This window comes from Xyrauchen texanus, chromosome 29 (genome assembly GCF_025860055.1).
Source record: "Xyrauchen texanus isolate HMW12.3.18 chromosome 29, RBS_HiC_50CHRs, whole genome shotgun sequence".
Classification (NCBI taxonomy): domain Eukaryota; kingdom Metazoa; phylum Chordata; class Actinopteri; order Cypriniformes; family Catostomidae; genus Xyrauchen; species Xyrauchen texanus.
Window position 1 is genome coordinate 4,275,591 of NC_068304.1, and position 288,358 is coordinate 4,563,948.

General features: G+C 39.2%; 1 protein-coding gene, 1 long non-coding RNA gene and 1 pseudogene across 2 annotated transcripts; all 3 read right to left on the bottom strand.

The window, feature by feature from the left end:
* Nucleotides 1-54,127: 54,127 nt before the first annotated feature.
* On the bottom strand, nt 54,128-140,364 carry LOC127623327 (uncharacterized). Its single transcript, XR_007968048.1, has 3 exons — nt 140,312-140,364; nt 54,261-54,315; nt 54,128-54,169 (listed from the first exon to the last, which is right to left on the bottom strand). It is a non-coding gene; the product is annotated as an uncharacterized LOC127623327 (long non-coding RNA).
* Nucleotides 140,365-152,759: 12,395 nt separating this feature from the next.
* On the bottom strand, nt 152,760-155,729 carry LOC127623326 (transcription factor Maf-like). The gene has a single exon (XM_052097739.1). It carries the CDS (start codon nt 155,398-155,400, stop codon nt 154,393-154,395), a length of 1,008 nt encoding a protein of 335 aa, XP_051953699.1. The 5' UTR covers nt 155,401-155,729; the 3' UTR covers nt 152,760-154,392.
* Nucleotides 155,730-256,751: 101,022 nt separating this feature from the next.
* LOC127623325 (general transcription factor II-I repeat domain-containing protein 2-like) lies at nt 256,752-258,571 on the bottom strand (annotated as a pseudogene).
* Between the last annotated feature and the right edge of the window lie 29,787 nt (nt 258,572-288,358).

Consider the following 288,358-nt stretch of genomic DNA (forward strand, 5'->3'; position numbering starts at 1 on the left):
ACGAAAGTTTTGTTCCGCAAATGTTGCTCTTTAATTTCTCAGATGTATTGGATTTTATATAAAGAACTCATTTCATTTCAATTTTGACTCAATTGTTTCACTTAAAATTCTTTTAAAAGAGAGACTCAATGAGTCCATTGATTACATACAACAAGAGTAGACACATAAAATGTATTTGAATAGCATCGCTCAGATCATTTGCTCTTTGAAGAATTTCGAATATAATCTACAATTGACTTTATATTGAAACATCTGACTTCCCATAGCAGTCTTTATCACAATGATTTCCTCCGGTAAGACTCGGAAAATCCATACCATTAACTTACCCATGGTAGTCTCCTGGTGAACACCAGAGGCGCTAAAACTTTTACACAAGCTAAACAGCAGATAATAAGTTTGTCAACCCTTACTTTTCATCCTGTTCCTCACAAAATGCTATCTTATGATATCTAAACACTTGTACAATAGCAGTGACTTGTAAGACGATACATTTTAATGTTTGTATTTCATAACCAACTACATTGATAAGCTTGTTCGTTGTAAGTGCTGAACAATGCAGAAGTATGGGCTACAAGTCCTGAAGATCATACAAGTCGACACGTGAGACGGAAGTGTCACTGAAGCACCACAAAATGATGTTGTTCCTTCAGAAATTTTATTTTTCAGTAGCCCTATTTATTAGGTTTAAGGTTTAGGGTAAGGAGGTTGGTTTTGTTGCTTTAAAACTTCTGTTTAAGAGAACAGATTCAGCAACACTGAGTGGACGTTTCACTTTGTAAATGCAGTGATACATGTAATGAATCATGTAGTATCATTTTTCTAAAATATATCACCACTGCCATGTAATGTTTAAAAGGTCAAGTTTGAAATCACAGGTTGATAAGAATGCTGTTTCAGCGCAAAACCACAAGCATATCCCTATCCCTAAAATCTGATTGGCTGTAGGAATGTTGAACCAGGATCAAGTTGAACAAGTCCTAACAGGTCACTGTTAAACTGTGTAGTAAAAGTCCTTATTAAATAACTGTTATGGATGTGACTGGGGTGCAAAAACTGTAATCATTAAATCAATTGGTCAATTAAATAAAAACACAATACACTGATTGTTACAATAATTATTTATTAAACTTAAATTATCTCTGGCACATTTTAAAAACTGCACATGTCCATTTGTCATCATTATCATGAGTACCCCCACTCCCTTTAAAAAATAAATAAGAATAACAAAAAGAAAAAAAATACATAACCTGCTTTCTCTTGTCATTTGTTGGACAATATATTTCAGGCATTATGGTTGAGGCAAATCATATTCTCAAGCCCATCCAAAGTCCTGCTTATAGAGAAAATTTGATTACACAATGAATACATAACAGAAAATGAACACTGTAACCAACCATTACTGCAATCTTGGTGACAGCATGCCATGTAAATATTAATATGGTTAGGGTCATACTTTTTCTAAGGCAAGTCCAAGCCCAACCTCCCATGTGACTTGAGGTTTGCTTTGCCTCAACCTCATTTCACCTAATTTAACAGACAGAATGATACTGAACCAGGTCATTCAAACAGACAAAACATCTTATTCATCTTATCAATTAACAATAAAATGAAAAAAGAAAAAAAAAACATTATATAAGAATAGTAAGAAAGTGTTTTGATTTACCCGACACCACCACCCTCCAAACCCCCCTGTTAATTTCAGTGTGTTTTTTATTTTATTAAATTTTTTTTACATGCTATTTTAGACTTTATGGATTATGAAAAAGTACCTGAACAATTTGCTACTGTATCATCATGCATAGTTGGTTCATATTCATACAATTATTTACAAATACCTGTGTAAAAGAGAGCTTTTCCATAGTTCCTGCTTTGTCTGACTTTCGTTTTATGTTTTGAAAGATGGAAAGGTTGCTCGATGCAGTTCAAAGTATACATAGGACATGCACGTTAAGGACAGTGAATGAAACCTTTAAACCGAAAGCCAAATCTCAGAGCACTGGTAGAGGACATTTAGAGACCTCAACCTGCCTCTCTGGAACCCTTTAACCAGCACAACATTTCCATCCATCGTGGTAGACATATCGACAAGAGCGTTCTTACTGTGATCCATCATGACATCACCCAGCCCGTGAATTGTAAAGTATTGCTCTTACTTGTATTAACATCTAAAGTATACTCATTAAGAACAATGTGGCACTTGGCGTCCAAATGCAGAAAGAACTGAAGATTTCTTAGAAATAGTCCCAGAGAATAACAAATATATATATTTTTTGTCTAGAAGCATTAGATTGCAGCGCATTTTTATATGGAAGACACTGATTAAGAAACCCTTGAGATACTGCTAAAACATTAGTTAATGGTAGATTCCACAAGGGGTTTAATTATTGCAGAAAGCAAAGCCGATATTTTGCTTTTAATTATTGTTAGGCCTTTTAACGAACATGCAATGAATGCACCCCAAAATTTTTTTATACAATGTCCCCCTTTCCTTTTTCACCAGATGCACAGTAGTATGCCAATCTCCATAGGAGAATCTAAGGGTGTATGTTTGTGATGGAATGTGTGTATGTGGTATCTCATAAAGCTTATTGTTGGCAAGGGTCAGTCAAATGGTGAGGGCTTCTCCAACCCTCTATCCTGGGGCTTCAAACCAATATGACACAATGGCTGTTTTCCAAGCTAACATTCCCCCTGGACATGGCCTTAGGCCATTTTTACCTCATCAAAACCAGGCTACAGGCCCCTGTGTAATATAAAGCAGAAATTTAACACTGCAATTGCAATAATGGGAAAGCGCTAATTAACCTTGGTTGAAGGAGTGAGCCCCCCCAAGAGGCAGCTTTACAACAGGAGCAATACATTTTAATTGTGCCCAAGTGGCAGTACTTAAAAAATGAAAATTATAGCTTGACCTCGATTTTTATTTGAACACCTAATTTCTGTTTTAGTCTTGAGAATAAAGAAGCCACTTAGCATCTGGTTACTGGGAGTGCGGTGGATTTCACTAGCTGCTCTAGGATGCGATGAGTCTCTGTGGGAGGTAAGTATTAAAAGTATATGCCCAGCAGGCTACATTGGTCATGTAACAGAGGAAACAAGATTAGCTGGTTTCTCCAGAATGCAATACTGGTGTGCCAGTGTCCCAACCTGCTGAACTTTCAAGACTTTACTGGTTAATATGGTTGCCAACATTTCATCACACAAATGTAAGACGCTTGAGCATTTTTAACAATTCAATATGGGACAGGGGTCCCCTTCAAGCTTAACACCATCTGACCGGGGAGGGGGGTTGATTGGGGGTGAGTCCCTCTCAAGCTTTTCGCCATACACCTTAAATTTCTCAGCTTCAGTATGGGACGTATCGCCAGAAGGGGTGCTCTCGAGCATTTCACAACTAAAATACAGGACAAGGCATCCCATATAGGATAGGACACACCTGATAATATGGGACACTGGTGACAAGCATAAGCAGATACGTTTTGCTGTTAACAATAGGGCGTTGTACAGTGTGAGGGGTGGAAATAACAGGGTTGTCCTGCATCAAACCAGCACTAACCATCCCAGGACTTAATGCAGGTCTAAGATAGACCAGGATTCAGCAATTGCAGGCCATAAGTGAAATAGGAACTCAGGGTTGAGCTGCACTTGTAACCGTTGACTGTACAGATAAACATGCAGATAAAGAGGACAAACCTGCTAAATTAAGAAAAACAAATTGATCTGGTTTAAGCCGTTTAGCAGAAAAATGGTGGGCATCACTTCATTTTCAAGATTTTTTCTTTGCATACAAGTGAAGGTATGCTGAGTTAGCCATAGTATGATTCTTAGTGAGCTGGCACTGGTGCACAGCAACTAAATCAAGCTGTCAGACCGCTTACTGAAATGGCACAGACTGAAATACACCTGTTTTCAGTTTCAAGGCAATCTGTTACTCCTATCAAATGATTTCTTTAAAACAGGATTTTGACATTTTTGAGAGCCCCTACCCTAAAGATCCTGCTTTCTGAATCACATTTGCAGGCAGAGGACAGCAGGTTTGTAGGGATGAACATTTGCATGGCTACAGGGCTCACCTAGGTTGAGGCCTGAGCAATTAGTTCTGGAGTTCTGGACAATTCAGATAATCCCTCATCCCCTAAACCTTCTTGAGATTTGATCCCGTTTTTGAGGGGTTAAGAGTGCAAACTCTTGATTGCTCTGTTTTTATCCATTCAACTGGATTTGTGTTGCAGGCTTGCGGCATACTGGTACATGCTGCTAAACAGTCATTATCTCAAATAGGACCAGGCTACACATCTCTAGTAATTAGCTCTCTTAAGGCTGCCCATACAAAGGATGCATTGTCATGGACATCCCTCTTTATGTTAAAGTCAAATACAGCTATTTTTATTGAATGTCCAAACTAAAGCTTCAAACAGGCCATGGGTGTCGAAGGCAACATATATTTTTTTTAAGTAACATAAATCAAGCACATGTTCTCCCTGATACTTCAGTGATGTGTTGAAAGGTCTGCTTGCTTGGATGGAGGTTTGGGAGTGTTGATTTAGAGAGACGGAGAAAGATCTGGCGCGAATGAGGGGTTGGGATTACAGAGCGGTTTGCATGAGTAGTCCCCTTGACCTCCTGAACCCACACCCTCAACCATGTCTGCTTGCGAGTGGCCCCTAATTTTTACAGTTTTATCCCCAACACACCAAGGCTTAACCAAACCAAATCAACATCTCAGACGAGCATGCCATGACGAAGCGAACATATTTGCCTGAGATACTGTATGTATGACTAGAGAGAATTTCAGACATATATGTTGACTTCAGATCATATTGTTAGAGATGAATTTCAGATAGCATGAATAAGTAACACAGATTAGCATAATAATATCTCTTAATCACCTCCCAGATTGCACTTGAACAGAATAAGAGGATAACTAGGGTTTTACACTGTCGTATAATCTGAAATGCTAGACTTGGTTGGCAAAATAATTGTGTTTTGTACCATATGGTATTGTAACCTGAAAATTATTAAACACAAAAATCTGTAAGCCCCACGAGTTAGTCTGATGAACAATAGTGTATGTTATAAGTAAAGTTTGAATGTGATGGTCCATGACCATATCTATAGTTTATCTATCGCTTATCTAGTAGCTCATGCACAGTAACATCCTATGTGCTATTACCGCTAATGAAAGCCTTGTTTTTCAACAACAACTTAATCTAGGCCCACTTTTATCACAATTGCTCTGCTGATTGTGTGATAACATTTGCATAATTCTATAAAATGAATTCAAATATGGTAAAATATGGTACAATGTGTTTAATAGATCTGAGACAACTATTGGCAGCTAAGTGCATGGCCAAATTAGTCTTAATATTTAATAACTGAGCACGCATGGGTTGGGGAATGTGTAGAGCTTTGTGAATATGTTCTCTGAAAACGAGTCTTAATAACTCACACCAGGGGTTTCCGGAGACCCCCAGGGGGCTGCATTGGGTGCTAGGGGTCCACAGAAAATGGCATTTAAAAAAAAAAGTGTAAAAGAAAAACTTTAACATTACTGAGTTTAACTGAAAGTAATATTTGGGATGCTCTCACATATGACCGACCAATGGTTTGCCGGACATCAGGATAGCCCTTATTATCCTTACCCCTCTTTTCTTAATCTAGAGGGAAAAAAAAAACATCTTGGCCCGTTTCCCTTCCTCGCTCTTGCCCAGCTGGAGATTAATGAGCTGCTCTGTCCTGGCAGCTTGCAAATGTCTGTACGTGAGAGAAGAGTGGGCCGTCGCTTGATTAAATTGAGGGGCCGTGCATGTTTGTGTATGGGGTGGATGGAAGGGTGGGCTGGGCTCGGGAGCTGATAGAGAGAGCAGGGAGAAGGAGGAGGTAAATCTGAATTGGGACAACACACCTACAATTCCCTCTCTACCACCGGCATATCCATCATTTTAATATACTTCAGCTCTGAGCTTCTGGGCAATATTTCTTTGACCTGTGATTACACTAACAACCTATTGTTTGCACGGTTACATTACCATTATGTGTACATCTGTTTATATCATGTTTAGCTAAATCTGAGTGAAATAATTAGACAGCACTCTCTAAATTGCAAAGAAGCGATATTAAGTATAGCAGCAACACAGCAATTATATATATTGTTGTTACTACTTTAATCAAGTTCTCAAGTTGATCCTTCGCTGACCAGTTTTAAATGAGTGTATGAACTCAAAGATCTGATTTAAACCAGGAGAAATGTACATGTCTCTGTCATGTAATCACCAATTACTGATGAATTAATTGAAGTAAAATATCATACAAAGCTGGATTTATCATGGCTCTGATTTGTCTTTTGCTCTTTGTAACATTGCTGTGAAATGGCGGTGGGCAGTGCTCTTTGTGAAAATTTCAGATATTAAAAAAAGGATTATTTAATTGCAATATTTCAGTCTGGATCAAGTCAGTTGTTTTATGAGTTTTAGTGAATGTTCTGGAAGAAGACACATTTTAAGTGTAGGTCAGGGATATAGTAGTAAGGTGCGGGTCATGGATGTTGTTGTCATTTAGATAAAAAGTCAAAGCTGTGAATTAGAACAATTCAGGTCTGTTTCCTCCCCGCAGTTCAGTGTGGCTTCTGTCAGAGCGTTCACTTTGAAAGCGGGGCAAACTAGCTGGCAGTAGCTAGTGACTCATTGAGATGTGCAAATTCCCCCTGACACCAGATAAATAATATTTGGCAAGCCGCCCCACACCATTTAGTGTGCTGCTGGTTAATTGGACTGACCCACTTCACATTTCCCCCATGTGCTGCTAAGAGTGACTATCTAAACTGCTTGGCTCTTCTTGTACTTGTTGTTTTCGATGAGTATTACAGTGTTACAACTAATAGAATGAAAAAGAAAAGAGGTAAAATACAAAAATAAATAAATAAGTGGTATGGACTGAACCCTTATATTCAACACCAAAAACAACATCAAAATTGACCTATTTACTTTCTTGAAGTTCCTGGTCATATTGTGAACAATTCATTGACATAATTCCAAAGAAATCAAAATATTAAACTTTCTCCAACTCTAAAATGACTTTCCTTAGTGTCTAACATCACCAATCCCTCTTATTCTCCAACCCATCATCCACTCCAATTACCTGGCACTAGGGTTGCAACTGCCCCATATTAGCCGGGGCATCCCGTATTGTGGCCTAAATTATGACGTTCCATAAGGTATGCCTGTTGTCCCATGTTTTAACTGCAAATTACCTGAGAGGAGCCCCCATCCCCCAACATCCACCTCCCCATGCACCCCCCATCCCCACCCCTCCCCTAATTGGACAGCAAAACCTTCCGTATTGAAAGCATTGTGTCCTGCATTGAAGTGGACATGTCTGGATGGTGAAACACTTCAGGGTGACACCCGTTCTCTACCGAAGTGCTCAAAATGCTCTAGTGTCCTGTGTTCGTGTGGCGATTCATTGGCAACTCTATGGTGTATATCGTCCTCTTTTCATGATGCAATCATCTTCCAGTGGATAAAATCCTGTCCCATTCCCCTTCCCATATCGAATATCTTGTCTCACTCGCATACATCACATTACAGAAGTCAAATGGTTTGTGAATGCTGTTTGTTGTCTTTAAATCTTTAACCCCACTTTTCAACCCACATCCTCACCTAAAAACCATTTCTGTGCTATGATTGACATTTGATCTTTCATTACTCTTTCAGCTATGCATCAGCATGCAGATTTCTATTGGTAATAAGTTTACATTATGTACAAAACCCAAGCCCTTTGTTTCCACTTGAATCTCTCTTCTGTCTCATTAGTAAGCTGTGGTTCCAGCCAAAGCATAATCAGTCCAATCAAAGCGCCCAGTTGCGTGGCTCATGCTAGTGGATCGCCTGGGTCGGTCTCTTGAGATATGCAGTTCACAAAGAGAAAGAGGAGGAAGGTCCCAGCAAATATGAAGGTCCTCTGAAGTATGTCTATGTGTTTTGCGTGCACTTCATGCGTTTTCTAGCACACCACGTCTGAAGAACCGACCAAAGATTTTGGTGTATACTCCTACATTTGCTATAAAAGCCTGCAGTGCTTAAAGTCAGAAAGACAGAACTGCTCATCCATTTGGCAGCTGACCCCGAGAATAGTGAATTCAGATTGTTTCTCAAGGATTTTTCTCCAAGGGGTACAAAATCACCCACAACCAGCTAATGCAGGGTAATGGGTCACCCTTAGAGTCAGGGAGGGCCACACATGGTCAAAAGCTGCCTTATTTGTACATGCAGAATTGATTGTGACATGAAAACAGAAGGAACGAGAGATCTAAAAGAGAATGAGAGACTAAGTACTATAAAAGTAAATGAAAAAGTAATCTGTCTCTCCATTTCTCCTTTTTTTTTCCTCCCGTCTCCACTATCACAAATTTAAAGGAATAGTTTACCCTAAAATGAAAGTTCTTTCATCGGTTTCTCACTCCAAACCCTCATGACTTTCTTCCATGAAACACAAAAGGAGAGAATGTCCATGATACTCTTTTCCTTACAATGAACGGCAGCATTGACCAGGGGCTGTTAAACTCTAAAAAGGAGTATACAAAAAAATAGAAGTATGACTTTAAGTATAGCTTTGTGTGAGGAACTGAAATGCAAGTCAATGTTCACTCAAAATCATCCACTGCCATAGTTTTCAAATCATATTCACACACTTTAGTGATAAAGGCAAATCTTTTTTTCAGTGAATCTTAAATCATACATATTGGCCTGATCCTCACACAAAATGGTTGTATACTTATAATATACTTGTATACAGGCCTTGCGATAGAACAGCATTTTGAAGACTTGCCATATACCACAGCAAAATTGTAATAGCAACTTTTATGATACTTCTACAATGATGTTTGGAGTTGGAAGGACCAAACAGCTTTTGTCCATATTAAAAGGAACAAAAAGGGGGTTTGGAAAGACACTGATGACAGTAGTTGAATTTTTAGGTGAACTATTCCTTAAAATAAATGTATTTTGTTCAGAATTTCCAAACAATGGTTTATATAAGTTATGATGTAGGACGGGTGGCTTACTTTTAGTACAAATGGTCAATCATCTACTCTGTCTGTGTAGCAAACCTCTGAAAAATAAAATCTTTGACATCACTCATTTTGCTTAATGGGGAGCAATGTTCATTCAGTTCTATACATTGCTCCATATTACTGTATCTGTATACATTTACAAGCTTTTACTGTATAAATTAAACTAATTGATACCTATGATAAGTGCTTGGAATGGATAAGCAAAAGGAGCTTGAGGGAGAAACTACTTTTAAAAGAATATTCCAGGTTCAGTTCAAGATAAACTCAATTAACAGCATTTGTGGCATAATGTTGATTAGTACAAAAAAAAAAAAAGACGTCCCTCATCTATTTAAAAAAAAAAAACAAAAAAACAAAGATGCAAATATCACAGTTACAGTAAGGCACTCACACACTGAAACCCCTATTAAGTTGACCGTACTTAATTGATTGAGTAATCTTGTTCCATCAAATGAATTGAGTAATGGCCTCCACAAACTTGTGCAATTAAGTTTAACTTTACTTGATGCTCATATGCAATGACCTTAATTATTTACGTTAAGGCAACTAGATGCAAGTAGACTTAACATAGACTTGCCATTTAAATGTTGTTGTTTCTACTTAAAACTTTTTGTTGAATTGACTCAAATTTAGATCATTCAGTAACACAGCTCAAATAAAGAAGATTATGAATGATTCAGTGTCAGTCATTACATACATTTAAGTCTCAATTTAAATGCATATTTACAGCACCTGTACTTCAGTTGCACATGAAGAACTGAGATAGTGTTAACAGGGTCCAACTTGACCAAAGGGGACACAGATCACCCTAATGGTTCCATAACGTGAAAGAACTAATTGCTACAAATCAACATAAATAATACTGCAAACGAGCTAACACCTCTATCAATTTGAAATAACAACTATTTAAATAATTCAAGCGCAAGGGGCTATGGATATTCCCCATAGCCTAAATCTTGTACTCAATCATTTGCGTTATTAGCACTTAAAATCTTAGGTTTATAGATTTTTAAGATAAATAAGTTTAACCAACTTAGATATGTGAGTTTTGAGCCTAAAACTTGACATTTTTAAGTAATGGCCACATAAATACTCTATGTAAATACATTTTAAATCATTAAGTAAATGGTAAATTGGTAATTGTAAATATGGACTGGCCCCATTCACTTCCATTGTAAGTGCCTTTATTGTAACTGCAATTGTGCTTTTTATTTTTTTTTAAATAATCTAAATAATTATCTAAATAATTTTGTGTTAATCAACATTACATTATGCCAGGGGTCCCTGGTAGTTCAGCACAACTATCACACCTGGAGTCGCGAGTTCGAATCCAGGGCATGCTGAGTGACTCCAGCCAGGTTTCCTAAGCAACCAATTGGCCCGGTTGCTAGGGTGGGTAGAGTCACATGGGGTAAATTCCTCGTGGTCACTATAATGTGGTTCTCGCTCTCGGTGGGGCACCTGGAGAATAGCGTGAAGCCTCCACACGCACTAGGTCTCCGCGGTAACGCGCTCAACAAGCCACAGGATAAGATGTGTGGATTGACGTTTCGGATGCAGAGGCGACTGAGATTCGTCCTCCACCACCCTGATTGAGGCGAGTCACTATGCCACCAGGAGGACTTAAAGCGCATTTGGAATTGGGCATTCCATATTGGGGAGAAAAGGGTAGAAAACAAACAAAAAAAACATTATAGTATGCCACAAATACTGTTGACTGAGCTTAACTTATATTGAGCATGCTTACCGATTTCCGTAACATACATGTAACACACGTATACCGTATAATAAATTAAATTTCATCTTCAGTTAATGTTTGACTCTAAATGATGACTTGAGACCAGCTGGAAACCCACCTAAGAATGAACTGAACATAGAAAATAACATATATATGTTGTAGTGATAATTACAATGCTGTATATAATGAGTTAGATCACAGAGAGGAAGTCAATGACAAGTACGGACTGAGTGTCCGCTGCTGTACAAATTACAATGACATGCACTGATGTTTTTCACCTGAAAAGAAACGAGTGTTTCCGACAGCAGAATTACATCCTTCTCATTAGGTTAGCTGTCTTCTTTTTGAAGTCTTGTTTTCGCTTGTCCATTTTCTGCCGTCTGATATGTTTATTTGTAGAAAAAAAGAAGAAGCTGCAGGTACAATCAAGGAAAGGGAGCTGACAAAGAGAGGGGAGAGTATGGATCTCTTCGATTCTCACTACGTCATCTTCAGAGACTTTGATGTCTTGTGCTTTGAAGAAAGGCCTTGTGCTGCGAGTCACCCTGTCACCTGCCACCATGATCTCTGCAGAAGAGAGAAATAGGAGGGAGAAGAAAAATAATGAAGAAGATGGTTAAGAGACGGTTATGAGTCACTGGGACACATGAGACCCTCTCAGATGTAAAGTTTGTCAGTGATGAAACATGACTCATGGCTGTTTGGGTGGTGGTTTGTCCAGAAGAAACCTAAAAAGTGGGGTGACCACCCTGTGAGTGTGAGCCGCCCGTCATCCTCACAAAGATTAGCTACGACAGCGGCCGCTGCTTGGGGTGACTCTGTTTTCAGATTCAATTAAATCCACACTGCTGGAGAACGCTCATAACCTCATGTGATTAATGTGCCCTACCTGAAACATCCTTCACAAACTCCTCTTGTACTACCAGCACTGACCCGAATATTGTCTCTGCATGTGATGTGTTAGCTGTGAGATTGGATGGTTCTGGAAATAATGCTGAATTCACGTGCTCTCGGAGTTATTGTAAATATGAGTTTCCTACTCGGATGTTGCACACGAACGTCCACCTGAAGTCATAATTATGATTGGGAAACTCCGAAATAATTATGATACCGAGTTTGAAGAAACCTCAACAGTCAGCATGGAAGGAAAGTACAGTTTCAACAGTAAATTCTAAATGAAGTAAATTCTATTCATTTTTCTAAATGCAGCTACCATATTATCGCTTTCCGTTTTTAGTCATATACTTTTACGTATATCAGTTACTATTTTATTGTACATTTTTACACAGAGAAAATAGCATGTGACTGACCAAAATTTCATCATCGTTATCCACTTGACTGGCATACCTTATGTGTCAGCATCCTCTACGTTTCCAACAACAATGCACTTGAACATAACTTGCTTGTAAATATGTTATTACGAAGAAGGTTAATTCAGGCAGCGTTAGTCCACTAATGACACTTAAATTAATCTTAGCTATGAAATTACTGATGAAAATAATCCTTAACGAAGACACATCATGATGATAATTGAACTATTTTAATCTAAATAAACTGTTGACCAATATATGGTAAGATATTAACAACATCTTGCGTTGTGAATATGCTGTTTCCATAAAACTATGCTACATGCAATGCAAAATTTAAACTGGCTAAAATATGAAAAACTAATATGTCTCCAAAGCATGTAAAATTTAGCATACAGTATCTTCTAAAAAGTAGCTAATACCTCAATATATTTATTTTAGCTCAGGTTCTCAAAACAATGACAGTTGTACTTTGTTTATTTTGTATATCTGTATATATTTTGCCCATTACTTTCAACTAAAATATGTTATTTTCAATACATAAAATGCCATTTTAGTCAAAACTGACCAAAATTTATGAAAATGACATGATGAAAAATTTACTGAATTTGAAAAAAAATAAAAAAAATTGTCAAAAGACAAAAACTATTAATTAAAGAAAAACAGTGTAAAAACTTTATACAAGAAGTAGTTCACGCAAACAAGAAGATTCTGTCATCATGTACTCACCCTCATTACAAACCATGTTTGTATGTCTTTCATTCGTACACAAATGTTAAAGATAATGTTTTCCAATTATTGTGAGTGGATGGTGGTTTTTACTGCCAAACTTCAAATTTACACACACACATACACACGTGCGCGCGCGCGTTGGGTTTCTGAGTTTTATGAGGACTTTCCATAGACATAATGGTTTTTATACTGTACAAACTATATATTCTATCCCCTAACACTATGCCTAAACCTAACCCTACCCCTAAACCTAACCCTCACAGAAAACTATCTGCATTTTTACATTTTCAAAAAACATAATTTTGTATGATTTACCGACAAAATGTCCCCACAATGTAAAACATTTCGGGTTTTACTATCTTTATGGGGACATTTGGTCCCCACAAAGTGATAAATACACGTTCTCTCACACATACACACACACACACACACACACACACACACACACACACACACAACAACAACCGCCATTCGCCACTAAGTGGTGGTAACATCACCACAACGCTTGTGCCAGGCTATGTGCACGTTATGGCCACGTGAAGTGTCAAACGCCCGCTGTCATGGGACAGATCCAACAGGTGACGGGTCGACTGACTGAGATGACTGGCTGATGCATCACCTGTGCCCCTACTGTGCCAACTTGCTGTGCTTTAGCCACCCGGCGCTCTGCTCATTGTTGTGAGCGTCGCTCCTCTGCCCTCCGTTGTTGTTGGAGGGAAACTGCCTCCAACTGGCCCTTCACGAGCCTCCTCCAAAGAGGCGGATCTTGACACCGCTGTTACCAGTCATCGGCTAGTCCACTCAGCTCCACTTTCTCCTATACCACAACACTACTTTGGCAGGCCAACCTAAATGTTTCTAACCGGCGAAGATGTTCCATTAGGGGGGTCCACGTTTCGCAAGCATAGAGAAGGGAGGGAATGACCGTGGCCGAGAATACCTGAAGCTTCGTGCGGAGCGACAAACCGGGTAGCTTCCACACAGCATTACACAACCGATGAAAAGATAATGCTGCTCGACTGATTCATAGTGAGACCTCTGCTGTCAAATCGGTGCTGGTCACTCCACTCTTTCCACAACTGCCCCATCACCAATTGGGAGCTGTGGGGGTGGAGTGTCCGATGGTACATAATACCCAGGCAGGTGCTTAGTTTTGGTTGGGCTGATGGTAAGGCCCCATCTCTTAGTGGTAGCTCCAGGTTCATCAGCAGTGCCTCCAACTCCTCCTCTGAGTGAGCAGCAATCACCAGATCATCAGCATACATAATGTGGTTGTGGTCAATAGGGAGCCATCCCTTGACCGCACCCGGGCATCGATCAACCTCCCATTATATCTGTACCAGATGGAAATTCCTCCGGTACAGCCATTGAAGGCTTCACAAACCATGTGGTAGAAATAGATATTAAATAATGTGGGAGCCAGAGGACATCCCTGTCACACTCCAAGGTGAACAGTGAATGGCTCTGACTCCCGGCCACGAAGTTTTACCCGGCCCACTCACACACACACATATATATATATATATATATATATATATATATATATATATATATATATATATAAAATTCTCATTGGCTTTTATTTCCTGTAAAGACTGAATATAACGTGAACCAATAACATTTGAGTATGGGCTGTAAAGAAGCATTTCATTGGTTTGACCCACTGATCGAATACACCCCTTCAATGTCAGCATGAGTAATCTCATTCAATAATTTGTACATTTTAATAAGGTACAATTAGATTTGTTTTGGTCGTGAACAAATCAGTGCTTTATCAGTGGTTTAATGTTTCACACACACACACACACACACACACACACACACACACACACACACACACACACACAAAATACGTTAATTTGTTGGAACCTACTAGCATTAAATGCGATTTAAAGAAATGGTCAAGGTATGCATCTGATCGAATTTTTTCGGTGAACGGATTAAAACAATTCTGATCACTGGTATGAATCAAAATCCCAATCCTACTCAATTCACTACAAACGTTTTTATTTTTTTAACATTAAATATTATCGCAGGTCTCGAATTCCATTCTCACCTTATGCATATTTAAACTTGCATTGACGTGATCGGTGACAAGACATGCAGGAACCAAAGTCTATCAAACCTGTCTCAACACATCTTTATGAACCGTATTTGAATATAGAGACACATTCCCAGAAAGAGATATGGCTGAAAATATTCCCTTTCACCATTTCTCTCAAAGTGACTTATATCAAGCTTTGTTCCTCATGCAAAGCTACCTCAATAAACATTTCATACACATCCTTAAAACTCTATTTTACCCTTCTATAATTAAAAAAAATTGTTACCATATTTTATGGTCCATACAACACTATAAAACAGAGCACTTCTTTTAAAGTATCATGATCATTGGCAGTACAGAGCAGCAAAACGGAGCTGAATGCTGTTGAGTTTCAATTAAGTGATATTGAATCCCAAAGGGAGGGCTGGGACTGATGAAGGCTACATCTACATGATTCATGTATCCCACACTTTCCTACATGTGGGTGGGCCATTAGGCAAAAACTCTACTACTACAATACATGTACAATAACTACTACTTAAAGAAAACAAGCTTTCAGCCTACAAAAAAGTCCCATACGAATCAATCAAAGTGCAAGAGGGTACTTGTACACACAGACACGCACAGGTTTGCTAATATCCTCTGTCTCGTTTAAACAACCCCACCATATAATAATCTCTGTCTGCCATATGTGTATAATACATCAGCATCAGCTGAAAGCACGAGTGCTGCTGCCGCCCGTTTCCTCACTCTGAATGTGGGCGTGTGTGCCAAGCAACACAATCAAAATGGCTACTGTACAAATTCTGTCGTTGCTTGCAGTAAATCTCGAGAGCCAATAAATGGACCATAATGTGGAGTCAAGTCTCATGTACAATAAGTGACCAACACTTGTCAAGATAACCAAACGTCATCGCAACTTCTTTCAGCATACTGTGACTCTATTTATAAACATTTCCTCTTATATTTCAGAATTGGACCCACACATATGTGTGCTTTTGGGGGTGTGCAAAATAAAATGAGCTTGCAGCTCATGTAACTTGCTAACAATGGACACGTCGGCAGTGTCTCAAAATCTTGTGAGTTGTCTATGTAAACAGCATCCCAACCAAATTGTTATTCATGGGTAGTCACTTCACAGACAACAACTCTGCCACAGATTCAAATAGCACCTGCTAACAGGTCAATACTTTAAAAATCTTCAAATATTGGGTGCACATTGAAACTCTAGCTTCCCAAACTACAAACAACTGACAACTTAGAAAAAACTAGTTAGCAACACTACAATAATATTTTTAGGTATATAAAAATCAGATGTTTTTTAATTCTGCAATCAGTTCTAAACAAATCTCCTGCAATAACATTGGAGTGCCAATGGTCACTGAAAGCGCCAGTCATCAATGCAATCTCCAGGGATTTGGTAAAACAATTGTAATCCATCTGATCAAAGTTAGGGACAAGTTCATGTTAGGGTACTTTATACAAAGTACTTTCAGGCCCATTTTCAGTGCTGCCAAATCTAAACTTTCTTGTTTATCTCAGTCTAATTTGAGAGCAACCCCAGATCCCGAACTAAAATATGACACCTTCAGAATAGTTTTCATGTCCAGAATGTATTCATCTACAGAGGTATATCTGTAATGCTGATCTCAGTTGGTGTCCTCTACGACTACAAACCCGAGCTTTTCAATGTGACCCATGAACAGGATATTACCATTAAAATGGCAATTTTGTTTTCATTGCTGCCGCTGGAGAGTGCAGTGTAATGGAGGAGAGAGATCTCTGAGAAGCTCCTAACCCAGGTGCTAGCATCTGAGCTTGCTGTCTCATCAATAATTGACGGCATCAAACCAATCAGAACAATTTGCTTCCCGCAAAGCGAAGTGCTTGAGCAGGCTGAATGTGCTTAATCATTAATGAGGCAATTAGCTGAAACGGTTACACCTGGCCTGAGCCGTTTGCGGAGCGGCCGCTTGTCTGACGCTACACCAGAGGACTCTGGGATATTAACTGACAGGAGTCCTAGCAGGGTCATCTATTGATGAGGAGAGCGGCACCTGACACCTCTACAAAACATTTCCCAACCCTCACCTGTATGCTTTTCCTCGAGATTAGGGGGGAGGGAGAGTCTTAGAGACTTCTGTCAGACAAGAAGGTGTAGTTTCTTGAAGAGATCCCATGTAGGGACCAACATTGTGGACAGATAAATCATTGATGTAACTGCACTCAAACATGTTAAAAAAAATCTTAAATTAGCACCAAAGCACACTTTTCTGTTTGAAGACTGAAGCTCCCAGGTATTAGGTAGAGATCCAAGATCTAATAGGTCCTCGTGAAGAGACTCATTGACTTGTCCGTATTGGAACCATTTGATGGATAATCAATTCTGCTTCTTTGTCAGCTTGTTTTTAAAGGTTTAGAGAGCCTTTTGGAGAACTAGTCATGACTGTATAAGAAATGTGAACAATTGCAGCCCTGGCACCATAAGAGTTTTGATGGACAGATCTGAGCTATGCAGGGGGAAAACAGGGTAATGTCAAATTGAGGCTGGATCACACAACACTACTTTTAAAATCTAATAGATTTTAATATACTAGGCATCACACACTTACTGACCTTGAAAATTGCTACAAACAAAATGTGTCCATCAGACACTACCCAACTATCAATCCAACCTGATTGCAACAACCTCACATGGAAACACTTACAGGAGCATTTCTGTTGTTGCTTCTACTACTCTCTCCAAATTGCGAAAGCAACAAATGAAGTGCATTTTGGTACATCTTGGGTAGAAATACGCAGACAGTAGAGCAGTTGTAGACTGCAGCACGTTTTGGAGGTGAGTGCCATTAAAAGTTAAGCACCATTTGGCATGTGATGGTATTCGGTTACATGCCATATCATGGTCATTTACATGCGCACTATTGTTATCGTGGGAACTTCAAAATACCGCAAACAATTCTAGATAACCTGTTAGCCAAATTGTTTATATTTTTCGGATCACACAGTAGTTTTATCCCATCAACAAATCAAGATTCACAACACAGCTTGCACGTGGCACAAATGACACATGCACACTCTGATGTAAACAAACCAGCGTGGACGAGAAGCATGGCATAGAAGGAACTCAGCCGACCCTTTATCCACTTTCTAAAAGGGTTAAGTTGGAAGTATTTTGGGTTCTATAAAAAAGCAGAGGGATTGTTGGTTGGAGATGGTTTCACTTTGTGTAAAACATGGCAGAAAAGTGGCAGCGAAACACGAGATCTTGAGATTTGTCACCCAACAACTTGATTTCAATTGGTTGCTCACTATATTCAGATTTGAGTCGTGGAGCATCATATACAGTACTATGAGACTTCCTCTTGAGTCGTGGATATTCAGCTCAAAAATATCAAACATGTTTGTTATTCTCAGTCAAGACAGAATCTTAGTTGGAGTGCAAAAAATCAGTACCCATTATGTACGATGGCATTTTCTGTGAAATTTGTCAACTCTGACTGGCCCAAAATCTACAGACTAGAGTCGACTACTGTGAACTATGTTCAAGTCATGTCGGAAAGAGCAAATTTACGAGATGAGCACACATGAACTCCACCACAATGTCCTAATTATGAATGGAAAACTTGAGCCCCAGGGTTTAAAGTTGGGGGACGTGTCTAGTAAAAAAATCCCAGCAAATTGTTATTGGTAAAAATGTTGTTTTACTTGTGGACTGCGGAGTCATTTATATACATTTTTGCACTGTAAAAGAAAACTGACGATAAAGTTTGTTGGAAAATAATTTGGCAGGTTAATGAAGCGACAGGCTTGTGCAACAAAACTAAATTTCCCAATTATTATATGTGGCCACTAGAGAAAGATAAGAATAGATATAGAAAGCACGGATTACACGCCTAATGCATGACTTTGCTCTTTATTTTGATGCATTGCTGCCAAAAAAACTTTGAAATGAAAAGAGAGAATGAAATATGAAATTGCAAAAGGGGTCTGTTCTTTCTCACTGGAATCACTTGTATGAGCACCACATTGTATTTACGATCTCCATCCTTGTATAACTATGAACTTCCCAGGAGGACATGAACTCGCCACTAGAGACGACTAGCACTGACTTTGCCCGACTGAAAATGAGGGCTAAAATCGGATCTGGGTCTTTAGATGAGCCTAGTCTTGGCCTGGTCTTGACTTCAACTCTGTCATGGAACCATGCAAATCAAGTGATTATTAATCAAAAAAACTAACCATTTGAATTGTTGTTGAAACATATTGATAATGGAGAGGAAATGATGGGCAGAAGAATGGAATCAGGAAATGTTGCTAGCCAGATCTGAACTTGCATTGTCCACATGAGCCCCAACTGCTCAACATGTCAGAGCATGTGTGCTAACCAATTAGCTAAACAGATAAAATCATTCATTGGGGGCTTGGGGTCATCTCAAAGCAGGTTAAGAAAGCCCATGACCCCTCCATCCATGTCGGCCCTAGTACAGTGTACTTTTTCTCTTCGCCGGTGTCCTTCCCTGAAGCTTTAAAGAGTGAAACTGTTCAGTATGTTATGCTTTTTTGTATTTATGTAATTGAAAGGCTGAAGTGACTGCTGAACTGCTGAAGTGAAGAGGTTTTAATCTGACCCTAGCTGCTGTAACCCTGTCCCTTCATGACCATGAAGTCTGGATTTCATCAAAACTGATTGTGTGTATGCACTGGTATCTTTTGTTTATTTATATATTTATGTGTACCTTCTTTGCACTGTAAATTGATTGTCTGCAACTTATATGAACATTTAATGAGTAAAACTAAATAACAATGGTTAAATTTTTTTCTCTAGTAGCCAAATAGTCTAGCTGCACCCCACTTTTAGCCTTGGAACCAATTATCTGTTAAAAATGGTCTGAAAGGGAGAGCCTTACCACAAACCTATACAACTCTACCAAGTTTATGCCACATATTTAGAGGCCATTGGTGTTTGGCCTTGGAATTTTGAACAGCTTTATTCTGTTTAATATAAATGTATGTTTATTGTAACTAATGTAATCTTGCTAATTGGTACATGAAACCCATTTTTACTTTTATACCAGAAAAACAGACCACTTTCATGAGTTGAGATCTTGTGATTAGAGAATAAACAGATTTTTACTATTTCACTTCAGACCTTTTCATTACTCTGCCTCTTCTTCTTCTTCTTCTTCTTTATCTCATATCTTGATTTACTCAGCATATAAAAGAGTTGGCAATTGTATTACAATTGACTGGGTGTTATGTCCTCGTCCGAGTGTGATATTGGCAGCTGTGATGACATTGTGAACAGATACAGTATGTTTAATGATCAACACTCAGGTTTATGGCTCTCAGTGGAGCAGAACGCAGATAAACATTTGCTCTGTGGAAATGTGCCGCCCCTCTCTACTCAGCGCTAAAGCTAGAATTTACGTGAATTTCAATAAGCATGTAATTAAAATTGTAAATCAATATTTATTAAGCATTGTAGCAAAATCAATGTGCATGTGGGCCGTGAACACACCTCAACATGCAAGATTGAGTGAAGCGAGCTTAAAAATATATATTTGAATTGTGAAAAAGCAATGAAGAGTCAATGTGAAACAGTGTGCAGCACTCATTTTACTTCCATATTATGTCAAATATTACTTGCCCTTAATGCCTAGGTGATGTCAGAGGTGGAGCAATGTATTATATTTTGATCAAAGATTACTAAGACAAATGAAAAAAACAAAACATGCATAATGAATTATGGACAATAGGACCAGGAACATTTAATAAATACCACTTATGATGTCACTTCTACCCGACAGATACCACTGAAAAGGTGTCCTGGGAAGTCACATCTGTCTCTGTGACAGCGCTAGACTGGCAAGTACATGCTGTACAATGTCAGAAAACTATCCAATCAGAATCACTCTCTGTCTGTGAATCATTTTGAGCATGTAAGTTTGTTGAAATCAGGTTGGGAAATGTCTTTGGAAGGCTGGGTTTTGGAGAGAGGGCATGTATTTTAAGTTTGCAAAATGTCTGAAAACACTAACAGCATCTTTTAAGAAAGTAAATAAGATGTATTTTGATTTCATGTTCTCTTGACGATGATTAAGAGGCTGTAAAGGAAGACTGTGTTGTTTCTTTTTTATTATTCATTTTTAAACCAGGGATTAAAAATGGTACAAGTAACGAAACCGAAAACAAACTAATAATTTTGCAGAACATAACCGAAAATGGAAAGTCATTTTCAATTGTTCCGGAGTGAAAACAGATTTGATACTGTAGTAGTTTAAATAAAATTATATTTAACTGTTAATTAACTATATTCTTATGATTTCTAGGCTATGATAAATCCACCACACATTTTTGCTTATTTTGGTGAGGCAAGTGGATTATTTTTGGGCATGTTTTTCCAGACCATGTTGCTTGTTTCTCTTGCGAGATTTGGCAACGCTGCAATTGGTATTTCAGCTGCTTCTCATTACAGAGTACTGTCATTTTTAAAATAACTTTATTAACCATTCTTTAATTTTTTTCTAACTACAATTATTACTAATTACAATATTACGCACATAACATGTTCCAGAGAACTACATAGTGTATTTCCCTTTGAGATACTACTGAAGCAGTCATTTAAGATGAAAGGAAGACACTGGGAGAGAGAGACAGGAGGAGACAAGCGAGTGTTAAGTTGACAGTGCAGAGAAGCTTTATGACAGCTGAGGTCTGACTGTAAGCTGTAATGAACCAACCAATCATATTCAAGCTCAGGTCACACACACCTGGGCCTCACACAACAATGTATGTGTGTGTGTGTGTTTATGTGTGTATGTGTGTGTATGTATGTGTGTGTGTGTGTGTGTGTGTGTATGTGTGCATGTGTGTGTGAATCTGTGTGTGTCTCTCTGTGTCTCTCTCTCTCTCTCTCTCTCTCTGTGTGTCTCTCTATGTGTGTGTGTGTGTCTGTGTTCAAACACACACCACCTGCCTGTATGAGGAGGACTCGCTCGCTTACGCTCGCTTTCTCTGTCAGTGTCTCAGGAAAAACTCACATGTCTTCAACAAGCCCACCATACACACCCTCAGAGGAAGCAAACTATCTGAAGAACTGTACTCTCCTCACACACACACACACACACACACACACACACACACACACACACACACACACACACACACACACACATGTTGTGTTTCCATGTTTTATGGGGACTTTCCATAGACATAATGGTTTTTATACTGTACAAACTTTATATTCTATCCCCTAAACCTAACCCTACCCCTAAACCTAACCCTCACAGAAAACTTTCTGCATTTTTACATTTTCAAAAAACATAATTTAGTATGATTTATAAGCTGTTTTCCTCATGGGGACCGACAAAATGTCCCCACAAGGTCAAAAATTTCGGTTTTACTATCCTTATGGGGACATTTGGTCCCCACAAAGTGATAAATACACGCTCACACACACACACACACACACATGTTGTGTTTCCATGTTTTATGGGGACTTTCCATAAACATAATGGTTTGTACAAATTATATATTCAATCTCCTAAACCTAACACAACCCCTAATCCTAACCCTCACAGAAAACTTTCTGCATTTTACATTTTCAAAAAACCTTTTCTTTAATAAAAGCAAAAATCTGTGTTATAGTGAAACACTTACAATGGAAGTAAATGGGGCCAATGGTTGGAGCATTTAAAGGCAAAAATGTGAATCTTATAATTTTATAAAAGCACATACATTAATTCTTCTGTTAAAACTGTATTATTTGAATTTTTCAAATTGAACATAGCTTTACACAGAAAAGTGATTTAATCTAAAATCAATCACTGAAACCATCTTCACACACATATTGTTTATGTCTCGTGTCTATAATTTAAAAAACATTATATTTTATTTTAACGTTCAAAAATTGGCCTCCATTGTAAGTCCTCACCATTATTCATAACATCAATTTTTATGATGATAATTTTGCAGAAATCATGCCACAAATGCGGTCAATTGAGCTGAACTTGTATTGAACCCAAAATATTCCTTTAAAATTATATAAATTCTAATATACGTATATATATAAAATCTGAAAATATAATTATATAGTATATTGAACTGTAAATCTATATATATATATATATAGTTATAAATCTGATTTTATAGATACAAGTCTAAATATTTACTATCTATCTATCTGTCTGTCTATCTGTCTGTCTGTCGACTCATACATTTAACAGGACATAAATGTTAAATTAATTCTGGCAGGTGAAATTGTCAGTGTGTTTTGCTGAAAGCACATGCACAACACAAATTAAACCTTTTTAAAATCTGCTGGATATAGGAAATGAATGAATACATTTTTTTGTTTATTTATTTATGCATGTAAGCCGAAAATACTCCCTCATAACCTCCATATCCCTGCAGTACTGGTGCAGTTGTGGGCGTGAATTTGAACAATCACATAATCGTAATGATTTTAAGTGGGCATTACAGTAAGTTTTATGCAATTTTTAGAAGACATTGGTTACTGCTGAAAGGGACAGTCCCTGTCACCATGAACGGATATGACACTGGTTATCTTACTTCCTGAAATGCAAATCGACAGTTTCAAACAGAATATCACACTCTGTTAAACCACACATGCCTTAAGTCTTCAGAATACAGCCATAAAGAATAATGCATACAAATGTAATGAACTACAATAAACATCATCACAAAAAGTAAACGAACAAACAGAAACTGGAGACATAATGTATAAAGCATATGTGAAACCAGTTGTTTCCAGTGTGTGCTCAGACATGACAATGGTGTGTGTGTTAATGGTTTGCAGAAGCCCCGGCTGTGCACGCTTTTAGCACCACTAAACAAACTTTAGTGCAAAGCTGCCATCTTTAAAAACAGACAAGTGCTGCTTTTAACCGCTAAAACAACTAACAAGTCGGAGTTTCGTACGGGAAAGATATAAAAGCTAAATAATTGTTCAGCAGGATGTTAAATGGAACATAAATTGGGGTGTCTGGAAAATTCCAGATGACCTTCCGCTAAAGTGACACTTGTGTTTTATGACACTCTGGGTGCAGTCTGAGCTCAGCTCTGTCAACCGCCTCGCATGCGTGGGTGAACATCTCCTCGGCCCTAACAGCTACAGAGTTTCTTCTAAAACCTTCGTTTCAATGAACTCTGACAGAACACAGCATGATGTGACAGAAGATTCCCCTAGCGCATATGTTTGAATCAGAGTCAGAAATTTAGGGGGGCTTGGGGCAAAAAATGCCACCAAGAATGATAAAAATGTCCCCAAATGTAAAATGTGCAGGCAAAAAAATTCCCTCGTGATGATTTCAACTGTTTGTTTGTTTTGTATTTGTAGCAAACAATAAAAAAGAAAGAAAAATAAAGATCAAATTTCTTAATGTTCTATTTTAGTCCTACTCATAAAACATGAATTAATGTTGATTCAATTCTTAGGGTGAGAGGCAATACATTCTCAATCGTGAGAAGTTGTATCAATGAAGAAATAATGTCCGTGCTGTATTGTATAGAAATATTATATGAACTGAAGTATTTGACATAAATGGATAAAGCACAGTTTGTTTTAAATGGTAAAAAAAAAGAGAAAAATGTCCTAAAAAATCCCTTAAAAATCAAATCCAGGTGTCAAATATTGAAATTACTGACACTGGTTTGCACGTCTTTATTAATATGCTTTTGCGTGTCTGTAAGTGCATGACAAAAAAGCACCATACAGTGAAAGGGGTTCAAATGACTTGTGCACAATATTCCAAGTCTTCAGAAGCCACACGATGCAGTTCATCACATTAGGAACATGTTCCACAAGAAAAGTGTGCTCGTGTAGTCCTTCTAAGAAATGACAAATAGTTTGACATCTGCTATCTAATGCAGTGCTATTTTAAGAGAAGCTTAATAGTCCAAACACACTTTAGGACCGCAGTATGTTTGTGTGGAAGCCCTCCAGTATCAGGAGTCCAGCCTGCTGCTTGCATGTGGAGACGTGTAGAAAGCTGCATTGTTTGAGGAAGTAGGAACCCTGCAGACATTTTCTTCCCTAATTCTGTGTTTTTATAAAAGCCAGTCTCTAGGGACGTCTACTTCTCTTCCTGACCCACATGGTCTGAGAGTGTTGCTTTTTGAGACATCCTCATATTTATAGAATTTTCCTGATTTGTCAATGCAATACATCTACAATGAGGGAAACAAAACAGAGGCGTAGAACACATCGCATTTAATGTTAACATTGACCAAGCTGTTAATGCTGTAAAAGTATTGTTCACTGTTAGTTCATGTTATCTATTGTGATAAATAACGTTACTGAATACAACCTTATTTAAAACTGCTCTCGGTATTTTATTATTTAGTTATGTGTGAAGAATAATTCAATGTAAATCTAAACAACCACATTTAAAAGACGAGTTCAAAGGTTTCTTGTATTTCATAATGAAACTACGGTCACACCGTTTTCTCATGTTCGATTCTAGTAAATGTGTCAGTGGACACATGAGTCACGTATGATTCAGCCGTGATCCGACCGAATGAATCTTTATCACTGAAAGATCAACGTAAACGTGAGGGAAACATGCAAATGTCATGGGAAAAATGTTACTAACATGACTTCTACTTTTCATTTTAGCTGAGTAGCCTATATTGTTCAAAGTATAAATGTTAGCTTTATTATTCGATTTTTTATTAAGGCGTTATTTATACTGACCAATGAAAATGACTTTAACTTTTGGAATAAAGTCTGGTTGATTTAGTCATGTTAAATTGTATTTTTGACTTGAATTTAATCAGCTAATTTGGATTTCAAATGAAACACATTTATTTACTCAACAAAACATATTTATAGTGTGAATTCAGTGATTGATCATTTTTTTATGTATGTTTAAAAATACATTCATTTATTTTTGATGCTATTTGTTTTTGATGTTTTTATGTCTTCTGCTTTAATTCAGTTTCCTGTAAACTGTGATGCAAAAATGGAAACAAACTCACTCTGATTTTACATTTGATAGTTCTATTCCAAATTGTATGTTTATTGTTTACAATTTTAAAACAACATTTATAGTAGTTTCAAAATGTTTTTGTGAGAAAATAATATTTTGCCTATACATTTGAATTTATTTTCAAAATGAAACATATTTATTCATTTAATGGTTACACTTACATTAACTTAATTAATAAATCATTATCAATCATTATGTAATGCTTAACAGACCATTAGTTAATGCATGTTCAGATAGTTTTAAATATATATGATAATGCACTAGTTGATGTTAACTGATGGATTAAACAAACATTACATAATGCTTAAAAGATCAGTAATTCATGTAAATTCAATTCATTTAAAATGTTATTCAACTTTCAATCCTATATGACTTTACACTTCTTAACATCTACAAATGATTTGAACAAATGTTATATAATGATTAATAGATCATGTGTTAATGTAGATAGAATCAAATGGAATATAATGGAATAAAAGTTAAAACACATTTGTAAATATTAGAATTTATATTACACAATGCTTAAAAGATCAGTAGATCATTTTAGTATGATTTATTAGTAAACAATAACAAGCACATAATCTCATATTCTAATGTGAATATATGATTAACTAATAATCTGTTAAGAATTATCTAATGTTTGTTACTGATTTATTAATACAAATGTATACTTATTTATTTATTTGCCGAGTTGCTGTGGATAGTGAAGGAAAATTTGTCTTAAAATGCTTTAAAAAGCATCCCAGAGCTGTAAATTACACTATAATTTGCCTATAATTTTCATACATTTTGTTACAATCCCATACCTCCATTTGTGTCATTTTATGGTTTTGATGATATTACTGTATTTTAAATGATGCAAATAGTGATGGTTAATTAAAATGGTAGTATGTACTGTTTTATTGTGGGTCTTAAATATACATTTTTAAGGAACGGTGGAGAGTTTCTCTGAGAATAGGACAGAATACTGATTTAACTAGATAATAATATATATGTATTAGTAAACAAAGCCTTAGTCAATATTCACAATACAGTATATGCTAAATGTCAGAAAGAAAGTCAAGCGCTTTTACTTAGGTGTATGTGTTCACTGTGCTTGAAACATCTGTCAACAAAGCAGCAGCAGGAATGAATGAGAAAGAAGAAGAGACGGCAAGGACTTTAGAAAGACAGAAAGACAGAGAGATAAAGAACACAACGCCTGTGTGAGTGTGAGGTTAGCGCTGGCAGAGGAGACAGCAGTGCGTGGCTGTGATGAAACATTTATAATGTGTCTCGTTCTGCTCCGCTGAGCTCAATGAGCGCTCACCGGGATCTCGCTGGCAGGGGTGAGCATGAAGGGCAACGTGTCAACATGCGTGTAAGTGTTCATCCGCATCTGCAGCACAGGTCAAGGAAACGCCATTGTCTGACAACCACTCGTGACCTCAGAGGTCAAATGGGCAAAAATCACTGAACTCTACTGATGGTAAGAGTTTAACAGTCAAACTACATGATACAACACTTTAAAATGGATCACCAATTTATTGTCCTGCTGAGTTAGTGTTTGTAGGTATCAGTACATAAAGTGTACATTTTGTACTTTTAATAAACACTGATATTTTCAATAATAATAATAATAATAAATAAATAAATAAAACATATGGACAGCTTTAAAAACATACAAGAGACGTACAACTGGAATTACTGCAACCTTTGCAAAAGTCCCGCCACAGGTGACTAAATACTCAGATGTGGAAAGACTTTGTCTTTACAATGGCTTTACGATATATTTCCAAATGGGACTTTTAATATAAGAAATGTCATTTTCGCTCTTATAATCATTGAAACTCAACAAGTACAAAATGTAAATGAAATACACTATTAATGTCATTAATTAAGTGCGTATGCTCTCTCACAAAGATTCAGACTAATGCGTCCAATCTAATGAAATCTAGAAATTGCACGGAACAGAAAATAAAGCAGTTTTAATTTGAAATTAGGGGTGCTGTCGTTTTAACATTTTAATAGTAATTTATTGCAATTAATATTATAAAAAATTGTGTGAAAAACCCCCCCCACAATGAATCATGCCTCCTGACCAGTACCATCAAGCTTCAAGTACATATAACTTTGTGAACACTTAACTTTCAGCAGGGGGCGGTGAGAGCACCTCAAACCTCACAAGCAGCGCAACCACAGAATGATGAAGCACAACAGAATGCAGTATCTCAAGATGTGATTTACAACGTTTTTAACTACTTTTAACATGTCAAAGTGTCCCAAAAGCCAGTAAGACACTCCAAATTCTGCCATTCAAATGTTTGATGTCACTTGACTGAAAAGTTTCTCATGATCTTAAAAAATGTTTGATATGAATGCATATGCTTAAAAAACATTTTTGGTTTGTCATTAAGTAAGTTCATGTGTTGGCACAATTGTATTTTTGTCTACAAAACTAATTTGAAATATGTATTAATTTATTATATTAGCCAACCTTTGAATGTTTTTCTGCTTCTGTAATCTAAACAGAGTTCATGTCAGTCAACTCTCTTTTCCGGTGCTTCACTTTATCATATTGGGCATTATGTGTCACTGATATTTTATATAATATTTCCTGCCTCTTTATCTTCCAGCCCACCTTTACGGTAAACATGCCATGGTCATAGCTCTGCATCACTCATTCAGTAGGGCACACTATTTTAAAACACATATAAGTGATTATGGCAGTGTTTTGGATGAAGTGAAATGGAGTTATATAAGCAGCTGTAGGTTATGCTTCATGTGGTTAGATGGTGTTAAATGTTGAGCACAATTTAGTTATTAATTGAATAAACACATCTGAGGGTGACATGAGCTGAAGTCATAACACAAACATACGCACACTTTCACATGCACACACACCCTCGCAGTGCGCATTAGGGGCTTTTCTCTGAATCTTTAGAAACTGAAAGTCTATTTACATGAGACGTGAATCAATGCAAAGCATTTCTCCTCATTACCTGCGCCATAATCAGCACACGAACAGTCTGCCGTGTCATTATAGCCTACGGCATTATCCCGCAGAGTTACATTTGAAATAGTCTTGAGTGAACAGCCGTTTCAATTGTACTCAAAAGCATCCGCACATGCTGTAACAGACATATTCTGCTCTCTTTGTCGCTGACTGCAGCCATCTGGACTCAATAAAAGTTCTTCTTTCTGAATTAACAGCTGTCAAAATGACAGAAAACTGGGCTTTCTTTTTTTTCTCGAACGTTTTCACTCTCATGGTCAGTTCATTGTACTCTTTAAAGTCAGGGCTTGGACAGTTTAACCTTGTATAACACATTTTTTAACTGCCAATTATTAAGTCTTATTTTTTTCCCTGTTCCTCACACAATGCTGTCTTATGACATCCGAACACCATTACGATAGCACATGACTTGTCAGAACAATTCAACATTTGCTATACATAACCAACTACATTAACAAGCTTGTTCAAATGGGATCAAACTGCCCGGTAGCTCAACTTATAGAGAGCTGCACTTGCAATGCATAGGATCGGAGTCCTAAAGAGCACAAGAGTCAACACATGAGCCGAAAGTATCATAAATGCACCACAATATGGCGCAGTTGCTTCAGCAATTGTTTTTCAGTTGTGTCCTAAATGATGCACTGTACATTATGCACTTAGAATATACACTATGTACTGTGCCAGGTAGTGTTCGAATTTTCAAAGTCCTAAATGGAACACTTAACATTTCTTTTAACTACATGTAAGCGTTCGCCAAATAACAGCTGGAGGACGTGACGTTTCAAACACATGTGATGTGTTGCTGCTAGCTTTAGCGAGTTAGCCAACCTCATTTAAACAGTTGTATCTCAAACAATGTACATATTTACACAGTGTGGGATGATGGTGAAACATTCAACTGACATTTGTAAGGTGCTGTCTTCATTAAAGTTTCGCTAGTTGCTACATTCTACATTATTTACAATTGTTTTGTCAAACTAGCAACGCAGCCAAAACAATTGTAAATAATGTAACCTTGAGTGCGTGTGAAACCAGCAAATACAAAATTGTTAAACAGACTTTTTAATGCTGCACATTATACTCACTGAGACTTCAGTTAAAAAGAGTTCAGTTAAAAACTCACTGCTAAAATGATATTCGCATCCATTGTGAATATTCAGTGTAGCTGTTTTTGAAGCACCAGAGGTCACTGTCAAACCCGGCAACTTCCTATTGGTCAACGCAGCGCAAGGAAATTCTTCACCACAGGAAATCCATTACGCAAACATGGATTCCCATTTAGATTTCTGTATCTCGCCTGCGGAATTTCGCCATGCAAAGGTCTGTGTGACAGCGCCTTTAGCATGCTACTCGCACTACCACAAAGTGGGGTAGAATAGTGCAGAATTGTGCAGTTTGGGATGCACCTCTTATGCTAACAGCTGCTACGTTTTCATAGACAAGCACTACATTATCTTCAGAAATTGTTGGGATCTAGATTCTAGTCTAGAAAAATGGTTTTGTTTATTTTTAGTATTAGTTTGTGGTGCTACTCACTTTTTCTTTCTCAGTATTAAGGCTTCCCTTTACATGTTAAAAAGCTTTTCCTTGTACTCTCACTCTCTCTTTCTGTTGAGTGAGGAGGTGTTTCTCTCAGTCAATCTGACTGTGGACTGTTTCGCTGTGGATGTTAACATTAGTCAACCACTGAGCACCAGTGAAATAAACAGAGCTAACAGACAGCCATCTGTTCCCTCGTCAAACCTCCATCACCATCGGTTCACATTCTTTCAAGATCTTGCGTGATTCAATGGTTTTCATGGAATGGTTAAGCCAAAAATGAAGATTCTGTCACCATTTACTCATGCTCATTTAATGCATTTTTAATTATTTTTTATTCTTTTTTACATACAAAGAAACGTAATTCTAAATGAACACAGGTGTCAAAATCCAAAAGGCTAAAAAACACCTCAAAAGCAGAATAAAAGTATCATAACAGTAGTCCATACAGCTTTAAGTCGACAGAAACATACAACAAATACAAACTGTCTAAATGCTAACCATGTACACAATCTTGTTTTAAATAAAGTCTTGTTTTGTGTCAGAATTGGGGGAAATGACGCCACAACCAATGGGCAGTCATAATTTGTGTAAAAATGTATCAAATTTAATTTGATGTCTGACTGGATGTCGTGGTCTAGGATAAGACATTTAAAAAGAAGAAAAATTAAATATTGAAGGGATATTTATGGAGCCTCTTTGAGCACAGGGCTGGATTTTTTTCTGAAATTGTTTTGCGTGTCTTCGGAATAGGTTTTGCGAGCAATACATTTATCATGGTTTTGCTAAAGTTACCACATTTTAATCCTGATATTTGTAGTAAAACCACAGTAATAATATATGAACATGAAAACAATAATAAAACAAATATTTTGTGGTTACCATTGTTTTTCTATAAATAGCATCACAATATTAACCATGACTAATCTACATTAAAACCATGGTTTCTATTTGGATACAGTGTACTGTATTAAAGCCATGGTTTCTGCCAATAAATAAATAATAATAATAATAATGATAATAATAATACAAAATAATGATATATATATATATATATATATTAGGGCTGTCAATCGATTAAAATTTTTAATCAAATTAATTACACGGTTTTCCGATTAATTAATCGCAATTAATCGCATTTAATCACATATACAAATATTTGCTGAGAAAGCCCCTCATATAAAATAACTCAATATATAATGATGAAATAATGATACATAGTTATCCATCCATCCATCCATCGTCAACCGCTTATCCTGTGTACAGGGTCGCGGGGGGCTGGAGCCTATCCCAGCTAACATTGGGTGAAAGGCGGGGGACACCCTGGACAGGTCGCCAGTCCATCGCAGGCCGATACATAGTTATCTTTAAATATAAAAAAATTATATACTTAATACTTAGAACACATCATGAGATCTCTTAGTTTGGATTTGTGCTTCATCAAGTGTTTTGAACGCAAGAACGTAACGCACGTCTGTGTTGTGCTGTCTGCTGATGGGTTGATTTCTTCAACTGTGTGTTGTTCATACAGCTGAAGTTTCACTTACTGCCCTCTGGAGTAAACAGATGGTACTACAAGCTTGCATTTCTCAGGAATCTTCAATATCATTGCGGGCATTGCGATTAATTGCTTGATTTCTTTTTTCACTGTATCCATATAGTAACCATGGTTTTACTATAGATTGACCATGGTTAATCTTGAGGATACTATCATTCTACAACAAACACCATGGTTAAACTATTAAGAATTAGAACAATAGTACCACAAAATTACCATTAATGTTTCCATCCGCTCAACTTTCATTTTCCTGTATTATTACTATGGTTTTAGTTTTTATTATTTTATGGTTAAAATACAGTTACTGGTAAAACCATGGTACATTCATTGCATGGGAACGCAAGCTATTGCAAGGACAAATAAAACAAACTGTGAAGGAATGCAAAACTTTTCCAGAAAAAGAAATTAAATAAACAAATTCCCGCCCTGTCCTCTAAGGGGCTCTGTAGATATTTGACCCAAAAATAGCTTCCTTTTTTCATCCTTTTTAGTTTTTCCCTGAGAACACAAAAGTCAGAATGTTAGTCTCAGTCACCATTAACGTTTATACATCTTTTTCATACAAAGGAAGTGAACACTGACTGAGGCTGTCAGTCCCTAAAAATTGTACCAAAAAATTTAGCATATCTGACAGCATTTTCAGTTTTGGGTGAACTATCCCTTTAATTTTACCTACATATAACAAAAAGTAAAAAAGGTCAGTTGGTATTCATGATAATAATAATAATAATACAACCAATGGAACAAAAAAGTGCAGTTAATTACACCTTTAAATTGTACGATTCACAACATTTCGAGTGGAACTTTGTTGTTTTTCTCTGGTCTAAAACACTCTACAGAGACCACAAGAGTTTAACCAGCATGAACAGGGAATAATTTGTTCCACCCAAGTTCTGGAAACGCAAATTAGCACTTAATGTCATGCGTAAATTATTCTCTCTCCCTCCCTAAATAGTTCTAGTCTGTGTTAAGTGCAAGCAATAATATTTTTTTTAATTCTTTCACTGGCAAAGAAAGTACTGTTAATGACATCTGGTTATTATCAGTGAATGTACAGTATATGTTTGATCATTTTTAACAGTGTAAGAGAGCCACCGCTGACAGAAAGCCTCTGTTACACACCCAACGAAGAAAAGGTAAAAAAGCAAAAACTAATTAACTAAAATTTCATATTTGAATGTATTATAATAATAATATCAAATAAAATCACAAGCTTGGCCCCTCTGCGTAGCGGTTCGTGTGGGACGTTTTGATTTACAGCCAAAGCATCACTCAAGTCCGGTTCACACTGACAGTGATTTTATCACTGGATGTCACTAGGGTCTCTCTCTGTTGGTCGCTAGTAGGTGTTCCTGTTGCAGGTCATTCTAACATAATGGGCGTGCTGCACAACATGCCACAGCTTTTGAAAAACAGATCACGTACTGTATGCAGAAATTGCAACCATGCATAATGTACAATATTACAAATAAGGTAAACGATTATCAATGTACGAATCAAAGTCAATCAGGATGCCGATCATTTCTGACACTGCTTTTTAAGGAGTCATTAGGGACGAACCACCGTGCCTATTGTATCTGTTAGTGCTCTTCTTACTGTGCTATTCCCGGCTGGAGGTCTGTGGTAGCCCATAGAACTGTATGGTAAAAAGTTGTGAAATCTGGCATATTGACAGAAGAAAGTCTAAACATTGCCTCTATGCAAACCCTCTAGTGCCACCAACAGTTCAAAGTTGCACTTATGTTTATCAATTTAAATTTTGAACGAATGGCCTAGAAATAAAATTCAAGTCAAATAGACACCATGGTTACAATTTCTTCCCAACCTGATTTACCGCCATTTAGAATTTTAAAAAAATCAAAGTGATGCATGGCACTAGCCTGCCGTTGGGAGCAACTTGGGGCAAATTTTCAGTGTCTTGCCCAAGGACACTTCGGGATGTGGAGTCGTGTGGGCCAGGATTCGAACCACCAACCCTGCGATGAATGGCTGACCCGCTCTACCACCTGAGCCACCTCTCTAATCGACCTGGGCCAGTCGTCCAATTCGTACAAAATTTGGCTTGTATCATCTAGGGTTACTTATACCCTCAATGCATCAAAAGCTTTTTGATGGACTAAATTGTTCTCATTTAATGGTTTAATGAAACAAGCGGCTCATAGGACGGATTAGCATTGACACCTCATATGCAATGTGGTCACACCTGTGGTATGAGTTATCCGATCACAAATATTTGGACCCCACAAACACCTGTATTTAGCGCTGGCCATTTGTAAATGTAATGAATCTTAAAACCAGGTGTAAATGTGGTCTCATTGAAAACAAGTGATTTCCTTTCACCTTGTTCCTGCAAGTTTTGTCAGCATGAACGGCCCTTCACAGCCTCTCTGTTTCACTGGCAAGAGGTGATATCTCAACAGACGCTACTGTGACACAGTTAAGTACTGAGCAAACAAACATACATCCACGCGCTGTCAGAGCAGAACGCGTGTTAAACTGCAGCTGTGACGTTACCGGTTGATGTTATTGGCCCGTCAGTCACCTCCGCTGTCTACCTCCTCTCTCACCCTCTATCCAAATCTCATGATTGGCAGGTAATTATCTCACTGTCGATGCGCTCCGCTATCTCGCACATCTACAGTCAACGCGTGACAGAGTCAGCTGAAAACAAGCGTGCGTGGGGGCGCCCAGGGGCACAGATGCGTGTAAGTGCACACACGCGTGCAGCCACGGGTCATTCCGGCAACCTAATACACCCTCAAAGAGGGATTTTCCATGAACTGCACATTTGGACTCATGGTGTGAATGGTGGTCGTAATGACGTGGTGTTATAGAATAAATCATGTGTACCTGAGCCCACAAGAGCGCTCGGATTATATTACTGACAGCAGGATTGTCTATAAGTGCTTATTTCTGTCTGTGGTCATAATCAGTGCAATTTCAGCATGAGTCGAGTGGCCGTCCTGCTAATGGATTAAATAGAGTGTACACGATTCATTTCAGCATGCAGAGACTGCATCAGAGTAGAAGACTGTTCAGAATAGTATACACTATAAATTACTGTGGCTTCTTTTGTTTTTAAACTACGAGGTTCACACTATGTGTGAAGCTGTAGGCAGAATATAATGAAACAGTTCTAATAATAAAATGCTACATTGGATATTTAGCATTTTTTACACAATTTCTGGAATTTATTGTTCACTCAAGAGCTAGAAAGAGTAGCAATGTGATACTATTTGCAATCATTCAGACACCAGCCATTGTTAAGTGTTCAGAAAAGCACTTCAATATGAGGACGAACGTGATTACAAATGAACATCAACAAACATGATAATAAAATGTGTTATTAATGACTACACACCTTGTACAATTAACAGAATCTACGTGAGATCAGTAAAATAATCTGTTTTAACCACTCAATGATGAAAAAAAGTAATATTTATGCAGTAGATAATGTGTGATTTTTCATGTTTACATTCTGCATTCATGGCGCTAATGCTAATGCTAGCACACTATTTCAAAGGAAATGGGTGTTTCAAAGAGTGGGAGCCAGTTGAGTGAGATTAGAAAGAAGTGTGAATGGCTTACAGATGGTATATGAAGGAAGCAGAATATCAAAAAAACAGTGTGAATGAGCCCTTAAGAGTATTTGAGTAGTTTGGCTCCTTCCGTAGACAAATAGAATAATCGCATCACATGGTCTTGTAAAATAGCTCTATACAAACAATCTTACAGATGTAGGTAATTTTGTACCAGCTCTGTAACTCATGTTCATGTTGATTGATCTCGACTGAGTGAAGAAACAAACTAAAAAAAATTTGGCATCAATGTAGGTGTAGAAACTTTAAATCCTTTAATCCTAATAACAGGAGTGGAACATACGCTGGCGTGACATCAACCATAACAATCCACGAACTGACAACTAAACAAAACTAAAGGGTATATATACACTTGGGACTAAAGGAGGGAATGACACACAGGTGGGGATAATGATGGAGTGATTAGGGCAGTGACTTCTGGGAAATGTATTGAGGGAGAGAACTTCAAAATAAGAGTCCTTGAACGTAGAGCAGACAGACTGTGAGTGTAGGTGGAGCACCAGGTCACACTCACCTATGACCTGCACCAGTGAGAATGTATTTATCAGCTGGTATGAATTTTTCTGAAAAGTTTGTACTGGCAAGCTGTTTCGAAACACAACAAACTTCATTATGACCACATTTTGTTCTAAATGACGTTACACCCATTTGTTCTTTTAATTACATATATTGTAAACTGGCACCTTTAAAGTCAACATTGAATCAAAATTGACCTTATTTACTTAATGAGCATTCCAGGCCTTACTGTGCACTTATTATTATTATTATTATTATTAGAATTTCTTTATATAAAACTTGCTCCACCTCTGAAATGTCTTATCAGTTTGTTGGTCACAAATCCCTTTTAGTTACTTAAAGGGTCATGAAACCCCAAAACATATGTTTTGATGTGAACAGATATGTACAGGTTGCACATCACGTAAAAAAATGAAAGCATTAATTATGTTTGTTGTTAATGTGAAAGTGATATTTTTTTTTGTATTATTGAGACATTTTGTTCTTTCATTTTCAAAATGAAAGTGTAAGCAATGTCACACAAATGGGGTAAATGTGTAAACTCTGAATTATGATTGGTAGGACAGCACATATTTATGTCACCAGATTCTGATAATTTATCCATATTATTCATGAGAAGGAACACTTCAATCACAGAGCTGCCTCATGCATGAGCTGGGATTACGGCAACAGCAAATAATTAAAACGCATGGATGTAATGGATGAGACATCAGGAAACAGAGCAGACTTTTACACTAAACAGAGAGGTCAGATCGAAATATCTCCACAAAACGCATCTCAGTTCATAACCGGACCAGCATGAGAATTTTTAGTCTGTAGTTGTGCGTAGTTGTGCTAGTCGTGCTCCAAAACATGCTGTTTGAGAGCAGTGGCAGTTCTGGCTTAACCAGGTGAAGTTTGTGACCCTTTAAAACCTCTTTCCTCCATCCATAAAGGAAACAAGGATTTGAATTTGTGAAAACTTACTATTACACAAGTAATACAGCCACTTCTAGTCCAAAAAGCTCAAACTTTAAAATGTAAGAATATGACAAATATGGGAAATATAAAGTGGAAAGACATTAAAGTGAAAGGTTTCATGTCCCTGCCAATTCCTCGCCAAACTGTCGCCCAGAAGAGAAATGCAAGCGAGCCAATCTGTTTGTGTGTTTATGTGAGGGGAACAGAAGCTGTCTGACAGTAGAGAGGACCTGCCACCCCGCGACAGTCATATGGAAGCCACTCTGCCACAAATGAATACCTAATGACTCGATTATATCAAACGATTCACCACTCCTCCTAATGATCCTTTCCATATGCACCTCAAATACACACACACATACAATCCTTATGTCCTCAGGAAACACTGGGATACGTTTGTGTTTGTGTGTGTTTGCTTTTTGTCACCAGTTTGATAACACTTTATATTAATGTTCCCTTTGTTATGGGTTTATAAAGGGGTTCATTAATGAATAATAAGTCAATTTAAATGCATTACAAATTCAAGATTTATGCCACAATACTGAAAAAAAATAGACTATAGTGAGATTAAAAGGAGGGTTTATGTCATTTTGTGTTTATATTGATTACTGTAATGTCTTAACTCACTTGTGTTGTCATGTTGATGTAAAAAAAAATGGTGTTATTCTGAGTGCCGTCCCAATTTACTCAGTCCTCCTCAAAAACACTTCAGGCATTCACGGCATATATCATATAATAAAGACTGATGACCATTAAACGTCTCAGTTATGAACATAACCTTGGTTCCCTGAGGGGAAGGAGACATTGCGTATGATCGCTATGGGAAACCGTCCAACGTGACACTCAGATGGTGTCCCATAGCGATCATACGAAGCTTGTGTTGTACTAATTGTACTAATGTTGAATAGGTGTTATTAAGCATTTATAACACGCAAGGCAAATTACAATTGCTCACTATTTGGCGGGTACTATGAAAGTCTGTTTTTTTGTGCATGGTGCTATAACCGCACATCAGTGATTCATAATGCATTTGTAAATGAATTTAAAGTAATTAATGAACCCCTTTTATCATCCGTTAAACAATGGAAAATTCACAAAACATTCCATAACAAAGCTGAATGAAATGCCTTTGTGTGCTTTCCCTGAAGTTCTTCAGCTGAAACGAGGATATTATTTTGTCATTTTGTGTAAGTTCAACTTTGGCCAGTTACTGTTACAGAAGTAAAGTGAGCAGGCAGTGTAATTTGTGGCTTGTCCAGAGCTCAGGTTTATAGGAAATGAAAGGAGAAGTAAAAAGGATACATAAATGGTTTGGGGGAAAACATACAAGTTTACAAGTTATTTAAATGACTCGCATTCAAATCAGAAACTGACTGAGAGCATTTGCAACAAAGCTAAATCTGACAGCAGACACGTATTTCCCTGTGAAGAGCACTTTTGCCCCAAGATTTTGAAAACCTGTCTCTGACCTTTTAAGGTCATATTCTGATCATATCCTCAAAATGTTCCCTTAACTCTTTGATTCAATCATGAACACATGTTTGACATAAGTGTTCTTCATTTAAAATCAATCAGTAAAGGGAACCAAGTAAATCAAGTAAACCCAACAACATTAAGCATGTCAAAATACAGGACAATGTTATCATGCAAAACAGGTGCTGGTGAGAAGCACTGCAATTGCTCACTGGATTGAGCTATATGTAGAATACTTCAAATGTTTGGTCCTTAACACAGGCTCAAGCTCCGCTCTATTTACCATAATGATAACACCCAAAACTTCAACGAAACAGAAATACTTCTAAATCTCAAGACAAAACATTAAACACTAACAACTGGACTCCTTTTAATGCATCTTGCACAAAGAGACATAACATAACACTTAATTGTATCATTTGTTCTCCCTGTCAAGTCCCACGCAAAGTATACTGGGAACTAGAAATTTCCTGCCCTTTTTCAGTTAAAGGGATAGTTCATCCAAAAATGAAAATTCTCTCATCATTTACTCACCCTCATGCCATCCTAGATGTGTGTGACTTTCTTTCTTCTGTTGAACACAAATGAAGATTTTTAGAAGAATATCTCAGCTCTGTAGGTCTATACAATGCAAGTGAATGGTGACCAAATCTTTGAAACTCCAAAAAGCACAGAAAGGAAGAATAAAATGTATCCTGTTGTGCACTTTGAATGTTGACTCCAGTGGTTTAATCCATGTCTTCTGAAGCGATATGATAGGTGTGGATGAGAAACAGATCCATAGTTATGTAATTCTTTACTATAAATCTCAAACTTTCACCAACCCCCAACCAGCAGGTGTTTAAGATGCAAACAGCAAAAAAACAAAAGAAGAAGAATGTGGAAGTGAAAGTGGAGAATTATAGTAAAAAATGACTTAAAAATTGATCTGTTTCTCTCCCAAAATGATCATATAATTTATGATTTAACCACCGGAGCCTTATGGATTACTTTTATGCTGCCTTTATGTGATTTCTGGAGATTCAAAGATTTGGTCACCATTCACTTTCATTGTATGGACTTACAGAGCTGAGATATTCTACTAAAACTCTTCATTTGTGTTCAGCAGAAGCAAGAAAGTCATACGCAATTTTCATTTCTAGGTGAACTATCCCTTTAACCAAACAAAAAATATCCCTGTTGTACCAACGCACATGGATAATGTAAAGCTGAAGATTTGTTTAAAGGCTTTATTATTGCTCATGCTAATATAGTCTTTGTGTTACCATACAATGTTGTATACAAAGTTTGTATAATAACAGCAATGGGACTGGAATGGTTGCTGAGTGGTCGTACACATGCTTGCGACATAGATGCAGGTTTGAGTCCGGCGGGTCACGCCAACACCGCGATGTTCTAACGCTTTTATTAACACAGATTTGAATATTGCTGTGTGAACTGAACTGATTTATTGGCCAAAAAGTGCTCTCAGCCACACATAAGAAACGCTGGTGGCCTGCCAATAATCCCATTAACGGCATTGTTCAAACTCATTACACATCCCGAAACAAAATAATAATCACAAATCTCCAAACTCTGCACAGATTCCTCTGAATAAGCTAATCGCTATTGCTGGCTGGGTTATTAAGTTCTCACTTCAGACCGTAAATCGAAACGGAAGGTGCGTTTGGACGCCTCCTCCACAGCAATATTAGCGCTGTAATTTTCCTCACTGTACTCTATGTGTTAATGTTTGCTAAAAGCACATTGGTGAGTTATAAAGGCCGGCGCATTGCTTAAGATGAGCTGATCTTTGCTAAAGTGTTAGTACATTCACTTAAAGTAAACGACATGGACAGCAGCCCAGTGCAGCACGTGACATGCTCAATGTGTCTAAAACACAGCTTATAAACCACATGAGCAGAGAGTTCAATTAGACTAAGATTAAAAGTGGACGGGAGAATCATTTTAATGGGCCTAAATAAAGCCGGGCATGGCATTTTAATAAATAAATAAATAAATCTGTACATCCTGTATACTTAACATTTTTAAATGTTTGTAAAGAAATACAGGCGTACTGTATATTTGTCAAAAAATGTAGTTTTAAGCATTAAATAATAAACCTTAATATAAAAAAGTTTATAAGGTCACAAGTGTGTGTCCAAAATTGTAACTGGTAGAATGTGTGTGTGTGTGTGTGTGTGTGTGTGTACATGTATACTATGAATGTCCACAGTGAATGTGCATGCATCGCAGGAGTAATTTCTTTGTCATGTATTTTTTTATTCATTTATGAATGTAATGTAATGTGTCATTTCCAGAACTTCTCAAGTTCTGTATTGTGCTGGAAATAACACTTATGGAAATGACATTTTTAACATTTATGAAAAATAAAATAATGGCTGACTCAGTCTTGCTAAGGCTTGTTTCATAGCTAACATTGTATTTACACTTTATACACACAGTAAAAAAAGTTGTATTTCATCTCAAGCATGCTCCTCAATGACACTTTTATCCACTAGGTTAACAAGTACACTAAATGTTGAAAAAAAAAACTTTACTTGAGACAAAACTATTTTGTGCTAGGTCAGTCGTAGTTTTTGAAAAAAAAAAAAAAATGTTTTTATAAAAACAAATATATATATACATAGAAACCACTTAAATAAATATTGATTTGGTTTAGAATTATTTCACCTTTTGTTTGGATTATTATAGTTTTAAACTTTCATTTATAAATGTACACAATATTTAAAAAAACATTTTCATGGATTTTCATACTTTAAAAATGAGGGTCTGGGACGGGACATGACTAAAACAATACATGATTGGCTTTTAAACAGTAGCAAATATAAATGATGAAGGCCTGATTAAAAAGTGTCCGATCCAGTTGTAATGAGACTCTCGTACGGTATATCAAAAAGAAGATAAAACGAATGACATTTGTTTGTTTTGATGAAATTCAACCCTTGGGACATGCGATGGACATGGAAAGTTGAATAAACACCCATCTGCTGTTTAGTAGTTCACAATATAATTTACAAATACAGGTCATTTTATATCAGTCATTTACATGTCTCAAAAATATACTTTTTCTTTTTTGTGGATAAAATACAACTCTGGCCGGCCTTTTCCTGTAAAGCTGCGTGTCGTAAAACGATGTATGTTGTGAAAAGCGCTGTACAAATAAAAATGACTTGACTTATCTGTGCATATTAGATTCTACAGTTTTTCATTGTGACACCTTTGTTAATGATTTATCAAGGGGCTCATTAATGACTAATAATTCATTTACAAATGCTTTATAAATCATTATATGCAGTTATAGGAACATGCTTAAAAAGTTCAAAAGGGCAATCATCCAATACTTGCCAAATAGTGAGAATATTAACTTACATGTTATAAATGCTTTATAAATACACTTGATGATGATAATAATAATAATAACATAAAATCCCAGAAATCATTATTTATGTCACAACGCAGCAAAATACACTACTATAATGAGATTAAAAGTAGGGTTTGTCGTTTTGTGTTTATATTGATGACTGTAATGTCTTGACTCACTTGTGTTGTCATGTTGATATCAAAAGAATGGTGTTACTCGAGTGCTGTCCCAACTTAACTAGTCCTAGTAACCTAAAGTCCTCTACAAAAACACTTTTCACACTTCATGCTCATTAACAGCAGATATCATATAATAAAGCCTGATGACCTTTGAACCGCTGAACTTTACATAAACTAATTTCTAATGTTGGCAACTCCTTGATAAATGCTTTATATGTGTAAATTTTACTTTAAGGTAATTGATGTTTAATAAATGTTTAATAAATGCTAACAAGCATTTATAACATGTGAGGTAAAATGGCCCACATTTGGCAGTTATTGGATTAAAGTCACTGTTTTTATGCATGTTGTTATAACCACATATCAGTGTTTTATAATACATTGGTGAATTACTTATTAGCCCTTACTGAACCGCTATATAAACCCTTAACCAAGGGAACATGAAAGTGAAGTGTTACGGACTTGTTATATGTGCTGCATATCAATTCAGAAATGAAAATTAGACATCTTTATATTTTATAAACGCACACTGAACAGCACGAGAGAGAGAGAGAGAGAGAGAGAGAGAGAGAGAGAGAGAGCGAGCTTGACAAATGATATAACGGCTCTGAAATAAAAAAAGGGTAAATGATTGTGCTTGCGTTCTCTGTCTCTGGTACAGAATGCATCATAGGTCGCTGTGAGTGACAGGTTTATATTACCAGGGTAAATCTTTGGCACTTTGGGAATGCCGTACATTCCTCTGCAGTAGTGATGGCAATCACACTCGGCTCAAATCCTTGACATTATTGAGTTTTCCTCCACAGTTGTATGACTGACTGTTCAATAACAGGTGCGGGACTAAGAGAGCTGTTACCAGCCCGCCCGAGTGCACGTGTCAGCAAACACACACACCGCAACATGCACAGGAGCTGGGGAAGAAGAAAAAGTAAAAAAGGGGCGGCCGGAAATGATGCCCACTGGGAGCCATCAGCAGTCAAATTTCACTGGTACCGCTTTCCAAAAATTGTCCCTCCTGGCCGCAATCCTCGAGTACAGCCGCGCAGCCATATTGGCCGTTTCTGCATGGAGGCGTTCGAGCAGCTGCGTTCAGCAGAAAAATAAACAAACAAACACACAAACACATAATGGAGGAAAAGAACTCCTTTTCTGTCCCTAGCTGATGCTGCGATAAGACATTTTTTGTTGCCATCTGCAAAAATACCTCACAAGTTGTGCAGGACTGGCATAAATGTGTCAAGAGAGGCCGAAACTCTTATGCAGATCTGAAGTTGCAGCTGCACATTAAAAAAACAACATGCTCTTTAGATCTTTATGGCTGTTTAAGACACGCAACTGTTTGACGGATATTATGCAAATACTGGTGAGACGCGTCGTTTAAAGGCGCAAACAGTTTCTGTGCCATCAAAGGCTGCTTGTGTGCCAACAAGTGCCACTTAGAGTTCTTGAGAACTCTAACCACTGGCGACGAGGTGTTTGATTACACAACGGCATCATGATAAGAGACGCTTGATGCTTGAGCGAGTTACGCAGCTGTTCATTTGAAGATATTTAGTCAGATCTGTTCTGAGAGCATCACAACGATGAGAAAATCACAACTCTGCCATTACAACTCCCTGTGTAGTTTGAACATACAGTATGTACATTATGGCAAGCCCTTTTGACATGAAATCACATGTAGGACATGGAATATACATATCTATAACTCAGTTTTCACTAGTTCAAATGTTAATTCTTCATTTCTGTAATAGAATAACTACTAGTGAAAATGGCAATTTTTGATATCAGTGTTTTTCAGTAAAAACATTCTTGATATAATATTCTTGCCCCCCTAGATTTGCCTCAAGACCCCCAGCAACTTCTGATGCTCCCACCCTGACTGACAGCGAGTCGATCCACATCCAACAGTTGAATGACAACTAGTAAAAATGCTGTAATTTGGTTTTCGCTAGTGGCAATGATAACTTCAGGTATCTGTAATATGATTGTAACTAATAAGGAAGCCTTTTAAGATATTGTTAATTACCCAATTCCACATATCTATGAGGTGGCTGTGGCTCAGCTGGTAGAGCGGGTTGTCCACTACTCGCAGGGTTGGCGGTTTGATCCCTGGCCCACACGACTCCTCGTGTCGAAGTGTACTAGGGCAAGACACTGAACCACAAACCTCTGCTACATTGGTGTATGGTGTGAATGGGTGATTGGGACACAGTGTAAAATGCTTTTGGTAACCTCTAAGGTTCAAAAAGGCGCAATATAAGTGCAGACCATTTACCATTTTACCATATCTGAAATACCGTGTAACGATTCAAGGAATGTATGGGCAAGGAGGAAGCTGGGCTTGACACAACACGTAGACATTTATTTACACACACGTTTCACTGTTACAAACATCGTCGGCTTTTACGTTCAATACATAAACACAAACACTCACAGGTACGTGGCTCTCTGTCTCTCATCTGCCGCTGTCACCTCTCTTTAAATACTCCCGTCGCCCCTCAATGGAACGCAAGACCGGTGTGGCACACAGGTGGAACTCATTCACCAATTATCTTTCCAGCCTCGCTCTGCCCTGCTCGCCATATACTGAATTTAACATGGTAAAATTACATTTCAGACATCAATCATCTTATTCTTTCGGCTGCTCCTGTTAGCGGTCTCCACAGCGCATCATCCGTGATCCGCATGTTTGACTTGGCACAGGTTTAATGCACTTCCAAACATTAAGACATCAATAATGAGCATTTTTACTAGTTGCAATTCAGTTGTTGATATCAGGAATAGACATCTGCACTATTAACAATGTTCATTTATGTATATATATATATATATATATATATATATATATATATATATATATATATATATATTTATTTATTTTTATTTTATTTTTTACTTGTAGAATATTGCTGATATGAGTTTTTTGGATTTTCAATAAATAAATAAATGTAGTGAAAATACACTTTCAGATATCAGTAATTATATATGTTTTACCAAGTGACATTCCATTTTTTATCTCAAAAACAGTTCTATCCATCCATCCACCCATCCATCCATCCAGCCACAGTATAGAGTCATAAGACAATTGTTGATATCAGGAATGGACATTTGCACTTGTAGCAATGTAATTATTGATATAAAAATGATCACTTTTACTAGTAAGAAGTATAACGCTGATATATGTATTTGGAATTTCAACTTAGAAATTAATTAGATATCTGTAATTGCGTTTAAAACAGAAGTGACACATCATTTTGAAATTCTACAAGTGAAAATGCAGTTAAAAATATCAAGTATTAGGTTTTTTTACTGGTTGAAATTGTATTTTTATATAAAAAATGTGTATTCCCATGAGAAATGATGACATGTTTGATATCAAGAATACATTTTCTATTGCAAATGTAATTGCTGATATAAAAAGAGCATTTTCACTAGTAATAATTCAATTACTGATATCACAAAATACAAGCCCTTTTAATTTGATCATGTGCTGGATATTAATTATAGATATGTAAAATTAATTTTGTACTAGTTAAAATGCTAATTCTTGCATTTTAACTAGTAAAATTTTTATTTTAGATATCTATAATTAACATCCAGCACAGGCTTGTACATTTTGAAAAGCTGCATGTTGTATGAAATGAAAATAAATTAATGCTCACATATATGGTGGGCACAAAACTTATTTGGAAACATGAGTCCCATTTAATAATGTTAAAATAATGTATCAAAATATCAAAGCAAGAGGTGTCATCAAACAAACACTGCTGGAGCTGTTCCCAGAACTTACTAAAAGTGACTTTTTACCATCTGGGGTCAATGTGATGTTTTGTGAATGTACAATATGCTGTTGTTGCTTATAAGTTTTGTAATTTAATACAATTACATTTATGCATTTTTAAGTGTGCCTTGTGTCCAGATACTATTTGAGAAACTGTATTTCTGTAAATGACTTTTATTCATTTTTCTTTGTGCTATTTTATAAGTGGCCTGTCTCTGTAGACACTGTCTTTGTGATTGTGTGGTAGTGCTGTATGTTCACATACATTACATCAGCTAATTTTAGTCTTCAGCCCAACATGCAGGTTCAATTTACATGCACAAATAAGAAAAAAAAAATATCCTAAAGGTGACCTGCTGGATTTCATTTCTGAAGTTTGATCTGTCCATGTAAAATTGTCCCAAATGGTCAGGTCCGATACCAAACACCTTTCAGGGGGTGTTCAGCGGACACAAGCGCTCGTCCTGTTTATCTCGCCAACCTCGAATGCCTTCTTCTGTGACCTCTAGATCCGGACAATGAGAATTTACTAAATCGCCAACAAAAAAGCTGCACAATATTCATGATTATCATTAAATGTCATTTCTTACTAAATGTTTTTGTAAATGATAAAACATGACACTTAAAGGGAGTCAAAATTGTCTTTTTGTCATCATCCCTTTTAGTTATCATCATTATCATTTTATTTTCAGGCTTTGAATGATCGTGTGGAGGGACAGAAATGTCACAGACTGGAGGAAATGTCTCGACACACACATACAAATGTAGTGTGTGTTTGTTCCTGTGTAATAAACACAGAGCTGGAATTGACAGTTTACTGTAACACGAATCTGAGAGCTGCAAACATCAAACAATTAACATGAAATTTACACACGTGTGTTTGGTGTGAAATTATGCGGTCAACATCAACCTATAGCTTATTCCTTCCTGGACTACTGACTTTAACACAATAAAACAAGAGTTGCCAAGTTGTTTTCTGTGTTTGTAGCACATTGCTATGCCGTTGCTTTGGTGTTCGAGGTGGTTGCTTATTGGCCCTAATGAAAAGAGCCCACCCACAAGTCTCTGTTCTTGTCACATGGCTCATGTCCCTCCTTCTATGTTAAAATTTGTATGGTTTTTTTTTAACACCAATGCATCGACATATTAGGTGTGTCTTATTTGATCATTGTTGTGTGGCGAAATACCGTACTAATGGGAGATGTTATTTTGTTGCACAAGCCTGTCATCTCATATAAACTAGCTAAATTAGTTTTATTTTCTGGCAAGCTATATTCTTCATCAATAGCTCGAAATACATTCAATCTAAACTGTACATTCACCAATTTGCTTGATTTGCGCATGTTGTTTCCTTTGCTATTTTGCACCAGATGAGTACATTTACTCAGAGCAGTTCTTGAGTTAACTCCTCCTAATATAAACTCCAGTATGGCACCGCCAATCAAATAAGTTGCCATGGGATTACATTTATGCATTTGGCAGATGCTTTTTCCAAAGCAACTAACGCTGCACTTATTATAGGGATGATCCCCCCGGAGCATCCTGGAGTTAAGTGCCTTGCTCAAGGACACAATGTTAACAGCTGTGGGGATCGAACCAGCGACCTTCTGCTTACCAGTTCTGTGCTTTAGCCCACTACGCCACCACCTCTCCAGTTAACTTGTACGTTTGATACTTAAGTAAATGTAATATTAGTAACTTTAACACAGACAATGTTTGTTGTGCTGTGTGAAGAAAAGAAAGAAAGAAGAAAAGAAATGGTGTCAAAGCACCATACTAGACTGGTCTATATTTCAAGTCTACAGACAAATACAGGTTTTGTGTGACATGGGTATATTTGACTGAAATTTCACTCTTCCTTGAATTGTAAGAAAAGGCCTGTTCTTGGGCCGCTGTTAAGTGTGTTTTCTCATGTAAAGGTGAGCTGCTCTCACAGGGGATGACAGCTGTGAAATTACTATGGGAAGTGCAGAAAGCCATTTCACCTCATTCATTTGCATGCTCTCGCCAACATCAGATGTCTGCACACCAGAGCTCACACGCCAACCATGCCAGAGCTGCTCTGCATGAACATTACTGTCAAAGTCTGAAACATCCTCAAAAACACAATGTTTACTCTGTATTTCATTCTATTAATCCATCAAGGTTTGAAGTAAGGTCACACTTTACATCACAGTGTTCCTGTAGTGAGTAATTATAATGAAGTACACAGACTAATGAACAAATGATGTTGTAGGGCTGCTTGTAATCACACATTGATGTTATTGGTGTTTGGTAAGGCAAGCTTCACTCTTACTTACTCTCATGCGTAAAGGGTATTTGACTTTGGTGTTAATTTGTGCTACAAACATAAACTATATGGTACAACTGGGCTAAAGTTTGCTTGGCTGAGCAGACTACGCATGCACATGAGAAAACAACATTTGGACGTTGGTGGAGACCGCAAAATCTGAAGTCCGAAGACACAAACGAACGTCGGTCCCAAGAGAAGAGAAAGACCGCCATCCTGAGTCTCATAAAATGAGTGGTAAGTATTGATTATCTTGTTTGAGCTAACTGCAGTTCTCATGCTGTAATTTTAACATAAGTTAGGTTGACCAGAGAAATCACCTGACTAAGTCCGCAGGTCTGCCGAATTATCATGTGGCTTGCTCTCAACATTTCATCCTCTCAATGGTTTCATTGTAACATTTTCACCTCTAAATGAATCCCATTGTCTTCTGCCAGGAGCCTGCCTGCTGTGATTAAATGTTTTCATCGAATATTAAAATGTACCCTAAAATAGACATTTCTGTCGGAGTGACCGCACCGTTTTTGGTCCAGTTTAAAAGGTCAGTGCCTCTCTTTTTCGGAGGAAAACGGAAGCACTTTGAGTTTTAGTGAGTGGTTGAGTGTTGTTTTTATTCTCATTCTACATCTGTGATATTCTTAAGATTGTATTATTTAGCATGAAAATGAATGCGTATCATAAGCTTTGAAGTGAGAAAAAAATGATCTGTGGAAAGCAAGCAGTCCCAGACGGCACTCATTTTAACCCAGAAGATGGCAGAACATTATTTTGTTTAATTTGCCCTCCACTGAAATGGTTCTGTGCTCATATAAAGCAGCATTTCAAGCTAAGGTTTTCAAAAAGATCTACTAGCCATTATGATTTTGAACTTGAGTAGAAATGGTAACTTGTACATTTATCAATAGATTTCCCTGTCAAAACAATGTTAACGATAAGTGAAATTAATTTGATTGATTTATTGGAAGGTTTTCCATACGCAGTACTCCTTGAAATTACTCTGACTGAATGTCAAGATGAAACATTAACCATGAACAACACAGAAAGACAAAACCTGTGTCCATTTTACCACCAGATTCTCTCTATCTATACAATTGTCAACAATATCTTTCCACATGCAAAGTAAAAAATGTGCACAAATTAGAAATTCAGAAAGAATCCAATACTTTTTACAGCACAGTATGATTTAAAAAATGACAATAGCCTATTTTTTTTTTTTTTGGATTGTGCTTCACTATGAGTGCTTCACTTCTTTATTCACCCTTTTATCCCCTATTACAGATGGCAGGATTTCAAAGATGATTCAGGTCATTCAGGTGTGTGTGTGTTCTATTACTGAAGACTGTCTTTATTCACCATATAGACTCAGGAATTGCATGTGGTTTAGGGCAATTTGTGAGTCTTTACCAATGTGTTCATTATCTTCTTTGGATAGAGGATGACTTAAAATATATATATGTATATCTTTTAAGATGTTTCAACAGATCATTTCTGAATGTGCCAATGTTAATAAAATTGTTGGCGCAAAAGAGAAGATTTAATTCATAGAACTGCCATTGAGCCAATTGAAAAGTTTAGATGCAATAAGTCACTAAAAAGTTTGAGTTGGAGAAAAAAAATTCAGTGTATGAAAATCTAGCCAAAATGAAAGTGTTTTTGAGATCGTTTTGGTTGTTTGCAACAGCTCGCCAGACCGGCTACTAAACACATTCTTACTGCCATTGGTCCACATCATCGATTGGTGTGACCTGGAGTACAAACATACTATGAGACCCACAACTAATTCCCATTCACTCAGTCAACACGAACACACCAGCATGCAGAGTTATCAGTTATCTTGGACATTTTCCAAGAATATGTAATGCAATTTAGTTTTTTGTTTAATTATTCTACAAAAGAAATCAAGTCTGCTCAAATACTCTGAAACTAACAATTCACTCTATTGTTTGATATGTCTGCAGCTGAAAGCCATTTATACATCTCAGTGGCACCTGCAGCTGTACGGATGTATGCACTGTGCATACCATGAGCACGCCGACTGACCTGAGAAATATTTACTCTCAGAATATTTCATCATTCATGAAATGTGTCCCGTATTTCTGTTGGCTAGCAGGGGGGGCTAGTAATGCCCAATTTGCGAATGAATAATTCCTTTGAGTCAGTTCTTTTCAGTGAATTGGCCAAACGTGCTTGCAAAACTGTCTGAATCGATTCGTGATTCAGTATATTTCGTTCAGAGCACTCTCTCACTGAATCATTTAGAGCATATTCTCAAAGTAAAGCAGTATTGGGATATTTACGAAAATAGAACAAACAGCGCTGAATACAGTGTAAATGTACCTACAATCAACTGAAACTAAATTCTGTCTTTTTGAGAGGTATCTTTGAGAAACTTCACAACAGTGTTGTGTCATGTGAACAAGGGGCTGTTCAAATTGAACATGTTTTTGCGTCCACTCATGTTTTTCAATCGTTTTCCATGTAAACATTTGGTAGATGGATGTCTTTTGGATTTGTAAAAATACAATAACAGAGCAACCGGCGCAATTATAGCTGCGTATAACACGTTAGCCCATAAGCACCATGAATGCAGAATGTAAACATGACAAATTAAACATTAACTACTGAATATATATGACTTTAAATCATCACATAGTTAAAACAGCTTCTTTTACTGATCTCGTGTGAATTCTACTCATAGAATGAGGCATGAAGTCATTGATAACACATTTTAATGTCATATTAGTTGATGTTTTGCATGTAGTCTTGAGCGTTGATTTGTTATGAAGAATGTTCAAAATGAGTTCACATTGGCTGATCCAATAACAGTGGAGATTAATTTGTTTAGAGAATACTTGAGATGTCAAGAGCTCATTCTTCAGCATGACGCTAGCTTCAGCAGGTCAATGGGATGCACAGGAGCGACTTGTAGATTACTGCTGCTCTGACCGACACTCATGCTGAAGATCAAAATGTGTGATACCATATGTACTGTATCATATACTTGATACTTTACTAGATATAAGAGTTTCCTGTTAAATAAATGAAAGACCATTCTGGCTCCAAGCAGCAGGTTTTGTGAATTACAGCAGTGTTAAAAGTGACGCAAGCTAACCAGAGCCTCGAAACACACACACACCAAGAGAGATACTGCAGAAATAGAGGGGTTAGTTACTTGCGAGAACAGAGGTACTAGCCCGCAGCAAGCCCAGGTTCATTTTCTGCTACACTGTGACATTCTGTGACATTTAATATAAAGTTAAAGGTTTGAACAACAGAGTCAGTGTGAGCTCAGTCTTTCTCCCCAGTCTTTCAACAACTGGGCAAGTATACCACAGACCACTACTGAAAATATAAATGATATATTTGGCTGAGTAGCTTATGTGCTCATGTACACATGCCACTTGTTCAGTCAGTCACTAGTTCAAGAAAAGGCCAAAAGTGGACAATCACATCTGTGGATAATCATGCAACACTTTTATCAAGTGTATATCTGTAATGTGGTTTTTCACAAGTGGAAATGTTAATTTTAGATATCTATAATGTGATTGTAACTACACCTTTATCTCTGTAATCTACTATTTATTTCTAGACATATATCTGAAATTAACATAGCTAATAATGAAAAGTAAATAACAGAAATAAAAAAGTTTTTTTTACTAGCGATAATTTAATTAAAATGTATTATTTATAATTTGTATCATATAACATACAACTATTGTATCATACAACAGCACTATCACTATTTGAAAGAAGTCATTTTTGATCAAATCTAGACAGGCCCCATTCCTAGCAGCCATCACCGTTTGTTTTTGAGTTGCCACATTATGCAATAGACTGGCATGTCTTAAGGTCAATATTAGGTCAAAAATGGCAAAAAAGAAACAGTTTTCTCTAGAAACTCATCAGTCAATCATTGTTTTGAGGAATGAAGGATATACAATGCATGAAATTGCCAAAAACTGAAGATTTCATACAAGGGTGTACACTACAGTCTTCAAAGACAAAGGACAACTGTCTCCAACAAGAACAGAAAGAGATGTGGAAGGCCAGATGTACAACTAAACAAGAGGATAAGTACATCAGAGTCTCTAGTTTGAGAAATAGATGTCTCACATGTCCTCAGCTGACAGCTTCATTGAATTCTACCCGCTCAACACCAGTTTCATGTACAACAGTAAAGAGAAGTCTCAGGGGTGCAGGCCTTATGGGAAGAATTGCAAAGAAAAGACACTTTTAAAACAGAAAATCAAAAAGAAAAGTTTAGAGTGTGCAAAGAATCACAGACATTGGACAACAGATAATTGGAAAAGAGTGTTATGGAGCTTTTGTGGGATCAGCTAGACTGTAAGGTGTGTGAGAAGTGCCCGACAAGACAGCCACATCTATGTCAAGTGCTACAGGAAGTGTGGGGTGAAAGGTCACCTGAGTATCTGAACAAACTGACAGCTAGACCAAGGATCTGCAAAGCTGTTATTGCTGCACATGGAGGATTTTTTGATGAGCAAACTTTGAAGTAGTTTAAGGAGTTCTGAATATTAGGGGGCCTGGGTAGCTCAGCAAGTAAAGATACTGACTACAACACCTGGAGTTGCAAGTTGAAATCCAGGGTGTGCTGAGTGAATCAAGTCAGGTTTCCTAAGCAACCAATTGGCCCAGTTGCTAGGGTGGGTAGGGTTACATTGGGGTAACCTCCTCGTGGTCAATATAATGTGTTTCTCGCTTTCGGTGGGGCACGTGATGAGTTGTGCTTGGATGCCGCGGAGAATAGCGTGAAGCCTCCACACATGCTAGGTCTCCGCGGTAACGTGCTCAACAAGCCATGTGATAAAATGCATGGATTGATGTCTCAGACATGGAGGTAACTGAGATTTTTACTCGCCACCCAGATTGAGGCGAGTCACAATGCAACACAAGGACTTAGAGCCCATTAAAGAGCTACTTAAAAAAAAAAAAGAAAAAAAATATGATTTGTGGCAAACTATTTCTTGAATTGTCTCTTTGAAAGAAATACACAGAAAAGAGTTTGTGAAATATTCAGTAATTATAACTCCCAATTTGGAAGACTTGTCTAAAAGATGACGCCAAATGCTGCATTTGCTCAGATAAGAGCCTCTGCTAGGAACTCTTCATCTTGGAGTGACAAACGGTTATTAAAGTACAGTGTATTCTGGCTCCTGTCGACAGTCCAGCCAGCTAATATCAAGCTAGCCACTGTATTTTAGCCTCATAAAAGCTGGGGCCATTTAAGAAGAGTGCCGGTGATCTGACTTTAGTGACTGGAGCTTTATGATGGTAAATGTTTGTAAGAGAGAGAAAGACAATTAAGACCAGGGAATAACTGCATTTATTTGGGCCCCAAACGCGAAGTGAAATTCAGTTAATTGATGGCATATACTTCATTTTCTTTAGCTGGATCCACAGTTTGTGTTAGTTCCCAAAAGGGTGATCCAAGACAGCACCTGACTGCTCAGGATGGCACTGGGGTATTTTAGTAATGGGGTGTAGATTGACATTCATTACAAATACTTTCAGATGTTTTCCCAAAGAGATAAGGTTTTCAAGGTTAATGCTCAATTGAGTTTTAAATCAACAAAACCAAACTTCCTTCCCTAAACCTTAAACCTCACCAACAGTTTCATAAAAGTGTGAAATTAAAAACACAATTGATGCAAGCAATTCTAAAGATTGCAAACTGTATGTATAACTTACACTTTAATTGGACTAATCCATGAATGAATCATTGGCAGCTCCAGGGTTTTAGTGCTGTGGGTGGATTTTTTAGATGGTCCCTTACAAGCACTAGCTGATGAAAGCACATCGGGGCATGTTTAGGCATAATTCTCCAGCGTTGACCATTTGAGTTGTGTTTTATGCATGTATGATATAGTCATATATTCTTTAACCTAAATCTGCTAATGATATTGTTGTAAAATTGTCGGCTCCAGAGAGTGCGGGTAGAGGAATCCAAATGTAAAGAAACAGCAGCTAGCATTATACAGGGCCACACTGCTCCTGCAATGGAAAATGTATCATGAATAGACTTCAAAACATCAAATTGGAACTCTTATAAATCACCCCACTCAAGCCCAAATAAATGCCTTACCTTCAATGAGAAAAGCTCTTAAAACACCAAGCTCATCACATCAACACACTTCAACCTAAAAATATGTACAGATTATATTGGTACTGTTGGGCACAGGTGAAAGAATAAAAAGTAAACATGCAACAGATCAGGAGAGAGAACAAAGCTGCAGAATCGATCCTGCTGCTTCTCTTGCAAACAATATGCAAAAGAAGCACTAAATAGTTTGCAGGGAAGATAAACACATCATCCTCTTTATGAACACCATTTATCAATCAATTACATAACGTGTGGCACACCAAGCACAAGGGAGAGGCACACATGTGCTCAATAATGGAGAATTGAGCTTTATATTAGCAACAGCATTCTCTTATAAGAGGCGCACATCAAGTGTGCTCAATAAGAAATGTGTATACACACACCAACAGACATAATGATTAAAAACTACACATTAAAGGCATCTTACTGGTCACATAATTACTATGCATGAAACTTTTTTAAACTCATAGTAACTGAGATATATACATGCACTTTAAAATGTACTTGTTACACTGGACCATTTAAAATAAATACAAAAAAATTTAAATAAGTGAATTAAAAAAAAATGTGCTTAAGAATCTTAAAGGAAATGGTGACCATTTACAAGACCTGTACATGTGAAAATCCCAGGAGATCAGCAGTGACAGAAATATTCAAACAAGCCCATCTGGCATCAACAATCATGTCATGCTCCAAATCTGTAACGAATGCAGGAGTGAAGGCAGACGAGGAGGTGCGGATCCAAAAGCAGGTTCTTTATTATAAATCAAAGTGAGGGCAAACAAACAGGAACAAAGAAATATCCACGAGGGGAAAACAACATGAAACCCATCCACAGGCAGGAGAAACAACCATAACATTCACGTGCAACAACATTCAACGACAGACAAGGACTAAACCAAAAACCAGGATATAAATACAAAAACATGGGAAAAAGGGGCCAATGAACAAACAGAACACAAACTAGGTGACAAGGTGATTAACAGAAACCGAAGGCAAATTAACAAGGGCAGGTGAAAACAATGAACAGTGAACACGAGGGAAAACAAGACTATGGAGGTACAAGGGTGACAAAAGTGAAAACTAAGGAATAACAAAAGTGACAAAATTACAAACAAAGGGCAACAGTGAGACAAGACAGGGTAACCGTTACAAAATCATAGAGATCAAATTTTTTCCCATTTTGATGGTTGTTGTGAACATTAACTGAAGCTCCTGACCCGTATCTGCATGTTTTATGCACTGCACTGCTGACACACGATTGGCTGATTAGATACTCACATGGATGATTGTTGGTGCCAGATGGGCTGGTTTAAGTATTTCTGGGATTTTCAAACACAATAGTCTCTAGAATTTACTCAGAAAAACAAAAACATCCAGTGAGGGGCAGATCTGCTGATGGAAATGTCTTGTTGATAAGAGAGGTCAACAGAGAATGGACAGACTGGTTCAAACGGACAAAGTCTACAATAACTCAGATAACCAATCTGTTCAAGTGTGATGAGAAGAATATCATCTCTGAATGCTATACTGAGATGCGGGTTGGTGCTGTTTTGGCATTACAAGGGGATCAACACAGTATTAGGTGGTTTTAATGTTGTGGCTGATTGGTGTAATGACTAAGCTATATTTCATACTAATCTTTGTGCTACTACTACTCTTTTGTTTTCATATTGTATTTTGATTTAATATAGTGTCAAATATCACACTTCACTTTTTCTAAATGATTATGTCCAGAGAAGTCAGTAGACATGTGGCTCATAGAGAGCTACTGAATCTGTGATTCAATGGAAGTCAATGGCAGATATCTGTACCATTCAAATCAAGGTGCATCAGAGACACTAAACGTGTCGTTTTAGGTAACGCCCAGACACGCACTATTTGCTTTAGTTCTGCATCTGATAGCATATTAGCATAGGCCTTTCAATCAATGTTTTTTTTCTGCCAGGAAATCCAGCTCTATAAGATGATTGGTCTCTTTTGTATAGTGTACAGCTCTCGCATCTTATCCTTACCAGAGGTGACACGACAAGATTCCAACGACACCCAGTCAGTCGGACACACCAGGCTCAATGCGACACCGCGATCTTAATGCACTAAAATTAGGATAATTGACATAGAAATTTAGAAAACAGAGCAATTAAAGATGAAACAGTCTGTTGATTGAACGCAACTCATTTTCTCACTGAAGCTCCGTATGGGCATTCTCTTTCTACGGCAAACCCCAAAGGGATAAATACACAATCACACACATACACAGGGCAAGTACGTGGTACTCCTGTTATTATATTATCTCCACATGACAGGGAAGCGGAGAGAAAGTTAGAATGACTCGGTATGTCTCCCCTCTGCCATTCTGAACCGGTATGTGTGTGACAGAGCTCCAGCTGAAGAGAGCGAGACCTCAAGCACAACATTCGGTAGGTGTATGACACCCTTGGCCAAAAATCAAGCTGGTCTGAACCGGCTAGTGATATGCCAGCTTTAATGTACTATCTAAAAAAAGAATCATTTTAGACCCATTTGTTGATTGCGCTGTCTGGTGAGCCATTTCAAAAACAGAAAGCACTGTCACTGGCCGTGTGTCATGGCCGATTAGGACAAAAACTCTGATTAATATGGTACAGATACCTGATATCGATTGTTGTGGTGTTGCGTTTGGTTTTTAAAAATACTTCCTTTTATGTGCAATTAACATTTTTTACATAACTTATTATCATTTAAGCTTAAACCATTGGATTTTTTTTTATTTTTTTGTCAAGTGTGTCATTGGTAGGCAAGTCAGATCACGCAAAAAAACAATTCTACATTTGTAAAATGGAATGTAAATATCCTACAAATGGTCCAGCTAATGTGCATGTCTGTATCTGAAAGATGAGTGTTCCAATTCTCCATTCATTTTAATAAAAGTACTCCATCTCAGGCTAAACAGTCTCTGCTGCAAGTGCTGCTTATGTCAACATGCCCCAGAAGTACCCCAGAGTCAGAGAGAACATATGAGTTTGTTTTTATTATGGATTTGAGAAGAAAAACCGGAGAGCCAGTGGTTTTGTTTTTTTAGAGACTGCTGATACACTCTCTAGTGTGGCCCGTCTCTATCTGTCCACCCATTCATCACCATCACATGCCCGGCACTGACATGAATGTGGACAAAGACAGGGCCACCGTGGGTACTTGTGCTGACGGGCAAATCAATAGCTCTATTCTGTTCAATACAACACCCCCAGTGAGTGATCGCATTATTCTGGTATGGCAATGCAACATCAAAATCAAAGTAATTCACAAACATGGGTTAACTTTTAATATTGAATGAAGCTGCTTTATTATATCATCATTCTCTCATTTGGGTTAATGTATGTAGTGATGTGTTGTCCCTATATTATTGTAGAGTGCATTCCCTTGACTATATACAGTATATTTGCATAACCATAAGGCATTAATTGTTAAACATACTAAAATTACATGAATTATAGAAATTGTATGACATTTGCTCAATTGTTAATATAACATTACACACATTTGTCTGTGTAATTTATTGCCGTTGATACATTATTCATATAATGGGCATACATTGTGCATGTAAACAGCCTCTGTATACAAGAACAAAGAACACGGCTGCAGTGAAAATTGCTGCACTGCATTTGTTGCGTTGCAGGTGCTAAACGCGTGTTTTGACAAGGCAAGACGTATGAATTTAACAACAGCACACATATCTGATGGAGTCTCTCGGGGGTCAGGACCTGCGGCGTACAGACTCAATGATGCAATGCCCGGTTCTGACCTGGACTTGTCACAGCAAAGTGGGACATCTGTTCCCAAAAGAGGCTTATCCTGACAAAGGTCAAGGAAAAGCCACAGAGCATCCTATAACAGGCTGGAAGAGGGGCGAGACAGGATCAACATCTGAGCATAGAAGTGAGCGTGTTTGTGCATTGGGGGTTGACATATTTTCCTTTTGTCCTCAAAATGTTTGAGGGTCAATGACATGACCCTCATTCATAACAGATCTCTTGGATCTTATAATAATTAACTCTACATATGTTATGTTATTCAAAAATAGATGGCAAATGCCAAACATATTGTAAATCCTTGATGCACTACGAACAAAAAGCAATAGAGAAAACTCTCAAATAACAGGCAAAAAATAAATAAATTAAATAAAACCACAAGATTCAAAAATAGTTTGGCATAGAAAATTATTAATAATAATGAAAATATTCTTTAAAAATATAAAGAAAATAATATACAAATATTTCCAAATATGAAAATATTATTATTTGAGAAAAAAATAATATCTTCATTTTGGTGGTTTAGAAATTAATGGTATTTACACAAGATTTTTTGTTTATTATATATATATATATATATATATATATATATATATATATATATATATATATATATATATATATTTAGTTATTTACTTTGTTATTCAATTTATGTTATGTCTCAGATCTATCATGTTATTAAAAATACATCGAAAAAGGATTTAGTAAAAAAATATTTAGTAAAATTTTAAATAAAACTTGTAAAATACACTAAGATCAAAATGCAACAAAGAAAAAGGCATTAAAAGGCTAATCTTAATTAATCTTTTATTATTAACTCATAAAAAAGCTGTGTTGTATTGTCTATAATATAAATATTAATGCAAATATTGTTTTCATTAATACAAATTGTAAAATAAATAATATTTCCAAATATCACATACACATTTCAGTGTATATACGAAACCATCAATACAACAATGACATTTCTACAAACTGGAGATATGTGTTGATTTATTTATTAAATATTATTTTTCATTTACTTCAGTGCAGTCAAGGTTACATTCAGTGTTAATGACCTGATGAGCTGAAAGGTCTCCGACATTCCCTTCTGTTCTTCAGCATTCCCAATTTAAAGGATTATCCAGACACTTTCCAAATAAGAGCCACATGTAACCATTATTGTGCTCTCAGAAGCAAGAATTTGAGAGGTGTCTAAAAGTCTGTTGGGCAATTTACACAGCATGATTTGATCCTGATGGTATCATTTAATGGCCATTTAGGGACGTTTTGATTATTTGCGAGCAAAACCATGCAAAGCGACCGCAAACTACAATGTTAGACCAAATTTGAACACCGTAGAGACAAATTGCATTTAGTTCTACTCATTCTCGTTTTCTCATATCTCTTGCCTCTCTCTCTCAAGTCACATTGCATTTTCCATCCTTCTGTAATGGGCTGTAATGAGCTGGTCTTTATAGTACTTCCATTAGGCCACTGAATAGCCGGATATTGGCAGGTAAAGAGAAAGCATTTCAGAAGTGAAATACTGACCAGTTAAAATGATGGCATCCATGACAGTAAGTGGCTGTTGTGTGCTGCTGTAGCGTGGGACAGTACTTTACTATAATTTAGCACTTTAATTTACAAGGGCTTGACAAAATAGAGGAAACAACTAACAATATATTCATACGAGTAAGAGATGACCGACCGTCGTCAAGAATGTTTTGAGTCTTTCTTGGAATGGGATCAGAAAAGTCTTGAATTGTGCTACATAGCACCATTGGGACAGTTATGGATGGGGCTAGGGGGTGAGTGAACTTTCCACTTTCTACTTTTCTTTTCTTTTCTTTTTACCATAAAATGCATTTAGAGCTCGAAATGTCTTATATGGACTTATTGGCATGACAGTGACACTTTATTTTAAGGATCCACAACAATGCACTTGAATCGTGGAAAAAGACAGCTTCTGGAGGGTGGCATATGTTGTTCCAAAATTTGTACATATCTTTCTGCATTAATGGTGTCCTCACAGATGTGCCAGTTATCCATGCCATTGGTTCTGACACATCCTCCATGCCATGACAGACACTGGCTTTTGGACCGGATGCTGCTAATAGCTCAGATGTTTTTTTCTCTTTGGCCCGGAGAACACAATGGCTGTTTTTTCCACAAAACATGATTGCACTGCTCTACCTTCAATCTCAGATAAGACCAAGCCAAGAGAAGTCTGACACTACACTCAAAGATGGGTGGATTGGGATTAATGGATGGGGATTATTTGGAGGCCATGATGGATAAGGACCAATGAGGGAATTTAGCTAGGACACCAGGCTTATACCTGTACTCTTTCTACTATTTTTAATGACCACAGAGTCAGGACCTCGGTTTAACATCTCATTCAAAGGACGGTTCTTTTTTACAGTACAGTGTTCACATCAATATACTGGGGCATTAGAACCCACACACACCACAGTGTGAGCATCCCTTGCTGGCCTCACTAACATCTCTTCCAGCAGCAACCTCAGATTTCCCCTGGAGGTCTCCCATCCAGCTCCTGACCTGGCTCAACCCTTCTGAGCTTCAGTGAGCAACCAGTATAGAGCTACAGGGTGAACTTGGTTCTGTGGATGCAGCAGCGAATGGTGTTGACTGACAAAGGTTTACCAAAGTATTCCCGGGCCCATATCCTGATATCTTTTACAGACAATTGATGATTATTGAGAAGTGGTTTTCCAGCCGGATTACAAGTGCATGGCTGCAAGATTGTCCTGCCTGCAGTCCTGATCTGTCTCCAATTGAGAATGTGTGATGCATTATGAAGTGCACAATACAGCAATGAAGGCCCCACACAATTGTGCAACTGAAGATCTGCATAACAGATGTCTGGGGGGAAATCCAGCTTGCTAAACTTACCCTGTAACAAATTTGAGTCTTCAGTTCACAAATGCTTAATAAGTATTACTTGTGGACACACAGTGATACATCTGACCCAGGCAACCAATCTTTTGTAAACAATTAGCTAACATGAAAGATGTATACTGTATATATATATATATATATTCATTTTCAGGGTTTACATTTATATATTCTGATTTACAGTACAGTATTCTGACCTACAACTATATATTCAGGATTAACATTTATATATTCTGATGTCTATTTATATGTTCAGACTTACAATTATATATTCTGATTAATATTTAAATATTCACACTTACAACTGTATAATCCAATTTATATATTCACACTAATAACTATATATTCAGGATGTACAACTATTTATTTTTATTCATATTTACATATTCTGACCTACAACTGTATATTCAGAATTTACATTTATATAATCAGATGTATATTTATGATGTATGATCAGATGTCTGTCTGTTTATCTATCTATCTATCTACAGTGTTTTAGGGTTACTTCTGAAATGTATTCCACATCAAATTACAGATTACATGCTGTAACATTTTATTTGTAACATATTACTTTAGATTACTCAAGGTCAGTAACCATATCTGCCAAATATGTAAAATGAAAGGATTAAATTAAACAAATGACAATAAAATGCAAAGTAATCAAAATACTTTTTGAATGTAACTGTATTCTAAATAACAATGATTTAAACTGTAACTGTAGTGGAATACAGTTACTTATATTTTGTATTTGAAATATGTAATCCCATTACATGTATTCTGTTACTCCCCAACCATAGTGCCTCAAACTGTTATTTCAAGAAGTTTTCTTTAGAAGTTTCGCTTTTAGATCAGTGGGAGTGACTCCGGAATGCTGTAGTATTTGGGAACTTTTTAACCTTTGATAGCTTTGATGTTTCTTTCTCTCCCTCACCACGTCTGTTCTCTGTAAGTTTTAAATAAGTAGTTGGACACTCGGATAAACACATGCTTTCCCACATATTTATGTACGGACATATTTGTGTACAGCAGCAGCCCCTTTCATATGTACATTTAAAGACAGCGGAGGGTTTCACCCACTCCCTTGCCCGGGGAATGCAGCTGTGGCCCTGGCTTTGGCCTTCTTTATCCTCCGCATCACTGGCCGCATCTAGATGCCAGCTAACCTCAGAGCTTTAAGGAAGTGGACTGCATTTTTGTTGCACTTAAATTGGTGTTACACCAGCGATCAATGGTGGGGTCAGATAGAAACGATAGTGCAGCATCAGTGGAGATAGAGGTGGAGGGTAATGCTATACCAGACCAGGAAACAGGCGGGAAGTCTGAAGCCCTCGTGCCAAGCAGAAACGTCAAGCTCAGGAGTAGCTGCCTGGGCCATATTGAAGGAAATGATAAAATATTAAGGGACACTGGATACCTTGCCTCCCCTGGCTGCAGACTGAAAAACATTAGAAGATAACACTGGCCACGTGCATCTGGGAAGTGTGTGCATGTGTGTAGGGTGAAAGAGAAGTCAGCATATAGATGTTTGGAGAGGACAGGACCTGTTGATGCCATCAAACTGTGGTATATAGGAATTCAGCCCTATATTCCCTCTATTCCTTATGTTCAATTTTCTGAAGTTTCGATAGAAGTTTTTTAGTAATTAAGTAATTTTAGAGCGATAAGGTTAGTAAACAGTTTACGATCACAAGCGATGGCACTTAAGTGGGCTACCAAATAACATGAGCACACAGGAAATCGGCATATTGCTTCTGAATGTTCATGTACCCTAAAATCAACCACTTTCTGACAAATTACTGACAAGTGCCATACCCCGTCAGACATTTTTGCCTCACTTAAAACATGATCACCTTTCCCACTATTGCTAGTGATAGCATGTGTTCCACAAGGGGCAGTGGTTCAAATTTCAGTAAGCACAGACCGATTTTCAGACTGTTGCACATTTAGGCTAATTTATACTTATTGAGCAATCAGGCTTTACTTTACTATGTGTGATGATGAAATGCAATGATGTCAATTTTTTGTCAATGTGTTTGGTGATCTCTGAAATTCTTGACCTAGGAGAACTTGGCTGGTCGAAGAGAGCTGATGATTGGTTAAAACGAATTGTGGGTGTGGTATGGATGTGAAGATTTTTATATTTACAATCACGCGTAACAGCTGAGGAGTTGTTACCTTGGTTACTGCCGTTAAAATGGATTACTTTAAGGCCCATCTCTCAGAGTAGTATACATTTTTACATGACTTGCAACACAAACTCAACAAATACAGTGTGGCGACAACAAATGAGTAGAGAGAGATTGAAGCTTTTAAAATGTGGAAGGGGCCGTGACAAGTTTAATAAAGCAAAGAAGCGACACAGCGCTAAAAGTGGCAGCCCGCAGAGAGAAAAACATGCATCATTGGCTTTACTTGTGGCTGGAACAGTACGTTAAACACTGTGACCGTAAACGAAATAATCGTAAAATGACATCACTCATGCCATAAAGGCCGGCTTCATTTGCCTAGGGTGCTTTAGTTCGTCCAGGAGAAAAAAGTTTGGCTTCTTCCAAAGTATAAATCAGGCTTTATACTGTTGCCATATTCTGTACTAACAGTTGAATGGATAACAATCTGGTTTGCAACCCAAAAGTCAAAGGTTCAGTTCTAACAAGAGATCATTCAGCAGAGAGATATAACAGCACTTATATCTAGCTCACTCCAAGGACACTACAAGCTTGCGATTATGAGATGCTTTGGATAAAAAGTGCATCCCGAATGGCAAGTAGTAGATAATATTGACTTTAAATTGCATTTGCTCTTGGATGTTTGAGATTATAGCTGCCCTTTATATTTTCTTGCCATTTTCTCCTCACCTTGCAGGAATGTCCAGTGTTAACGATGCTATCTATGCCAAACCAGATGGTTGGCTGCTAGCTTAAGTGTACAAGCCCTATTTGTGGCATTGCCTGCTGTTCCAGATGGCTTGCCATGTGAGAAACTTTTGGCCATAGGGGACTACATATGTGTCTTTGTCATTGGGACATTACCACCAAGGACTGTATGGGTTTGGCATTGCGATTTTCAAAATCAAACTTCTGAAAACACTGTTTGAGGCATTTCATACTGCATTGGTAAGAATAAAGACATTTTGAGGAGACATGATTATTCAATTTCTCAGAGTCTCAGACTGAAGTTCAGAGATGGTTAGTGGATGGTATGCTAGTAATCTCAACCTTTCAGAAATTCTGAACACAATGTCTTTTTTGGTTATTTGGATCGATGGTGAATGGATGGTTGGTTGGTTGGATGGATGGATGGATGGATGGATGGTTGGATGGGTTTATGGTTGAATAAGTTTTTATGTTTATTATGGTATCAACTATTTAAAATAAGCCACTCAAAAATGATAATTTTAGTCGCTTTATAGTAAGTTGCATTATAAGTTGCAAAGACAACAAGACTTTAACCGGATAGTCAAAAGTCTAGAGATTAGAATTGAAACCATTGACTCATTGCAGAAGAGGAATCATGCCCATTTCTCCCTCAGATTTTTGAGCCAAGAGGATTTTGAATGGATTATTTCAACGACAGGGATAGCAACACGATCACATTTTTAGCATGACTGCTTACGGCACACACTGCAGAAGATAAAATTGAGGCTGCTACGTTTCATTGACCAATCAGAGATTACTTTAATCAGGCAGCATTTAGCTGTAATGTAATCCCTCAGTTTCCTGAAGAACAGTCAGATCATTTGCTCCCTATTCCCCAGATAGTATGTTGTGTGGATCACAATAGTGAACAAGTGTGCGATTTCACACTTTGGATTTCACACATAAAGATTTATTTGTGGTTAAACTATTTTATGGAAAAATAACAAATTTGTGGAAAAATACAAACTTTTTTTTGTGTTAATTTCTTTTGTATTTCGTAATTTTGCTTCAATTTTCTGAGATAGCGATGAAAAAAAAAAAAACGGAATATGTCAGACATTCACTCAAATGTGCCCCCAATACTGATACACATTTACAGACAAACAGCTCCAAATTTAATTGGTTTATTAAAAAATATGTGTGTGATACTATATTTTACACCGCCTCTTGCTTAAAGTCTTTGCATAAATATGGTTGTTGACCATAGTGCCCCTCTCAAAAATGATTTAATAAATTAATAGCCAGGATGGACGGACACAGAAATGATGGTACTAATTCTAAATGCTTGGTCAGTGTGGAAACATGCAGCCGCATATACGCAATACAAATGACAAAATTAAATGAAACCATTCTTGAGCTTTCAATAGGGAGTAGTTAAAGCTCTTAAACATGGATACTAGACAAAATGGCACAATTGGCCCTCTTTCCTACGTTCAATGTACAACTCAATTATAAAAAACACCAAGCTAAATTTTCCACTTTAATTAATGTCTCAATTAGATTGGGAACATTAAAGGTAGTAATTATTTCACTCTTTGCTCTGATCATTAACAGCATGCTCACTCTTGCCTGAGATATTTGCATGCTTCAATGGATGTATTAGACTAGATTAATGAGGGCCGTTTCTAAAGGTAATTCACTTCGCCAATTTACACACGACTTGTATTGTAGGCTACATTACGACTCTATTACGACACCCAAACACCCAATCACACGTGCATGTTGAGCATTTCATTTCAAAATCAATGGCATTAAACTCCCAAAATTTCTTGTCTTGACTCAAGTGTTGAAATACTTCATATTGAAACATGAAGTTCGGGCGGTGGTATATAGAGGGGATCGTCCATTTTTTTATATAGTCAAAAGACCCAGATCTGGTCTTGCAAGATGATGAATCAAAATTTTTGTTCTGTTGTCCAGAAGAGAAAGACTGCACATTTTAAATCCATATACTGTATCTGCTAGAAGTTTTTCTTTTTAATGATTCATCGTTCTAAAGTACATTACAAAATAGATTTCCTCTTGTTGAGAGATTTAATGAACAGACTGATCTCACAGTGAAATCACTGTGTTTGTGACCAAACGCAATTGCCATGTTTGATTTGAAAGCTACAGAGGAGAGGAAGATTTTTGTACACTGCAAAAAAAAAAGCCTTCTTATTGAGTATTTTGTGTCTAATTTTCCTGCAAAACTATCTAAACATACTTAAAACTAGACAAAATTACTTGAGAATTCTTGTTTTCATAGACACTGAGCGAAATTAGTTTGTAAAAGTTGCAAATGGACGCTACCAGTTTCCGCTATGTCATAAATCATACAATTTAACTAAATTCATAAATTTACATGTTTTCTATTGACTCGCACCTTAGATGGCTCACCTTCTTGAAAATACTACTGCCAGCAGCGCATTGGCCACAACAATTTATGTGGTAAGTGATCTGGCCAAAATCGATTTCAACTGTCAGCACTAACTGGACATCAACCTTGGTATCATATCATGTGCAGGTTTTGTAATTCAAGTGACCGCAGTCTCGTCTTGCTGGTCACCTCTAATCACACCAGAGGCACATGACCCTGATGCACTGTACAGCTAGTACTTATGAAAACACTGTCCTGCACCAACACAATGTGCACATTAGTACACAATAAAAAGTGGTTTCCTGCGATTGTTATTTTACCTGATCTAATGCTTAAAGTTGTACAGAAGCTTCGTTGGTTTTGGTTTAGATCTGTATTTGTATATGTTTCTTTTCTCACAGTGGTGCGTTTGTGTGCTAATCCTGTTTGTCTCAACGGAGAGAAAAACGTGAGATTACGTCCGTAACATGCCAACAGGAATACATTACACGAGAGACCGCGCATACTGCTGCTGACCGGAAGTGATGATTTATGATTAAAAAGTACTTAAATATTAATATTTTTTCACACCAAAAGTGATCGTATCGTTTTATAAGGCATAGATTATACCACTGGCATCATATCGATGACATTTATGGTGACTGTCTGTGATTTTTGGAGTTTCAAAAGTCTGATCACCATCCACTTGCATTTTAAGGACCTACTGAGCTGAGATATTTTACTAGTTTTCTTCAAATATGTTCTGCTGAAGAAAGCACGTCATACACACCTGTGATATCATGAGGGCGAGTAAATGATGAGAGAATTTTCATTTTAGGTGAACTAACCCTTAAAAACAAGATACATTTACTTGGGATGAACACCTTTTTAATGGAATTGTAGGAATATCTTGAATTTAAGGAATGTCCTGGGTTCAATATTTTAAGAAAGTTAAGCATAATCGACAGCATCCGTGGCATAACGTTGATTACCACAAAATAAATACATAAATAATAATAATATTAATTTAACATCTCTCATTTAAAAAAACAAAAAGCAAAAATCACAGTTACAGTAAAGTGCTAACACTGAAAGTGAATAGAGCTAGTACATACATTCTACAAAGCTCACTGTTTCAAAAGTATAGCCCCAAGATGTAAACAAAATATGTTTTAACATTATTTTAGTGTCATAAAATTAGGGAGTTACCGGCATTACATCATCATTACTACAAAGTTGTAATATTGGATAACTTCACACAGATAAGGTAAGCGATTTTATCACACTAATATCATGTTGACACATGCTGTACAATGTTTACATATTACAGCTAAAATTCTGAAATAGTATGCATTTTAACGTTTGTGTATTGGGCTCATTCACTTGCATGGTAAGCAACTTCCTGTAACAGCCATGTCTGCATTTTTTAATTACATGAATGACGAGTCGAAATCATTTTTTGTGGTAATCAACAATGTGCCATGAATGCTGTCCATTGAGCTTAACTTGTATTTAACACGGAATATTCCTTTAAATGTATTTTTTCCTCACATCATTGCCAAACTTATATCTTTCCTAAATTTGATTCGAGTTTTTAAAATGAATAATCAGCACATAAATAGTGTGCAGAGGACAGAAGCGTGCTAAAAGCAACAGGATATACTGTATATGCAAACTTCAATTTGGAAGCAGTTGAGATGATAACTCATATTATGTATTATACAAACAAGCAGCTAAACATTATCTCCAACTGCAGGGTCCTGCGTGGGGCCTGGCCTGATTATTTAGGTCACAGACAGCCATTTGATTTCTACAGCCTGCACATTTGCCTATTCAGGGCCAGAAATGGGCAAAACTTCTCATGCAGAACATTTTCAGGAAGGGCATGTTTGTGTCTCACTCCGTGTTTGCAAAGTATATAAAACCACTCTACCTGGGACACGATAAAGGAGACCCTTTGAAACCAAGGCAAACAAGACCTCGGTGCTTGTAGCACTAGATGTAGAAGCGGGTAGAGGGGGGGTGGGAAAGGTTCGCGGCAGCAGACGTGCGTCTATTCTGCGCCTGTGCCTCTGTGTGATAAGGAGTCGCTGGAACTTGTTTATATGCGGGAATTTGAAAACTAATTGAAAATTCTTGCCGTGAAGCCGATGCATATCAAAACAGGATTTTTTTTTAGAAATAATCGTCTGCCACCGTCGTTCAACAGCTAATCTGCACTTTGTTGGAATTCAAATTACCCAGCCATGTTTGCTTTGCCGAGACATTGGGGACGCGACTGTGTGCGGCCCAATTTAAAGGGTTAATACATTCCAAATAAAAAATAGATAAAGATGCAGATAAACTTTCAGCAAAACCTTGCTCGAAGTTTCCACACTGGACAAAAATTCCATGTGCAAAATTAGCAGCTACTTCAGCCGACAGAGAGGAGCTAAAAGGTGAGCTGAGAGGAAGTGGTGTTGTTAATATTTGATGGTGCATGTGTTTTGAAGCGGGGTGCATTAACTGCGCATTCTCAGGGCTCTTGGCCCGACTGTCAGCCGCGCTCTGGCTCAAATTGCTGGTGTTTATCACTTCTGCCTGTGCTGGCAACAAAAGACGACACACTATCCCTGTTGAAGAGCTGTCAGTCAGCGCGCGTGGTGCGAACACTTAGCACAGGATGCAGAGATATTGTTCTAAGCAGCACAGGCACTTATACACAGTGTCCCTTCCTCAGTTAAGGGCTTCTTCTGTCGGGATTAAACGGAGTGTAAAACGAGTCATATTTAAACTCACAATGTACCACAGAAAGGATCTACAGCTTTACTTTAAATAATGTGTCGTTGTGGTGTAGACATGTTAGCACTTAACATTTTAGCAGTTGACAAGTGTATACATTTTAATTTGAGCATTTTCTAAAATGTTACTCAACACTATATTACTAGAGCCTCCTCCCGAGGAGGTTTGCCCTATACTGAGCCGGGGGTTCTTGACCCCAAGTGTGGTGTTTACCCACTATTCCATCGTTATTTTCTTTTAATGATTTAATCAAAAACAAATTTACTTCATTTTTTATTTTCACTCTAATTGTTTTGCTGTATAAATTTCTGTATCAAGTTCTACATACATTTTGGGACCAGAAAAGGGCTCATTTTCCTTAAGGATCTTAATATCCGATTATACAATAATTACAGTGTAGTGTGCCACTGTAAGTCCCATAAAAGTACACTGATGGCCAGAAGTTTGGAATAATGTACAGATTTAGCTGTTTTGGAAGGAAATTGGTAGTTTTATTCACCAAAGTGGCATTCAACTGATCACAAAGTATAGTCAGGGCATTACTGATGTAAAAAAACATCACCATCACTATTTGACAAAAGTCATTTTTGATCAAATCTAGACAGCAGCATCACTCCAACACCTTATCCTTGAGTAATCATGCTAAATTGATCATTTGATACTTGAAAATCACTTGCCATTATATCAAACACAGTCGAAAGATATTTGGTTCATTAAATGAAGTTTAACATTTTCTTTGTGTTTGTTTTTGAGTTGCCACAGTATGCAATAGACTGACATGTCTTAAGGTCAAAATTAGGTCAAAAATGGCAAAAAAAAGAAACAGCTTTCTCTAGAAACTCATCAGTCAATCATTGTGTTGAGGAATGAATGATATACAATGCTTGAAATTGCCAAAAAACTGAAGATTTCATACAAAGGTGTACACTACAGTCTTCAAAGTCAAAGGACAACTGTCTCTAACAAGAACAGAAAGAGATGTGGAAGACCAGATGTAAGACTAAATAAGAAATAGATGCCTCACATGTCCTCAGCTGACAGCTTTATTGAATTCTACCAGCTCAACACTAGTTCCCCTTCTGTCACTCACTCGAAGTTGTGTCGATTGTAGTGACACAAGGGGTCTTCCTTGGGAGCCTCACGTACCTCTGAACTTGAGAAAAGGCCAATGTGAAATTGCCCGACATGCTTTCCCATGTGGGGGAATTCCCTGTGGGCGTTGGGCTGGACTGGAACCTTCCGTCCTCCCCCCAACCCTCACAGCTTGAAGATTGGTACCTCGGCTCCGGGCGCCGCTACCAAGGATGAACCAGACTTTGTGGAGGTCCACAATTAGTTTTCTGAGGTCTTGGCTGAGTTCTTTTGATTTTCCCATGATGTCAAGCAAAGAGGCACTGAGTTTGAAGGTAGGCCTTAAACACATCCACAGGTACACCTCCAATTCAGCACACATCCTATCAGATGCTAATTGGCTTTTTGTCGAAAGCTTTATTTACTGGAATTTTCCAAGCTGCTTTTAAAGGCACAGTTAACTTCTGACCCACTGGAATTGTGTCAATTAAAAGTGAAACAATCTGTCTGTAAACAACTGTTGGAAAAATGACTTGTGTCGTGCACAAAATATATGTACAAAACAACTTGCCAAAAATATAGTTTGCTAATATTAAATCTTTGGAGTGATTAAAATTTGTTTTAATGACTTCAACTTAAGTGTATGTAAACTTCTTACTTCAATTGTACTTCCAACTGGGAAGCATTTTGAGCTGCATTTTTTGTTTGAAAGGTGCTATACAAATAATATGTATTATTTATATTATTAAATGGTGACTGTCCCAACTTATGATAGGGTCTCAGCCCACTTTTTCAGCCCTACATTTTTACAGAAATATATTTAGTATAATAATAATAATAATAATGTATGTATTATAAAAAAAAAAAATATTATGGTAACTGTTGCTGTTGTTATCAAACTATTTCTTAACTTACATGCAGCACTTTCATGCAGCCCAGTTCAACCCTTAAATCTTAATTTTGGCAGAAGCTTTTATTTTGGCATAACACTGAAGGAAGTAGTTTCTGTTTGTGGTAGAGTTCCCAATGGCTTTGTAATGCAGAGAAATGCTCTCATCCACTCTACTGTTCACAAAAACCTGTTATTATGAAGTTACTTTAGATTTGGAAAGTAACTTTTAGCAGCCACGCATATTTGGAATTTCGCAATTATGTGCAATAAGTGCTACTCAATGTGCTTTCAGTATGTGTAATACACTACACAAATCAGCGCTGAAGTCATACAGTAAGTGAAGCGAGCTGTGCCTGCAGACTATTTCTGTATTTAACATAATCTCAGCCCTTGCTGTTTTGAGCACTACGTCATATTGTGATTTCGATTTTATTTTGATTACTTGTTCAGCTGTAATAAAGCCTGATTAAACCACACTGAACATTGGGTGCTTTTGTCGACAAACTAGGCACGACAAGTCGCCAAACTATATTTGAATCAGAATGCAGATGTCCAGTAAATAGCGATTTAAAGTTTGTTTGTTTTTCACACAAAGCTCTCTTCAGAAGACTTGGAATATAGCGCATGAATGATGTGGACCACTTTCATGAATCTTTTTTGGTGTTTTTTGGAGCTTGACCGCTGTGCTCACTAAGAACTGTCGTTGCATGGAAAAGACATCAGTGAAATTTTGTGTTCCATGGAAAAATTTACATAATACAGGTTTCGAATTTCAAGTAAAAGATGACGGAATTGACATGTTGGCCTGAACTAACCCTCTAATTGACAGTTTGAAACACTTTTATCAGAACGACTGTCCTGACCTCTATCCTTTTTTTTTTTTTCCTGGCGAGAGCTGCAGTGCAAACCTAGACAGGCGTTCTCGATGCATGCTGCAGACCTCGTCGATTCGCTGTGGCTGTAACCACACGGAAGAGAACTGTGAGGAGATGAGGCCATGATTGCATCACATCCTGTGACTGTGGGTGGCAGAAGGTCACTGTGCTGATACCAGTCATACTCCCGAGAGCACTTGCACACCTCAGAATGACTGACACCGGGAGATGACTGCGTTTGTCATTTTGAATGAGTTCAAATTGAACTATTATCAGGATAGCAGTAGATAGTGTGAAAAGTCATTCAGCAGAAAAAAATCACCCAAGGTCAATAAGAAATAAATCCGGCTATTGAAATGTGACAGTAAAGTTGGTTTTGCATGCTTGAATAAATTGCATAACATTTTCTTTTATGTTCCACTTAATAAATAAATGATGGTGACAGAATTTTCATTTTTGTGTGAACTATTCCTTTCACTGCAATTGCAAAGAGTTGCAAATTATGCACAGTTATATGTGAGTAAGTAGAGTTCGGATATATGCACATCAGATATGGTCATGTCCATGACTTTTTCTTTTTTTACATTAAGATTTGAGGTAAAAATGTAAATTAAAATATGAATGTACATGGGAACATGTATATGTTATGTGCTGCAGCTGGTCAATCATCTCTTTTTCCATTTTTGTTATTACCTTTTTGTATTCACTAGTTCACTTGACTTAAATGGTCCTGCAAAGTGAAGAATGAATATTTTCCTGTAATTATAATACAATAAATACATAATATTAATTTTATTCATATTTAAAAGTGCGAATATTCTAGATTTTAACTAATAAAAGGTCTTAAAAGCTTTCAAATAAAATAATTATTACAAAATATTTACTTTAAAATAATGCTTCATTGATTTTAAAATAATTAGCAAAATGTTATTTTAAATAGTTTTAGATTAGTCACTCGCAGGACATGTCAACTCCCAAACATATGTCATCCCATTCACTGTCCATCAAACCAACATTTGTTATATATATGCTTTCTGAGTTGTTTGATGCTATCTGCATTAATGCAATATGATTTTCGCATTAAATGCTCTCTAGTGGGAGTCCATGACACATGTTCTACTGAAAGAGGAGTTCACGTTTCAGCCTGTGTGAATAAGTCACTGGGAGGGAACTCGCCGAACGACACCATCCTACACACTTGCGGTTAAACAGGTACAAGTTTACAGGAATTTCAGTCATTATACTTTAAAATGTGGACAAGAGTCTGCCACTTTGCTGTTTCCATTGTGCACTTTTTCATTTACAACCGTACGTCCAAATTCTTTACTCATAACATGCAGTTAATGCAGTGTTGTAGAGATGATTGGAACATAGTGTTTGCTGCTCTAGCACAATGAATATGCAATGTATTGTCAGAATTACATAATCACTGAAGTTAATGCATTGTGTATCATGAACAATCACAGGGAGTTTTCATATTGTTTGATTAAAGTTATATTGTTCATTGTTTGTTCATTTTAGTGTATCAGTGTTGAGTGTAATCTGATTACAAAGTAATCAGTTAGAGTAATCAGATTAACTTTTAGTAAAAAAAAAAAGTAGTATAATTCAATACCAAATTACAATCATTTGATAACACTTGACAATAAGGTTCCATTTGTGAACAGTTAACAACATTACATCAACAATGAACAATCAATTTTCACCATTTTTTAATCTTAGTTAATATTAATTTCCACATATACTAATCATTTTTTTTAATCAAAAGTTGTATTTGCTATCATTAGTTAATGCACTATGAACTAATATGAATGAACATGAATAAATGCTGTATACTGTATATAGTTTGTTCATGATACCTAATGCACTACAAAAATATTTTTGAAAAGTCACTCTAAAGTAATTAGTAATGTGATTACTTTTTATTAAGTTATAAGTAAAGTAATCATCTTACTAGGACTTTCAATCCATTAAAAACTGTTATCGAATTAATTACATGATGTGCTAATTTATGAATACATTTAATGCAAATCAATATTTAATGTGAAAGGCCCCCAAATAAGGGTAATTTAGAATATATTATAATAAATATTAGAACCCAAACGCTTTAAAATACTTTCAAAGTTAAAATAGTGTTTGTTTTATTTCCATATTGCTAAACATAACCCAATTTCTGGCCTACTTCCTTCAGCACTACTTTAAATTGTTGCTGTACTCATGCATCAGATGGATGCTTTTGTAGCATCTCACTTTGGTTTAATATTTGAGTGTATATTTTAAAAGAACATTAACCAAGAATAATACATACTGTAAAATTACATTAACAAATTGGTATTGTACTGCATTAATGCAACTGTTAAAATTATAGTGTAAAAAATGAAAATTCTCTCATCATTTATTTACCTTCATGTCTTCACAGCTGTGTATGAAATTCTGTCTTCAAACAAAGATTTTTCGAAGAATATATCAGCTCTGTAGGTCCATACAATGCAAGTGAATGGTGGTCAGAACTTTGAAGCTCCAAAAAGCAAATCAATGCATCATAAAATGTATCCAAATTACTCCAGTGTTTTAATCAATGTCTTCAGAAGTGTTATGATACTGTAGGTGTGGATGAGAAACGGATCAATCTTTAAGTACTTTTTAATTTAAATTCTCCCCCCTGCCCAGTAGGTGGCGATATACACAAAGACCGTGAATCGCCGAAAACAAAAGAAGTATGTGAGAGTGAAAGTGGAGATTTATAGTAAAACGGAGCTTAAATTTTGTTCTTTTTCTCGCTCACACCTGACGATACAGATTTAACATCTGAAGTCGTATGGAATACTTTTATGCTGCCTTTATGTGCTTTTTTGATCTTCAAAGTTCTGGTCACCATTCACTTGCATTGTATGGACTTACAGAGCAGAAATATTCTTCTAGTGTTCAACCGAAGAAAGTCATACACATCTGGGATGGTATGGGGGTGAGTAAATGATGAGAGAAATTTCATTTTTGGGTGAACTATCCCTTTGATGGCAATGTTACAATAATCTCATGTTTAACCATTACGAATGTCATTGAAAATCCCCTTGTGTTTGATTTAAATAGTAAACATACAACCTAACTACAACATGCAACATTATGTAACAAAATGTAAGATGCTCTTAAAGATTTGATGCAATACTACATACACAGTGCAATTCAAAACGAAGACTTGCATATACCCACAAACATTCATCACCGAGAAATGGAAGCAAAATCTAGAAAGATTGTGGGCAACTTTTTAACCACTTGTATTGTTTACAGTGGGCGGAAACAGCGCTAGTACGTCAGCATGTACAGTATTTAAATGAGAAAACAAAAGAAAAATGTATCTTGACAGTGCAAATGCACTGTCATTGTTTGCATGGTGTGCAATGGGTTTCCATCAAAGTCACTATAAATGAGTCACATCTGTTTATAAACTGACATGGATGAGAATTGTCAGAACAAACCTTGTGAAGTGTTTTACTTGCGCTATCCTTCTTTAAAATAAAAGACACATGCTTTGTTATCTTGTTATGTAATGCAAATTTGTTCATATATTTTTAAGTGTGAATGCGAGTTAGTGTGCACATAGGTCGAGAGTGATACAGCCAACAACACTTGGCGTTTTGGCCACTGGGGGCAGTGTTTCAAATGTCTATAATTGTAACCAATTTTAGCTAAAGAAAAGTCACCAACTGTTTCCGATATCAGTGTGAGATCAGTCTGGTTACATAGTCTAGAAACCATGCTACGTTGACTTTTATGCAAAAACATTTATAAATCTAAAGCTAAGCAATTCTAAACAGAAACATAAGAGTATGCAAAGTGAAAGTATGCAAATAGTGAAAAAACAGAAATGAGCCCCTGTCTGACAGTTTTGAACTGGAGGAGGATCAGTTAAATCATCAGTGACTAATCTCTCCACTGAAATTTGAGTTGAGTAACTTACATCAGATATTTCACACTTTTACTGCTCATTATATGAGAGAACAGCAGTAAAATACAGGTTGAGTGTATATACAGCTTGCGGGGCATCCTAGTTATTTCTTTAGGCATGTGCGGGCTAAACTCACTGTGGTGTTCTTGTGTTCTCCACAACAGATGCAGCACTCCCCTCTCCTCATATCAATGAGTTCTCATTGTGTCGAGAGCTGTCGCTTTGGCTTAACCTGACCCTGTTTAACCTGCTCCAATTAATTCATTACGCCTCCAGAGAAACCAACAGCTTTTTACCGCAGAAAGCATTGAACTAAACCAGGAGTATTCAGTGAAAAGACATCCAGTCTCTACATTTCCTTCCCTTCAAAGATCCCAACAATTGTTACATTTGAGGAGTCATGTTTTATGGCTATGAAATGAAAGAAGCAATGTGTGTTTCAGTAACAGTCACTACAGACTTGTAAAAGTCTGTAAACACACTTTTTCATAGTATAGGGGAGACCGGGGCTGGTTGTCACATAGAGAAGTTCTCACAAAAGGGAAGTTTTCCAAATTAAATTGTCACTATCATTGTATTTTGGTTATTGTAGCTCTTGTGTAAACAAGAAAACTTGAGAAAACCTTGGCAGGAGTCCACTATTATTAATACATTTTCATGTATTTTAATGTATTTATTTTAATTCAGGTTTAAATGTGATCATAAGACAAATTTGTATTAATCCCACAAAATATTTTAAATGAAAATAGCTCAAAAAGAAGCAAAGGTTTCGTGTCACCAAGAAACGCACGGACTGGATCAGTGTTTGTTAATGTAGTGACAGACATTTCCCCTACCCACTCAAAGCACTCTGTAATCACTCCATTTAAACTCTACTCCAGGTTTTCCAGTTCACACTGGTGAGAGAAATCCCCATCTGAGCAATTCTGGGGCAAGAGAAAATGCAGACACTCCATCTTTCAAACAACACACTCATCGCTCCAGGCAAAATCCAGGTCACTCCAATCCACTTCCACTCCGCATCGCTTACATACTCTGGTCTGAAACACCTCAAACACACAAGCGGTTACAGATCCCAGTGCTGTTACACTAAATATCAAAACTCTTGGAACACGCTCGTCCAATTAGACTACACGACTAAAACTGTTTAATAATTATAATTGTATAATTTATTAGAATTAATGAATTAATGAGTGAATTTGACACTTATATAGTGCTTTTCTGACACTACACAAAGCGTTTTACAGTACATAGAGGACTGGGGAATCTCCTCAGCCACCACCAGTGGTGAAAATGAATCATGATCCAGTTTAATCCAGTCCCGACTCCAGATCTGGACTGTGATCCGCTAATTGGTGACCTTTGAACTAACCCTTTTAGCTGGTGGTCTACTTAATCCACAATTTCTCACTTCTACGCAAAGGTTCAGTTTGTTGAATTATGAGTTTTGCGAAATGGTTTTGGTTTTCAGTGCGAAACATGCCCCACATATCAGTTTTGCTGATTTCACATTGAATGTAAATGCCCTTCAGAAGTTGTAAACGGTTACCCTGCGTTTGCCCTCTTAAGGTGTACGGTATCTGTCCAAACAATGATAACTCTCCTCAGGGTTTCCTCTGCAAGGCCAAATAGCTTGTAAGTCTGAACAATCACTGTGTCCCATATATCTGTCAAAGACATAAACTCAGTGAGAAACTTGAAGCAGGAAGCAATCTCCATCCTGTGGCAGAGCTCTGCACCCTTCCCTGAGGAAAAGGAAGGAAGATGATATCTTCAATGAGAAACCACCAGGTCAGTTTTGTACAAGAAGGTCTTCCCATAAAATCAGTGCATCTTGTTCACAACAGCAGTTAGGAAAGATATTATGTGTACTTTAAGAGCCATCTGATTAGAAAAGCATATCTCAAGATCTTTTTCAACACTTGAAACCATAGGACATAACAAATGCTGTGTGTATAAAACAGGAATGTTTTAGTCCAGCTTTAACAACTAAATAGGTCTGTAATCTTCAAGAATGGTCCAATCACAGAGCTGGCTAGTTCGCAAATATGTAGTGTCACACTCGGGTTTAGTTTAATTTACATTAGAATGAGTTTGTATGTGGACGGTGTATGAGTGAAAAATATTATTTTGGGGGAATTCACTATGAAATAATTGTGACCGGTAAAAGTGCAGTTTTTTGCATATGCTGGTTTAGCGCCCGATACTAAAATATATGCAGATCAGGCACCCACAAAATCACAAGATCGCAATTTGCACGCACAATTTTTATCTTGTGTACTGATTCTGAGTGCGCCAAAGTGGAGGATGCCGTAGACCAACGTGATCCGACACACCCTGCCGGGACTGTACAGCATCACTTTGATTCAGACACATAAATCATCTCTTACATATGCAGAAAATGTGTTCGACTACATCTAAATATGTGCCAGGTTGCAGTGAATGCAGTGTATTGGGTTTACGTGTTTCTTTTCCCTCTGACCTGTTAAATGTCATTAAAAGGCTGTTGTATCTTTACGAGCATGTTAGTTTTCTTTCTTAACAATCTCGGCGGTTGCAGGATGCAGGCATGCAGCCCTATAGAACACGTGTCTGCCCTGTGGCAGAAAGGCTCATAAAAATGTGGGGGTGCTGAGGCTTTGAACTTGCTGCAGGAGAAGATAGATAGAAGATACCAGAGTGGCCCTTTCCTAACCTCAGGTCTGTTCTCTTCAACAGGAAGTAATTTATTCTCCATACCACTTTCTTATGGACAAACAGAAAGGTCTGCCGGTGAACTGATTGGGAAATGAAGAAACAATAGGTGGACGGCTGTTTATTCAGGTTATAATTACTATGAAAAACTCTCAACCCTACTCGCACATTCCTGAAGAAACGACTAGCAGACCACGACTAGCAGACTAGAATTTACATTTCTTCATGAATTTCTAGTTATTACTAGTTTGATCCTGGTCTAACTGGTGGACCAGAACCAAACTAGCAACCAAAACACAACATATGGTGACTGACCAATGGAAGAAATTGCACACTTTGTTTTTAACCAACTTCTTTAAACTTCTGACTGTTACATCAAAGACAGTTCATGATGGGATGAAGTAACTTTGAATGCGTTGTGCCTTGTTTGTTTGTGGGTAGGTTATTTGGTAACATTCAGTACATTTAGAGGAAGGACCAAAACATCAATTTGCGTATTGGGTTGTGTGGTACCACCACCATTTGGGTAGCACCACAGGCCTGTAAGTAACTCAGCATATTGGGGCCAACACCAGAGTACCGGAACATTCTTTAGCAACATGTCGACTACCTGTGTGATCATGTTGCTTTAAGAATATGCCAGGCCGGTGAAAAGTTTAGAGCTCTTCACCGATAGTGGTGAACCTGCAACAAATTTTTGTCGACAATGGACGATTTGCTGCAACTTTGCGGGAAGTTTGCAATTAGTTTTTTTAATGGTGCTTTTGTAGAATAATTTTGTGACTTCTAAATCTCAAAGTGTCTTCCACTCAAAACTTGGTTAAAGTTTACATGTGTAATTTCTACACCATTAGTATGACTAAATGTAACTGAAAACCTTTTTTGAACACATCGCCTTCTACCATTGCCCAAACAGAACGTCCCGCCCCAAGCTTACGCCATAAGTTTAGGCATTGGCTGTGTCCAGAAACTGAAAATGCTGTCTTTTAAGGCTGTATACAGAGGTAGGAAGTTATTTAAACTTGTGTTTAACCTGGAATAGTCTTAACATGATCACTTAAGACAACACTGTGCTGTTAGATACTGTTTAATGAAAGATGCAAATAAAAAAAAATAGGCCTGACCTACTCAAGTACCCCACTGAAAAATGACTGGATGTCAGAAATCTGCTTAGATAATGCGAATTAATATATATATATAAAAAAAACATTGCTGCCACAGCAGACTTCAGAAGCCACCCGTTTGAAAACAAACGATTCTTATGAATTAATTTTTGCCGTTTCGTGTGATTATTGGGGTTTTGATAGATCAGCAGTCTTTCGTTATGAACAGAAGTATAAAGGCTGATTGTGGGACTCTGAGGGCATGTGGACTGTGTGTGCATGTGTGTGTGTTGTGTGGTGTTCTGCCTTATGTCTAAATTTCAAATCTGCTATAATTTGTGCTGGCCAACTGAGACATGCAATGAAGAGAAAACTGGACAAAATAATTATTGTCTTGTCTCTGGTGAGTTTGCTCATTTTCAAATTTCATTGTAGACTTGCACTGAGGTAGGACATTTTATTGGACAAGCAGTTAGTCAGGTAGCTTTCTTAGCACGGTAGTTTTTTAGATAGTGTTAGCAACTCTAATGGTGCATTTTATTAAGGATTTAGGTACTGCAATGATTTCAATTTCATTTTTGAGGAAGGACAATGGAAAAAAAAAAATACTTTATGCTGATAACAATGACAATCACTAAACCAGTTACTACCTTGGTCTCTACCTGTTAGCTAAGTTCAGAGCTGGACTGGTAATCTGGCATACCGGGCATTTTCCCGATGGGCCGACGCACTCTGGGGCCAATCAGGGTGGACTGGCCATCGGGAGAACCGAGCGGTCCTGTTGGTTTGGCTGCGAAATGTGCCGAATGAGCACAAATGCAAACATGACCAGCCGCGTTATGCATAACGGACAACAAAAAGATGCCACGATATGCAGAAAAGGACAGCGAACTGTGGGCCAGTTGCCAGTCCAGCCCCGGCTAAGTTATAATAGTTTCCACCGTTTGACTTTATCTGATATGACTAGCAATCGTTGCCTAACTTTTGTAATGTTATTTATTTTGAAACAATGGTTTGAATAGGTCACAACAGCAGTGGAAAATATGCTACTTACCTGCTAATAAGATATATTTTTATGATATCCGTCTTTTTCTTCCTTTCATTATTAATTAATTTGAGGAGAAGGGGCGAGTTTTGTTGTTGTCAGTGACATTCGCTCTGATAAGTTGATCACCTGTAACCATGGTTACACCAGTACTCCTCAAACCATCAGATTAATTTGTGTAGAAGAGCAGAGCCAAATCCCAACTCACATAATTACCAAAACAATGTTCCTATGCAACTAACTTGCAGTTCTAAGCTTCAACCTCTAGAGGGCCAAAAGTTACATAGTGTAGCTATAAATGTTCTACAAAATAGATGAGTTTTTAAAAATTAAAGATCTATAGAGTTTTAAATCAATAAAACTGACCTCCCTACCTTAAACCTTGAACCTAAACCTATCCGATAGTATCAGAATAAAAGTTTTAAATAAAAAAAAACCACAATAATCTGCTGTTTTACTCATGGTTTGTGTGAACGTGAACAAATAGTCCTTGTTGTTGTAGCACCTTCAGTGTTAATTTCACCAGGATCCTGCTGTGGTACACAAAATGAACCTGTAATAATAATTTATCAAAGATGTCAATTTAGTAGTACATATACATGCTGTCAAGTTAATAAGAGTTTAACTTTGAAAAAAGTTACATCTCGAGGCCCCTGATTTATGTTAAATGCCATTGCGCACCATCTAGCTGAACATTGTAACTCACAGACTCATGTTGCTTTACAATTTTAATTGAATTATTTAAATACATTTCAAAGAACCCCATAATGTCTGTGCAAAACAAACTGAGTAGGTTTGTTGTAGTGGATCACAGAGCATATTTAATATCACCACAATCAGGTTAAACACACAGGAATGAACCTCTTAAGCACACATTACAACTTAAAGGAAATTGCTAATGCTCCCCTTGTTGAGCATTAGCAATCTCTTCCCCTCGTCCTGAGCTTTCTGCCGTTAGCGCTCTAAGTGAATATTGAAGGACAGGAAAGTATGGCCGTCTCAATCCAGAGCGCATCACTGCAGGGACGTGAGCCAGAGAACACAGAGAATTAAGTGCTGGAGCCAGACTATCCGCATAGTTTATTTCTCAATGCTGAAGTGTGACACACGCACGCTCATATTTCTAATTAAGAATTGTTAAACAGGCTTTTTAAAAGACAGCTTGGACCCCCTCCTCTATCCTTGGCATATACCGATACTGTATATTTATCTGTGAGGGTTTGTTTTCACAGAGTGTCTGCTAAGGACAGTTTCCAGGAAAAACAGATACAGGATGAAAAAAATGTGAAACAGCATACACACAAGAGCGTTATATGTTATAAGAGCACCCAGATCATTTTATTTAAAGCAGAGAGCCATGATAGGCAGTGTGATAATAATGTTTTCTAGCACCTTGGTCAAACCAAAACTTCCTTTAGATCTGAAAACAGCACATTTATCACAATCACATCTCTGCTTTTATGGCAAACTGACATTATTATTTGTTTCTCTATCTATTTATTTTATTGTGAATGTTAATGTTTATTCAAATGTACAATAGACATGCTAACACTTTACAATACGGTTTGGTAACACTTCGTTTAGGGATCAGTAATTAGACAGTAATTCATGTCTTATAATTACACTTGTAAGAGTATAAAGTATTTATTAAGCCTTTATTTGCTGATTTCTTATTCTTGCTTTATAGCCCCTTTACATTTACTTTTATCATAATGAATTTCTTAGTTAAAAACAAAATATATCAATAGCTAGTATGATGAAAAATGCATCCTTTGCAGGTTCTCAGTACTGTGGGACTCTAAATAAACACAATAATCATGCTGCAATGATGCCACTACAGTATACTGAATGGTAGTATTTCATTTAGGGTGAAAATAGCATCTAACACTATTTGCTCTTAGTGCAAAGAGGATGCTATTTACACTAAGCATCAAGAGTTTCTGCCTACTACATTAATTCTATACTTTTATACATTTGTTATACTTTTTCTACTGAAGTTGCACATTCACACAGTGTAATGAGAACATATTAAGGATGTCTTTTGCACCTTACTAGCTATTGATATCTTTTGTTTTTACCTAGTAAGTTCATTGTTAGGTAAAAAACGAATGTAAAGAGGCTATTTGCCAAGGGTAAGAAATGAATTAACAAAGGCCTAAAAAAAAACGTATAATTCCAAACAAGTCTCTAACTAGTCCCCTACAAGTCCAATTATTGGTCATTAATTATTGTGTAATTTCTGATCCCTAAAACCATTTCTTAACATTAGTTAGAACAATAATTGTACAGCAAATTGTAATCTTAGATAGTTCATTTCAATATCTACTAACACATTTATAGAATCAAAGGTTGTATTTGTTCACATTTGTTAATGCTATTTGAACTAACAATGCACAATGAACAATCTTATTTTTAATAACTGTCATTAACAAAGATTAATACATTCTGTAATATATATGTGTGTGTGTGTGTGAGCGTGTATTTATCACTTTGTGGGGACCAAATGTCCCCATAAGGATAGTAAAACCCGAAATTTTTGACCTTGTGGGGACATTTTGTCGGTCCCCATGAGGAAAACAGCTTATAAATCATACTAAATTATGTTTTTTGAAAATGTAAAAATGCAGAAAGTTTTCTGTGAGGGTTAGGTTTAGGGGTAGGGTTAGGTTTAGGGGATAGAATATAAAGTTTGTACAGTATAAAAACCATTATGTCTATGGAAAGTCCCCATAAAACATGGAAACACAACGTGTGTGTGTGTGTGTGTGTGTGTGTGTGTGTGTGTGTGTGTGTGTGTGTGTGTACATGTTTATACTACATTGTGGGGACCAAATGTCCCCACAAGGAAAGTAAAACCTGAGATCACCTATACATTATGGGGCCCAGCCAGCCATGAGGGAAATGACTAAACAATGTTATTTTTTTTTTTTTTTTATGTAAAAATGCAAAAAGCTTTCTGTGAGGGTTAGGTTTATGGGTAGGGTTAGGGGATAGGAATTATCATTACATCTGTATAAATCCATGAAATGCATGGAAGTCTATGGAGAGTCCCCACAATGATATAAAACAAGTTTGTGTGTGTGTGTGTGTGTGGGGGGGGCAGGTTTAAGTGGTTACGAGAACTTTTTTTAGGTTACAAACTGGTAATTACAAGGGTATTCTGCTATAAATATTGATGAGGACATTTCTATTGTCCCCATAATTCAAATCACTTAAAAACATACTAAATTATTTTTTGTATGGGTTAGGTTCAGGGGTAGGGTTAGGGGAAATAATCTATAGTTCATACAGTATACATATCATTGCAGTCATCATAATGATAGCTGCACCAATCATGTGGGTGTGTGTGTGTGTGTGTGTGTGTGTGTGTGTGTGTGTGTGTGTATGTGTGTCCTTAGAGTGTTTAAAGGTGGAATGGGTTGAAAAGAAGAAAATGAAATGAAGTAGTTGCGGCAGATGATATTATTCTTATGCCATGTTTCGATTATTTACATTTATGGCTCCATATGTTACATGTAATGAGCTGTGCGCGTTATCTGTGAGACGCCTCAGCTGCTCTGAGACATTCTGTGTTTGAGGCTGAAAAAAACAGGAGAGGGGAGAGAGAGAGAGAGAGAGAGAGAGAGAGAGAGAGAGAGAGAGAGAGAGAGAGCTCCATCTGAAGCCTTAACCACATCCTCTAACACATCTGTCAGTAGCAACTATGCTACAGAACCACTCTCTCTCTCTCTCTTTCTCTCACTCACTCACTCACTCACTCACACACACACACACACACACACACACACTGACACACACACACACATACACACACACACCTATGTCTTTCTATTTCTTCCTCAGACACACTGAAACTTTGAGTTCCGGGAAATCACATTAACATAAGTGTGACTGTCAACAAGCATCAGCTAATCACTCACCATCTGTACATGATCGTCACAATCATACACTGCAGACACACATATTCCATTTGTGACCATAAATACATCTCATGGATAACTAGAGTAAAAACGCTCAGGAGGAAGTATTGGGTTCAATCAAGTAAAATCAGCAGTTGAACAATGTACATAAAATACATTTCCTTTAACACTTTAATGCATTTTTGGTGTCTTTTTTGTCTCATTCCACCCCCTCTACCTCATCCATGTCTCAGAGTCATGCCCCCACTTCTTTATTATTTTCCAATCTTTGTCTTTAGAAATATATATTCAATTTAGTTTCAATTAATTTTTTTAAACAATTTTTGTAGCATGTTCGCATTGACATTGTAAATATATTGGTAGACATCTTAACAAAGAAGATTCATGCTACTCTGCTGTAAGTGACACAAAAGTAGCCCATTGGACAAAGCATTTCAGAAGGAACACCATAGAAACCTAAAACTACAGAGATATTTCTGCACCAGAACGTCTTACAGAACATGGGGGTGGCCTCTTTCAACCTTCGGCAGTTGGTGGGACATTGTTGTGACAAGTTTTGCAATGGCAAGCACCACTCACATTCTTTAGAAAATGTACCTATTAAATTTTAACATTTACTCTCTCCATCCATTTTAGTGCAAAATATGATGCATGCTACAAGCAACTGCAAATCACTGTGGTTTCAGTAAATGCCAACACAAATATTTATGTAGTCCCAAAAAAAAGAAAGAAATGGAGCAATTAAGATTTTGAAACAACTCAGTTAAATTAAGTCAACTTGGTAAAATGCATTTTCTGAGCAATATGAACATGGGAGGATTCAGTCAAACTGACGGCAGTGAAAACTTTTTTTTCAGTGTCAGCCTGGACGGGCCATTCAAACAATGTCTCGGTTACTATCGTAACCTCTGTTCCCTGATGGAGGGAACAAGAGGTTGTGTCCATGAAGTGACACTAGGGGTTGCACTTGGGAGCCCCAGACATCTCTAATCTTTGAGAAAAGGCTTATCAGAAATGGCGATTGGAATTTGCATGCCACTCCCCCAGACATACATGTATAAAAGGAGCTGGAATGCAACCACTCATTCAGACTTTGTGCTGATGAGCTGAGACAAGGTCCTGGCCATTTCAGTGGGTAGTTCAGAGTTGTGGCAGGAGGGACACAACGTCTCGTTCACTCCATCAGGGAACGGACGTTACGACAGTAACCGGGATGTTCCCCTTCTGTCACACACTCAATGTTGTGTCGCTGAAGTGACACTAGCGGTCCCTATACAAAACGCCACGACTACTGAACTGTGTTACGTGGACTAGCAGTGCGAGATGGGCAGACCTCTATGTGCCTCGTAGCCAGTCAAACGGTCCCTTGCACCTTGGGGACAAGTTGACTGTGCAAAAAATAAGGACTGGCTAACCCAGCCACGGCTTCTTCTCTTTTTTCTCCCCAAAAGGAATGAAATCTTTTACTTGACTTTGTACCTGACAAAACACAGGACAAAACCGGCTCCACCCGGAGGCTGTAGATCCTCGCAAAGGTGTTAGGAAAGAGGCGCCGTTGATCAGAGCCCAGGTGACTGCTACACCCCTGGTAGAATGGGCGAACAGCCCCACAGGTGGGGTGGGCACATCCTGGGTGTGATATGCCATAGCGATTGCGTCAATGACCCAGTGTGCGATCCTCTGTTTTGAGTGCTTCCTTTCTGCTGTCCACCAAAGCAGACAAAGAGCTGCTTGGAGCTTCTAAAGCTCTGCGTGCAATCCAAGTAGATGCATAAAGCATGCATCGGACACAGCAATGCAAAGGCTGGGTCTGCCTCCTCCTGGGGCAGAGCTTGCAGGTTCACCATCTGATCCCTGAACGGGGTTGTGGGAACCTTGGGCACATAGCCCGGTCAGGGTCTCAGGATCACGTGAGAGTAACCCGGACTGAACTCCAGGCACGATTCACTGACAGAGAATGCCTGCAGTTCCCTAACCCTCTTGATGGAGGTGAGTGCAGTCAGGAGGCTAGTCTTCATAGAGAGCGCCTTTAACTCAGCTGACTCTAGGAGCTCAAATGGAGCTCCCTGTAGGCGGAGAGGTCACACGAGGGAACGAGGCACGGTCTCGGGGGGTTTAACCTCCTCGAGCCTCTCAGGAACCTGACGATCAAGTCATGCTTCCCTAAATACTTATCTTCTTCTGCATCATGATGTGCCAATATAGCAGCAATATACACCTTCAAGGTGGAGGAGGACAGCTGCCCCTAAATCCTCTCCTGCAGAAAGGAAAGCACTGATCCGACTGCGCATCTCTGGGGGTCTTCACGTTGAGAAGAACACCACTTAGCGAACAGACACCACTTTAGGTCATACAGGTGCCTCATAGAGGGGGCCCTGGCCTGAGTGATCGTGTCTACCACTGCCGGTGGTAGGCCACTTAAGTCTTCTGCATCCCGTCCAAGGGCCAGACATAGAGATTCCAGAGGTCTGGTTATAAAAGCACATTTATTCTTCTGTTAAATCTTGGGTATTTCAGCTGTAAAGTTGTTTAAATCACATTTTAGGGTTTAAGTGTTTACAGTGTTATGTTGTCATGGCAACAAAATTTGAAATTTGGCTAACTTTACACAGAAAAGTTTAGTAAGTTATTTTATCACACATATTGTTTACATCTTGTAGCCATACTTTTGAAACATTGAATAGTTTAACATTTACCCCATTTAACATTGGGCTCATTCACTTCCATTGTAAGTGCCTCACTCAGAGAAAAGGAGGTACAAGTTCCAAATAAATGTTTGTGGTAATTAACATTATGCCACAAATGCTATCCATTAAGGTTTATGTCTACTGAAGCCGAAAAATTCCTTTAATAAAACTTGAGTGGTGCTTGCCTCTGCAAAACTCACCACCACATTGCTAAGGTGTTCTGAGTGGTGTTTAGCATGTTGCTATGTGGTTCTTAGGTTGTTCTGGGCTGTTGCTAGGTGGTTGTTTGCCCATATTACTATGCCGTTTTCAGGAGTGTGACATATAAAGAAAATCGGTCAACTTTGAAGTGAGCTCTTTAGCAGTCTTCAGGGGGAAAATAACTTCAAAGACATTTAAACGTCTCTACCGGGTCAAAGTGACAGAAGGCAAGAACACAATAATTTCACAAAGGCTTCTTAAATATGTTTCATAAGTATCTTCTGATTCATCTGTCACCCCCACTAAAATAAATAAATAAAACCAGACAAAGGCCTCTTTAGTTGAGCTTTACATATGCTTATAGATCAGTGTCTCAGAATAAAGCTTGACCTCAACAACTCAAGAACTAAACACTAACACACAACATGTAAAATGTGTGAAATATATCTAATTTAAGATGCACCAGAACAAACGCGCACACACACACACACACACACACACACACACACACACACACACACACACACACACATTCCCTGAGGGCACAGAGGGCACCGCTGGGCAACTCAGCCGAATCTTTTTATGACAAATATTGATCTTCTTGCCAGTGTGCGCCGCAAAAACTCTGCCCAGACAGACAACAAAAATAACTGTAACCATATCACAGCTTCCTGCACAAGGAATGAATCTCCATATGAGCCAGCGCCGAGGCTATTTCTGTCCACCACGAGAGTCTGGACACCACATTCTCGAGCACAGGACTCTTCTCCGGAGGTGTGTGAGTGTGTGTGTGTGGGGGGGGAAATAAGTCACGATGCTGTAGATTACAGTAATAAGAGTGTGTAAGGCAGAGTGCAAGCACAAGTGCAATAGACTGCCAGCAAGAGCATTTGTGTCAGAGAACAGCAGTGCTGATGGATTACAAGATGAAAACGGCAGGGCTGGAGCCGAAGAGAACAACAGAGAGGATCACTGTGATGAAACAGAGAGGTCGACTCAACTAATGTTTGTCATGACCTTAAAAGCCTTTCGTTTTAGAAATGTGTTTTGTAGGCAAATAGAAAAAGTAGCTATGTATGCATTTCTTTACAAAACTAACATTTTAAAATACAATGGGGGAAAAGTTGTGGTCGACTAGGGAAAATGCTTGTATTGATTGTATCACTCTTATATAATTTAATCCATATAGTTTCATTAAAAATATTATCAGCATAACAATTTGAATACAAGTTTGAAAATGTTTATGCTTACTGTGCACATCACTTTTTCAAATTAAAAAAAAAAAAAAAAAAAAAAAAAATGTAAGCAATTATTATTATTTGCAAAACTATTGGAGTATTATTTATGGTGCATTAATCTCACCACGGAGGAAAATAAATGATAAAAGGTAATTCTGACTTTATATTTCACAATGTTGACTTTCTCATAATTTTAACTTTATTTATTATAATTGCGAGTTCATAATGGCATTGCGATTTTATATGTGTCTATATGTGTCACGGTCCTGTCACTCTGTCCTGTCTTGTTTTTATCGCCTGTTGCGTGCATTGTGTGGCGTTTGCCTCGCAATGTACGCTCAGGTTTTGTTTAGAGTGAGAAAGTGTGGCATCGCTTTGTTTGGTGTTGCTACGCATTTCTCTTGTCTTGTTTGTCGGTCGGCATGCCATTCAGGTGTTTGGTGTTCTTGTGAGAGCAAGTTGCTTTGTTTTGATTCTGTATTCCCACCTCCCATTATTGCCCATTATTAGTTTATTAGTCACACCTGTCCTGTCTTGTTAACCTGTTGATTTCTCTCAATATTTTAGTCTCCTCGTGTTTGCTGTCCAGTGCCAGTTCGTCTTGTTTCCAGTCTGTTTGTTCCTCTCATGTCGGTCCTGTCAGTCGGTCTGTTTCCTCCTACCTCTGTTCCCATAGCCCAGTCCGGTCGGTCCTGTTCCCTGTTTCCCCTGCTTGGATTATTTACTTTGTGTTTTTCCCCTTCAGGGTAGTTTATGTTTGTTTCATGACATCAGGCTGAAAAAGCGAGACATGTCCCAACAGCCAAAGACATTTTAAGTAAAAAAATATATAGTGTAAATTTTAATGAATGGACAACCCTAATTGAACAATCTTGAAGTAATGTCAGTTTCGACACGACATGAACGCAGCATTCACCTTTGTGCGTTAAAAAAAGCTATTTTACAAACGGACAGTGAATGGTTTAAAAATACATAATGTTAAGGGGTAGCAGTAGGGTTTATGGATGTAAAATAGCTTTAAAATGGTAAAAAAAAAAAATTAATTATAATTATGATATAAATAATGTATACAAATACATTTATAATGCATTTGTGTATTCAAATATTTGAATGGACTTTTAAATATTTAATGCTTCTAAAGTTAAAGAATAGGTTTACATGCTTTAATTAAAAAAAAAAAAAAAAACATTATTTTTCTTATACTGTACATTTCTGCTAAACCAATTTTCATCTTCTGGCTCAAACACTCTGATTTAAGTCCTGTCTCTTTAAAGCCCCCTTTCCAAAAAGCCCAGTCTCTGATTGATCAGCTGGCCTAGTCTGTTATTATTGGTCAACCACGCAACGCACGTTTCAGAAATGTAACGGCCCTTACCATAACTGAGTTTCAGGCTTCAACAGTTAACAGCTGTAAACACTACTGTAAATATGGTAACAGTGGCGTCGATTTTGTCGTACCAGTTTGAGTCCGATAATGAGAGTTTGGAAGAACAAGATGATCGAACCACCTTGGCAAGCACGACTTGAGCAGGACATTTCACAGTGGTAAGTTTTTAATTTTTTAGCTTTCTTAGAAGTACACTGTTGAATATTGTGAACCTAACAAAGCTTCAAGTAAAAGAGTTAGTCATCTTTTGCTGGAATGGGTGTAGCCAAACTTTATTCACCTGAGCTATGAATGTAGAACAGAGGCTTACTCCCGTTTGGACATTACTGGGTGTATTAGCCAGTTAGTGAGCAAGTTAGCCGTGGACTACCGATAGCTGCCATAACATTACAGCTTGTAATTATATAATTATATAAGACTCTTGAGATCTACCATTTTTTTACACAGTTTTAGGTAAATGCTGGCCCACAGCTGAATAGTAAACCCTTAACAATAACATTACATAGCAAGTTAGCACTACCGTAGATTGCAGATGTAAAATTTTCATTTGTAAACGGAATCTCCACACTTGATCACTATTCATGATAGTAAGAACGACAAACAATCTGCATAAGTCTACACAACTGTAGGCAAAAGTGGGACCGCAGCTGATTAGTAAATCTATTTCAACATAATAACATTAGCTAGCAGGTTAGCAGAGGCCTGTGCACTGGGTGTAAACCGCAGCTACAACACAAAACTCCGCAATTAAACTCTCGCTAGCAGATAAATCCACAAATAATCAAGCATACTTACAGATTGTGATCCTGAAGTGCTATATTGTCCCAACAAATGGGACCTGCACCATCTTTCAGGAGGAACTGTCTTGAAAATCTAAATGCTAAATTATTAATTAATAATTTAACCACTGATACTTCAATTCATCTAATTTTGGAAGGCTAAATAAAGAGGTAAAAAAGCATCTTCTTGACATAGCGACAACACTAACACAACTCACCCTGGCCTCGGCTAGAACTACGTTTGTTTGGGGGCGGGCCAAAGTAGCCCTTAGAAGGGAATTATGAAAATGTGTAATATAGTGACGTAGAAACTTTACGGAAGTAATGGCTCGACTACAATCTTTAAATACTTCAAATGTTTACATTTTAGGTGCTGTCATAAAGTCTATATTGTATGTTTCAGCAACTACCAAATCCACAAAAATGTACATTTAAATGTTACGTACGAACAGCAATGTATAATGATTAAATCAGGCTGCACACACACACACACACACACACACACACACACGTGCAGAACACCTCACGGTCAAGGTTCAAGAATACAGTCTTACGGATAACTCTGTGTACTTCTGTGCACTTAAAAGCTTTCACACTGATTATTTACAAGCGCACCCTCTACCCCGCCATATGCTAGAGATTTAGTTTAATTATGATAATACTGGGGTCTTTGTCCAGCAAACTCCATTTAAGTAATAACATTTTCTCTCTCTCTCTATAATGTTCAGAACTTTTTTTTTTCAGCACAGAGCCATTTAATTAAGTCAAACATCAGTTAAGCAGTCTGAAATATTAAGTGCAGCAAGGAGGGCTGAAACATGTTTATTTGCCGATCGATGAGACAGAAATGTTGTGATGGGTGTGCAGGAAGAGCGTTGGCAGTGGCAGAGTTTCATTGCCAGGATAATGAGCAGAATAAGTCTTTTATTTTGTGAGGAAAGGTTGTAGAAATTATAGTTACAACCATAGGGGCATTTCTCAAAAGCATCATTAGCCAACTATGTTCGCAATTTCCATCATTACCAACATAGTTCAACGATTTGGTGTTTCTCAAAACTGTAGTTCCAACAAAACAGTATTGCAAAGTTGTGTGGTTGGAACTACAGATCTTTGCATGTGGTTAGAAGCAGTTTCATGTTATGTGGACATCATTACATATAAATCTTTCATTCTGTCAACATTTTGTCCACATTTAGATGAATTTCAGAAAACAGATAATTCCGGAGATTTGCAGAAAGCGCCGTTCAGAAACGGTACGTATACGCAAATGCAACAGTTAAAGGGATTCAAGGCTGTTAAGAGAAAAGCTGTGTTCTCTGACAGAAATGTGTTTTATGTTAAAGTATAAGTGAAGTTTATATGTATTAAAGAATGTGCATGTGCGTATGTGCTCAAATGCGTTGGGGGAACTACAAAATCTGATGAAGAGGGAAACATTTATTGCAGCGTTTGTATCTGAACCGTTTTCTTGTCTTCAACAGGTTTCTTGCATTGAACAGCTGTCTGGTGTACGAGTTATTGAGCTTATATAATTTAATATTCAATGAAGTTATTGCTCCACGCCCCGTGTAACATCACTAACAACAGCTCTATGTTGTTGAACCAATGTGATACGAGCGATGGATTCACGTAGTTACATAGTGACAACGGTTTTGGGTAACAGTCTAGACTAGCCAGTTAATTTCTCTAATGATACATCATTCTATGGTGGTTAAGCAGTGAGTTATGTCATTGTACAGGAAACGCACCACAGCCTGATGGTCAACCTAAGGCTTATATTTACCAGCAAATCAAAATGAAAAACTTTGGAGACCCAGTCATAAACTCAGCAAAAAAAGAAACGTCACTTTTTCAGGACACTGTATTTGAAAGATAATTTAGTGAAAATTTAAATAACTTTACAGATCTTTATTTTAAAGGGTTTAAACAAAGTTTTCCATGCTTTTTCATAGCATAAAAACTTAGGACACTAGAGATACCTTTCCACTGACTCTGAAAAACAATAAATTGCAATGTCCGTACTGTGAGATGCCTAAGACAGCGCTACTGGGAGACAGGAAGGACAGCTTATCGTCCTTGCAGTGGCAGACCATGTGTAACAAAACCTGCACAGGATCAGTACATCTGAATATCACACCTGCGGGACAGGTACAGGATGTCAACAACAACTGACCGAGTTACAGCAAAGCACAATCCCTCCATCAGTGGTCAGACTGTCTGCAGTAGGCTGAGAGAGGCTGGACTGAGGGCATAGGACTGTTGCAAGGCAGGTCCTTACCAGACATCACCAGCAACAACGTCGCGTATGGGCACAAACCCACCTTTGCTGGACCAGACAGGACTGACAAAAAGGATCTTCACTGACAATTCGTGGTTTTGTCCCACCAGAGGTGATAGGTGGACTCGTGTTTACCGTTGAAGGAATGAGGGTTACACCGAGACCTGTACTGGAGTGGGATTGATTTAGAGGTGGAGGGTCCGTCATGGTCTGGGGTGGTGTGTCACACCATCATCGGACTGAGCTTGCTGTCATTGCAGGCAATCTCAACACTGCTTTTTTCAAGGAAGACAACCTCCTCCCTCATGTGGTTCCCTTCCTGCAGGCTCATCCTGACATGACCCACCAGCATGACAATGCCACCAGCCATACTGCTCGTTCTGTGTGTGATTTCCTGCAAGATAGGAATGTCAGTGTTCTGTGAAGAGCCCGGCTCTCAATCCCATTGATCACATCTCTGACCTGTTGGATCGGAGGGTGAGGGCCAGGGCTCTTCCTCCCAGAAATGTCCGGGAACTTCCAAGTACCTTGGTGGAAGAGTGGGGGGAACATCTCGCAGCAAGAACTGGCAAATCTGGTGCAGTCCATGAGGAGGAGATGCACTGCAGTACTTAATGCAGCTGGTGGCCACACCAGATACTGAAAATTACTTTTGATTTTGATCCCCCCCTTGTTCAGGGACACATTATTCCATTTCTGTTCCACTTGTTCAGTTTATGTCTTAGTTGTTGAATCTTTTTATGTTCATACAAATATTTACACATGTTAAGTTTGCTGAAAATAAAAGCAGTTGAAAGTGAGAGGACATTACTTTTTTTGCTGAGTTTATATTTGTAAAACACAATAATTTTCCACCCTTTTCTGACCTTGTGTCAGAAACGCTAAGTTTTGGTGCTTCTTCTCCTTTAAGACTTAACAGTAAACACCCATTGTTCTTATTGTCTCCTTGCCATCTCACTGCCCACTGTTACTAGGTGGGGCTGCAGAAGTTAAAGTAGGTGCTGATGTTTCATAGTGGAGGTGGTCATATGGAAATATCTACCACAGTGTGACATCACAATGTGGAGGAAGTAGAGAATGAGATGTTTTGGCAGCTCAGTTTCAAAAAATCCTCTTTTTCCAGTGAGGAGGAGGTTTTGAGTTCTGAAACTTGCAGTATGTTTTTACAATGGCCACTTATAAGTACAATGACCTCTTTTTTGTCAAAAGATTAAAGAAAACACATTTCCTTTCAACTAAGGGTCACCTTAAAAAAAAAATTTTACAAACTGAGAAAAAACGACAAATTTTTGTCTTGCTGAATGAAAAGTAAAAAAAAAATTTGCCAAACAAAACTATACGCACAGAGAGTGAAACATTGAAGCAAATCGCAAGCAAAGAGCACCTAGAGCGACACGATAACAAAGTGAAGCGAACTGCAACTATTCACACACAGAGCAAAATATTCACCAAGCTAAACAATATATATTATATATAATTGGTGTGTTGTTGCTGGTGTAAGTACAACACACCAATACATTACATTGGTATGTATTTTTTCAATGTAATTTGTGAATATGCCTTTTTATGATGAAAAACATGAGAGACAGTGATAGAAAGCAAGAGAGATAGAATGATGTCAAAGTCTGACCTCGTAAGCAAGAGCGAAAGCAACATAAAGAGACACAAAGGAACAGAGCACACTTTGAAGTATACGCTAACTGTTTTTGTTATTGAATGTCTGAAAAATCCCTTCAGCCCCCTCATACCTGACTAATCCTCATATAGCAGCTAAAAAGCACCATAGCCATGTTTTTCACCAGTAGCTTGGGAAACTGGTTGATTTTTTCATTGATTTAATTTGTTAATAGATGAGAAGTGAAATTCTCCAGGGTTCTTTGAAGCAAAAAGACATATATACTTTAAAGATGGTAGAGCCATAAAAAGGTTCTCTGATGACATCAAACTGTAAACACTATATGACATTGTTATTTTGAGAGTGTTTCTTTCATAGCTTTATGCATTGCTATACTAGGGTGGCTCTCTTGTGCTTTGAGAGTGGCCGCTCTGCTCTGACGGGCCTTTAAACTGCTGGAGACACTGAGGCAGTTCTGGCTCGTTGACTGTGATCTCTCAGAGCGGGTTGGTTATCTGTTTAATATCTGAGCTCTGCTGTGGTTGTGAACGGCTATCAGCTTGATTTGTGGTCTCTCGCTAACCACACACAGAGACCCTGTGAACCCTTCAGAGAGAAAGAGAGAGAGAGAGAGAGAGAGAGAGAGAGAGAGAGAGAGAGAGAGAGAGAGACCCCGGCCCTTCAAACACATGAATGAAATGGATATGACCGAAGACATCATGAGCTGACAGTTTTTATTTGAGGTGGAAGACTTTTTCTCGCATACGTTCAGACAGGGTTGGGCAAAATTCAGAATTGTTGGGTAAATAAGAACATTAATAGATATTTTTATGATTTTGAAAATGCTGAAATTTGACATTAGATATACTTCTTTTCCTGTCAAAATGCATGAATTCTCATCTTAGGAAAGAAAACATAACAATATGCAACAACATAATGCTTTATCAACAATTTTAAAACAAAGCCTTCCACAATATTAAGATAGCAATGTACTAAAATAGCACCAATTTAAGTAGCATTAAGCATTTTCCAAAGTCTAAGTGGGAGTTAGATAACTGAAATGACTAGTCCCCACATAGGCTGAATTTTCATTGCAATGGGAATTAAATTCTCTTAAGCTGCTGGAGCCCGACTGGTCTTCAACGAGCCCAAAAGAGCGCATGTCATTCTCTTCATCAAACTGCACTCGCTGAAGCTTGCTTACAGATCAACCAACAGCTCTGCACCCCAATCTGCAATCACTACTTCAGGTCTATGTGCCCTTCAGAAGTTTGCGATCAGTGGGTGAATGGCACCTTGTAATGCCTATCTCAAATAAGCAAAATATCACTGTGCAGGACTTTCACTTCAACTATTCCTCGCTGGTGGAATGACCAGCCAAACTCCATCCGAGCAGCTGGTTCTCTATCATCCTTCAAAAAGCATCTAAAGACACAGCTCTTCCATGAGTACTTGACCCAACCTCTTTAATGCTCTTCTTATTTATATATAAAAATTGTCCTCCTTGCTAGGGGTACTTCTCTAAACAATTTTGAAACTTGTATTTCAGCACCAGTGTTACTACAGCCTCCTTAGGATGACTTGTTCTCACCAGATCATCACCGATCCTCCAACTGGTCATCTAATGGTTAGACGGAGACCTGGAGATGCCTTCAACACACAATGTTTTGCATCCACTGTTAAATTTGGTGGAGGATCGGTGATGATCTGGGGGTGCTTCAGCAAGGCTGGAAAATGTTCCCAAACTCTGAGGATTGGATTTTCCAGCAGGACATTCTTCATGACACATAGTCAGGTCAATCAAGGTGTGGATGGAGGACCACCAGATCAAGACCCTGTCATGGCCAGCCCAATCTCCCAACCCTAACCCAGCCCAATATAACCTAACCCTAACCCGAACCCTATTGAAAAACTCTGGAATGTGATCAAGAGGAAGCTGGATGACCACAAGCTGTCAAACAAAGCCAAGCTGCTTGAATTTTTGTGCCAGGAGTGGCATAAAGTCACCCAACAGCAATGGGAAAAACTGGTAGAGAACATGCAAAGACGAGTGAAAGCTGTGATTGAAAATCAGGATTATTCCACCAAATATTGATTTCTGAACACTTCCTAGCTTAAAAAAATTGTATTGTGCTGTTTAAAAATGAACTTGTTTTCTTTGCATTAATTGAGGTCTGAAAACACTCTGTCTTTTGTTTTATTTTGACCAGTTGTCATTTCCTGCTAATAAATGCTCTAAATGACAATATTTTAATTTGGAATTTGGGAGAAATGTTGTCAGTTATTTATAGAATAAAACAAAAATGTTAATTTTACTCAAACACATACCTATAAATAGAGAAACTGGCAATTTTGCAGTATCACCCAGAGGTGTATATATATACCTATGGTAACACGGGTCTGTTGAGTGTTTGATTTTGATTGGTTGGCGGACATTCTAAGGAGCCCTACAGGCAACTACAACAAAATAATCAATTAAAACAAAGACATTCCTTATCATCTGATACAAATGACAAACAATGTCTATAATATTCTAAATTTATTTACATTTTGATTGAAAAGGGTCCTTGGGCTCCCTCTCTTTCTCTCTATCTATCTCTCTCCCCCTCTCTCTATTTCTTCTCACCCACACATACATACCGTATATACTACCACAGCAAAATAACCATATAAAACAAAGCCATTGGTTAAAGTAAATTAGTTATGAACAATAAACCATGTCTATAATATCCAACATTTATTTAAATATTGGTTGTAAAGCGCACTTGTGCTCCCTTGTCTCACCTGCACTTAAACACGCTCACACACACACATACATACGCATATGCATGCACACAAACACACACAATCATAGAGACTCGAGTAACGACAAACAACCAGAGTCGCACCACCACAACTTGATCAATAAAACAGTTTAAATTCTCCATAATAACTTTTAATATGTGCAACTTTTAATGCTCCAATATAATTCGCCTTTATCAGCCACACACAGCCATAGTGGAAAGCACCACCACGATACCCCTTCCCATCTCTTTTGCTCTCACGCAAACTCTCTTAAGAGCAAAGTCAGCGCACCCCTATGACTCATTGGGATTGTAAACATTTGTAAAGCAAGGCAAAAGCTGTACAAGAATGGCGACACTTGCTGCTGCTGATAAGTATACTTTGTTACCTTGTTACTCCGATGCTGAAAGCAGCGCATCCTCTAGTGCTAGTTTTAAAGTGATGTTTTCAAACTAGCAACAAAGGCTTGAGCTGTTTCAAAGCTAGATACACTTTCTATATTATCTGATATAACTGTGGGAAGCGCCCTCCCCCTCACTTTAGCTCTCACACACACACACTGCCAAACACATGGACACATATACATTATATGCATTACGCACTCATGTATAAAATACAGAACTTTCATGTCAGCGCACATCTGCAGCTCTGTGGGGTTGAAAATAATTGATAAAGTTTACATCAGCTACATTTACATCAGAAGCTATATGCAAAAAATGGTGACACTCGCTGCTGCTGAGAAGTCAGCAGCAGCGAGTGGCAAAATGGCAAAATCCTGGCAAAATCCTGGTTCCCACTGCACCACACTGGACCTTCAGCTGTATGTGTACGTGTCTGTGTATATGAGAGATTGAGCAATTTTTAATCGCAGTTAATTGCATGATTTTTCATAGTTGAACTAAATGCAGAATTTGAAAGTGCTTAAATTTGACTAAAATACACATACCATTTTGTTTCTTCTTAGGAAACAGCACAATATGTAACTATAATGTTTATTGTCAAAGCATTTCACAGTGTAAAGCTAGAAATGAACTAAAATAGCACCAATTTAGGTAACACTAAATGTTTCTTAAAGTCTAAGTGGGAAGTCGATAAATTGAAAGAACTACTTAATGAGTATTGAGTATTCGTTGCTATGCACATTAAATCTCTTAAACCCTCATCCTCCATAATATTAATCGGCCAGCAGGTTGTGACTATACACTTTGCAACAGCAATTGTGAAGCTGCATTCACATGACTCGTGTCAGGGCATCATCATGCTGCTCAACACCAGCGCTTTAAATTTTGTTCTCCACATGAAAAGCGTTGCAGATTCCGGAATGGCATTCTACCCATACTGCTCTACTGCTTCTGTCATATTTAATATGTCAAAAATAGTAAGACTAGTATGACATTTTGAACACGACCAACATCTTGTTCTGCTTTTAGCACTGGCACTGCCCAAATGAAACCTCATCTGAATTAGATGATCATTAGCTAATGCTCCAAAAGTTTAGCAGCAACTTGGTGAAAGTTGACATTGTTATAACTTTTAGTGGCACGTTGGCAGATATTTAATGGGAGAACTCCAACAAGCTAGCTGGCCAGAGCGGTACCTCATCAGTGCCATTTAATGTCACACAAAATCGTTAACATAATTCAGTGTAATGACCCCGAACACATCGCAAAGTTTCTGCCTTATTCCAGTCAATGTTTAGACCTCACACAGAGCTGTACAAATTTTTTTGAATTTACTGTTAAATTGGTAATTTGTGTACAAAAAAGAAAACATTAAATATTAAATGCTTTATATTTTAAATAGACCATGGATGATAATGTATTTAATAGCTAGTGTTGACGCTTTAGTTATTATATAAATCGAATTATATACCCTATATAATGTGTTATCATTCAAGTAGCTTTAACTTACTTGTTCAGCAAGATTCTTATCACATGACAGAAAACTAACTGTAGAGGTTTATGCTGATGTCCACTATAGCGCTCCTTGTGGCAATGCTGAGAATGCAACAAAACTTGTGTGTAGCTACACATGTTTGCATTTACATATTTTCACAGAGTATAATGCATTTGTGTCAGGTCATGTCATTCTTATGTTTCCCCAAGTACTCTTAGTTTGAAAAGACTCTTAGTTTGAAGTTTTGTCTCTTCCTCTTATGTCTTCCTGTTCTTTGCTCTAATTGTATCCCAGGTGTTCCTCATCTCCTTCTTATCCCATGTGTATATATACCCTCTTGTTCTTTGCTCCAGTGTGGATTCTTGTTTGTATGTTAGTGTGTTGTAAGTCAACATTTTGCTGTCTGTCGTCGTCGTCGTCGTCGTCGTCGTCGTCGTCGTCGTCGTCGTCGTCGTCGTCGTCGTCGTCGTCGTCGTCGTCGTCGTGTTATCATTAAAAGTTCTGTGTTTGGATCCTAGCTCTCTCGCCTCATCACTACACAAACTCTGACAATTTGAAGTGTAAATTAGAGTATGTCTTATCCATGGGAATTGGACCATGACCATGGCGTTGCTTTGCCAAGTATGCTATAGTAACAATTTCATCTTTTTAAAGATTGATATTATATTAATATTGCATCTTTTCATTTTGTATTATCAGTGCTGTGTGTGAAACAGATCCTACTGTAATTTTGCATGATGTTCAGTTACACTTCAAATGCACTAATTTATTCAGATGTGCAGAAAGTTGAGGGATGGGGTGGTAATATAAATTTTCCCCTGGAGAAGAAGATCCCCACAAGGCAGTGAGGTTTTGTGCACAGTCAGTAGAACACTGCTTTGTATCTGGAGGGGTTTCTGGGGGCCAGCGGCTGATATGAGACTTTTGGAAACAACAAAAGGACTTTTATATTGGGCCGGTGCCGGAGGGTGATGCTTGCAGATTATCTGTTTAAATAAAGCCCTGCCTAACATTGAGGAACAGTGAAAGTGTGTTTCAGGCATTTTTATTTTCATCATTTTATATCAAACCGCACATATTGTTTATTTCATGTGATATCTAAATGAGACCCCTTACCTTATTTTTACATTTAATATTATTTAATTATTTATTTCATCCCACCTCTATTTTATTTATTTATCAGTGCCTCTGAATATACTTTATTTTTTGGGAGACTTCACCTGACACTTTTATTTTTCAACCCTTCCCTTCCAAATAGAGGCCTTTTCATTTCAATTCCCAATGGATAAAATAAAGGTCTACATTTCAAGTCAAGTGGTTTTTATTGTCGTTCAATCATATACAGTTAGTACCGTACACAGTGAAACGAGACAACGTTCCTCCAGGACCATGGTGCTCCATAAAACAACATAGGACAAACACGGAACCACATGAGACTACACAGACTAAATAACATACCTATATAAAGTGCACGTGCAAACGTGTGCAAAAAGTACGGGACAGTACAATAAATTATTAAAAACGAACAGGACAATAGGCACAATTTTTTATATATACTTCTATTTATGTAGGCCATTGAACGTTACTATAACTACATTTTAGCAAACTGACTTTTACGTGCCACGTTCTACAATTCGTCTCGTTTTCTGGTGAAAATAAGACTTGAGGCGCTACAATAATTGTGTGTTCACAAGTACAGTGGCTGATTATGTTTTTATAAAAACGTATATTTCACTATATTACTCACACACTGCTATATTTGCTTATACAGTCTTGTACTAGAAGCTGCAGTCAGATGAACAAAATGAATCTCAAATCAGTCTGTTCAACAAGAGAAAGTGAAGTTGGAAGAGATGGCGTGCTTTGAGCCAGAGTAGATTTGTGCGATCTCAAATTATTTGAATTGATTGATTTTGTTGGATGCAGGGCTCAGTTCATCATTTGGAGCAGTCTGAAAAATATGTGATGAATGATGCACATGGGCAGGGGTTTCCACCGAATGCATCGTAGGACATTCAGTACTATTGGATTTACTCATCCACCCACAGTAACCACTCAAAGCCAGGTCCGACTTATTGATGAGTCCTACACACTCCACAACACATATGCGTGTGAAAACATCTCCTTGAAATGGTTAATACTATCACTTTCTAGTTCATGGTCTGACATTCAAAAAGACACATTCAACTCTGTTATGTCTATTCTGGGTCAAGAACATTCATAACAGTAAAACAATGATTCATTCCAGAATAATATTAAATGCCATCAAACGTTTGGGGGAAAAGCCCCCCCTCCCCCAAAAAACAAATTCTCTCATCATTATGCCTTTACAACTGAGGATCTTTTCCTTCTATCTGGAAATAGTTCAAGGTTCATGTTGTTTTTCCACCACATTAACTCATTCCATGTGAAATTCAAACCTGATCCAAAACATGGACCATTTTTGTACCTTCTCCAGAGGTACTTCCCTTGCAAAGTGGAAATATTTGGATGGAATCAGCTAGACTGATCTCACAGTGAAATCAGAAACAGTTGGTTGACTTTTCTTTAGGTAAAATCGGTCTGTGCTAACTGAAATTTAAAACACAATGCCCCCAGTGGCCAAAGTGGTAAGTGTTGGGTGAAATGTCCACAGAGGGGCGCCAAAAGCGAGTTGTGAAACTAGTTGTTTTCAGCTGTACAGGCTGTAATACAGTGAAGTACCCCCCAACAAAACCTAACCATCATTGGAGTACAAATGTAATGTTAAGAGGGGAAAGTGGGCAGTTAAACTCTATGCAAAAATGTCTTGTAGTAGATATAATGAGAGTGAATGAGGAGTGGGGCTGTCAAGTAAATAAATACATTTATTAGTCATTATCACTTGATCACTATATTCCAAGTCTTCTGAAACCATTTTTTTTTCACCTTTGTGAAATTAAGCTCTGAAATAAGTCCTATGGACAACAACAAAAACAACAAATGCCCCAGCAATGCCATGTGATGCAACACAACATGGGGTGAGTAAATAATGACAGAGTTAACAGAGTTAAAATTTTTGGGTGAACTATTCCTTCAAAAACATTAAATACGCACCACAAAGCTTTCAAAAGGAGGCACAGGCCATAATTTCCCCATTGTGTTTTTGTAAATGTATTTTATGGAAAGCTCACAATTCTTATGGTTAAGAGTTTGCAATCCACAACAGTCATTTTCTGTGGGAAACAAACGATCATTTGTTGTGGTTTTGTTTCTGGACTTTGTCTTAATTGCTGATCATAATCCAGCATTTGGGTTTGGGCACAAATAAAGCAGATGAAATCAAAGGCAATGTGACCACTCAGAAGAACTCTGGTGGTTTAGTCTTCCAACGCCATCCATGAAATCAACATGCCACACGAGGGCAGGGCTGTCTATTTCTGCACATGACATCTTGAAGCCTCCAACTGCATGTGTCAAAACATTTTCTCCAAGAGAATATTTATTCTCAATAAAATACACAAAGATATCGTAATAAATCTGTGCTGTAGCAGTCAGCTTCTGCAGTTACATGCATTGAAAAAGAGATGTATTTGCAGCTCTAAATAAACACATAAAAATCCATTCAGACTTTGCACTTCCCCGTCCAAAAGCGTTTCTGCTTGCAGCTTTCAAACTTAAAAAAGTGCTAATGCCGAAACACTTGAGTTGTGTGATGCACCATTTATTTTCTCCTAATAAAAATGGTTAGCACTCGCTAATAGCAGAGGCATTGCCTGCCAAAAGCCTGTTGTGCCTGAGAAATTGCACCAATGTGTCTACGGCGGCTCATCGGGATCAAATCATAAAGAATGTTCCAATGGGCTGTAGAACGGGGCGATTCTAGGATTTCAATTTAAGAGGGTCTAAGCCTCCAATGACACTATTAGTTTTACGGTTTATGTATTCCACTCTTTAGGATAGATCATGTTTTGTTTTTTACTGTTTACATCATTCAAGATTGCCGCTTAATACTGATTCAGAATTTTGACATTTTCTATAATAAACTCACTTAGAAAATAATATATTATAAAAAATAATAATAATAAAAAATAAGAAATTAAAGAACCATTCAAATAGTAATTTTTTATATTTAATTTTTTCATTTATAAATGTGTGTGTGTGTATATATATATATATATATATATGTAAAATCAATAATTTCACTAATTATACCAAACACCAGAAAATACTATAATTAACATAAATATCAGTTTTAGCTTGGTCGATCTTTAGTGGAGTGAATTAACGTCATGGTTACTGTCGTAACCTCCATTCCCTGATGGAGGGAACGACAAGTTGTGTCGATGTAGTGAAACTAGGGTTCGCTCTTGAGAGCCCTGAACACCGCCCATTCTTTGAGAAAAGGCCAATGAGAATTGGCGAGTGGAATTTGCATGCCACTCCCCTGGACATACGGGTATAAATGAGCCTGAATGCAATTCCATTCAGGTTTTGTGCTGAGGAGCCGAGACAAGGTCCGGCCATTTACGCAACTAGTACAGTGTTGTGGCAAGAGAGTCACAACATCTCATTCCCTCCATCAGGGAACGGAGGTTACGACAGTAACCATGACGTTTCCCTTCTGTCACTCACTCGATGTAGTGTCGATGTAGTGACACTAAGGGTCCCTATAGAAAAACACTACAACAGCTGAACCGTGTTACGTGAACTGCTGATGCAGGTGCAAGCAAGCTGCTGCGTGCGTAATAGCAGGTGCATCAGATTGCACGTAACCTCCCCCAATGCTCCAAAAGACGTCATGTAGTTCCCCACATCCCTGAGGGGGGGAAGCGATGTAAAAAGCATGGGAGCAGGCCTCACCAGCCGCAGCCTTTTCTCTCTATTGTTTCTCTCCATGGAATATTAGATTCGGCTGGGGCCATCTAATGCTATCATACACAATGGGGAAGGTGTTCTTTTCCTTTCCTATTCTTTCAGGGGGAAAAGACCCCGTGGAGACCACATCCTGCCCAAAAGGGGAGGTTAACATGTGTCAATACGACACATGAGCTCAGCATCCGCACATGGAAGAGGCACGGTGGTAGGTTCTGTCAGGAAAGGGGGGGGGCTCTACAAACACAGCGACCGGGGGCAGAGAGAGCTACCAACAGGGAGACCAACAGAGTACCGCGGAATATACATCACAGAGGTTACCGGAGTAATCAGCACCTGTGGAGCACCTATCCCAGTACATGGCATATTAGACCCCGTAGTAGTAACTCCTCCACCGAGTTCGCGAAACATAGGGCTAGGGAGGAAGTACATTCAGGGTACATGACTTTGTGAACTCGACTAGGGGTAAAATCGCACGTTTTCACCTCAGGGGATGGGAAAGGCGCTGTACGCAAGTGATACACCCGGTCAGCTGTTCTGTATTACTGAACTCTACGTGTTCGTACCTGAAAGAACACAGGACAAAACTGGCTCAACCCGGAGATTGTAAAACCTCACGAAGGTATTGGGTGTTGCCCAGCCCCCTGCTCTGCAGATGTCTGCTAGAGAGGTGCCATTGGCCAGTGCCCACGAGGACGCCACACTCCTTGTAGAGTGTGCTCGAACACGTAAGGGGGCGGGCACGGCCTGGGTCTGGTAGGCCAATGCAATGGCGTCCACGATCTAGTGGGCAAGCCTCTGTTTAGAGACAGCGTGCCCTTTCCACTGTCCAACAAAGCAGACAAAGAGCTGCTCAGAGCGTCTAAACGTGGGTACACACTGTACAATTTTAGCCACGATTCTGCCGTCTGAGACAAATTTCAGGAATCCTAAAGGATTTCTCTTGTCGCAGGGCAACATCTTCCAACATTCAGTGTGATGATCTACAGCCTCCGATGAAGTTTGAGCAGTGTCAGAAATGTAGCATCATAGCCCTATGGTGTGACTGCTATTACGATGGCCAGATGAGATATTTCTCATCTCATCTATTTCTCATCTCATCTCATCATTTCTCATCTTTCGCTCCTCTTTCACACCCGAAAGAAACCTGCCCCGTGTTTGCACCATTTCAACATTTGTGCCCAGTTATCTCTCTACTCAATCACTTTCAATGTTTTTTCTTTTTTCATTTAATCTAAAATGTTGTAATATATTTGCAGCCTTTATGAATTGTCAAAATTTTGCATGGCCTAAAGTTTACTAATCTAAAAGAGGAGAAAGACGTACCATAACCCACCTTTTGTGTTTTCTCCAATGTGAACGAAGAAGTTTGAGTCATGTTCACTGATTGGGACCACAGTCGGCTAAGATGTATATCATACAGTCTGACATAATGTCGCTCAGTGTGCCATGGCGATATCAATACGTTCATATCATACACTCTGACAAGCAACAATCTTAAAGGACTATTATTAATTGTACAGTGTGCACCCGCCTTAAAGCTCTGCGTGCGATCCAAGTAGGTGCGCAAAGCACGTACCGGACACAGCAAAGACAGGGCTGGGTCTGCCTCCTTCTGGGGGCCACCTTATCCCTGAAGGGTGTCGTGGGAACCTTGGGCACATAGCTTGGTCAGGGTCTCAGGATCACGTGAGAAAAGGCCAGACCGAACTGCAGGCAAGAGTCGCTGACAGAGAACGCATACAGATCCTCCATCCTCTTGATGGAGGTGAGCACAATCAGGAGGGCTTTCTTTAAAGAGAGGACTTTCAGCTCGACTGACTCTAGTGGCTCAAATGGGGCTCTCCAAAGGCCCAAGTGGACCACGGAGAGATCCAGTGAGGGGAAGAGGCATGGCCTGGGAAGATTCAGCCTCCGGGCGCCTCTGAGGAACCTGATGATCAGGTCGTGTTTCCCTAGGGACTTATCCACTGCGTTATGGTGTGCGGCTATAGCGGCTACATATACCTTCAAGGTGGAGGGGGAGAGGTGATGCAGCTCTGACACTGCGATCGAAGCCCCATCCTGAAAGAGACGTCATGCTGGCCGTGAGGTGGGCTGGTCTCATTTCGGGACCGGACAGCAGAAAACGAGCGTGCTGGGGAACAGGAGGTCCGCGGGGACTTACCTGGTGAAACTGTGACCACTGAACTCCCCAAATCGCCAGCAGGGCCGGCCTCATACCCGTGGGTAGAAGGTGCAGCACAGGGGTTGGCTAGAGTGGCTTTCCTGCGAAAGAAGGAAAGGCGTGACCGCAACATTGCCATGGTCATATTCTCGCAATGAGAACATGAACCATCCACAAACGCTGCCTCAGTGTGATCGCTGCCCAGACACGTGAGGCAGCGCCTGTGGCCGTCGGAAGTGAAGGGATAACGACCGCATCCAGGAATCACACAAAGACGGAAAGGCATATAAAGACGCCTCTTTAAAAAGATGTTCGACGTCAATGTGTGTGCTCTAATAGAGAAAATATACTCTTTAGCAGGAATATACACTCTTTTGGTGCTTTTGAAGCACTCAGTGGCGAAAAGGAGAGAAAGCCGCTGGAAATGCACCATATATCCAACAGTATATGCTTCTTAAGAGGTGAATGGAACAACAGTAAAGTTCAGCTCGCTGATAGTGCAACCACTCGGCTCCGAAGAACAAATCTGAATGGAACTGCATTCCAGCTCCGTTTATACCCGTATATCCAGGGGGAGTGGCATGCAAATTCCACTCGCCAATTCTCATTGGCCTTTTCTTAAAGAATGGGAGGTGTTCGGGCTCTCAATAGCAATCCCTAATGTCACTACATCGACACAACGTTGAGTGAATGACAGAAGGGGAACTCCAGATGATGTTTCTCTGTATGTCATTAACTCGAGATTTGAGTCTTTTGAATTCATTTAAAAAAGAAAATCACTTCGAAAAAGTTATTAGTTTCAACAGAATAGCCCTGGTAAAATAAAGTGTGTATATATATATATATATATATATATATAGATATAGATATAGATATAGATATATCACAATTTTATGGCAGTAGGTGGCAACAATTTAAAGTCTTTTATGTGTTTTGGATCATTTAAACATAGATAAAGCACAGAGAGGTTCACATTCGAAACAAGTCGAATAAAACTTAATTAATTAAAACTTTAGCAGTGTTTAAATTTCATAAGCATTTTCCCTGCAAATGACAACAAAGCATATCATTTTGTGAACTGCTGTGCATTGGCAGGGGTTTCCACCGAATGCATCGTAGGACATTAAGTACTATTGGATTTCCTCATCCACCCACAGTAACCACTCAAAGCCAGGTCTGACTTACTGATGATGAAATGGTTAATACTTTTACTTGCTAATTCATGGTCTGACATTCAAAAAGACACATTCAACTCTGTTATGTCTATTCTGGGTCAAGAACATTCATAACAGTAAAACAATGATTCATTCCAGAATAATATTAAATGTCATCAAACATTTGGGGGAGAAGTTCCCCCCCAAATTATAATTCTCTCATCATTATGCCTTTACAACTGAGGATCTTTTCCTTCTATCTGGAAATAGTTCAAGGTTCATGTTGTTTTTCCACCACATTAACTCATTCCATGTGAAATTCAAACCTGAACCAAAACATGGACCATTTTTGTACCTTCTCCAGAGGTACTTCCCTTGCAAAGTGGAAATATGGAGTGATGTGGAGAGATTTTAGTTTCAATAGAATAGCCCTGGTAAAATAAAGTAATATATATCACACTCATAACTGGCTCATAACTCAAATATCTATGTTCCTTGCATTTATTTTCTTTTAAAAATCCACAGACTTTAGATTTTATGTGTTAATAACTAACACGATTGAGTACAAAATTGAGGCTATTGGGAATACCCATAATGCCTTGCACTTGAATTATTTCTTTGTTTCTTTGGTCAAAGGCAACCGATAGTGCATTTGAATGGTTGTAATGAAGAATGTACAGATTTTTTTAGCTTCTTTGTAGTATTATTTATGTTGTTTTGTTGCAAACAGTTGTTTTGTGTGATGTCACCTTTAGGGTGATCTGTGTACCCTTTGGTCAATTTAGATGCCGTTAACTTTAATTATCTTTGTGCATGTGCAACGGAAGTGTATGTGTCAATGCATTTCTGTGGAAAATTAAGATTATTTATTTAACTGTTGACCATGACTTAAGATGTTATAGTATATGACCTAAATTTAAGTTGAAACAAAAACATTTAAATGGAAAATCTGAGTAAAGTCTACTTGCATGTAGTTAACTTGATTTAAATAATTAAGTTCATTCTATATGATCATTAAGCTAAGAACACTTAATTACACAAGTTTTGGAGACACCATTACACAACTCAATTGAAGGAACCAGTTAACTCAGTCATTTGAGTTAAGTCAACTTATTATGGTTTTCAGTGTAAAACATGTAAACCTAAACTTGCATACAACACATATGTGAGAATGCTGTTTGTAGACTACAGCTCAGCATTCAACACCATAGTGCCCTCCAAGCTTGATGAGAAACTCCGAGCTCTGGGCTTAAACAGCTCGCTGTGCAGCTGGATCATGGACATCCTGTCAGGCAGACGTCAGGTGGTTAGAATGGGCAGCAATACCTCCTCATCACTGACCCTCAACACTGGAGCCCCGCAGGGCTGTGTTCTCAGCCCACTCCTGTATTTATATACACACATGACTGTGTGGCAACACATAGCTCCAATGCCATCATCAAGTTTGCTGACGATACGACGGTGGTAGTTCTGATCACTGACAATGATGAAAGAGCCTACAGAGAGGAGGTGCACACTCTGACACGCTGGTGTCAGGAGCACAACCTCTCCCTCAATGTCAGTAGACCAAGGAGCTTGTAGTGGACTTCAGGAGGAAAGACAGAGAACACAGCCCCATCACTATTAATGGAGCACTGGTGGAGAGAGTCAGCAGCTTCAAGTTCCTCGGTGTAGACATCACTGAGGAGGCTCACCAGCGCTGTGAAGAAGGCTCACCAGCGCCTCTTCTTCCTGAGACGGCTGAGGAAGTTTGGAATGAACCAACACATCCTCACACGGTTCTACACTAGTACCGTAGAGAGCATCCAGACTGGCTGCATCACCGCCTGGTATGGCAATAGCACCGCCCACAACCGCAAAGACCTGCAAAGGGTGGTGCGAACTGCCAGAAACATCATCGGAGGTGAGCTTCCCTCCATCCAGGACATATACAGGCGGTTTGTGAAAAAAGCTTGGAGGATCATCAGAGACTCGAGTCATGGTCTGTTCTCACTGCTACCATCAGGCAGGCGGTATCACAGCATCAGGACCCGCACCAGCCGACTACATGATAGCTTCTTCCCCCAAGCAATCAGACTTTTGAACACTTGATCTCTCACGATCAATATAATCTTATATATCACACTGGACTGTCATAATTATATTTACTGTAATTGGTATATGTCTCATCACTGTCATGACTGCTATGTTGTTCGGACCTGCACACAAGAATTTCACCTACTGTTGCACTTGTGTACATGGTAGTGTGACAATAAAGTGATTTGATTGACTGATTTGACTAAGGCTGCTTTCAAAAAAAGAGAAAACTGATGTGTAACCCTTTTTGAGGATGTGGAAAGAGCGGTTTCAGTTTGACATCAAGTGGAAATACAGCAAATTCGATTTGAAAGCATGGCTGGACCCGCCTCTCTAAAATTATCATTGGTCGATGGATGCCTTGTATCAACCCGGTACCTCGTCAGCACAACTTTGTTTCCAGGCTGGATGTCATCAAATATTCAATATTAGGGGATACCAAGCATAAAATGGAAAGAGTCTATAATGTATAAACTACTGATGGACCACTATTCTGAATAATTGGTTCAGGGACGGACTGGCCGTAGGGAGAACAAGGACTTTTTCTGGTGGGCCTGTCACGAAATTGGGTCTAACAGGGTCGAATGGGGCCGAACGGCCGACAACAACTTTTGAGCCAGTTATTATTTAAAATCCCGGGCAAATTTCTCTTCACAGTCCACACTTGATTTGGGGGATGCATACTCCAAAATGTCTATTATAGTAACGGCCGTAGTTGCACACCCTACCTTGCAAACGTTGCGCAAAGCCAGTCAATCAGACCGGAAGCAGATTTTCAGCCATTTTTGTGTACAATCTACATCAGACGGTCAGTGAACAGACTGAGGCTGAGACTTTATAACAATTAACTCAAGATCTAGATACTTCATCCGAATAGCAAGCTTTATCGGGAGGTAAAATGAATGAGCCCCTTAAAGCGACTCAGTGAAGCACAAGCTTTCCCTAGCCTTCCTGTTAGATTTCAAGAAGGGGCAATTTCCTGCTAAATGTCATAACAATGTTTTTGCTCAAGTATGCTAGCAAAGTGGCTCCATTAATTGTGGTTGGTTTGGGTTAGATAATTTCCCTCTGTTAAGCAGGCTGTGAAAGCACACGGCTGAGAGTGTAATTACAGGCGTAAGCGCAGGCACATATATCTGCTGCTCAAATATATTATGAAGTCGGGTGTCACGCAAAAATTCATTTTCCTTTTGAAGAGCCGTTAAGCGTGTGTTACACGCCAGCTCAAACCAAAAGAGATACGGTCAACGCCGTTCACACTCAACTGAACTGAAGCCATGGAGAGAGTTATTAAGCTGAATATTTCAAATGACAAATTAAGAGGATGAAAGGAGAGGATGAGAAACAGGAAGTGACATGGAGCAAATTTGAAGCAAATCTGGTATTTATGGATAAGTGCTTTTCAAGTCCAGTTATGCATTAATAGCAAACAAAATCTTCACACATTGAGAAACAAATAAACTGAATTATTCATAACCAGAATTCGTAAACTTTCGTCACCCTTTAAGCTTTATGAATCAAATATATCCCAGAAGCAGGGGTGCCGGAACAGGACGCATCCCGCATTAAAAGCACGTTTGTGATATAGGCTGAGTATGAGCTCTCCTGCAGACTCCAGTTACAGATGAATTTTTAATTAATCAAAAGTAATGTAAGTAAAAGTAATTTCTGTGCAAACATAAAATGGGGTTGATCTTCCAAGTCAGGGTGTTTCTTCAGCTTCGGGCAACGTGTTGGCATTGTGGATTTATAGAAATTGAACGTTGTACACTGTACCTAGATTATTTTATTTGTCTACTCACAATGTCCAACAGTGTAATGTACATGCATTACAAGAGATGTATGTCCATAAATAATGTTAATAAAATTAATTTTATTCATCAAATTAAATATGATATGATATGATATGTGTGGGGGAGAAATATAAATATTGATCTATTTTTTTTATTTTTAACCCACACCTATTATATCGCATCTGAAGATATGGATTTAATCACTGGATTGCTTTTATGCTCCATGTATGTGCTTTTTGGAGCTTCAAAATTCTGATCACCATTCACTTGCATTGTATGAACCTACAGAGCTGAAATATTCTTCTAAATTATTCATTTGAGTTCAGCAGAAGAAATAATTATTTATTTTGGGGTGAACTGTCCCTTTAATTTGTAAATACTATCTCTAACTTGGCTCACAAACAGGTGACATAACTGGCCAGTCAAGGAAGATTACCAAACAATAGCAGTGCAAGCTAATTAATATTCATAATCTTCTTCATCTCTGTGAAGTGGCATCACAACCCGCCCATGCTCTGCTCCTCCCCCCACAATTTAAGGAAAAACCAACCAAATCTGTCCAAAGAAGACAGGTAGATAGAATCCCAGAAGTCTGAAAGAATGTGATTCTGCAAATTCAACTGAAAACTGCAAGAAAGCATCTACAACTAAAGTTGTCATTGACTATAGTGACATGTCAGAGGACAAATAATAACGACATGTTAAATCAGTCCTGCTGCCATACAGTAGTGTGTGTGTGTGTGTGTGTGTGTGTGAGCGTGTATTTATCACTTTGTGGGGACCAAATGTCCCCATAAGGATAGTAAAACCCGAAATTTTTGACCTTGTGGGGACATTTTGTCGGTCCCCATGAGGAAAACAGCTTATAAATCATACTAAATTATGTTTTTTGAAAATGTAAAAATGCAGAAAGTTTTCTGTGAGGGTTAGGTTTAGGGGTAGGGTTAGGTTTAGGGGATAGAATATAAAGTTTGTACAGTATAAAAACCATTATGTCTATGGAAAGTCCCCATAAAACATGGAAACACAACATGTGAGTGTGTGTGTGTGTGTGTGTGTGTGTGTGTGTGTGTGTATGGGTGTGTCTTTATGAACAGTGCATTAATATAATTTATTTACTCGCATGACGGTGTTCAGTTTGAGATGGCCAGTGGCCTGTTTTCCTGCACGCAGCTAAAATAGACTCTCACAGCGGATAACGGCTCAGACTCGGCTATTTACAGAACACACACACACACCAATGTATGTATACCGTTGCCAAGGAAAATCGCACCATTTTACATATTACAGAGAAATACACCAAATAGTGTGTTTCACTTCTGTATAAGAGAGTTGTCATCATCTATATAGGGGAAGATGCGCCCCCCCACCAGTAGTGGGGCAAGGTGTTTCTATTTATTTCCCTTGATGATATGTTAGATGATGCACCATCATCCTTTACATGCTAAACGTTTATCTATATATGTTGCAATTTAAAGTAAATAAACTACTTTTATGGGAGCACAGATACTATTATTATTATTATCATTTTTATTCTTAATATAAAGCTCATAATAATCACTACAGAATAACCCAAACTTCTATCTCGATCCCCATATACTGTATATTAAGAGCAAAGAGCAAAATCTATGGAGTACTTTCTGATGGCCTTGATCTGTCATAAACAAAAGCACATTTTTCCTCTTGATCACAGCACTGTATGGTGTTGTTAACTGAAGACGAGAAGTTGACAAACTGCCCAGCAGAGATGGTGCTGACCACAGATCCTTCAGAAGCACTTTCAGCGCGAACCGTTAATAACACTTACAACCACAGATTATAACATTAAACGTCTCTAAAGTTGAACAGGAACATAAATGTATATTCTATTTATACGTTTCTGCATATTCTAAAAGATTATCTTATGTGTGCTAGAACGACACTTTTTATAAGAATAATGAGATGACTCTGTTCTGAGAAAGTAAGTGTTGAAAGAAGGAAACATATGCTTTTTGTCAGTGTGTTCAGAGAGGAAGGCATCACTCGTATTGTGACTGAAGAGGAAAAAGACAAACCATGTGAGAGCACTTTCATATTAATGCAAAATGATTCGAATTACTCGTGAGAGCAGCCAAACTCTCTGTTCTTCCCATTCGCTATCTTTATATTTCATGAATGCATATGTATGCCTACAGAAAATATTGGAAAATTAAGATTCTTCAAAATTCCCCATGATGCTCCACAGAAAACATACCAGCAAACAGGCTTGGAACGATATGAGGATGAGTAAATAACTGAATTTTCATTTTGTGTAAACTATTGCTTTTACGTGTTCATTGGGAAGTCATCTGTCTCTCTCTCTGTCTGTTTGTTGATCCTCTCCCCCGCTGAACTGCGGCTGGTTTCCGACTGCGCGGCTGAAACAAATCTTTCTGTTCGTCTGTGTGTGGCGACTCAATAAAAATAAGGAGGGATTTGTAAACATGAGCCAAAGAACAACAGTGAAGTGTTTGAGAGGCGTAAGAGCGGCACACTTCAGGCTGAGTGTGTGTGTGTGTGTGTGTGTGTGTGTGTGTGTGTGTGTGTGTTTGTGAAGTGACGACTGATGGGAGGTTTTCATGGAGTAGTCAACCTGAGGAGAGACGGACTGTAAAATAATAGCAGGAGAGACTTCTTACAGGAGAGCTAAGCAGGAGAAGAGTGATAATAATGAGTTACACACACAGGAATAGTCTGGAAGCAGAATGTAGTCTCCCCGTCCTCGCAGGCTTGTCAAAGAGCCCTTAAGATTTCACATACACACAATAGATCTACTCAGGGTCCAGAATTAACACTTGGCAAGAGGCAAATGTGAGTGAAAACTGAGTAAATCAAGTCTTTGGGATAAATACATTTGACTAATACAAAATAAATAACATTTACGGCCGTTGAAGGAATACGTTAACACAGTATAATTAATTATATAAAGAATAATGTGTTAATAAATAACAAATCAGTGCAATTAATCATGCCCCCTGACCGTACTTATATTCAGTAATAAGGAATTGTCAAACCAAATGGAGCAATTCATCCTTGAAGTGCCAATTTGATGTTTTTGCGAGTCGCAGTCAGCAGGGGGCGGTTAACGCAACTCCAGCTGTACTGGCAAGAAACCTTCCTTACTGAGAGCAGGCAGCATAGAATCATAGCAACAGAATGCAGGGGTCACAAGAAAGTTTGTTTTTCAAAGTTTCAAACTACCTTTAACTTTACACAACATCATATAATGTGATATTTTTGGCCTGAGGCACTTAAAACCAGTGAAATACGACACAAGCAAAGTGAGACGCTACACATGCATCAGTCTCATGCATGTACACATAAAGCAATAAAATTGGGGACTACCTCGAACAGATTGATGAACTCCGTTGTAAAATGGATCACTTTGGACTGTAAGCCAGTTATTTACTCATATGCCAAAGTTATATATTTGAACTGACATAAAATATTTGAATTTGCATTATCTGTTAAGTGTTATAATTATTATATACATAATTTATTTATAATTATTTTGTTTATTATATTCAAGATCCTTTTTAATAGAGGGCCTTTCTAAGGGAATAATGATAAATTAGTTCCTGCTTTGGCCACTTTTGGGTGGGGGGCAGTTTAAAAATCCGGAAGGAGACCGATTTTTACAGAATTTGTTTTTTTCCTTCCATCATTGATTTTCTTGTGAGAACAATCTTTGGAAACTTGGGATTATTGGTTTGTTCAAATATCTACATTAATGTAATAACCATATAGCAATAGTTGTCATAGCAAACAACAACAACAATACAATATTGGCCATTCTGAATCGTTCTCTTCAATTTTAATTTGTTGAACAATATTAGTTTGGGATGGAATACATCCATTACTCGACAAGACATCTGATGTTGTTTCACAACTGAGGGTGTGCAAACAGTTGCATTTTACATACTGTACACCTCATGCAAACATCCTGATTTGTGCATGTTTGTAGCGTGCACTATTCCAAACACAGTAACGCCTGCCTTCTCGACAACACAGCTGAGCATATGAAAGCTATTAAAGCTTAGAGACACAATCAGGACCTACACTGCTTGCATGACTCTAAAGACACACTCCACAGTCAGGCTAACCAACATGCACAGAGAACAAGCCATTAAACGTCTGGAGTGAAGCACTCTGTCTCTGTGTTCAAACATCAGCCCTGTCCTGCTGAAGGGGAAGAACTTCTGATGGCTCGAGAAGTGGCTCTTCTTTCCAGTAATGGCGTTTCTGGAGGGTGACAGTGAGACTAGCTTATAATTAAACATGGAAAGAGCATTCTTTTGGCTGGTAAACCAGTACTATGAAATGAGAGAATATTTATTGCCCCCTCTGACTCGTAGCAGCACACACACAAACACATAGCAATAATTTAACAGTAATGAGCCACTGAGGCTTGTAAACACTAGTTTTGTCTGGCCTAAAAAACTCAACGCAGACACACTGACTCCAACCACCCCACTGTTCACTTGTTTTCAGAGAGTCGGGGCATGGAGGAAAAACACACACACACACACACACACACACACACACACACACACACACACACACACACACACACACACACACACACACACACACACACACACACACACAAACAAAACAACCATACTTTATGAAGAATGCATACAAAATGCATAACGGCCCTGGAATGGAGGAACACAGTTTTAGGTCCAGTAATGTTTTATAACTAACACAGATCCAAAAGTATCTTCTTATTTTACACAATCAAGAGTAGTTGTGTCAGTTTTGACCCGAGTGCTTTTACAGTCGAACACGTAGCCTTTAAAAGTATACTCCATTTATCTGTGCGTGCGCATACACAGGCGGTTGGCACATACGCGCTACGACTGCTATGAGATCTTCAGGAGCTTAGACTCATAAAGACATCTTTATAATACTTCATACTGTATCTCCTGACCTCCTCGCACACATGTTCTTGGCTTTCAACATCCACTGTTGCTGTTTCCACCTTCATGTTCTATTGTTTAGAAGCAATAACATCGTCCTCTTACACTTCTTAGTGAAAACAACATCTCAGTTGTGAGTGTTGCCACCTTGTGGTCCCACTAATTACTGCAAATAATGCAGGTGCATGCGCATTCTGCGCATTCAGAAAACTTGTGGTTATAAAAATTGGGCTGCATGCATTCAGTGCTCGAGCACTCTGCTGATGATGACATTTTTGTCAAGCTTCCTATATGCATTCGCATCTTACGGAAGTGTACTTTAAGGCTACAACATACTCTAACGCAAGTACGTTTCTAGCTAAACAAGCTCAATTACAAGCATCGCTGCATTGCATTCTGAAGCAATGTGGAATATGTGTTGCATTCTCAGCTTTGCCACATTGGGCACTATAGTTTTGCCTTCTATGATCAGTTTTCTCTTTCAGGGCAACCACTATCACTGTGGAGAACAGGGTTGGATTGCCCATTAGCAGAGGGCAGACTTTTCCTGGTGGGACATTGAGCTGCCAGACGGATGCTGACCGATTATGATATAAAGTAAATAAATAAAACTTGGCCAATTGAACTAATAAATCCCCTTTAAAATGTCATAGTAATACTGTACAATATATTTCATTTTGAAAGTTAAAAAAAACGCCCCCATAATGCTTGATGATGCTGGATCTAGGGCTATCAAAAGAATGGGAAACTCAATTTGAATTTAATGTGGTGTTGCATGGTATACCTGTGCAATGGTTCTCAAGCTTCAAAAAAGCAGTGGTACCGCAGTGTTCTTCATTAATTATAGATGTGTGAACAGTGGTAATATTTCCAGGTAGTAGTGGTATTCGATTGAACTCAGACTGTGCCTCACCGCCGTAATGACATGGATCTGAGCTCAGTGCTGCTGAGGGCTGTTCAAACAAGACGCTTGACAGAGTGCAACAGAAACAGAATGCAGGAATATCGAGACGTGCTTTTCGATTTGGAACTCCTTTCAACTTGACAGAGCGTTTTAAAATAAACTGGGGCCGTTCAGACTGACTACGTTCTTGTGCTAACAAAGCTAGAAGCAGCACAGCACATATAACAGATTGGAGTGGTCTCAAGACTCACTTTTTAAAGTTGACATTCTTTTTACACTGCACAATGTCTAAAAACTACCGATGGGAAATCTGATACTTTTCCGTGAAACGTTTTTTTCAGATGGTTCTTTTCAATGAACCAGTTAAAAAAAAAAAACATTCACAAGTTCATTTATGTCTACGTCAATATGTATAATGCTAATACGACGACATTGTAGAATACACGCACAAACACATTCAATAAAGCCAAAACAAAGTTAAAACAAAGTTATAATAATAAGGGTGTTTATCGTCATCAGTGTTTCATTCAGTGATCTTACAACACATCCTACTTTAAAGTTTTGCACCTAAACCATAATGACACACTGATAAACAAACACAGATGTTCTATGTTTCTAAAGCATATAAAGTGATTTAAATAATCTTAATCAACATTTTACAGATACCATGATCCAGCTCATCACAACTTCAGATATAAGCTGCATGTACAGTCAGGTCCATAAATATTGGGACATCGACACAATTATAATCTTTTTGGCTCTATACACCACCACAATGGATCTGAAATGAAATGAACAAGATGTGCTTTAACTGCAGACTTTCAGCTTTAATTTGAGGGTATTTACATCCAAATCAGGTGAACGGTGTAGGAATTACAACAGTTTGTATATGTGCCTCCCACTTTTTAAGAGACCAAAAGTAATGGGACAGATTAACAATCATAAATCAAACTTTCACATTTTAATACTTGGTTGCAAATCCGTTGCAGTCAATTACAGCCTGAAGTCTGGAACGCATAGACATCACCAGACGCTGGGTTTCATCCCTGGTGATGCTCTGCCAGGCCTCTACTGCAACTGTCTTCAGTTCCTGCTTGTTCTTGGGGCATTTTCCCTTCAGTTTTGTCTTCAGCAAGTGAAATGCATGCTCAATCGGATTCAGGTCAGGTGATTGACTTGGCCATTGCATAACATTCCACTTCTTTCCCTTAAAAACTCTTTGGTTGCTTTTGCAGTATGCTTCGGTCATTGTCCATCTGTACTGTGAAGCACCGTCCAATGAGTTCTGAAGCATTTGGCTGAATATGAGCAGATAATATTGCCCGAAACACTTCAGAATTCATCCTGCTGCTTTTGTCAGCAGTCACATCATCAATAAATACAAGAGAACCAGTTCCATTGGCAGCCATACATGCCCACGCCATGACACTACCACCACCATGCTTCACTGATGAGGTGGTATGCTTTGGATCATGAGCAGTTCCTTTCCTTCTCCATACTCTTCTCTTCCCATCACTCTGGTACAAGTTGATCTTTGTCTCATCTGTCCATAGGATGTTGTTCCAGAACTGTGAAGGCTTTTTTAGATGTTGTTTGGCAAACTCTAATCTGGTCTTCCTGTTTTTGAGGCTCACCAATGGTTTACATCTTGTGGTGAACCCTCTGGTGAAGTCTTCTCTTGATTGTTGACTTTGACACACATACACCTACCTCCTGGAGAGTGTTCTTGATCTGGCCAACTGTTGTGAAGGGTGTTTTCTTCACCAGGGAAAGAATTCTTCGGTCATCCACCACAGTTGTTTTCCGTGGTCTTCCGGATCTTTTGGTGTTGCTGAGCTCACCGGTGCGTTCTTTCTTTTTAAGAATGTTCCAAACAGTTGATTTGGCCACACCTAATGTTTTTGCTATCTCTCTGATGGGTTTGTTTTGATTTTTCAGCCTAATGATGGCTTGCTTCACTGATAGTGACAGCTCTTTGGATCTCATATTGACACCTGGCCATGGAACAGCTGAGCAGCCAATTGTCCCATTACTTTTGGTCCCTTAAAAAGTGGGAGGCACATATACAAACTGTTGTAATTCCTACACCGTTCACCTGATTTGGATGTAAATACCCTCAAATTAAAGCTGAAAGTCTGCAGTTAAAGCACATCTTGCTCGTTTCAAATCCATTGTGGTGGTGTATAGAGCCAAAAAGATTAGAATTGTGTCGATGTCCCAATATTTATGGACCTGACTGTATAATACTCAATAGTAAAATTACTTTACATCTCTCGACGTTTTGCCCCCTCATTCAAGTCATCGGTTCGTGCATGCTCATCAGCAGCTCACTTATCAGCAGTTCTCAGGATTATGTCCGAAAGAGGCGATTCTCCAGTTCAGGGTTCTGGTGACTCGCAAACTGCTGTGAACGACTCAATGCACTGTTGACGCGAGAGCTGCTGGCCCGGGATCAGTGTACTGTTGACTCGAGACTGCTGCGACGATCACTGTTGCCAGAGCTGCTGGCCCGGGATCAGTGTACTGTTGACTCGAGAACTGCTGTGAACGACTCAATGCACTGTTGACGCGAGAGCTGCTGGCCCGGGATCAGTGTACTGTTGACTCGCAAACTGCTGCGAACGACTCAATGCACTGTTGACGCAAGAGCTGCTGTCCCGGGATCAGTGTACTGTTGACTCGAGAACTGCTGTGAACGACTCAATGCACTGTTGACGCGAGAGCTGCTGGCCCGGGATCAGTGTACTGTTGACTCGAAACTGCTGCGAACGACTCAATGCACTGTTGACGCAAGAGCTGCTGTCCCGGGATCAGTGTACTGTTGACTCGAGAACTGCTGCGAATGACTCATTGTACTTCTGATTTGAGAACTTCTTCGAACGAGTCAATGTACTGTTGACTCAAAAACTGTTGTGAATAGAGCATTCAGTCTCATTTTTGAACTAGTTTGTGTTGTTCATTGCAAAGAAGAGTTATGAAAAGCAGATATCACCAGTTCTAGGATCATATTACTCCCGTATATCGGCTCATTTCGATTCGGAGTGTCAGGCACATCCAAGAGACAGGTTAAGATAGAGTAAGTGAATCAGTGTTGACTCAAGATGTGAATTGTTTCAAACGATTCAGTCCATATTTGGTGAACTAGTTCACTTTGTTCACTAAAAAGAAAAAGTTCAAAAGAATGTTCCATTCACAAACTGGACATCAGTACTAAAAACATGCCGCTCTTGCTCTGAGCTACGAGGTGGTGATAAGTGAGCACGACTGTCAAAAACCATAGACCACCACTAAGTAAGAATAAAAAATTCGACTGCACAGTTTTTGCATTCGAATGGGCATTTCTTTTTTGAATTCGCCAAACAATCGAAAATATGATTTGACAGCCTGAGGCGAGAAGAAAGATGCTGTTCATACCGAACACATACTTGCATTAAAAAAGAAAGATGCATCGCCAACAATAGAGCAAAAACGCACAAGTCTCAAGTCAAGTGTTTTTTACATTTGTATTTTTTTAACGACAACGTGTCTAAAGACGCAGTGATCTTGTGCATTTTTAAATAGATAAACTGTTTTTAATTTGAAAGCAGCATGGATACAGATGCAAAAATGACAGTATATTCCATATGGCTCAGGTCATTCAATCAATGTAAATATATGGGATTATTTTGTCTGTTTTATCATCTGTAAGTCAATTGCTTAAAGTAATAGCACGCACCTCTCCTTAACAAGTTTCACAATGCTTGTTGCTGTAATAATGTCATATAGTGGCCTAACTTCACAATTAAGTCTCGCCTTACATGATTTCCCACTAAATATTTAGTTTTTACTTTGAGACACGTCACATTACGGAAGGTAAATATGTTGTGTTGCTAAAGCAGTTTCATGTTGTCATTAACGTTCTACCAGCCTTTGCTCTTTGCTTGAAAAAAATCACACTTTTCCACATACAGAAGGATTTGCGTGTATGATGTCACCACATATCTGGTCCGGAGTGGAAATCATCCTTCCCCAGCATCCTGTGCTAACAGCTGCGGACACAAATGACTGATTAAGACCTTTGATTAGGGCAATTACAGAGCCGCTGCAGGGCTTATACTCTAGCACACACACACACACACACACACACACTGAGAGAAACTATACGGGATGCTGGAACACACTCATTTTGCGCAGGATGATAAAACTGGTGGGTGGAAAGCATTGGGACATTTTGCTGTGAGAGTGTGTAATGAATTAAACCACAGGAGTCCTTAGAGAGGAATCACTCACTTATAGTACACAATTAAATTAATTTTAAGCAAACTGATTTATATAATAACATCCTTAAGTGAACACAAATGTTACCTTATCTCTTATTGTGTTTCATATAAGTTCAGGCTGCTGTTTGAAGAATTTAGGCAGTACTGGGATACATATTCGAATTAAAGAATAGCTTAATTTAGCTTCATAATACCGTGCGAACATCAATGAACAAACGTTTTGACATATATATATATATATATATATATATATATATATATATATATATATATATATATATATCTTTATTTATATTTTTTAGAATAAAACAACAATATCAGCAATGATTATACACACACACACACATACATGTATATATATATATACAGTACACACACACTCATATATATATATATACAGTATATACACACACACACTCATATATATACAGTATATACACACACACATATATATGTACAGTACACACACACACACACACACACACACATATATATACAGTATACACACACACTCATATATATACAGTATATACACACACTCATATATATACAGTATACACACACACACACACACATATATATATACAGTATATACACAAACACACATATATATACAGTATACACACATACACACTCAGATATATACAGTTTACACACACACATATATATACAGTATATACACACACACATACACACTCATATACTGTATATATATGAGTGTGTGTGTATATACTGTATATATACAGTATACACACACACACATATATATACAGTATATACACACACACACATACACACTCATATATATACAGTATACACACACACACATATATATATATATACAGTATACACACACACACACATATATACAGTATACACACACACTCATATATATACAATATACACACACACACACACACACACACACACATATATATATACAGTATATACACACACACACTCATATATATACAGTATACACACACATATATATATACAGTATACACACACATATATACAGTATACACACACATACACACTCAGATATATACAGTTTACACACACACATATATATACAGTATATATACACACACACATACACACTCATATACTGTATATATATGAGTGTGTGTGTATATACTGTATATATACAGTATATACACACACATATATACAGTATATATACACACACACACACATACACACTCATATATATACAGTATACACACACACACATATATATATACAGTATACACACACACTCATATATATACAGTATACACACACACACACACACATATATATAGTACACACACACACACATATATATACAGTATAAACACACAAACATATATATATATACAGTATATACACACATACACACTCAGATATATACAGTATATACACACATATACACACTCATATATATACAGTATACACACACACACATATATATACAGTGTATACACACACACATATATATACAGTATACACACACACACATATATATACAGTGTATACACACACTCATATATATACAGTATACACACAAACACACACACACACACATATATATAGTACACACACACACACATATATATACAGTATAAACACACAAACATATATATATACAGTATATACACACATACACACTCAGATATATACAGTATATACACACATATACACACTCATATATATACAGTATACACACACACACATATATATACAGTATATATACACACACACACATACACACTCATATATATACAGTATACACACACACACACATATATATATACAGTATAAACACACACTCATATATATACAGTATATATACACACACACACATACACACTCATATATATACAGTATACACACACACACACATATATATATATACAGTATAAACACACACTCATATATATACAGTATATATACACACACACACATACACACTCATATATATACAGTATACACACACACACACATATATATATACAGTATAAACACACACTCATATATATACAGTATACACACACACACACACACACACATATATATAGTACACACACACACACATATATATACAGTATAAACACACAAACATATATATATACAGTATATACACACATACACACTCAGATATATACAGTATATACACACATATACACACTCATATATACAGAGTATACACACACACACATATATATACAGTGTATACACACACACATATATATACAGTATATACACACACATATACACACTCATATATATACAGTATACACACACACACATATATATACAGTGTATACACACACACATATATATATACAGTATATACACACACACATACACACTCATATATATACAGTATACACACACACACACATATATATACAGTATATACACACACACACATATATATATATATACAGTATATAAACACACACACACACACACACACATATATATATATACAGTATACACACACACATATATATACAGTATAGACACACACTCATATATATATATATAGTATACACACACACACATATACAGTATACACACACACACACACACACATATATACAGTATACACACACACTCATATATATACAGTACACACACACACACTATATATACAGTATATATACACACACACACACACACACACATATATATACAGTATACACACACACACATATATATACATTATATACACACACACACTCATATATATATATATACAGTATATATACACACACACACACATACAGTATATACACACACATATATATATACATTATATACACACACACACTCATATATATATATACAGTATATATACACACACACACACATACAGTATATACACACACATATATATACAGTATACACACACATATATATACAGTATATACACACACACACATATATATATAAAGTATATACACACACACACTCATATATATACAGTATACACACACACACATATATATACAGTATACACACACTCATATATATATACAGTATATACACACACACACACTCATATATATACAGTATATACACACACACATATACATACAGTATATACACACACACATATACAGTATACACACACACACACATATATATACAGTATATACACACACACACATATATACAGTATACACACACACACACACACACACACATATATACAGTATACACACACACACTCATATATACAGTATACACACACACACTCATATATATACAGTATATACACACACTCATATATATACAGTATACACACACACACACATATATATACAGTATACACACACACACACACACACACACACACATATATACAGTATACACACACACACTCATATATACAGTATACACACACACACTCATATATATACAGTATATACACACATACACACTCAGATATATACAGTATATACACACACTCATATATATACAGTATACACACACACACACATATATATACAGTATATACACACACTCATATATATACAGTATACACACACACACACTCATATATATACAGTATATACACACACTCATATATATACAGTATACACACACACACACATATATATACAGTATATACACACACTCATATATATACAGTATACACACACACACACTCATATATATACAGTATATACACACATACACATCATGAAAATAATGAAAACAAAATAAAAAGAAAATTAATTATTATAAATATTTATAACTAATTATTACAATTATTAAAAATAATAAACATAAGGAACAATGGGAACTAAGCAGTGATTATATTAATTATATATTATATTATATTAACATATATTATATTTATTTAATTTTCTTATATATATACTGTATATATATTAGTATTATATTATTAATTATTATTTATATATATTATATATTATTTATAAATGTATTGTATTAGATTATATTCTAAAGAGTGTATATACCTATTTATTTTTCTTTTTTAAGCATAAGCTTTTACATCAAAAGGTCATTTAAGGTCAAGAGAAACAAACTTAGTTAAATGCATCTAAACGTTTGACTGGTAGTACAGATGCTTGGACATTACACATTTGGCTATTGTCTGTAATATTCAATCTAATACTCACTGTGGAATGACTTTGCCATCTGATACATTAATAACTGTATGTAAGGGGGTTAAAGGGAGAGGATGAGATGAGAACCGGCTTAACACTATAAATAATACTGAATTAAATAAAAAGACAAACACATAGAGGACAGCTGCTCGTAATTCTCTCTCTCTAACTGTCGGCACCAGCCGGCTTTATCCCACTTGCGCCCCATCGGGCTGATTGGGGACCGGGCGTGTGTCGTTCCAGCATGGCCCCACCCTCCACCGCTCTACACTGTATTTAAAAATGATATAGTTTATACTTGATATGAAAATGCATACACTACCATGGCAAACTAATCCAGTAATGTCTTTTAAAGACAAACCTTAAGCATTAAATGCTCACATACAGCTCACTGAGCAATAAAGACAGTGATTTGAGGGCCATTACATGTTGGTAGTTATTAAAAATAGATATGTTTGTGCTGGAAACTTTAAATGTGGGCTGTAAGTAAGGTGCACTTAAGCATAAGTGTGGGAGATATTTCTGCAGATCATGGTATCTGTTAGAACAACACACACATGAACCGAGAACTGCAAGTGAATAACAGTCTGCGGCGGTGTACTGTGACACATTCTAATATTTTTAATGTCTCTATGTTGACGTATTATTTGATCAGACTACCAAAAGTTCACACTATTAACTCAAAATTGAATTACATAGGCAATATAACCATATTCACATGAATCCCAAGATGATAACTGGATGCCACTCCACAATGAGGTCATACTACTGTTAAAAGCATTTATTGTTGCATAAAAGCAAACATTTTACACTGGACTAGTAATCTGTAGTAGTCGAACACATTCTCTCTCTCTCTTTCTTCACCTCAGTCTCCGTCTGTCTCCCTCGTTAGGTAACAGATGGTGCTAAATTCAATAACAACACACTCCTGTGTGTTATCCAGTCATCATTTCATAAAATGCTATTTACATATTAATCATAGTGTAAACAAGCTGCTGTCAAAACCAATGAATTCATTCCAAAAAATTTGCAGGTTTTCTCAGCTGCGGATCCATTTTAACCATGGAAACTAATGACAAGATGTTTTGAACAGAAAATCTCTCACTCTGTTTTGTCGTTTCACAACTGCAGCCTGTGAACAACCTATTTTTTGGTTACAGTAATGCTATTATCACATGATCATTAACTTTACACTCTAAAAGCATATGCAATATACACTACATTCACATATGCACTAGCTAATGTGCAGTATGCACTATGGAGTACACTAGTATTCCATACTAAGCACTGCCAAAGATCTGATCTTTCCAGAAGACTCTTGAATGCTGGTTTGAAGCTTTGGATCATCACATTCTGCACTCCTGAGTGTTGACATATATGTACATTTATATATATAAAAAAATTATCTCTCAAATTTCGCATGCAATGCAAGTGGAAGGTGACCAAACCTTTGAAGCTCAATAAAGCACATAATGGCAGCAAAAAATAATACTTACAACTCCAGTGGTTTAATCCATGTCTTCAGAAAATATGTGATAGATGTGGGTGAGAAACAGATCAATATTTAAGTCATTTTGATTCATATTCGTCGTGCATATCGCCACCTACTGGTTGGGGCCGGTCAAAGGTGGAGATTTATTGTAAAAATGATCAATTCAATATTGATCTGTTTCTCGCCCACACTTGTCACATTGCTTCTGAAGATAGATCAGAATGGATTACCTTTATGATGCCTTTATTGGAGCTTCAAAGTTCTGGTCACCATCCACTTGCATTGTATGGACCTACAGAGCTGAGAAATGATTCTACAAATCTTAAATTGCGTTCTGAAGAAGAAAGAAAGTCATACACATCTGGGATTACAAGAATGTAAAATGTAATATTTTACACTTGTACTTGATTACAGTAATTAAGTACTTTGTAATAATATTACACCAAATACTGTATAAAATAAAATAATGTTTTTTTTAACACATAGTACATTAAAAAGAATTGTAAATGAATGGCCAAGTGTACTACTGTACAGACATGAAACAGTGAAATGCACAGATTTGATTTATAAAATATCATAAACGTATAAAATCATGAATCTGTCACTACCACAGGGTGATCTCTTTTATAGTTAACTTGTATTATATGTATGTAAAGTAGATCGACACTAAAACATACAATATCACTGTATGGCCACATCTAAAACTCTTTTACATATGAACAACTCGAAGACGTACATATATTTACAAACTGCATTAAATTTGATGTGATGGAGAGAAAAAAAATAACATTTATTACATACAGTGATTACGTTACAATTGCAATACAAAAGAGTATTACAACATTCATATAATTACATTACACAGTAATAATATAGTGCAATAAAATTAACAGATGAATTTATTCAATTCTATATTCTATCAAAGAATGATAAATTATAAAATGCATATTTAAAGATTTACTGTGTTTGCTCGCACAACACTTTATGAACAAAGACCGACAAGATCAAGCTGATCACACACACACACACACACACACACACACACACACAAACACACACACATACACACAAACACTTACGCTCACAAACACACACTCACAAACACACACACACTCACAAACACATACATACAAACACACACACACAAACACATACACACAGACACATACACAAACACACACACTCACAAACACACACACACAAACACATTCACAAACACACACACACAAAAACACATACACACAGACACATACACACACACATACACACACACAACACACACACAAACACATACACAAACACACATAAACACACACACAAACACATAGACAAACACACACACACACATACACAAACACATGCACAAACACACACACTCACAAACACATTCACAAACACACACACAAAAACACATACACACACACATACACACATACACAACACACACATACACAAACACACACACAAACACACATAAACACATACACGAACACACACACAACACACACACACAAACATATACACAAACACACACACAAACACACACACAAACATATACACAAACACACACACAAACACACACACACACAGCTCAATTCTTTAATTAAGTGAATGTTTCATACTTGAAAGAAGACCACTACTGAGACCCCTATAACAGAATATAACAGAATATAACGGAATATAACTATAATAGGATAATTATAAATAATGAACAGAGTATAATTACACACATGTCAATGGCTTAATCTTAATGAGTGACATCACTTCATGTTACTTTATGATTATCATTTTGTTCATTTAAAATACCACAACTGCATCAGTGCCACAGTAAAAGAACAAAGAAGTATAAAAATGATTTATCAGACCCCAAAATAAAGGTAAAATGTAATTATAAATAAAATAAAACAATAGATCTCATGAATTCAAAGAACAGTTATGTCCTAAAATATAAAAATGCTAATGCTGACACTACAACTTAAATGTTTCACACCACATGCCAAAGCAGCGCAGACGTGAAGCGGCAGCGTAACTACGGCAGCAGACATGATGAAACAGAAACTAAAGACATTTCTCAGTTACTATATTGAACATTTTCTTTACTACCATACATTATAAAATGGTTAGGAGTTGGCCATTAAGAATTACTACAAACCTCGTCATGAATTGCCAACTTTCTGCCAGCCAAACACGGGACATTCCAGCTTCAATTACGAGACTCCAAAAGAAAATTGCCATTAACGAGACATTGATGAGAAATTCACACTGAGCACAAAAAAATATTCCCAAAGCAAATCGCCGGTTTGTCACGATTCATTTGCAACAGTAGAAGTTATTTTTATCTGAACAAGCTGTCTAACAAATGCAGCGCTTATGTGTGTCAGACAGTGCAATCATAAAAAGGTCCATCTAGAGCATCTTTACATGGTGGATAACAGTGCGGATGCACATAGTAATGCATTTGGTGTGAACGGCCCCTAAAAAGCTTAAAATCAAAAACACTTTAACAGCCGGGGAGAACCAAAGTCCTATCAATCCTTACTTTTAGTAAACATTGCCTTATGCCAAACAAAACCTAAACTGCAATCAATAATCCATTAAGCGTTTTCTTCACCGTAATTAAGCTTAAGCCATTTCTGTTTTTATAGCTCAACAAAATGTGTTTTCCGTTTAAAATTGAGCTCATCAGCTTGAAGACAGTCATCTAATTGCCACATCTGGAATCTCATTGTCTGGGACGTGAAACAGGTCTAATGGCTTCAGCCTAAAATGACACAGAGCTAAAGACAATTTTAGAAACAATGTCCATTGATGCTCCAAAAAAAGCATTATTACACTTGTATATCTCTTGAGTCTAGTTAGATTTAGAAAAGGAACTAATGTAAAAGTGGTGCTGAACACACACACACATGCACACGCACAGTTGAACAGCCGCTAAGTTCAAGTGATAAAATTGTCCTGGCAGCTCATGGCCTGATCTGGGGAGAGAAAACTGAACTCGACTCATGGTGAAGTCACTGCTCGAAGTATCGTGCTGTTCTCTGGCCTGACTGTACATAGATATCCCTATTTTGAACCTTAAAGCCCAAATACAGCATCTTCTGCCCGCACGGCTAAATATAGACCATCAGTGTCCATCTCCAGTTTCCCTCGCCTGGAGCAGGTGGCTGGCTGATCGGGCAAGTCTGCATCGCCCTGTCCTGCTGAATTTAACACAGACTGACCCTGGACTTGCATCACGAATGCACAGGGAGATTTCACTGCCTTTGGGATGAAACTTGACATTAATGTTCCTTTTGTTAAGGATTTATAAAGGGGTTTATTGATGTCTAATAAATCATTTACAATGCATTATAACTCCGTCTTACTCCAACTAGTCCAAGTAACCTAAAGTCCTCTTCAAAAACACTTTTCAGATCTTCATGTTCATTCACAGCAGATATCATATAATAAAGCCTGATGACCATTAAACACTGAACTCTATGTGCATAGGTTTCTAAGGTTGGCAACTCATTAATAAATGCTTCATATTTGTCCACCAATGTTGAAAAAGTGTTCTTAAACATGTATAACATATAGAATTAAACGTCTCACTGTTTGGAAGGTGTATTGTATGAAAGCCGCCATTTTTGAATCATTTTTAATGCACTTGTAAATGACTCATTAGTCATGAATGAAGCCCTTTATAAATCATTAACAAAGGGATGGTTAATGTAAGTGTTACTACTTTTTTTTATTTTTAAATCATTTAATTTTTAATTTTGTGACTGGCTACGGCATATTGAGCAGTCTCTCTGTTTAGTTAGAGTCGGGACAGCAACTGTGAACACGGTGACTTTAAGTCCAGGACGGGAATATCGCTCAACAATCAACTTCATTTCACCGTGCTTTTGCAAAATAACAATCCAGACATCATGTGAAAATCGGAAGAGGAGGACTAGAGGAAGCCTGCTGTTGCCCGCCATGAGGCGGTGGGGCCCGAGGCCGTCGATGAGCCTGTCCACATAAGCTATCAGTAAACATTCAATATTTTTTCATAGTGAACTCCCTCTCTGCAAAACAAAACCAACCTCCCTACCCTAAACCTCAAACTTAAACCTAACCGATAGTGATTTCATAGCTTCTCAGAACTCAAGCGCCTGAAGTAAATGTGTTACGCGAGCAGTTACATCTTATCTGAGCTTATCTGAGTGGTGCAGAAATGAGGAAATGTGCGGTTGTGATGAGAGGCGTATTTTTGCGCTCTTGTTTCCAGATGTCACTCCATCAGCTAATTTGACCAGCGTTGAGTGAGAAAACTCTCAACCACCAGTCACGCCTCACCTTGCCATCCGTCTGGCCGATGCCCGACACGAGCATGGTGTGTTGATGCTCTTTTCTCAGCGATTTGGGTATTTTTTTCCTACATCAGCAGTTTCTGTGTCCTTGTGTCTGAACTACACTGCAAAAAATGATTTTCTTGACAAGTATTTTTGTCTTGTATTCCTGTCAAATTATCTAAACTTTCTTAAAACACGATTTATTTACTTGTCAAGCAAAATGGGATAAGATATTAAGTCTTGTTTTAAGATAAATCTAACTAAATTTAGTGAACTTTAGACTCAAAACAAGAAAAAAAATCTGCCAATGTGGTAAGCAAAATAAACTTAATTTAAAAGGAAAACAAGTTTATTTTGCTTATCCCATTGGCAGATTTTTTTTCTTGTTTTGAGTCTAAAGTTCACTAAATTTAGTTAGATTTATCTTAAAACAAGACTTAATATCTTATCCCATTTTGCTTGACAAGTAAATAAATCGTGTTTTAAGAAAGTTTAGATAATTTGACAGGAATACAAGACAAAAATACTTGTCTAGAAAATCATTTTTTGCAGTGTAGTGCCACATACGATGAGGAGTCCAGGCAGCCCATGAGCCGTACTTTCTTCAACACACACTCCATAGAGTGATTCTGTTTCTGTAGGTTAACTAAAGTTTTTCCAACCAATAACAACTCAGTATGAGATGTGTTTGAGAGTGCTGTTTTTACATGTATGAAGTTGTTTCTTAGCTCACAACTGAAGATGAGCCACAACAGTATATATAATCTTTCATCAAACTTGCTCCGCATCTGAAACGAGTTTCCTTTTTGGGCTGATGTCATCTAAGCCGTTTAAGTTTCAACCAACAAGTGTCGGCAGTGTGATGTAGCAGTTGAAAGATGTAAATTAGTGAATTCAGTAAATTATTGTAAATTTCCCTTTTTTTTCCTCAACTTACGATTTCATTTGTACCTAGAAATAATCAATGAAGTCACTTAATATTTGCTTTGTTAGGCCTAAAGCTCAATTGAATTTGTTCTAGATCATTAGCTGTATTAGCTGGCATGTAAACATTTTTATATCAACCTCCACTTTCGCTTACACATTCTTCTTCTTTGTTTTTTTTGGTCGAATCGCATTCTTTGTGCATATCGCCATCTACTGGACGGGGTTGTTTAAGGGTGGAGATTTATGGTAAAAATGTAATTAAATATTGATTTTTTCTCACCCACACCTATCATAGCTATTCAGAAGACATGGATTAAACCACTAGAATCGTATGGATTTATCTTATGCTGCCTTTATGTGATTTTGGAGATTCAAATTTTTGATCACCATTCACTTGCATTGTATGGACCTACTGAGCTGAAATATTTTTCTAAATAATCTTTGTGTTCTGCTGAAGAAATAAATTCATACACATCTGGGATGGCATGTTGGTGAGTAAATGATAAGAAAATTAGAATTCTTGGGTAAACTATCCCTTTAATTTTAGTAAATTAATAATAACACATTTAGTTGATGATAAAAATATGTATCAAAGTGCAACAGTCCAAACATTAACCAAATATTAAATGTATAAACTAGGTACAATTATTTAAACGTCTATCAAACATATTAAAGACTAATGTTTAATTTAAGCTTGAGCTCCTGAAATAACAGAATATATTTAATATATGAAGTGTTTAGAAGTGACTCTATTGTGAATTCCTTGCGTTTAGACGGTTTTGGATATTGCGTTACGTGTAGTTATTAACTGTGTGAGGGTTAATAACCCCCCCTTGTGGCAGAGCCCTGACATGTACGTGTTCTTTGTCTGTTTTGTATATTGTGTCTGGATTCAGCCACTTTGGTTGGTTCGGTTAATTCACTCTGTTGCTCAGTCCAGGCACATGTGTTTTGTATCGTGCTGTGAATGCACTTGGGTTTGTGTTTTCTCATTGCCTTGTGCATTACTGTTAATGTATTTCATCTGCCTTCCTCATTTACCTCTTGAGCTCTCCCTCTTTAAAGTTTCCTTGTGTGCTTTGTCCGGTGTTGGATCGTTTTGTGAATTTGTTTCCTTATCAGTTGGTTCGAGTCTTTGATGGTTCCTGTTCCTCAGTCAGGTTTTGGTTTGTTTATCTCTTTGTTTCTTAGTTTACCCTGTTTTGTTGTTTTCTCTCCCTCGTGAGAGTTTTTGTTCTGTCTTATTTTCATTTAATAAAATCCTCATTATTTCATGCCTTCGTTTGTGTCCTCCTTCCTGCACATCTGACATAACAATCTAACCAGTTATGGACCCAGCAGGCATGATTTATTTATTTTTTCTTTAGAACCCCATTCCCCTGTCCCATAGAGCACAGGTTAAGGAGATGATTTTTCTCCATCAGGGAGACTGGTAAGTGAGAGGGTATGCATTGGAATTTCTGTTATTGTCCTTGGGCCTAGTGTTCAATCAGTCCTCCCTGATAGATCTTTTTATGGGGTGTCTGGTGGAACCCATCATGTCCTGTGTTCCATATGGGAAGGAGGGGGAGTGTATCAGAAGTCATCAATCTGGCTATCAAGTGGGATTGTATCATCTCAGCCTGGACCTCTGGGGACCTTCTCTTCTCACCTCAGCCCGAGGATAACAATACCCTCTCACTGAAAGCAGAAGCCGCGGTTGGCCTTCCCACCACTCAGAAGAGGAGGACTAGAGGAAGCCTGCTGTTGCCCGCCACGAGGCGGAGGGGCCCGAGGCCATCGATGAGCCTGTCCAGTTACCTGTGGCCACCTACGGGCCTATCCAGTTCCCTGCGACCATCGACGAGCTTGTACAGTCTCCCGTGGCTGTCGATGAGCTTGTCCAGTCTCCCATTGGCCATCGAAAAGCTTGACTAGGCCATCGACAAGCCTCCCCGTGGCAGATGATAGGCCTGTCCAGTTCCCCATGGCTATCGACGAGCACAGTGGTGGATTTAGGCATGGGCAACACGGGCAGGGGGGGTGGCAAGGTAGAATTAGGTAGAAATTAAATCACAAACAAGTGTGTGCCCTGAACTTCAACAGCCATCTTATTTGCAATCAACACCCCCCCACACACACACACCTCAATCTGGTCAACAACTTTAGGGGCGTGCTGATGAGGGTTTCGCCCAGGGCACCACACAAACAAAAACCACTACTGGACGAGCCTTTCCAGTCCCCCATGGCCATCGACAAGCTTGTCCAGTCCCCTGTGGCCGTTGACACATTTTTACAAATACCACGTGGCCATCGATGGGCCAGATTCCAGGTTAAATTACCACTAGAGGTGTTACAATAACAATTACTTTTATTCACTTTCAACCAAATCACGAGTAAAACACTTGCAAAAAACACTGACTTTTGCCCTGCTCCTCCCACAATGCTATTCTATGACATGTAAACACTTTGATTATAGTGCATAACTTCCAAGGCGATACATTTTAACATTTACATGACATAACCAACTACATTTATAAGCTTGTTCAAACATGATCAACTGGACATTAGCTCAACTGATACAGTGTTGCACTTGCAATGCAAAGGACTGTGGTACGTGTCCTGAATAGCACACCAGTCAGCACGTGAGCCGAAAGTGTCATAGAAGCACCACAAAATGAATTGGTAGCTCTAGCACTTTTCAAGACACTATCAGTTTGATTTAGGTTTAAGGTTTAGAGTAGGTCAGTTTTGTAGATTTGAAACTCAAATAGAGCATTAACCTTCAAAACCCCACTTTGTTTGGGAGAACATTTAATTTGCTCTGTAATGAACCACCTATATAATTTAGCAAAAATGTCTCCATGGGGGCCTGGATAGCTCAGCAAGTAAATGCTGACTACCACCTCTGGAGTCGCGAGTTCGAATCCAGGGCATGCTGAGTGACTCCAGCCAGGTCTCCTAAGCAACCAAATTGGCCCAGTTGCTATAAAGGGTAGAGTCACATGAGGTAAACTCCTTGTGGTCGCTATAATGTAGTTTGTTCTCAGTGGGGCGTGTGGTGAGTTGTGTGTGGATGCCATGGAGAAAAGCGTGAAGCCTCCACATGCGCTATATCTCCGCGGTAACATGCTCAACAAGCCACGTGATAAGCTGCATGGATTGACGGTCTCAGATGCGGAGGCAACCGAGATTCATCCTCTGCCACCCCGATTGAGATTCGTCCTCTGTCACCCCGAGGATAACAATACCCTCTCACTGAAAGCAGAAGCCGCGGTTGGCCTTCCCACCACTCAGAAGAGGAGGACTAGAGGAAGCCTGCTGTTGCCCGCCACGAGGCGGAGGGGCCCGAGGCCATCGATAAGCCTGTCCAGTTCCCTGTGGCCACCTACGGGCCTATCCAGTTCCCTGCGACCATCGACGAGCTTGTACAGTCTCCCGTGGCTGTCGATGAGCTTGTCCAGTCTCCCGTGGCCGTCGAAAAGCTTGACTAGGCCATCGACAAGCCTCCCCGTGGCAGATGATAGGCCTGTCCAGTTCCCCACGGCTATCGACGAGCACAGTGGTGGATTTAGGCATGGGCAACACGGGCGGGGGGAGTGGGGGGATGGCAAGGTAGAATTAGGTAGAAATTAAATCACAAACAAGTGTGTGCCCTGAACTCCAATAGCCATCTTATTTGCAATCAACACCCCCCACACACACACACACACCTCAATCTGGTCAACAACTTTAGGGGCGTGCTGATGAGGGTTTCGCCCAGGGCACCACACAAACAAAAACCACTACTGGACGAGCCTTTCCAGTCCCCCATGGCCATCGACAAGCTTGTCCAGTCCCCTGTGGCCGTTGACACGTTTTTACAAATTCCACATGGCCATCGATGGGCCAGTCCATTCACCAGTGGCCACCGACCAGTCTCCTGTTTTCATTTGATATAATCCTCATCATTTCATGCCTGCATTTGGGTCCTCCTCCCTGTACACCTAACAGTCTGTGCAAATGTCAATTTTAATGTTATGTTTATGTATGTTTTGTGGATGAAACAGATTAATGTCACATGTATATGATGTATTTGAGTTAAGTAATGGATATGTTAGAGCTCATGCAACAAAATCAAAAGACCCCTTCGTCAAGGAACATTTTTGCCAGTCATTTTGTTGACAAGATTAACACTGTGTTGTGATGCCTTGGAAGCTGGTCTGAAATCTGTGAAGTCATTGACAGTCTGAGCAGTACGACAGCTGTCGGACACAAGTCATCAGTAAACAACGCCTCACTGGCCACAGAGGATAACAGTGCAAGTTTACAAAAGACATGTTTTTTCACTTCTCTGTATCCGTCCACCTTCATGCACCTCTAAAAGGTAGCTAATTCACATCTGCCACTGAAAAAATCAGCACTTAAAGTATTTCATTGAAAGCTGACAGAGCATTATGGGAAGGGCGGCATGACATTAACATCTCATCCTCATTATGCAGATTAGCATGACAGAGAGAGAGACATAACAAGGTAAATTGACATTACATTTGACAGCACAGGAATTTTAAGCATATACCTTCACCAAATCTCCTGACAAAGACTCAAGAACAACTACAAAATATTTTGTTAGCGGAGAAAACTAGACAAAATAACTGGCCATATTATGTCTAGAATGAAAGTTACTCAATATTAAATTCTTGTTCAAAGAACTGTTTGACTTTGTACAATTTCAACATTTTCATAAAATTATTTTTCTGTGGCTCGTTGTATCGTGGCAGATTCCAGGTGAAATTACCACTAGAGGTGTTACAATAACAATTACTTTTATTCACTTTCAACCAAATCACGAGTAAAACACTTGCAAAAAACACTGACTTTTGCCCTGCTCCTCCCACAATGCTATTCTATGACATGTAAACACTTTGATTATAGTGCATAACTTCCAAGGCGATACATTTTAACATTTGCATGACATAATCAACTACATTTATAAGCTTGTTCAAACATGATCAACTGGACATTAGCTCAACTGATAAGAGTGTTGCACTTGCAATGCAAAGGACTGTGGTACGTGTCCTGAATAGCGCACCAGTCAGCACGTGAGCCGAAAGTGTCATAGAAGCACCACAAAATGAATTGGTAGCTCTAGCACTTTTCAAGACACTATCAGTTTGATTTAGGTTTAGAGTAGGTCAGTTTTGTAGATTTGAAACTCAAATAGAGCATTAACCTTCAAAACCCCACTTTGTTTGGGAGAACATTTAATTTGCTCTGTAATGAACCACCTATATAATTTAGCAAAGATGTCACCATGGGGGCCTGGATAGCTCAGCAAGTAAATGCTGACTACCACCTCTGGAGTTGCGAGTTCGAATCCAGGGCATGCTGAGTGACTCCAGCCAGGTCTCCTAAGCAACCAAATTGGCCCAGTTGCTATAAAGGGTAGAGTCACATGAGGTAAACTCCTTGTGGTCGCTATAATGTAGTTTGTTCTCAGTGGGGCGTGTGGTGAGTTGTGTGTGGATGCCATGGAGAAAAGCGTGAAGCCTCCACATGCGCTATATCTCCGCGGTAACATGCTCAACAAGCCACGTGATAAGCTGCATGGATTGACGGTCTCAGATGCGGAGGCAACCGAGATTCGTCCTCTGCCACCCCGATTGAGGCGAGTCACAATGCCACCACAAGGACTTGGAACATAATGGGAATTGGGCATTCCAAATTGGGGAGAAAAAAAAAAAATTCTCCATAACACTAGATCAGGCTTAAGATATGATACAATACATTGATGTTCAGTAATTAAATACATTTAATTACATTAAGTAATTTAGTTAATTAGCCATACTGAGGGCTATTTTAATGGTTTGCAAAAACTTGGTGCATTACTATAGAATTGATGGAGTGCACATGTATGCATAGACTATTGTGCAACAATGTATTTATTTATTTTTGTACCTTTTTTGCTATTTTTATAAATAGAGTTAGTGAAAGTGGAGACTCAAAAGAGTAGGTAGTTGATAGGGGAGTTGAATTGGGAAACGACCCTAACCGGATGGTCAACCTTGTTGGAGTATATGAACCAGGCCACGACCCTTAAAGGAATATTCCGGGTTTAATATAAGTTAAGCTCAATCGACAACATTTATAGCATAATGTTGGTTACCACAAAAACATTTTCGAGTCGACCCTTCTTAAAAAAAACAACAACAACAAAAAAAGAAGTAAATGGAAGTGAAGTGGAATTTTTGGAGGGTTTAAAGGCAGAAATGTGAAGCTTATAATTCTACAATACCACTTACATTAATTCTTCTGTTAAAACTTGTGTATTATGTAAGTTGTAAAGTAGTTTAAATTGTGTGTGTTTTGGCAGACCACTTAATTACTGGGATTACTGGGTTTACAGCATTATGCCATCATGGCATTTTACAAAGTTGTAAAATTGGAAATAGCTTTACACAGAAAAGGTTTGTAAGGGATTTTATCACACTAAAATCATGTCCACACACATACTGTTTACATCTTGTGGCTATACTTTTGAAATATACTATTGAGTATTTAACTGTTTATGGACAGGCCCCATTCACTTGCATTGTAAGTGTCTCACGGCAACCCAGATTTTTGCTTTTTTAAAAGAAAAGGAGGAACAAGTCACATACATTTTTGAGGTCATCGACAATATTTCATGAATATTGTCGATTAAGACTAAATGAACCCTACATTTTTCTTTAAAAGCATTGTCTATTTTACAGCAGCTTCAAATATTGTTCATCTTATCAAATTTCAGTGCCACAAATAACCATGTTCTAAAAAGTTTTATTTTTATTATTTTTTTAAAATATTAAACTCCCAGTGTGTGATGCAAGAGCCACAGTGAAGATGGAGGTCTTTGGTCACTAAAAGCCCTTTTAAGATTCAACAGTATTCCACGAGACTTTCACTCCGACACCCAGGATTGATGTGCATGAGGTCCAGCGACATGTCACTGGCGTAGTCCAACAAAAGTTCACACAAAGATGGATTCTGCTTCAACCAGGCTCTCAGAAGACATCACCTCTGCATTAAGAGCTCGGCCAATGAAGGTGAATATATGGCACATGCTATTAGTCAGGTATAAAGTGAGAAACATATTTCCTTTTTAAGCACCATCCTCACTGTAAGATTGAATTCATGTACAGCATGATGCTCTCAGTCCTATTGCGGCCATATTTATACACGTTATGGACATAAAAATAAAAATATAAATACATAAAAAAATAACAACATATTTTAACATCAAAGCATTTCAATAGAGTGCAACAGTCTAGTTCTGGAAGAACAAATCCCATTCATTTTTCCATTGGCTAATATATTTTTAACGATAAATTAAAAAACCTTTAAAGACAGACCTACTATGAGCTCGGAGATTGTTCATAGATGGTATATACTCCTATTGAAGCCATCAGTGCATGTTATTTCAGTCTTTAATAGCAGAATTCCTGTTGAAGAACTACACTACCCATGATTCAGCAGCAAAAGATCCACCAACTAGAGAATTGCAGGCAACAAAAAACACAAAATAAGCACAGCAGCGGCCGCCCACTTCCATGACGCACTATGAATGATGCTCTCAAATGACTTATATATTAGCAAATATTGAATATATTTAGCAATAATACCATAATCAGCAACTTGAAACCAAATGTAAAAAATTGTCCCATTGTTTTTATTTTGATTACATTGTTTGCAGTGTTTCATGGGATTGGAGTTCATTCCCTCATGAAGGATGTTAACTACACAGTCTTGATTTATCATCACCAGAGTATTTAGGTAATCATAGGGTCTTTGCTCTCTATTAATATCATGAGTTTGGCTGATGTTGTGGTCATTTCCTGTCTGTGGTGTTTTGTGGTGTGAGAGGTGAAAGGTGGGTGCATCGAGTACATGGGTGATGGCGCAATTTATTTATTTTTTTACCTCACTCATCAAGGCCAGGCTCAGGGAGCTCACAGCTCTCAGTCACAGATGAAGGAACTTTCTGGAAGACCTGAGCGAGAGAGAGAGAGAGAGAGAGAGAGAGAGAGAGAGAGAAAGAGTTGAACAGCTGGTATTTATGATGTTGCTATGATCTATCACACTGGCATTTAAAATTGATAAATGGCATCACACTATTTACCAATGCGTGAATTAATAGGGTCAGTGGGACTCCTTTATGAAAGTCGAGCAGAACCAATTTGTGTTAAGAATGGTTTTATGAGTGATTAAGTAAATTGTTGCATTCAGTGCATAACATTTTGTAAGAATGGTTTCATGAACAATTTACTCATTCATTAGATCTGTGCAAACTTCATGAATAAGGCCATCTGTGAATGTAGCTCAACTGTTAGAGCATGATGCTGAAGGAACATGTGAACTGATTTAAAAAAGAAAAAAGGTTTACCTTGAAACATCTGCCAAATTTGTTCATGAAATCAGATCACTTGTATCTTTCTGTCATTAATCATTGGTAAATCAGTCCCCAAAATAATAATAATAATAATAATAATAATACAAATAATAATAATAACACTTTTTTTTTTTTTTTTTTTAAATACCCTTTTCTCCCAATTTGGAATGCCCAATTCCTACTACTTAGTAAGTCCTCGTGGTGGCGCGGTTACTCACCTCAATCCGGGTGGCGGAGGACAAGTCTCAGTTGACTCAGCTTCTGAGACAGTTAATCTGTGCATTTTATCACGTGACTCATTGTGCATGACACCACGGAGACTCACAGCATGTGGAGGCTCATGCTACTCTCCACGATCCATGCACAGTTTACCACATGCCCCATTGAGAGAGAGAACCACTAATCGCGACCACGAGGAGGTGACCCCATGTGACACTACCCTGCCTAGCAACCGGCCAATTTGGTTGCTTAGAAGACCTGGCTGGAGTCACTCATCACACCCTGTATTAAAACTCACGACTCCAGGGGTGGTAGTCAGCGTCAATACTTGCTGAGATACCCATTATGTTCCCTTTGTTAAAGGTTATTAACCCCGTTCATTAATGATTAATAAGTCATTTACAAATGCATTGTAAATCACTGAAATGTGGTTATATCAACACGCATAAAAAAGGGTTGACTTCCATGCAATACTTTCCAAATAGTCAGGCATTTTAACGTTCATGTTATAAATGCTTAATAACACTTATACAACATAGTAAGTTATTTACATATACCTTAATGTAAAGTGGACACATACGGTATGAAGCATTTATTAGAGAGTTGCCAACATAGAAACCTATGTACATAACGTTCAGTGGTTTAATGGTCATCAGTCTTTATTATATGATATCTGCTGTGAATGAGCATGAAGAGCTAAAGTGTTTTTGAAGAGGACTGAGAAAGTTGGGACAGCACTCGGAGTAACACTATTTTTGTGGTGTTACTCCACTCACGTGACAACACAAGTGAGTTAAGACACTAAGTCATCAATATAAACACAAAGTGACATCATCCCTTTTATTCTCACTATAACTGTAAAACAAATTTCAGTATGGTGGCATTAATCATGAATTAGGGCATTTTAAGTTTTTGTTTAATACAAGTATGAATAACAATGTATTAACCATTTATAACATATTTAAAATGCTCAATAATTTGCAAGATTTGCATGAAAGACAGCATTTTTATTCATGTTGTTTTAATGGCATATCAGTGATTTAAACTGCATTTGTAAATGACTTATTAATCATTAATAAACCCCTTTATGAACCCTTAACAAAGGGAACATTAAGTGTTACTGTACAATAACGTCCTGTAAAGTTGTCCTTATATACACTCACCTAAAGGATTATTAGGAACACCTGTTCAATTTCTCATTAACGCAATTATCTAATCAACCAATCACATGGCAGTTGCTTCAATGCATTTAGGGGTGTGGTCCTGGTGAAGACAGTCTCCTGAACTCCAAACTGAATGTCAGAATGGGAAAGAAAGGTGATTTAAGCAATTTTGAGCGTGGCATGGTTGTTGGTGCCAGACGGGCCGGTCTGAGTATTTCACAATCTGTTCAGTTACTGGGATTTTCACGCACAACCATTTCTAGGGTTTACAAAGAATGGTGTGAAAAGGGAAAAACATCCAGTATGCGGCAGTCCTGTGGGCGAAAATGCCTTGTTGATGCTAGAGGTCAGAGGAGAATGGGCCGACTGATTCAAGCTGATAGAAGAGCAACTTTGCCTGAAATAACCACTCGTTACAACCGAGGTATGCAGCAAAGCATTTGTGAAGCCACAACACGCACAACCTTGAGGCGGATGGGCTACAACAGCAGAAGACCCCACCGGGTACCACTCATCTCCACTACAAATAGGAAAAAGAGGCTACAATTTGCAAGAGCTCACCAAAATTGGACAGTTGAAGACAGGAAAAATGTTGCCTGGTCTGATGAGTCTCGATTTCTGTTGAGACATTCAGATGGTAGAGTCAGAATTTGGCGTAAACAGAATGAGAACATGGATCCATCATGCCTTGTTACCACTGTGCAGGCTGGTGGTGGTGTAATGGTGTGGGGGATGTTTTCTTGGCACACTTTAGGGCTCTTAGTGCCAATTGGGCATCGTTTAAATGCCACGGCCTACCTGAGCATTGTTTCTGACCATGTCCATCCCTTTATGGCCACCATGTACCCATCCTCTGATGGCTACTTCCATCAGGATAATGCACCATGTCACAAAGCTCGAATCATTTCAAATTGGTTTCTTGAACATGACAATGAGTTCACTGTACTAAAATGGCCCCCACAGTCACCAGATCTCAACCCAATAGAGCATCTTTGGGATGTGGTGGAACGGGAGCTTCGTGCCCTGGATGTGCATCCCACAAATCTCCATCAACTGCAAGATGCTATCCTATCAATATGGGCCAACATTTCTAAAGAATGCTTTCAGCACCTTGTTGAATCAATGCCACGTAGAATTAAGGCAGTTCTGAAGGCGAAAGGGGGTCAAACACAGTATTAGTATGGTGTTCCTAATAATCCTTTAGGTGAGTGTATATATGTATATAATCTTCTATGTTCATATATGTGCAACCCAATAACAATATACATATTAAATGATATGATATTATGATATAGCTAATAAAGTGAATTTTATATTATGATTTTGATTCTATCTGACACACAGCCATACATATTGACCAATTCAAAGCAGACTCCAAAACACATCCTACAGCACAGAAATATATTTGGTCTGTAGGTAGAAAATAAAGCAATATGATCTAAAATAAGCAGACTCCAATAGAGATAAATATCAAATTCACCTCAAGCATCGAACCCATTTACGCATTTACGATGTGTATTTTTAAGACATTTTCACTGAAAAAAATATGACTATTTCATATATTTCACTCAGGAAATAAAGAAATGAATAAAAAGATGACAAAGAGAGTGCATGAAAGAGAATTATTGAGGTTTAAAAATGAACATCAGTCAGTTTTACTGACGCTGGGTCAGGGAAAGCAAAGGCTGCAGATGATGGAATGATGATTCGAGTGAGTCGCAGTCTCTCGCAGTAAATCACCACAAACACACGTTTATCAAGAGGCCATGAGTACGGCATGTAAGAGCTGCAGCTGCTCCCTGATTCAGCACAAACATGAACACAATCTCACAGGAGAAGCTTTCACAGTCCCACAACAATGTTTCATGACCATTTAGATTCATTATCAACTTTAAAATGAATCATTCATTGTTAAAGCAAGGAGCATGTCTAAATGACCAAGACTGAGAAAGAATCAAAGGTAATATGTTAAGTCATAATTGTAGAGATGAAATAAAACGATTAAGCTACTGTATTAATCAGAATGGCACTCTGCAAAAAGAAACTTCCCTTTTTCAGGACACAGTATTTTAAAGATAGATTTGTAAGAATCCAAATAACTTTACAGATCTTTATTGTAAAGGGTTTAAACAATGTTTTCATGCTTGTTTAATGAACCTTAAACAATTAATGAACATGCACCTGTGGAACGGTCATTTAGACACTAAAATCTTAGGACACTAAAGAGACCTTTCTACTGACTCTGCAAAACAACAAAATAAAGATGCCCAGAGTCCCTGCTCATCTGCGAGGCATGAGGACTGCAGATGTGGCCAGGGCAATAAAATGTAATGTTCGTACTGCGAGACGCCTAAGACAGCGCTAAAGGGAGACAGGAAGGACAGATGATTGTCCTCGCAGTGGCAGACCACGTGCAACAACATCTGCACAGGATCGGTACATCCAAATTTCACACCTGCGGGACAGGTACAGGATGGCAACAACAACTGCCCGAGTTAAACCAGAAACACACAATCCCTCCATCAGTGCTCAGACTGTCCACAATAGGCTGAGAGAGGCTGGACTGTGGGCTTGTAGGCCTGTTGTAAGGCAGGTTCTTACCAGACATCACCGGCAACAACGTCGCCTATGGGCACAAACCCACCTTCGGACCAGACAGGACTGGCAAAAAGTGCTCTTCACTGACGAGTCGCTGTTTTCTCTCACCAGGGGTAATGTTGGACTAAGTGTTACACTGAAGCCTGTACTCTGGAGCGGGATTGATTTGGAGGTGGAGGGTCCGTCATGGTCAGGGTTGGTGTGTCACAGCATCATCGGACTGAGCTTTTTGTCATTGCAGGCAATCTCAACACTGCGTTAGGCACCCTTCCTGCAGGCTCATCCTGACATGACCCACCAGCATGACAATGCCACCAGCCATACTGCTCGTTCTGTCCATGATTCCCTGCAAGACAGGAAAGTCAGTGTTCTGCCATCGCCAGTCCAGTTCCTCGCACCATCGCTCTCCACTTCTATCAATCAGTTCGGTATTGTACTCCTGCATTAAATTCTGAAACCGTTCGCCCCTCTTGTTCAAAATAAACCATCCTAGTGGGTAACACTCTCACTCATGGTGCTGTACTGTACTTCCCTGTCCTGTCTCAACTGCTAGAGGCCAAAAGTGAACAAGAGATGGATGTTATAAGAAGGTATGAGAAATCACAAAACATAATGTCACCAAATGCTACAATTTACTTAATAATAATATCTCAATATGTTAAATAACCCTAATGTTAATTAAGACTTTATTATTACAACTGTAATACAATGATACATATCCAGAACAGCCACTTTCAGTGTTTGAATCAATCATATCTCTAACTAAACTGTGAAATGTTGATTTTTGCCTTATTTTAATGAGTTGGCCTGAAGGAGTTGATAACAATTTGCTTAATAATCTCATTCCATATCTGGATAATTGCTGCAATATCATAGAGGATATATTTCCTCCTCTATACTATTACATTGTATTAGTTTTGTACAGTATGGTAACTTTAAAACACTTGGACATACATGAATGAGAATAAACCTGAAACAGGAATGTGTTTCAGTCGCAATGCACATTATTATGTAGTTTAAAGATGATTTAGAGACATTTAGAATGTTACAAAAGGCTATTTCTATTTAAATAAATGTTGTATTCTTAAAATGTTCTGTTTGTCCAAGAATCCTCTTGCAGCAATGTTTTTCGGCAAATTACTTATTTACTCTTACTTGAGTCATAATATTTCACAGTACTCAAATGAATCATTTCTTCAGTAACAGTACTTTTACTTAATTAAAAAAAAAAATCTGTTCTCTTTGCACCACTGCTTGAAGGCCTCTCCATGTCTTCATCTACCCATTAGACAACCAGATGGAGGATCGTGATGATCTGAGGGGGGGCTGCAATCGAGCAGATTAATCTTTGTGAATGACGCATGAATCAAGGCACATACAAGGTTATCCTGGAAGAAAACTTCTGCTCTGACAATGTTCCCCAACTCTGAGGATTGGATTTTCCAGCAGGACATTCTCAGTCAGGTCAATCAAGGTGTGGATGGAGGAGCACCAGATCAAGGCCCTGTCATGGCCAGCCCAATCTCCAGACCTGAACCCCATTGAAAACCTCTGGAATGTGATCAAGAGGAAGATGGATGACCACAAGCTGTCAAACAAAGCCGAGCTGCTTGAATTTTTGAGCCAGGAGTGGCATAAAGTCACCAAACAGCAACGTGAAAGACTGGTAGAGAACATGCCAAGATGAGTGAAAGCTTTGATTTGAAAATCAGGATTATTCCACCAAATATTGATTTCTGAACTCTTCCTAATTAAAAAATTAGTATTGTGTTGTTTAAAAATGAATATGAACTTGTTTTCTTTGCATTAATTGAGGTCTGAAAATACAATATCATTTTTTTTTATTTTGACCAGTTGTTATTTTCTGCAAATAAATGCTCTAAATGACAATATTTTAATTTGGAATTTGAGAGAAATGTTGTCAGTTATTTATAGAATAAAACACAAATGTTCATTTTACTCAAACACATACCTATAAACAGTAAATCCAGAGACTTAATTCTATCCAGAGCTGTATATATATATATATATATATATATATATATATATATATATATATAGTGGCATGCAAAAGTTTGTGCACCCCTAATCAAAATGTCTGTTGCTGTGAATAGTTAAGTGAGTAGAAGATTAAATGATCTCCAAAAGGCATAAAGTTAAAGATGAAACATTATTTTCCAAATTTTAAGCAATATTAGTGTATTGTTTTTATTTTGTAATTGTTTTTCAAAAGAGTGAAAAAAAAAGAAAAGTAGCACCATGCAAAGGTTTGGGCACCCCAACTGATTTTAGCTCTCAGATAACTTTTACAAGGTCTCAGACCTTAATTAGCTTGTTAAATAGCAGCAAATACTGGAAGCAAACATCACACCATCTGTAAAAAAGCTGAAGATGAAAAGAGGATTGCTTCTGCAACAGGATAATGATCCTAAACACTCCTCAAAACCCACTATGGACGACCTCAAGAGAATCTGAAGCTGAAGGTTTTGGCATGGCCCTCACAGTCCCCCGACCTAAACATCATCAAAAATCTGTGGATAGATCTGAAAAGAGCAGTGCATGCAAGACAGCCCAAGAATCTCACAGAACTGGAAGCCTTTTGCAAGGAAGAAAGGGCAAAAATTCCCCAAAACTTGAATTGAAAGACATTTAGCTGGCTACAAAAGCTTTTGCAAGCTGGGATACTTGCCAGGGTGTGTTACTAAGTACTGACCATGCAGGGTGCCCAAACTTTTGCTTCGGGCCCTTTTCCTTTTTTGTTATTTTGAAACTGTAAAAGATGGATATAAAAAAGAAAAATTGCTTGAAATATTAAAGAAATGTGTCATCTTTAACTTTATGCCTTTTGTAAATCTTTTGCTCGCTTTGCTATTCACCTCAACAGAAATTGACCAGGGGTGCACAAACTTTTGCATGCCACTATATATATATATATATATATGGATGGATGGATTAAAACATCTTATTGTCATGAGATAAATGACTTTCAATTGTAAAATAAAAATACATATATATATATATATATATATAAAACATTTATAAAAACATTATTTTGATGTTACAGTTGCATTTTACAATGTCTAGATTAATGCACTGTTCTGAAATACACAGTCTAAATATAAAATGCAAAGACTTATTTATCCAATGTTGTTCTCTCTCTCTCGCATCACCATCATCATCTTTACTACGTCCGTACATTGCTGGAAAACCCCGCTACTCTGACATACAGTTTCAAAGTGTGTGCACATATTTCGAAAGTGCTTTTAAGTCCACCAGCACACACATCAATGAGTGTGCCGAAACACGCTCAGGAGCACTCTCTTTATCCATCTGTCTGTCTATCTTGACTTAATGTTAACATACTAAATACTTCTAAAAGTCTAATGTGGTGTGCAGTGACATCAGAGCTCTGGGATATCGATGACTGCATAACTATGTAGACAACTAATCAAAATAATGCACAATCACTGAGCAAATATGTTGAGCAAAGCTGTTAGTTATTAGTTGATTAAAAGTGAAAACGGATGAGAAGTTGTTGTGTATCCATAAGAAGAGTGTTGCACAGTGTGTGTGTGTGTGTGTGGCTTTGTGTGTGTGTGCGTCTTAAGGACTGCTACAGGAAATGAACACAGCCTCCCCTGAGGGCAGAGATCTCTGTAATGACTTTGAGAGTGTTTCTGCAGCTCGTTTACTGACCTCCACACATCCTCTGTGCATCACACTCACACACACACACACACACACACACACACACACACACACACACACATACACACACACACACACACACACGTGAAATAACAAAGACAATGGTCATTGTTTCAATTAACAGATATTTTCCAGCAAATAATCCACATTTACTCTGAAAGGTCAAGCGGTTTAAAAATATCAAGCCACTGAAATTGGGAACTTAAGTTTAATTGCTGAAGCCAAATCAAAGTGGAGCTAAAGTAACAAGCCACCATGATTCCTTGAATTTTTCCCCCAACCACTTTAAATAAGCTTCTGATAAAGAAAACTGCATCACTTTGCATTAATGTCCCCTTTGTTACGAGTTTATAAAGGGCTTTGTTAATGACTAATAAGTCATTTACATGTAGCACATCATTAAAAATAATTGATATGCAGTTATATACAAATGCTCAATGCATTACTTGCCAAGTAATGAGCGTTTGTAACTTGCATGTTATAAATTCTTAATAAATACACTTATTCATTCTTAAATTAATCAAAAACATAAAATCCCCAAATTCATGTTTTACGCCACAATGCAGGAAAAACTGACCGTTATAGTGGTACTGAAAAGAGGGATTATGTCATTTTGTACCAGTCCGCTTTGTGTTTATATATTTATTACTGTGTGTTTACAGTACTACAGTGTGTGCTAACTTATCTAGACCTATAGTAACCTAAAGTCCTCTGCAATATCCCGTTTCAAGTCTTCATGCTCATTCACAGCAGATATCATATAATAAAGCGTGATGACTATAAAACCATACTGAACACATATTTGGTCCATTTCATAGGTTACATATGTTGAAAAAGTATAAATAAGCATTTATAACATGAGCGATAAAAATGCTGAAAAAGTATAACTAAGCATTTATAACATGAGCGATAAAAATGCTGAAAAAGTATAAATAAGCATTTATACCATGAGTGGTAAAATCGCTGAAAAAGCATAACTAAGCATTTATAACATGAGTGGTAAAATCGCTGAAAAAGTATAACTAAGCATTTATAACATGAGTGGTAAAATCGCTGAAAAAGCATAACTAAGCATTTATAACATGAGTGGTAAAATCGCTGAAAAAGTATAATTAAGCATTTATAACATGAGCGCTAATAATGCTGAAAAAGTATAACTAAGCATTTATAACATGAGCGATAATAATGCTGAAAAAGTATAACTAAGCATTTATAACATGAGTGGTAAAAATCGCTGAAAAAGTATAACTAAGCATTTATAACATGAGTGGTAAAATCACTGAAAAAGTATAATTAAGCATTTATAACATGAGCGATAATAATGCTGAAAAAGTATAACTAAGCATTTATAACATGAGTGGTAAAATTGCTAACTAGTTGGCAGTTATTTCATGAATGTTTCCCTTTATATTGCTGCGTTGTGGCATAAATCATTATGGCATGTTTTTGATAAATACAATAATGAGTATATGTATTTATTAAGCATTTATAACATGCACTTTAAAATGCTCACTATTTGGCAAGTATTACATGAAAGTTGCCCCATTTTAGTCATTATAACCGCATAGCAATGACTTATAATGCATTTGTAAATGAATTGTTTGTCATTAATGAGCCCCTTTATAAATGCTTAACAAAGGGAAGTCTTCAGTTAAAGTTCTGAAAACGTGTAAAATTGAGTAGAAGTGATATAAATGTATGTGAGAAATGAAATGGATAAAAACAAAGACTTTGTTATAAGAATGATGATATATTTTAACAGTGGCATGTTATCAGCTTCCTAAAGCTCCAAAATCTTACATGAACTCAAAGAAATAAGGATTAACAATTCTGTGCACACATAATTTAAAGGGAAGTGTTCTGTAGGCTCCTGCCAACTCAAAGCAGTAAAACTGAGCAGTTTCCTCTAGTTTGAGAGAGAGAGAGAGAGAGAGAGAGAGAGAGATTTGTCATAAACTGCATTTTTCACATGCATGCTAAAAGTCCAGTCTGAGCACAGCTGCAGCCATCCAGATTCATGATTTATAATTTTTGCACTGCACACACCGGCCCCTTTCTGAGTGATTAATCATCAAGAAAATCATTTCAGCTCTGCAGCTATACTCTCTCTCCTCCTCCAGATCTCTGGACAACAGAGCCATGTCTATAACACACAGCGGCGCATCTAAAAACAGATCTCATAAGATCAGTCTATAAAAGTGAACTTCTCGTGAGATTCTTACAGTTATTCAGTGTATGCAGCCTGGCATTCCCCTTCACTGTAAAGCAGTGTTTTCCTCGTTCACGTTCTTTCAATTTTCCCTCATTACAGTACAATGTTGCATTGTGGCAACAAAATACTAAAGTCTTCCAAATAATTTTTTTTTTTTTTCAAAAGTTGATATTAATTATGTTTCAATATTCCGTTTTAAGTAGGAAAAAAAAACCACAAAAAAACAGTACATACATTTTTGTACCCGGCGGTATCATAAAGTATGGTGTACCATAAAGATGGTTAAAATAAACATACAAATCTTATTAAAATGGTTGCAAGACCTAAAGTAAGATACACTTTCCTTTATACATGCATTTACATTTTAAGCTAAAAGTCCACGAACACTACTTTACATTACAGCGTAGTGATGATTGTACAAAAATGATTGACCACAGCATGCCACAACTGACCAAATATTACAAGTATTCCAGAGAGCTGTGCAACATATGGCTTTAACATTTTCTTTCTGTGCTTTTACATTTGTATTTACTTATTACTAACACTTTAAAATAACTACACGTTATAAAGTATTTGTAAAGCATTAATTTATAGTTAATTGATCATTAATACATGTTTAATTAGGCAAATATAGATCTTTTTAAATATGGAAAATAATTAGCTAGCAGTTGCTCAATGTTTTAGTATAACCTATATTAAGCATTACCTGCTTTAATAGTAAGTTATAAACACATTAATAAAGCATTAATATACTGTATGTCCAATTCATTGCATATGCAAATCTATAAATCATTTCTTTATTAATAATGACCTTTTACCTTTTAATGTTCTCATAGACACTTCTTTATCACTGATTTGCATCATAGGAAATATATTAGTTAATAAGATGTTTACTAACGATGACAAAACCTATATTAAACTGCTTATATGTGAACTTATTAAATAATAATAAACTGTTTGCTACAGAAAATATCAATAAATAACATCATTTGTGTATATACTCTTTTAATATATTAACAATGTAGGAACAACAGTGAATTATAGTAGAAATGTATGATTTAGAAATACATTATCCACATAATTATTATAAAGTTTATGTGGGTACGTGTGTGTGTTTACAAGGTTATTTAATGCTGCAGTATGCCAATGTAAATGCTGTGCATATTAAGAACAGCACTGAACCAGTGGTCTCATAGTACAACTACAGTAGCAGTGTAAAGAGCGGCAGTGGACAAGTATACTGTTTATAAAAACAACACCACACAGATTGCATGGACGAACAAACCAAAATGCCTATTTTGAGTGGACACACACAAAAGTGCCATGTCCAGCACTCACACATTATATATTCTCATGCACCCACGCTCGCCCTCATATAAACATGCATGCTTCATACACACAGCTGTTCTCTGATATCCATGCTACAGCCATTACATTTCGAGTTAAATGACTGGGTCATGTTGAAACTTGACCACCTAAACAAACAGCTGTTCTTGAGCGTGAAGTTCTCTAAAATGTTCACACCTCCCTGCACATTTACAGGAACATGCACGTGGCCTGCGCCTGGTTATAAGGGATACTTTTGGTTGATATTGCAAGTCATTTACTGCTTAAACAAATAAAAGGAGACAAGGTGACACCTATGGTGGTGCTATAACCTTTGTCTAGACATAAAGCAAAGTCCAGCGGAGTGGCATGCGGTTGAACTTAGGAGTGTTCAAGTGTCGCATGCCATAAAATGCATTATTTCAAATGCTTTATCGAGCATGATGCGTGATCTTGTGGTAATTGTTTTAGAGGATGCATTGAGTTTAAGAGAGAGTGTGTTGTGGAGCTTGATATAATTAGCTCGTTTAATAAATCGTTTAAATCAAACAACTGCAGAGTTTTGCTTGTTCTTCACGTGAATCAACTACATTATTCACGCTATTTTTGAGACACCAATGCATGCGCTGGATGAAGCTAATGAAATCAAGCCACTGATTCAGTTATGGTTAAAACAACTAGTGATCACTCAGTAACTAACTGACAGAACTTTAACAAAGCACATCCAGAGAAAACAGACTTTTAAGAGGCCCAAATTGCATTTTATTGCATATCATATAGTTGTATGAAATGAAAATAAGCACATATGAACATCACATATGGTTAGTGGGTGACATCATTTTGCACAGCAAAATATATTTATATATATATATGAAAAAAAGTTTTAATTAACATAGTTTAGAGAATTTATTGAGGAGCGGTTTATCCTGAATTTATACAAGCAGGGTGTCAATCCCTGACCATAAAACAATGTCAAGACATTTTAATATGTATTACTATATTATTGCCTTGCAAATAATGAATATATTAATAAAAGTCAAAGAAAGAAAGAAAGAAAGAATCGAGTCCTGCTTGACAATATACATACATATATATATATGATCTTATTTAGATTTTATATATATATATAATCTAAATAAGATCATTTCCTTTAGTTTCAGCAAAGCCATGACGGGTGCTTTTAAATTAGCGTTCTAGATAAATTCCACTGTGTGATATATGATTCAAGCTACATTTAATGCAACTCATTCCAAATAGGGCAGATGTTTTTTTTTTCTTCTGAATGCATGCGGACACCACGTTTAATACTTTGGTTTTAAAATACAGTGAGTGGCATAGGCTACAACAGGAACTGCTGTTTTCATTGCAAACTTATGCTGCATAAAGCTCTCCAGTTCCGCATTATAAAAATCCAGCTGAATGCAAACTTGGAGCCTTCCCAAATATCTACCACCATGAGCAGGCAACAATTTGGGACAGAAATCCTACATCTAATCTCAAAGTCACCCTTCTTTGACAGCATCGACCTGTGGCGTGGGCTACCTTCGACTGTTCTTACATGATGCACAAAGAAAAAAGAAAAAATGTGGTTCATTCCAGAGTCATCAAAATGCACAAGTTTGACATTAAATACACAAAACTGCTTTTAGCAACAACACTGTTTAAGTCCCATAGGGAGAATTCCTTTTAGAAACCAGGTCCTTGTTCTTCCGGTTGGTTCTGAACAGTGCATAAATGTATGGATCAAGCTTTTCTACAGGGGAGGATGGTGATATGATGCTCCTGTCACTTTTTTAGTCCGTATTCAAAAAAAGTGATTTGGGAAATGAAAGTAATGTATGAATGCCATGCGGAGTAGAAGTTCATTTCCAAGTAGAAGTTCATTTTCCAGCGCATAAAAAAAGGAAGAGGTGTAAAAAATAATGGAGAAAAAAAAGACCATACATGTCCAGCATGCAGGCACATCAATATAATGTCTCTGTATATAGTGATAATGTCTATAGCAGTAAAGTCACAAAACAAGCAAGCATGAGATGAACATGGTGGGGGAAATGACCAAAAAAAAAAAAAAAATCATCTGTCTTTGAAAAAAAAGAATAAAAAAATTTAATAAAATACAAATAATAATAATAAAAAAAAGGTGGAGGGAAAAAAGCAAACTTTCTTTTTTTTTCTTTTTTTTTTTTTTTTGGAAAGAAAAAAAAAACCATGAAGCAAAACAGATGAAGAGTTCAATATAAAATATAACTGAGGCAACAACAACAAAAAAAAAAAACTCTCAAAGTCTCAAAACTTCTCATTACAACGAAAACTAAAGTTGACTTAAAAAAAAAAAAAAACTTGTTTAGCTTTATCGATCTTTTCTATGCATTTTGTGTAGGGCAACTCACATGAAAAACTCCGGGGACGACGGATTGTTGTCGCTGCTCGACGAGTTTTCTCGGAAGCCGCTGCTCACGAGCTTCTCGTACTTCTCTTTGTACGCGTCTCTCTCGCGCACCAGTCTGGAGATCTCCTGCTTGAGGTGGTCCACCTGCTGCATGAGCTGGCTCTTCTCGTCCTCCAATACGTGCCTTTGCTGGACCCTCTTGTACCGACACGACTGGGCATAGCCTCTGTTTTTGAGGGTTCTCCTCTTCTGCTTGAGGCGGATCACCTCCTCTTTGCTGACGCCGCGCAGATGGCGGTTAAGCTCGCGCACGGACATGGTGACCAGCTGCTCGTCCGAGAAGCGGTCGTCCAGGTGCTGGTGGTGGTGGTGGTGGTGGCTGCTGCTGCTGCCGGAAGCGCCGCCGTTCGACTGGACCCCGGGAGTGTGGTGCTGCTGGTGGCTGTGCGGGTGGTGGTGGCTGTGATGGTGGTGGTGGTGAGGCGCACCGTTCTGCGCCGCGGCGGCGGCGATGACTGCGGACACCACCGCGGCAGCGGAGCCCATCTCCTCCCCGGCCATCGCGCTTCCCGCGCCGGCCGCTCCGCCGTACTGCTGCCCTCGCGCATATCCGTCGAAGCTCTGCAGCTGGTGCGTGCTGTTGATGAGCGCCTCCACCGCGTCCTCGGGGCTGAATCCCAGCGCCTCCGGGTTGAGCTGATGCTGCTGCTGGTAGCCCGTCATCCAGTAAAAGTCCTCCAGGTGCGCCTTCTGCTCGCTGCTCCCGGAGCCCGGACTGGGCGCCGAGAAGCTGGGCGAGGGGGGAACCGAACTGCAAGGCGTGCTCATCGGGGTGGAAGAAAGGGAGCCCCCGGCGATCAGGCGGCTGCACAGGCTGATATTGCGATCGGGCTCCAGTGGCTCTTTCTTCACCTCAAACTTCATCAGATCGAAGTCATTAACATATTCCATGGCCAGCGGACTGGTGGGCAGGTCGGAGCTGTTCAGTGCCAGCTCTGATGCCATCCTCTTGCTACTGCTGCTGCTGCTGTTGACGGTCCTCCAGAGCGGGACAGCTGTCAAAGCGGGCTGGGTCGGGAGACAGTGAGCCAGCTTGAAGATTGGGTTGAAATGCTTTTCTCACAAATAAATTCTAACTCCGGGTTAGGAGCTCTCCTTGGTACATCGGATCTCTTTTTCCTGCCTTGTTCGCTCAGGAGAATTTCGGCGGCTTTTTGTTTCAAACATTTAACACTTTGGTGACTCCTCGAGAGCGGATGGCATCGTGGTCAAACGGGTGAGTGTAACGTGAAAGAAGTGCGCTAAATGCTGCTGACACAGCGAGACTGCTTTAAAACTCGACACACTACAGTGGAGTTTAAAAGCACTGGTGAGTTTTATAGCTGCCCTGGCGTCACAGGCGGAACGGGCCAATGGGCTGGCCGGATCGCGTGGCTCATTAACATACGAGTTCTGAAAGCTAAACTTTTCTCGTCAGCTGACTGTCATTTTGACAAGGCAGGAGGAAAGAGTTCAATTAGAAGGAGGGCGAACGTTTAACTCTTTCGAACTGGTTTTCAAAATGTTAAACCAAGTCACTTTTTACTAGTCGTCAGTTTTTTCTTTCTCACTGAAAGCTTTCCTTTTGCGTTGATTGACAGTTCTGTTCGTGCTGAACTATGCGTCATCATAATTCGTTTCGATACAATCAATTCAGTGTTCTCTTGTTGACCTTTTTAATTCTATGCAATTAAAATCAGTTGACTGCTTACAGATTGTTTCCCACTGATGTTTCATAAAACACGTAAAAAATAAATAAATAAATAAAAATAAAAATAAAACTTTTTAGAATTATGTATAAAGTATTATGTGATAATACTTGGGGCATGACAAACGTTAAATATTATTTTTTTAATCGTTGGTGTGATGGAATTCAAATAATAATATAGATATATTTTTTTTATTTAATTTTGAATGCCCATAATAATAATGACAAAAATATAATCATTCATTGTCAAGAATTGTCAATGTCTGTGGCGTTCATGGGACACACATAACCCCTTTTTTTTTTTAAACTCAACAGTGCCACCTTTTGGACATAAATAGAAGTGAGAGTGTGAGTTTACTGTATCTGTCCTGATATACTGTATTCAGGCCATTATGAACTTATACACTGTCTTTATATTAACATTTATATAGATAAATGCATTAGGTGACATGAGATGTTATGACTTTAGAAAAAAAATAGACACTAGGAAAAAACATGGCAAGGAATTTTGACGAATAATCTGCCATTAGTGTGGAACTGGATGGAGCTAAAAAGAGCAATTGATGTCTGTCAATTTAATATGTGTTGAATATGTTTAATATGACTGAATGAGACCTGACTACATTATACCAGTGACAGTCTTTTTAAGGCTCGGATCAGGTAAAAATACACCTTTAGGTAACAAGTGGACATTTTCATTTAGAATACAGTGAAAAGAAAATGAAATTATGAGAGAGGATTTTTCTCACATATAGTTTCTTTGTGAGTCAGATCTGAACCACGTTAGTCTGCAGTTCAGAGTAGTTCAGTGATGAACCAAATGATCAGAGCACAGATCAAGAGAGCGACTATAAAACTTGTTTATCAGTTCTGCGAGATCTGTCTCATCTAGTCATTTATTAAACTAGTCCTCTGTTCGTTGCACTTTTAGTGGAGGTCACGAGTATGTCTTAGTGATCCTTCTCCCCCTTTCACTCTTTCCATTTTTGGAATCAACATAGCAGCTCGGATGGGGTTTGGACAGTTTGTTTGATTATTTAATGCCCCTGCCTAGTTCTTTAATTTCATTAATCTTATGCTCTTGGCTTCCTCTAATTTCAATGAAAAGCTCGGCATCGTGCTCAGTAGAAGAAAAAAAAAGCCATTTAAAATCTACATGCTACGGCGAGTTGCCCATGTGAATCGACTCGACTCTGCAGCAGCAAATAGTGATTTCATGCCCTGCACAAAAGCCTGTAATCATTTACTCACTATCTGTTCTGGCAAAGTCTATAATCTCATGCTCGGGATCCCTGGTATTTTTAGAGGTAGGAGAGTAATGATAGGAGGAATCTCTCTGACCGCTGGCCATGAGTGACTGCATCAGTAGCTCTTACTGTATGTGCATGTTCACTGTATCTGCATTAGTTTAGCTCGAAACAGCACTCAGTTTGTTGAACTTTAATGACAGTTTGCGGTGGTCTTTGTTCCTCGCTTGCATCAGGGCAAAATTAGGCTATTGCAAACATGAAAAACCTTTTAACACATCTGGCTGATTAAAAAAGCTGACAATCATAGGCCTTGTTATGGATGACAATCCCACAAAAGAGTTTCAGTTGTGTTGCAAAGTTAGGCAAGAATTGAAAAATGACGCCTCATAATAGCACACATACTTTAATGTGTTGTTTTAAGTTAGTGTAAGCTTTAAAGGAATAGTTCACCCAAAAATGAAAATTCTCTCATCATTTACTCATCCTTATGCCATCCCAGATGTGTATGACTTTCTTTCTTCTGCAGAACACAATTGAAGATGTTTAGAAAAATAGCTCTGTAAGTCAACAGGGTCCAAAACTTTGAAGCTCCAAAAAGCACATAAAGGCAGCATAAATGTAATTCACAAGACTCTAATGGTTTAATCCATGTCTCCTGAAGTAATCTTATCAGTTTTGGGTGAGAATAACTTTTTTTTCCACTGTGCATCTGGCCATTGCACTCTCTAGACATGCGCTTGATTTCAAACTTGTAATCGAGACCAAGTCTGTTTTTTTTCCCCCCCGGTGTGACTGTTCATTCTGACAAGATTTTTAATGGGAACAATGGATTTCCATGGCACTATGCACATTGGGTCTGACAAATTGTCCACCGACAATCCGAAGGTTTTATTACAGAGAGTGGTCAGATTTTTTTTTTGTGATGAAAACTTACTGATCGATGAGATAAGAGATTTTTGTCATTTTTCCAGAGTCATTGCAGTTGCTCAATCCAGCGTGTTGGTGTCGCTAATCAACTGGCAAACACCGTTAAAAACACAGATTATATACTTCTCAAAATGCATCAACACCATGGAAATAACATAATGAAACAGTTCTACCAATATATTAAACTCTAGCATTGACAGCTGAAGACTGGTATACATGTTTGTAGAACAGCAACAGCACTGGCAACTGTACAGAGGAGAAATCATTTTTCATTTCTTGTGTGAATAGACCATCAGTCAGAGATTTGACTCGCCAAATCGTCATGGATTTGAAGTGAAAAGGCCTTTTATAGTGAAATAGGAGATGCATTTTGGTTTGTTCTCACCCAAAAACCAATGGGATCTCTTCAGAAGTACTGGTACTGTTGATAACTCTACAAAATGCTAAAAACATTTGGGGCCAAAGCTCCGGTGGCCCACCCTTTGCTTATTATACTGGTAGAACTTTTGAAACTGCATCTCAAAGGATTAAACTTGATCTGATACTTGTATTGAGTTTGTGTGCAGACAGTGTTCTTATTTTCTACTTCTTTTCAAACCACACACACCCAACAGTCCCACCACAACTGTAATAAAGTGCCTCAGCAAATTACTGTAATCTGAATTCTGTCAAATGAAATTAAATCTGAAAATGACTAACTGATAAGCATGAAGGACTTCAAGGAGAGGATGTGACTTTATGACCTCGAGGTCATTATAGTGCTAGCAGAAGACCAAGCGATGACAGCTTCTCATTCCCCATCACAAGAGATCCATGGGATACTGAAGATAAAGAAATCAATATGTATATTATTGGGATTTATCTGTCTCTGGGACATCGTGGGTAAACTCTGCTGGGTTGTTTTTGTTTACGATTTGGCAAATGAAGATAGTAAAACTATTGGGTAAACCTCACAAAACCTCTGAAGAACATGTCCAGATCACAAAATCTGAAAATATGAATGAAGCCCATTTTACCCTCAATCCTCATTACCGTAATTCTGTATTTCACTATATTTTTGTTTCTATTATTTGCTATACAGTAATTAGTTCATTCCAATTTTATTACAAAAAAGTTATTTTACAGTATGTTTTTCTCACTAATGGAATATATACAGTGGCATGCAAAAGTTTGTGCACCCCTTGTCAAAATTTCTGTTGCTGTGAATAGTTAAGTGAGTAGAAGATGAAATGATCTCCAAAAGGAATAAAGTTAAAGATGAAACCATTTTTTCAAAATTGTAAGCAATATTAGTGTATTATTTTTACTTTGTACAATTTTAGAGTGAAAAAAGGAAAGAAGCACCATGCAAAGGTTTGGAGACCCCAAGTCATTTTATCTCTCAGATAACTTTTACAAGGTCTCAGACCTTAATTAGCTTGTTTGGGCTATGACTTGGTCACAATCAGCATTTGGAAAGGCCAGGTGATGCCAATTACAAAGCTTTATACATACTCTGACTCCTCAAATCTTGTCCCAACTATCAGCAGCCATGGGCTCCTCTAAGCAGCTGCCTAGCACTCTGAAAATTAAAATAATTGATGCCCACAAAGCAGGAGAAGGCTATAAGAAGATAGCAAAGCGTTTTTAGGTAACCGTTTCCTCAGTTCGTAAAGTAATTAAGAAATGGCAGTTAACAGGAATGTTTCAGTTCAAGTTGAGGTCTGGAAGACCAAGAAAACATTTAGAGAGATCTGCTCGTAGGATTGCCAGAAAGGCAAATCAAAACCCCTGTGTGACTGCAATAGATCTTCAGGAAGATTTAGCAGACTTTGGACTAGTGGTGCACTGTTCTACTGTGCAGTGACACCTGAAGAAAACCTTTCCTGCGTCCTCACCACACATTTCAGCGTCACATGTTTGCAAATTAACATCTAAACACGCTTAGAAACAAGTCATGTGCACTGATGAAGTTAAAATATAACTTTTTGGCTGCAATGTGCAAACGTATGTTTGGAGAAAAAAGGGTGCAGAATTTCATAAAAAGAACACCTCTCTAACTGTTAAACACAGGGTGGATTGATCATGCTTTGGGCATGTGTTGCAGCTAGCAGCATGGAGAACAATTATCTGGTAGAGGAAGAACGATTCAATTAAATAGCAGCAAATACTGGAAGCAAACATCACACCATCTGTAAAAAAGCTGAAGATGAAAAGAGGATTGCTTCTGCAACAGGATAATGATCCTAAACACTCCTCAAAACCCACTATGGACGACCTCAAGAGAATCTGAAGCTGAAGGTTTTGGCAATTTGGCAATTACAATTTGAAATCTGTGAATCAATGTGCAGCAATGACAGCTTTGCAGATCTTTGGCATTCTAGCTGTTAGTTTGTCCAGATACTCATGTGACATTTCACCCCACACTTCCTGTAGCACATGCCATAGATGTGACTGTCTTGTCGGGCACTGCTCACGCACCTTACAGTCTAGCTGATCCCACAAAAACTCAATGGGGTTAAGATCCATAACACTCTTTTCCAATTATCTGTTGTCCAATGTCTGTTACTTTGCCCACCCTAAACTTTTCTTTTTGGTTTTGTTCCAAAAGTGCCTTTTTCTTTTAAATTCTTCCCATAAGTCCTGCACCTCTGAGTCTTCTCTTTACTGTTGTACATGAAACTGGTGTTGAGCAGGTATAATTCAATAAAGCTGTCAGTTGAGGACATGTGAGGCATCTATTTCTCAAACTAGAGACTCTGATGTACTTATTCTCTTGTTTAGTTGCTCATCTGACCTTCCACATCTCTTTCTGTTCTTGTTAGAGCCAGTTGTCCTTTGTCTTTGAAGACTGTAGTGTACACCTTTGAATGAAATCTTCAGTTTTTTTGTCAATTTCAACATAAAGACAATGTTAAACTTCATTTAATGAACCAAATATCTTTCAACTGTGTTTGATATAATGGCAAGTGATTTTCTAGAACCAAATGATCATTTTAGCACGATTACTCAAGGATAAGGTGTTGGAGTGATGCTGCTGTCTAGATTTGAGCAAAAATGACTTTTTTCAAATAGTGATGGTGCTGTTTTTTACATCAGTAATGTCCTGACCATATTTGTGATCTGTTGAAGGCCACTTTGTTGAATTAAAGTACCAATTTCCCTCCGAAACAACTAAATCTGTACATCATTCCAAACTTTGGGTGTCAATGTGTGCATATATATATATACATTTACATATTCCACATTCTATTACTTGCTGTTTGAACTTTGAACGTTTCAGGTTCAGATGCTTTACAGTAATGAGAATTGTGGTCATGCAAATTTCAAATTGCCATGAAAATAATGTCTCAGGGCCAAAAAAATGTAATGGTCGTTAAACCTGGCATTATTTTGTATATTATTTTAAGCAAAAAAATATATATATTTGGTAAGATTCACCTAACGCTTTTGTAAGCATTTTGTAAGCAAATGGAGGAGACACTTAATTAGAATATTTCAGAAAATCTGCAACTCAAAACTTCTTGTGCTCTGACCTACATTCACTGTGTAAGATGTGGGTTGACCTGAGTGAACATATATGTGATCATTCTATTGAGAGAGAGGAAATCTCTCAGAGGATGTTGGAAAACACAGTTACGTGAGAATGGGCATGACACTCACGAGAGAGTGTGAAACTGCTGAAGAGGATGTGATATGCTCACTGATTATCTCCATCATCATACAGTATATGACAGAAACAGAGCAAAAAAGAAAAAAACTAAAGAGATCACTTGTGGTTTCATGAACTGCTCTGGTTTTGTGAAAACATGTTTTGCAGCATATTGCATGTAAAGTAGCATGTGTCATGGTCCTGTCACTCTGTCAATCTGGGCCATGGACCAGACAGGACCGTGGCATCATCATACCATGTCTGTTTTGTGTTTCGTTGTCTGTCTTTGTGTGAGCGCAAGGTTTTGGCTGTACTCCCTGCCGTGCGCTCTTCGGTCTTTCTTGTGTTTCATGTCCGGAGTATGGTGTCTGGGTCCTGACTTCCTGTCTGGTTCGGGTTCGGACTGTGTTGGGATCCGGACAGTCAAGCTCCATGTCTGTCTGTCATTGACGTGGGTGCATGGTGTCTTGTCAGCATGCACTTGCGTCAATAATTTCTGTCTTTAGCGAACATGGGTGCACCACATGTCACAGTCGCGTTGCGATCCCGGGTCGCGAGCTGTCTTCATGTTGTGCTGAGATTCATCACTTCGGTGTAAGATGTTGGGTGTGTGTGGTCTTGTTTAGTGTGAGAATGCGTAGCTTCGCTTCGTTTGGCATTGCAATGCATTCACCGCCTCACCCTTTGTCCAAACCTGTTTGACTTCAAACGAAGACATGTAGAATATTCATGTAGCTGTTTTCCATACAATGAGCTTTAATGGAAACTGGTGTTGTGAAGCTATAAAAATTATGAAAAGCACCAGAAAAGTATCATTCATTTAATAAAGCGATCATAATGTTCTCATTACCATTGTTTCTGGTTAAATGTAAGAAGTAGCAATCCATTTAATTTATTAAAGGAATAGTTCACCCAAAAATTTAAATTGTGTCATCATTCTGTGAAACACAAATTGAGAATTATTGAAGAATGTACTCACTCTTTTACATGCAATGACAGTTCATAGTGACCACATCTGACAAGCTCCAAAAATACATTAAACACATAAAAAACACAATAAAAGCACCATTAAAGTAACACAAATAGCACTATCCTTCATTCAGCATATTGAGAAGCATTCAGAAGCACTGAAGTTTAGCATCAATGATGCAAAACCTTTTGTTTGTTTGTTTTTTGTTTAGTTCTTTGGACACAAATAAGATTTCACAGCTACATAGAGGGAATTTTCAGTGAATTGCAACATAAATTGCAGTCTGTACGTCACACATCATATGGTTGCGGAAGACTTGGAATGTAGAGCACAAGTCATATGGACAACTTGTATTGTACTGTTTTGTCCTTATAATGCTTAACAAACATGATCACTAAAAGCTGGTGGTCTCTTACGAGAGGTTCTCTCGTATTGCGTAAGCTAGCTTACGCTACGGGAAAGATTCATCTTTTCTGAGATATTGAAGCCAAAAAATTATCCTTAATTTTGTATCCATTGTCAGCGCAGTGCGGCAGCTGCAGACCTTGAGCGGGCTAGCTAGCGAGCTCTTTGGTTGCTCTGCGGCAACTGCTGCAGCCTATAGACGAGCTTGGGCGAACTCGCATCCAATGAGAGGCGTCCGCGCGCTCACTGCATCAAAGCCCGCCAAAAAGGGCGTGACTAGAGTGCATATAAGCGTAGTTCATAGGCTGGAACCCTGATTTTCATCTCTCAGCAAAGCTCTTCGCATCACTGAACCGGAAGCCGCGTCGCCGTTCGAGGGGCATCAAGCAAGCGTGGACAGCGCTCGAAGAAGCCGGCCATCTTCGCCACCTTCAGCCGTCCTGCGAGCTACGCCATCCGGCGACGTATCCTTTTTAAAAGCAAGCTAGTTCTTAAAGAACTTCACAAAAGAGTACGAGCGTCTTTTTTAAGATGCCTCGCTCCACTTGCGCCTCATGCCGCGCTCCTCTCAGCACCGGAGACCGCCACATCATCTGCGCTCTCTGCCTGGGACTGGGGCATGCAGAGCTCGCCCTCGCCGAAGGCGGATGCGATCTCTGCGAGGAGCTGCCGATGTCGACCCTGCGGGCTCGACTCGAAGCGCTCAGGACCGAAGCCGCCGCGCCGCCTTCCGTTCAGCCACGCAGAAAAAAGTGCCGCTCTCAAAGGCTGCCGGAAACAGTGGTAGAAGCGATTGCCTCGCCGGAGCCCATCCCTCGAGCATCGCCTTCACCCTCCCCGCCCACCTGGGACACGCAGTTGCCGCCGAGCGGCTGCTCTGCTGCCATCTCGGACGGAGAAGCGGAGGATAAGGGCTGTTCCATCATGGCTTCGGACAGCGAGGAGTGGTCAGGCTCACACGCCTCCTCCTCGGCCCAGGAATCCAGCAGGACCCGCGCCGGAGTCGAAGGGGAACTAACACGCCTCCTCACACAGGCCGTCGACCGCCTCGGGCTCGAGTGGTCACCGCTCCTTGAGCAGGCACCCAACAGACTTGACGGCTGCTTTCTACAGAGCCGCCGCCGCGCAGCACCCGCTACCCGGGCCGCTCCCTTCCTGCCGGAACTCCACGCCGAGCTTTCCAAATCATGGAACGCGCCTTTCTCAGCCAGGGTCCGATCCCACGTCTCCATCGGTGGACGGCGCCACGGTGAGTGGTATCATTGACCGGTTTTCAGAGGTCCAAAAAGCCACACAAGCCATGAATCTCTTTCTGCCTCGTCGCGCTAGCTTCTCTGCAGGCCGCCCACGTGAGCCTCCTGCACGAGCCTCTTCACAGCGCCCAGCTCAACAAAGCCAGACTTCTCAGCGTCGACAGGGTGGCCACCCTCGATCGCGCTCAGACAGCCGCCGCAGACCGCTGCCCCCCCCGCGGGCCTCGGACTAGAATTGCGCTGAAACCTGAACAACCGAAGTCCTCCTAGCTTTGTTGACAAAACGACGGATCAGGCCCGCTGCGGCCGGACCACCGTCAAAGCTTCGCCCCCTGTCAGTCCCCTTCCTTCAGGCTACTACAGTGGTAGATGCAGCAGCCAACAAGCCGGTGTTAACGCCCGCTTGCCTGCGCTCAAACGCCGTTTTCACGGCGACCCAAATAAATCTGGTGAAGAGCAAGCATGCCATATGTGTAGAAAATGTGCCCACAACCCAGTGTTCACCTCTACACACAAGCATTACACATCCCGTGTCCATACCAGAGAGCAAACATGTCTTATGTGTAGAAAATGTGCCCACAATCCAGTGTTCACCCCTACACACAAGCATTACACATCCCGTGGCCCTATCACGGCACACTCACATAAAGCGGTTACGAACCGCTCGAGTGTTAGGGTTAATAAACGCACCCACGAATCCATGCGCGCGCCCATTCTCTGGCCGCTCTGTCACACGACCAGCCTTATGTGTAGAAAATGTGCCCACAATCCAGTGTTCACCTCTACACACAAGCATTACACGTTCCGTGTCCCCATCAGAGCACACTCAAAAGCGGTTACGAACCACTCGAGTGTTAGAGTCAATAAATGCGCTCACGAATACGTGCGCGCGCCCATTCTCTGCCCGCTCTGTCACACGGCCAGCAAACACTTCTCTGTATGTAAGTCCCGTGCCCGTGACTATGCTTGCGTATCACTTAACAGACGTGACTCTTTCCCCATTCACCTCAATCGGGAAGTCACTCACAGAACAGCCTGTCCATGTTGTCTGCGAGCAGTCCAGCATAAGCACAGTAAGCGCGCTCACACATTCTGTTCAGCGCGCTGTGTGCGGCAATCAGAGCGATTTGGCCACTCACCCTCTAACATTACGCTTCAAAGCGTGGGAAGATATTCCAAGGATATCGGAATGGGTGTTAAGCACAATAAAACAGGGCTATTTGCTACAGTTCGATCGCCGTCCTCCTCGCTTCAGAGCGCGGCTCGAAACTACTGTGAACACGGAAGCAGCGTGCATGCTTCGTTCAGAAATAGCAAACCTTCTGTGCAAAAGGGCCATAAGAGAGTGCCGCCTCCCATGAGCGAGTCGGGGTTTTACAGCCGTTATTTTCTTGTCCCCAAGAAAGACGGCGGCCTCAGACCAATATTAGATCTCAGGGTTTTTGAACAAAGCGCTTGCAAAAAGACCGTTCAAAATGCTTACAACCAGCAAACTCCTCACGCATGTGCGCCAGGGGGACTGGTTTATTTCTCTCGATCTGAAAGATGCATACTTTCAGATTCAGATAAATCCCCGTCACAGGCCATTCTTGAGATTCGCCTTCGACGGACAGGTTTATCAATACACCGTCCTTCCGTTCGGCCTGTCCTCCCCGTACTTTCACGAAGTGCATGGACGCGGCGCTCGCACCCCTGCGGAGTCAGGGTTTGCGAATTCTGAACTATTTGGACGATTGGCTGATTTTGGCACAATCACATACGGAGCTTCTGTCTCACAGGACAGTTCTCCTCAGTCATCTGAACAGTTTGGGCCTTGCAGTCAATTGGACCAAGAGCTCACTACAGCCCAGTCAGACAATTTCCTTCCTTGGAATAGAACTAGACTCAGTGGCAATGACGGCTCGCTTATCTACACAGCGCGTGCGCCGTGTGCAGCGACTAGCCGCGTCATTTCAGATGAACAGCCTCACACCTCTGAAGAAGTTTCAGAGAGTGCTAGGCTACATGGCCTCAGCCGCAGCAGTACTTCAACTGGGTTTACTTCAGCATTGGCTAAACACCCGCGCGTCTCGCCGGGCTTGGGCCACAGGCCGCCAGCCAATCAGAGTGACTCAGACCTGTATTTCAGCTCTGCAGCCCTGGACAGTGGCCGAGTGGTATCAGCGGGGAGTGATGATGGGAGCTGTATCTCGCCGAAAAGTCATCTCGACAGACGCGTCCAACACGGGTTGGGGCGCGGTCTGCGAGGGCTCTCCGGTTTTTGGCCTATGGTCAGTTCAGGAAAAGCTCCTTCACATAAATTGTCTGGAAATGATAGCGGTCGAGTACGCGCTCGTGCGCTTCCTCCCGATCATTCAGGGTCACCACGTCCTGGTCCGCTCGGACAACAGGTCTGTGGTATCCTATCTAAACCGTCAGGGCGGTGTCAGATCCAGGAACCTCTTCCATCTGACCGAAACACATACTGAGTTGGTCCCAGCGCCACCTGCGCTCGCTGAGGGCGACGCACGTGCCAGGCCACCTGAACGATGGCCCAGACAGACTGTCCAGAGACAATATTCCCCAGGGGAATGGTCCCTGCACGCTCAAACAGTCCAGACGTTATGGCGCATATTCGGCAGAGCAGAGATAGACCTCTTTGCGTCAGAAGAGAACTCTCACTGCCCAATATTTTTCTCGAAGCGAGGACGCGCTGGCCCAGGACTGGCCCAACCGCCCGCTTTACGCCTTCCCTCCCGTCTCGCTATTGCCACAGGTAATGCAGAGGATCAGGGAAATGCGCCACTCGGTGCTCCTCATAGCCCCGCACTGGGAGAATAAAACATGGTTCCCGGAGCTTACGCAGCTGTCACTGACAGCGCCGTGGCCCATCCCAGTGAGAGCAGATCTCCTCTCGCAAGCTCACGGAACGATCTGGCATCCCCACCCAGAGCGCTGGGCGCTACACGCGTGGGTGATCAACGACTACCCGTCGCTTTGCCAGAAGGAGTAATAAACACCATCATACACGCTAGAGCCCCCTCCACTAGAAGACTCTATGCGTCAAAATGGTCTGTGTTTTCAAAATGGTGCTCCGACAGAGACCTGGACCCACGGACATGTGGGGTGTCGCTGCTGCTCGTGTTTTTACAAGAGCTGCTGGATAAGGGCAGATCCCGATCCACGCTCAAATTGTACGTGGCGGCCGTCGCGGCGTTCGCTGAACCCCTGCACGGCCAGTCACAGGGTAAAAACGAGCTGGTCATCCGCTTCCTCAGGGGAGCTAGAAGGATGAACCCTCCGCGCCCCCCATCGGTTCCTATCTGGGACCTTTCTATAGTTCTCGAAAGCTATGAAAGCCCCCCCTTTCGAACCGCTTCAATCCGTGGATATGAAACACCTCTCACTTAAAACCGTTTTTCTAACTGCCCTATCATCAGTTAAACGGGTGGGAGACCTTCACGCGCTATCTGTCAGCGCTGCGTGTCTTGAGTTTGGACCAAGTGACTCCAAGGTCATTTTAAAGCCTAGACACAGCTACGTCCCCAAGGTGGTCGGTACTCCTTTCAGAGCACAGATAATTTCCTTGTCGGCGCTAACAGCATCTGATAGCGAACGCAACGCCAATCTCCTTTGCCCAGTCAGAGCACTGAGATTGTATACTGCGCGCTCCGCATCTTTCAGAAGCTCCAAGCAGCTTTTCGTTTCGTTCGGAGGGCGCACCAAAGGTCTCGCCGCCTCGAAACAGACACTGTCCAGATGGATAGTGGACGCTATTGCTGCCGCGTACGCGTCAAAAGACCTACCATGCCGCTAGGCATTAAGGCTCACTCCACTAGAGGCATGGCCTCCTCGTGGGCATGGTCCAGCGGGATTTCCATTCACGACATATGTGTGGCAGCGGGCTGGGCTTCCCCCTCCACCTTTTTCAGATTTTACAATCTGGAAGTACCCGCTCTGCAGGCTAAACTGCTAGCGGTTTAATACGCTACAGCTCCCCTGGTGAGCTGCATTAATGGGACACAGTCCACACAGACCGGCACCGCCACTCTGTCTATGTGCTTATGTACTACACACACACTGGCCCGCACTCTTGCCGGCCAAATATTAATTCCCCACTCACAAGGGCTCCCCCGGGTCCCCCTTAGTTCCCTGGGGCTCATGCAGTGGATGCTTGGCGCGCATCAAAGGGTTTCCGTAGCGTAAGCTAGCTTACGCAATACGAGAGAACCTCTCGTAAGAGAACGAATCGGTTACTAACGTAACCTCGGTTCTCTCTAGATGAGGGAACGAGTATTGCGTAACTGGCCGTGCTTCGCGCCACGCAGCGATTTTTCGCTTCATTCAATGAAAACCAGGGTTCCAGCCTACTGAACTATGCTTATATGCACTCTAGTCACGCCCTTTTGGTGGGCTTTGATGCAGTGAGCCGCGGACGCCTCTCATTGGATCGCGAGTTCAGCCCAAGCTCGTCTATAGGCTGCAGCAGTTGCCGCAGAGCAACCAATGAGCTCGCTAGCTAACCCGCTCAAGGTCTGCAGCTGCCGCACTGCGTTGACAATGGATACAAAATTAAGGATAATTTTTTGGCTTCAATATCTCAGAAAAGATGAATCTTTCCCGTAGCATAAGCTAGCTTACGCAATACTCGTTCCCTCATCTAGAGAGAACCGAGGTTACGTTAGTAACCGATTCGTTTTATGGAACAAAGCTGCGGAAATTTTGGGGAAAGAAAGCACATTTGGAACAACATAAGTGAGAGTAAATAATGACAGTTATGTCATAATTTACATTCATATGGTTGCAAACTTGTTTGACATTCTTTTTTATGCAGAAAACAAAACGTCATAATCTCTCCTTTTAATCATGCTATACTAGGACGCCTCTCATTGGATGTGAGTTCGCCCAAGCTCGTCTATAGGCTGCAGCAGTTGCCGCAGAGCAACCAATGAGCTCGCTAGCTAGCCCGCTCAAGGTCTGCAGCTGCCGCACTGCGTTGACAATGGATACAAAATTAAGGATCATTTTTTGGCTTCAATATCTCAGAAAAGATGAATCTTTCCCGTAGCGTAAGCTAGCTTACGCAATACTCGTTCCCTCATCTAGAGAGAACCGAGGTTACGTCAGTAACCGATTCGTTTTATGGAACAAAGCTGCGGAAATTTTGGGGAAAGAAAGCACATTTGGAACAACATAAGTGAGAGTAAATAATGACAGTTATGTCATAATTTACATTCATATGGTTGCAAACTTGTTTGACATTCTTTTTTATGCAGAAAACAAAACGTCATAATCTCTCCTTTTAATCATGCTATACTAGCCTATTTTTGCTGTATTGTGACATAAATCATGAAATAGGACATTTTATATTTATTAATCTTTTATAACATTAAAATGCTCACTATTTAGCAAATATTGCATAAAAGTTGTCCTTTTTGTTCATGTTCTTATTACTGCATATCAATGATTTACAACACATTTATAAATGACCTTAGTCGCTATTGATCTCATTCATTAACCCTTAACAAAGGGAACCTTATTGTAAAGTTTTAACATATTTATGAATATCCTGGTAATTGTTTTTCAATAAAATGAGAGTTGTTAGTGACACACTTTAGTTAGAAGCTTAAAAGGACCTAAAAGTGTTATTGAAGTTGTCAATGTGACTTGTGCCTCATATTCCAAGTCTTCTGAAGGCAAATGACGTGTTATTGAAACAAACCAACATTTTTCTGGGTGTAAGGCAAGTTAAGCTCAATCTACAGCATTTTTGACATAATGTTGATTACCACAAAAAATAATTGTTACTCTTTTTTTTTTTTTTTAAAGAGCATTGGGTCCAATCTGTTAATGTAAAAATATGAGGGAGAGTCACGTGGCGCCATGTGAGGGTCGGACGTGTGAACTGCGAGCTCTGCGCACTTTGCTAGTTTTGATACTTTTTATGTCATAAACTGTTGAGATTCTATACACTCTTGTTTTTTTTTTTAATTTACTCCCCAATCTGAAATGCCCAATTCCCAATGCTCTCTTAAGTCCTCGTGGTGGTGTAATAACTTGCCTCAATCCGGGTGGCGGCGGATGAATCTCAGATTGATCACTGCAATTGAGATGAAATTCACTGAGATTATTACAAGAATGGCAGATGTTGAGAAATGAATCGATTATCTGGAGTCAACGGGGAGGGAATTAGCTGCTAATCCTCTAGCGACCAAGACAGACTTGGAGTGCATCTGAGAAAAGTTGGAAGACCTTGAGAATCTGGGCAAAACAACGTTTGAATTGTTGGAATTCCAGAGGATGAAGAAGGTTGAAATATCTTTTCCCAAGCCTGCTCGACATAACAGGCCATAATCGAGCAAGTTCACAGAGTTCTGACTCGGAGATCCAAGGAAGGAGACAGACACGATCAATACTAGCCAAATTTCTGAGATCACTGATAAAGATCTCATGTTACGTGAGAAAATAATTAAAGGAAGGCTTTCTTGGAAGAACTACAGCATTTTCTTGTTCCCTGAATTTGCAAATTCGACGAGAGAGATCGATTCAAGGAATGCAAGGAACTCTTACATAAACGGAAGGTTGCTTTTGCACTGATGTTCCTGGTCAAACTGAGAAAAGATACTAAGGATGGCCGAAAAATATCTACTTGCCCCAGCAAGCTATGTCCTTCATAAAGTCAATGGAATGAGTAAGTCATTGTGTGAAACTCTCTATGCAGCCGAGTGGGCCTGACTCACTGAACATTCACTTGACTGTCTGAGGAAACTGAGCACCTTTTTGTTTCATTTTGTGCTGGTTCCGCCTTGCGGCTGGAGTTTGTTTTGTGGAGTAACACTCCTTCGGGACGTTATGTGGATGAATCTACGCGTTCTTTGTGCTTATGCCTCCTATTGGCTGGAGTTTGCTTTATAGAATATTTCTGTTGGGTTATTCTGGTCTTGAACAATCCAATGGTAGAGTTATCATGGGAGTTCTCGTAGGCGAACATGGACTGTTTGAGTTTAGAGGGATGGACAATTGTTGGTGCTGTCGTGCGTGGGGTTAAGGTGTTTTTCTTTTTTCTCTATTTTTTGTTCAGGGGGGAAGTTCAGGGTTTGATTGTTGCACTAATGTTGGAATGTGGTCATTATAATTGTATTTTTGACACACAATCTATTTTTTCTAATAATGTCAAATTCTTGGGAAAAATATGAGTGGATTGTTTCTCTCCACGTGTAATGTGAATGGGTTGGGGCAACCCATAAACATAAGGAAGGTTATTTATTTTCTTAAATGTTTATTTCTTTATTCAAGAAATGCATCTTTCCTTGCAGGAAGCTGAAGAATTTAGGAAGATATGAGGTGGACATGTTTTCTGTAGTGCTGGCTCAAGTAAGAGCATAGGAGTCATTACATTGATAAGTATACAATACAATGTCTCAAACAGCTTAAAGATAAATTGTGATGAGTCATTATTGTTTTAGCAGAAGTTCAGGGGCAAAAGTTGATTTTGGCTAATATTTACATGCCTAACTCTGATGATCAGAGCTTTTTTATAGATCTTGAAGGGATGTTGCAAGCCGCTGGCACCCCTCATGAAATAATATTGTGAGGAGACTTTAATCTTTTAACAGACTCCGTTCTTGGTCATAATGAAGTGTAAGCCCCTTAGAGCAACAGTGACACTTCACAGGATGTGTAAAATGCTTGGCCTTGCAGATATTTGTAGACTTTTGAACCCATCTAATAGTGACTATAATTTTTTTTTCCATCATTCCATAAGATTTATTCTAGAATAGATTTCCCTCGTTTCATCTGTTCTTGATTGCTCAGTTGGAAACATCTTCGTCTTAGATAATGCCCTGGTGAGTTTAGAAGTGATACCACACATGGAGAAAAAAAAATCATGTAGATAGTGCAATAATGTATCCCTTTTGCAAAATCCTTAATTCAAACAAAAGTTAAAGGCTGAACTCAATATTTATATGGAGAACAATTGGTCCTCAGTATCCTCTGTGGGCCTGGGTTGGGAGGCACTTAAGGCATTTCTTAGAGGTCGGATCATACAGTATACCTCATTCACCACAAAATCCAAAGCACGGGATCTCATGGAACTGGAAAGGAATATTAAAGGTGCCGAGTCAGACCTGAAGTGGCGAATGTCCTCTGATGTCGTCTGATGGCCAGTGAGAATTGACTTGATGTCTGACTGACAATTTCCCTGATCCAGCTAGACGTAAAAATATTGTCAAAAATTTTGGCTAACCGATTAAGTAAAGTTATGACATATCTTATACATATATATCAGGTGGGGTTTATTCAGGGCCACGGCTCTTCTGATAACATCAGGCATCTCATCAATATCATGTGGTCAGTGGTGAATGATTAGACTCCGGTCGCTGCCATCTCAAGAAAAGAAGATGATTTTCCAGGGGTGTATGGCGCATAAGCTTTTGCTTTACGCATATGATATTTTATTATTCGTCTGTCCCCCTATCTTATTTCAAGCAATTTAATAACATAGCGAAGTCCTTCATTTGGAATGGTATGCGTCCCAGATTACATTTCAATAAATTACATAAGTCGATTGACAAAGGTGGGCTAGGCCTACCCAATATTCTGTTTTATTATTATGCATTCAGACTCAGACATTTGGCTCATTGGTCACATCCACCTGAGAGAGCCCCTGCCTGGTTTTGTATTGAACAGGAAGTTAAATACATCATCTGTGCAACTGCCTCCGTCTTGCCTTGACTGAACTCACTCCAACCTTCAAGACCCTTGTTCAGCAGTAATTTTTCCCACTGGTGTTGAGTATTATAATTCTACATTATTCACATATATTTTACTTCATATTGTATTGCTGTATAAAATTACATTTTCAGTAGTGATACCGTACAATAGTTAACAGGTATTTCACAGTCATTATTCATGATTCTTTTGCTTATAACGTGTGTGGGTGTGTATTTTTTATCGGAAAGACTTGAATCAAAAAGCTAAGATAGAGTTCATCTGTACGAAGCATTATTTTCTTTCAAACTCTGATATTAAACAAGCAACAAGGCTTTGTAGATTATCTATGCCTACTATAATTTTATTTAACAAAACCAAAATTAATTCTCTTTGTAAACTCAAACCTCAAGACTAAAAATATAAACTATGGGGTATATTACTAATTCACAGAATTGCATGTGTTTGTTGGACAAGGGCAACCGCAGCATGGAAACTTTTTCGGACTTTGACTTTCGGATGAGCCTGTTATAAACTTTTGAAAAAATTGATAAATGTGATTGTACAATACAGCACTGCTACTACTGCGAAATCACAGTTTACAGTTGTCTTCACACGAGAACTTATGTTGTTTAGTGCTAAAAACACAGTGCAGGTTCTCATGTGCCTTCTGAAGAATTGGAATATGACTCCTAGTCCTTAAAAGTTATTTCAAAAATTCTACCCTTTGCTACTGCTCTGAAATTCATCCAGAATGGCTGAAATCCCAGTTCTAAACATGGCTGCTAACATCAAACTCTACTGTTAGTAGCTTAGCACCAGTTAATAATGGAAATGTAAGATCCTCTTGTGACAAAAAACATGTCATTACAAATCAAAGATCTTCCCTTAGAGTTTACAGAGGAGCCAAGCTGGATGTTCCTACACTCAGATAAGCAAAAGGGCCCTTGTGGAATCTCAATTTTCACTCGCCTTCCAGAATGTGGGCAGTGCTGTGAGTTATTACATTCATCCATTTATCATCCAGTGCCCGGGCAACCCAGGAGACAACAGGAGGGCCCAACCAGAGGGACAGCTTTATGTTGGACATGTTCCTCTCTTATTGAGTTCCAGTTTTGGATGTTCACCAATGTTTAAAGGGCACTGATTGGACATAATATTATCTGACCCATGGTTCAGAGCAGTGACCCTGTCCTGTGCCCTCTTAACAGGACTGAAAACAAGTAGCAGTAAACTGGTGAATATGATACATCCATGAGAAAAGCATCAACAGACACCAAACACTCAAGGACACGGAAGAGTCAAAAGGTCATGGGTCAGAAGAGTCTATGAAATAAAGCCAATTGTAATTTGGCATTAATTATTTTGTGTGCCTTTTTCATCTATGACCATTTCAGTGTCTTAAGAAGGGGAAAAATTATCCAATACTTTTATTCTTCAACAGCATTCACTGTTCAAACAAAAAATAAAAGTACAAATGTAATGGTGTTAGGAGTAGGACCACTTGTAGAAGAATTAATCTGATATGTTCAAGGAGGTCTAAAATTAGGGTTGCCAACTTTCTACCAGCTATATATGGGACAAGATGTCTGTATTTCAGGTCTATATGTCTCAATGTGTGAAATGTTCCCAGCAGTTTGGGTGCAAAATGGCATTTCAAAAGTAACCCTCCCAACCTTGGACTTTTTGCACTAGGTGTCAAATAGTACCTGTCACACAGCGCAGCTATTTGCACTCCAATATCCACAGTGGTGAAAACACAAAAATTAAAGACAAAGTGTGTCAGCAAGTGTTGCAGGAATGGTGTAACATGTAAAGACAGTGTGGATATGTTTATCTTTTTCGTACCCAGGTATGATTCCCCCCTCTGTCCCACTTTTCCCATCCTGTTTCATCTCTCCATTATTAATATTTCATTTAATACAACTTAATATAATAAATAAAAATGAATTTAAAGCCTTATTTCAGGTTAAATGAACCATGGTTTTGCTTTAGTATAAACAAACACATTTTATTTTCTCCCTAATTTGGCATGCCAAATTCCCAATGTGCGTGTGGAGGCTTCACACTATTCTCCACAGCATGCACGTACAGCTCATCACGTGCCCCACCGAGAGCGAGAACCACATTATAGCGACCACGAGGAAGTTACCCCATGTGACTCTATCCTCCCTAGCAACTGGGCTAATTTGGTTGCTTAGGACCTGGCTCGAGTCACTCAGCACACCCTGGATTCAAACTTAAGATCACAGTTATAAAATCTTAGGACACTAAAGAGACCTTTCTACTGACTCTGAAAAACAACAAAAGAAAGATGCCCAGGGTCCCTGCTCATCTGCGTGAACATACCTTAGCCATGCTGCATGGAGGCATGAGGACTGCAGATGTGGCCAGGGCAATAAATTGCAATGTCCGTACTGTGAGACGCCTAAGACAGCGCTACAGGGAGACAGGAAGGACAGCTGATTGTCCTCGCAGTGGCAGACCACGTGCAACAACATCTGCACAGGATCGGTACATCCAAATTTCACACCTGTGGGACAGGTACAGGATGGCAACATCTGCCCGAGTTACACCAGAAACACACAATCCCTCCATCAGTGCTCAGACTGTCCACAATAGGCTGAGAGTGGCTGGACTGAGGGCTTGTAGGCCTGTTGTAAGGCGGGTCCTTACCAGACATCACCGGCAACAATGGGCACAAACCCACCTTCGCTGGACCAGACAGGACTGGCAAAATGTGTTCTTCACTGATGAGTTGCGGTTTTGTCTCACCAGGGGTAATGTCGGACTCGCGTTTATCGTCGAAGGAATAAGTGTTACACCGAAGCCTGTACTCTGGAGCGGGATCGATTTGGAGATGGAGGGTCCGTCATGGTCTGGGGCGGTGTGTCACAGCATCATCGGACTGAGCTTGTTGTCATGGCAGGCAATCTCAACACTGTGTTACAGGTAAGATATCCTCCTCCCTCATGTGGTACTCTTCCTGCAGGCTCATCCTGATATGACTCTCCATCATGACAATACCACCAGCCATACTGCTCGTTCTGTGCATAATTCCCTGCACATCGTGCACCTTTGATTCATTCATGAAATGCCTACATAGCTAGATCTCACTGTCAGTAATTCAGTTATGTTTCACTGATAAAATTGTAGTGGTTTTGTGTTCAGGAATCATGTGTGTGTTTGTTTGTGTGTGTGTGTGTGTGTGTGTGTTTGCCAGCAACGTGAAGATGCCTGTAGCTGTTTGGTACCTATCAATGTGTCTGCTGTCTTTAATCGTCTGTTTTGACATTTGCTTTCAACAAGATTATCTACAAGCTGTCAATCTATTATCTACAAGCTGTCGACAGTGAAAACTGCTCAATTTTTTCAGTTTTACCGTTGATGGGAAAAACATAATGACAGTCATTCTGAAAGAAGACCTAGTTGTTGCCATCAAAATAAGCCTGTTCTTCAGCAGATCATATTATATACTGAGTTAATACTTAGTAGTTACAATTTGACTAAGATGTCCTGTTTGTGTGGACCCAGCACACACGTAAAATCAAGTGGACTCACGTGAATGCATGCACATATACCCCCTATAGTGAAACATGCTGTGACCTTTCCTTGTGCACCCCATGAGAACACTGATGGATCATCCTTTAAAAATAACCCTCTGTGTGCTGGGTCATTCAATGATTCACAGTTATCATCCACATGTAATTATTACATTATTTAGCCAGAGAGGATGTCCTAATAACAGTGATTGAGAAAGTTTTCCATTTGTTTACAAGCTAAAGATTTTCAGTCCTGAGGGTTGTGTTGCAACATCTTGTACTTTTATTAAAATTATAATAATAATAATAATAAAATTAAATATGAGATATGCTAACAGAAACAGACTGACTGCAAAAATAAATAAATTACAGAAGTGTATCAGATGAGTAGTTGATGTGATTATTTACAGCAGGGGTGGGGAACCGTTTTCCCATTAAGGGCCATTCGACTATTTTACGAAATTATCTGTGGGCCATACAAAGTGTAAGGATCCTGTATTTTAAATGGAAAGTCTCATCATATACTCGCCCTCATGCCATCTCAAACTGGTATGATTTGCTTTCTTCTGCAGAACTCTATTATGATGTGATATAAGTCAATGGGGTCCAAAACTGTGAAGGAGCTTCTCATGAATGCGCGATGGAGCCTGCAGATTTCAGAATGTATATTGAGTTACATTTTGGAACAAGACATGGATTGAGAAAAACCATGGATTAAACCACTGGAGTCATAATGAGTAAATAATGAGAGAATAATCATTTTTGGGTAATCTATTCATTTAACTGGTAGAGCATAGGAAAAATGACAACTGAGATTCCTTTAGCATAATTCTGTTTTCTCCACCCACACTCAGATATTACATTTGCAAAGAAGTAAGTGAAAGAACACTGTTTTGGCCTCAGTGTTTTATGGATAAGTTTAGGGTTTAGGTTAGGTGTAAACTAATGCAATTACTAAACATTTCTGAACATCAAACGGCTTTTACGTCACATCCATTCAAAGAAGTAAGTTCTTGTGTTTGTGCAATGCTTCGCAACTGTAGATACAGCTTTAGCCACTGGGAGGGGCAGTTCAAATATTCGGAAAGCATACAGCAATTTTTGCAGGCAAAACATTCGACTTCCTGTTGCTGATTTTTCGTGAGATCCATCTAAAAATAAATAGCTTGAATGTATTGCAAGACACATTTAAAGCTTAAGCGTGTTATTTCAGCACCACTAGCATAACCAAACAGAAAAAAAAAAAAATATTCATAGTTTTCAAACAGCTTTTTTTCCAAAAACTTCCCCCATTCTGCATTGATCAAACAATGTTTGATGTTGTTGTGTCAGGCTGGACGGGCCACTCAAATCAAACACTCCACTAAGAATTAATTACACCTGGTAAAAGCACCGGTTATTTGAATGTGCTGTCTGTGCTGGTTTAGCGTTCAATTCACTAAAGGAATTCTGTAAATCAGGCAACAGCGCAAACACACCCTCAAAATTGCTGCCGGAACTTACCGGAACTGTACAGCATCACTTTGATCCAGACACATGAATCATTTCTTAACCTTGTGGGACCCCACATCCACATGTGTGGATGTTGTATTTTGACTTCGCTATATGCAATGCATAATTTAAATGAATTACAATGTCTAGGATAGTGGTATAACCCCCATACCCTGATGGAGGGAACAAGACATTGTGTCGATTGAAGTGACACAAAGGGCTTCTTTCGGGAGCCTTGGATACCTCTGAATATGAAAAAGGCCAATGCCAAATTGGCGAACAGAATTTGCATGTCCTGCCCCTGGACATACGAGTATAAAAGGCAGGGAGTGTGCATCTGTTCAGTCAGGTTCTGCACTGTGGAGCCATTCGATGGTTCGGCCATCACAGTGGCTTGGTACAGTGTTGTGGCAAGGGAGACACAAGGTCTCGTTCCCTCCATCTCTCTATGTTTCTCCTCATAGAGTGTTAGATGCAGCTGGGGCCATTTAACGCTATAACACGCATCAGGGAAGGCGTTCTTTTCCAACTCCTATTCTTTCAGGGTGAAAAACCCCAAAACCATGCGTCACATGGGCTTTCAGGCCTCATGTGGATGGTACAGTGATAGACCCTACATAGCGAGGGAGGAGTTGCTACAGACACAGCGACTGGGGGGCCCAAGCGTAAGCCATGCGTCAAAGCTCTGCGCGAAGGGCACTAAAAGGAACAATTGTTTTTTACATACCCGGTGGGGCTTCGCAGCGGTGGGGAACAGGTAGTGTTGCGTCGGGAGGCAAGGTTGCGACCTGAGACATGTGTGCTATGAGAGAACTCAAGGCAATTACTTTGCTCAGCGTACCCTGTAGAGGGTGGGTTACTGACTGAGGAGGAGTTCCTAGTGAGGCGTCCTCTGGACACATCAGGGTTGTGAACGCTGTACAGATGTGGACGTGGGGGTGAAGTTTCAATGTCCAGAGTGCCACTTCGCCTGTAAGGTTCTGTTGCCATGGCGCTGTGAGAACGGAGTTTGTGGGCACCGGCTAGGTGACCCAGGGAATGAGGAAATCTCTCTTTTATTGACAAAGTGGGTGGCAAATGAAATAACGGAAACCAAGGATTTTCCTCCCGGCCTTCCACCGGGGGAAGGAGTGGTCTGGTTACCAGCTCGTGAGTGAAAATCTGAGTGATCCGTCTCAGGAATGCTTAGGAGCGGGGGGCGTCCACTTAATGCGGGTAGCCTTACGCTGGGGCTGAGAGCTGGGCCCTGGTTGAGGCAGAGCTACCTGTTGGTTTCTCACACTCTCGCATTCGGCGAGCAGATGGGGCACGGCTGGATGAAGACTAAGTGCGTTCACTCCTAAAATCTGATCAAAAGTTCAGTTTCAGGCTGCAGAGAATGTTTGCATCACTCAACATGTTTGTCAGACATGGAACAATGATAATCAGTGCATAGATTCAGAATTTATAATGTATCATTTTATTTTAACATGGTTGGCTGTGATTGGATGATGCTGGTCATTACTTTTAATCAGACTTAATTATTCAGCTATATATAAAATCAGCTGTAATGTCTATAATGTCTCAAAAACATGAATAACCAACACTCCTGGACACATAAACTTCCTATAGCTTGGTATTACTCTAGATTTTATTTATGTTTAATTTTTTGGTGAATAAAGCACAATCTATAATAAGCCTAATTTACATAGAAAGGAGGCATTTTTGCACGAAATGGAATGACAATGACTTCATTTAACTACTCAAAACGCAGCACAATTTCAGCACTGATTGTGCCTGCTTAAACTAGATTTGTGGTTGGTAAAAAAGACACAGGTTTTTGCACTGAACTACCACCTGCAATAGTGGCACAACTGTTTAGTGAATCTGCCCCTCAGTGTTTACAAAAATGTACCCATGAATGCCTTACTTATGGTCACCTCTGCATAAAAAGCGGGCACAGCAGAAAGTATTTTAACATCGAAAAATTTACACACTTCAGCTTTAATCTGGCAAGTGAATACAAGTAAATGTAAAGACCATTGTATCAGGGAGCGATTGTTGAACTGAACATCCCCTGAAATGGTTTCACATGGTAAAGTTCCTCTTGTACCAGCGATACATCCAAGAGGTGGAATCTGGTGAATTGAATTGGACTCTAGCTGAATTCTTGTGGTTTGTTGTGGAAATTCCCATTTAAAAAATGTTTGGACACCTGAAATTTTACGTTACAAGGAATCTCCCTCCCCCTCCAATCTTTACAAGGAACCAGAGAAACAGCTGCTCTCCCCCAGGCACTTCAGACATACCAGCAGATGAGTGCGGTGGGCATTAGTGTGCTGTGCTCGGACTCTTCCACTGTGACATCTCACTCTTTGTTCATCTAGGTTGGGATGAGCAACCGAGAGTGAATGGATGTTTGCAACTTTGCATGTGCCAGTCCTGTGTATGTAATCAGGGGCCCCATAAAGAGCACGGAAGGACAGTGCTGTCAGGGCCTCTTTCAGATTAAGTCCAGTATAGACAGAGATTTTTCAGCCATTCTGTGCTCAGTAATGACACTTCCTGACAACCAGTGAAGCATCCAAGAGATGTGTTTGTGTAAAAGAGACAGAATCAGATTAGAATCATTCACTACTGTGTTAAACACACAACTATTGTGGTTCATTCACACGCATGCACACACACACACACACACACACACTACAGAATCATGTTCAACTGCTTGCTTATTTAAATTTATTTCCAAAGGAAAAGTTTATAGGGTAGCTCTTTTATGTGTTAGTAAAATTTAAAGAAATAGTTTGATTACAAAGAAATGAGTTGCTGTAACCTAATTACTTTTTTTTCTTCAAAATAATGTAACAGATTACATTTTAAATTCTGGCAATCAGATTACATTCATTGACTTTCAACTGACTCAAGTTAATTACTAAAATAGTATTGTTTTAGTTTCTTCAGATGAACACAGAAGTCTTAATGAAACCATATGAACAGAATGAAAAACTCTCAAATAAAACATCAATAAAGTGCTGAAATCCAATATGCATCCTATTTGGATAACATCAAACCTCATTGGTTCTCATCACATCTTGTGACCAAACCTCTTGATGCAAAAATAAATGAAATTTGGTGGTATCAACGTAGTCGTCTTGTTTGATCGTAGCGCTTTATTAATGTTTTTATTTCAGTCGTGAATACGACTTTGTTCTTCGATGACACAAAATGATCGAATAACTTTGAGAGAGTTTATTTACTGGTTTTAGGATGATTTTGTTGTTGTTTGAACTTGATATACCAACATAGTCTCATGACAACTGGTAAGATATCGTATGATCATAAGACCAACCAATCAACAAACAGAATTTCAAATCGATACAGTACAGGCACAGGCATTATTTACCAACTATCTATCTCACAGAAAAAGTCTGTGCTGCTCATTCCATATGTAATGTTTGTCAATAACCTGTAATAAACTTCCCTCGTCTTGTTCCAAATCCCAATGATTTCATTGTTCTGTTACACAACAATTATTTACATATAATAAATCATGGTTAGGTTTGGGTTAGGCGTTAAACTATAAACAAATCAAATTTGTTTGTTTCTCCTTAGGATTTATATATTTTTTTTAAGATTTGTATGTGTTGTTGTGAAGTAATTTGAGCAGAAAAGGATTGTTTTAGTAAAAGGTTTAGTTTAGGAGATAGAGTGATCTGTGAGTGGAGGCTGTGGGTTTGTGATCAGATAAGAGGGATGAAGTGCCGAAAGCGTCCTCGGGTGAACAGTCTTCCGTTAAACTGGTCAACTTTTCTCAGAAACCCATTGTGAGCTAGCGCCATTGTCAGAGTTTACCACATTGTGTGCTGACCTGCATATTCGTATGTGAATTTGAGCATGTTTAGGTTTAAACTGACCTGATGATCAGGTGAATGCAGCATTTTATTTATTTATTTATATTTACTTTTTTTTAGATCCCATTTGAATGAATGATTTTAATCAAACAATCCAGATCTGTCAGTTCCACATAGACTTGTACGCAGGCCCTGTTCTGTGGAGAGGCTTAGAGCACCTCAATTGAATATAATAATAGCCTAATAATACTGTATGTTGACAAAGCAGATTTTCAGCCAAATCCAAACCTCAACTACCAGTGAAACACAAAATCTGACTCTAGATCAGTGCTATGGATAACTTATTCAAACTTGCTTGCTTCATTCATGTACAGAGAAAAGGTAGCTGTACATGTTTGTAAAAATAAATAAATAATAATAATAAAAACCTTCTTAAGCAAAGGCTGTTAAATTTGTGGATTAAACATTGATTTAATATTAAATTCGATTTTGTTTTATTATTATTATTACATTACGCCTCCATTTTATACAGCACACAATGACAACTATTTTCAGAAGTACAGTCTGTGATTTTGATGTGGAACTGGGACTGCCTTTATGTACATTCAGAAAAAATGGGATAGAAAAGAAAATACTTCATGAAAAGGGACAACAAATGTACTGTTCTTACCCCATTGACAAATAATTTGTCTTGCTTTAAGCATAAACCCCATACAAAAATGTGTTAGATTTCTCTGAAAACAAGACTTTATATCTTGTCATTCTTCTTATCAAGTATTTTAATTTTTTTATTTTCTTATTTTAAGAATTTTCTGATATTTTTACCAGAAAAAAAGACAAAAATACTCTTTGCAGAGTATTAGTATTTTTTGCAGTATTGCAAGGTAAACACACACACACACACACACACACATCTCTCTCACACACACACTCACACACCCTCACAAACACACACACTCACTCACACACACTCTCACACACACTCACAAACACACTCACTCACACACACTCAATCACACACACACACACACACACACTCTCACACATACACACACAAACACACTCTCACACAAACACACTCACTAACACACACACACACTCTCTCTCACACACACACACATACAAACACACTGTCTCACACACACTTACAAACACACACTATCACACAAACACACACTCACATAAAAACACACTGTCTCACACACACACACTTACAAACACACACACTCTCACACAAACACACACTCTCACACACACACACTCACATACAAACACACTGTCTCACACACACACACTTACAAACAAACACACCCACTCACACACAAACTCACACTCTCACACGCACACACTCTCACACACACACTCACACACAAAAACACTTTCTCACACACACATGTTGTGTTTCCAAGTTTTACGGGGACTTTCCATAGACATAATGGTTTTTATACTGTACAAACTTTATATTCTATCCCCTAAACCTAACCCTACCCCTAAACCTAATCCTCACAGAAAACTTTCTGCATTTTTACATTTTCAAAAAACATAATTTAGTGTGATTTATAAGCTGTTTTCCTCATGGGGACCGACAAAATGTCCCCACAAGGTCAAACATTTCGGGTTTTACTATCCTTATGGGGACATTTCGTCCCCACAAAGTGATAAATACACGCTCACACATACACACACACACACACACACACTCACAAATAAAAACACTCTCTCACACACACACTCACATACACATGCACTCACACATATTCTCTCTCTCTCACACACACACAGGAACAATATGCAGCTGACTCTTTCTTCAATTTCTAAGAAAGGTTTTTTTCAGATAAATGTGGTATATATTTGAGTATTCAGAATTGAAACAAGGATCCAAGGTAACATGTTGTGAGCATGCAAGTATCACTTTTTTTTTTTTCTTTTTTCACATTGAGAGATAAAAGTTTCATAGAATCATTCAAAATTGTAATGCTCAGCAGATTTAGGCCACATTAATTTACAGTAAAAGGATTAATCCAAACCTCAAACTTCTCTCATTATATACTCACCTTCATCCCAGATGTGTGTGACTTTACAACAATATCTCAGCTCTGTAGGTCCAAACAGCCAAGTGAATGGGTACCAGATCTTTGAAGGTTCAAAAAGCATATACATGCAGCATAAAAGTAATCCATATGACTCTAGTGGTTTAATTTATGTCTTCAGAAGGAATATGTGTGGGTGAGAAACAAATCAATATTTAACCCTCTGGGGGCGATGGACGCGCTGGCGTTTTTTTGTCATTATAGCAGAAACAATGTAAAATACTCAGATAAGACATCATTAGAGACTATAAAGGGTCTACTTTTATATGTGAACACTCACAATAACAACAAAATCTTGTGCTTTTGTAAAATAAAGAAAATAAAAGGGTGAGCTTTCAGCTGTCTCTGTGTTCACGAGCATATTTCAGAAACACGTCACAAAAATGAACTGAAACTCCGCGAATACTTATCACACAAACATGAAACACATGTCTAAAGAAAGCTTAAAATGTCTACTTTTAAATAAAACAATTCAAATTTGAAACAAATATTCTCCTGCAATGTAATATGTATGAAACAAAGCGATGTACATTTTCTCCTGGCTCAGCTAATTATCCCTAATGTGATCACACCCATGGACAGAGGGCGCAATTCATACGGCAATGTGCTGAGACGATCAATGCAAATGGTAAACGCCCCCGACTGTGCTTTAAAAACATCAAGTTCATTCACTTTTCTGCGCGTTTGAAAGACAGCACGATTTGTATTTTGAAGAGAGACTTGATCCAGCCGAGGATACAATTTTGGACGAGTAAGTCATTTAGTTTTCATTAGCTGACATGCTATTTTATATAAACATGTACATATTTTAATAGTGGGACTGTTTCCAGACTTGCCAGCCAGGAACAGAGTATTGACATTTGAAATATGTTCTAATAAGCAAGTTTTAGTTACATGTAAATGTTGTTTCGGCTAAAGCAGGTATTTAAATTGTATGCTGTATGATATAAATATGATATGTAATATGATATAAAAATAATATGAATGTTTAGATTATATTTTAACTAGTGTTTATGCTGCCTCATTATCATCAATTAAGCTTGTGCTTGCAAATATGTGTTCCCCTTCTGTCGCTCTCTCCACGTTGTGTCAGAGAAGCGACACTAGGGGTCTCTCTTGAGCACCGATATTCACCTCTGAACTATGAAAAAAGGCCAATGAGATTTGGCAACCAGTATTTGCATGTCCCGCCCCCGGACATACGGGTATTTAAGCGGCGCAAATACGGGAGTTCATTCAGAAAATTTCTTCGGAGCCGATGGTCGTGTTTGCAGACTGCTGCGTTTTACACACCGAGTTCCTGCTATCCTCTGCTGCATGCTGTTGGATTCTACGGCGCACAACAGCGGCTTTCTCCTGTTTGCATGGCTGTGCACTTCCTGCCCCTGAGCGCATCAACAGTTGCAGATAAGAAAGATCTCTCACGAGTTCTTTCATTCATAAAAGAGTGATTTTATTTAAAAGAGTAATTTCCTCTAAAAGAGCAAAAAACACAGCGGCGTTGAACGTCCTTTTAAGGACGCGTCTTTATAAAGATGCCTTTCCGCCCCTGTGTTGTTCCTGGATGCGGTAGAGTACTCTCCGCTTCCAACAGCCACAGGCGTTGTCTCGTGTGTCTGGGCAGTGATCACACTGAGGCTGCGTTTGTGGATGGTTCATGTTCTCATTGCGAGAACATGACCATGACAACGTTGCGGTCGCGGCTTGCTTACAACTGTAAGCAAGCCACTCCAGCCGCCCCCCGCGTCGCTCCTTCTTCCCACGGGATTGAGGACGATGCGGCTGGCGATGGAGGCGATTCGGGGATGGCAGCGGGTGCAGCTCTGCCGGGTACTCCCCCTCGGACCACCCGCGCCCCGGCACACTCGTTGACTCCCGTCCCCGCTCGAGGTGGCGGCGACTCACCTCACAGCCAGTCTGCCTACCCTCTTGCGATGGAAGCAGATGAGTTCGCCGCGACATCGGAGGGCATGGGCTCTGATGCTGAGGGCTCCTCTGGGCTGCCGCCTTCAGGCCTGCACGCCCAGGAGGAGGCCGACGCACAGATGTCCGATATGCTTTCCCGGGCAGCCAACAGCGTGGGCCTGGATTGGAACCCTCCATCCTCCCCACAGCCATCACGGCTGGACGATTGGTTCTTGGGCGTGGGGCGCCGCTCTCAGCCTCGCCCCCCCCGGTTCCTTTCTTCCCGGAGGTGCATGATGAGCTGACGTCTTCGTGGAGAGCACCCCTCTCCACTCGTCGCACCGCCACCTGCTCATCCGCCCTCGTCACCCTCGACGGCGGAGCGCGCCACGGGTACACGGAGATCCCCCAGGTGGATAGAGCTGTTGCGCTCCACTTATGTCCCGAAAGCACTACCACCTGGCGGGGCCGCCCTGTACTCCCTTCCCAGTCCTGTAGAGCAACATCCTCGCTCACCGCGAAGGCCTACAGCGCTACCGGACGCGCCGCTTCCGCCCTGCATGCCATGGCTCTCCTGCAGGTCTACCAAGCCAAGGCACTTCGCAACATGCACAGGGTTGGTCCTGATCCCGACACGCTGCAGGAACTGCGCTCAGCGACCGACCTCGCCCTGAGAGCGACGAAGGTCACAGCGCAGGCACTCGGGCAGGCGATGGCCACTCTGGTGGTCCAGGAACGTCAGCAATGGCTGGACTTGGTTGAGATGCGTGAAGCTGACAAGACTCGCTTCCTCAACGCCCCTGTCTCCCAGTTCGGCCTCTTTGGCGACACCATTGAGGACTTTGCCCAGCAGTTCTCCCTGGTGAAGAAGCAGACGGAGGCCATTTCGCACATCATGCCGCGCCGCAAGCTTGCCGCCACGGCCCAGGCCCCACCTGCTCGCCGAGGGCATCCTCCCGCGGCCAGAAGTTCTTCTGCTCCGCCCCAACCTGGGCCCAGCTCTCAGCCCCGGCATCGAGCAAACTGCAGGAAGCGTACGCCCCCTGCCTCACGGACCCCTTCGAGGACCCGGAAGGCTCCCAAGCGTCCCTGAGACAGCGGACCCAGAGGACGAGAAGTTAGCTCCGGAGGTGGTAAGACCACTCCGTCCCCCGGTGGAGGGCCGGGAGGAGAATCTTTTGTTTTTTCATTTGCCGCACCCCCTGACAGGGGCTGCGGTACCCAAATTCTCAATAAAAGAGCTATTTCCTTTTACCTCAGCCGTTCTCATGGCACTTTGCTTTCAGGCCTCAACAGTCTCGGCGCCCAGGATGCGGTGCTTCTGCCCTCAGCCCCACGACTGTTCCCCGGCTGGCCGGTTCAGACGAGTCCAGAGGACGCCAGCATCAGACCTCATCCTCAGTCACGAACCCGCCCCCTGCCGGGTACGCGGAACAAGGTAAGTGCTTTGAGTTTATTCTCAGCACCAGAGCCTCGGGACGCGACAGCGCCTCCCGACGCCGCGTTACCTGTTCCGCACCGCTGCGAAGCCCTGCCGGGTACGTCCAAAATACTCGTCCTCTTGGTGCCCCTAGCACGGAGCTTAGAGGCATGGCTTTCACTGCCCAGCTTGTCACGGTGGCTGCACCGGACCATCCGACTCGGTTACGCAATTCAGTTTGCCAGGTCTCCGCCCCCTTCATGGGCGTTCGTTCCTCCGCAGTGCACGGCGAACATGCCCACTCCCTGCGCGAGGAAATCGCCTCCCTTCTAATCAAGGACGCGATAGAGCCTGTCCCTCCGACCGAAATGAAGAAGGGTTTCTACAGCCCTTACTTCGTTGTACCCAAGAAAGGCGGCGGCATACGACCAATCTTGGACCTGCGAGTTTTCAATCGGACCTTGTCCAAACTCCCGTTCAAAATGCTTACCCAGAATAAAATTCTATCTGGCGTCCGGCATCTAGATTGGTTCGCAGCGGTAGACCTGAAAGACGCGTACTTCCACGTCTCAATTCGCCCTCGACGTCGACCCTTTCTACGGTTTGCGTTCGACGGCCAGGTGTATCAGTACAAGGTCCTCCCCTTTGGCCTGTCTCTGTCCCCTCGCGTCTTCACGAAGGTCGCAGAGGCAGCTCTTGCCCCGCTACGAGGAGCGGGCATACGCATACTCAATTACCTCGACGATTAGACTCAGTCTCAATGACAGCACGTCTCTCCAACGAGCGTGCTCAGTCAGTGCTGGAATGCCTCGCTTCTTTCGAACCAGGCACCGTGGTCCCTTTGAAACGTTTCCAACGGCTCCTGGGGCATATGGCATCCTCCGCGGCGGCCGCGCCACTGGGGTTGATGCATGTGAGACCACTTCAGCATTGGCTCCAGACTCGAGTCCCGAGACGAGCATGGCTCCATGGCACGCACGGCGTGGAAGTTACCCCCGCCTGCCACCAAACCTTCAAACCCTGGACAGACCTCTGCTTTCTACGGGCAGGAGTACCCTTGCGTTCTGGTTACAACCGACGCCTCCAAATTGGGTTGGGGCGCCGTGTGCAATGGGCGCGCAGCCGCAGGCCGGTGGAACCGAGGCCCGCTGCGCTGGCACATCAACTGCCTAGAGCTGCTGGCCATTTTACTTGCCCTGAAGAAATTTCTTCCGGTGATTCGTGGCAACCATGTCCTAGTCAGGACAAACAGCACCACAGTGGTGGCCTACATAAACCGCCAAGGCGGAGTACGCTCCCTCCACATGTCACAGCTCGCCCGTCGTCTCCTCCTTTGGAGTCAGCAGCGACTGGAGTCACTGCACGCCACTCACATCCCCGGCAACCTCAATGTGATAGCGGACGCGCTGTCAAGGCAAAACTTGCCCGGCGGAGAGTGGAGGCTCCACCCCCAATCGGTCCAGCTGATTTGGGACAGGTTCGGCAAGGCCCAGGTAGACCTGTTTGCCTCCCAGGAAACCTCCCACTGTCCGCTCTGGTATGCCCTCACAGAGGCTCCCCTTGGGACAGATGCTCTGGTGCACAGCTGGCCCGCGAGGGCTGCGCAAGTACGCTTTTCCCCAGTGAGCCTTCTTGCACAGGTGCTATGCAAGGTCAGGGAGGACAAGGAGCAAGTCACTCTGGTGGCCCCCTACTGGCCCAACCGGACGTGGTTTTCGGATCTCACGCTCCTCATGACAGCCCCTCCCTGGTGAATTCCCCTGAGGAAGGACCTTCTCTCTCAGGGACAGGGCACGCTCTGGCATCCGCATCCAGACCTCTGGATTCTCCACGTCTGGTCCCTGGACGGGACGCGGAGGATCTAGCCAGCCTACCTTCGGCCGTCATAGACACTATTGACCAAGCCAGAGCCCCGTCGACCAGGCATCTTTACGCCCTGAAGTGGCGTCTGTTCACGGACTGGTGTTCTTCCCGAGCCGAAGACCCGCAGAAGTGCGCAGTTAGGTCAGTGCTCATGTTTCTTCAGGAGATGCTGGAGAGGAGGCTGTCCCCCTCCACCCTCAAGGTGTATGTTGCCGCTATCGTGGCCCACCACGACACGGTAGACGGCAAGTCTCTTGGTAAGCATGACTTAATCGTCAGGTTCCCAAAAGGTTCCCGGAGGATGACTCCCTCCCGGCCTAACCTGTTTCCCTCCTGGGATCTCTCGGTCGTCCTTATGGGACTCCGGAGACCCCCCTTCGAGCCGCTTGACTCAGTTGGACTCAGGGCCCTCTCTCTCAAGACCGCCCTGCTGATCGCACTCCCTTCCATCAAGAGGGTCGGGGACCTGCATGCGTTCTCTGTTAGCGACGCTTGCCTGGAGTTCGGTCCAGCAGACACTTTCGTGATCCTAAGACCGCGACCGGGCTACGTGCCCAAGGTTCCTACCACACCCTTCAGGGATCAGGTGGTGAACCTGCAAGCGCTGTCCCGGGAGGAGGCAGACCCAGCCCTTTCACTGCTGTGTCCAGTATGTGCCTTACTTATTTACCTGGACCGCACACAGAGCACCAGACGCTCTGAGCAGCTCTTCGTCTGCTTTGGGGGACAGCAGAAAGGGAATGCTGTCTCCAAGCAGAGACTCGCCCACTGGGTTGTCGACGCCATTTCCCTGGCTTATCACACCCAGGCCGTGCCCCCCCTTTGCGGGTCCGAGCCCACTCCACCAGGAGTGTTGCGTCCTCGTGGGCACTGGCTAGGGGCACTGCCCTAGCAGACATTTGTAGAGCAGCGGGCTGGGCAACACCTAACACTTTTGCGAGATTCTACAATCTCCGAGTTGAGTCAGTATCGTCCCGTGTTCTCTCAGGTACCGAGCCCGTAGAACTCGGTGGCACGTCCACGATCTGACCGGGTGAATCGCTTGCACCCAGCGCCCTTCCCCCTAACCAGGGGAAACAGTGCGCCTTCATTCCCAGGAGATCCCAGGTTTGGGACACTGGTTGACTCCTCCCTAGCCCTGGTTCTGTCCCCTCACGAGTTGACTCCGTGTTTCCCTTAGGCAGTTACATCTGCCTCGGTTGCCGTGCTGTATGCTTCCCCCCTCTGCGAGGCTGGATCTACCACCGCACTACTTTTCCGCATAAGACCTAAGTATAGGCCATGCAATGTATTTGCCACTCAAAATTTGCCTCCCCTCCCGGGTAGGTGTGGCCTCCGCAGGGTCTTCTCCGCCCTAATAAGGGCTAAGAGCCCCTTCCCTCAATGCGTGTAAGGGCCCCGGCCGTAGTTGCTCTATGCGAGAAACATAGAGAGAAAAGTGGCCCAGCCAGGCTGGCCCGTTCCCATGTTGGCAGCCGTCACCTTGTTCCCCCCTCCAGGGTAACAATAAGGAATCCTGATGGCTTAAATGGGGCATTGGGGAAGGGTACGTGCAGCCTGATACAGTTGGTCGTTCTGCACGTAGGAATACCTGCTCGCTCCTGTATCAGCGGATCACGTACACGGCCCAGCGCATGGCTCTTTTTAAGTGGACCCCTAGTGTCACTTCTCTGACACAACGTGGAGAGAGCGACAGAAGGGGAACGTCTAGGTTACGTATGTAACCTCCGTTCCCCAATGGAGGGAACGAGACGTTGTGTCTCCCCTGCCATGTCGCTGAGCCGAGCCCCTGTTGTGGCCGGACCATTTCCGGCTCCTCAGAAAAATCCTGAATGAACTCCCTTATTTGCGCCGCTTAAATACCCGTATGTCCGGGGGCGGGACATGCAAATACTGGTTGCCAACTCTCATTGGCCTTTTTTCATAGTTCAGAGGTGAATATCGGCGCTCAAGAGAGACCCCTAGTGTCGCTTCTCTGACACAACGTCTCGTTCCCTCCATCGGGGAATGGAGGTTACATACGTAACCTAGACGTTCTGGTGTAAATGATTAAAATGCACTTTAAATATGCCCATATTAGAAAATCACCATCTTATAATGATTTCTGAAGGATCATGTGACACTGAAGACTGCATTAATGATGCTGAAAATTCAGCTTTGATCACAAATTGCATTTTACAATATATTCAAATAGAAAACTGTTCTTTTAAATTGTAAAAAGAGTTCGCAATATCACTGTTTTTAATATATTTTGGATCAAATAAATGCAGTCTTGGTGAGCAGAAGAGACTTCTTTTAAATGGTAGTGTAGGTCTAAAATTAAGAAAAGTCTTTATGTAAAGAAAATGTATAGTCAGATTACTTATTTTAACTTAAAACCTGATTTTGATCATTAAGTCTCCTCACATTCATTCTCTTTCTGTCACATTCCTCATTGATAGGCCCAGGGGAGGGGTCTTTTGTCTCCTCAGGTGTGAATTACCTCAATATTCATGATAGTTCACGCCTCCTCGCATATGACCTTTCTAACACTAAAAGTGTCTTACAAAAGTTTAATGACTAAATTGTTTTGTATGAATGAGTGATCAGGATGGGTTTCACATCATTTTGTAGCAAAAACTCTAGGCTACAAGATCCAGTTCTCAAAAGTCTTGTGGACAAATATTTAGTTTGTGTTATATGGCCTTATTTCGATGACTTAACAATTTTGTCAAAAACCATGCATAAACTTTATTTTCTCAAAAATACAAACATGTACATACATGTAGCTCACATGTAACTTCTTTAGGGCCCAAAACACCCTCAGAACCCAGAGGGTTAAGTCCTTTTTTGCAATAGATTCTCCTCTCTGTGGACGTTTATGCCTATCATCCACGAAGCTGTTTTCCTCCACAAAAAACATAGCTTTTAAAAATGTTCATAACAGCATACTTTGGAAGATTTAGCTGTTAGGAAACTGAAAATAGATTTGCGAGGATGTGACATTGTAGTTCTCAATTATGTTTTCTTAAAAAAATCAACAGATGTTTGTCCTACAATTCCACATGGGAGACATAAGAAAAGACAACAAAAATGAGGCATTTTTGTCATACAGTAAGAATGTAAAATTATAAAATTAGTGTGAATTGTATAGCTCAGATCAGTTGGTCCTGGAGGAATTTAAAGGGAAAGCTTGAGTTCATATTGAGATCTCTGACTTTCGATTGCCCACTTTGCTCAGTTTCAGACGTTCTTGACCCAAGTGAGTCTTTTTCTTTTCTTTTTTTTTCACAGGAGAACCATCTGAAAAGTGAGAAGTTTAAGCAAAAGTACATTTGCTCTCTTGCTCAGATCCATCATAGGATTGTTCTTTTCTACAGATCTGTATGGATCATGACAAGACTGACTCTGATGCACAAAATCAACAATCACTCCTCCACTCAAGTTGTAAATAAAACACCCTCTTCCATGTCACACAGCCAGACCTGTCTCAGGAGTAGCCAAGGTGCCTCAATCGTCTGGCAAACTTGAACAATGCTCTCCAGTGGTGAGAGCTATGCACCGTAAACCAACTGGCATTCCTGACCACAATTATAGAACAGAGCCAGATAGAACTATTCAAAACACCTACACATATGAAACAAAAGCCTAGACTGTTCGAAGACAAGGGAACTCTCATCACTGGCCTCGTCACCCCTGCAATCGCCTTCCCGAGTAGCATTCAAATCATATTATCAAACTTAACTCAATAATTTGTGAAGACATTGGCACTTGTTGTTCAGTAATTAAACAGCCATGATGTCATACAGGAAGGGAAGGTCATTACTGTGGTAACTGATTGACTCGAAAATTGATAAATAAATAAACAATTAAATATATACAAATAATATATAAATATATATATCCACCAGTACACTTAAAGATACATTCTTTGATATCAAGTTTCAGTATCCTATGCAATTTTGCAGGGGAATTTATCTTGTTTAAAAGGCTTTTAGGTCATTTTTACAGATATTTTAAGATATTAGAAATTATAACAAGTTAAAGAAGTTTTTTACAGTATGTACAACAAGGCATCTATTAATTGGGCGACTCTAAACATGTTGAACTGAGCAGCACTGTCATTCATTTTCAGAGTTGCTCTAAAGGCAAGAAAAAAAATTATAAAATAAATAAGGGCACTGAATATTCAACCACTGGCCAAAGGCTTGTTTTTGGTACATACAGTCAAATTCACACATTATAATTATGTGCTAATGGTCTGCACCACTTTTCTGCGAGGGAAAACACTGGTTGTAATTCTGTCTTGCATTAATTATTCCAGATGTAATGCAGACACACATCTGCAAAAGATTAGACATGGCTATATGGATTCATAATCAACATATCCATGTAGTGACGGTGCAATGTTTCACATTTACATTTAAGAAAAAGCTAAATCATGTATGTGTTTTTAGTGTAATCTGCATGACTGCTCGAAGACAAGGGAACTCTCATCGCTGTCCTAGTCACCCCTGCAATCTCCTTCCCGAGTAGCATTCAAATCATATTATCAAACTTAACTCAATAAATTGTGAAGACATTGGCACTTGTTGTTCAGTAATTAAACAGCCATGATGTCAGATGTGGAGTGAAGGTCATTTCTGTGGTAACTGCAAACACATAAACAATAAACAAATAATTTATAAATAAACAAATATGTACATTATATGTATGTATATATATATATATATATATACAAACCTATATAAGGCTATAAAAATTAAAGTAAAACAGTCACAGAAAGCTGTTTTTTATACAAAAATAATATTTTAATGACTATCCTTGTCTTGTTTGAAGTGAAAAATATCTAAACCTTAAAATGCATTTGTGACAAGGCGGAGTGCGGGGCCGGGTCGTGATTATACACACCTTTACACCCTTATCAGACTAATTAAGTCTCTGAGAGGGATAAAGGCCGATTGCGGACAGTGGTGCAGGAGAGAGAGATCGTTTACGGACATGTCCGTCGTGTGTGTGTTTGTCTTTTGTTTAAGTTAATCATTAAAATATTGTTTATATTGCCAGGCCGGTTCTCGACTCCTCCTTTCCATTGAACTGCGAAGGAGGAGGGATAGTAGTAGAGTAGTAGAGTTCTTGCCACTACCATCCACCCCAATGACTTCAGAAATAGTATCACGGCTTGTGCTGTTTCTAACAAGTTATTGGATAAACAAGGATATCTGGATGTGTGTGTGTGTGTGTGTGTGAGAGAGAGAGAGAGAGAGAGAGAGAGAGATGGAGCATGTGCAATCACCTGTTGCCACACCCAATCAGAGATGCTGTCAGATTTTTCAGTGGAAAATAGACGCCCGAGCAGGATACTCCTCTCTATTTCATGGTAGCCGGTGCACAAGAGTCATTCACTATAGAAACAGCTATGTCCTCTGCCATTTTAAACAGTATGTATCCAATGTTGAAACTCTGATAAAAGGTAAGCACTTGAGTTCTGTTAGAGTGCAGAGTGATACACACAGTGAAGCATCTGAGTGGTGATGCTGTCACACCATCAGTGCTCATGGAATGTCTCTCGTCCAATCAGATTCGAGGACCGGAACTAACTGTGTATATGTATATATATATATATATACATGTATATATATATATATATATATATATATATATATATATATATATATGTACAACAATCGGCCACAACATGAAAGCCACCTGCCTAATATTGTGTAGGTCCCCCTTGTGCTGCCAAAAGAGCACCAACCCGCATCTCAGAATAGCATTCTGATATGATATTCTTCTTATCACAATTGTACAGAATAGTTATCTGAGTTACCGTAGACTTCGTCAGTTTGAACCAGTCTGGCAATTCTCTGTTGACCTCTCTCATCAACAAGGCGTTTCCATCCGCAGAACTGCCGCTCACTGGATCTTTTTTGTTTTTGCTACATTCGGATTACTTTCATTGTGTGTGAAAATCCCAGGAGATCAGTGGTGACAGAAATACTCAAACAAGCCTGTCTTGCACCAGCAATCATGCCACAGTCCAAATCACTGAGATCACATTTTTCCCTGTTCTGATGGTTGATGTGAACATCAACTGAAGCTCCTGACCTGTATCTGAATGATTTTCTGCACTGCTGCAACACGATTGGCTGATTAGATAATCGCATGGATGGTTGTTGGTGCCAGGCCGGCTGGTTTGAGTATTTCTGTAACTGCTGATCTCCTGGGATTTTCACACACAACTGTTGCAAAAACAAAAAACATTTAGTGAGTGGTATTTTTGTGGATGTAAATGCCTTGTTGAGAATGGCCAGACTGGTTAGAACTTAGAAAGTCTATGGTAACTAAGATAACCACTCTGCACAATTGTGGTGAGAAGAATAGCATCTCAGAATTGCCACTGTTTTGGCAGCATGAGGGGGACCGATACAATATTAGGCAGATGGCTATAATGTCTGATCGGTGTATATGGAATGAAAGATATTGAAGCCTCAGCAAAGTGGAATTACTGTATGTTAATACAGCAAACTAACAAGAAACTGCTTCTGACCACAGGTGGAGTGCTTTAGTTTCAACCACACGACTTTGCAATGCTGTTTCCAAATGTGGTAGGAACTATGGTTCCCCTTCTGTCACTCACTCGACTTTGTGTCGAATGAAGTGACACAAGGGGTCTTCCTGGGATGCCAAACATACCTCTGAACCTGAGAAAAGGCCAATGTCAAGTTGCATGCCCCATCCCGGACATACGGGTATAAAGGGAAGCGGGGCAGCGAGTGCCAGTCAGAAATTTTCTTTGGAGCTGAACAATTGTGCAACAAGCAAGCTGAAGTTCACCACCGTTTCACTCACCTCTGTCAGCGAGAAGCATTGCTGTTGGATCTACGGCGCATTTCCAGCTGGCGTTCTCTCTCTCTCTCTCTGCACGCTGTGCAGTCTACGCCCATGGGCGCTTCGACATCGCTTTTCACTGTTAAAAGAGTGTTCTCCTCCTAAAAGAGTTTTGATTTCTCTAAAAGAGTTTTCCACTCACAAAAGAGCAATACACAGCAGCGTTGAACGTCCTTTTCAGGACGAGTCTTTTTCAAGATGCCTTTCCACCCCTGTGTTGTTCCTGGATGCGGTCGATTTCTCTCCAAGACCGACGGCCACAGACGCTGCCTCGTGCACCTGTGCAGCGATCACACTGAGGCGGCGTTCGTGGATGACTCGTGGTCATTGCGAGAACATGACCATGGCAGCTTTTCCGTCGCTCCTTCTTCCCACGGGATTTAGGACGACCCGGCTGGCGATGAAGGCGATATGGGGATAACGACGGGCTTGGTTTCACCAGGTTTCAGCCTAGTCTGAGGCGGATGCACAGATGACCGACATGCTTGCCCGGGCTACCGTGAGCGTGGACTTGGACTGGAAAGCCCTCTGTCCTCCACACAGCCTTCGCGGCTTGATGACTGGTACCTCAGCTCCGGGTGCTCACAGCCATGCCCCCGGTACCGTTCTTCCTGGTCGTGGAGGGCACCTTTTACTGCCCGTAACCGACCCCTCCACTCGTCCGCTGTCACTACCCTGGATGGCAGGACGGTCCACGGGTACACGTAAGTCCCCCAGTTGGATAGGGTGGTTGCAATCCACCTGTGTCCCGAGAACGCCGCCACCTGACAGGACCGCCCACTACTCCCCTCGAGAGCCTGTAGGATGATGTCATCATTGACCTCCAAAGCCTATAGCACCATCGGACAGGCCACCCTGCATGCCATGGCTCTCCTGCAGGTCCATCAAGCCAAGGCTTGATGATCTGCAAGCCATGGCCACCCTCGTGGTCCAGGAGCGCCGCCTGTGGCTGAACATGGTTGAGATGCGTGAAGTTGACAAGTCACGATTTGTCAACACCCCTGTCTCCCAGCCTCCCAACGCGCTATTACCTGCACCCCTCTGCCGCGAAGCCCCTCCCGGCAAGTCAAATGCGATCATCCCATTAGTGCCCCTCGCGCAGAGCTTGGATGCATGGCTTTCACTTCCCAATCCGTCGCGCTGGCTGGTCAGGACCATCCGACTCGGCTATGTGATTCAGTTCGCCCGGCTCCCGACTCGTTTCAGCGGTATTCGCTCCACTTCAGAAAGCCAGCTCCTTATGAGCAGAGATCACGACCCTGCTCCTCAAGGATGTGATAGAGCCCGTCCCTCCAGTCGAGACTGAGAAGGGTTTCTACAGCCCTTACTTCATCGTACCAAAAAAAAGCGTCAGGTTTCGCCCAGCGGAGAGTGGAGGCTCCACCCAAGGGGGTCCAGCTGATATGGGACCAATTTGGCAAGGCACAGATAGATCTCTTTGCCTCCCAAGACAACTCCCACTGCCCGCTCTGGTACTCCCTGATAGGAGCTCATCTCGGGACAGACGCACTGGCACACAGCTGGCCCCGGGGCTGCGCAAGTAAGCATTTCCCCCAGTGAGACTTCTTGCACCGGTGCTGTGCAAGATCAGGGAGGACGAGGAACAGGTCATCCTGGTGGCCCCTTACTGGCCCACCTGGGCCTGGTTCTCGGATCTTACGCTCCTCGTGACAGCACCTCCCTGGAAAATTCCCCTGAGGATGGACCTTCTTTCTCACTCACGCCCAGACCTCTGGAACCTCCACGTCTGGCCCCTGGATGGGATGCGGAAGATCTAGTGGATCTACCACCTGCAGTCGTAGACACGATCAACCAAGCCAGAGCTCCCTCCACCAGGCAACTTTACAACCCCTAAAGTGGCGCTTGTTCACAAATTGGTGTTCTTCTCGAGCCGAAGACCCGCAGAGGTTCGCAGTTCGGTCAGTGCTTTCATTCCTGCAGGAGAGGCTGCTGGGGAGGCTGTCCCCCTCCACCTTTAAGATTTATGTAGCTGCTATTGCAGCCCTTTCATTGCTGTGTCCAATACGTGCTTTGCGTATCTATTTGGACCGCACGCAGAGCTTTAGATGTTCTGAGCAGCTCTTTGTCTGCTTCGGCGGACGGTGGAAAGGGAATGCCGTCTCCAAACAGAGGTTAGCTCACTGGGTCGTTGATGCTATTTCTTTAGCTTATCACACCCAGGCCATGCCCGACCCCTTGAGGGTTTGAGCACACTCTACGAGAAGTGTGGCACCCTCGTGGGCACTGGCCCATGGCACCTCCTTAGCAGACATCTGCAGAGCAGCGGACTGGGCAACAACCAATACCTTTGCCAGATTTTACAATCTCAGGATTGAGTCGGTTGAGTCCCGTGTTTTGTCAGGTCCGAGCCGGTAGGACTAGGTAACACAGCACAACTGACCAGGTGTTCTGCTTGCACGCAGCGCCCTTCAGCAAGTTGATCCAGTGCCCTTCTATCCCAGGTTAGCCACTAAGCGTCGCTCCCTGGATGTTCTCCTCCCTAGCCTTCTGGCCTGTGAATTCAGCAGAGCAATTAGTGTCCAGACCCACTACGAGTCACAGGTGCTCTGTACTGGGGTCGGGCTCCACAGGCTTAGTTCCCTTTTCAGGCAAACTTCCCATGATATATTCGCCATGGTAAGGTCACCCTGTTGGCGGACCCGCCGTGCTTGTAGAGTCCCCCCTCTTTAGGCTGGACCTACCAACGCGTCATTTCCCACGTACGGCTTCACAACCCTCGTGGTGTATTTGCCACATTTTACCTATCCCTAAACTTGTCAGGATGTGGCCTCTACAGGGTCTTTTCCCCCTGATAGAATAGGACCGTTCAGATAGCCCCAGCCGCTTCACGTCCAATGTGAGAGACATAGTGAGAGAGAAGGCCGCGGCTGCTGGGCTTGCTCACATGCTAGTCATGTAGCACCTGTTCCCCCCCTCAGGGGTGCGGGGAACCTAAGGTCTGTATGTGACATCTCTTTGGAGGCATTGCGGAGGGCTACGTGCAGCCGACACAGGTGCCTCTAGCACGCAGTAGCCTGCTTGCACCTGTCTCGACAGTTCACGTAACACGGTCAGTGCGTGCCGTTTTTAGATGGGACCCCTTGTGTCACTTCATTCGACACAACGTTGAGTGAGTGACTGAAGGGGAACGTCATGGTTACTGTTGTAACCTCCGTTCCCCAAGGGAAGGAACGAGACGTTGTGTCCCTCCTGCCACAGCACTAGACCTACCACTGTAAACGGCTGTACCTTATTTTCGGCTCCATAGTGCAAAATCCTGACTGGCACTCGCTGCCCCATTTCCCTTTATACCCGTATGTCCGGGTGAGGCATGCAAATTCTGACTGCCAACTTGACATTGGCCTTTTCTCAGGTTCAGAGGTACGTTTCGCGTCCCAGGAAGACCCTTTGTGTCACTTAATTCGACAGAACGTCTCGTTTTTTCCATCGGGGAACGGAGGTTACAACAGTAACCATGATGTTTCGGGAAACAAAAAATCATTGGTGTTTTCCAAAGATATCCATATTATTTAAAAATGTAATCAAATGAAAGTGTAAAATATATTTTCATTACTGTGATGTTGTCTGTTTAATTAACGCAATCTACACAACAAAAGTGATTTTTGCTTCCCCAGTGTTGAAAAGCTCCAGCTGCTATTGATCAGCTACAAAACATTTGAAAGACAATAAGTAGATGTGTCGAAGGAAAGAAACATACTTTAAGTAAGAATGTAAATGCAAACTAAAATATTTACCAAATGTGTTGTCCAGTTGTACATACTTAACATGCATAATTGTGTACTTTGGTGGTAACAATCCTCCTTACTTAAGGGGGGCAACATGTTTCACATCTTGCTCTGTGAAATTCTCTTCAAACTGCTGCTGCACCATGGCAGTAGTTGACCTGATAGAGACAAATGACTGTAGAAGACTAATACTAACATACTAAACCAGCCCTTGTGTCAGTGCCAAGAATTCAACACAAACATGTGTTGTATTGTAATTGCAATGTGTGAATGTTTCAGGCCTTTGTATACTGTATGTCTAGGCCAAAAACAGCAATCATACAACAACACATGCTAAGTTTAGAGCAATAAATGCCTCTTACAAATTGATATGGACCATCATAATCATCTAACAGTTGTCATCTAACAGAACAGTGCATCAAAATATGCCAAAATATTTATGTATGATTAATTAAGCAACTCAAGAGCAAGTGTACAGTATGTGTCTGATTTATTTTATCTCTGCGTGGCAGAAAACATGTATAATAAAAAATATGTACCTAAATCTCAACCTATTTTTAAAGCAACAATCATTAATCATTAAGTGCAAACCATAGCTTAGGTTCAGCTCAAAAGTATAAACTGGCCTTAAGTTAAATATGGAGTCCCGCAAGGCTCTGTCTTAGGTCCTCTGTTGTTCTTTCTGTACATGCATCCAATTTTAGATATTAAAAGGAAACATGGAATTTGTTTTCATTGTTATGCTGATTATACTCAGATTTATATTTCCTTTATGAGTGTATTATGGACTCTGGATGAAAGACTGGATGGTCAGTTACTTCCATTGTTTTTGCCAATTCTTGTACCTCTTCTACCTAAACATCTTTGGTAGCTTTTTTATCTGCCACATTAACTTTAGGCTTGCTCACTGGGGGCTGTTTTCTGTATTGTTGTTTTAAAGAAGATTTAAACCTGACTTTAGTTGTAGGGAGATGTCTGCATGTCAAAGCGTAAAAGTCCCAAATATTATCAGTTGGACAGCTTGCATTATTTGTGAATACTTTTGCTAGAGTCTTAAACATGAGGTCAGGAAGTCTATCTGCTGCTAATATAGTCGCCATATTTTGGATTCCCCCCAGCTGTCCTCCCTGAAGAGGCAACAGAGAGAGTGCCAGTGCTTCTGAGGACCATGAAAAGTAATTGGTGCATAAATGTATTTCCTTTTTGCTCCTGCCAAAAACAGTGGTGGTGACAGCCAGGGCTTTTCCTGTTGCGTCCTGTCTCACTCCAGAAAGCTGTTAGACTCATTAACATGGGCTGAATATGCAGCCCGGCCTTGCGCCATGACTGACACGCTACAGGCCCCAGACACATGGTGTGATGGAAAAGAAGGCAAGAGATACATGATACAAAGAATTGCCTACTGAAACTGTGAAATACAACCAACAATTGGATATCTTTTGCAGTTTTCTGGATATCTCATTACTGAATGGGATTTTAGTTTTTACTTACTGTGATTTAACCAAGTAGGACATGCTCCTTGGACCAACATCCTTGTTGATCCTGAAAAAACATTTCTAACAACCAATCAGATTTTAAAGCTAGATGTTTTCAAGCGTTGTTTAGCACTAAAACAACAAAGTTCTCAACAAGCGTGCCATTGTTAACAAGGTTCATGCACTCATGAACAGATGACAATATTGTATTTGAAAAATGACTCCAATGCCCTTATAGGTAAAAATATACTTTAGTAAACATTTATAAACATTTATAATGGATGAATAGTTTCCTATCTTAATGCAAAAATATTAACAATTAATGATTTGCAATGATGTGTAAATACTGTAAATAATGATGTGTAAAAGCATGCATACATACCTCAACAGACAAACAGCAAATGTGTGTCCTTTACAGACTTTGTGTAATAACAAACTGGCCTTTAATGAATGATTTGTAAGCATGCATAGTGTGTGAAGTGATAAAAAAATACTAATAATTTATGAAAACATTACATGATAAAAAAAAAAATTATAAAAGAAAATAGAAAAAAATAGAAAATGTAAAAAAGAAAAAGTTTACTCATTTATGACTCATTTATGAAAAAAGTGTAATGACATTTGTAAGCATTCAAATGCACATTAACACATGATCTATGTTAAATGTTAAAAAGTGCAAGTCCAAATAGGAATGAAAGTTTGTAACTTTTTGGATTTACAAAATGCAAAGACAATTAGTTTATGTAAGTTAAATGTATTAGTTAACATAAAAAAGTGCATTATCTCATAATTCTAACTATTTGAATATACCATTATTAATGATCTGTTAAACATTATAATGTTTGTCAATGATTTATTAATGAAAGCCATTATAAATTGTTATTGATTATTTTATAGTTTCTTTTAATCATTTTTCCTACCTGTAAACATTAAATCATGAGTTGATGAGAACAGGCTGGTGTTTTCTTTTAGAAAAATAAAAAAAGTTTGAAATAACCTATAAATCATATAATCTTTATTCCTCATATTCTTAACAAGTATGAATCTTGTAAAACAATTTCATATTTCACTCCAAAATCAAAGGAAAAATACAATAAGTTATATTTTGTTATGAATAAAGCCAGTTTTTGGACCATCGATATTGGTTTGCATTATTGTCATGGCAATTAAGCATGTTTTAAACACCAATTCTTTATATTGTAATTAAAAAATATTTCATTCTTATTAATGTAATGCAATATATATATATATATATATATATATATATATATATATATATATATATATATATATATATATATATTTAAGCAATATCACACGAGCAAGAGTGCTATATGGCCCTACATCAGCACTGCTGTGATTGCGAGTGTGATATTGCTTATATACAACAATAGCTTAAGTACATTTTAAAAATTAGGAAAATCTGAGGGTCATAAAAATACATTTGTTCATGGAACTACTTTCTTACACGACGGATCAGAATCTGTCGTTGCTGGTTCAAAACAAATGATGCATCCAAGCCTTCGTTAGTAATTCAAAAATGTCACTTCAGAAATAGTATCACGGCTTGTGCTAATTCTAACAAGTTATTGGATAAACAAGGATGTGTGTGTGTGTGTGTGTGTGTGAGTGAGAGAGTGTTAGAGAGAGAGAGAGAGAGAGAGAGAGAGAGTGAGAGAGAGATGGAGTGTGTGTAATCACCTGTTGCCACACCCAAGCAGAGATGCTGTCAGCTTTCTGAAGATCAGCTTTCTCAGTAGAAAAATAGCGTCCAAGAGGGGGTATTCCTCTCTATTTCGCGGTTCCCTATAGAAACCGCAATGTCGTCCTCCGGCATTTTAAACAGTGTGTCCTCTCTGATGTAGAAAGTCGGATAAGAGGTAAGCCCCTTCAGTTTGTGCATTTAATCAGTCTATTGTGTCTCTCAGCTGTGATGAGCCTTAATGCTGAAGTTGTTAGTTCAAAGCAATTTCCTAGCTTAAGTAGTGTAGTAGTAATACAAGTGATCACAGAGTGTTGTATGTAAACGGCTGATGCTGATTCACTTCATGACACCAACTGCTCACATTACACATAAAAATTATCTTTTGCCACCACCTGCTGGCTAACATATGTAATGTAAAAAAAAAGAAAAGACAAAGCATAGCTCATAACAGATCTGCACTGCTCTTACACTTTAGTTTAGGTCGACGAACACAAGCGGAGTGATACACACAGTGAAGTGTCCGAGTGCTGATGGTGTTAGACCACCAGTGCTCATGGAACGTCTCTTGTCCAATCAGATTTGAGGACCGAATCTAACTGTTGTATATGGTAATGGTAGTGGTAGTGGTGTGGTGGTGGCGTAGTGGCTAAAGCACAGGGCTGTTAATCAGAAGGTCACAGGTTCGAACCCCACAGCTGCCACCATTGTGTCCTTGAGCAAGGCACTTAACTCCAGGTTGCTCCGGGGGGATTATAATTGCACTGTAAGTCGCTTTGGATAAAAGCGTCTGCCAAATGCGTAAATGTAAATATATATAATTTTAATTGAAAAATGCAGTATTTATGCAACAATTTGTAGTATCTATGATAAATTAAAATTAAATGCATGTTAAATGTATAATTTTAATAATAATAATAATTGCATTACAATTATTTTTTACTGTAATAATGTACTGTATTACATCAATGATAATCTAAAGAGAATTGCCATTATAAATAATGGGAAATATGTTAAATTGCTATATGCAGATGCATTATTTGCCATGCAAATGAAGTCACAATGCAAAATATCTCGGCGATACACAACAGCTCTACATTTTCAAGTCTTCATTTTCTTTATGCATGATATTACTTCTTATTTTATTTTAAGGATTAAATTTGACCTGACATGATAGAGTGAAGATATAGTGAGCCATGCTCATAAAAGGCTTGACTACAACTTTGGTTGTCCTGTCTCAGGTGTGCATGCTGACAGATGGATTCAGGTAAATTCAAAGAGTGTACAAAGAGACACCAATCTGAACTATCCTGACCAAAGGAGAATTGATCAGCTGTATTACTGAGTTTGTCTTATGTCAGATGTAATACTGCCATTGTTTTGTGTGAGTCAGCAAAATCAAAACACTAATGTGCCTTTAAAAGTCTAGTTGATGCTCTATTTGTATCAATGAATATATAACCTAATATTTATAACCTTGACAAAAAGTACCATAGTTTCTACCTAAGCAGTTACTGATACTACTCAAAAATCATAATGAATTATTATGGAATCTCCTTCAAACATTGTAAGAAGCAAGCCTCATTGTTTTCATAGTAATCATTTTAATGTCTTTTTCCTATGATAGTGGTGGCTAACACCAAGTTACTACAGTTTTATTGTAGGTTTACATAGGACAAAAGGTAGTAGACACCATCATTTATTGAATGTCACATACAACAACAATGGTTTGTAGTTCGCAAAACATATTTGTCTGTGAAAAAAAATAAAATAAATAAAATAATATATATATATATATATTAGTTGTAAATCGTAATATATAAATATAAATCGGAATAAATAGTTTCAAGATTAGATTGACAACTATATTTTTAGGATTTAAGGATGCATATAAAAACATATACATAAATAAAATAAAATATACATAAATAAAGCATTATCAATATAAAAAAAATATATATTTTTCTAAAAGAATATTGAATAATCGAGAATATGTTCACAAATCTTAATGACCCTAAAATTGGCTTTATTTTCTTATATATATATATATATATATATATATATATATATATATATATATATATATATAATTGTTTATTTTTTCTTTAAAAATTTGGGGTGAAATATGACAGACAGGTGTTTTTAGATTCACCCATTTGGTGTGTGCATTACGGGAAATCTAAATATGTTTCAATAATAATAAAAAAAAATGTTTTATATTTGTTTCTTCCTTTTTAAGATGCATTTAATATCAGAGATTGTATAAGGTCTTATCATACATTGCTATGCAGCCCAGTAAACACAGTCATGCGATTAAGAAATACCTCACTCATAAAGCTGTACATGACTCTTACATGACTGAGGTCAAACATGAACCTCATGTGGCTTAAAGAAGTTACTCTGAGATGCTGAAAAACAAGTTTTCAGCTAATGACCCTGCATCAGTGTGGAATGGCATGAAACAACTCACAAATTACAGGACTCCTACCTCAACCCTGTGGAGGACTAACAACTGGCTGACGACCTGAATGTGTTCTACTGAAGATTTAAAAGGACCAATCTCACACCTCACACCCACTTCACACAAACACCAACACCTCCTGCAACCCCCCGTCCTCCCCCTCCTGCTACTCAACCTGCACTTAAGATCTATGAAGATGATGTGTGCCGGGTTTTTCGGGAAACAAAAGACGAGGAAGGCTTCAGGCCCAGATGACATCTCACCAGCATGTCTTCGATTCTGTGCATACAGAAGGGAGGCTGAACGGCAGGCTGTCTGGTGCAGTCATAACAACCTTGAGCTGAACACGTTAAAAACGGTGGAGATGATTGTGGACTTTAGGAGGAACACCCCAACATTGACCCCCCCCCCCCTCACCATTCTAAACAGCACTGTGGCAGCAGTGGAGTCATTCAGGTTCCTGGGCACTACTATATCACAAGACCTGAAGTGGGAGACACACATTGACTCCATTGTGAAAAAGGCCCAGCAGAGGTTGTACTTCCTTTGCAAGTTGAGGAAGTTCAACCTGCCACCAGTGCTGCTGAAACAGTTCTACTCAGCAGTCATTGAGTCTGTCCTCTGCACTTCAATAACTGTCTGGTTTGGTGCAGCTACGAAATCAGACATCAGAAGTCTACAAAGGACAGTTTGGTCTGCTGAGAGGATTATTGGTTGCCCCCTACCCCTTCAAGAACTGTACACTTCCAGAGTGAGGAAAAAGGCTGGCAAAATCACTCTGGTCCCCACTCACCCTGCCCACTACATTTTTGAAACTGTTGTCTTCTTGCCGACTCTTCAGAGCTCTGAGCACCAGAAACATTTTTCTTCCTCAGGCTATCCATCTCATGAACAGTTAAAATTGCCCCATTGAGAATAATTATATGCAATACACAGTTTAGTCTTTTTATATTTATCCAACACTTCTACCTCTTCTCTTCTGCCATTTCTGCCATTTCATTCCTCTGAAAAAAATACAAATGTGTATGATCATTTTGTATTATTTTGTATTATTATCTATGTCTTGCTGCTGTTTTTGGTATTGTTTGTATTGTTGTTGACTGGAAGCTCCTGTCACCTAGACAAATTCCTTGTATGTGTAAGCATACTTGGCAATAAAGCTGATTCTGATTCTGAATTCAGAGGCTGTTATATTATACAAGCGCAAGCAGCTTGTCATCCTTGAGTCTCACTGGCTTTGAAACATGACACGGAGCATGATAGGCAGTGCCTCAGAGCCGTTGAAGTCTCTCTCTGCACAACAGTTCGCTGGCAGCGAGATGCCGTTGAGAGCACTGGAGCTTACGTAATGAGAGGTGAGAGGTCATGTAGGGTCAGGTCTCCTCCCACAGGATAACATAAAGCCCATTCCCTCAGGGCAGAGAGAGTCAAGTGTGTACATGAACACACCGCCGGACGTAACCAAATTATAGTGAACTTGAACATAAGACTTGCTAGATGACACCCTAGAGAAGGGAAGCCTATTACTTTAAGCACAGCAAGAACAAAAAGTTCTGTACAAGACCTGTAAACTAAACATAATTGCGGGCTTTGTTCCTCTTTATTAGATGGATACAGTGGACAGTGACAGGAAATTATTGTGGAAATAGAGGAGAAAATCTAATATGTTGCTGTCCAACCTTACACCTCTTTCACCTACACGTCGAGTCAAGAGCATGTAAACTATGAAACGCATCATGTCGGGTCAAATAAAAGGAACAGTTCACCAAAGAATGAAAATTGTGCCATAATCACTCCACTTTGACTTACATTACAACACATGTTTTTTAGGTCCCTTAACCCTACCCCTAAACATACAACCGCTTTTCAAAATCTAAAACATGCAACATGCAACATGTGTTAACGCTTCTCGTGGCAGCAATTTTTGAATGTTTAAATGAGTGCAAGATTTGAATGTTATGGGAGCTACGGCGGATGGAGATGAAAATTATTGAATAACAACTTTAATTTGGGTCTATTCCTCACACACAGCTATCAAATGGCTTCTGAAGACTTGGATTATTGCTCACACAGAATTGATTACTTTTATGGTGCTTTTGTTATGTATTTTATGGTCTATTCTTTTTTAACGAAATAAAATGTAATTTAATGTTATTTAGCTTAGGCCTCAAAGGCTTTCATGTTTAGATATTTATGTCGGGTGTGTAAAATGTTTGCATGACTGTGATTTTCTTGAACCTTGTTAAAGGGTTAGTTCATCCAAAAATATGAATTCTGTTATAATATATGATATCTTTGGGTGAGAAACAGTTCAATATTTAAGTCCTTTTCACTATAATTGTTTACATCCAGTCGCTCTACAATGTGCGATCATGAGAGGACCAAGGTTACACGTTGGCAAAATCAGTTAAGTTTTTCCTGGCAGGCAGCAGATTCCCCACCATAATCATAACCATATAGAGTCTATAAGGATGATTATCCTTAGATAGGAGCTGTTCTGGCATGACTGGAAATAGCATTCCAAAGATGGCCGACAGTGGACTGACTTGCTTTAAATTCTTTGGTGGCTGCTCAGCTGATTGAGCACTGGGCATCAAGTCAGAGGACCGCAGTTCAAATCCAGCCATGAACTCAAGCTAATACGTGACCCGACATAGTCATAGAAGCGGCACGAAATGAGGTGGTTGATTCAAAAATGTACTTTAGTGTTTTAAAATGCAGAAGTGAAATTATAATGTTATGTTTAGTTGTTGATTTGGTAAGGATGTAATTTTTAACGTCTCTTACTCATATATTTTATAAAACACTAATGGTTAGGTTTAGACATTGATTTAGTAAGGATATCTTTTTAAAACCTCTCATTTATATTTTAAAACACTATTGGTTAGGTTCAGGCAAAAGTTTTAGGTTAGTGAGATATGTTTAAAAAAAATATTATTATCTTAAATTCACCTTAAAAACATTTTACTTACTTTTGGTGCCCCCTGCTGGACATTTAACTGGAAAACTGCAGTCAAACGTGTTATACAGCACATAAAATGTAACTGCAAAAATGTTGCCATGTTCACGTAAATTTCATGAGACCAGGCAGAAGTAAACGTTTCTAATGAAAAAGGACTTTTGATCTGTTTCTCACCCAAAGTAACCGTATCACTTTAGAAGACTTTAATTTAACCACTGAAGTCAAATAGATTAATTTTACAATGATTGTCTGTGCTTTATGGGGCTTAAAAGTTCTGGTCACCATTCACTTGCATTGTATGATACCAAAATTGTGTAACTGTAATCTGTTACATTACATAAAAAGCCAAAGTAGTCAGATTACAGTTACATTTGGTGAAAATTGGGATTAATAGTAGGAATATTTTGTTTTATTTATAACAAAAAACAAACCAAAAGATCCTCCTGACATAAAATGATAAAGACTGCTGTTGGCAGTACTCACTGTTGCATGTGTAAAATAACAGCTGTCTCACATCAACAGGCAAATGAGGTCAAACCAGTTTCATCGCAATGGCCACTGGAGAAATATTATACTTTTTGTGGAAATTCCAACATTCTTGTCACTTCAATAGAGAAAAAGGAACCAACATTACAGTTCAGTGCAATTTAGAGGCAACCTTCCAGTTGTGAAGATGCCGTGATTTTCCAAGGACCCGACAAGAAGCATTTAAAGGTAAGACCCACAAGAAAATCACGTTACCTTGCATAGCAAAAACTAGTCATAAGTGTTCCTTAATTTTGCCGTCTGACCTTCTGTCGATGGTTTTTACAGGAACAGGAATAGAGGTGGAGAAACGACCACTCCCCCCGGCGGAAGGCCCGTATTCCAGTACACCGGATGCCTACTGTCGAAACTTTAGTGTGACTTCTCATTTCCATCTTAACTTCAGTTGAAAGTCTAAATTTGTCATTTTGTCATTAAAATCCTCCTTAAATATAAACAGAATCCCCCATAAACGTTAGCAGCTGATGTTTGACTGTGGCATGAGCAACATAGCCTGTGATCAAGGCTGGACTGGTAATCTGGCATACCGGCATTTTCCCGGTGGGCCGGCGCACTTTGGGGCCGATCAGGGGCGGACCGGCCATCGGGAGAACCGAGCGGGCCGGTGGGTTGGCCGCGAAAGGGGCCGAATGGGCCACGATAAGCTCAAATGAGCCGCCGCATGGTGCAGAACGGACCACAAAACGGTGCCTCGATATGTAGAAAAGGACAGCGAACACGTTTAATTCAACATAATTCAGTGCATCTGTTCTAACTGCATTTGCTTGATGAGAAATAAGACATTTTCTGTAACATTGAATATATTCTTTTTCCCTAATAAGGAGGCACTCTCCCTGTTTTTTCTTGTTTTTTCTTGTATATAATAATAGCTACATACTTAAACATGGTTTGTTTGCATTCAAAAGGTATTATTAAATGTCTTCGAGAACATATTTCTTTTCTCTTGACTTTTTTTCACGATGCAGTCACTGCGATCTTGAGGCAATCAAAAAGTAACTAAAAGAAATCGGATTACATTATTTTCTTATTGAGGTATCTGGATTTAGTGATTACATTTTATTAAGTAATCAGTATTTATAATGGATTATATTTAAAAAGTAACCCTTTCCAATCCCAACCCTGATTGTACAGAGCTGAAATATTCTTCTAAAAATCTGAATTTGTGTTCAGCAGAAGAAAAGTCAAACACATCTGAGATGGCATGAGGGTGAATAAATGATGATAATTTTTTTTCTTTTTGGGTGAACTATTCCTTTAATACCAAAAAAATGCAATTTAAAATAATGATAAAAATAGAAATAAAAAACAAAAAAATGATGTTATGGCATTAAACCCATAAAGTTTGTGTTCTGTATTATTACCATTATACAGAACATTATTGTTACATTATATATTGTTTTGTCCTGTATTTTTTATGTATCTTTGATCTTAATGCAAAAAAGCACACAAAAAAAAAATTGCAAATAAATAAAGAAATGTAATGCATTGAAAATGTAATTCATCCCATTGATTACAAATACATTAAAATCAACTGATTTTAATCTTCATGAGTTTAATAAGGATTTGTAAACATTTGTTTGTCTCTAAAGTTGTTCATAAAAAAAAAATGAAATTTTACGTCAATACAGGGGTCAGATTGTGAAACAAAATGTTACCAAAAATTTCAAGATTCTTCTGGCCCGATGAACATAGGTATTACCATATAATATATTTATTGTTATTATTATTATTATTATTACAACAACTGTATTTATTTATTTATATGTTGTCTGTATAAGGAGTTTTTTTCATAGGCTACTGATGTAATTGATGACTCATTTAAATTGTTATAATACACATCACACAACCTCATCTAAATGCAGCTGGATAACAAATAGGCTAATACCAATAACGGAAATGTGTTCAATTATTCAGTAGCAATTAGTAAGTAGTAAACAAAAATGTTTATGATTAGCAACAGCTGAAATCATTTTTTTCACACATTTTTATATAGAAAATAAATGTAATTAATTTCAGACCGAAAAATCTGCATTGCATGGTTTGAAGCATTTCACATTATATGACACACAACTGCTGCTATTTAGGCCTTATGGCACAATGCATTTTATAAAAAATTTATAGTGCAAGTGCGTGTTCAGTGTGAACGGCTCCTTTCTCTTTCTTTGATGCTTTATAATCCAATGACAAATATGGGCATGTGAAGCATTCAGGAATTGTTTTTTTGTTTTTTTTCAAAATTAAATATACTGTACAGCAATAACATCATATTTGAAAGGAAATGTATTTGTTTAAATGGCTATTATTTATATATTTGTTTATTTTTTACATCATAATGTGCATCGGCCTGCTAATGGCCCACCGGGAAAAGACCCGGTACACAGAGTACAAATAGTACACAAGTGGTATGAACAACTTTTTCAAGTGCTTTTTGTCTTTATGGAGCTTCACAGCTTGTGGTCTCTAAATAATTTTGTTGAATGGAATAGAGCAGTGTCAACATTCTTCAACATTTCTCCTTTGGTGTTCCATGGCAGGAAGAAAGTCATGTGGGACAACAAGGGGGTGTGTAAATAATGATATCATTTTCATATTTGGAAATACTCTTTTAAAGTAAAAAAAAACCCTGGTGAAGTCAGATGTGTAGATGGTATAATCAGGGTTGTCTAGAGTGATGTCTTCAGGGTGAAGACAGTTAGTCTCCCAGACAGCTCTCATCAGACAGCTTTAATTAAACTATCTCGGTCTCTCTCCTCACCCCCTACACATTCACGGACGTCACTCGCTAATAATTTGTTTCGCAGCTCAATTCTTTTGCTACAGCGCAGATTAGATGGACATCGGTCAGTGGGGGACGTTCCACTGTGTTTGTAGAGTTATTAACAGGATTTGCATCAACTCAGTATATCAAAGTCTCCCATTGCGATAAACAGTCAGCACTTCAGCAAATTAAAAAGTGACCACAGGTGTGTCCTCTCTTCTACTGACAAACGAATCGAGAACCAATTGCTTTCAAATTCTGTTACAAAACCATCAAATTAAAGAAGGGGAGAGTGATGGTTTTACTGAGAGAAGAGGTGCTGTGCAAGACACTTTTGTTATTAACCCAAAGTGCACAAAGACAGAAAATCAGATCTATGAGACTACAAGAACAGGAAGATAAACACAATATCAGCCTCAGCTGTTGTCTTTCTTAAGGAGATTTTTAACCTTATTAATGTGTTGATTCAGTTTGATTGATTACATAGGGTTAGGGTTCTGTGATAATAGAATAGTCCATCCCAGATGTGTGTGACTTTCTTTATTATGCAGAACACAAATTAAGATTTTTAGAAGAATATTTCAGCTCTGTATGTCACGCACACCTATCACATCGCTTCTGAAGACATGGATTTAACTCCTGGAGTCATATGGATTACTTTTATGCTGTCTTTCTTAGCTTTTTGGAGCTTCAAATTTCTGGCAGCCATTCACTTGAATTTTATGGACCTACAGAGCTGAAATATTCTTCTAAAAAAAAAATCATTACTATATATTGAATTAGCTGTCGTTATTTGTGTGTGTTTCATGTCTATATTTGTAGTCTAGGCTTCTGCAATAATTTGACAAAATTGATTAGCTTCAAAATCATTCATTTTTAATACTTTACAGTCATTCTACAGACACTCTTTTGGGAAATCAGAACAAAAAATAATGATGACTCATCTTGTGCAGAGTGGTTTGTCCAATAAGATGCTCTCTAAAATGAGACTGTCCCTCCCCCTAATATCACCTGCCATTGACTGACAAATGCAAGTGGAAATCATGATTCATAGATGCTACAGTACACTGAAGACTACAGGCTATTCAAAAAAACAAAACAAAGGAATGCTTTCAGCTACTAGTAAGTATAGTATGCTCTATTATATTTAATACTATTACTAATACAAATAATACACATTTTACCATGTTTAAATCCATTTCACAATCGGCACAGAATATGTGAAAAATTACACATATTCTGTCTTTAGAGTCTTTAGGTGTGTTTGACTTTAACTGCTCCTCACCTTGCCGGTTCCAGTTATAAGAGGAGTTGAAAAGAGAGCAGTCAAGTTCCCAGTATGCAACTGTATTGTGATTACATTACATGTAAAACTTGTCAGAGAAACAGATGTTCCAATGTTACAGTGTTATTAATAACACTATATGTTATTATGTCAATGCAGTCCTGTGTGCAAAAGAAGAAAGCCTAAATTATTATAATACCAACAAATGAGTCAGTATTGTTTTAAAATCATTTTGAATTGCTCTTTAATAATCATTATTTACAAAATATGTATTATGGTGTGTTCTGGTCATTTTGACCTGGACAATGTATTTTTTTCTTACACATTTTTTTGTTTTTTAGTTAATCCAATTGGAATAAAATGTATTGACTTTGTTTATATATGATATCTGAAAACAAAAAAAATGTGGACCATTTTCTTTACATTTTACTGGTTTTATTTCACTTTGTTACACTTGTGTTTCTGGTCAAACATGACCGGTCATTGGAAATGTATGGATTAGGCTACAAAATACAGAAATAGTAAGTGTTCAGGAACATCCTAATCTTTTCGATGAGCACATATGTGGATGTGGGGTTTGCACACACACACACACACACACACACACACACACACACACACACACACACACACACACACACACACACACACACACACACACACACACACATAGCTATAGATTCTATCCCCTACTCGTAACCTAACCCTTACAAAAAACTTTCTGCATTTTTTAATTTTCTAAATTGTATTTTTTTGTATGTTCTTTTTAAGTTATTTGAATTATGGGGACACTAGAAATGTCATTTTCTTTCCATGAACACTCTATGAGGAATATTTCAAGATCTACTTTTCATATTAGGTTTTGTTTGGGCTCATTTGAATCGGGATAGTCTGCTGTAAATTATTATATATGTTATACAAATGTTTCAGGAAGTAATAAGGAAAAAAACATGACAAAAATCCACTCCTGTAAATTATATTTATGTGTGTCAGTTTGAGTTTGAGTCATTTGATCATTGAATTCTACTAACTGAGGCCTTTCTAATGATGTAGAACACATGGCTTTCTCACCTTTTTTTATGGGTTTACCAACTCAGAATATAATTGTTGTGATAACAAATTTGCAAATGATGAAAAAAAAATCTAATAATAATTTAATTAAATAATAATTTAATAATAATAACAATAATAAGAATTATGAATTATTATTATTATTAGGCTATTATCATGAAAAGGCATACACAAGGCATATTTTATTAACAGAAACTATACATGTATGAGTAACACTTAAAAATGAGTTTTGATGCACTTCTGGTTTAAGCCCCACCTACATCCGGTTCTATACGAATACAGAGTCAGATACAGATCATTTTGTCATATGAACAAATACAGATACAGATAATTACTTTGCTAGTGATCACTTCCTGGTTTCAATGCCGGTTCTGAACCCAGGTCTACCACACTACTGATGTTACCTACTTTCAGTTGCACCACAGCGAAAGGTTAAATTGCTGGAGCTGATGTAAAAATACCTGGTAGGACATGGCGCTTGACGGTGAGACCGCTTAATGAGTCCAAACCTGGGATACTGCAACTCTCAGAAACAACATGCCTACTTCATGTGCGATCATGTTAGGTTACACAGCAGCGGCACCATTGGACATTTCTAACCAGCATGCATTGCATCAAGCCAGACACCAATCTGTCTGCGCAGAGCTGCGTTAAGTCTAACACACCTATTATAACTAATTTTTAATGCGAACAGATTAACCAATCATAGCATAGCTCATTTACACAAAGAATTCTTAAAGGCATAGCACCAGCAATCAGACCATTTAATGTAAAACTAAATGACGACTGCTATTGGTGCAAAAATGCTTGTCTGGACTTCTGTGAAAAATCTAAAGAGCCTTGTAATGTGGTGAATTAGATCTGCACAGCATTTCTATAACATGAACAAGGTACTGTAAAGCCAAAGTGTGTGAAAGGGCAAACTGAAGCGAGAAGTGCAGTATACCTAGAAAACAGTTGCTTTGAAAGCTACTCTTTCAAAGCAGGCGGGAGGAAGTGAGTTACAAAGAGAAAACACTTCTGTACATTCCCAACAACTACAACGGAGAGCACTTTCTTTGTGATCAGCCACTGTGTGTGGGTGTGTGGGTGTTTATGTGTGTGGTGTAAAAATGTCTGTGTGTGTGTGTTTGTGGTGGAGAATGTATAATACAGAGTAGACATTTAGTGCTACTGTAGATGACAGGAAGTTTAACATATATAACACATCATTTCTCGGATTCCTGTCTCTTTACTGAAACCCACAGACTGACTTTATATTAACAGCTCTTGAATGGATTGAATATGACTTAGGTTCTTCTGTGGAACACCAAATGCAACATGATCACAAAGGGAGTCGGCATGTTGCTTCTGAATGTTCCAGTACCATGACATTGGCCCCATCATGCCAAGTTACTGACAAGCACCATCTCCCATCAGACATTACTGCACCAGTTAAAATATCTTTACCTTATCCTGTGTCACGACCAGAATCGTGTTGTGTCAGCAGCACGGTTCTTGTCCAGCGTTAGATCCAGAAAAGTGATGAGTGTATTTTGGAGGTTACCTTTCCCTCTTAATCTCCTGAGACCTGAGCATGACTGCTGTGTGTTCCATGTGTCATTTACCTTTTTGATTTGTAACTAGTAGCCCCTAATAAACATGGCAAAAAAAAAAAAAGGAATAATAATAATAATAAAAAAATAAGAGCACGTAGATTTCCGAAAACTGATGTCCTCATATGGGGACAGCGGGCCTACGTTATTTTGTGATTACCATTGTTCCATGTCTGCCAAACACGTTGAGTGGTCCAAACATAATCTGCAGCCTAAAATTGGTGTGAATGCACTTGGCTGCATAGGAAAGCTATAGGATGCTCCCTTGCATGCTATGAAGTGAATGACTTAACCTCCTGTGTGCTGTCTGTCTGCACTGGTCTCAGAACAGTTTGAAATGCACCTTATTTTCACCCTAACTCCATATAGTATCTCTGAAACCAACATTTTCCATCTTTTGGATGAACCTATTGATTCTCAATGTGGTAATATAGGATTTCTAAGGTAAATTAGTTCCATAGTCCTCATCTTAATTAAAAAATGAACATATCAATATTTGAGATATTTCCCCCTTGAGCTTGATTTACCACAACCTAAAACTCTACATTGACCTGTGTCCTCAGTGCATGTGTTTGTGTAACCTATACTCAGCTTCTGCTCTCAGGAGTAAATTAGCAGTTTTAGAGGGATGTGCCGGTAATACACACCTTCTTGGCTGACTCACTCAGAGAGACACGGAGGGGAGGCAAGACAGACAAAGAGCTCATTCTGTGAGTGAGGAGTTCAGGTAAGTGTGTACACCTGCTCCAGATCTGCCAACCCTGTACTAACCCAACACCTAAACCCCCTGCGGGTACTACAGTTATACACTCCGCCCTATAATCAGGGCCATAGCTAGTGGGGTGAAAGGTGGTAACAGTTTTAAGGGCCCACGGGTCCAGAAGGGCCCCACAACAAATTCTAAACTGTATTTTTTATAGGAAAGGGGCCCAGAGCAATATTCAGTGAGGGGGGCCAGAATACCTTGCTACGGCCCTGCCTATAATCACACACACTTTGATGGAGGCAAGGGAAGAGTGTCAATTTATTTAATTGTTTTTTCAAACCCTTTTTCATTGTATGTAATATTGTTAGGTCTATCAATCGTTTAACATATTTAATCACAATTAAAGGAACAGTTCACCCAAAAACTCCTACCCTAATACCATCTCAAACTCATATGACTTTCTTTCTAATGTGGAAAACAAATGAGTCTGTTTGTTCATACAATGCAAGTCAATGGGGTTCAAAACTTCTAAGCTCCAAAAAGGACACAAAGGCAGCATAAAGGCAATCCATACAACTCCAGTGGTTTAATCCATGTCTTCTAAAGCGATATGATCAGTTTGTGCACAGCGCTCTATGCATGTGTCATGATAAGGCCAGGGACTGCAGATGTCAAGATTTATAGTGAAAAAGGAGTTGCATTTTAGTCGGTTCTCACCCAAAACCGATCGTATTGCTTTAGAAGGCATAAATTAAAACCACTGGAGTCGTATGGATTACCTTTATGTCCTTTTGGTAGCTTGGAATTGTTGGACCCCATTGACTTGCATTGTATGGATATATTCACATCATACCTCCATAATATCTTCGTCTGTGTTCTGCAGAAGAAAAAAGTCATACAAGTTTGAGGCATCATAAGTAAATATGTTATAATTTTTGGTTGCATTATTCTCCAAGTCTTCTTAAGCTATATGATAGGAACAGTGTGAGGAACATACAGAAATTAAAGTTGTTATTCACTCAACATCTTAACTTCCATCCAAGCTCTTAAAGAATGATCATGCTTTTAAAATCGAAAGTGTCACATTCACAATAAGAGCAAAAATAAATACAAATTTAAAAAACGATGACCGTATGGCTAAGGTGGAGACAATATTATCAGGCAATAATGGCCTAAATGTTCCCAGCTGAACAAATGATCTTAAACCAGCCGAAGGTGGTTTGTTTGTCTTTGATGGTTTAAGTTGGTCTAGGTGTTCTACCAGCCTGTCCAGGGTTGTTTTTAGCTGGTGTTCCATTGGTTAACTGGTGAGTCAGAAGGTCTCCCAGCCTGACCAGCTGGAAAGTGCCCAAACCCCTCTATCAAATTCATTAAAACAGATCAGCCTAACCATCTAGACCAGGCTTGATAATCATCTAACCACCTTAGACTAGTTTAAGGAGGTTTATTTACAGTAGGTATGTTGATATAAAATATTGATGGCTTTAGAAGAATTAGATTGTGGTGCAAAATGTGCAGCCCCAAAAATGAAAATTTTCTCATTATTTACTCACCCTCACATTATCCCAGCTGTGTATGACTTTCTTTCTTCACCAGAACACATTTGAAGAAAAATAGAAAAATATCATAGATCAGTAGGTCCTTCAAATGCAAATAAATGGAGATTTCTCTTTTGAAGCTCAGAAAATCACAGACAGTCAGCATAATCATCATCTATACAACTCCAGCGGTTAAAGTAATGTCTTCTAAAGTGATACGATCACTTTTGGTGCAAAAAAGATCAATATGTACATTGTTTGTAACTCTAAATCATGCTTCCGATCAGCAGCGGTACATGTGTTTGATGTAATCACGAACTGAGGCATGTGCGTCACAGCTGGAAGAGCAGCGCTGTTTACAAGTGAGTTGGAGAAATGCTGTACAGAAGCTTGGTTGGTTTTGGTTTAGATCTAATTCTTTCTTTACTCACAATGGGGTGTTTGTGTGCTCTCAACCGAGTGGAGAACGTGAGATTACTTCAATATCATGGCAACTCGAATACGTCACACGAGAGACCGCTTGAACTCCACCCCTCATGAAGCCTAATGGAAGCGATGGATTATTGTTAAAAAGTACTTAAATAGTGATCTTTTTTCGCACCAAAAGTGATTGTGTCGATTTATAATACATTCATTTAACCTTTGGTTTCGTTTCGATGATGTTTATGCTGACTGTCTGTGATTTTTGGAGCTTCAAAAAATAAATCTCCATTCACTTGCATTTTAAGGCCCTACTGAGCTAGGACATTTTTGTATTTTTCTTCAAATGTTCTTCAAATTCTGGTGAAGAAAGAAAATCATACACACCTGGGATATTATGAGGGTGAGTAAATAACATTTAATTTTTTGTGTGAACTGTCCCTTTAAGAACTACTTATACAGTGCTTTTTTATGCTTTTGTCATTATACTGTAGCTGGCTGTACAGAAGGATTTCTCCAATCCAGCTAAAAATGCACAGCTGCTTTTTTCCCCATATTTTTTGTTTCTTTTCTCCCCTCTCACATTTTTGAAGGGTGTTCATTTTCAGACGTTCGTTTAGCATAACACAGCAGGACACTGGTCTTTCAACAAGCGTTTATTGTGATAAACCACGTGTCTGGCGACCCCTGCTCTCAAACACAGAGAAAGCCCCTGCTTTATGTGAAGCAACACATCATTTATCCTAAAAAAAAAAAAAAAAAGGTTTTACCATATGAAAGACTGTAAACATTTTACTAGCGCTAACCATTTAATTTAAGTCATATAGTGTGTGGGTTCCATCCAAAGCGGTGCAGCACATTAATCATTAATAGCATCTGGAGAACACAGACATACTTCTGAAAGCTTCCATTCTCTCATTACCGCTCAACATCACTGCGATGATGACATGCAGTTTGCTGTATGTAGACACAGTGTTACTAATGCATGAGACAAAACAACTCTCAAGCTGCATTTGTCTTAACATAATATATCTGGCAACTTTGGTCTTAGCTGCATTTCTAAGAAAGAGCACTAACAATGTAAAGTATAGCGCGTAACGACGATGACACCGTGTCCAAACCAGCTGTGATGTGATAATGATAAACAAGTGATAAAGAACCTCTTCCATGTCAATCAGATTTTTCTGTAATTGGTAAACTTACCGTCCTAAATGATTCATAAACACATTCCAGCCTGATCTCTTGAAAATTATGTGACTGTAGTGCCATTTTTGCTATATTAGATTATGTGCATTTAGCGCCCTCAGTGTGGCGCTAAAAGCAACGTTGTGTCGATGTAGTGACACTAGGAGTTCGATCTTGAGGGCCCCAATCACCTTTGCTTAAAATAGAAAAGGTCAATGAAATTTGGCGAGTTGAATTTGCATGCCACTCTCCGCCCTGGACATATGGTATAAAAGGAGATGGTGTGCATCATTCATTTCTGATTTTTTTCTGTTTGTCCTCTCACCTATTGCTACGCTGCAGGATTTTTTTCACCTTATATCAACGGTCACCCTCGCACAGTTGAGTGTGGTGCTTCCCCTGGGCACTTCGGCAGCCTGTCTGCGGATGCTAAAAGAGTATATTCCAAAGAGTATATTTTCTATATTGTATAGAGTATCTCTTTTCTCTGTATGGAGTTGGACTCGGTCACTCTCAAAGCACATCTTACTACCAAATGTGCTCAGTCAGTGCTGACCTGCCTGAAGATGTTCAGGCAGTAGTTAACGGCGCCAGTGAAACAATTTCACAGGCTCCTGGGGCATATGGCATCCTCTGAGGCAGTTCTCTCCCTCGCATATGAGACCGCTTCAGCACTGACTAAAAACTTGAATATCGAGGTGGGCATGGCGCCATGGCACCCGGCATGTGACCATCACACCACAGTGCTGTCAGACCTTCAGTCCTTGGTCGGACCTGCTGTTTCTATGGGCGGGTGTTTCCCTAGAGCATGTCATGGTCAATGGACAAGCAGTGTCAGGACTCTGGATGGGGCACTGACTCCAATGGCATATCAAGTTTCTGGTGGTATTGCTGGCCTTGAAGAGGCTTTTGCTGTTGATTCAGGGCAAGCATGTGTTGGTCCAAACCAACAACACAGCGACCGTAGTGTACATAAAACGCCATGGTGGCATACGCTCGTGTCGCATGTTGCAACTCGCCCGCCACCTCCACCTTTGGACTCAGCAGACCTTGAAGTCTCTGCGAGCCACTCACCTTCCGGGTGTCCTCAACTGCTCAGCGGACACACTCTCATGGCAGGTAATGCTCTGCAGGGAGTGGAGACTCCACCCCCACGTAGTCCAGCTGATTTGGGTGAGATTCGGGGAGGTACAGTTAGACCTGTTTGCTTACCAAGCCTCCTCTCACTGCCCCCTGTTGTACTCCCTGTCTGAGGCCCCCGTCGGCACGGATGCCTTGGCGCACAGCTGGCCTCAGCTATGCAAGTATGTGTTTCCTCCTTTGAATCTCATTGCACAGACTCTGTGCAAAGTCAGGGTGGACAAGCAGCAAGTCTTATTTGTTGCACCATACTGGCCCAACCGGACTTGGTTCTCGGATCTGATGCTCCTGACAGTAGCATCTCCCTGGTGCATTCCCCTGAGGCAGGACCTTCTCACTTCTCGCAAAGCATGCTCCAGCACCTGCGGCCAGACCTCTGGAATCTCCACGTCTGGCTCCTGGATAGTTCAGCGGTGGTAGACACAATCACTTAGGTCAGGGCCCCCTCTATGAGGCGTCTGTATACCTTAAAGTGTTGTATTTTTGCTAACTGATGTTCTTCCCGCTGGGAAGACCCACAGAGATGCGCCATAGGGTCTGTGCTATCTTTCCTTCAGGAAGGGCTGTAGAGACGGCTGTCTCCTCTACCCTGAAAGTGTCCATGGCTGTCATAGCAACTCACCACGACACACTGGACGAGGAGGTTGAATACTCCAAGACTGCATCTGATCCCCTCTTGGGATCTGTCTGTGGTCCTACCTGCCCTACAGAGAGCCCCCTTTGAGCCCTTGGAGCAGGGCGAGCTCAGCACTCTGTCCCTGAAGATGGCCCTCCTGGTGGTGCTCGCTTCCATCAAGAGGGTGGGGACCTGCAGGCGCTCTCCAGTCTCAGAAGTTGCCGTGCCCCTTGGGAGTCCAGGCGCACTCCACCAGGTTTTGCATCCTTCTGGGCACTGGCAAGGGGGGCCTCTCTAGCAGACATATGTAGAGCTGCAGGTTGGGCTACACCCAGTACCTTTGCAAGGTTTTATAACCTATAACAAGGGTTTTTTCAAAGGTGATAATGTGCGCCTTTTTGACCACAACAGTTCCCCATACCCGGTGAACTCATTCATTCTTAAGCACAGTTCGGTGACGAACTTGGTGGAGGAGTAATGCCACTAGGCCCAGTACTCATGGTATTCCCTTTTTCAGGTGAGCCTGTGAGCTCGGGCTCAGTGCTCCATGTCAAGTCAAGTCAAGTGGTTTTTATTGTCGTTTCAATCATATACAGTTATTACAGTACACAGTGAAACGAGACAACGTTCCTCCAGGACCATGGTGCTACATAAAAACAACATAGGACAAACACAGGACCACATGAGACTACACAACTAAATAAAAAACCTATATAAAATATACCTATATAAACATGTGCAAAAAGTACAGGACAGTACAAGAAATTTCTGACAATGAACAGGACAATAGGCACAGTGAGAGTCAGTGCAGCACCGACCAGTACACAGTAGTGCAAAAAGATGCCAGTTTCTAAAAACGTAAACATAACATACTATGAGATAATGTTCTATGCACATAGCAGTTATTGAGGTAGCAGACAGTGATAAAGTGACAGTAATTAAAGTGCAACTCAGGACACGTGTGTGTGTGTGTCAGTCCAGTCTCTGAGTATTGAGGAGTCTGATGGCTTGGGGGAAGAAGCTGTTACACAGTCTGGCCGTGAGGGCCCGAATGCTTCGGTACCTTTTGCCAGACGGCAGGAGGGTAAAGAGTTTGTGTGAGGGGTGTGTGGGGTCGTCCACAATGCTGGTTGCTTTGCGGATACAGTGTTTTTTCTAAATGTCTTTGATGGAGGGAAGAGAGACCCCGATGATCTTCTCAGCAGTCCTCACTATCCTCTGCAGGGCTTTGGGGTCAAGAGATGTGCTTTCCTCAGCCTTCGAAGAAAATAGAGACGCTGCTGGGCTTTCTTGGTGATAGAGCTGGTGTTGAGGGACCAGGTGAGGTTCTCCGCCAGGTGAACACCAAGGAATTTGGTGCTCTTGACGATCTCCACAGAGGAGCCGTCAATGTTCAGCAGAGAGTGTTCACCTTGTGCTCTACTAAAGTCAACAACCATCTCTTTTGATTTGTCGACATTCAGGGACAGGTTGTTGGCTCTACACCAGTCCGTTAGCCGCTGCACCTACTCTCTGTATGGTGACTCGTCGTTCTTGCTGATGAGACCCAGCACGGTCGTGTCATCTGCGAACTTGACGATGTGGTTTGAGCTGTGCATTGCTGCACAGTCGTGAGTCAGCAGAGTGAACAGCCGTGGACTGAGAACACAGCCCAGGGGGGCCCCAGTGCTCAGTGTGGTGGTGGTGGAGATGCTGTTCCCGATCCGGACTGACTGAGGTCTCCCAGTCAGGAAGTCCAGGATCCAGTTGCAGAGGGAGGTGTGTGGTGATTCCCCCTTGGTAATCCCATATGGTGAGTTTCCACTGTTCGGTTTCCCCCTAGTTAAACCCTGTGTTTCCCCTCATCAGAGCTTTCTCTGCCTTGGCCAATGTGCTGCATACCCTCTCTGTAGATAGGGTCCACCTGTGGTATCATTCCATATGTGTACTTCCGCATGGGTAAGTCCATGTGAGGTATGCTCCACATGATAACCTCCCTGCAGCAGAATGTGGTCTCTGAAGTGCTCTCCTTCATGGAGAGGGAAGAGCACTTCCCAGCGCTATTATAGAAAGTGCTCGGCAGGAGATTGCTTAACAGCAAATTTAGAAAGGCACCGCCAGTAGCCTAGACACTACATTGACACAACGTCGAGTGAGTGACAGACAGGGAATGTCTTGGTTAGTGATGTAACCTCTGTTCCCTGATGGAGGGAATGGGACGTTGTGTCCCTCCTGCCGCGGCGCTGAATTGGCCGCTAACATGGCCAGGGCTCTCTATTGGCTCCTCAGCATAAATCTGAATGAGTGATGCAAGCCAACTACTTTTATACCCGTATGTCCAGGGTGGAGAGTGGCATGCAAATTCCACTCGCCAATTTTCATTGGCCTTTTCGGTTTTAAGTAAAGGAGATTGGGCTCTCAAGATCGAACCCCTAGTGTCACTACATCGACACAACGTCTTGTTCTCTCCATCAGGGAACAGAGGTTACATCAGTAACCAAGACGATTATCTTAAAAAAAACTCAAATTTGATGAAAATAATGAAACATTTATAAAATATAATTTGTAAAATTAAGATTTTCATAATGTACCTAGTTAGAAGGTCCCCTGTATAATTGATAGCATTAGCTGAGAGAGATGTAAGCAAATGGGACATTATAACTGAAATATTGCCTATGAATCAATATCAATCAAAAACGGAGTTGGATCAAATTGAGAGCTTGTGAATTGGAATCGAAGCGGGAAATCTGTATCAATACCCAGCCCTAGTTGTGAGTTTTGCACGGGGAAACACCACTCGTTTTCTTCATAAAATTTCAAATCTACTTGGCCTTTGTTGTTGATCAGATTTATGTTCACAACTGTATTATATTCAAATGTGACATTAAGTTCAGAAGCAAACAGTTAGCTTCTGGGTCTAATATTGTAACGAATCTATCTAATATACATATCATAACCTTCATGTAATAATGTAGAATGAGTGTACTTTTGAGGGTAGTGCCCCAGTGACAAGCTATTGAACCCCTAAATGTACAACTTAGCACATTTTCTCTGAAAGGATTGCTATTCCTTATAGTGGTTGAACCAGCAACCTTTCAATTCAGACTGATGTCACTGAGAAATTGGTGACAATAGGCCAAAATATCTGCTGCTGAAATTGGTATGTGCTTACTAAAATTTCAATCACTGCCCCCAGTGACAGGAACTGGAAGTGTCATTGAATGTTTGGGCACATGTGAGCTCCAGTCTCAGAGTGGTACTGAAAGTGAGACCCCAACCTTAAACCTAGCCATCTGTGGAGAAATATAATTTAGATATATTTAATTTAAAAGCGAAAATGCAACCTCTGAATCTCACTCACCATTGTTTATGTGAACGATCCCATGTCTCGCTAGATGAAAATGTGCTCACAAAATGTCTGATGGGGAATGGTGTGTGTCAGTAATTTGGATGAATGGGGTCGATTTCAAGGACATGAACTTTCAAAACAAACCTGATAATTTCCTGTGTGATCATGTTGAATTATCAGCTCCATTAACAGCATTACCTACTATGCCACACCACCCTCAAAGCTTTCAAAGATGCCGTATTAGGAGCAAAGTATCTCTTTTGACCCATTTTTCAGTCACACATTATGATTTAGCAACAAAGATCTCCCAAAATCTGCAACAGAAAATGAATTATCTTGGTAACTGGAGAATAGTGTGTTGCTACACAGTCATTTAATGAAAGATGAGAGGCTCTTTTATCGACAGCAGCAGCAAACCTCCATATATGGTAAACAAAGTTCATCTGTGTCATTCTTTAGAAACCAGATCTGGAAGTTCCCTTGGTATGTTTGAAAGGGTATAAAGTGGTTTGAGTATCGTTCATGGTTTTGACGACCCTGTAATGTATTTCATTGCTTTAGGCATTATAACTGTGGTCTGGCAGATACAGTCTTTGGGCAGTTCAGTTCTCTGGAATCAATAGTACTTGTGTATCATTGTCTTTGTGCTCAAATTGGTAAAATATAAGAAAATGTCCCTGAAATGACTTATAATCAGGTTGTATGGTTATTAAGGTTAATATATCAGATTTAGTAAATTAACTGAAATTAAATTAAACATAATTAAACTTTTCTTCGATTTATGAAGAAGTCGATTGTGTATATTGTCATGCACACAGACAGTCCATTACAGACTTTGACAATATTTGCTGTTCCAGTTGAATGAGTTAAAATTCATATAAAGTAGGGATGTCCTGATACCATTTTATTTTGAATTTATTTGTAAAAAAAATTTTTAAGAGTACGAGTACTGATACTTCCTTTTTGGTACTCGTTGTTTGGATGAGTGCACATTGTGTGATTTGAAGTTATCAAAACTATGTTCTGCCATTGACCACATTTTCTGGATATAAGCGTTGCTGGGTCACGCCTGAATCCCATGCTGTCTTTAATATGTGACCAACTGCTGTTACCTCAAAACATGTTCAAACTGTGCACATGTGGGTCTCCATGGGGGAGAGACTTTTATAGGCGAGAGCATAAAACTCAGCAACAAGGAAACTAAATCAAGACAAACACACTGAATTCAAACCATAAACTCACTACCCCAGTCATGAGGAGAGCCGTTGACACTATAATGGCTGTTACAATGTTACAATGTCTGGAAATTGAAGACAAACTGCACTTCTAGTGTCGGTGCAGTGGCGTGGGGTGTAATACATTTTTTTTTTTTGTGAGGATGACCTGGGTTCGAATCTGTCGCATCTTTTCCCATTATGTTTCCTGTCTCTTAATATTTCCTTTTAATACCACTTATAATAATCTATAATAATAATACAAAGTTTTATAAATATATATTTTTTTAAGTTTCCTCCCAGTTTTATTTTTGTAAAAATAACCACGGTTTTACTATAGTAATATTGTAGCAACCATGTTTTATTATTTATTAATTTATATTATTATTTTGTAATTTTTTTTTTGGCCGAAGCCTTAGTTTTAATGCAACTAACGATGGTGTTACTACAGCAATATGGTGATAATACACTAACCATGTTTATTTCGTGGTTAGTATGATTTTACTACAAAATACCCTGGTGTTACTATGGTTACTGAAGTAAAACCATGGTTATTTGAGAGGTAAGTTTAGGTTTAGGGGTAGAGGTGGGTGTAAGGTGCCTAAATATACCCCTATTCTGTATGTTAGTATTTAAAATAGCACATAACACTATTTGCACATAGGGCAATGAATTTGCTTTTTGTTTCTATTTACACTTGTAAAAATAATGTATAAAGCATCTAAATTATTAGCCTGTGCCTAATGTTAATAAGACACTTTATTACCATTGTTTGAAATTCAGCTAAATATAGTATGGAAACAGTTGACACACTACTACTTAAATTGAAAAAGACATTTAAAAAAAACATAATTTATACAACTACAATAAATACAATGAGGTAGATAAAACGCAATGTGTTTGGACTGCATTATTGCTTTAACGGGAGTGGGGATGATCAAAGTCTAACTTGTAAAATAGTTCTTAAGCCCAAAGTACATTTTGGTTTTGAAGAGAAAGCTTAGCTCTTTATACGTCTGATGGTAGTTTTGTGGTGAAATTAATACAAGAGGTGCTACAACAACAATGACTTATTCATTTTCACACAAATCAGGAATAAAACAGCAAATTAGCGATTCATAAATACTTACTTTTCGGCTTGTTGCTCACACAATCTTATGACAGCACAAAACTTTTAATAAAGTAAAAAAAAAGAATTGAGATACAGTTTAACATTTACATATAACAGCTACATTTACAAGCTTATTTAAATGTAATCAAATTACACAGTAGCTCAACTAATAGAGCATTGCACTTGCGATGTATAGCACTGGGGTATGAGTACTGAAGAGCACGTGTCAACACGTGAGCCGAAAGTTTCATTAAAGCACCACATAATGATGTGGTGGCTTCAGCAATTGCATGTTTCATCACTCATTTGCTTTTATGACACTATTGGTTAGGCTTAGGGTAGGGAGGTAGGTTTTGTTGATGTAATACTCGATAGAGCATTAATCATATAAATCTCATCTGTTTGGGAGAATATTTAACTCGCTTTTAGCACCACACAGTGAAAATTTCACCTCAGAATTGCTGTGATATGTTTAAGGACTCATGTCAAGCCATTTAGTAAAAACTGTTGCTACAGTAATTTTCAAAATGTCAGGCTGGAAAAACAGAAGCTAACATTTTTCAAGTGTGATCCCACTTGAAAACCCTTTTGGGCATGAATCCCCAACCCCCATATATCTTCATTAGTAGACAATACATGGAACTATAGAGATCAAGTTTTAATTCTTTAAAAGCATTATTAATATCAATGGCTGAGGTAAATATTTCACCACCAGCAGATTTCACTGATGGAATGGTAGAAAAAGACTCTCTCTGCTTTATATATCTAGCCAAAAGCTTCCCTGCTTTGTCCCCCAACTCAAAGTATGACTGTCTTGCCCTGAATATTCAAAACCCCTGTGACAAAATAGTATTATATCTGTATTTCAATCGGATAAATTCTCTGAGGCCATCAGACGACATTCTACACTTCAGTTCTGCCTCAGAAGTTTTAATATTCCTTTCCAACTCAAGTTGGAGCTTTGGATTTTTTGATGAATGAGGCATACTGTATGATCCGACCCCTAAGAACAACTTTAAGCACCTCCCAAACCACGCCCACAGTGGATACTGAGGACCAGTTGATCTCCATATAAACATTGATTTTGTCCTTTAACATTTGTTGAAATTCAGGATTTTGCAAAAGGGATATAATGAGCACCAACTATATGAGTTCTTTTTCACTGTATGTGGCAACACCTCTAAACTCACCAGGGCATGATCTGAGACTAAGATGTTTCCAATTGAGCAATCAACAACAGATGAAATGAGGGACTTAGATATATAAAAAATATATATTCTAGAAATAATTAAAAAAGATGAAAAAAAAATATATAGTCCCTAACAGATGGGTTCAAAAGTCTCCAAATATATGTAGGACCAAGATTTGTACACATCCTGTGAAGCGTCACTATTGCTCTTGGGGGCTTACACACTTTTGCTTAACTATGATCAAGGACTGGGTCCATTAAAAGATTAAAGTCTCCTCCCAATGTTATATCATGATAGGTGCTAGTGGCTTGCAACATCCCCTCAAGATCTATAAAAAAGAACCTTATCATCAGCGTTAGGTTCTTACATATTAGCCAAAATCAACCTTTGCCCCTGAATTTCTTCTAAAACAATAATGAGTCTTCCTAATTTATCTTTAATCTGTTTGAGACATTTGAATTGTAGATGCTTACTTATAAATGTAATGACACCCCTGCTCTTACTTGAGCAAGCACTAAAGAAAACATGTCCTCCTTATATCTTCCCAAATTTTTGTGCTTCCTGCGGGGAAAGATGCATTTCTTGAAGAAACACTATATCATATTTCTTATGTTTAAAATAAGAAATAACCTTCCATCAATCTGCTCATATTAACATTTGACATTTTGACTTATTATAAAAAATAGATTGTGTCAAAAATAAAATTATAACGACCACATTCCAACATTAGTGCAACAATCAATCCCAGGACTTCCCCCAGAACAAAAAAGAAAATAAAAACTGAAAAAAGAAAAACTTTACATAAACATTAACCCTAATGTTTATGAAATAACAGCGCCAACTGACATCCATCCCTCTAAACTCAAAAAATCCATGTACGCCTACGAGGGCCCCTTGACAACTTTGCTGTCAGATTGCTCAAGTCCGGTGCTTCTATACAAATTTTGTGAGACAGAATTACACAACAGAAAATTATCTATAAAACAAACTTCAGCCAATAGGAGGTATAAGCACAAAGAGCATGTAGATTCATCCACATAACTGTCCCGAATGTGAGTTATTCCACAAAACAAACTCCAGCTGCTAGGCAGAACTCGAACAAAAAGAATCAAAAAAGGCGCTCAGATCCTCGAACAGTCAAGTGAATGTTCAGTGAGTCAGGCCTACTCGGCTGTAATATAACTATCACAAAATTACTTCACTCCAATGACTTTATGAAGGACATTGCTTTTTGAGGGCATGTAAATATTTTGCAGCCATCCTTAGCATCTATTCTCAATTTGTCTGGGAACATCATTGCAAAAGCGACCTACGGTTGATGTAAGAGTTTATTTCAATATTTTAATCTATCATATTTATCTCTTGTTGTATTCGCAAAGTGTGGGAACAAGAAAATGCTGTGGTTCTTCTAACAAAGTGTTCCTTTAATCCTCGCCTCGCATAACACGAGATCTTCTTCAGATGATCTCAGAAGTTTGGGCAGAATTGTTTGGGGCCTGTCTCCTTCTGCGGATCTCCGATCTAGAACACCATGAGCTCGCGCAATTTCCAGCTTATGGCCTGTTATGTTGAGCAGACATGAAAAGAGCCCATGCAGAACAGTCACCATATCTCGAGCATCTTCATCTTCAGGAAAAAAGTTATTTTACCAGCTACGATTCTCTGTCTTCCAATTTTTCCCAGAAGCAATCCAAATCTACTTGTTCGCTAGCAGATTAGCAGCTAATTTCCTCTCTGATCACGCCTGATAATCGACCCGTTTCTCGACCTCCGCCACTCTTGTAACCATATCAGTGAATTTCATCTTGATTGACAGTGATCAATCGATGTATTACAGCAAGATCCTCAAAGTCAACAACAACCTTCACCATCATCGCTGATATGTTCAGCAATTCACGCCGCATTGCCTTCACTTCTCCGGCCAAATTGACTCCCTGGACCACGGCCATGGACCAATGGGGTGGATCAGTTTGAGCATGTAAGTGTCTTTTTATGTCTCCAGAGCCAAGGATTTTTAATCCTTTAACATATTGTCTTCCTAGAACAGTTAAGGATCAGGGTGTTTCAAATCTTACCGGTTTTGACATGAAAAGTATAAAAGTATAAGTAACTAGCAAAGAGTGCAGAGCTCCCCATTCACATGTCCGAACCTTGTATGGCATCATGTGACCAATCGCATGTATCATAACTTAGCAATATTTCTAAGGTGGAAGGTTTCTAAGAACATTGGAAATTCGATTTTCAAAGGACAGGTTGGTATCAAATATAACACATATGTTATTTGCTGTAGAAGACGACAACAGTACATTCATTGAGAGTCAAATTATAGATTAGTGGCCATTTTTTTGAGGATTTTGGTCCATTGATTAGTACCTCTGTTTGGTCAGAATTGAGTAGGAGGACGTTTTTGGCCATCCAATGTTTTATTTCTTTAGATACATTCTTTGAGAATTGGGAAATTTCGTCGGGTTTTGAAGAAATATAAAGTTGGGTTTCATCGGCATAACAGTGGAAACTTATTCAGTGATTCCTAAAAATGTCTACCAGGGGGAGCATTTATTAGGAGAAAAGCAGAGACCCCAAAACAGATCCCTGTTTTGATCTGACAATTACTCATTTTGTTTGATCTGACAATTACTCATTTACACAGACAAAGTGGTAGTGGTCTGATAAATAGGACCCAAACCATGCTAATGCCAGTCCCCAAATGCCAACGTAATTCTCAATCATATCCAAGAGAATGTTGTAATCTGTGGTGTCAAAGGCAGCACTAAGATCTACAAGCACTAGAAGAGAAATACAGCCGTGATCAGATGATAAGAGCAAGTTATTTGTAACTTTGATAAGTGCAATTTTTGTACTGTGATGGGGCCTAAAGACTGAAATTGTTCATATATGCCATTTCTCTTTAGAAATGAATGTAGATGGGAGGCCACTACCTTTTCTAGTATTTTCAACATAAATGGGAGATTTAAAATCGGTCTATAATTAGCCAATTCTCCAGGATCAAGCTGTGGCTTTTTAATAAATGGTTTGATGTTTTAAAGTTTCTTGGGACATGTCTTAAGGATAGCGAGGAGCTAATAATATTAAGAAGAGGTTCTGAGATTACAGGGAACACATCTTTTAAAAGCTTATTTGTTATTGGATCTAACATACTTTTGATATTTTTAGTTTTTAATTTTGTTAGATCTTCATGACAGCGAAGGATTGACGTTGCTTGTGTGGAAAATTATGAGAATTCACCAAGGAAATCAGAATATGGCCCAGGTGATCTCTATACTGTAGCTGTATACTGTATACTTGTCACGGTATTTAATCCTATGTCTCTTCCTTGTCTCGTGCCTTGTTCTTAGTGTGTGTTGTGTGGGTGCGTGAATGTGTGGGCGTGTTGTTTGTACCATGATTAGCGCTCTGCCGCAATCACTCCTCTCACCAGCTGTTACTCATTCCCATTCCCTTTAAATTCTCACCACTCTCTCATCTCCTTGTCAGATCGTTGTTTGTGATGTCCGGTGTTGTTCGCTCTTCAGAGTTCCAGTCCAGTTCTCTCGTTGTCCCTGTTTCGTGTCCTGTTTGCTGTTACCCGGATTCGCCGTGTCTGTTCAACACTTCTCTTCACTCTTCTCACCACGATCATCTGACCATTGGAGACTCTGCGCCACTAGACCATCACCCCGGACTTTTCCCCTATCTTCTCAATTTGACTGTCAATAAACTAATTGTCAACTTGCAACTTGCTTCCTAGCTTCATTACGTCACAATACTAATCAGCAGGATGGCCATGGCATGCAAGACGGAGGCGGCCTGTCCAGCAGCACTGAAAGCCTTGGCCTTCAAGGGCGAAGTGAACTTACAAGCTCTTGATGGGAGCCTAGGACAATTCCACCAGGTGGCGGCATTTTGAGGGAACAGGGGCACCGCAATCGCCTGCTCCACCCGAGGAACCTCTGTGTATCCCCTGGCCGCCCTGCTATCGAGGGTAGTGAGAGCGGAAGAATCCATGAAACAGGGCCGGGCAGTAAAAGGTGCCCATCATCACTTTGTGAGCTCCTTGTGCACCTCCCGGAAGAAAGGAGCAGGGGCAGAGCGTGGCTGTGTGCGGTGTTGTGAGCCCAGGTAACATTCGTCCATCCGAGAAAGGTCAGGGCAGGATTCAGCCGCCGGAAATGCTCCCATTGAAACCCACAAATCGTTCTTAGCGCTAACCGCCATGGCCTTACGCATGTAAGTAGAAGGACCAGGAAGGGGAGCAGCTGGAGTGACTTTCTCTATATGAAAGGAACTGCACATAGATGGAAAGGCATCTTTAAATAGACGCTATGTTTTTACTCTTTTAGAGAAAGTCCTCTTTTAGATGTGTGGCTGCTGAAGCACCCAGGGGCATTCTCTGCACTTATCTGTGCGAGGAGAGAGAACCTGCTATAAATGTGCCAAATATCCAATAGCTTGTACACTTTTTTAGAGTTGAATGGAATGCCAGTGGCAAGCTCTACATTGATTGGCTCCAAAGAACAAATCTGAATGAGTGGATGCAAGCCATCTCCTTTTATACCCATATGTCCAGGGGAGTGGCATGCAAATTCCTCATTGGCCTTTTCTCAAATATCAGAGGTGAATGGGGCTCCCAAGTTCGACCTCTAGTGTCACTACAGCGACACAACGTCGAGTGAGTGACAGATAGGTAACGAGATGCTACACAGCTGGCTATAATCTTTAGTAGCTGCAAAGACTCATGCCTCATGAAGAAAATTTGAGGGAAGGTGCTATAGGCTGTTGCTTATAAGGAGCCTATGACATAGCTTCTTAGGATTTGCATGAATTGCCGTGATTGTATAAGGGCTTCAGACCACGTGACCACTTACGTGCTCCCCATTACATCCTCACATAGCATCTTTTTTCCATTCAGGGAACCAAGGTTTTGTATGTAACTGAGATTTTCCAACCTGTCTGTTTTGCCACTATCCAGCATAAAGAAGTGATTATTAAATTACATCTGGAATCATTAAATAACATACAAATTAAAAGTGTCATCGCGAAAATCTAATATAGTCATATTCAAAAAGGTTTCCAGTACTCAATGAAAGGATAAATCAACTTTGGCATTATGAATTACAGTGAGGTGCTGACCTATGCAGATTTCAACTCTGAAGATCCATCAGGTATGCTCATGGTTATTGTTAGGATATCAGATGGTTTGTTGGTCCATTGGGTCAGATTACATTCTCGCCACAAGCGAAATGTTCCAGAGTTCATTAGAAATTGGACCAAGACAACCTAATCAATGTGGAACGACTGTTTTGGTGCGGATCATAAAGTGATAGCCATGTTCAAATATGCCTAAATGAACAAAACTAAGGGAGAAAAGACACCAGGTTCTGAAACAAATGCTCCAACTGAGCCAGGTGTGAAAAGAATAATGTGAGCATGGGGCTGGACAATCAGCTTGGCAGATTGGAGGAATGTTTGGGAAAATTTGTTTGAAATCAGTTGTAATGTTAGCAAATATTTTTGGTGAAAAATGACATAATTCACCTTTAAAGAGCTGTTCCTCCCTGATCTGTCACTTAAAAATTACTTTTGTTTGGGTAACCAAATTTATTCAGGCTCATACAACCAAGATCAAATTTTATAATTAAATAAACTCAGATAATTTAGATGTTACATAAAGCACATACTTAGGTTACTTGAAAAGATTTTTAATTTGTGCTACACAGTTCACAAAATGTGATAATTATCGTTATTTTGTGTCTAAGAAATTATGTGACAAGGAACGACTTATCCCACCAGCACTTAAAGGAACAGTTTCCCAGAAAATTTAAATTATTTCATCAGTTACACTCATGTCGATTCATATGACCCATATTTCCAAACCCAAATTACTTTATTATAAATTAATTTGGGTTGCTGAGTTCCAAAAATGACAAAATAAATAAATAAAGTAGTCCAAATCTAATCCTAAATCGATAACACTTTTATCAGTGAATCAGAATCAGCTTTAATGCCAAGTTTGCTTACACATTCAAGGAATTTGTCTCAGTGACTGGAGCTTCCAGTACACAACAATACAAAAAACAGCAGCAAGACATAGATAATAATACAAAATAATACAAAATAATCATACACATACGTACATAAACACACAGACACACAAATACATTGATACACACATACACGTGCATAGTGCCATTCTAATACAAATATGGTATCTGTTATGTACAGTGCAATTGTTTTTTTTTTTTGTTTTTTTTTTACAAATACACTATAAATCATTTATATGCAGTTAAATAAAGCTAAATAATTACATGATATAAAGTATTTGTGGTAACACTTCACAATAAGTTTTCATTTGTTAACATTAGTTAACATGAACTAGCAATGAAGAACACATTAAGCATTTATTAAACATAGTTAATATTCATTTCAGCATATACTATATATTTTTTAAATCAAAATTTGTACTTGTTTACATTATTTAATGCACTTTGAACTAACATTAATGAACAATGAACAATTGTAGTTTTATTCACTAATATTAGCAAAGATTAAATTACACTGTAGAATATATATAGTTTCTTGTTTGTTCATGATACCTAATGCATTAACTAATGTTAATGAATGTAAACTTATTGTAAAGTGGTACCGTATTCATAAAACATTAATTAATAGTGAAGGTATTATTTATAAATCATTGTTCCTGTATTGTAAATATATAAAAAAAAACACACATACATACACTACTGGTCAAAAGTTTTAAAACACTGAAATGTTTCTCGTGATCTTAAAAATCTAAAGGCGTATGCTTAAATGTTTGAAATTAGTTTTGTAGACAAAAATATAATTGTGCCACCATATTCATTTATTTCATTATAAAACTAAATAAAATCAAATAATAAAAAAAAAAGCAGTCAATAAGTGCCCAACATAGATGGGAACTCCTTCAATACTGTTTAAAAAGCATCCCAGGGTGATACATAAAGAAGTTCCTTGAGAAAATGTCAAGAGTACATGTCTGCAAATTCTAGACAAAGGGTGACTACTTTGAAGACATTTTTGACTTATTTTGGATTTTGTTTAGTCACAACATAATTCCCATAGTTCCATTTATGTTATTCCATAGTTTTGATAACTTTACTATTATTCTAAAATGTGAAAAAAAGTTAATAAAGAATGAGTGTGTTTCAAAACTTTTGACTGATAGTGTGTATATATATATATATATATATATATATATATATATATATATATATATATATATATATATATATATAATAAGCATCTATTAATGACATATTACTTTATCCATTTCTTGATCCACTAATGATCATTGGACACATTTACCAATAATAGATTGCTGCAGTGGATATCAACAAATAACAGACTATTGTGTGTAGCTTATTAATGTATTAATAATGTAGGAACAATATTTAATTAAAGCTGCAAGCAGCGATGAACGGGCCCTCGCACCCTGGTGCACATTGGGGCTGCTGTGCCAGGGGAATGTCACTCCAATTCTTTTTGTATTTTAGCACTTGTTGTTAAGAGTGTATTACAGTGTAAAACATGTCATTTCCTGTTGCCAGTAGGTGGCGCTATGACTTTAACTGAATATTGGCATGTAGGTGTATTCAGGGCAGGACTATTATAAAACATGTAAAGTTTGGAGCAGATTGTACATTTGATGTTTGAGTTATAACAACTTACTGTTTCATGGCAAAACAGAAATTTGTCAGGATGCCACGGACACGATGTTCAAAGAAAACTCAAAAGCTTTGCAATTTATCATTGCCAAGGCCTTTAGATTAGACTGACCGAATATGATGTTGATCTGATTTAATCTCTAGGAGGAGTTTGTTAAAGTACAAGGCCTGGAAATGGCAAAAACTGAGCAAAACTTGAAGAGAAAAATCACACTTCCTGTTAGGTTTAGGATGTTCATTGAAAATTTGTTGGTGCCGCTATCGAGCCATTTTGCCACAATTCATTCATGAGCCATAAAACCACTATCAGATGTATATTTTATCCACTTCTGAGATGTGTGCAAAGTTTCATGTGTTTTCGAGCATGTTTAGGCTTTCGGTCAAATGTGACTCGTTTCATATCGAATTTTGTCAGGCCGCCACGGACAAGCCCTTCTACAAAAACTCAAAAGCTTCCCAATTTAACATCACCAAGGCCTTTAGATTAAGACTGACTAAATATAATGTTGATCTGATTAAATCTCTGGGAGGAGTTTGTTAAAGTACAAGACCTGTAATTGGCTGTTGCCAGTAGGAGGCGCTATGACTATAACTGAATATTGGCACAGATGTATTCATGCCGGGACTATTATCAAACATGTGATGTTTTGGGCAGATTGGACATTGTATGTATGAGTTATAACAACTTCCTGTTTCGTGGCGAAACATTTAACTTTGTCAGACCATCACAGCCACTCCGTGCAGTAAAAACTCAAAAGCTTCACAATTTACCATCGCCATGGCTTTTATATTAGAATAACCAAATATGAAGTAGCTCTGATGAAATCTCTAGGAGGAGTTCGTTAAAGAACGAGGCCAGAAAATGGCAAAAACTGAGCAAAAATTGAAGAGAAAAATAAAAATGGCTGACTTCCTGTTGCTTTTAGGGCATGGGTCCATGAGACCAATTTTTTGTAGGTATTGGCATGCTACACATGTATACCGATTTTCGTACATGTAGGTGAAATGTAGCGTAAAGCGCACATCATTGAAAGTTTGTAGGTGGTGCATTCGAGCCCTTTTGCCAAACCTAATTCTGAAACCCATATCAGATGTAAATTTTCACCACTTCTGATGCATGTGCAAAGTTTAATGAGTTTTCGAGTATGTTTAGGCCCTCAAAAAATGCAATTCATTTGGAGAAAAGAAAACGCATAGAAGAAATGCAAGCGCAGCATAGTTCTAGCGGGAAGACTAGCAGCTGTACATCATCGCACCATTAGTCGTTGCTTTATAAATCTGCACACAATCTATCACATTGCAGTTTCAGTGTGCTAACATTGCAACCTCCACCACCCCACCACCACCAGTTAAGTCTCATCCTGCACGGGGGTAGGCTCCTCACCCCTGCCTCCTATCTCCGGCAGGATATGACGGTTCCGAGTACAACTCCTTCGGACCGCCAGATGCCAAAGCGAGACATTACTTTCTGTTTTATATTCACCAAATAAATGTCATCTTAAATTTCACTCAAGTATGCAAGTCTTCCTGATAGAACAATAGGGTCCTTTGGACCATTGGGGCTTTTTACAGGATATTTTATTGTAAAGCAAATCTCATTTTAATTCACGCCCATTGCAATAAATTTAACATCAAATAGGCCAAAATTGAATGTGTCTTGCATGTCTTGTGAGTCATGAGACAATACTAGCCAAAGCCAGTCATATGACTTCAGAAGACTTCAAGAAGGAATATAGCACACAAGTATGAGTTGCTTTTATGATAGATAAGTAGATGTCCTTTTTGTAATTTATTATACTTGGCGGCATCCATTCCCATTCAGTTTTACTGTTTGGTTAAGAGCACCAGGGACATTCTTCAATATTTATTTTTTTGTGTTCCAAAAAGACAGTCATTCTGGTTTTAAACGGTATGATGGTGAGTAAATTATGATTTCTTTTTAGTTTTGGGGTGGAGTTTTCCATGTAGGGCTGTAGTTTCCCACTCCTTCCCTTCATAAATGAAATGTTTGTGTAGGACACTAGATCAATCCCTAAATTACATAATTAAAAACACCAAGAATGATGGTATATTATTATTAAATTAGTAGACAGTTTCATTAGTATTGAAATATGAATAGAGACACATGGACAAAAGTCTTAAATACAATAATAAAAAGACAAGCACAAAGACACATTGTGGAAAACACCATTATACCATGAGTGACAGACAAAGAGCAGTCAAGAGATGCATGCATGATATGAAGAAAAGGTTAACTGATGTGATGTTCATCCTTGAAGCTCTTGGGTCACAGCCAAACCGACCAATGAGCCCCTTCACCCACAGCGGCCACAAGAGCTCTCACATTACATCAGAGTGATATCTCCAAGCATAAAACCCAACACACAACCCACCACCCCTCTCTCACTTTTTATCACTAGCTGAACAAGGCCAATTTGTTGTGGCAGGCCAGCATCTCCAATTCCTGATCTAGTTACAAAAGCTTGGATTTCTTTCAAGTGAGGGTTTTGGGCTGTTTCCACACGGGTTATGCTAGGTGACATAAACACCACTGGAGAGCCAAGAGGGAAAAACGATAGGGGTTCTTATGTAGGGAAGACATCAGAAAGAATTCACAAGTAACATTTTATCACAAACCTCTGATGGCTCCAATAATGGACTGAGAGCTGGTTGTACAGGATTCAGGATTTTCCACAGACCAAGATTCTACAAAAGTTTACTTGTGAAAATGCTTTTTTTTTTGGCATAATTTAATGCAATTTAACAGATTTTTTTTTTTTTTTATCAACACTTTGATTGAAAAGCAGAATTTACAAATTAATATGAATTCTATAATGTCTTAGTTGGTATGTCCCTCCTTCGCATAAAATACATCATGCATTTGAACAATTTTGTGCATCATAATTTGAGAATGTTCAAAAGGGCATCTTGTGTGCTGCAATGGAATACTGAAAATAGTAAAATTTTCGCAGCCCAACAACAAAATGTTTGTATATGCTTAAATATGTGGGCCCCACAGCTTAAACAAGGCCCCATCAACAGGGCCCTGTGAATATGAGGGCCCCCAACCCTATTATAAGACACTTTTGACTTTTTGACTTTTGAAAATTTTTGAGCCACTCTTATTTTTATAACACCACCTGGTGAAAGATTCTATGCTCTTCCGGAAGTACAAGACCTTGTAAAATTATTTCTAACATAGTTACCTTCATATTTTGTGTGGTTCAAAAGTATTGATTAAACTAGATATGTAAAGTTTGTTGAGACAAACTATAATGATAAAACCTTGTCTGAAAGTTTAAAAGAGTTTGAAATGCTTTAATTTAGACATTTGTACAGGTTTAACAGAAAGAAAGAAAGTACAAAAGAAGAGACCATCTTAAAGCAGATTAAAGGGCTTGTGTGTAAATTTTGACAGCTGAAGTTTGAAATTCCACATTCCAAAAACATTCAAAAACAGTCTTGTAGCTCATTTAAATATTCTTTCAAATGTAATGTAGTCTAGGGTATTTTTGTACACTTTGAAAATGCTTAAATGATGCCTCAGCAGGGCGTTTTGATGGAAGAGTTATAATGGAGTATAATGGTACAGTTGTTCCAAACAGAATTTCCCCAAAAAATGAACAAATTACCACTATTTTTGAGCCCCACACCTTTCAGCCCATCAAAAGCTCTAACAATTGAGGGTAAACTCTTTGAAGGAAATTTTCTGAATGGAACACACCCCATCATTCAGTTGAGTTAGAAACTAAATAGCAGCACGAGCCAGAACTGTCTGAGCTATTCGCCGAATTTCACCAAACACTTGCATAGATACTGTAGGAACCTACTGTATTTGTTAAATTCATCAATATTTAAACTGCAAATAGTGACACAACAATAATGACAACCCGTGGTGAAGTAAAACCCTGTGGTGCAGTAAGGAACCAGCCCGCTTCAGGAAGCACTCAGCTCCTACAAAAAAAGGAATCAAAAAAAAAATTATCAACCAATTAACCAAGCTGTAATAAACCAAATATGTAACTAAAGAAATAAAAACATAAAATCCATTTACCAAATAGTCAAACGTAACAGAACCAAAAAACCCACAAATTACAATACACTCAAAATAAACAAAGAAAAATAAATATTACAAAAACATACACCTTAACAAAAAAGAACAAAGAATCATACCGTCACAAAATGTAGAGATCACACCAAACTCAAATCTACTTACGGGACATACCGCATAGCGGTAATCGATGCAATTGTTGGAGACTGTTACAAAACAGTCAAAATCGAGGAAATTGAGATTGGTACAATACAAAACAAATCTTACATAAACACAAAAAATAATACAGACACAACCGAAAAAAAACTTGAGGGAAAAAAAAGGGATATAAAAAACACTTAATTTAAAAAAGCATACGAGGTCATCTAACTTACAAAAATAAACAATTTACCTACCTGGTGATCTGATGATGTAACACTCATGACAGTATAAAAAGAAATCATACATGGCTTCTTTAGTGGCTATAACAGCAACAGCTGGCAATCCGACCTGGGTTCATTAAACTGCAATGCCTCTCAAATGGAAGCCCTGAAGGCACACATAGCTGTGTCTCACGTTAAATTGAACCCAACTTCCCACAACGCTCTAATACACGCATTAAACTTTCCTAACAGTAAGCAACACACCACTCGCAGTATGTCTCGGAAACCCAAAGTCGCACTAAACAAGTAAATGGTATAACACTAGAATCAAACAGCTAAGCTAAATGGCTAAACGGCTAAAAACACATTCCTCCATAGTCCGTCGCAAAGAAAGGAAGGGGTGGGCTTTCGGCCATGACGCACTCCAGAAGGCATAAACAACAGGCTAATATAGTGTTATTATGATTTTAATGATTGTGATGTTTTAGACACGTCACAAACCTCACATCTTGGACTCAAGATGGCGCCGAGTATGGCTGCTGCGTTGCGAGCTCCGTTACAACACTGCGGTTTATTGTTTGTTTTGTTTACAGTTCTTTGTTTTTTTGTCTTGGATGTTGTCTGCCTTATTGTTTACGACAGACAAACGCTTTTGGACATTAGTTCTACAATCACACATCGAAAACCGGACTTCAAATTCCTTAATGCCGACCCGCTGTTTACAAACACGCCGGCGGAGCCCTTTGTCTGTGCTGCTCGGCCGCTGAAACGCAGAAGGAAAAGAGGAAAACGAGCCGGCGTTCTCATCAGAGTAAGACGTCGTGCAAATCGACTCCCGCTACCCAGTATACTACTGGCAAATGTTCAGTCTCTGGACAACAAACTCTGCGAGCTGAGAGCCGGATCTCTTTCCAACGAGAGACGAGGGACTGCTGCGCTATGTGCCTTACAGAAACCTGGCTGTCTCACGGAGATTCCAGACTCGCCATCGAAATCACGGGCTTTTCCGTGCACCGAGCGGACAGAGCTGAAAGACCCTCTGGTAAAAGCAGAGGTGGTGGTGTATGTTTTATGATCAACAAATCATGGTGTGATCAGAGGAACGTACATTTCATCAAGTCTTTTTGCTCTCCTGATCTGGAATATCTCATGCTTCTGTGTCGACCATTCTGGCTGCCGAGGGAATTCACAGCGGTTATCATCACAGCTGTGTACATCCCCCGCAAGTTTCGACACAGACCGGGCACTCAGGGAACTGTATGGGTGTATAAGTGAGCAGGAAACCGCAAGCACCCTGAGGCTGCGCTCATTGTTGCCGGGACTTTAACAAAGCCAACTTCAAAGCAATCGCCCCAAAATACCACCAACACATAAAGTTCAACACACGAGGGGACCGGGTTTTGATCATTGTTACTCTCCCTTCCGGAAGGCTACAAATCCCTCCCCGCCCCCATTTGGCAATCGGACCATTCTTCCGTTCTGCTTCTGCCCGCTTACAGGCAGAAACTGAAACAGGAAGCACCCACCCTCAGAACGATCCAGTGCTGGTCGGACCAATCAGACTCTGCGCTACAAGACTGTTTTGATCACGCTGACTGGGAGATGTTCCGTCCGCTTCTGATGATCGACTATCGAGGTTTACGCTGACAGCGTAACGTGTTTCATCAGGAAGTGCGAGAGGACGCTTGTTCCACCAAAACTATACGGATATACCCCAACCAGAAACCATGGGTTAACGGCGATGTTCGCGCTGCACTCACTGCGCGGACCTCCGCTTTAATTCTCCTAACACGGAGGAGCCGTAAACAAGCCAGTTATGCCCTCCGTAACACTATCAGTGCAGCTAAACGCCAGTACAGGCACAAGCTTGAAGGCCAGTTCAACACCACTGACTCTAGAAGTATGTGGCAGGAATTAACACAATCACGGACTACAAGCGGAATAAAGTCTCCGCCATGAACACCGCTGCATCTCTCCGGACGAACTTAATACATTTTATGCTCGCTTTGAGGACAGTAACACCGCCTCGCGGAGAGAGCACTCGCTGCTGACGCTACAGAGGTTGATTCACTCTCCGCCTCTGTTGTGGATGTAACCCGATCATTCCGACGGGTGAACATCCGTGAAGCCGCGGGTCCAGACGGCATTCCGGCCGCGTCATCAGAGCGCGCGCGAATCAACTGGCTGGTGTTTTTACGGACATTTTCAATCTGTCCCTCTCCCTGTCTGTAGTCCCCACATGCTTCAAAAACATCAACCATTGTGCCTGTACCGAAGCAAGCTATAATCACATGCTTAAATGACTGGCGTCCTGTTGCTCTGACCCCCATCATCAGCAAATGCTTCGAGAGGTTAATCAGAGATCACATCTGCTCTGTTCTGCCCCCTCTTTGGACCCATTGCAGTTTGCCTACCGCAACAACCGCTCCACTGATGATGCCATTGCATCTACAATACACACTGCTCTCTCCCACCTGGAAAAAGGAACACATATGTGAGAATGCTGTTTGTAGACTACAGCTCAGCATTCAACACCATAGTGCCCTCCAAGCTTGATGAGAAACTCCGGCTCTGGGCTTAAACAGCTCGCTGTGCAGCTGGATCCTGGATTTCCTGTCAGGCAGACGTCAGGTGGTTAGAATGGGCAGCAACACCTCCTCATCACTGACCCTCAACACTGGAGCCCCGCAGGGCTGTGTTCTCAGCCCACTCCTGTATTCCCTGTACACACATGACTGTGTGGCAACACATAGCTCCAATGCCATCATTAAGTTTGCTGACGATACGACGGTGGTAGGTCTGATCACTGACAATGATGAAAGAGCCTACAGAGAGGAGGTGCACACTCTGACACGCTGGTGTCAGGAGCACAACCTCTCCTCAACGCCAGTAAAACCAAGGAGCTTGTTGTGGACTTCAGGAAGAAAGACGGAGAACACAGCCCCATCACCATCAATGGAGCACCGTGGAGAGAGTCAGCAGCTTCAAGTTCCTCGGTGTCCACATTACTGAGGAACTCACATGGTCCGGTCCACACTGAGGCCGTTGTGAAGAAGGCTCACCAGCCTCTTCTTCCTGAGACGGCTGAGGAAGTTTGGAATGAACCACCACATCCTCACACGGTTCTACACCAGCACTGTAGAGAGCATCCTGACTGGCTGCATCACCGCCTGGTACGGCAATAGCACCGCGACAACTGCAAAGCCCTGCAAAGGGTGGTGCGAACTGCCAGGAACATCATCGGAGGTGAGCTTCCTCCCTCCAGGACATATACACCAGGCGGTGTGTGAAAAAGCTCGGAGGATCATCAGAGACTCCAGTCACCCAAGTCATGGGCTGTTCTCACTGCTACCATCAGGCAGGCGGTATCGCGAGCATCAGGACCCGCACCAGCCGACTACATGATAGCTTTTTCCCCAAGCAATCAGACTGTTGAACTCTTGATCTATCAGGATCAATAATTAGCACTGCACTTTATTAATCTATAATCTCACACTGGACTGTCAACATATTCTCCTCAATACAACTGCTATATATATATATATACACATATATATTTCATATACTCCCACTTATTGTATTGTATTGTATATTCTGTTCTATATTCTGCATTGTATATAATTATTGTGTTGTGTAAGTATGTGTACATCTGATTTGTAAATTGTTTTGTGTAAGTATGTGTACATTTGATATGTAAATTGTTTTGTGTAAGTATGTTGTTTATTGTAATTGGTATATGTCTCGCCACTGTCATGACTGCTATGTTGCTCGAACTGCACACAAGAATTTCACCTACTGTTGCACTTGTGTACATGGTAGTGTGACAATAAAGTGATTTGATTTGATTTGATTTGATTGAACATATGCATAATTTGTAGTATTTACATTGAGTTTATATTAATTATAACAAATGTTAAAATGTCTATTTAATAGTGGCTGTTCAGCGAATGTGTTTCAGGTAAGTGGTTTATTAACACATCCGTGCTGTGTATTGGAATTATTCTGATTGTAAATAACAGAACAGGTATTAAAAGAGACTTAAATCAATGAAAATCGATTGGATCTCAACTTTAAAAAAATAATTGTCTGTAGGCTTTATTAAATTATATACTGTGAATGAGCATGAAGAGGTGAAAAGTACTAGGTAAAACCATTTTTTTTTATCAATGTGATGAAACCATTTTATTAACCATTAACATAGAGAACATTGAAGGTTTGATCGATTGACCTGGAGGGCCTCCCAGAAATATGTCGAGCGATCTCATCTGTGGAGGAGAAACTTTCCACCATGATCACAAGGTGATGTCGGCCGAAAGAGAGCTACAGGATAACCCAGAAGGAAAGGAATGGTAGTGAAGTTTTTGGACGGGCTTATTTCTAATTTGATCAACACAGTGGGCTGCAGGTTCGAGATAGAGTGAAAAGACCCTGAACTTTCATGACAAGATTCTTGGGGTCGGCTGACAGAGACTTTGTTCTATGAGCGGTGAGGAATAAAGGCAAGTTTTGCTTGGAGGACAACAACGTCATGGTTTTTCCAGACTTTGGTAGATCTACTCATGCGAAGCAGGACGTAATCAAAGAATGTAAAAAATTGCTACACCAACATAAGTTAAGCTGAAAATTGACGGCAAGGATGGGCAAAAGACTTTTACATACCCACGACAAGCTATGGCTTTCATTAAATCAATGGATTGTGTGGGTAACTTTGCCTGCACTCGATCAACAATACAGACTACATATAGTGCATTTTACCGATACAGCCTGAGAGGGTTTGTTGTTCTGTTGTCAGCCCACTCTTCATACTCTTTTTTTTTTTTTCTTTCTATATTTTCTCACTTTGTTAACTTGTTGTAGAGTTCATTTGCTCACATTGTGGGTTTGATGTCATTGTTTACTGGGGTCTATTTTATTTTTCATTTTTTTGATCATATTTATGTCGTTTAATGACTTATGTTAAGAAAAAAGGGGAAAAAACAACAAAGCAAACAAAAAAAAACAAACAATTATAAATATAAAATGGAATATTATATTTATGAAATATTTTTACTTCATCAAACACTTTAATATATATATAAAAATCACCAGATATGAGCAATCTGGTAGCTAATATTTATGCACCCAATGCTGATGATCAGAACATTTGTATAGATCTTGAGGCTAGGCTACAAGCTGCTGAGATCCTTCATGATATAATTTTGGGTGGAGACTTTGGGACAGTATTTTAATGGATCCAGTCCTTGATCATAGTGATACAAAGGTACGTCGACCCTTTACAGCAATGTTGACACTAAAGATGATGTGTAAAAATCTTGGTCTTATAGACATTTGAAGACTTCTAAACTCATCTGGGAGGGACTACGTCATTTTTTTCATAAGTTCAGTAAGATTTAATCTTAATTAGTATATATATATATATATATATATATATATATATATATATATATATATATATATAACTTATTCCATCTGCCACTGACTGCTCAGTTGGGAACATTTTAGTTTTAGATCATGCTTTGGTGTGTTTAGAGATTTTGCCACATACAGAGAAAAGCAAATCATATAGATCAGGGGTTTTCAAACTTTTTAATCACAAGGACCCCCAAATATGATGAATACATGCTGGGGACCCCATTACCTAAAATATAAAGGTAACTATGTATATTTGAATAAATAATTGTATATAATGTAAAGACATATTTAAATTCATATTGCAATAAACGTAAATATGAAATGCTGTTTCAATAACAATTTTATTGAATTATTAAATTAATTTATATTAATTTATTATTAATATTAATTTATAAAATTACTTGGCAACTCATTATAGCCAAAAATAATTCTCACAATTAACAATTGTATGTAGCTTCTGTAGTTTTTTGTATTTCTGAACAATTAAAAAATATATACATTAACTGAACAGGGTAAATTTTTTCACAGTATTAATGCACTGGTAGATGAAAAGTTAAACCTGAAGGGCAGCATTTGCATATTCAAACATGTGAATCAAACTAAACAACACCACATTCACTGATTCAAGATGTCCTAATGGGATGGATGAGCCTGGTGGCTTCTACACAGTTTGTTAATGCGTGGTTTCATTTTAGTGAGAGCCAGGCTCATGTCACTTTCGACCTCCAGACGGGCACGGTACTTGGACTTAAGTACTTTCAGTGCTGAAAATCCAGCTTCACAAAGTAGGTTGTGGCAAATGGTAAAAGACACTTTATTGCCTTCTCAGACAAAAACAGGTTAGTCCTTTCTCACAGACATCCAAAACTCTGACAGAGGAAGGCAGGGGAACTTTGTTTTCATCTCTCCCTCATTTGTCAAATCAATCAGTTGCTCTTGGGCTGCTAGATCCAGACGAGTGCCAATCCCTGGTGCAAAAGGGTTCTAGTCCAGGTGGGTGTTGTTCAAATCTGGGAAATATTGTTTAAAATAGCCCTGAAGATGTGACAGGTGAGATGATTAGCAGTGGAGGAGATGCACTCCTGGTTATAGAGAGAAAACATTTCTGTAACTCCCTCTTTCAGTTTGCTTTCCCACAGAGATAACTTTTGCCTGAACGCGCGCACCTTATCTTGTGCGTTCACTATGTGAACATTGTGCCCTTGCATGCTCTGATTGAGGACACTGAGATGCTGGAAAAATCTGCCATGTATGACAACTTCAGTATCCATGAGCCATCTTCAAAACAGCTGGCAAGCTCTGATTTTTCACCAGAGAGAAACTCTCTCAGCTCTTTGCGCAGCACATACACGCGATTTAACACAGCGCCACGGGAAAGCCAGCGTACCTCTGAGTGAAGCAGCAAGCTCTCATAATCAGCACCCATTTCTTTGCAGAGTAAACCGAATAGTCTGTGTTTCAAGGGGTGTGATTTTATATAGTTCACAGTTTTAACTACATCCCTCAGCACGAGATGCAAATCATCATCAATGCGTTTGGCCACAAGAGCCTCACGGTGAAGCATACAGTGTGTGGCAACAGCATTGGGGGCTTTCTCTTTGATCAGGGTCACCACACCACTGCACTTACCGGTCATAGCGGCAGCACCATCAGTGCACACTCCAACACACCGAGACCAGTCTATTGAATTGACCGTCATGAACTGATCCATCATATTAAATATGTCCTGCCCTGTGGTTCTGCCTTCAAGGCTTTCACTTGTTCTAAAAGCTGTGTCTGCTATCATTGGACATGTCACCTATGTGTTTGCTCACTCTATTGTCCGACAAAGGCACACAATCTACTTTTCGTGCCACTTCCTCTCAAAATAACTCCCTGACAATGTCTTTAGTAGCTGGTAATAATAATGCTTCGCCAATCGTGTGCGGCTTCTTAGCACGCGCGATGTGGAGTGATGCCAAATATGATGCCTTTAAACTTCTCTCAGGGACCGATTCTTGCTGCCGAAAAGTACTAGTCTGCCGGGCCAAACACAACTCCTGATGTTTGAAATAGTCAGTGGACTTTCCTGCCTCACTGGGATGTTTCTGCTGTAGATGGCGTTTGAGCTTGGATGGTTTCATGCACTCATTGGAGAGAATCTCTTGACAGAGAACACACTGGGGTCTCTCGGCTCCCTGCTTTAACATACAGGTAAAACCAAACGTAATGTAAGATTTGTCATATTTTCTAGTTTTTTGTTTAGCGTTCGCCAAGTCAGATTGTCACAAACTGCATGCAGGAGCTGATTATACAAAAATCTTTCCATCATTTGTAGAGCATGTACTTAGCCGCTAATTGCTCCGTTCACCTTACTGTAAGTGCAAAACGTAAATAGCAGTATTTTGGGATAAACACGTTACAAGGAACCACTCTTATACATCATGAAAATGTATGTTGATTTGGTTATTAACATCTTTAGGTTCAAAAATAAATTATGTAAAAAATTTTAATCTTACATATGTTTTGTTTTTCTGTCAAGTTTTTCGCGGACTCCCTAGCTCCCTCTTGCGGACCCCAGTTTGAAAACCCCTGATATAGATGATGCTTTAATACATCCCTTCTACAGGACCAAGCATTTTAACAAATGTTAAAGATAGATGTTAATGCTTATGTAGAAACCAATTGGTCCTCAGTATCCTCTGTGGTCGTGGCATTGGAGGCACTTAAGGCAGTTCTTTGGGGCCAGATCATTCAATATGCCACATTCATTAAAAAGATCAAAGCACTGGAACTAATGGAATTGGAAAAAAGAGTTTAAAATTGCTGAAGCACTCGAATGTCATATAGTGGTCTTTTAGAGTTAACTCAGCTTAAATATAGGTACAATGCAATTTTGTAGAGTTTAGGTAGAGTTTTGGTTATTCAAGGCAGGCATATTTTGATTCGGAGGAAAAGGCAGGGAGACTTCTTTCCTGATACATAATACAGAGAGAGCTTTTTCCACCATTCCTTCAGTGAAGTCTTCTAGAGTCAAAATATTTCCTTCTCCCACAGATATTAATAGAGTCTTTAAAAATGATATTTCGGTCTTTATAGTTCCACGTCCAAATCTTCCAATAAGGATATTAGCAACTTCATAGAGCCATTAGAACTTCTTAAATTGACGAATGAGTAAAATATTTTCTTGAATCAGATATGACTTTAGAGGAGCTTGTTAAGGCAAATAATGCCTTGCCAACAGGTAAGCACTGGGGCCAGATGGTTTTGTCACAGTATTGTTTTGGTCTGATGTCACAGAACTGGGTCCACTTATGTTAGAATTTTTCACAGAGTCATTAAAAAAGGTAAACTACCGCTAATCATGATGCAAGCCCTGATCAGTCTCATTCTTAAAAACAGGGCTCTACTCTACACAGATGATATGTTATTATTTGTCTCTGACCCTAAATTATCTATGCCTAGCCTCCATAGAATTATTAATACTTTCTCCAAAGTTTCAGGATACAGGGTGAACTGGTCTAAATCGGAAGCTCTTGCTCTGACAGCAAATTGCCCGGCCATGGCTTTCCAACCTGGGGCCTTTCAATGTCCCAAGCAAGGCATTAGGTATTTAGGCATTTTATTTAAAGCACATTTGAGAGATTTAGTTAGAGTTAATCTTGACCCATTAATGAAAATTTTCTCGAGTGATGTGGATAGGTGGGCTTCACTACATCTATTAAATTGCCTAGCGAAGCAAAAATGCATCCTATTATTTCACATTCACTATGGACAGGTTTCTTGCATGTTCAATTCTGATACTTACCTAAATTTTTCCTCAAGTATATGGCTGAACCCCAAATTGTGTATTAACAAGTCCCACTTTAGCTGGAAAGAATGGATTGAGAGGGGTGTTGCTACACTTGGGGACCTTTGAGATCATTTGAAAATATTACCCATCAATTTGGGATTTCTAGGTCTCAATTTTTCAGGTATTTACAGTTGCGCCATCTACTTTGTACTATTTTTGGTGGTAGTACACAACCCCTAAAGCTGCACACACCCTATGTATGGTGCTCACAGCCTTTGGAAAGGGGCATGAAGCGTCACTGTACTATTCCTTGTTGATTCAGAGTCTTGGTGAATGGGCCTTAAATGCTCTTAAGAGGTTTTGGGAATGAGATTTGAACATGGTAATGGAGGATGGGGGGGGGGGGAGGGGGGAACTATGTCAAGCGCACCTTAATTAGTTTAAGATTTTGCATCGTTTTTATTGGACTCCCACTAGATTCTTGAGGATTGGTTTAAAAGACACCTGCCTCCTGGTGATGGCAGTTGGAGGATGGAGACATGGCCCTTGCTTTGTGGATCTGCAGTAAGACTCAGGAATTCTGGTTAAGAGTCCAGAATTGTATCTGTTTAGGTTTTAGATACTCAAATTTCATTCTGCCCCAGACTATGTATATTGGGTGATGGGGTGGTCATTAAATTAGTTGACAAATATAAAAAATTCTGGGTCAAAACTAGTGTAATGATTGGCAGATAGATATTTCTAAGAGGATGGAAGTCAATTGGCCCCCATTTCACATATGGTTCACCGAATTGGGAAGGGTGGCAGAATTTGCCATTATTAGCCTTTCTGGAGGGCTCTCATTGAGGCACATGTAGAGAGAAACCGAATTGTGGTGGTAACTGTAAATTCTATTCTTTGTGAAATTCTATTCTTTGTGAAATTCTTTCTTTTCTCTTTGTTTGTTGGTTTATATATATTTTTTTTATGTTCTCAAATATTTCCTTTTTTTGTTTGCTTATATGTGTGCATGGTGTAATTTAGGCTTTGACCACAGAGATATTTGATGAGGGACAGGGTGGGGTTGGGGAGGGGAATAAAATGGGATAAAATATATCTCTGTGTATATTTTCAGTTCATTCCATATTTCACATAAGAATCAATAAAAATGTTAATAGCAAAACAAAGAGAACATTAATGTAGTGTTACCAAATATCCAAAATTTCAATGTGGGGTCACTCTTTGTACAGTATGTTGTGTGATGCATTCAAGAAACATTCTCTGGGAACAACTCTTAATATCACATGCAATGTTGCTTTTTATGTGATTTATTTATTGATTTATTTTTGCCATGTATGGAAAGTTACCAGAATTGGCCTCTTAAAAACTATTTGTTCATCCAAATTGCTCGGATAGTTTCAAAGCACAAAACATAAAGAAGGTACAATCATTTATATATGAATATAATGGTAGAAAAGTGAAAAGAATATAAATATAGAGAACCTATTATTAAAGACAACATATACTGTATATATATATTTTTTTTCTTTTACCTTGTGAGCAACCCAGCATGTGCAAGAGTCAGCTAGAACTTAGTAGTTTGCATAAGGTCATGTTATCTCTGTGCCATTGGTGCCGATCAAATCACATCCGTTGATAAAGATCTCAGAGCCTTTGAGTGGACAAGACATGATGGCTGCAGTAAGACGGTGAGTAAACCCAGAATTATACCTAAAGCAACTCCACCCCACTGACCTCGAGTAATCAGAATGTGGTTTAACTGAGGCTAATGCTACTACCTTACAAAAATGAACTGCAGAAAAACGCAGTCTGATTGAAGTAGTACTGCAAACTATGAAGTAAAAAATTAAGTTTTGTGTAGAACAATAATGCTGTACTGCACAATGTCAAACTGTTATGCACTTACTGTACAATGCCTTTTAACTGCAGTACTGATATAGTACACTGCCGTACAATTGCAGGTCAGTGTAGTATTACTATAGTTCAGTGAAGTGGATCTGCATCCCACACTGGTATAACAGCAGTACATTGCAAAATAATAGCAGTTCAATTTAACAGTAGTTCAATTTAAAATCAATGCAGTAGAGCTGTCGTTTGTGTGTTTTACCTTAAGTTCAGTGCAGTTAAACAGCTGCACTGCATTAGCAGTAATGCAATTGCAAATGCAAGTTCTCTTCCGTAGGAACTCGAGCTGTGTAATCGCTATGGGACACGTCTGAGTGTCACGTGCTTTCCATCTCTTCAAAGTGACACGTGGGTGCTACCAAACTGTTATAATGGAAACAGATCTGCCTTCTGATGTTGGGCTTTCTGTTTGGACAGGTGTGTCACCACAAGGTGATAACGATAGAAGCCTCCTCTATGGGTTGGGCTCTGTATATGAAGGTCATCCAGCCTATGGGGTTTGGACAAGACAGAGGCAATGTTGGCACATACACTGTTTGGTGATGTTCAAGATGCTCCTGGCATTAATGTTTTTCCTCCTGGAGTTTCAGGACAGCTATGTCCTCATCTGGTCGGACAACAGAATGGTGGTGTCCTATGTCTGTCGTTAAGGAGGAGTGCGCTCTCATGCCATACTGAGGCTTGTATGTCACATTCTTCTGTGGCAAGGGACAATGTGCTGTTTCTACGAATCGAACATGTTCCGGGCCGGTTGAATTTTGGGGCAGATCTCCTGTCCAGACAGAGCTCAGTGCCTGAAGAGTGGACATTTTTGCTTCTTGGTGTACAGTGCAAGGTGAAGTTGCATACCGTGAATATATATTGTTCCATAGTGATTATGCAGCTTGAGTTCCTACAAAAGGGAATATCTTGGTTATGCTCCACGTAACCCTGATTCCCTGAGTAGGAACTGCGAGCTGGCCATACTCTCTCTTAATGGTGCCCGTGACCTAGCTCCCTAGGGGCATCAATTAAACACCATCAGCCAATAAATTTGCCGTGATTTTATAAGGGCTTCAGTGAGACGTGTCCTATAGCGATTATGCAGCGTTTCGGTCCCACTCAGGGAACCAGGGTTACATGAGATGTTTCAGATTGAACACTAAAGAGTCTTAACTAGGGCTGTCGAAATGAACGCATTTGATTATTTTACAATGTTTGACACATATTTGTTTTCAAACGCGATTTAACGTGAACCAAGTTCACACACACTACAAACAAATACACAGCAGCAATTCTGAGTTAGTGATCAAAGCGATGGAGAAACCTCAACCCTTATGTGGTGTTCGGGGCAAACTGACCCATTTAAATTTTTAGTAAAAGAAAAATGATACAAGCATAAAGTTTTTTAACCTGAAACTCCATGGCCTTGGCTTATTTTCTGTGAAGAACATGTAAATGAAAACGAATTCATTGAGTACTCATGCTACAATGCCCCCACACATTCATGTCCTTCATACGATATTCAGGTCAATTTGACCTGCATACATACAGAGACATACAGAGACACACAGAAACAAACAAGCACAAACACACACACACACACACACACACACACACACACACACACACACACACATACACACACAAGAGTGGGGAGTTCGGTCATCCTAAGAACCCGGAAATTTGCTTCTCATGTGGTCAGTCATGTGTAATATTTGTTTTAGGGTGTGTACAGTTTAGTCGACTAGTCGGATAGTTCTGCCACTAGTCAACACACTGGGTTTGTGCCTACTAGTCGAGGATTACATTAATTCAGTTGCACTTGTTCCATATGGTGACTTCAAGAGGAAAATTCCTGTCCACAGACTGTGTTCTATGTATTTTGTGAAAATACGTTTTCAAATATAGGCTATGAAATTATATTTGGAATTACACTAAGGTGTAAATAGGGAGAACACAGTGCACTTTGCTCATGCTTTCATTTCTCACGCGCTGAGATGAGAGCGCATCATCAGTTACGCACATGCTCTCTCTCTTTCTCTCTCCAGCACTCAATCAAACACACAAACAAGTGCATAGGAAGAGAGAGAAAAGCCACACATATACCACATACAGCAAAGAAAATTTTGACATTTCTGAGAAAAGTTAGGTTTTAACCTCTTTTTCTTTTCTTATACGTAAGTTTTCCCACTCAGTGTGGTGGAGCAGGGATGTAACTTTATTAATGTGAATAATTTTCAAAATTTCTATGCATGCACATTAACATAAATCTTGACAAATAGTAGCCATACAGCACTTGGCAGAGGTCAAAAAGGTTTTCCAAAGCAGTAGGTAATTCGGCTTGGAATTTTCTCATGGGTTTTGGGAGGAAAACACCTACATTTTGGATTCGGATGGCAATAAAATCACTGACTAGCCCTGGTGAATGCTGGAATTACCTTACATCCTCATGTAAAACAATTAGTATCCAAATAGGGCTCAAGACGCAGCGCTTTTCATGATGAGTTCAAAGCGGTGCGAATCATGGGAAGGCAACTTCACGATTGCTGGACAGCCACAGCCTATCGAATGATTAATATTTTGGAGGATGGGGGTTTAAGAGATGTAATGTGCATTGCAATGGATGCGCAACCTATGTGAACAAGTTCTTAAAGGGTAACTAAACCCTAAACCAACTTTTTTTAGTTAATGATCTGTAAGCATGGGGCTTTATTAGTACTGGTCATTGATTCAAGTAATTTTTTTGACATTTGTGTATAAAGTGTTTTAATTCTATAATATATGGTGTAAAAAGGTCTGAGTTCTGCCCTCTTCAGGTTGAACGGTGGCTACTGCAGTTGAATTTTCCTATTGGCTGTTTGCGGTACTTTGTGACGTAAGCGGTGACAGCTGACGTAAGCAGGTTCCAGCTCACCACGCCAGATTCATGTACATGACGTCTTGCGACCGTTTGAGGAATAATAATAACCTAGAGTCTGACAACAGCTGTCAATTAATCCGTCACTACGAGTCTCAGGTGCCCCCCCCCGCACTCGGTTTGTTCCCTCTATCCCCGCCGGGGTCTGCCCACTTTTCCAGCATTTTCAAATATTTCTAGTGGGTGGAGTCAGACTCTGAGCAGGTGTTTAGTTACCCTTTAAAATGTGTGTACCTCCCACTTAGACTTTGGGAAACAATTAATGGTACTTGGTGCTATTTTAATGCATTTCTATCTTTATACTCTGAAAGGCTTTGCTTGGAAAATATTAATAAAACTAAATGCATTTCGACAAGAAAATTATAACTATATTTCATATATCAGTCATATTTCAGCATTTTCAAAATCTGGAGAGCCAACGCACTTTGGGGCCGATCAGGGGCAGACTGTCCATCGTGAGAACCGAGCGGGCCGGTGGGTTGCCCACGAAACAGGCCAAATCATCCACTATAAGCTAAAATAAGCAGCAGCGTTATGCAGAACAAACCACAAAACAGTGCCGTGACATGCAGAAAAGGACAGCGAATACTGTCACCCCAAACTGCCATTATGCCTCCAAAAGAAGCGATGTTGCTAAATCACTAACAAATCATAAATGGAAGCGCAGCGTAGTTCTAGCTGGAAGACTAGCAGCTGTACATCATCACATCATTAGCTGGGTAATTCCCAGCCAATCGCATGTAAGCCATTGCTTTATAAGTCTGCTCACAATCTATCACATTGCTGTTTAAGTGTGCTAACACGACAACCTCCACCACCCCATCACCACCAGTTGAGCCCTGTTCCGCACGGAGGTAGGCTCCTCGCCCCTGCCTCCTATCTCCGGCAGGACATGACAGTTCCGGGTACAACTCCCTCGGACCGCTGGACGGAGCCTACGCCAAAGAGAGAGACATTACTTTCTGTTTTACATTTATCAAATAAATGGCAACTTAAACTTCACTCAAGCCTGCATGTCTTCCCGATTTAACTAGTGTTACCTAAAATATGAACTCGTGAACTTAAGGAACAAAAATAAAATACCAAAATTAAAGAACCTTATATAAAAAAATTTATTTACAACAAATACAGATGTCAATGCTACTGAGCGGGACCCAAAACTCCCATTAGGGAGTCACAGATTTAATGGGTTTCAATGGGCCATGTGTCCACTAACTCTAACAGACATAATCATGCAGATACCATCAAAGGAACGAACATTGCAAAAGTGTTGCTATTGCACACTTTTGTTACCTAAAATGTTATGAATTATCGGAATTATTGAGAGTTTATATGCAGTTTGATAAACATGTCATTACACAATTTTGATTACATTTTAAGGGAAGTTGTGTATTTTTTAAAAAATCGCCACTGTCACACGGGAAGTCTGCAAGTTGTTTCAGAGTTCTGGTATTCTAGGATTGGCCACATTATGCCGACTCTCATCCTTTAAGAAGGGGAAGCTTTTATAGCATTTAACACTTTAAGTTTCACCCAGTCCCTCACACCATGCTTTTGTTAGGCTTTAGAAAATACTTTTAAAGTACTTTTATGTCATTATTTGTTCAATTATCGAGACTCTACTTTTAACACATCTTTTGTACTATTGAAAATATTATTGTGGCAGGGCGGAGGGCGGGGTCGGGTCGTGATCGCAGAGGATCGTGCGGGAGAGAGAGATGGTTTACGGACATGTGTAAAGGGGTTAATGCAGGGGTGTCAAAGTCAAATGGACGGAGGGCCAAATAAAAAAATCAGCTACAAGACGAGGGCCGGACTGTTCGAATGTTCATTGAAAAATTTTTAAATGACGCATATAGTCTAGTGAACCTAATTGAACCTACTGAAAACCTAACAAATATATTACAATATGATCAGATAAATAAAGCAATATTTTCTTATGGCTCTGTCAGTAATCTTTAATTTTCAACAGACACAAAAGACAAATTTCCTTTATATAAATATCCCCATAACATGAACATTAAATGAAAGAAACCGGTATTCAAGGCACCATCAGTAGACTATATTTTCTATTTTAGCAAAAGTGGGCTAAATTTACTTCAAAGAAAAAACAATAATAGCAATTTTCTATCATCCACTCAACTGAAATATTTTTAAAATATAATTGGATTGAAATACAAAAAAATAAAGTGCAAAAATCTATTAATCAAAAACAACACTTTGTTTAAGGAGAAGTAACATGCAGTGAAAACAAATATTAAATTTTAACTTTTAAACTTGAACTGAGTAAAAACTCTAAATATGTGATTGCACAGTAATGTTCACTTGTTTGAGGTTGAGGGTGATACTTGGTGGTGTCCCATCTTTTCCACAAGTTCATCAATGTTCGGGGTAAGGCTCTGAGCTGAAGAAATCCTCAGAATTGAGTGGAGGTGTTCAGCAGTAAGTCGACTTCTGTGTGATGTTTTGTTCAGGTTCATCAAAGAAAACAGTTGTTCACACAGGTATGTGCTGCCAAACATAGACAACGTTTGAGCAGCCTGGATGCGCAGCTGGGGCATTGTGCCGGGGAGGAAACGGGCTGAACTCCGCAGCACCCACTGCCGCATATTTTGCCCTCAGTGCATCATTGCATTGGAGGTCAATCAACTCCATTTGGAGGTTTGGTGGTGAGCTTTCCACGTCAACAGCAAATGGGTTACCGAGCAGTTCCAACCTGCTTTTTTGTGCTTCAAAGTCAGCAAATCGGCGTCGAAAGTCAGCGGCAAGCATACCTATTTTATCAGCCAACTGTGTGCTCGGGAACGCACTGGTAGAGAGCTTCTCTTTCATGGTCTGGCAGCTGGGAAAGTGGCTCAAATTTTCTTTCCGCGATCTGCGTCTCCCACAGAGTCAGTTTGGTTTTAAATGCCTTCACTGTACTGTACATATCAGAGATGACACGATCCCGACCCTGCAGCTGCAAGTTTATTGCATTCAGATGACTCGTAATGTCACACAGAAAAGCCATTTCACACAGAAACATTTCGTCTCGGAGTTGTGTTGTGTCTTTCCCTTTGCTGTCCAAGAACAGACAAATCTCCTCACGAAGCTCGAAACATCTTTGAAGCACCTTTCCCTGGCTTAGCCATCGCACCTCTGTGTGATAAGGCAAATCACCATGCTCCGCTTCTAACTCCGTCAGAAATGCCTTGAACTGGCGGTGATTCAAACCTTTGGCTCTGATAAAGTTAACTGTGCGCGTGATGATGCTCATTACATGCTCCATTTTCAAGGCTTTACCGCACAACGCTTCCTGGTGTATGATACAATGATAAGCTGTCAGCTCACCTGTCGCGTTTTCCTCTTGCATCTTTTCCCGTATCTTCGCCACCAGTCCGCTCCTGTGTCCACACATCGCAGGTGCTCCGTCGGTTGTCAAACCCACGAAGTTTTTCCCAAGGCAGCTCCATCTCATTTACACATCTTGACACCTCTTCATACAAATCATGCCCCGTAGTTGTGCCATGCATAGGACGTAAAGCCAAAAACTCCTCTGTCACGCTTAGGTTGGAGTCCACTCCGCGGATGAAAATTGACAACTGGGCAATGTCAGAAATGTCGGTGCTCTCATCCACAGCCAAGGAATATGCAATAAAATCTTTTCCCTTTTTCACAAGCTGCTCTTTTAGATTGATGGACAACTGGTCTACTCTCTCGGCAATGGTGTTTCTGCTCAGACTCACATTTAAAAAGAGTTGCCTTTTTCTGGGCAAACTTCGTCACAAACTTTAATCATGCAGTTTTTGATGAAATCCCCTCCGTAAATGGCCGGGCTGATTTAGCGATCTCTTCTGCCAAAATAAAACTGGCCTTGACAGCAGCCTGGCCTTGTGATTTGGCTTTTTGAACAGAGCCTGTCGAGATTTGAGGCCTCGTTTTAATTCCTCTGCCTTTTGTAGCCTTTGTTCCATGTCCATATTCTTGTTTTTGTCCGCGTGTTTCGTTTCATAATGTCGTCTCAGATTATACTCTTTCAGTACCGCCACACTTTCTCCACACAGAAGACACACAGGTTTTCCAGCTACCTTCGTGAACATATACTCCGACTCCCACCTTGTTTGAAACCCCGGTTCTCAGTATCCACCTTCCGCTTTGCCATTTTTGATGGGTATCTGAAAGTTAATTTTACTGTGATGCTGACGACTGCTGTGCCAATAAATATTGAAATGAAGCAGCCTACTGCTCGGTGCGTCACCTTTGCATTGTGGGAAATGTAGTATTGGTGCGTGTAAAAGATCTGCGGGCTGCCGGCTTGCTGCGGGCCGGTTCTAATAATAAATCAAGATCATCCCAGGGGCCGTAAAAAACCTTCTTGCGGGCCGGATGTGGCCCGCGGGCCTTGACTCTGACATATGTGGGTTAATGGAAAGGAGGAGGCGAGAACCTGCTTGATAATATAAATAATAGTTTAATTGGTAAACTTAAAAGACAAACACACACGACAGTCATGTCCGTAAACGATCTCTCTCTCCCGCACGATCCTCTGCAGTCGACCTTTATCCCTCTCGGGAGGCTTGATTAGCCTAATATGGGACCGGGTGAGTAATATCACGACCCGGCCCCACCCTCCGCCCTGCCACAATTATATACAGTACACTATACAATAGTATAATGCAACAAAACTAGTATATAAATATAATAAATCACATTGCGGTTAACCACACGATATCTGAAGATTGCCAAGCCTATGATGGAGTTCTCTGAAATAAGGTGAGAAAAAAGTTGCATTTCTCTTATGAGGCTGTCCTTATTGTTTAGTGAGTTTGTCACAGATTCTCTTGGTTATTGGTTTTCTGGACACTTTATGTTTAGAGCACAGCATCATTCAAATATCAGCAATGATACCCATTCATTAATCATAATCAAACCCTGACTTAAGGAGGATATATCTGTTGATATGACATCAGGTATCGCACAGGTTCTGGCCCAAATTTCACCAGAGCGTGGGACTCAAGGGCCAAGACATGCAGCAAGAAAAGCCTCTTTTAAAAGTAAACAGATATGTAATTGTGAAAACACGGAAGAAGTAGGCATCCAGCTCATGTGGGCATTCCTGGAATGCAGAACACACAGGACAAAGAGCTGCAGTGATGGTGCTCCCGCTCTGACTGCAGGGATATAGCCACCAGACCGCAGAGCTGAAGGAAAAATACTGGATTGTGACTGGAGAGCTTTTCTCATAGTGAACAGGGTCAAGGGACCATAAATGCCCATTCTTTGGCTGCCATTTCTCTATTGTGGGGGAAGGCAAGCCAACATTCCCAGCTGCCTTTGGGCATTAATTGTATCAAGTTGAAATTACAGGTTGATTGCATTGAATTCCGTGAATTGTTTCTGGCTTCAGGAAAAGGAACATCTCAGCAAAGTTATCAAAAACAGCTAATTTCATTCGAAAGTGAACTTCATGGTGCCCTACTCATTTTGGAGGGCACAGGACTTGAAGAAAGTACTTGGATAGAGAGTCATACGTCACTGGTACTTTACTTTGAATCGGAACGTTACTTGTATTCTTGTTTAATTTAAATTTCATGTGTCAGAGCAGAGGTTGCACTAGAAATCATTTATATCTGTCATTCTTATTGACTGAGTATTAACATTTCCATCATGGTCTATTTTTATCCATCATACTTGTTTTCATTTAATAAGAGCTAGGGTTACATTCAGGATCATAGCATCCATTATAATCCATTAGTGGATTGGGGCTGGGTGACATGATGATATAAATTGTGGCGATGATATAAAGTGTCAATCGACATAGATTTTGCTATTTAATGTCTATCGCAATATGTAAATATCCATGTGCGCAGCGTGGGCTTATCTATCAGTGGGCAGGGCTTCACGTAAGACAAAAAAAATTCAATTACATTCATCTCACGATCTACGTTTCATAAGCGCTCAATATGCTTCTCATCTGATGTGTGCATCAGTGTTTTATGTGCACATCGCGTGCACTATCTCTGCAAGTGTGTAGTATGCTTCCTGATATTAAAAGGAGAGCGCAAAGCAGGATCATGCACGCTACATAATCATTTTAGACCCAGGAAATACCCTGAAAAAAACATCTCCACAGAACAGGACAACACCCAATCAAGTCAAGAAGATGAAAATGTGGCTTTTTAATAAAACAAGTGTGACATCTGTGGTGTATGTTCACAAAACACAATCGAGGAGAAAAATAAAATATGCCAACTGTAATCACTCATAATGAAATCGGTTTTACCTTAAAATAAAGCACGCAAATGAATATTTTGAAAGCCACAATATATATATATATATATATATATATTGAATATATGGCAAGAAGTGTTTACATAATTCAGAATATTTTCTGCTATAAGTGTTTACTTTCATTGCATTATTTATTTACTCTAAACGTAATGTTTGCGCTTAGATTAATGCAAGTATAATTAGCAAATAGGGCCATTTCTGAGCATATGTGTCCCTAAGTGCTATGTGGAGGACCCCTACAATCCCCTTCTCTCACGGTGTACAAAGGGGCCCCTTCACCTCTCTGATTGAGCCATAAAAGATGCCTTAGTCTTACTCACAGATTTTAGTTTATTTGGGGGGGGACTTGCTTTGCAGGGGCTCTAAGCGCTTGCTTGTACTGCTTTTCACTCTTTCTTTTTGTTCTTATACTTTTTAGCACATTATTATCATACAGTAACACAATAATTAATTACATAATAATTAATGTCATGAACTCAAAGACACTCCACTCGAAATCCCAACACAAATGGTTAAAAGTGACACATATTGCAGGTAGAGAATGGCGATGGCACCTGTTTATTTGTGATCCGATCACCTGAAGCGCATCTTTAATTCCACGGAATAAACCAGGCATGCACTCACAGTTTTCATGGTTTAAGATTAAAGGTCTGGGTCTGGAACAAGGTTAAAACATTCCAATCTATACATGAAAGACATTTCAAATGTAGCTGAAAGTTTTTAAACTTCATATATGACCTTCACAGAACAATTATAAAAAAATAAATAAATGTGCTAGTTGTAATATCAATGAAATCTTAAGACATACAAGTGCCCTTAGTTTAAGCAACACCCATTTGGGGATTTGAAAAACCACACTGTGCCTTGAGTTCCCTTTGGTTTGTTTCTGCTTTGAATCATGGATATTTTCTGAAAAATGTGCTTTCGGTGATGCTTGAGTCCTCACATTGAGCTTACTACTGCAGCTTCCACGACTCATTGCAAGATCACTCTAATGTCCACCTCCTCCTCAACCCATGCCAAACCCACCTATTAAACACATTCTCATTAACACACATCAGGGCTACATGCTATTCGTCTCCTACTAGTCTAATGGGACAGTGAGACAATGCGGTCGATGAGTTTGGTTTCAGTACAGGAGTGCTGAGATGGTCAGCGGTGGACACTTCAGCTTGAGTGTGCACTTCTGTTCAGCAAAATCATCTATTAACGCAGATTCACTCTCTGTAACTGCATGAACAGTTGATATTCTCAATTAACTTCATTTCTGCTGTACAATTACTGCTACACATGAGAGAACCGATTATTGCCAAAAACACAAATCAGCTTAAACTAGACTAAGTTGGTTTGTCAGTCTTGGTTTCAGATGGTTTAACTAGTCTTCTAGCTAGGCAATACTGGGTGACTATGCAACTTACCATAAGTTTCCACCAGCGCGTTCTGAGCGAGCAAATTCAATTAATTCCTATGTAAGTCAAGACAATATTTCTGACTTCAAACAGAAGTCAAATGATGACTGCACACATTCATTGTGGCAATACTTTGGCTGGGAAGGGCTAAAGTGTACACTGTTTGTACATTTTAGGCATTAAGAAAAGAAGCTGGCATCTTTCCAACTCTAATCACACATATACAGTATAACATGATATTATTGCTCATATACTGAAACCGATGAGATACAAAAAGCACTGGCTTTTCATATTACAAACATGCCCCAAGGTGGTAGCTGGTGGTAGAGTGTTGAGCGGTGTTGAGCATTTTTTCCATGCAGTGGAAATGTACGGTTGCAATGTTTAGTTAGTTTAAGCAGTATTTTTTAGCAGAGTGCTCACATATACTGTAAATTAAAAGGGTATTACATGTTCCCTAATGCCCAAAAGGTTTGTGAGTGTACAGTACTTTAATAATATGAATTATTTAATTTATTATATGTATTATATTCATAATTGAACTGGAGACTCTAAAATGCCCTGTAGGTGTGAGTAAGAGTCCCCCAGCCACTATAGGCTGCGTCAGGAAGGGCATCCACAGTAAAACCACCATGTCAAGTAAAATATGTGGATCATGGATGATCTGCTGTGGCGACCCCTAAAGGGAGCAGCCGAAAAAGAAGATTATATTTATAGTTATTTAAATGTAATAATTTAAGAAATATATTTAGAATTTTTTAGGCCTTTCTAGGGAAAAAGAAATTGATCAATTAATTAATCAGCATATCATATAATTAATTAGATAAAACATTTTAATTGTTTGATAGTCCTAATAAAAACGTGCTGTCACAGAGCGAGAGCGAGACAACATGACCCAAGAGCAGAGGAACAGTTCAAAAGGATTTATTAACAATAATTTAACTTAGGCAGATCTGTGAGGAATTCTCTGTTTAAGTGTTATGGCTGCAGAGAACAAGCGCACAGCAGACTGGAAGGTAACCACTCCCCCGACATGAAGGCGGAGACGAGGAAACCTACGTTGAAGATTTGTGAGTGCATAGAATAAGGGTACAGCAGACTGGAAGGTAACCACACTCCCGACATGAAGGCGGAGACAGGCAGCCAAACAGATACATGAGACAGGACCAACTAGGCAAAGAGAGTGAGGTAAGTTGCTTCACACCAAGCAGCTTTCTATAATGATAACACACAACAATCACTACAGACTACATTCATTCACTAAACCACACTCAACAATCCAGCAAAGGACATGACACACAAAGGTATTAAAATAAGCAGGAACAAGCAAGGAACAGATACCACTCGGCGTCTGAAAGTTGGCATGATCAGTGTTCCCATTGAAAAAATCAGGGTTCCTCTGGAAATGCTGATTCTGCATGCCAGCGGCACCTGGAACACATGAGGGAAAACATTAACACAATTTGACCAAAACAAACAGAACATCGAGCATGAGTGTCCAGATCCCGACATTGACCGAAACCAAACCAGATAGGAAGTCAGGATCCAGACACCGTGCTACGGACCTGAACAAGACCGACTGAAGAGCGAACGGCAGTAACTCACAACAGGACCCATGCGCTCACACAAAGACAGGACACGAAACACAAGACAAAACATGGGGTGATGATGTCACAGTCACAGTCCTGCCAGCAGAAACCCAACCTGACAAAGTGACAGGACCGTGACATGTGAAAACTTGCGTGAAAATGCATGCACAACAAATGTCCTGATTTATTAATATTACAGAGTGTTGCGCCTTACAGATGTGTCAAATATAATTTTGCGGGTTTTCCTTGATTAATATATAATTTGAATCATAAGAGAAGCTTGTTCTAAATGGTGCAAGTTCATGCAAGATCTTTTGTTTTTGCTTTGGCAAGGTTGCAGTGCGAGCCATTGCGAAGAGCTTCTCTAAAGCACAGAAGAGCTACAGTATGGCAGAAGTCAAGGCTTTCATGGTTTTCATTGTAAAATAACATCATTTTTGCTTTCTCGCCAAAAGAAGACTTCAAATATGAGAAGTCTCATGGACTACTTTTATGATACTTTTGGATGCTTTTTAATCTTTAAAGTGTTTCACAATCAATTTTAACTGAATGGAAATCCAAATAATTCTATAACATTTACTTTTTTGTTTGGCAGAAGAAAGAAAGTCATAGTTTGAAATGAAATGAGGGTGGGAAAATTATGATATATGATTAAATATTTTGTCAATTATAGACAAATCAGTTTTAAATGAATGTGTCCTTTCTACAATGTCCTTTCAATTAGTGCTCATGGTAAAACCAAAGTGTTTAGCAGTGCATACATAGGGAACATAGACAGTAAAACCAATGTGCAGTTAAAGTATTGTAAACAGAGGGCCAGGCTGAATTTTAATGAGGTGGCTGTGAAATGGAAAAAGAGGACACCACAGCAGGTAGACTTTGTGGTTTGGAGATGCCAAAGCATGTACGTCTGGATCCAGCATTGCCTAGAGTGACACCGGCATCTAACAGCATTCTCAGATGGCAGCGGTCATGGAACATTGAATTGTGGCCATTGTGCTGTCAAGCAACACCAGGCAGACACGCACACTGCCAACCAACATCAAGCCCATTGCAAAAAACCTGCTTCTTTAAAAACACAAAAATTTAGTTGGTAAAGGAATTGGACCTTCTAAATAAAGACATAGGTCCTGCAATACAAGACAGAACATTATATATATATATATATATATATATATATATATATATATATATATATATACACTAATTTAAAGTACAGTTATTATGAAAATACCTTTTAATACTGTCTCTTCCCTAAACTAAAAGAGGATTGCCCTATTCTTTAAATCATTTTACTTACATTCAAATCTGGTGAGTTGATGATACAGTTTTTTCTTCTCCCTACATGGTGTTGAGTACACTAACAGCACAGTGCATTTATCCTTAATGTGCCAGATTTAAAATGGGTGAAAGGCAAAGTTTGTTAGGAGCTGGCTGGGTAACAGATTTGAATGTGGGTAAGGATACATGTGGGTGAGAATGTGGGTAAGGAGGTTACCAGAGCCTGCCAGATCCAGCACGGGCCCAGCCTGATGTCCCACTCCCACTGCTATGTGTCGCTGAGCAATGACTACTAACCGCAGTCTTCACGGAGGATGAACTGCTACCAACTCCAACAATAAAACACAGGATACTGGCCACTGCCTGAACATTGTTCTTAAGCCTGAAGTATATATCGGTTTGGATGCGAATGCTTAGTGTAGTGGAGTATACTCTATTAACTGTTGTTGAAGCTGTTAGAGTCTGACTGTGAGCACGAAGAAAGTTGCTAATGTCAAGAGTTTCATTCTGAACATTATCATTTCTGACAGGACGGCAGTTACTGATAATTTTTGACATTTTTAGTTGTGTTTTAGAGCACTACATAGATTAATTTGCAGACCGTGAAACTGATCTTTTTTTGCTGATTTCTGTCAATTATGTGCACTCACTAGTGTGTATGTGAGTTTTTGACAAGTTTAATGCTGTACTTTTGAAGAAACAGTAGATTCTTGTGTTTTTTTAAATGTTTGATTCTCATTCCTAATCAACTCCTCACCACTCAACTCAACCCAACCCAGCTCATATCATCAATGCTACAGACTGGTGTCCTCTTCTATTCATTCTTGAACTATATTGAAAATTGCACTAAAAGTGTATGGACATTGATGTTTAACATTACTTGAACTTTTATTGAACAGGGAAAAGAGTGAACTGAATTATACTAAGTGCTGATTTGAATCATTTGTATAGACCTGAATCATTTGAGTCATTTGAACAAGTCAATTGAGTGTTTTGCTTTTGGGTGAATTGAAACGTTATTTACTGATGACTTTGAGAAGTGAAAACTGACATTGAAAGAATGACACAAACAATCTGTTTTTTTTCCGTTTAATTTAATGTAGTTTTATTGATAAATTTCCTTCACTTTAATTGATGAAACAGTCACATTTAATATAATTAATCTCTTCAAAAGAGAACAGAACAGGCTTTCCTAAAAAATACAAAATACATTAAAGTGTTTAGTTGAATCTAACCTATATGTTATGCTTTTGAATTCCCCCTTCAGTTTGCTTACTGAGAAAACGGGTCTGTGGATGATACTGTCAATATGGGACTGCATTAAATCCTGTAACACCTCGACAGACCTGGGACTTGCAAGCATCCTATTTGTGGACTTCAGTTCAGCCTTCAATACCTTCATGCCTGATCTTCTCAAAAAGCATCCTCTTTGCACTAAGAGCAAATAGTGTTAGATGCTATTTTCACCCTAAATGAAATACTACCATTCAGTATACTGTAGTGGCATCATTGCAGCATGATTATTGTGTTTATTTAGAGTCCCACAAACACCCTACACAACCCCTACCCCTAAACATAACCATCCCTGCTTTGTTGAAATACTATACGCATTCTACATGTATTTTTATAAGCCGCACATTCACACAGTACTGAGAACCTGCAAAGGATGCATTTTTCATCATACTAGCTATTGATATATTTTGTTTTTAACTAAGAAATTCATTATGACAAAAGTAAATGTAAAGGTTTAGGAAAGCAAGAAGAAGAAATCTGCAAATAAAGCCTTAATAAATACTTAATAATGCCAAATTATTTATAAGATTAATTTACTGTCTAATTCCTGGTCCCTAAACCAAAGTGTTACCAAATGGTATTGTAAAGTGTTACCCAGAATTCTACTGCCAAAATCGTAATATGCATAGTCATTCAACCATACTGTAGATTGTTTACGTTTGCCAAGCAACTAGCAACTTGCCGTATTGACTGAATAGAAATGTCCCCATAAACCACATTTATAGCAAAATACCCTTGTAAAAAGAATGACAGAGGGTGCGACAAATTCAACAAAAGGTACTCATTTTGTTCAGCTACGCTTTTAAAAGTGGCAGAGAAGTATCCCTTTCCTGTCCTCATTGTCATACCTCTCGAGACCAGAGATCGCAACCCAATTATGGTTTGCTCTCTAATCAATATGCTTCTTATTCTCAAAGGTTCAGGAGTGGACTCCTGAGAGCTGTGACTCAAATTACTAACCAAACCCAAAGCTGTTCATTGAGATTCATCTGAGCTTTGCAGTCACCTCAGACTACACCACATATCACCTTTTTAGCAGCATTAAATGGTTATCTTTATAAATAGCTCATTGTTCACAGATAGGGTCATTATTTAAGGCTATGCAGCATCCAACATTTTTGGGTTGTGACCTACCAGTTGAAAACTGTGTTATATTTCACTATCTGACCCTTCACATTGGTAAGTCACTAACATGCTAAACTGTGTCAACAAGAGAAGCAGAATGAGGCAATGATGTCATCCCTCCCGCTCTGTGTATAACTAAGTAAAACAACATCAGATTAATACCTTCCTTTGACCTCCGGTCGAATTACAACACATGTAGTCCAAACGCGTCTCCTGAAAGAATAACATGTCAAAGGAATATCCTTACCCGCTAACCAAACAAACTCTCAAAGCATTTTCATTTGTGCCGAGACAAATGAACAGACTGAATAATTGAACACACTGATTGTGAACACATCCAAGCTTTCCACCAACCCACCAACAGGGATATGAGCAATGAGGGAAGACAAGACTCAGATATCAGAGTCTTGGAAATAACGACAAATGTCTTGGCCATCGATGGGGAACTGAGTAGGATACTATGGTAACGTCTTAAGAGACTTAATGTTCACTGGGTTTCGTCAGCCTCGGTGCGACACTGGAATATTTTCATGAATGGCAGTGTAAAAAAAAAAGTCTGGTAACCAGGTTCCCTTTCCCCCTTCAGGGCGACAATATCCTCTATCCTGTTTAAAAAAGTAAAATAAGATTCAAACCTCACATGCTTCAAGGGATAACACATAAATTCACTGATTTTAATGAAAATGAAACTGACCCTATTTACTTTATTGCGCATGAATAATTAATTAACTTATTCCACAAATGTTTGACTTCATAACATTTTATAATAATGTAACTGGCAATGAATAAAATCAATGTCCATAATGGAAAAAAAACAATGGTAATAATAGTAAATGGTGTGGCTGCTTCAGCAATTGCATTTTTCATCTCACATTTGCTTTTTATGACACTATCGGTTAGGCTTAGGTTTAAGGATTAGGATAGGGATGTAGGTTTTGTTGATTGAAAACTTAATAAAGCTTTAACCTTAAAAATGTAAGTCACTTTTAGCACCACGCCATGGACATTTCACCTCAATACTGCCGCATTATGTGTGATAAATCACGTCATTTTGCAAAAATGACACCACAGTCACGTCATTTTTATGAGATCAGGCTTGTGTTTCTGGTGGACTTTAATATGACTGAATGAACTTGAATACATTAGGTACTTCAATGCAAGTAATTTTGAAAAGGTCAGGTCAGGTAGAAAAACTGCAGTAGCAAAGCTTTATCTAACAGTGTACGAATGGAGGACAACAAGCATCATTACACTTAATTCTTGATACTTGATTCGGATTGGTCAATTGTGGCAGTGTGCAGTCAAAATGTTTTGTATACTCGCTTTGGCTTTGGGTCCTGATCACCCTTTTTATTAAACGTTATTCAAGAGGGCAGTGCATTCAAGGTATATACCCTAATATAGATATATATATATATATATATTAGCCTTTTTTAAGATTTTTACATTTACATCAAATTGAATCTAGTAATCTTTAACAGCATAAAATTAATAAAACTAGAAATATTTGTTTTTTATTTTGTTAATGATTACTCAATTCATTTGATTGAAATTTGTTATGAAATTGAAACGTGTAAATCTTCTTTTTTTCTGTTAGTGTATATTCATATTTCCCTGAGAATCAAACTCGTGACGATGCACTACCAGTTGAGCTACAGCAACACTTATGTGTTGCATGACATTTTTTACATTTGCATTAAAGATATTCATTTCTAAACCCAAAACATACATTTCAATCAGGCATATTTTCTATCTCTGTAAAGTATTTCCAAACCACAGATCGTTCATCCGACCTAATACCTCGTTCCTTTGGCCTGATGCTTCTGCTACCTGAGTGCTGTATTCCAGCTGATGCTTCTGCTACCTGAGTGCTGTATTCCAGCAATCGATACGTTAAAGAATCATTCAAAGCACTTCGTTATCAGAGCATGCTAATCAGGAGCACAACTGGGTATGGCAAAAATCTGTGGATAGATTATTCCTGTCTAATGTTCAGCTCAATCAAACGTTACAGCCGGAGAGAGCGGAAGAGAGGGATCAAAGGAAGAGAGGGACGGGGGGATATACTCGTCTCTGGAGGATAAAGAGCAAATGCACAACCAGCCTGAAGAAGAAGATCTGCATGTATGGACAAAGGCAGCTATAGGTTTGGTTCATATTTCGTGTATTCATTGTCATTAGAGGACACAGTGAAGCAGGAAGCTACTTTGGACCTGTAAGTTAGCTATACTACAAGTTATTAAGACAAATGACCTAACTACATTAGGAGATACTATCTTTATAAATAAGATTTTTATTTTTTAAGCCATACTATTAACCAATAAGGACTTCAATTTGAGTCGCAGTATTATATTTCAACATAGAAATACTAAATACTCTACACTTAATACTGTACACTACATACTAGTGATGCTCTTATAAAATATTAAATAAATAATACATGTTTTGTGAAACCAAACTGTGTGAGAATAACTTAAATAATATATGATATATTATCTGTAAATATGTATTAATATATATGAACATTCATCTTGTTTAATGGATGTTTATATATTTGTACACTAAAACAAGATGTATGTGTACACAATTTTCTGATAACTGGGAAATTGGGTTTGGTTTCATAAACATGAATACACTTGTGTGTGTACACACACTTTTAGAATGAAATCTACAAGTTTTATACATGAGGACCCTGCTATTTCCTTTTATATCATCATCTGAGATGAGTGGAATCATTCAGTTTTTTAAGGGAATCAACTTCCTTATTAATGAACTACGATTTTCCAAGTTGCTCATATAATGCGAGACAATTTTTTCCATTAAAAATGGAAAATCATATCTGCGAATTGGTCATCCTATTACTGAACGCTGGAGTGGAATAACATGGTAACAGTTCTGAGCATCTGGCCCCGTGTTCAGTGTGGTGTTTGTGTGGTCTCCAGACCAAAGTCTTCCTTCCAGCCCTCCAAAGTCCCTCTGTGGAAGAGAGGGTGTTTCGAAGGGCAAACCAAAGCGGAGCCTTTTTCTTAAAACACTAGATTCAAAATGCACACAACCCAAATGAAACATGACACAGCGATTAAAGCCACAGTGAGCTAGTTAGTCCAAACTACACATCCGTGGCAATGTTGATCATCCCACATTGTAATTCAGTTTATTTTAACGATTAGTAAGCCTATTTCTCCTAAACAACAAAGTGTCCAAAAGAATATTTGGTGGGATGGATATGCAAGACATTGAAACAGTGATTGAAGTAATAGTGAAATAAAAATCTTCTATGGTTGCCAGTTCATAAGGGGGGAGGGGACAGCTTTCCGGGGTCCTGCAACTGGGTGTGCGGTGACGTCCAGAGATCGCACGATATATACTGGCGCACTACCATATACAGTACCACTAGCTCTGAGATGAAATACACTATCACAAATGTTCACTTAAAGCAAAAAAGAACAAAATTCAGGCAAAAATACAAAGGTACAAGACTGTGTACTTAATGACTTTCATAGGGGAATGACTTACTATCCAATAAAGCATCTTGTTGTCAATGTAGCAATCAAATAAAAAACAATAGAAAAATGGACAATTGTTGATAAAGTTGCTTATTATAAGAATAGAATAATATATTTAAAGTCAATTGCAAAATATTCAGATATATACAAATATATAAGTAGTTTGAGAGTGAAGGAAGACCGAATCGATTGCTTCATTCAAAGTATGTCATGCGAGTGGGCGGGCGCTGTAGAGCTCTTTTGCTGCGCATTGTTTGCTGCAGTTCTCTGATTGGTGATTATCTCTTCAAGATTATGGGTAGTGTAGTTCTTCACCAGGACTTCTGCTATTAAACGGTTTTTAACAAATGAAGTTTGGCGGAAACATATACCATGAACATACGCTGAATGACCCTGGAGCTCACAGTTGGTCTGTTTTAGAATTAGTTAATAAATTAGTTAAAAAAGTTAATAAATTACCTTTAAAAATCAATTCACCTATGAAGAAAATGAATGGGATTTTCACTTCCGAAAGCAGACTGTTGCACTCTGTTGATATCAAACCAGACGACACGCCATTAACGGCAATATTTTTGATGTGAGAACAGTGGCAGAGGGGAATATATTCAGTGAATGTTATTTTTTGGGTGAACTACTCCTTAAAGAATCAAACAAACGAAACAGTAGCTTGCACAAATGATCATATGTTGTTTAATTTATATTAAACCTCTGATGACACATCACATCTTCTGAAACCACAGCTCATCTGCGTTTCAGAGCATGCTTGGGCGGTCGGTGAGTGGTGTTAAGCTCTTCAGCGGTAGGGGATAATGGAGGGGGGATGAGGACTGGTCGTCTGGTTCATTGAGGCCGCTCAGACGCTGAAAGGGGGCATTGTGCAGTAAAGGGGAGGGAAGAGGAGAGGGGCCAGTGGGTAAAGCTTAAACGCTCGTCTGCTCCACTCGAAATGGGATGTGGTTTGGGGCCTGGAGCTTTGGTCTGGCCTGGCCCCCTTACAGTCGCCATAGAGACAATACCTGAGTTGCCTTGCTGAGAGAAAAGAGAGAGACAGGAAGAGCCAGAGAGAAAGGTTAAGCTGTTTGTTCAAATACTCTTTTCTCTTGGTCTCTTCACAGGCTGTTAAGTTTGCACTCAACTTGTCCAGATGCAGACAGAGAGGTGGAGACCATTGTGAGAGATATTTTCATCCATCGCTTCACTGGAAAGAAAGAAAAACAGGGTTTTTCAGGACATTTTGGTTTTAGTTAATTAAATTAGCACAAAGTTAAGCATAAGTGAGCATCTTTGTAGTCGATTACAGTACATTGCAAACAATCTGAAAAGCCTCTTAAAGAAATATTTCAGGTTCAATACAATTTGAGCTCATTCAATGGAAATTGTGGCATAATATTTCTTAACACCTAAATTAATTACGACTCACCCCTTCTTTTCTTTAAAAAATTTTTTTTGGAAACTTATGAAAGTTATATCCAATTCTACTACTTCATTGCCACGCATGATGTAATGCTATAAACCCTAAAGCAACTTTACAGCTCAAATTATTCATGAGTATTAACAGAATTAATGTGTGCTTTAATGAAATTATTATCTTCACATTTCTGCCTTTAAACACATTAAACACAAAACATTATTTACTAAAACAACTCCTATTTTTTTGTAAAAGTATTAAAATAATCTCAATAATAAGCTCCAATAAGTCTAAATAAGATATGGAGCTTGCAGAATGGCCGAGCACCGCTGTCACATTGTGGGAAGCTTCCTCTGTGAGCAAAGTGTTTAAATTACATTTACATTTACACGTAAGGAATATAACACAAGTGATTAATGTTAAAGAGAGGGGGGGAAACAAACACCATTAAATGATATTAGGGAGGCAGTCTGTTGCTCATTTGCTGTTTTAGTGCAATCCACAGGCCGACAGAACATCAATGAGAACACTACAAACAGGACTGATTTATTTATTTGTATTATTATAATTTCCCCCTAGTCAAAGCATGAGCTTACACATGAGTAAAACACCATATTCTTCTGAAGAAAAATACACAGTTGAGTATTGAGTAAATCGTTTTTATTCATTTACACTGTAATGTCACATCACTATATTCAACAGTAATGATACAATAACACAATTTAACCATTATTTACTGCGTCCAAATATTGTATCATTGTTACTTGTATCTTTTTCTTTTTCTTTTTTAATTTTATGCAAATAAAAGGAAGAAAGGGAGAATAAAAATGTAACTTCTCATATTCCTCCATGATAAGGGCTCTCTCTTAAGTTTGGCAGTGAATGTGACGCAATTTATATTCACATAAATTACAGTTATATTGAAGTGAAAATGATATACGTATACTGCATACATACAATAAAATGAACTAATATTGGCCACAATTAGACAGATGGTATGGTTAAATTCAGGGTCACTGCGTTAGGAAATATATTATCATATTTGACACAAAGCTGGATCAATTGTCATATTATACTAACTTCATGAATCAAAATAATAACATGTATAAGGGTATGGGGGAGCTTGCTCACCATCAGCAATGGCTTGTGAATATTCACACTCATTGTGGTCGATAACTCATTCTACATTTTACTGGATGAAGCAACACGAATGTGCCTCAATGTGTGATAAGATTGTCCAAGCTGCAGAAACTCCTGTAAAAAGTAATTGTGAAAAGTAATTCCCGTCATCGTGAAGCGAGTTTCATTCACCAATCAGTCGCTGTCACCACGGAAATACGTGGATTTCCCCACATTTACATTTGCAGCTCAGAATCTGCAAAATTGTATTTGGCTGTTTGAGTATATTGTTCAGAAACGCCAATTATGTTGTTATAATATGTTTTTTTATTCTTGCTCATTTGATTACAACATTCACAATGTTCTCAATTCAGGGATTTCCCACAAACCCCCTGGCTATTTCAAAAGGGCCCCAGTTTGAGAAACACTAAAATAATTAAAAACTAAAAACACATGCGCGTTCTGGATTTGACTGACAGGCAGTGGCTCTATCATCTGGGAGGCGGGACTTCCTTTTCTACTCCCGTTGGCCATTTCAATTTCTCCCATTCATATTAACCAGGGCTGCAGTTAGAAAATCTTGGGCCCAGTACAAAATGTATTCAGCGGACCCCCTCCAATCACTTGTCTGATGGGGGTGGATGGGGGGATAGTTATTCCATCAATGTGTGATACCCCGGAGGCTTTTGCTGTTGCGCATTGTCTCCATATTTATTTCCGCGTCTCCCGAAGAATGCATTCTACAATATGGAATCAGCAGCCCTGATATTACTTTGGCATATCCAAACTATCTTTGGCATTACCGTATACTTTGGAAAGCAATGTCTTTAGGAAGCTTAAAACTGAGTTTCCAAATTAAAACGGATTAGTGTGGATGTAGCCTATATCGGAACAGTCTTATGGATGGTGCTGAGTTTGTTGGATGGTCAATTTAGTCTTGGTTATTAGGTATTCTATCTACTACGCTTAGTGTACAAACAATTGACTAATGTTTGACTATTTTTAATTGTCCTAATGAATACTACAAGAAACATCACAAGAGACTACAAGAGACAAGTACTTTTCAAGTCTCCTGAGAAATGAAAGAGAAAAGAGCAACACCTGAGAAATGAAATTTCCCTCTTGGTTGAGTCACCTATTGCGTACAACTTTCTTCAAAGTATAAGTGCATTTGTATTGAAGAATATCAGTAAATATGCAATGAATATTGTAGGTTTTCATAATGTTATGAAACATACAGTATCTAGAGATGCTTTTTTGAATAATGCTTACTGATATATGTGCATGTACATGTGTCTGACGTCCCATGACAGTCTGAGCATGTCAGGCCTGGATCCTAAGAGAGCATTTGTATTTAGGAATTCCATTCTGGATAGTTTTTCCCAGGTTGATGCATTGGTTTGGTGTATTATGATAAATTCTGTGCAGGTGTCTCCTCCGCTGAGGCAGGTGAGAATTGATGTGCTGCCGACAAATGCCATCCATCAACACTGTGTATCGGGATTTGAAGAATCTGTTCCCAATCACGCACTGCTGTTGGGTGGCGTGGTAACGTCCCCTTTCTGTACTCTGCCACAGGAAATCAATGGCAGGTACTGAAGGTCAGTGTCGTGTCGTAAGGCTATTTAAGCTCTGATGGATGGACTCCACTCCAAGGGAAGTCGTAAGAGGAAACATAACAGGAGAGATCACAGTGACCTATGACGCAATGATAAACAAAACTAGATAGGTACATTTCCTGAAGAAAATGTGAGTGGTGCTTGCCGTGGCAAAACTCGTCAAACAGCATGTTGTAACTGGAAAAGAACAAAAATTATGGCCATAAATAAATCAACCCAGAAGTCTGTACGATTTTCTGGTGCAGAAATATGTGATTTGTTACTCGGTTGCTAGGGTAAGCCCGTGTGGTTGCTATGCAGTTACCAAGGTAATACAATACATGGCTCCTTTCCATCCTGAGTGAAATAAGTCAACCCGGAAGTCTGTAGTGTGTTCTGGTGCAGAGATATGTGATATGTTGCTCGGTTGCTAGGGTAACTCCATCTGGTTGCTAGGCAGTTACCATAGTGATAGTAATCAAGTCTCCTGGCCATCCTTATTGAAATAAGTCAACCCGGAAGTCTCTACGTTTTTCTGATGCAGAGATATGTGATTTGTTACTCGGTTGCTAGGGTAAGCCCATCTGGTTGCTAGGCAGTTACCATAGTGATACTAATGAAGTGTCCTTGCCATCCTGATTGAAATAAGTCAACCCGGAAGTCTCTATGTTTTTGTGATGCAGAGATATGTGATTTTTTACTCGGTTGCTAGGGTAACCCCATCTGGTTGCTAGGCAGATACCATAGTGATACTAATCAAGTGTCCTTGCCATCCTTATTGAAATAAGTCAACCCGGAAGTCTCTACGCTTTTCTGATGCAGAGATATGTGATTTGTTACTCGGTTGCTAGGGTAAGCCCATCTGGTTGCTAGGCAGTTACCATAGTGATACTAATGAAGTCTCCTTGCCATCCTGATTGAAGTAAGTCAACCCGGAAGTGTCTATGTTTTTGTGATGCAGAGATATGTGATTTGTTACTCGGTTGCTAGGGTAAGCCCATCTGGTTGCTAGGCAGTTACCATAGTGATACTAATGAAGTGTCCTTGCCATCCTGATTGAAATAAGTCAACCCGGAAGTCTCTACGTTTTTCTGATGCAGAGATATGTGATTTGTTACTCGGTTGCTAGGGTAACCCCATCTGGTTGCTAGGCAGTTAACATAGTGATACTTATCAAGTCTCCTTGCCATCCTGATTGAAATAAATCAACCCAGAAGTCTCTCTGATTTTCTGGTGCAGAGATATAGTTACTGCTAAACGGTTGCTAGGGTACTCTGTGTAGTTGCTAGGGAGTGGCTTGGCAGCTGCCAATCATGAATCTCCAAAGGCTGCTTGTCAGTATGAATGATATAAACCAACTCCCATGCCTCTGTGACATTCAGAATGGAAGATATCCCTCTATGGATTTTGGTTGTTAAGGTGCTCGACAATGGTTGCTAGGGAGGGGCTAGGAAGTGTTGATTTGATGCATGATTGGCTGTTTGCTGTCCCGAGTCAAACGAGACCACCCTTGTGTTTCTATGACACTTCTATCCGGAGATATCCCTTTGATATGTTTCAATAGAAGTCTATGGGACTTGTTGCTAAGGTGCTCTTAATGGTTGCTAGGGCGTGGCTTGATAGCTTCACAATGATCCTGAGAGACTGATTGGTCGTCTGAGTAAAATGAGCCCACCCCCTCGTCTCTATGACACTGTGATCCAGAGCTATGTTCAATACAAATCCCTATGCCTTTTCATTTCATGGGCCGTCCTACACCATTATAAGTCAATTGGGGCATTTTTGGGCAGCTCCTGCCCCCAGGGGTGCAACTTTTACCCCATATTGAGGTATGCTCTTACAGAGCCTGCCAGCCTCTTCAAATGTGGCAAATCACACGTTTCTACTGAAATCCTCGCTTGGAGCTGTGACGCGTCAAAGTTTGTCTCAATGTTAAGTCTATGTGATTTTTCGGCCGCTTTTTGCCCCTGGGGCAAATACCGTACCCGATACGCTTTTAAAAGTCATAGCACACGTGTCCTCAATAGGTCGTTCGATTTGACACCTCATTCGTGGGTCTACGCCAAACGGTGCTGGGACGAGTTAGGTGCCGAAGTTTTGTTAAGAGATATAAAAATAAAAATAAAAATAAAAATAATAAGTATGTGAGATTACAATAGTGATGCTTTGCAAGCACCACTAACTAAATATGAATTTTTAATCACTGGGTCACTGTCACATCAGAGGGTCAAGGTCACCCTCAAAGTGCTGACACCTTTCCTCATGTAAAGTCCCAGAAATTGTCATGAGAGCTCTGCAAAGATATTCTGAGTGTTCCTGCGGCCAACTACAACTGATACGAAGACAACAAACAACTAAATATTGCCCATCTCCCTGAGATCAACTACAGCCTGGATCCCAAAACAGGAACTCTGAAATTCAAGAGTGTGTTAGTATGTGATGAGGGCCTATTGGTTGGTAGGCGGGACACCACACATATATTACAGAATTGGAGTCTTGCTGCTCCTTGTGTCCTGCTGTCTAGCCATCTGTCTGCACTGTGAACAAGGGTGCTGTCACAATCACATGCATATCATCTTATGCAGGGACAGATAAAAAAAAATTCTGATAATGATTTAATTCATCAAACCATTGAACACAGAGGCCCAGATACGAATGAGGTAGTTCAATTGATTTGAGAAGAAACTTGCTTGATCTTTCGAGTTTAAGCCATTGCAAGGTATCTTGAGGTACAGATTGTTTCCTAATAACTTGATCTTGAAAAGCTGGACAATGAGAAAGGAAATAAACATCATGGGAAAGAGTCAGACGCATGTTCATATTGAGGCTGTATCTGTAAATGTTATAAATCATGTCATCGTAGAAAGTTTAATCAAGATCAATGGACTGGTTTCTCCATGTGTTTCTGTTCAAGAGTCATAAGTTGTCTGATGTTGGGTATCCACCAGTAAATTGTTATTTGCTTTAGTTGGGCCTCATGTATTCAGATACAAGACAAAGGCAGACCTAACAGTCGTAAAGCCTGACTGAGGCCCTCAAAAACAAAGTCATAAATCTTACTGATAAAAACCATGCCAAAATCAAACAAAGGTAGTACAAAACCGACTACAAATCCCAAGAAGCCTTGCTCACTTTACAACTGTGTGAAATTCCAAAGGATCGAACTCTCAACTCCTATTGGATGAGGCACTCAACAGAACGTACCTCAACTATGATGTCAATAGGAGTAGAAATACCTCGAAAATCATTCTGTACCTTGCTCCCAGTGACTTTGCTCGCCGTGCGTAGATGCAGTCATCACTGCTCTCAGGTGTTGCCTCGTTGCACAAGGAAGTAACGTACGACTTGAAACTGCGGCCATACACTCTCCATCTTGCTGGACGAGTCCGCTCATTGTTGCTAATTATACTCAAGGTATTAATGTAACATACTGTTATCACAAATGAGAGTTTGCTGTGTTGTAATCCAACCACATCGGACTGTTGTGTATTTACGCCATTGCGGATGAGACTGGCACACTTTGTTTATCCATTAAAGGACCAAAGGCCACAGGACAGGTTATGAGCCGTTCAGCGCCACAACTTTATTCTCTCTCTCTCTCTCTCTGTCGTACACACATACACGCATGACCCCTCACAAATATTTGGCTAGTAGATAACTTTGTGATAAAGCTCAGATTTGTCCCCAAGTTATCGTTCAAGCGGGGAAACGTGGTAAAGGGGCAGATGCCATTAACCGGCCTCTCTCCGCCCACATTCGCGGCCATACTCTCTGGACGGAAATCTCACGTGACATACTCTCCACGAGTCATGTCCACCATTTTGTGCCCGTCACTTCTTACACACACACACACACACACACACACACACACACACACCCCACTCTCGCACACACACACACTCACATACCCCACTCTCGCACACACACACACTCACATACCCCACTCTCGCACACACACACACACACACACCCCACTCTCGCACACACACACACTCACATACCGTCCTCTCATGTGTTATAGGCTTATTTTGGTTACCATATCTAATCACGTCATTGTTTAGTTTGTAGTTGTAAGTCAGAAGTTTATTGACTGAATTGTATTGATTATTAATTGATATTACTGCATCAATAAACTTTGTTATATTTCAAAGAGAAGTGTTTTGGTTTGTTTTGCATACACATGGGTCAAAGGCTGGCAGGGGATGCCCGTGCTCGAATTCAAACCTTCGTTGTTTCCTTTGAATTTTGATGATCTACGGATATCGATTTTTCTAAGAGAACAATCTAATATTGAGACTGTTATACTGTAGGGTCATTAGTCCCTGAATCCAGGGTGGTGCCCCGTCGACATTAATCCTTATTAATGTTCTATTGATTTTGATAATTATCAATTATCTTTGATGATTGTTGAATTTGAAGGATCAATAAGCTAGTGTTTATCAATAAAAGTGTCTAATCAATGTTCTATTCATTTTAATAATTAATTATTACCTTTGATAATAATTAATATTGTATTGAATTTGATGATTGTTGATTTAAAGGATTGAAAAAGCTAACATTGATTCTAATCAGTGTTCTATTGATTTTAATAATTGAGAATTATCTATGATAATTATTAATTATTGCTAATAACCAAACCCACTCCTAAACTGTGAGCCCTACACTTGTGATAAAAGCTGCTCTGTGTAAAACCATTTTTGCCTACAATTAACAAAAGTTCCCCTTCAATCACTCTCTCCATGTTGTGTCGGAGAAGCGACACTAGGGGTCTCTTTTGAGCGCCAATATATACCTCTGTTCTATGAAAAAAGGCCAATGAGAAGTTGGCAGACGGTATTTGCATATCCCGCCCCCGAACATACGGGTATTTAAGCGGGGCAAATACGGGAGTTCATTCAGGATTTTTCTGAGGAGCCGAAAATGGTCCGGCCACAACAGTGGCTCGGCTCAGCGACGTGGCGGGGAAGACACAACATCTCGTTCCCTCCATCGGGAACATATAAATTCTTGATTGAGTACATAAAAAATCCATGTTCAAAACCCTGTCCTCTTACCCCAATTCACTATAGTAAGCCACAAATAATTATTTATATTTAGAGCTGTTGGAACTGATTTGGCGCAAAATTGCAGGCATACGTCATTCATACTTGCGTGTTTACGCCATGTCTGTAAGCTCAGAGAGAAGTTCAGTGTCTGAGTCAGAACATCAGTCTCTTAATGGATGTTTAACTAAATCAAGTGTTTGGCGAAGTTGTTTACTTGCTATAATGCTTGTATATGTTTTCTGGTTGGGTTGTTGAAGATTATATTGGTTGCTGTAACTTGTTGACTAATATACAGGGTTGGGGAGTAATGGAAAATCATTGGTAATTAGAATACAGTTACATTCAAAAAGTATTTTGATAACTGAAGAGATTAATTTGCATTTTATTGTCATTTGTTTCATTTAATATTTAGTCCTTTCAGATGGAAAACATTTCTACATATAAATGATGCAATCCAAAGTGCATTTGAACAGCGGTGAAACACTTTCTTATGATGTGTTACATTCATACGAGCAGACAGAGAAGTAAGTTTGAAGTAAGTTTGGAGCAGAAGAAATAGAAATAAACCTTGTGTAAATTGTCAGTGTTACGCTAAGCTAAAATGCTATTTCTAGCCATTTTACATGCACATATTACCAGAAACCATCATATTTTCTTACCAAGAAAATTCATGTTAGATCATAATTTCTTTTTTTCTAGTAAGACCTTTGATATTAGGACAAAAATCATATTCTTGATAATCATTTTGTATTGTTTTCCTGTAAAAATATCTAAAAATCCTTAAAACAAGATCATTTTGATTTGTGCAGCTGGACTATTAGAAAGTACTGCAGCATGGCAACACATGTTTCCTCTCTCTTGGTCCAGCTCTTGAAAGAATACTACATCTTTTCGATGATCTGTGTGCATACTTTCTTTCTCATGAAAAATGCCCAAAGTTACTAAGCAACATTTTCAGCGATCCTTGCACTAAACTTTGGATTGGCTTGGCCCTCATGCAAACGGCCACTTATAACCGTGCACTGGAGATGGTAGAGCAAGACCACATATCAGCCACAGAAGTTTCTTTGCACATTCATGACCTGAGAAAAGTCTTGCAGGCTAGGCTGGAAGAATCATTCACACTCTCTGACATTACAAAGTAGTTGGATGCCCTGGTTGAAGCTGACATGCGAGCGAACGATTCATTTTGAGCAGTGAAAATTTTTTAATTCAGCATCTGTGGATTACCTTCAAAATTGGAGCCGTACATTGGAGAACACAGAACAACTTGAGTGGGCTCAACTGAGAGAAATACCAGAGTGAACAAAATTAATAAAAAACTTTTACAGCAACCTTGACCACATCTACTCCAGAATCCCTGATCTCAGTTTGATTGACAAAAATACACTCTTTGATGAGTGGGCTTGTGCAAAAAAAAGTCAGCATCATTGAGTGCACAAGACGGCCATGTCTGAGAGATGGACAGACGTTTTTCATGAGCTGGAGAGAAAGACCGTCAACTTGGGAGTCTTAGCCAAGGTCACAGAGTTTGTTTTTATGCCTGCCTGTGTTATCTGCATCTGTGGAGCGTGTGTTCTCATTAATGAATGCAGCATGGACACCAGATAAATCTCGACACGTACATCTTAATTTTGGACTGGATTGCTCTGCATTTTACGATAAACTCTTGAAATACAAGCACGCTCTGAGAAAAATTGCTGCCAGCGGAATGTACAAGGTGACAACAGTTACAGGTGCGGATGCACCCTCTACTTCACATTGATCTGCGCCTAGGTAAGGATGAGTCAATTGAATTTTTGCTGGGATGTGGCTGTCCCCCTTTTCACGAAATACAAAAATAAATGTCTTTAATTGTCTTTCAATTGTTTAGTACAATGCAAACATTAATGTGTACTGGATAAAACACTTGAACGATCATATTAAAATATGTAATTAAGAGTGTTTATCTTTCTGAAAACGAGTAATATCTCTTTAATAATAAATGCTAAATGTTTAAACAAATAACATAATAACAACATGAAAATTGCACGTCACGACTCTGTGATGTGATCTTCGTAATCACAGGCAAAGTTGGTAACCTTAAAACAAGAGATTGATTATGTGACAATTTGAAATCAGAGACTTTGTTGGACCAATAAAAAACATTTAAAAAAAACACAAAACTCAGTATTTGTGTTATTTGCTTAATATGCTCAATTGCTTAATTTAAAATGTAATAAAAAGGCTTACACGTCATGAATGTGAGACCAAATGGGGCCAATAAAATGAAAATGTGAAGACAAAAACTAATAATAAAAGTGATATTGTACATATATTTTACATGTGCCTTTCTGAACATTTTAATTTATTAATTAATTATTTATTTTAATAGTTTTAGCAGTGGTATTTGTAACAAGACATGGAAGCATGGATGTTCTTCACTACAATGGTTAGATGTAAAATTACTTCTATAAAACAAACTATGGCATTTATGTAATTATAAACAGTAGACCTACTCTAAATACATGTAAGAACAATAAATACAAAATACAAAATTTATAAGTTGTAACAAAAAATGATTATATTCTCTCACTCCCCTAATGTAGCCTATGACAAATTGAATACAGCTGAAGTAGTGATATGATAATATTTATTATCAATCTATTTCTACCCAAGTACATTAAGTGTTACTATAGTAAATTCAAGGGTGGTGATGTAGAATACTGTGTCGAATTCAAATGGTTTCTGCTTCTCGCCCCTTGTTTCTTACTGATTCTCGCAAAGCTGCCAGTTTAAGAACTCGAACATTGAGAGCTTTGTGCTCTCTCGGCTCTGTCCATTAAGACATGTCCCCTCTACAGAGCCATACAGGTGCATTATCCGAGGTTGTGCCTCCACCTGTGTATTTGACACTGCTAAACCATACTTCAGATGCATCACTAGACATCAAAATCAGATGAACAATAGTACAAATGCATACCAACCCGTATAATTGAGAACCAACTGATATACACGTTTTAATGCAAACAGGAACTTGACTGATAAACACCAACCATGTGTAACCTAATGCCCCTACTCTATTCATTTTCTCTCAGTACCCCCTAGCATCCATTGAATGCCTCCTAGGGGAGTGGTACTACCCCTGTTGAGAACCCCTGCTCTACTAGACAAAGCTGAAATTTTTTTAAGTTTATTTAAATATTTTGCTTAGTTGATGTCTAACACAAATTAACCAAAGTGTCTGCAAACACTGTGGACTTTTTATTGGTAATTTGTGACATTAATTGCTGAATGTTGTATGGGCATCCAATGGTGAATTTAAAAGAAGTGGTCATTTACACAAAATAAGTCACTAACTTTACTGTAAAACTGAATGGTCCCACACTTGACACACATTAGATCCATCTAAATGCCATCCCAATGGTATTTTGGCCAATATGCAATTTCCAGTAACCTTAGTTACTGTAGGATTTTCAGATGCTTCAGTCCATTTCCAATTTGCACCTTTCTGTTTCCGAGCATGAAGTGGAGCCGACAGTCCTAAAAATGGGTGATGAAAGGATGGTACCAGCCAGGTAATCCCAAAAACCTTTTTGTGAAACTGGAAAATCACAAACAGCAGCTACTGTATTTTCAGAGGGTCTGTCTTGATTCATTTTCTAGATACTACAGTACATGACATAGAAATGTTACAGACTGTTCAGCCCCTTTACATTTCTTTAAGTTTTAGTATGTCCTTGCTTATGCAGACAAATGAACACTTGACCAAGACGTTTCAGGTGATCTGTCTTGTTCCTAGATTTCACAACAATGTTGTCTACAACACTTTCCACACATATCCTTATGTACACATTTCATCAATCTTTGGAATGACCCAATTGCTCCCTGCTACTAGGGAAGTCAAAACGTGAACATTGGTCAGCGAGGAGGTCAGCACTTTACAAGGTTTCCATCCTGCTGTGTGCATGAGTCGCCACCATGACTTCTGAATCAGTGAAAGAGTACAACCAGGGTAAACCATTGCATACAGATAACATCCACAAAGTAGAATAGGTAAAAATTCTCAGGTCTGTCTTGGGCAGAGATTGCATTACCAGAGTGTTAGGATGAGATGACTGAGAGATGGAGCCATGAGTTGTTTGAGTCCATTTCTGGGCTTTACTGACTTCAGTAATGCTTTGTGTGGTGATGTAGGTGTGGCTGAGAGACGTCTGTGGAGAGCGAGGCTGGGAGAAGGTGAACAGTAAGGATTGACACCTGTGGGACATTATCTCTAACAGCTGTTCTGTTTTTCAGTAAGAGCTGGAGGGGGATAAAAAGGGTCCCGTAGGGGAGAGAGACAGATATGCATTTATATTATGCTGAAAAGTGAACCTTAGGTGATTGTACTGAAAAGTGTATCAAATGAAGACTTTCTTGGATTGTTCATCAGGCTCCCACTTCCTCCTTCACAATCCAGCAAGAGATTAATTACACATAGCTTCAGTAAAATGTCTCTTTTTCTCTAAACGGCTAATAGTGCTTTTTGCAGTACACATTGTTTCAAATCAGCTTTACAGAAAATAATCCTGTAGTTTCTGTAATGTCTTTAATCTCTTAAATCCCTATTTAGCAATGTGGCGGAACCCCTCCCTCTCGTCATCATCGCCCTGCTTCTTAGGGCCGTCCTTCAGCCAGGTTCACAATGGGAGTGGGAGAGGAGAGAAATAACTTTATGAGCCTTGCATGGGCAGCAGATGATGAGTCACACTTGATGTGAGTGGAACTTAATCATCTCTGCCATAAAAAAACATGCGCCTCTCCTCTGGAATCCGGCTTCTGTCTCCTTCCTGTGTCCTCGCAGATCCAGGAGTAGAGTGGGGAGGGTACTGGCCAAATTAGATGCTCGTTGGACACGCTTCCTCAAAGGCATGGATGCTAGGCCACCTTTCCTCTCACACACCGCTGCCCAGGGAAGACAGGCCGCCATAGAACCCACTGCCCCTTGTGTCACAGAACCTTAAAGTAGGAGTGCATGCAGCCGTCGGACCCCATTGATTCTTGGACCATCCTTTGGAGACTCCCCATCCTTCCCATAGTCCCATTCACAGGAAAGGCACCAGATACCCAGTTATTTTGGACACTTTCTGCTTTGGACACTTTTCTTCCCCTTTTTATATTATATAAATATAATATTTAAAATATTTTATGTATACCTTCCACTCAAGACCCATTCAAACTGCCTGTCCATGTTGGAAAAAGTGTAATATATATTTTATGCAATATGGTTGTTTACTTTGTTTTACAGAGAGATTTGCTTATACATCTGTTGCAAAAGTGGATAAAGCCTCCAGAATTCCTCAATACCTGTATTTTTGAGGTGAGACAGACAGATAGATAAATTCCATGCATGAGCGTAAGATAATAATGCTTTAAATAGCAAGGCATTTGACAGTGTCCAAACACAGCTGAAAAATAATTTAATGATCTAATCCTGATACTGTAGGTACATAATTACCCATTCCTGTGTAGAATCACGACTCATATGAGAGGAATTTGCTAGACTGTATAGAGCTCATCAAAAACCACCCACGTTTTTTCAGCAGGCTTCTATCCTGAAGTATTTTTCTCATTTGTTTTTTCCTCTGTGTTAAAAATAATACAAAATTAAAAAAGGAGTTCCAAGCCATGAACCAAACTAGAGATGATTCACAACATCACAAATGTCTTTTTGTTTAAGTTCCTTTTAAAATATTACTTTGATTGTCAGAGGTGTCAAAGCAAAAGAGGTACATTTTGGCTCTAATTCTAACGTGGGATTTTCTGTGTAATGAGATTGTCATTTTCAGGGTGATTCTTTAACTGGGCTCTTATGACATCAGTTTTTAAGTGTACATATTTAAATCAGTGCAGCAATATATCAGTGTGCTTTGTCCCGCATGTCATTAGCAGTATTTATGCATACTTCGCGCCCTCGCGGTGTTACTGGAAACTATCGCAGCTTCTTCAGTCGGATTAACTGTATAAATCCATGTAAACATCCAAATTAATCACTGCCATTCACGTGATCGACAACTGGAGCGTGAACAGACAGCCTTTCTGCACGTGCACAGCGAGGTGCGCTCGTGTGATGTGCACAAGGCAATCGTGGCAACGAGAGTGGCTGTGTCCACCATCGTTCACTCATTCACTATTTCCTATATAGTGAATGGCAGATAGTGCACTACATATCAGCAGTAAGTGAACGCAATGAGTGAATTTGGACATGAGTGTCAGAGCTCTGGGGCTGGTGCAGAAAAGTCACTTATGAAATTATAAAATACTTGGGCCTTATTTGTTATTCTTATTAAATCATATATTCATGCAATAAATCTTCATTCTGTTTTAATATATAATGTGTGCTAATATAAATAGTAAACACATTTGATCAAATAAAGAGTATATTTTAAAATGTATCTGTATGTTTTGTCTCTCTATATGTTATTATGTTATTTTAATCAAGTAATGATTTGTCAAAAAGTAATTTAATACATTCAGTATGAAATAAAACAATGCAGGAGTGAAGGAAGCAGTAAACTCCCAGCTCGTACGTCTTCCCCGTGGTGGATTGTGGGAAATTAACCGTCATCGAGTGTACTTTAAATATACACTTGAAATTAGAGTGCATTGTGGGTAAGAATGAGTGAAGAAAAGTAGGGAACGAGTGGCTCACTCAGAATTCAGACATTCCAACAAAATAGCGAAAACTCGAAATAGTGCACTATATAGTGGATAGGGGGTGGTTTCAGACACAGTGAGTGTTCCACGACCGGAGTTGGTGCCCTCTGTGCGTTCTCTGCATTTAGAGAGTGGTGGTACTGCTGTTCAGAACTAACAATCTAAATACACTGAAAACTGTAACTACACTGAAATAAGAATCCGCACAGGACTTTAACCCTCTGTGGTCTGAGGGTATTTTGGGCCCTAGAGAAGTTTTGACATGCCTTGACATTTGTGCTTTTTTCAGTTGCTTAAAAACACTTTAATGGTTAAAGTCTGATAACACTGTATTCAGCACAAATTGGGCTACAATAATATGTGAGCAACATGTATGTACAGGTTTGTATTTTTGAGAAAATAACATTTATGCGTGGTTTTTGAAAAAACTAAATGTTTAAGTCATTGAAATAAGGCCATATAACACATACTAAACATTTGTCCACAAGCCTTTTGAGAACTGGATCTTGTAGCCTAGAAAAAATGATGTGAAAACCATCCTGATCACTCATTCATACAAAACAACATAGTAATTGAACTTTTGTAAGACACTTTTAGTGTTAAAAATGTCATATGCGAGGAGGATATCACTATCATGAATATTGAGGTATTCACACCTGAGGAGACAAAGACCCCTCCCCTGGGCCTATCAATGAGGAATATGACAGAAAGAGAATGAATGTGAGGAGACTTAATGATCAAAATCAAGTTTTAAGTTAAAAGAAGTAATCTGACTATACATTTTCTTTACTTAAAGACTTTACTTAATTTTAGACCTACACTACAACTTAAAAGAAGTCTCTTCTGCTCACCAAGACTGCAATATATTGATCCAAAATACAGTAAAAACAGTGATATTGTGAAACTGTAAAAGAACAGTTTTCTATTTGAATATATTGTGAAATGCAATTTGTGATCAAAGCTGAATTTTCAGCATCATTAATGCAGTCTTCAGTGTCACATGATCCTTTAGAAATCATTATAAGATGGTGATTTTTTAATATGGGCATATATAAAGTGCAAAGCATTGTTGATGATAATGAGGCAGCATAAACACTAGATAAAATATAATCTAAACATTCATATTATTTTTATATCATATTACATATTATATATATCATACAGCATACAATTTAAATACCTGCTTTAGCCGAAACAACATTTAAATGTAACTAAAACTTGCTTATTAGGACATATTTCAAAGTTCAATACTCTGAATCCTGGCTGGCAAGTCTGGAAACAGTCCCACTAGTAAAATATGTACATGTTTATATAAAACAGCATGTCAACTAAAGAAAACTAAATGACTTACTCGTCCAAAATTGTATCCTCGGCTGGATCAAGTCTCTCTTCAAAATACAAATGTTCATCGGAGTCTCGCTCTTCTTCTGAGGAAAATGATCACTTTTTGTCACTATCCAGGAGCTGTCTTTCAAACGTGCAGATAAATGACTTGTTGTTTTTAAGGCACATATGGGGGCGTTTACCATTTGTATTGATCGTCTCAGCACATTAGCGTATGAATGGTGCGCTCTGCTCGCCAAGATGTATGGACAACATTAGAGATA

Bases quoted from the DNA above. Each gene is read 5' to 3' on its own strand.
- LOC127623326 (XM_052097739.1), bottom strand. From the start codon at position 155,400: ATGGCATCAGAGCTGGCACTGAACAGCTCCGACCTGCCCACCAGTCCG.